At 49.3% G+C, this 232,974-nt stretch overlaps 14 protein-coding genes, 4 long non-coding RNA genes and 1 other non-coding gene across 39 annotated transcripts; 7 read left to right on the top strand and 12 right to left on the bottom strand.

The window, feature by feature from the left end:
• The first annotated feature begins 3,508 nt into the window (after positions 1-3,508).
• CS (citrate synthase) lies at positions 3,509-33,340 on the top strand. Of its 2 annotated transcripts, XM_047786921.1 has the most exons (11): positions 3,509-3,782; positions 18,663-18,713; positions 19,597-19,704; positions 20,583-20,648; positions 21,190-21,321; positions 21,558-21,746; positions 29,508-29,707; positions 30,525-30,654; positions 30,757-30,858; positions 31,206-31,415; positions 31,738-33,340. In XM_047786921.1, exons 1-11 carry the CDS (start codon positions 3,741-3,743, stop codon positions 31,900-31,902), a joined length of 1,395 nt encoding a protein of 464 aa, XP_047642877.1. In that variant the 5' UTR covers positions 3,509-3,740; the 3' UTR covers positions 31,903-33,340. The 2 variants fall into 2 exon arrangements, with proteins under 2 accessions (XP_047642877.1, XP_047642878.1); XM_047786922.1 differs by lacking the exons at positions 3,509-3,782; positions 18,663-18,713; positions 19,597-19,704 and adding an exon at positions 18,874-18,898.
• On the bottom strand, positions 29,914-31,102 carry LOC125130956 (uncharacterized). The gene is made up of 2 exons (XR_007135838.1): positions 31,072-31,102; positions 29,914-30,909 (listed from the first exon to the last, which is right to left on the bottom strand). It is a non-coding gene; the product is annotated as an uncharacterized LOC125130956 (long non-coding RNA).
• A 729-nt stretch (positions 33,341-34,069) lies between the features above and the next one.
• On the bottom strand, positions 34,070-37,829 carry COQ10A (coenzyme Q10A). Of its 2 annotated transcripts, XM_047786923.1 has the most exons (5): positions 37,501-37,829; positions 36,812-36,958; positions 35,455-35,647; positions 35,172-35,273; positions 34,070-34,885 (listed from the first exon to the last, which is right to left on the bottom strand). In XM_047786923.1, the coding sequence occupies exons 1-5, from the start codon at positions 37,620-37,622 to the stop codon at positions 34,718-34,720; spliced, it is 732 nt and encodes a 243-aa protein (XP_047642879.1). In that variant the 5' UTR covers positions 37,623-37,829; the 3' UTR covers positions 34,070-34,717. The 2 variants fall into 2 exon arrangements, with proteins under 2 accessions (XP_047642879.1, XP_047642880.1); XM_047786924.1 differs by lacking the exon at positions 36,812-36,958 and having other exon boundaries at positions 37,501-37,826.
• Positions 37,830-45,826: 7,997 nt separating this feature from the next.
• Positions 45,827-65,345, top strand: ANKRD52 (ankyrin repeat domain 52). The gene is made up of 28 exons (XM_047786919.1): positions 45,827-45,939; positions 46,247-46,330; positions 46,791-46,869; positions 47,074-47,144; positions 48,148-48,348; positions 49,132-49,219; positions 49,795-49,937; positions 50,323-50,535; positions 50,804-50,882; positions 51,175-51,289; positions 51,482-51,564; positions 51,673-51,790; positions 52,009-52,077; positions 52,262-52,402; positions 52,481-52,561; positions 54,519-54,630; positions 54,834-54,905; positions 55,145-55,346; positions 55,597-55,684; positions 55,762-55,879; positions 57,182-57,401; positions 57,599-57,686; positions 57,794-57,877; positions 57,991-58,136; positions 58,350-58,432; positions 58,645-58,727; positions 58,912-59,003; positions 59,728-65,345. The coding sequence occupies exons 1-28, from the start codon at positions 45,913-45,915 to the stop codon at positions 59,976-59,978; spliced, it is 3,231 nt and encodes a 1,076-aa protein (XP_047642875.1). The 5' UTR covers positions 45,827-45,912; the 3' UTR covers positions 59,979-65,345.
• On the bottom strand, positions 65,314-70,996 carry SLC39A5 (solute carrier family 39 member 5). The gene is made up of 11 exons (XM_047786920.1): positions 70,926-70,996; positions 69,536-69,876; positions 69,150-69,333; positions 67,790-67,952; positions 67,447-67,616; positions 67,107-67,247; positions 66,638-66,734; positions 66,385-66,555; positions 66,156-66,236; positions 65,823-66,013; positions 65,314-65,563 (listed from the first exon to the last, which is right to left on the bottom strand). Exons 2-11 carry the CDS (start codon positions 69,817-69,819, stop codon positions 65,420-65,422), a joined length of 1,626 nt encoding a protein of 541 aa, XP_047642876.1. The 5' UTR covers positions 69,820-69,876; positions 70,926-70,996; the 3' UTR covers positions 65,314-65,419.
• Positions 70,997-71,197: 201 nt separating this feature from the next.
• NABP2 (nucleic acid binding protein 2) lies at positions 71,198-78,339 on the bottom strand. 5 transcript variants are annotated; one of them, XM_047786913.1, is made up of 7 exons: positions 78,043-78,339; positions 76,194-76,295; positions 75,648-75,786; positions 75,471-75,542; positions 75,201-75,282; positions 75,043-75,106; positions 71,198-71,732 (listed from the first exon to the last, which is right to left on the bottom strand). In XM_047786913.1, the coding sequence occupies exons 2-7, from the start codon at positions 76,270-76,272 to the stop codon at positions 71,533-71,535; spliced, it is 636 nt and encodes a 211-aa protein (XP_047642869.1). In that variant the 5' UTR covers positions 76,273-76,295; positions 78,043-78,339; the 3' UTR covers positions 71,198-71,532. The 5 variants fall into 5 exon arrangements, with proteins under 5 accessions (XP_047642869.1, XP_047642871.1, XP_047642874.1 ...); XM_047786915.1 differs by lacking the exon at positions 78,043-78,339 and adding an exon at positions 77,690-78,032; XM_047786918.1 differs by lacking the exon at positions 78,043-78,339 and adding an exon at positions 76,720-76,931.
• Positions 78,340-78,405: 66 nt separating this feature from the next.
• On the top strand, positions 78,406-106,749 carry RNF41 (ring finger protein 41). Of its 3 annotated transcripts, none has more exons than XM_047786910.1 (7): positions 78,406-78,604; positions 81,396-81,580; positions 96,169-96,281; positions 100,558-100,829; positions 102,115-102,250; positions 102,631-102,734; positions 103,830-106,749. In XM_047786910.1, the coding sequence occupies exons 3-7, from the start codon at positions 96,192-96,194 to the stop codon at positions 104,179-104,181; spliced, it is 954 nt and encodes a 317-aa protein (XP_047642866.1). In that variant the 5' UTR covers positions 78,406-78,604; positions 81,396-81,580; positions 96,169-96,191; the 3' UTR covers positions 104,182-106,749. The 3 variants fall into 3 exon arrangements, with proteins under 3 accessions (XP_047642866.1, XP_047642868.1, XP_047642867.1); XM_047786911.1 differs by lacking the exon at positions 78,406-78,604 and adding an exon at positions 79,023-79,181; XM_047786912.1 differs by lacking the exon at positions 81,396-81,580.
• An 8,629-nt stretch (positions 106,750-115,378) lies between these two features.
• On the bottom strand, positions 115,379-115,460 carry TRNAS-CGA (transfer RNA serine (anticodon CGA)). Its single transcript has one exon. It is a non-coding gene; the product is annotated as a tRNA-Ser (tRNA).
• Positions 115,461-116,359: 899 nt separating this feature from the next.
• Positions 116,360-137,854, top strand: SMARCC2 (SWI/SNF related, matrix associated, actin dependent regulator of chromatin subfamily c member 2). 5 transcript variants are annotated; one of them, XM_047786906.1, is made up of 29 exons: positions 116,360-116,532; positions 118,603-118,722; positions 119,324-119,409; positions 120,149-120,230; positions 120,310-120,402; positions 121,024-121,093; positions 121,324-121,393; positions 123,041-123,116; positions 123,271-123,402; positions 123,503-123,618; positions 124,529-124,653; positions 125,517-125,576; positions 125,688-125,725; positions 125,997-126,127; positions 126,421-126,492; positions 129,566-129,679; positions 130,148-130,301; positions 130,980-131,072; positions 131,309-131,425; positions 131,524-131,586; positions 131,927-132,185; positions 132,430-132,591; positions 132,857-132,921; positions 133,148-133,283; positions 133,361-133,524; positions 134,005-134,139; positions 135,363-135,744; positions 136,087-136,509; positions 137,066-137,854. In XM_047786906.1, exons 1-29 carry the CDS (start codon positions 116,422-116,424, stop codon positions 137,140-137,142), a joined length of 3,726 nt encoding a protein of 1,241 aa, XP_047642862.1. In that variant the 5' UTR covers positions 116,360-116,421; the 3' UTR covers positions 137,143-137,854. The 5 variants fall into 5 exon arrangements, with proteins under 5 accessions (XP_047642862.1, XP_047642865.1, XP_047642861.1 ...); XM_047786909.1 differs by having other exon boundaries at positions 116,361-116,532; positions 131,306-131,425; positions 136,087-136,170; XM_047786905.1 differs by having other exon boundaries at positions 116,361-116,532; positions 131,306-131,425.
• A 1,601-nt stretch (positions 137,855-139,455) lies between these two features.
• MYL6 (myosin light chain 6) lies at positions 139,456-142,638 on the bottom strand. Of its 3 annotated transcripts, XM_047786904.1 has the most exons (7): positions 142,523-142,637; positions 142,232-142,259; positions 141,225-141,368; positions 140,852-141,025; positions 140,681-140,758; positions 140,327-140,372; positions 139,456-139,621 (listed from the first exon to the last, which is right to left on the bottom strand). In XM_047786904.1, exons 1-6 carry the CDS (start codon positions 142,523-142,525, stop codon positions 140,344-140,346), a joined length of 456 nt encoding a protein of 151 aa, XP_047642860.1. In that variant the 5' UTR covers positions 142,526-142,637; the 3' UTR covers positions 139,456-139,621; positions 140,327-140,343. The 3 variants fall into 3 exon arrangements, with proteins under 3 accessions (XP_047642860.1, XP_047642859.1, XP_047642858.1); XM_047786903.1 differs by lacking the exon at positions 140,327-140,372; XM_047786902.1 differs by having other exon boundaries at positions 139,456-140,758; positions 142,523-142,638.
• Positions 142,639-142,886: 248 nt separating this feature from the next.
• MYL6B (myosin light chain 6B) lies at positions 142,887-147,191 on the bottom strand. Of its 2 annotated transcripts, XM_047786900.1 has the most exons (9): positions 146,776-146,829; positions 146,563-146,624; positions 145,547-145,814; positions 144,792-144,819; positions 144,430-144,573; positions 143,873-144,046; positions 143,310-143,387; positions 143,123-143,160; positions 142,887-142,996 (listed from the first exon to the last, which is right to left on the bottom strand). In XM_047786900.1, the coding sequence occupies exons 1-8, from the start codon at positions 146,812-146,814 to the stop codon at positions 143,132-143,134; spliced, it is 822 nt and encodes a 273-aa protein (XP_047642856.1). In that variant the 5' UTR covers positions 146,815-146,829; the 3' UTR covers positions 142,887-142,996; positions 143,123-143,131. The 2 variants fall into 2 exon arrangements, with proteins under 2 accessions (XP_047642856.1, XP_047642857.1); XM_047786901.1 differs by lacking the exons at positions 146,563-146,624; positions 146,776-146,829 and adding an exon at positions 147,101-147,191.
• A 38-nt stretch (positions 147,192-147,229) lies between these two features.
• On the top strand, positions 147,230-165,339 carry LOC125130947 (uncharacterized). 2 transcript variants are annotated; one of them, XR_007135836.1, is made up of 5 exons: positions 147,230-147,346; positions 147,773-147,862; positions 158,497-158,670; positions 163,221-163,347; positions 165,094-165,339. It is a non-coding gene; the product is annotated as an uncharacterized LOC125130947 (long non-coding RNA). The 2 variants fall into 2 exon arrangements; XR_007135837.1 differs by lacking the exon at positions 158,497-158,670 and having other exon boundaries at positions 147,256-147,346.
• A 1,027-nt stretch (positions 165,340-166,366) lies between these two features.
• On the bottom strand, positions 166,367-183,357 carry ESYT1 (extended synaptotagmin 1). The gene is made up of 31 exons (XM_047786899.1): positions 182,867-183,357; positions 181,290-181,331; positions 180,994-181,128; positions 180,815-180,888; positions 180,623-180,695; positions 180,425-180,514; positions 180,182-180,237; positions 178,582-178,705; positions 178,325-178,501; positions 178,136-178,218; positions 177,795-177,843; positions 177,580-177,666; positions 177,379-177,471; positions 177,078-177,149; positions 176,797-176,883; positions 174,860-175,009; positions 174,152-174,307; positions 173,845-174,021; positions 173,610-173,692; positions 172,893-172,941; positions 172,696-172,785; positions 172,467-172,562; positions 172,128-172,199; positions 171,809-171,895; positions 169,487-169,627; positions 169,232-169,380; positions 169,031-169,129; positions 168,817-168,948; positions 168,633-168,738; positions 167,411-167,460; positions 166,367-167,220 (listed from the first exon to the last, which is right to left on the bottom strand). The coding sequence occupies exons 1-31, from the start codon at positions 183,248-183,250 to the stop codon at positions 167,181-167,183; spliced, it is 3,303 nt and encodes a 1,100-aa protein (XP_047642855.1). The 5' UTR covers positions 183,251-183,357; the 3' UTR covers positions 166,367-167,180.
• Positions 183,358-184,554: 1,197 nt separating this feature from the next.
• LOC125130942 (uncharacterized) lies at positions 184,555-189,932 on the top strand. Of its 2 annotated transcripts, none has more exons than XR_007135835.1 (3): positions 184,555-185,090; positions 185,328-188,811; positions 189,819-189,932. It is a non-coding gene; the product is annotated as an uncharacterized LOC125130942 (long non-coding RNA). The 2 variants fall into 2 exon arrangements; XR_007135834.1 differs by having other exon boundaries at positions 184,555-185,129.
• ZC3H10 (zinc finger CCCH-type containing 10) lies at positions 188,373-192,880 on the bottom strand. 3 transcript variants are annotated; one of them, XM_047786896.1, is made up of 3 exons: positions 192,620-192,880; positions 191,775-191,838; positions 188,373-190,347 (listed from the first exon to the last, which is right to left on the bottom strand). In XM_047786896.1, exon 3 carries the CDS (start codon positions 190,290-190,292, stop codon positions 188,985-188,987), a length of 1,308 nt encoding a protein of 435 aa, XP_047642852.1. In that variant the 5' UTR covers positions 190,293-190,347; positions 191,775-191,838; positions 192,620-192,880; the 3' UTR covers positions 188,373-188,984. The 3 variants fall into 3 exon arrangements, with proteins under 3 accessions (XP_047642852.1, XP_047642853.1, XP_047642854.1); XM_047786897.1 differs by having other exon boundaries at positions 188,373-190,344; XM_047786898.1 differs by lacking the exon at positions 192,620-192,880 and adding an exon at positions 191,979-192,598.
• A 245-nt stretch (positions 192,881-193,125) lies between these two features.
• Positions 193,126-194,668, bottom strand: LOC125130384 (uncharacterized). Its single transcript, XM_047785745.1, has 5 exons — positions 194,660-194,668; positions 194,289-194,399; positions 194,151-194,175; positions 193,735-193,757; positions 193,126-193,469 (listed from the first exon to the last, which is right to left on the bottom strand). Exons 1-5 carry the CDS (start codon positions 194,666-194,668, stop codon positions 193,179-193,181), a joined length of 459 nt encoding a protein of 152 aa, XP_047641701.1. The 3' UTR covers positions 193,126-193,178.
• Positions 194,669-196,776: 2,108 nt separating this feature from the next.
• Positions 196,777-205,179, bottom strand: PA2G4 (proliferation-associated 2G4). Of its 2 annotated transcripts, XM_047786895.1 has the most exons (14): positions 204,849-205,112; positions 203,566-203,686; positions 202,649-202,777; positions 202,290-202,395; positions 202,128-202,197; positions 201,908-202,000; positions 199,693-199,756; positions 199,386-199,464; positions 199,154-199,232; positions 198,931-199,064; positions 198,566-198,660; positions 198,318-198,445; positions 198,124-198,177; positions 196,777-197,908 (listed from the first exon to the last, which is right to left on the bottom strand). In XM_047786895.1, the coding sequence occupies exons 3-14, from the start codon at positions 202,701-202,703 to the stop codon at positions 197,843-197,845; spliced, it is 1,023 nt and encodes a 340-aa protein (XP_047642851.1). In that variant the 5' UTR covers positions 202,704-202,777; positions 203,566-203,686; positions 204,849-205,112; the 3' UTR covers positions 196,777-197,842. The 2 variants fall into 2 exon arrangements, with proteins under 2 accessions (XP_047642851.1, XP_047642849.1); XM_047786893.1 differs by lacking the exon at positions 203,566-203,686 and having other exon boundaries at positions 204,849-205,179.
• Positions 205,180-206,085: 906 nt separating this feature from the next.
• ERBB3 (erb-b2 receptor tyrosine kinase 3) lies at positions 206,086-226,410 on the bottom strand. The gene is made up of 28 exons (XM_047786892.1): positions 226,143-226,410; positions 222,551-222,702; positions 221,530-221,716; positions 220,431-220,556; positions 219,463-219,528; positions 218,969-219,087; positions 218,719-218,860; positions 217,851-217,964; positions 217,642-217,762; positions 215,939-216,012; positions 215,695-215,785; positions 214,984-215,189; positions 214,678-214,810; positions 214,401-214,491; positions 214,029-214,183; positions 213,376-213,429; positions 212,614-212,755; positions 211,293-211,412; positions 211,081-211,179; positions 210,721-210,906; positions 210,398-210,553; positions 209,864-209,939; positions 209,264-209,410; positions 209,078-209,175; positions 208,793-208,981; positions 208,562-208,633; positions 207,920-208,214; positions 206,086-207,736 (listed from the first exon to the last, which is right to left on the bottom strand). The coding sequence occupies exons 1-28, from the start codon at positions 226,222-226,224 to the stop codon at positions 207,213-207,215; spliced, it is 4,017 nt and encodes a 1,338-aa protein (XP_047642848.1). The 5' UTR covers positions 226,225-226,410; the 3' UTR covers positions 206,086-207,212.
• A 9-nt stretch (positions 226,411-226,419) lies between these two features.
• On the top strand, positions 226,420-227,736 carry LOC125130940 (uncharacterized). Its single transcript, XR_007135833.1, has 2 exons — positions 226,420-226,649; positions 227,328-227,736. It is a non-coding gene; the product is annotated as an uncharacterized LOC125130940 (long non-coding RNA).
• The last annotated feature ends 5,238 nt before the right edge of the window (positions 227,737-232,974 follow it).

Here is a 232,974-nt window from a genome sequence, read left to right as displayed (position 1 = left end):
TAGCAACACACAGAGCTAATGTGCCCAAGAAACAACAACTCAAAGTCCCCTTCCTGAATTGCAGCTGATAGTTTATAGTCATCACCATATAGATAATACACCTTAGAAGTTAAAACAGGAGTTTCCATCATGGCGCAGTGGAAACGAATCCGACTAGGAACCATGAGGATGCAGGTTCAATCCCTGGCCTTTCTCAGTGGGTTAAGGATCCAGCATTGCTGTGAGTTGTGGTGTAGGTCCAGATGCAGCTTGGATCCTGCTTTGCTGTGGCTGTGGTGTAGGCTGGACGGCTACAGCTCCGAATAAACCCCTAGCCTTGGAACCTCCATATGCCACGGGTTCAGCCCTAAAAAAAAAAAAGAAGTTAAAACACAGTTTCTGGACTGAGGCCAACCTAGGTCTGAATTCAAGCAATGCCAATTACAAGCTACAGTCCTGAGCAGGACACTTTTTTTTTTTTTTGTCTTTTTGGGGCCGCACCTGCGGCATATGGAGTTTCCCAGGCTAGGGGTTGAATCAGAGCTGCAGCCACTGTCCTGTGCCACAGCCATAGCAACACAGGATCTGAGCCTTGTCTGTGACCTACACCACAGCTCACAGCAATGCTGGATCCTTAATCCCACTGAGAAAGGCCAGGGATCGAACCTTCATCCTCATGGATACTTACTTGTTGGGTTCCTTATTGGCTGAGCCACACAGGGAACTCCCTGAGCAGGATACTTTAAACCTAGGTTTCCTCCTCTGTAGAGATATTACTATTACCTACCTTCCTTAGAGTTGTGAGGATTAACTCACGTAATGTGTGTACCACATTTACCTAGTATCTGGAAATAGTAAATATTCAATGCCTTTTAGTTATTACCCATTAAATAAAGGAATTTGGTTTACTGATGTGAGTTTAAGTTTAGGCTGCATTCTCCTGTTTATCCTTGGCCACCAGGGGGCACCACTGCCTCTGTCCATTTTTAAGAGGTCATTTCAAGGTCAAGATGACCTTAATCCTCAGCCCTCTCCCCTTTGCTCGCTCCAGTTCTCAGGCACTTAGTTGTATTTAGACCTAGGGCTAACTTGGCTGCTTTATTCATGCTAATCCTTCTCCCTTAACTTTCCCCCTGACCTCCCAGGTCCCAGTCATGGTCAAGGAAAGACTCTAAGCCAGCTCCTGGGAGATACCATTTAGTCCTTTTGATCCCTGGTCTTTCCCATTGGCCTTATAGCAGTGGATATCAGGACTGAACAACTTCAAAACAAGTCATAAAGTACTCATGACACTAGGCTTCAGGACACTGTAAACATTATGGTTCCCCACCCTTCCTCCAAATGCCAGCGCTCCAAACTAGGTTACCCTTATGGTCACTCAATAATTATCCCTTTGGTAACCTCATCCTGAGAATGCCTCCTGTTCTCTTGGAGCACTGGCGTTCAGTCCTCTAGTATGCTGGCTAGTCTCTGTGGATAATTAACCAGAGAGAAGAAACCAGGTCAGACTCTTCCAGAGTTAGGAGGAAAACCTCTGTGAGATGCTAAATTGGGAGCAGATATTGATCAGTGGAGCTTTGAAGTCACCGAATTGATTGCTGAGGTCAGTCCTCTGAGGCGCTGCTGGGCTCTTCTTTATGAAATTCTTTGCTAAGACCTACCTCACCTCCAAGCCAGAGGTGCATTGGTTGGTAGGTGTAACGCTGAGTACCAGGAAACTTGGGAAGAGAAAATGGCATTCTTTCTCTTTTTTCCAAGTCCAAGCTATAAACAAGGTTCTTTATAAACTGGTCTATCTAAACCTGGCTGAGATGGTACTGAGACCTCTGAACTTTGATACTGCTGTGTGAGGAGATAAAAGGACTGTTCAGTTGGGGCTTGGGTTTGTAGATAAAGTGCCTTAGTCCTTGGGTCAGTTCCCCCCTGCCCTCAGGTCAATGACAATGAAAGGCCTGGGGAGGTAGAAAGGTCCTAAGTTCTTGTCTACCGAGAGGAATTAGTTAAGAATGATATGAAAGCAGTTTCCATCGTGGCGCAGTGGAAAAGAATCTGACTAGAAACCATGAAGTTGTGGATTCAATCCCTAGCCTTGCTCAGTGGATTAAGGATCTGGCGTTGCCCTGAACTGTGGTATAGGTCACATATGTGGCTGGGATCCCGTGTCATGAGGCTGTGGCATAGGCTGGCGGCTCTAGCTCTGATTCAACCACAGACCTGGAAACCTCCGTATGCCTCGGGTGTAGCTCTAAAAAGCAGGGGAAAAAAAAGATAATGAAAGGTCATTTTAGTGCTATGGTTCATTTATAACGGTCTCTGGGGAGCATGATAAAAAGTGTATAGAAAACAGCCAAATAGGTGTAAAGGTCCAGAGGTCCTATGGGAGTGACAGCAGTGATGTGACAAAAAGGGAGGTGATGAAGTTCCCTTGTGGCACAGCAGAATAAAGATCCAGTTTGTCACTGCTGTGGCACGTGTTCATCCCTGGCCCAGGAAATCAGGCTGCAGGCCTTGGCCAAAAAAGGGGGGGGGGGTGTGAGGTGATTTTTGTTGCGGGTTGGTTTTTGACGCCTCATCTTTTTTATAGTCACACCTGTGGGTTATGGAAGTTCCTGGGCTAGGGGTGGAATCAGAACTGCAGCTGCTGGCCATAGCCACAGCCACAGCAATGTTGGATCTGAGCTTCTCTCATCTGTGAGCTTCCCCACAGCTTGAGGCAGTGCCAGATCCTTAACCCACTGAGCGAGCCGGGGATAAACCCGCATCCTCATGGACACTATGTCAGGTTCTTAACCCACTGAGCTACAGTGGGAACTCCAAGCTCATCTTTCAGCTAGATAGATGTGGGGTGGACTGGCTGTGTGGGGTTATGTGACTGAAGTGGCACTGAAACTAATGATCTGTACCCAGAGGGCCTGACCTGCACCGGAAGCCTTCATATTAAGGGGGCCTAGTAAGATTTGGATTTCTTGGCACTAGACACAAAACTGAGAGTCCGCAAAAACCACTGGATATTCAGGGACCTACCTCAGCTTTCCTTCTCCACATTTCTGGGGTCTGTTGGTATCTACAATGCCATGGCTTCCGCTTGCCTCAAATGACCTCCACCAAGTAGCTAACTCTGACATCACTGCCTCTGTCCACATTGTATCACCTCTATGGCCATTAAGTCATTGACCAAAGACACTGTTCAAGATAGCATGCCAAAGAAGTAGGACCACTTGCATTGATAGTGTATTAAGGGGTTGACTTCCGAGGACCTTTAAAAATCGAAGTCCTTAGGGCTTTTTCACTAAAAGCCATCTCAGAATTAACTCCAACTGTGGATAAGGGTTAAGGAGAAAGCCTAAGAAGGAAGTTAACTGGGTTCTCAGGCACATACTTAGCCACCTACACGCTTCCCCCCGCCCTTACACCCTTAATTAGCCTACCTCGGACGGTCCAATCCTCCCCATCACAACTGCTGTCAACGGCTTAGGGCCCGCCCCCCACGCAGGCTGGACCAATGGCCGAGCCCGGAGCAAGCCCTTGAGAGGGGGCGGGAGCGGGTTCCGGGCGGTAGGCGGGGCCTCCTTGAGGACCCCGGGCTGGGCGCCGCCGCCGGCTCGTCTACCCTTTCCCTCAGCAGCCTCCTTTCAACCTTGTCCCCCCCCCCCCCGCCAGCCAGCGCGGCTTCTGGGGCAGCGGCGGCGGCGGCGGCTCCCGTTCCTGCCGCATTTCTCTTCCCTCCTTCCCTCCCCGCCAGATCTCCGAATTCGCCTGCCATGGCTTTACTCACTGCGGCCGCCCGGCTCTTCGGAGCCAAGGTGAGTAACTAAGGGAGGGAGCGCGCCGTCCTGGGGTGGGGCTGAGCAGACTGCAGGCCCTCAAGCTCCGGGGTCTCCCTCCCCTACCCAGACGCACTCCAGCGCGTCTTAAAGGCACCCTGCGCTTGGCTGGCCGCCAGCCCTGCCTGGAGCTCCCAGGGCCATGTGCTTCGCTGGCCTTCCGGCCCCTGGGGTGAAAGGAGTGCTACTCGCCCGGCTTGCGGTCTTGGGTGGGTGGGGAGGCCGGACCCTACTGTCACTTCGCATGTCTGGAGCGGCGGGGTGGCGGGGGGCGGATGCTTGGCCTTGGAAAAAGGAGCCGCTAGTGCAGAACATAGGTGTTGTGTTCCATTGGAGTTAGGAAAAGAGCCTGTTTGGAGGAGGGGGCGGGGTAAGACAAGTGGCCGCGGTAAGACAAGCGGCAGGGGTGAGCAGGTGTGCTCACTCTATCCCTGGACCAAAGCTGGAGCAGTAGCTAATTTCGGCTTCTGCTTTGTAGAAAGGGCCTTGTCAGTTTCTGAACTGCCTGCTTGCATTTTTCACCCAGTTACTTTAGTGATCAAGCCGTAGCAGTCCTTGTTAGAGGAATGCGACCCTGGGTCCTCTTTGTCCTTGGAACTCTTGTACTTTTTATGTAGGAGGAGCTTGGGTGGGTGGAGCGCCTGTGTAAAACCTTCTTCATGATTATCACATATGATTGGAGAAAGAACCGGAAAAGTTATTTGCCCAAACTGCAGGCTAAGTGAAGATCCAGGGCAGAAGATAGTAATTCCAAGGTTACATGACTGGTCCTCCTACTTACTCACTCAGGTTTTGTTATTAGTTCGCTCTACCTAGGAGAGGTTCTTCTTATTCTGTGGGGTCTTTTACTTGACTTTTGCTACCCCTGGGACCATAGGAGTATTGTTGCAGGTAATGGTGCTTTCAATTTCATATTGCCAAAATTACTTTTGTCGCTGGGTAACTTGACCCTTTAAACAGAGAAACTGCTGTGCTGAGGGGAGTCCCAGCCTTCTAATCCAAGCAGGGACAGTTCCACAAGTGACCTTGACTCCTGCAAAGAACTTATACTTTCTCTTTTGCAGACAGATTAAAGCTGCCAGCACCTGAAGGGAAGGAAAGGAAAACTTTAGAATGGTGTTGGCTTACTGTGTGTTATCTTGCATGGCTGGCAGACAAGGTGAGGCCTATAGGATTTACACTGGGGTTCTTTCAGGCACTCAGCAGCAGAGTGGAGGCTGATCATTTGGGAGATACATGTCTTATTTGACAGTAGTTCTCCCACTGCCAGAGAACAGGGTAAGGAAGCCTCTTGGGAAATGAAGCAAGTTCTAGATAGTGTTTTGGCAGAATACAGGACACTATAATTAGCTCATTCCAGAGCTGCTAACCCAGACCAGATTGTCTAACCCTAGGGTGAGTTTGAAAAAGCTTTTAGAATTTAGATTTGAAATTATTTTGTCTCCTAAGCCTCTGGAGAGACTCCGAAAGCTTTTGGGTTGACCAGGTTACCTAATTATAGTGTCATTATTGTTTTGTTTACTTTCCTGTTAAAGATGCACCTAAGGATCCCAGAAACCTGTATATTGGAAGCCACTAGAAGGCTTTTGACCCTTAAAACTAACAAAGCCCAATAGTCTGAGGAGTGGAAATTTCCTGAAATCTAAGCAGTATAGCCAGGATATCAAAAAGCCTTTCACTTTGTCAGCATTGCCAGCTCCTGCCTGAGCTTTGCAGATTATCCTATGGCTTAATTGGTACTCAGTTTGGTTTTTTTTTTTTGTCTTTTGTCTTGTTATTGTTGTTGTTGCTATTTCTTGGGCCGCTCCCGCGGCATATGGAGGTTCCCAGGCTAGGGGTCAAATCGGAGCTGTAGCCACCAGCCTACACCAGAGCCACAGCAACGCGGGATCCGAGCCGCGTCTGCAACCTACACCACAGCTCATGGCAACGCCAGATCCTTAACCCACTGAGCAAGGGCAGGGACCGAACCCGCAACCTCATGGTTCCTAGTCGGGTTCGTTAACCACTGCGCCACGACGGGAACTCCGTACTCAGTTTTACTTTTGCTATTAAGGTAGGCTTTAGAAGGCAAAAATAGTCTTTTAACCCCAGAAAACTGACCTCTGCCCACTTTAATTCTCAGGGTTAGGTGTGGTTTCACTTTTTTCTGACAAATTTTTTTAATCTCACTAGCAGACGCAAATGCCAGTCATTGTTTTGTCATTCCACCCTACCCCCGTCAGGTAATTTAATCAACATTTGAGTTGGAGAGACCACCTCTTCAGAGCCTTGAAATTATTTGACTTCTTGTTTATTTGAATGAATTTCTACTAAGCAGTGGCTTTAGAATTAGATGTGGGTGTCTTAGCTTTGTGCTGTAAATACTGTCTTTTCATAGGTGATTTAGGTTGGGAATGAGAGTAGGGCCATCAGTTAACTTCTGGATTCTTTTTATTTATTTATTTATTTATTTTGTCTTTTTGCCTTTTCTAGGGCCACTCCTGCAGCATATGGAGGTTCTCAGGCTAGGGGTCTAATCGGAGCTGTAGCTGCTGGTCTACACCAGAGCCACAGCAACTCCGGATCCGAGCCGCATCTGCGACCTACACCACAGCTCACAACAATGCCGGATCCTTAACCCACTGAGCAAGGGCAGGGATGGAACCCACAACCTCATGGTTCCTAGTTGGATTCGTTAACCACTGCACCACAACGGGAACTCCAACTTTTGGAGTCTTAATGCCAGAGTGACTTTACCAACCTTAGTTGCTGCTTGTACCATTGAGATTTGTTCCTCTGAGCTAGGATGTTTGGTAACTGAGTAAATCAATCCAAAAGTGTTTTTAGATTATTTCTAGACTTTTTCATGACATTTAAATTGATACTCATGATTCCTTTACAGTAGATCTACACCACTGCCGAACACCTCTTACATAAATCCTAGTCTGAAATTGGGTTCAACAAAACTGAGTCATGGAATTTCTGTTGTGGCACAGCGGAAACGAATCCAACTACGAACCATGAGGTTGCAGGTTCGATCCCTGGCCTCGCTCAGTGGGTTAAGGATCCAGTGTTGCCGTGAGCTGTGGTGTAGGTCACAGATGCGACTTGGATCTGGCGTTGCTGTGGCTGTGGTGTAGGCCAGCAGCTGTAGCTCTCATTAGACCCCTAGCCTGGGAACCTCCAAATACCATGGAGGGCAGCCCTACAAGGACAAAAACAAAACAACAACAACAACAAAAAAAACTGAGTCAGTTAGGCTTAGAGCCCCAAACTTTTAAGAGCAAGCAATCAAATCATTCATCTTTTTCAAGCACTTGCCTTCACTTTATCAGCCTACCCAAAGTAATGACGATTCCTTGATGCCTACTAGATGGACCAAAGATGAAAAGTGGAGAATAAAGCCTCATCATGTGCTAGTGTTGGTATGATTGCATTTGTTCTTCCTAGTGGTCTTTAGATTGGTAGCAGATGAATGCATGGGTGTGGGGAGGCATCGAGGTGAGTAGTGGTGAAATAGATAATCAGAGGAGGGAAGGCTGGCATTCCTCATTCTGAAATCCAGGTGGGCAGAAGGCAGGAAAGCAGACTTGGTGGATCTCCCTAAAGCCACAGAGTAATTCCTTCTGCCCTGTTTTCAGTGCCTTATGTGAAAGAGTTGAGTAGGATTTGAGTGAAATTTAAAACAGTAGTGAGGCAACTTTAGCAGTAGATCTTAGGATCTCTTTCAGTTCTTCCCTCAACGACCCTAACTGCTGTATTTCTTTTAACATCTTATCCTTTAAAAAGGTCTGTAAGTTCACAGTGGGCATCACCACTTGGGGTGCTTGTTAACATTGCACATTTGTGAATCCTCCTTCAAATTTTGATTCAGTGAAGGTGGGATGAGATCTGGAACTTGTATTTTTTCAAGTGCCTCTGTTGGCTGAGATGTTTGGTGATCCCCGACTCTTGAGCCAGTAAACCAACATTCAGTCCTTTTGGCAACTATATTTAATGTATGTGAAATTTTGAGTGTTGGAGCCCTTTTTTTAAATTAAAAAAAAAAAATTGTGGAGTTCCTGTCGTGGCACAGTGGAAATGAATTCGACTAGGAACCATGAGGTTGTGGGTTCAATCCTGGCCTTGCTCAGTGGGTTAAGGATCTGGCATGGCTGTGGCGTAGTCTGGCAACTACAGCTCCGATTAGACCCCTAGCCTTGGAACCTCCATATGCCGCACGTGCAGCCCTAAAAGACAAAAGACCAAAAAAAATAAAATAAAAAATAAAAAAAATTATCATTGATTACAGTGTTGTGCCAATTTACAGCAAAGTGACCCAGTCATACATACATATACATTCTTTGCATATTCCATCATGTTCCATCCATTACTGTGGGGGTTTTTTTTGGTTTGTTTGTTTGTTTTTGGCCTTTTGTCTTTTCAGGGCTGCACGTGCGGCATATGGAGGTTCCAAGGCTAGGGGTCTAATCAGAGCTGTAGCTTCTGGCCTACACCACAGCTCACCACCGCCAGGTCCTTAACCCACTGATGGAGGCCAGGGATTGAACCCGACACCTCATGTTTCCTAATCAGATTCATTTCTGCTGCAGCACAACAGGAACTCCCATTACTGGTTATTTTTATTATTATCTTTTTTTTTTTTTTTTTTTTGGTCTTTGCTAGGGCCACACCTGTGGCATATGGAGGTTCCCAGGCTAGGGATAGAATCAGAGCTACAGCTGCTGGCCTATGCCAGAGCCACACAGCATCACAGGATCTGAGCCAAGTCTGCAACCTACACTACAGCTCACGGCAATGCCAGATCCTTTAACCTACTGAGCAAGGCCAGGGATCAAACCCGAAACCTCATGGTTCCTAGTCAGATTTGTTAACCACTGAGCCACGATGGGAACTCCTACTGGTTATTTTTAAATGATTTCAAAAGTAGCTCTTCTAAGCAATAGTCCACTTTAGGCTATTTTCTCAAGATTTCTCTTCCTGGAGTTCCCATTGTGGCACAGCGGAAGCAAATGCAGCTAGTATCCATGAGGATTCAGGTTTGATCCCTGGCCTCACTCAGTGGATTAAATATCTGGCGTTGCCATGAGCTGTGATGTAGGTCACAGATGAGGCTCAGATCCCATGTGGCAGTGTCATAGGCTGGTGGTTATAACTCCGATTCCACCCCTGGCCTGAGAACTTCCATATGTCACTAGTATGGCCCTAAAAAGAAAAAAAAAGTTTTGACTTCCTAGGCATTTTTTTTTTTTCTCCAAATGCTCTAGGAAAAGAGTCTTGTAAGTCCCTGAAACAAAACATTGTAAGAACTAGAAGTGAGAGAACAGTTTCTAGTTCCTGAGACAGTAGTATGGTGACAAATCCTATATGCTTTTGGGGGTGTGGTTTTTTTTTTTTTTTTGGTCTTTTTTTGTCCTTTTAGGGCTGTGCCTGTGGCATATGGAGATTCCCAGGGTAGGGGTCTAATCGAAGCTGTTGCTGCCGGCCTACGCCAGAGCCACAGCAGCGCAGTATCCAAGCCTCTTCTGCAACCTACACCATAGCTCACGGCAACACCAGATCCTCAACCCACTGAGTGAGGTCAGGGATCGAGCCTGCAACCTCATGGTTCCTAGTCGGATTTGTTTCCGCTGAGCCACAACAGGAACTCTGGGGGTTTTTGTGGGTTTTTTTGGCTGTGGCTTGCAGAAGTTCCAGGGCCAGAGGTTGAACCCATGCCGGAGCAGTGACAGCTCTGGATCCTTAACCCACTGAGCCACCAGGGAACTTCAAGATCTTAGATGCTTTATTCAGCCGTGTACACTTAATGTGCACATAACAAGTAGGTATTCAGCAATTACTTGTTAAAGAACAGTAAGAATTTCTCTGGAAGTAAAATCAGGACTCTTGATTCTCTTATGAGACTGAATTGATGTCCTTTCCTGTCTTTACTGAGTGATGAGTGAACCTTTAGGGAAGGGTCTGTTAGACAGTGAGAGTTAGGTAGAATTATTTAGGGAACTCTTGTATGAAGGGCATCAGAGTATGAAATCCAAAGATTACTCTGCTCAGGCTATTAAGTGGACTCACCAAGCAGTGCAGGCAGACTTCCAGTATCACCATTGTGAAACAGATGATAAATGGCTTTAGTTGTCTGACCTGGTTCTGGGGAGAGAGGAGCCTTTGTCCTATGTGTGTTCTTTTTCCCTTAATGCAAGTTGTTTCTTCTGTGTTGGAAGTCTTTATAGCACAAGATTTTTCCTGCAGTTAGTTTGCTTCATCAACTAAGCCATTTCTGCTGGCTTGGCAGCCTTTTAATTTTTTTTTTTTTTTTTTGTCTTTTTAGGGCCTCACCCGAGGCATATGGAGGTTCCCAGGCTAAGGGTCTAATAGCTGTAGCCGCTAGCCTACACCACAGCCATAGCAACACCAGATCCAAGCCATGTCTGTGTGACCTACACCACAGCTCACAGCAACTCTGGATTCTTAACGCACTGAGCAAGGCCAAGGATCAAATCTGGGTTCTAATGGATACTAGTCAGATTCGTTTCCACTGAGCCTTGTTGAATGACAAGGGCTCTGTTAAAATCAGAAGCATCTCAGAGTTCCTGTCATGGCACAGCAGAAAGGAATCCGACTAGGAACCATGAGGTCGAGGGTGCTATTCCTGGCCTCTATCAGTGGGTTAAGGATCTAGCATTGCTCTGAGCTGTGGTATAGGTTGTAGATGCAGTTCGGATCCCAAGTTGCTGTGGTTTAGGCCAGCAGCTGTAGCTCCAATTCGACCCCATTCACCTGACAGCCGCTCTTCCAGTAGGTTGAATGTCTTGTGGCAAGCAACCAGAAGCCACATGCCCAGTTGCCACACCTCCAGGACTGGAGGAGGAGTTGGGAGGTGAAAGTTCAGGAATGACTCAGAGGTTTGTAATCCGCCTGTTCCATCTGGGAGTGTAGCCTGAATGCATTGTACAAAGCCATTTAGCAGCTTGGCAGCCAGGGCATATTGAAATGAGGTATGTAGCATAGGGTGTGATCATCCCCTAACATCTGTCTAGAGTCACCTCCTGGTGGAGGTTGTGGTTAGTTAAATTTGTTTCTTCTGGCTGAGACTCAAGAAGGCCCTTGAGGAAATTGGGACTTTATTTCCAGTTCTGCAGTTAGAAGGAATTATCCATTCACCCTTTTGTCAGGCTTGACTGCCTTTTTCCTGGGATCTAACTCCTAGAGCGTTATGGCATTTGAGTAGTTAGGTAATAAGCCAACACATTTCTAAGAAACAAACATTATTGAACTCAGCTATACAGAAGGCACTGTTCTAGATGGTTTCTTGCAAATGATTTCATGTAGTCTACTTGTCTACCCTGAAACTGGTTTTTCAAAAACTTTTAGCCACACCTGCAGCATGTGAAAGTTAATGGGCCAGGGATTGAACCCGAGCCAGAGCAGTGGAAATGCCAGATCCTTAATATGCTGTACCACAAGGGAACTCCTGAAATTGGCTTTATTTATTACCAATTTAGAGATGAGAAAACTGAAGCTAATTTTTTTTTTTTTTGGCCATGCCTGCAGCATGCAGAAGTTCCAGGGCCAGATTTGAACCTGCGCCGCAACAGCAACCCAGGCCACAGCAGTGACGGTCCCAGGTCCTAAATCTGCTGAGCCACGGATCTCCAGACCTAAAACTTGGAAGTTTTAGGTCACATAGCCATAGTAGCACAGCAGAGTAGTGGAAGAAGCAGGATTTAGGAATTGAACCTTGATAACGGCCACATCCCAGGCTCTTTGCCTTCTACCCTCTGTTCCCTTGCTTAATGCTTGAAACCATGGTGTGTCTCAAACTTTATTGTTCATAGGAATCACCCAGTGAGTTTATTAAACTGCAGATTTGGATTCAGTAGGTCTGAGGTGAGGCCCAAGATTCTGCATTTCTTTGGTTTTTCTTTTCCTTGTTAGGGTCGCATCTGCGGCATACGGAAGTTCCCAGGCTAGGGGTTGAGTCAGAGCTGCAACTGCTGGCCACAGCTCACAGCAACACCCAGTCCTTAACCCACCGATCAAGGCCAGGGATTGAACCCACATCCTCATGGATACTAGTCAGGTTCATTACCACTGAGCCACAATGGGAACTCCAGAACTCCAGCTTGTTGTTGGAACAAGCTCCAAGAATTGCTAATGTCGTTGGCTAAGCAATATTGGTATATTTCTTTTACTTTTAATTTTTATTTATTTATTTATTTACTTATTTAGCTTTTTAGGGCTGCACCTGCGGGATATGGAGGTTCCCAGGCTAGGGGTCCAATCAGCTACAGCTGCCAGCGTATGCCACAGCAGCGCCGGCTCTGAGCCTTGTCTGTGACCTACACCACAGCTCACAGCAGTGCCAAATCCTTAACCCACTGAGTGAGGCCAGGGATCCAACCCGCCACCTCATGGTTCCTAGTCAGATTTGCTTCTGCTGCACCACTACGGGAATTCCAATATTGGTATATTTTAATAATATTTTCATAGCAAGGCTTTTGAGTACCTTTACACATGTCCTTGTTGGAGCTTTAGAATCAGACTAAGTAGCTTGAGTGTTTTCCTAAATGTGGAGAGAGAAGGGGAAATGGTAGTTAGCTGTTTTGCTTGGATATTTCACTTATTTAGTAATGGGGCTGGGACTAAAACTAAAATTACCTTTCCTAATTCTGAGTCATGTGCTCTCTCTTCTCCATCATTAAATAAAATTGTCCTAACTTGAATTTTTCTTACTCTAGCCTTTCGAGTGGTCATATCAATGAATTGCTGCCTATAAAATCCTTCATATTTCTCAGGAGTTTACGTTGTGGCTCAGTGGTAACAAACCCAGCTAGTATCCATGAGGACTTTGGTTCCATCCATGGCCTCACTCAGTGGATTAAGGATCCAGCGTTGCCATAAGCTGTGGTGTAGGTCACAGATGTGGCTTTCATCCTGAGTTGCTGTGGTATAGGCTGGCAGCTGTAGCTCCAATTCGACCCCTAGCCTGGGAACTTCTGTATGCCACATGTGCAGCCCTTAAAAAAAAAAAGACAAAAAATCAATCAATTTTTTAAATCCTTCATATTTCCTTAGTTTTTTTCTGAGCTGCAGCGTAAGCTAAAAATATGACTAAACCTGACTTTGAAGAATGCTAGAAAGTGGCCATACTATTTAATTTTCTGTATTTATGATATAACAAATACAGAGCACTTGCTATGTACCAGGCATGGTTTTAGTGCTTTGTAAACATTGACTTAATTCTCAAAGCAGTGCTTTGAGGTAGGTGCTGTTATTGTTCCCATTTTACAGATAGGAATTGAAGCACAGAAAACTTAAATGACTTGGCTAGAGTTACACAGCCAGTAAGTGGCAGAGAAGTGTAGTAGAAACAATACACTAGATTTATTCTATAACAGCATGGCCACATTTTCCACAAACTAGCATTACTTTGCCAGTTAGAGATCTGGCAAAGAAGTGTTACTGTCAGAGATTGAGATCAACTCTTCTTCAATTACTTTCGAGATGCCTCATTAAATGGCAAAGAAGCTCTCTACAAAGGAAATTAAGACTTTGGTGTTGGTATAAGTGGGGTGATAGTTCTTTTTCACTAATCATTCCCTTAAAGTAGCATTCATATAAAGAGATCTGAGAAATGACTGTAGCTAAACAGCAGTCATGACCCATCTGATACCTTGAAATGATGCTGCGTTCTTACAGCCTTGATTGGTGACCTTCCACCCCTTTTCTTTCTGATTTCTTTTTTTCTTTAAAAAAAAAAATTTAATTAAAAAAAGTAAAGGGAAGCTCATGGATTCTAGCAGTTCTCTCTCACAAGGGGGAAAACTGTTTTTGTTTTATGTTCATATTGGTGAAAGAAACACCTCAACCTGAGGGAATTTCTATTTTTATCTTAAGGTGTGGCTCTAATACTATCTGCTGAACTTGGATAGACTTATTTTGTTTTGCCTAAGATTTAACCTTAAACTCTTCTTCTTAAAATCTTTTCCTCTTGCCATTGACACAACCAGCAACTATAGAAACTGAAAAAATGCTTTGAAAGTGGAAAAATTATCATTATGGAGAGATTTCAACTTCATTTTCCTATCAGATGATATGTTCCCCTATAGCCTTTTAAAAAAATAAAACCAGGAGTTCCTGTTACAGCTCGGAAGTAACAAACCTTACTAGTATCTATGAGGATGTGGGTTTGATCCCTGGCCCTGCTCAGTGGGCTAAGGATCTGGCATTGCCACATGCTGTGGTGTAGGTTGCAGACACGGCTTGGATCCCGAGTTGCTGTGGCTGTGGTGTAGGCCAGCAGCTGCAGCTCCAATTCAACCCCTAGCCTGGGAACTTCCATATGCCTCAGGTATGGCCCTAAAAAAACCCAAAAATTAAATAAATAAATAAACCAAACCACGACAACCAACTACCCACAATTAAAAGGTCTGCTGAGGGCTGATGTGGTCTCTGGGAGATGAGGCCTCTATATAGTCCCAGGAGATCTATGGGACTGTGGAGCATGAAATAGCTTGAACATGGTTGGCACTGTAAAACAATAATTCGAACTTATTCACAGGTTTTCCCTTGGTCACTTTTTGGTGACCAGTAGGAAAAATAAAAGTTATTTCTTTCTTTTTTTTTTAAGTTATTTCTTGAGTGCTGGGTCTGGCTCCCATTTGCCCCATGTAGGTTAAACAGGCTAAAGGGCTGTTGGTGCTACATACTTTCTACCCAAGTGGTCTTCCGTGAGCTTAGGGGAGATTCCAGAAAGTTAATGAAAGGAGTTATGGGCAGTCCTGGTTAACAAGTTGAGGCATTCCTCCTTTGTTTTAGGGCTGTATTAGCTTGCCTTGTGTTCTTTGATTATTTATTTATTTATTTACTTATTTATTTATTTTTAGGGCTGCACCCACATATGGAGGTTCCCAGGCTGTGGGTCAAATCGGAGCTGTAGTCACTGGCCTACGCCACAGCAACTCAGCATCTGAACCATGTCTGTGACCTACATCATAGCTCATGGCAACACTGGATCCTTAACCCACTGAGCAAGGCCATGGATTGAACCTGCATCCTTATGGATGCTAGTCAGATTCATTTCCACTGAGCCACAATGGGAACTCCTTGCCTTATGTTCTTTCAATTTAGCTTTGGATTGATTTCTTAAAATAACTTTTTCTGGTGTTCCAACTGTGGCACAGCACGTTAAGGATCCAGTGTTGCCTCTGTGGTGATGCGGGTCCAATCCCTGGCCCGGTGCAGTGAGTTGAAGATACGGTGTTCCCACAGCTGTGGGTTGCAGCCCAGATTTGGATTTGATCTCTGGCCTGAAACTTTAATGGTGGTGCAGCCATAAAAACAACAAAATCTTTTCTGAAGGATCTCTTCCCTTTTCAGTTTTCCCTCCTGCCCCCAGCAGAAGAAAGTATATGACATTCTAAAAAGCTTCAGGCCCTACTCACTCTTCACCTTAGACATGTAGTGTTTTGAAATTTTTATGGCACCACTAGTTCAAATGCACAACCAGACAGCAGTGCAATTCAGTCGGCCCTTTGTATCTGAGGGTTCTGCATCCATGGGTTGGGCACTTGCGGCTTCAGCAAGAAAAAAATTTCAGGAGTTCCTGTTGTGGCTCAGTGGTAACGAACCCAACTAGTTATACATGAAGACACAGGTTTGATCCCTGACCCTGCTCAGTGGGTTAAGGATCCAGCGTTGCTATGAGCTGCAGTGTAGGTTGCAGACATGGCTCAGATGTGATGTTGCTATGGCTGTGGTGTAGGCCAGCAGCTATAGCTCTGATTCAACCTGTAGCCTGGGAACTTCATATGCCTCTGGTGCAGCCCTAAAAAGACAATAAAATTTTTTTTTTCCCAGAAAAGTTTCAAAAAGCAAAACTTGAGTTTGCCACATGCTGATAACTATTTGCATAGCAATTACTTTATATTTACAAGTATATAGCATTTATATTGCATTAGATGTTATAAGTAATTTAGAGATGATTCAGAGTATATGGGACGATGTGCATAAGTTATATGCAAATACTACATTTTATATAAGGGACTTGAACTTCCTTGAATTTTGGTGTCTGTTGGCAGGGGCTGGGGAGAGGGGATCCTGGAATCAATCCCCCTTGGTTACTGAGGAGTGCCTGTAATTACGAGAAAAGGTGTCTCTGACCTTTTGGCAAAAGAAGGAGAGATAGAGACTTGCTCCACAGTTAATTTATTTGTGTGTGTGTGTGTAATCTTTAGTTTTCAAAGTACTTTCACATCCATTGTAATTTAATCATCACAAGACAACCCTGTGGTGTGTGTGGTAGGTATCAGCACCATTTTATAGATGAGGAAACTGGGGCTTTGTCTCATTTTATCTTCCAAATAATCTTGTGTGAAGAAGTCAACGTTCTTGCCTAAGCCCTTATAACTTGGTAGTGTTATAACTGGTTGTGCTTTTTAAAGGTGTGTTGAACTCAGCAGTCTTCTCATGGAAAGTTGTTTCTCTTGGGAGGGAAAAACCTCTTTAAACATAGAAAAATGTAAGCTGGAGTTCCCGTCGTGGCGCAGTGGTTAGCGAATCCGACTAGGAACCATGAGGTTGCAGGTTCGGTCCCTGGCCTTGCTCAGTGGGTTAACGATCCGGCGTTGCTGTGAGCTGTGGTGTAGGTTGCAGACACGGCTCGGATCCCGTGTTGCTGTGGCTCTGGTGTAGGCCGGTGGCTACAGCTCCGATTAGACCCCTAGCCTGGGAATCTCCATATGCCGCGGGAGCGGCCCAAGAAATAGCAAAAAGATAAAAAAATAAAAATAAAGCCCTTTGTCAAAAAAAAAAAAGAAAAATGTAAGCTAGCTACACTATATTTGTAATTGACAAAATATTGGGGAGTTCCGGTTGTGGCACAGTGGTTAGCGAATCTGACTAGGAACCACGATGTTGTGGGTTCGATCCCTGGCCTTGCTCAGTGGGTTGAGGATCCGTTGTTGCCGTGAGCTGTGATGTAGGTCAAAGATGCGGCTCAGATCCCAAGTTGCTGTGGCTCTGGCATAGGCCAGCAGCTGCAGCTCTGATTAGACCGCTAGCCTGGGAACCTCCATATGCCACGGGAGCATAGAAAAGGCAAAAAGACAGAAAAAAAAGTGGAAGCAACCTAAGTGTCCATCAACAGATGAAAAGATGTATACACACACACACACACACACACCCACGCAGGAATATTACTCAACTGTAAAAAAAGAATGAAGTTTTGCCATTTGCAACAACATGGTTGGGCTTGGAGGGCATTATACCAAGTGAAATAAGAGAAAAACAAATACTATATGTATTTTATTTTCAACTTATATATGGAATATAAAAAAGAAAGCTAGTGAATATAACAAAGAAGAAGCAGACTCACAGATACAGAGAACAAACTGGTAGTTACCAGTGAGGAGAGAGAAAGGGAGAATGGGCAAAATAGAGGTAGGGATTAAGAAGGCCAACTACTATATATAAATTAAAAAAAGCTACAAGGATATGTTGTACAGCATAGGGAATGCAGGCAATATTTTATAACTATAATGGAATATAGTCTTAAAAATTGTGGTTTACCATTATACACCTGCAACTTACATAATACTATATATCAACTGTACCTCAATTAAAAAACTCCTTTTGTATAGGTATGTAGGTGGTAAACTCTCAGCTTTTGTTTACCTGCTCCCAACAGAGGAGCAGGTAAGCAGAAGAACATTAGCCCTTCTCATCCCCCTCCTTCTTTGCCTTTCTCTTGCCTGTCTTTATTTCACCTCCTTAAAGATTTTTTTCTTGGAGTTCCCATCATGGCGCAGCAGAAACAAATCCTACTAGGAGCCATGAGGTTTCAGGTTCAATCCCTGGCCTCGCTCAGTGGATTAAAGGATCCGGTGTTGCGGTGAGCTGTGGTGTAGGTCGCAGACGCGGCTCGGCTCTGGTGTTGCTGTGGCTCTGACATAGACCAGCACCTGTAGCTCGGATTAGGCCCCTAGCCTGGGAACCTCCATATGCCGCAGGTGTGGCCCTAAATATACCCCCCTCAAAAAATTTTTTTTTTCACCTGGGTATACAACTCTAGCTTAATAATTATTTTCTCTCAACATTTTAAAGATAGTTTTCTAGGAGTTCCTGTTGCAGCTCAGCGGAAATGAATCTGACTAGGAACCATGAGGTTGCGGGTTTGATCCCTGACCTCGATCAGTGGGTTATGGCTCAGGCGTTGCTGTGGCTAAGGCATAGGCTATAGGCTGGTGGCTACAGTTCCAATCAGACCCTTAGCCTGGGAACCTCCATATGCCTCGGGTGCGGCCCTAAAAAGACAAAAAAATAAATAAGGATGGTTCTCTAGTTTCCATTGCTGTTGTTGAGGAGTCTGTCAGTTATTACATTGTAGATGGTCTGTCTTCTCTGTGCTTTTTCCAGGAGCATTTCAGGTAGTTTTGTAAGAGGCTGCTTCCACCGGTGGGCTCTCCTAGACCAGAGAGGTTGAAGTGCTGCTTTTGCAAAAGGTTAGGCACTATAGAGAACTTACTGGCTACTGGCGGGGGTTAAGTAATTAATTTCCTCATTTGCTTTTCTCAGGCCACTCAGAGCTATTGACAGCTAGATTGAGAAGGGCTGCTGCTTACTTTTAACAATTGCCTCTCTGTGCCTAACAAAGCCCGGCCCTAGAACCCAGCTGATAGGAACGTCTCTTCAGGGAATGCTAATGAAGCTGCCCCCTCCAGACTGATAACTCTTTCCAAGTTGCTCAAGGACTTTTACATCTTTCTTCTGTCAAACTTCTGTCCTTAAAGGCTAAGATGAAGAGAGAGGATGAGTCACTGTAACTCCTTGTTAATACATAGGAGGGAGGGCAGTTGCATAAGGTTTGTGTTTTCTTTGCAGAATGCATCCTGTCTTGTTCTTGCTGCCCGGCATGCCAGTGCTTCTTCCACGGTAAGACTTGGAAAAGAAGACTGAGGATCATTGAAGCAACTTGACCCTGGGATTGGGCGGGGGTGGTGAATTACCACCCAGCCTCTCATCATTATCCTGAGTACCTCCTGGAGGTGTCCATTGTTATTATTGTAATGACTATTATTACTACTACTATTTTAAGATGTTAAATCACTGTGGACATGGTAAGAGTTGTGGGATTTGGGCTGAAAAAAGTAGCTCTGTAATGTGCTTCAACAAAAGTATTCTTCTCTTCACTGTCTACTCAGAGCATTCTGTCCCATAAGAGAAATTTTGGAGTTTATGGTGTTTGTTAGAAATTAGACTATTCTGGAGTTCTGGTTGTGCCTCAGCAGATTAAGAATCCAACTAGTATCCACGAGGATGTAGGTTTGATCCCTGGCCTCACTCAATGATCTGGTGTTACTATGAGCTGCAGTGTAGGTCCCAGACACAGCTTGGATCCCCTTTTGCTGTGGCTGTGGTGTAGGCTGGCAGCTGCAGCTCCAATTCGACCCCTGGCCTGGGAACTTTCATATGCTGCAGATGTGGCAGAAAAAAGAAAAAAATGAAAGAAATAAATTTGACTATACTTAAGTTTATAGTTTGGTGGCAGTAACTACATCCACATTATTGTGCAGCCATCACTACTCTCCATCCACAGCTTTTTCATCTTTCCAAATTGAAACCGTACCCATTAAACAATTCCCCATTCCCTTCTTCCTCTGCCTAATTCTTTTACCCTCATCTGCACAGAGTAGTTGATCAGACGTCACTGCAAATTAAAAAAGCCAAATTCTAAAAAGCAATCTTAACATATCTGTTTTGCAGAAGTCTAGTAAATATTTTGATTATCACTTAATCTCACTAATTCTGTTTTTAGAACTTAAAAGACATTTTGGCTGACCTGATACCTAAGGAGCAAGCCAGAATTAAGACCTTCAGGCAGCAACACGGCAACACCGTGGTGGGCCAAATCACTGTGGACATGGTAAGGGTTTTGGAGGTTTTGCCTGGAAAAGTCTGCTCTGTAACATGCTTCAGCAAAATACCATTCTCTTCACTGGCTGTTCAAAGCATTCTGTCTCATGTAAGGAAATGTTGAAGCTTATGCTCTTTGTTAGAAATTAGACTGTTCTTTTCTACAAATGTAATAGTTGAATCTAACCTAATTCATCTGTGGGAGGCATGCATGAATGACGTTTCTCCAACCCCTCAGCTTTTGGTTCTCTGTCATTTTGTGTTGGTGCTTTGCTGATCATCCAGTTAGACCACAACTCTCGTGGGCCCTCTAGAACAGCTTTTTCTAACTATAAGAGTCTAAGCAGCTCAGATGATAATTTCACAACAGTTTAACCACTGGTCTTCATCTCCTCTCCCTGCTGTCAGTCCCATTCTGTTTATTTTTGGTTGGTGGGAATGAGTGGGCAGGAGAAAAAAATTAGAAAAGGGAGAAGAGGCAAAAACACTAAAGATAGTGATTGCTCTACTTAAACAGTTCATTTCCAGAGTAGAGCAGTGGGTTAATGATCTGGCTTGTCCCTGTGGAGGTGCTGCTCCCTGGTCCAGTGCAGTGGGTTAAGGATCTGATGTTGCTACAGCTGTTGCATAGGTCACAGCTCCAGCTTGGATGTGACTCCTGGCCCAAGAACATCCATGTGCCATGGGGACGGCCTAAAAAGAAAGAAAGAAAAATTCATTTGCAACATTAGCAGTCTTCCTCTCAAAGTTAACTCCTTAGAAATTGTCCCCCAGCTTAATCCTTACAAATCAGAGAAGAAAGTTCTTCTCCAGATCCCATGAAGCACTAACAAGCTCTAGCCTGAATTATTCAGACAACTGGTTACATCATCCTCTTCTTTTCTTTAGATGTATGGTGGCATGAGAGGCATGAAGGGATTGGTGTATGAAACATCGGTTCTTGATCCTGATGAGGTAAGAGACCTTCATGTCAGTCACTAATAATCACTGATTTTACTGTCAATTGTGTACGCTATGGATTAGACCACCAAGGGTAAGGAGAACAAACTTAAATACGCACTTGTATGTTTTGAAAGATGAGGAGTTCCCATTGTGGCTCAATGGGTTAAGAACCCGACTAGTATCCATGAGGATGGGGGTTTGATCCCTGGCCTCACTCAGTAGGTTAAGGATCCACCATTGCCCCAAGCTTTGGCAGCTGCAGCTCTGATTCGACCCCTAGCCTGGGAACTTCCATATGGCGTGAGTGCAGCCCTAAAACAGACTCCATAAAAGGAAAGATGGAATCAGGTACATATGGAATAACTGAAGAGCAAGTTTACCTTTTTAATGTATGAACTAGTAAAACTAAAAGTACAATGCAGGAATAGGTTACCTGAAGATTTGTACTTTAGAAGATCTAATTGTTGACAGGTCTGATAAAAGTGGGATTAGTCATTTTTGTGATTTTGAGGCTCATAAACTTGAGATGTAATGCTTACTCTTCTCCGGCAAGGGCATCCGTTTCCGAGGCTACAGTATCCCTGAATGCCAGAAAATGCTGCCCAAGGCTAAGGGTGGGGAAGAACCGCTGCCAGAGGGCTTATTTTGGCTGCTGGCAACTGGACAGATCCCAACAGAGGAGCAGGTAAGCAGAAGAACAGTAGCCCCCCTCATCCCGCTCCTTCTTTGCCTTTCTCTAATCTCAGACACTTAATCCTGATCTGGTTATGGATGGTCGTTTATTGAGAGGAAGGAATCAGAGCAGAGTTCTGCTGTGTAAGTGGATTGGATTGAATTCTCTTGGATTTTCTTTATTCACAGGTCACTGGCTTTTTTCTTTTTCCTTGCCTAGTGTTCTGAGCAGTGTCTCCCTCTCTACAGGTGTCTTGGCTCTCAAAAGAGTGGGCAAAGAGGGCAGCTCTGCCTTCCCATGTGGTCACCATGCTGGACAACTTTCCCACGAATCTACACCCCATGTCTCAGCTCAGTGCAGCCATTACAGCCCTCAACAGTGAAAGTAACTTTGCCCGAGCATATGCAGAGGGTATCCACCGAACCAAGTACTGGGAGGTAGGAAACATTGCTGCAATGATTGATGTGTGATGAAGATTCAAAGGGCTATATATGAAGGAAGAAAAAGTAGTGTAGAATCCTTAGGAAAATTACTAATCTGAGTTATGCCATAAACTCATTTGACTTCACAAGTTTTTTATTGTTTATTTATTGGTCTTTGGAACTACGAAGATAAATGGAATGTGCTGTCTCTCACCAAGGTTACTGATTTAGTTAGGGTGATGTACACATAATAAAGAAACTACAGTTAGTAATCTTGCTGTTAATAGAACTAGGTAACACAGTGCTGTGCTATTGGAATGTTGAAAAAGATGTGACTTAACTGGAAGGCCCCCAAGGAAGGTTTCACAGAGTAGTCTCACTCTGGTTCCAAAGGTCCCTTCTCATCCTCCTCTTCAAATAAGGAGAACCCTGAGAAGTTGGGTGAATGGCAGCTAAAGCAACTCTAAAATCTAGGAGGCCTAATGCCAATCAGCCAGTTTGGACTAACCCACCCAGGATACCTGTCAGGAGCAGAACGGAAGGGTGGTTATTATCCTGGAGGTGGGATCCAAAAAAGCAAATGAGCATTATTTTCTGAAAACGAAAGTTGACCTTAATAACTTGAACTCTGTGGTTAGAGCTTGAGAAGATTGTTGGGCCTTGTCCTAGAGCATAGAAACAATCCCTTCCATTTTCTCTCTCTTTTTTTTTTTTTTTTTGTCTTTTGTCCTTTTTAAGGGCTGCACCCTTGGCATATGAAGGTTCCCAGGCTAGGGCTCGAATCGCAGCTATAGCCGCTGGCCTATGCCAGAGCCATAGCAGCGCAGGATCCGAGCCGTGTCTGTGACCTACACCACAGCTCACGGCAACGCTGGATCGTTAACCCATTGAGCAAGGCCAGGGATCGAACCCGCAACCTCATGGTTCCTAGTTGGATTCGTTAACCGCTGCACCACCACAGGCACTCTGGAACTCCTATTTTCTTTTTTTCTGTAGCTTTTTTTTTTTTTTTTTTTTTTTTAGGGCCATGCTCATGGCATATGGCGGTTCCCAAGGCTAGGGGTCCAGTTGAAGCTACAGCTGCCGGCCTACACCACAGCCAGAGCAACATGGGTTCCAGGCCACATCTAAAACCTACGCCACAGCTCACAGCGAACCTCGATCATTAACCCACTGAGCGAGGCCAGGGATTGAAACCGCAACCTCGTGGTGTCTTTGTCCAACAGAAAAGAAAAGGTCAGTCAAGCCCAACAGTTCTTCTATTTAAACCTTATCTTTTAGGAGTTCCCGTTTTGTGGCACAGTGGTTAACAAATCCAACTAGGAACCATGAGGTTTCAGGTTCGATCCCTGGCCTTGCTCAGTGGGTTAAGGATCTGGCATTGCCGTGAGCTGTGGTAGGTCGAAGATGTGGCTCAGATCCCGCGTTGCTGTGGCTCTGGCATAGGCCAGTGGCTACAGCTCCAATTCAACCCCTAGCCTGGGAACCTCCATATGCCACGGGAATGGCCCTAGAAAAGGCAAGTGCCTTTTACTCAGAAGTGCCTGTTACTTCTTGCAGTGCTGTTGTGTTGACTGTTGTAAAGGTCTCCATACTTTGCAATAAATACATATATTTCCCAGGTATCCAAACATGCTGCTTGCTTCACACTGTCCTTTATTGAATCATTAAATTGAATCTTGTTCTCTGCTCGCAGTTGCCTCCATTTCAATGTACAGCCATTGACTGGTTGTTCTGCCACCTCTTTGTGAAAAGTCAGGTGGTTCAGATGAGGTAAAAGTTGCATTTCAGGACTTTGCCAACCCGGAGAGTATTTATAAGCAGTACTAATATATATGTCAGCCTCAGGATGTACACTCACACTGAACAAAAATTAGCACCAGTAACTGCTTTAGTGGAACGTGGTGCACTTTTGCTGCCACATCTTGTTCTAAATAGTGTAATCTCTTGAGGCGAAAGAGTTAGGTCTTTTTCTGGTTGACTTAACTTCACTAGTGATTAGGAGATTACTCTGATGCAGCAGCTGTTTAATTGTGAAGTAACCTTAAAATATTGTTGAAGTAGGGGTTCTATTGTGGCTCAGCAGAAATGAATCTGACTAGAATCCATAAGGTTGCAGGTTCGATCCCTGGATTAAGGTTGCAGGTTCGATTTCAGTGGATTAAGGATCTGGTGATACCATGAGTTGTGGTGTAGGTCGCAGCTGTGGCTCTGGTATAGGCCGGTGACTATAGCTCCAATTAGACCCCTAGCCTGGGAACGTCCATATGCCGTGGGTACAGCCCTAAAAAGACACCCCCCCCCCCCAAAAAAAATTGTTGAATTAAAATTAGGAGTTGGGGTTTAACACATAAACACTACTATATATAAAATAATCAACAAGGACCTATTGTATAGCACAGGGAACTCTACTCATATTCTGTAATAACCTATGTGGGAAAAGAATCTGAAAAAGAATAGTTATATGTATAACTGAATCACTTTGCTATACACCTGAAACTATTCATTATCTGATGTAATTATCAGAGTAACTCCATGAAGTAGATGTTACTGTATATTCCCATTTTAGTGAATGGGAAAGGTGAAGATTAGAGAGATTAAATAGGTTGCCCAGGGTCATGCAGCTAGTAACTGGTAAAGATCAGATGGAGACTTGAGTTTGCTTCACTCTGGCGTCTCTTCACTATTAATACTGGCTCTTTTTTTTATTGGGAGTTTTTTGTTTTTTGTTTTTTGTCTTTTTTTTGCTATTTCTTGGGCCGCTCCTGTGGCATATGGAGGTTCCCAGGCTAGGGGCTGAATCGGAGCTGCAGCCACTGGCCTACGCCAGAGCCACAGCAACGCGGGACCCCAGCCGCATCTGCAACCTACACCACAGCTCACGGCAACGCCAGATCGTTAACCCACTGAGCAAGGGCAGGGACCGAACCCACAACCTCATGGTTCCTAGTCGGATTCGTTAACCACTGCGCCACGACGGGAACTCCTATTGGGAGTTTTATTGATAATTAAATACCTGGCCACATTTCTCTAGCACCAGAGATACTGGCTCACACTGATGATTATGGTCAGTTTTGTTACCTTTATTCCAAGCAGTTGTGATGGTGGCATGTTTTAATGTCTTTTTTCCTGAGACTTTATAGATGAAGAATGAGTTAGTACAAATAGTTAAATAGCAAATCAGTCTTAGCTTATTAAAGAAAAAATAAGGAGGAGTTCTCAATCAGTGTTTTTTTATTTTTATTTATTTATTTTTGTCTTTTTAGGGTCGCGTCCATGGCGCATGGAGGTTCCACAGCCACACCAGATCTGAGCTGTGTCTGCAACCTGCACCACAGCTCATAGCTACGCTGGATCCTTAACCCACTGAGTGAGGTCAGGGATTGAACCCATGTACTTATGGATCCTAGTCGGGTTCATTAACCACTGAGCCATGACGGGAACTCCAGTATTTGCTATTTAATCTCTTGACTGTACAGCTTTACCACTATAAAAAGCAGGTTAAAAATCCCACACTGTCATACCTAGTCTGATACTTGTTGCTTTATAAACTTCATTGCCAGTGGTAAAAGTTGAAACAATCTCCTTTTTGTAGTTTGTTTGCAGTGTGGTCTTTCCTACTTTAGAAATGATTTTGAAAGTTAGTTATATACTCTGCAGATACCTTTCCTGGCCCACGGTCCTGTTCCTGGCATTCTGCTAATGAACCCAGGTTCCTTAGAGAACTGCATATCTGAGTTCCTACTGTGGCACAGCAGGTTAAGGATCTGGTGTTGCCGAAGCTATGGCTTAAATTTCATCCCTGGTCTGGGAACTTCCATATGCTATAAGGGTGACCAAAATAAATAAGAATTGCAAGTCCTTGATGCAGGCTTCTTCCATGGAAGATGTAAATTTGCAAGGAGGTATATAGTTAATAGAAGTGTTAGCTAAGTATCTTTTAATTCAAGTAGCTTTTTAATTTTGGCAGTATTCTCATTGAAAGTTGGTGGCATTGATAGAATTGACTGAATACTTGAGTAATGGATGGCTTCACAGGAATTAACTCATTTGGGCTAGTTACTACAGATTTTGCTCTTTATTCCAACAGACCTTTTTTCTTTTTTCTTTTTTTTTCCTGCTTTTTAGGGCTGCACCCATGTCACATGGAGGTTCCCAGGCTGTGGGTCGAATCAGAGCTACAGCTGCCGGCCTATGCCACAGCCACAGCAATTCAAGATCTGAGCTGTGTCTGTGATGACCTACACCACAGCTCATGGCAACACCAGATCCTTAACCCACTGAGCGAGGCCAGGGATTAAACCCACAACCTCACGGTTCCTAGTCGGATTCACTTCCCCTGCGCCACAATGGGAACTCCAAAAGTAGAATTTTCCTGTTATTAAAAAACTACTGTCTACTCCCTAAAGGAAATTAAAATCCCTATTAGGAGGTAAAATTGAGACAGAAAAGTTGAGCAAGCTATTGACATCACAAAAAGATAACCAGGTATTATATGTTTCTCTTAATAAATGAACATAGCTGGAATTCCCATCATGGCTCAGCAGAAACGAATCTGACTAGTATCCATGAGGATGCAAGTTTGATCCCTGGCCCCACTCATGGCGTTGCCATGAGCCGTGGTGTAGGTTGCAGGCACAGTTTGGATCCTGCATTGCTGTGGCTGTGGCATAGGCCAGCGGCTACAGCTCCCATTCGACTCCTAGCTTGGGAACCTCCATATCCCGTGGGTGTGGCCCTAAAAAGACCAAAAAACAAAAAAAAAACCACAGCATTATTTATCAAATAGTCTTGCTTAAAAAATTGATCCTGAATCTGCTCAAGCCTCTATCTGTTAGTTTGATGAAAATACAGTGGACAGAAGAACATGTTAGGTGATATCACAGATATATAACCAGCAAAACTTAAACTGGAAGATGCTACAGAACAAATGATCTGATTTTGTACAAGTAAATTACAAAATGAAAAAAGGACTGGACTTTCCTCATAGCTCAGTGGATTAAGGATCTGGTGTTGTCACTACTGTGGCTCTGGTTACAGCTGTGGTGTGGGTTCGATCCCTGGCCTGGGAACTGTGCATGCCACAGGCACGGCCAAAAAGGGGAGGGGGGGAGCAGCATAAGTGGGAATCTAAATTGAAAGAAACTTCAGAAACAAACATGATAGTTGTAGTGTGGGCTCTTTTCAGTCCTGAAACAAACCATTGAGGGAAGGCTTTATAATAAATGAATAGGTTTGGGGAGGGATTTGAATACTGAGTAGATATTTAACAATACTGAAGATTTGCTAAGTTTTTTCCAGTGGAATAATGGTGTGGTAATTTTGATTATGAAGGACCTTCATCTTTTTTTTTTTTTTCTTCCCGTCTTTTTGCCATTTTCTTGGGCTGCTCCCGCGGCACATGGAGGTTCCCAGGCTAGCGGTCGAATTGGAGCTATAGCCGCCCGCCTACTCCAGAGCCACAGCAACACGGGATCCGAACCGCATCTGCAACCTACAACAATGCCAGATCCTTAACCCACTGAGCAAGGCCAGGGGTCGAACCCTCAACCTCATGGTTCCTAGTTGGATTCTTTAACCACTGAGCCATGACGGGAACTCCAACAGGCCTTCATCTTTTAGAGATACATGTTTAAATATTTACATGTTGAGATGCATATAAGATATCTTGGATTTACTCAGAATAATTTGGGAGATGAAAGGGGAAAGTAAGGGTATAGATGAAATAAGAACAGCCAGGAGTTAATAATTATTTAAGCTAGATGATGCTTTTCATTAACTGCGTGGGTAAGCTTGTGCCCCAATTTCCTCATTTGTAAAATGAGGGATAATATTACAAGACTATTGTGAGAAAAGAAAAAAATGAAAACAATATAGCACAGTACCTGTTATATAGCAAGTACTTAAAAAATGGAAGCCTTTGGATTCATTAACCACTGAGCCACAATGGGAACTCCTGTATTTGTCTTTTTAGGGCTGCACTCACAGCATATGGAGGTTCTCAGGCTAGGGAGTTGAGTCGGAGCTGTAGCCACCAGCCTACACCACAGCCACAGCAATGCCAGATCCTTAACCCACTGATCGAGGCCAGGGATCAAACCCGCAACCTCATGGTTCCTAGTCAGATTCATTTCTGCTGCACCACAACGGGAACCCCTAGAAGCCTTTGTTAATAACTAACAATTGAATGCCACTGTTTGACCCTTGACATATGTGGTGAATTTTCTTTGAATGATGGAACATTAGAATTATTAAAACCTAGTATCTTAAAAGAGTTCCTTTTGTGGCTCAGGGGGTTAAGAACTAACATAATGTCCATGAGGATCCAGGTTCAATGCTTGGCCTTGCTCAGTGGGTTGAGAATCTGGCATTGCCACAAGCTGTGGTGTAGGTCACAGGTGTAGCTCAGATCCGATGGTGTTGTGGTTGTGACATAGGCTGGCAGCTGCAGCTCTGATTCGACCCCTAGCCTGGGAATTTCCATATGCTGCAGGTGCAGCTTTAAAAAGAAAAAATAGTAACAAAAAATAACACCTAGTGTCTTAGTACATTCAGTGAGTACAGAGCATGTAGTGGCAAAGATCATACTTAAATATATAAGGGTTCATCATGATGTGAAATGATATATTTTTTTTCGAGTTCCCTTTGTGGCTCAGCGAAAACAAATCCGACTAGGAAACATGAGGTTGCAGGTTCGATCCCTGGCCTCAGTGGGTTAAGGATCTGGCACTGCCATGAACCGTGGTGTAGGTCGCAGAATCAGCTAGGATCCTGAGTTGCTGTAGCTCTGGCATAGGCCAGCAGCTACAGCTCTAATTCGACCCCTAGCCTGGGAGCCTCCATATGCCGCAGGTGCTGCAGCCCTAAAAAAGCAAAAAAGAAAAAAGAAAATAAATAATGTTTTAAAAAAAGAAAATATAGGAGTTCCCGTCATGGCTCAGTGGTTAACAAATCCTACTAGGAACCATGGGGTTGCGGGTTTGATCCCTGGCCTTGCTCAGTGGGTTAAGGATCTGGCGTTTCCGTGAGCTGTGGTGTAGGTCACAGATGTGGCTCGGATTCCGAGTTGCTGTGGCTCTGGCGTAGGCCAGTGGCTACAGCTCCGATTCAACCTCTAGCCTGGGAACCTCTATATGCCACAGGAGCAGCCCTAGAAAAGGCAAAAAGACAATAATAATAATAATAATAATAATAAAGCAATAACCTGGATTTCACATTGTGGCACAGTGGAAATAAACCCAACTAGGATCCATGAGGTTTCAGGTTCAATCCCTGGCCTCACTCAGTGGGTTAAGGATCTGGCGTTGCTGTGAGCTGTGGTGTAGGTAGCAGATGTGGCTTGGATTCCATGTTGCTGTGGTGTAGGCCTTCAGCTGTAGCGCCCATTTGATCCCAAACCTGGGAACCTCCATATGCCGTGGGTGCTTCAGCCCCAAGGTATAAGGGTTTAAAATCTGACTTTGGCATTTAACCAAATGTTCTGAGCCTCAATTCCCTTTTCTGTAAAATGAGGTCATTTTATACTTTATAAAGTGGAAAAAATTGGGAATAGTGTTTTAATATACATGAGATAGTATAAGTAAATTCCTTAGTGCAATGTCTGAGTCATAACAGTTATTCAGTTAAATATCATTGTTATACTCTATATAACCACCAAACATGTAATCATCCAACCACATAGCCCAGTCCATGGAGGACAAACACCATCCCTGCCTTATTCTTCTTTGTTGATAATTCCTTTTCTTTTTTTCTCCATTTTCCTCTTCTCCCCATCAGTTGATTTATGAAGACTGTATGGATCTGATCGCAAAGCTACCTTGTGTTGCAGCAAAGATCTACCGGAATCTCTACCGGGAGGGCAGCAGTATTGGGGCCATTGATTCTAAACTGGACTGGTCCCACAATTTCACCAACATGTTAGGCTATACTGATGCTCAGTTCACGGAGCTCATGCGCTTGTACCTCACCATCCACAGGTGAGGGAGACCCAACAACTATAGCCACCTGGTCCCTGGGTTGGTGGTGAATATTAAGTAAAGCTCCTTAGGAGTTCCCTGGTGGCTCAGCGTGTTAAGGATCTGGCATTGTCACTGCTCCGGCTCGAGTTGCTGCTGTGGTACAGTTTGATTCCCCGGCCCAGAAACTCCTTGTGGCCACGGCCATAAAAAAAAGAAAGAAAAGCTTCTTAACATTCTTATATTCTGGGAACAGGTGGTAGCAGCAAGGAAATGGAAACACAGCATAAGGGATGATACAAGGCAAGAAAGGGTCTGCTAAAGAAGGTCAGGAGATCTGGAGAAATTATCATAACCATGCTAGGAAAAGGTACTAGCTGACCATTGGATGGGTCCTTTGGCTTTCCAGGAGCTCCCTCTTCTGGCCATTGCTATTAAAACTGGAGTGAGAATTAGGGAAACACAGACCAGGTTTTGTCGCCCAGTAACTGCTCCAGCCCTGTGGATTAGTGAACAAAGGCTAATAATGAGATTAGGACATCTCTTAAAAGAGCTTATGTATAGGAATTTCCTGGTGGTACACTGGGTGAAGGATCCAGCGTTGTCACTGCTGTGGCTCAGGTTCAGTCCCTGGCCCTGGAGCTTCTGTGTGCTGTAGGCACAGCCACAAAAAAAAAAAGGAACTTAGGTGTAAATGACTGCCTATAGGCTGGTGTGGGCCCATAGCTAGACTAGAATGTGACAATAAGAGAACAACAAGGTCTGTGTTTCCATAATCTGCCCCTTTTATCCTTTCTCTTGGCCTTGGCCTTCATTCTCTTATCTTACTTCCCCACAGTGACCATGAAGGTGGCAATGTAAGTGCTCATACCAGCCATTTGGTGGGCAGTGCCCTTTCAGACCCCTACTTGTCCTTTGCAGCAGCCATGAATGGGCTGGCAGGGCCCCTACATGGGCTGGCAAATCAGGTAAGATTATTCTTTTTCTCTTGCTCCATGTTTTTCTCACTCCTGGCAGTCTCTCCTGGCATATGCATTGACACTCTTGTATTCTCCAAATCTTACCCACAGGAAGTGCTTGTTTGGCTGACACAGCTGCAGAAGGAAGTTGGCAAAGATGTGTCAGATGAGAAGTTACGAGACTACATCTGGAATACACTCAACTCAGGACGGGTAAGCAGAGAGATGCAACTAGGAAAAAAGCCAAGACTCAAGTTCTGTAATCTGGAAGAATGAAGGAGAAAAGAATGAGATAGCTCCCTAAATTAGAGAAGGAGGTTTTTTTTTCCCCCTGCACCTGCAACACGTGGAAGTTCCTGGGCCAGGGATTGAACCCACACCATGGCAGTGACCGGAACCACTTGAGGGATGATGCCAGATACTTACCCACTCAGCCACAGGGGAACTCTGAGAAGGAGATTTTTTTTTTCCATTTGTCTTTCCTGAAGAATTAAAAAAAAAAGACAAAAATTTCTATTCTGAGAATACAACTGGCTTCCCCCCACCCCCATCCTTTGCAGGTTGTCCCAGGCTATGGCCACGCAGTACTAAGGAAGACTGATCCACGATATACCTGTCAAAGAGAGTTTGCTCTGAAACACCTGCCGCATGACCCCATGTTTAAGCTGGTTGCTCAGCTGTACAAGATTGTGCCCAATGTCCTCCTGGAACAGGGCAAGGCCAAGAATCCTTGGCCCAATGTGGATGCTCACAGTGGGGTGCTGCTCCAGGTGAGTCCTCCCTTCCCTACTTTCCCTCTAATTTATACCAAACTCCACTGTTCTCTGCTGTGCACAAAATCAACTCCCTAGTCAGAGCAAGGACTCTCAAACCTCCTTCCTTCCTTACCCTTTTGGTAAAGCTTCCTGTGACTGGGGAGGTGTGGGCTGGAAGAAGGGGATGCTGTCCTTTCGAAATCTAATTTCTGTACTTTTCCCAGCCATTTCTGTTCAAGCCTAACTGGATTAAGGGTTAAGGTTTTTATCACCCTGGACTTGTACATGTGGCTACCTGTGGACCTCTAACAAAATTTGTTTCTCTTTTACCTTACAGTACTATGGCATGACGGAGATGAACTACTACACAGTCCTGTTTGGGGTATCACGGGCACTGGGTGTATTAGCACAGCTCATCTGGAGCCGAGCCTTAGGCTTCCCTCTAGAGAGGCCCAAGTCCATGAGCACAGACGGTCTGATGAAACTTGTGGACTCTAAGTGAGGGTGAAACTGAAGACTGGGAAGAAACTAACTACCAGAAAGTGAGGGATCTTTGAAAAAAAAAAAAAGTATACTTTTGTTTCAGGGGGCTTTAAAAGACAAGATTAAACTCTATCTGAGGCACTGATGATAAGTCTAAGGTTAAAATATATAAATTAAGATTTTAAAAGATGAAAAGTAACCCCTTCTTCCTTAACCAGGTCCTTTACCCTGCCTGGTATATGAGTTGCTCATCAACTGTAGGATGACCAGCACTAATGCATGTGGTATGGGTTAGGTTTGCCTGCCCCCACTCCCCCCACCATTTCCAGAGTAAGAATCTGGCTCCTCTTTCCCTAGGTCAAAGCTGGTTGCAGAGAATCTGCAGTCGGTTCAGAGCTTTTGGTTTTCTGTTCTGCCCAATTCTTAATAAGCCAGCAAACAGGACTCTACCCCTACTGTTTCCATAGGAATCATGTTGGATTGTCGGCTGTACCAAGCCCCATTAATCTCTCCGTGCACACAAGACACTTCCTAGCAAGACCTATATTGGTTGCTTTGGCTTTTTTTTTTTTTTTTTTAATGCTACCAGGTGATCATAAAGGCCATGGCATTTGTTGTGACTGGCACCCAGTGTCTGACTTTTTTCTCTTCTTTAAATTACCCTACTAAAATTAACATCTGAGAGTGTTCTATTCCCTACTACTTGAATACTCACGTCCTTCCGGGTTTTCTGTACCTGCTGCACCTCAAGCCAAGGTTGCTCTATATCTCCCCCCTTGGTCTCTATTAGAGACCTCTTCCAGCAGGTCGTATAATACAGCACTGTCTGATCTGTGGTCTTTGCCAGTTATTTGGCTTTATCAGTGCTTAACATGAACTGAGCTTTTCCCTGGGATACAAACCACTATCCTATGACCTTTTTTTATTTTTTTCCTAAAATGCTGTGGGCTATAGAATAGGATCTTGGGAATGACCAGCATGATATTTTCATGGCCTGATCCCAGGGGTACTAACTAGCACCTCTTTCTGAACAGGGAAATGATTTAAGATTGGACATGATCTCCTTCAAATATCAGGTACTAGGGCCGAGGGCGTTAAAACTAGTAAACCTCCCTCATCACCCTCTGCCGTAAGCAAATAACCCTTTATTTATCAGGGTCCTCATCCTGCCTTTCCCCAAGAGCTCACAGTACAGTGTTTGTTGTAGAAGCCCCATGTGCACAGGTTTCCAGTGACTCCGAATGCTCTTTTCTTTTTAAGAAAGGATTAAAATACACTCCTGCTGTGCCCCCTTCCTCCTTTGCAACTCCTGCCTGTTTGTGTGGATCCCTAATCCCCAGAACCACACTGTTGAGATGGATAATACTGTCTGTAAACCTCTGGGTAACTGTCAAGTCATGATGCAGACTTCAGGTTGTTCTGTATAAAATGCAAAATAAATGTTTTTATTAACAATGTTTGAGCCTATTAAATAGGGCCCGGAAGAGTCTCTTATGAGGTAAGGACTCTGGCTAGCAAGATCCTGGACATAGTTGGTCGTTAAGTTATCCTGTGCCTCTCTTTATCTTGAGGCAGGTATGGCATTCATTTACCCTAATCGGAAGGCAGGTTCCTTGTGAGATATCCAAAGAGATTTCTGTCTGTCTTCTAGGTTAGAAGTCTTTGATCTTTAGTCCCTATCCTTCCTGTATCTGTTGTAAGGTACAACACTCAAGGACTATAGTTGAGAGCTCACAGCTGCTTATGTGACTAATCTAGGAAAGATGGTACAGCCCATGAGGTGAAAGGAACAAAGAATACCAAGGGCAAATAGGGTAGGATGCTGGCTCAGACTCTTGAGCCTCTAGAAGGCTCTGAACTTCATGGAATGCCAAGTCTTTGCAGTCTCCCTTAAGGATCCCCCAGAATAAGAGGTGGTCCTGAGGGCATCAGTTATATGAGAGGTCTGAGGCCAGACTCCTCTGTCCCGAGACTCCTGCTGCAACTGACCTTCTGAAAAAGTCTATAAATAGGCAAGGGAGTGGGTACTAGGTCCTGGCTTGTCGAATGTGCTACTATAGTTAGCAGGGACACTATGTCCAAGAGGCCTTCTTGCACCTTCACTTCCCTAGGGAAGGAAGCCATGACTTTCTTCTACTCTGCTGTATCTACAGTATTCCCCCAAGAAACAATATAAAAAAGCCAAATTCACACCATCACAATTAATTTATTGAATTTTTACAAAAACCCATGCCAAGTGGAAGAATAAGGTACAACCCACAAGTACAACTGTTCAGTGCTTTTTTGCTCCTTGTCCCTCTGGCACTGATGATAAGAAAGCTCCTTGCTGTCTACTAGCCAGACAGCATGGAAACATCCTTAAAGTGTCATCCTAAGGATTTCAGGCTGGGACCAGATCTCAGGCATCTCCTGAGGAATTTCAGGCAGGCAAAGTTATTGACCACCCAGCAGCTCTGTGTCAGAGGAAAGAGTTCATTGTGTTCAATCCTTAGGAAAATTGCTGTCTCCCCCCTAATCAGGCACCTTGACCTGGTAAGGCACCTTGACAAGAGCTCAGAAATGGCCATACAGTCCTGATTACAATTCAGTGTGAGAAAGTTGCAGGCATCAGGCATACAGGGTCTCAAGATGTGCCTGACCCTCTCCTAGGCACATCTCCTTTCCATACCTCCCTGCCTTTTCTTTCTCCCAGTTTAGAGCCCAGTTTCCAGGGAATGGAGAAGGAGAACAGTGTTAATGAGCATAGACTCATTGGAGCAGTAGCCAAATGAAATAAATAAGAGAATTGGGTGGGGAGGGAGAGGAGAAGAGAGGCTAGGGAACAGTCCTTTGCCTCAGGTCTGGTGCACCTCATGGAACATCAGTTCACGAGGGACGGCTGTTTCTGGACCAAACTTGGTTGCTGCCCGACGCTCGAAAGCAGCGACATTCTGTTTGACAACCTCATCAAAAAACATGGTGGCCAGCTGGGAGTGCAGCAGAGAACGAAATTCAAAGGAAATCTGGGAATGGGTAAGAGACAGAAACTCCGTAAGACCATGCTGGATAGTCCCCCACCAGGTGCAAGGATACTATTCAGTGCCTTTTTCTCCCTCCCCCTCTAGTTCCTTAGATCCCTTCAGAAATCGTAGGACTAAGTACAAGTCTGATACAAGCTCAGACCTCTGGAGAGTGTCATTGATGGGAAATGCTAAGTGCTAGCTATCCTTACAGAATAACTGTCACAGTATCTCAGTTCAGCCCCCACAACCCAGTTGTAGCCCCTTGCTACACAGCCTCCTGACTCACTGAAAAGTCCACAGTGCAAGTTCTCGGATAGGCAGGAATACCAGGGCTGAACCGCCAAATGGTTTCTAAGTGGTTGAAGAGCTTGCCATCAGTGCAAACAGCCTAGTATAGGACAAACAGTAGTTAATATTACAATGGGATTAAACTAATATTTTATTAGGAAAATATCTGACACATGGAGATAACCTATTGTAAAAAAAGGCCAAAATAACCCTTAAATGTAAAAATGCCAGAGAACACAGAAAAAAAACTTCCTTATCAATCCCTCCCAGACAGGGCTCACCTTGACCATGTGAGGTTTGACCATGGAAACAGCAGAAGTATAACGTTCCATGACAGGTGGAAAGCCAACCTCCAACTGGGCCTTCAGGTGACCTTTGCGGCTGGATACCACCAAAGACTTCTTACACCAGGGCACAAACTCACGATACTCCTGGACATTGGCTACCACCTCGTACATCTCCTGCATTGAGTACCTAGGGGAAGGAATCAGAGAGACCAAGGAACTACTAGCTGAATCAGGTTCCTCCTTGGTCTAGGTGCCCTCTCCCTATACCTTTGCCTACTAATCACACACCTTTAGGAACTAGAGATCCCCAATAAGCCCAGATGATTTCCCAAAAGCAAATGTGCAACTTTCCATGATGTTAATGTTACTTTAAGTTTTGCAGTTTACAGTATGTTTTTGCATTTACTATCTTTTTTTTTTTTTTTGTCATAACCCGCAGTAGAAGTTTCCATGCCAGGGGTCGAACCCACACCACAGCAGTGGCCCAAGCTGCTGCAGTGACAACACCAGGTCCTTAACTTGCTGTGTGCTACAGGGAAACTCCCCATTTTTTAGCTATTTTGATCCTAAGAGGGACTATCTAGGGAGAACAGAGGTTTTCAATTTTTACCCATGATCACACAAGGACTAAGAATCCCAGCTCTACAACTTTCTGACAATATGTCCCTAGGTAAATTATTGTCTCCATTATCTCCTGTGTAAATCATAGATAATAATAGTACCTGATTCATCAGTTTGTTGAGGGTCAAATGAGAAAAATCCGTGGTAAAACACCTAAGCAACCTGATTGCTAGTAGTAGCACGTGCTCAAGAAGTCTTAGCTCTTAGGAGTTCCCGTTGTGGTGCAGCAGAAACGAATCCAACTAGTAGCCATGAGGTTGCGGGTTCATTCCCTCGCCTCACTAAGTGGATTAAGGATCTGGCATTGCGGTGAGCTGTGGCACAGACGTGGCTTGGCTCCTGCGTTGCTGTGGCTGTGGTGTAGGTAAGCAGCTACAGCTCCAATTCGACCCCTAGCCTGGGAACTTCCATACGCCGTGGGTGCGGCCCTAAAAAAAAAGTGTTAGCTTATATTGTGCTCAGAATAATAAAGTCAGGTCAGCAGAGAAATAATATCCTGTTGTCATGTTGTCCAACTCTAGTCACATTTCACTTAATGCACAGCAACCAAGAAGGGGGAAATTAAGGCTGACAGAGGAGGATAAAGGATCGGTAATATAGCTGGGGAGAATGGGATGGCCAGGGATGAATCCTGCCCCCTATCGCCATCCTTATGTTCTAGCCAGGACATAGTTTTTTGTTTAGAGGGAAAGGGAATGTGCAGAGAAGCTAAACAGGAGAGGATGCTCACCCCATGATCCTACGCTCAGAGTAAGCCTTTCGCTTGTTGGTGAAGGGGGCAGCAAAGCCCATAAAGGAACGTCTGGGAGATAAGCCAGCCTCAGCCGCCAAGACCTGGACAGCCCGGGGCAAGAAGAGGCTGCAGGACATCAGAAATCTAAGGCCAAAAGGAAAGGAGAGAGAAACGTCACGAATCTTTCTTTGTGTTCCTCAACCAGGTGAAAGTGAAGAGGGGTATATCCCCGAGGAAGGTCGTCCAGACAAGCTTTTCCCCTAGCACCTGCTGCAGCCCGCCAAGCTCCCTGGCCAGGCAGTCACGAGTGCGAAAAGGTCGAGGGCGGCTGAGGACAGTGCCCAGAGAGGAGATGGGAAAAAGCGGGGTGCGTGCGAAGCTCCAGTTGCCTTAGACTGGAGGGTACGCTGTTGCTGAATGCGAGGGCTCTAAAGAAACATCATAGTCCGCTGAGCCTCGCCAACCGCATTGGTGCAGGATGCCCATGAGGGGCAAGAAGTGGTTCGGCACCCACCCTGGGGACTCCGCCTCGCGAAAAACTCGCAAAAGAGTCCCCAAAGCTCTGCATTAGATGCCACGGTGCCGCTGCCGTCCCCGCTGCGCTTGCAGCCAGACTCGCAACCCTCCATCACGGGTACTGGAAGACCCTCTTTGCTCGCGCGCTGCCTCCCGCACCATCGTCTCACCTCATTGGTCCTGGCGGTCGCAGAGGGCCCGGAGGCGGGGCCGGGCGCACAGAGAAGCCACCGCAACCACGGGCAGCGGCGCGCGTACCCGCCGGGAGCCGCCGCGCGCCTGCCGAGGCCATGCGCGCGACCCTCCCTTGCCCTTTTGGCTCTGATCCCCGCTGCGCCTTCCTCACTCCAGAGGAAGAGCAGAGGGAAGCGATAGCTGGGCGAGTTCAGGGCCCCCGAGGGCCGGGCCGGCGGCTCCTTCCGCCCGGGCGACCGAATAGCCTAGAACTGAAGCCGAGACCGCTGCTCCCGCGGCTCTCAGTACCCCCACGTCACGCTGTTGCCATGGCTCAGGACCCGGAGAGGGGGGAAGGAAGGGGACCACGCGGCCTGTCGGGAGATGTAGTTTCGCACCTCTGGCGAGAAGAGGGAGCTGGAGTTAGTGTTTGAAAAGATGCAGAACGAGGTCGCCAGGGAAACTAATTTAGCGAGTCCGTAGTCACAGACTTGATACATAAGCACAGAGGCGACATCATGGGCCTGTCGACTGCAGAAGCCCGTGGGTCTTCTGAATATTTTTCTTAGAACCTTTACCATATTTTGCTTTGTTTATAGTTAGAAGTTCCTTTGATCCTTGTAGCCTCCATAGTGCCTAGTATCTTTGAGAAAGAAAATTAAATTAACCTTCCAAGCTCTGGGATAAGAGTTTGCGTAGTTTTCTCTTTTGATATTTATAGAGGGAGTTCTCTTGTATCAGTGGGTTAAGGATTCAGCATTGTCACTGCAGCTCACGTGGCAGGGTTCGATCTCTGGCCGGAGAACTGTAGGTACAGCCAAAAAAAAAAAGAAAGAAAGAAAGAAAAAGATGTTTATGCTATTGCAGTGCAATTCAAGCCTCCCTGCTTTAGTCTTTAGAGCATAAATCTTTTTTTTTTTTCTTTTTTGTCTTTTTGCCATTTTTTGGGCCGCTCCTGCGGCATATGGAGGTTCTCAGGCTAGGGGTCCAATCGGAGCTGTAGCCGCCAGCCTAAGCCAGAGCCACAGCAGCGCAGGATCCAAGCCGCGTCTGCGACCTACACCACAGCTCACGGCAACACCGGATCGTTAACCCACTGATCAAGGGCAGGGATTGAACCCGCAACCTCATGGTTCCTAGTCGGATTCATCAACCACTGTGCCACAATGGGAACTCCAGAGCAGAAATCTTTAGCCATGCCCTCCATATTCAGGAAATCTTTAGCTGAGTAGTGTTGTGAGGGTGAGGGGATAGAACTAGCATCCATGAGGATGAGGATTTGATCCCTGGCCTTGCTAAGCGGGTTAAGGATCCAGCATTGCCATGAGCTGTGGTTGTAGGTCCAAGAGATGGCTTGGATCCTGTGTTGCTGTGGCTGTGGCTGGCAGCCCCAGCTCTGACTCGACCCCTAGCCTGGGAACTCCCATATGCTGCAGATGCCCCCTCCCCCCAGAAAAGGAGTTCTCTTGTGGCTCAAGGGGTTAAGGATACAGCCATTGTCACTACAACAGCTTGGGTCTCTGCTAAGGCATGTGTTCCACCTGCTGGCATAAGAACACCTGCTGGGGGAACTGCCAAAAGAAAAACAAAGACTGTTACTTTGGGGTCTAGTTGTTGTATGGAACAGAGAGATCTTGTCCAGAAACAGGGGACTGGGGACAGATATAAACTCTCCATCTCTCCCCTTGGAGATTGGCATTCATTTTGGGATTTCTACCAGATATGGATTGATTTTATTTTATTTTAATTTTTATTTTTTTATTTTTGTCTTTTTAGGACCACACCTTCAGCATATGGAGGTTCCCAGGCTAGGGGTCGAATTGGAGCTATAGCCACTGGCCTACACCACAGCCACAGCAGCACCCAGATCCTTAACCCACTGAGCAAGGCCAGGGATCGTATCTGTGTCCTCATAGATACTAGTCAGATTTGTTTCCTCTGAGCCACGACGGAAACTCCTTATTTTAAAATTGAACCGGAGTTCCCATTGTGGTGCAGCAGAACCAATTCCAGCTAGGAAGCAGGTTTGATCCCTGGCCTTGCTCAATGGGTCAGAGATCAGGTATTGCCCTGAGCTGTGATGTAGGTCTCAGACTCAGCTCGGATCTGGTGTTGCTGTAGCTGTGGCCAGCTTAGAACCCCTAGCCTGGGAATTTCGATATGCCAGGGGTGCAGCACTAAAAAATAATAAAATTAAAAAAAATAAAACTTAAACTCATTTTATCTGGATTTCAAGGAGCAGGAACCCTCCCTTGAACTCTGGCTTACATTTAACATTTTGTAAGGAAAGTTTTTTTTTTTTTTTAATTTTGTTCTTTAGGGCTGCACCCACAGTATATGGAGTTTTCCAGGCTAGGGGTCAGATTGGAGCTGCAACTGCTAGCCTATGCCACAGAAACAGCAGTGCCAGAACAAGCCGAGCCTGCAGCCCACACACAGCAGTTCATGGAGATGCTAGATCCTTAACTCACTGAGCAAGGCCAGGATTGGAACCTGAGTCCTCATGGATACAAGTTGGGTTCACCATGGCTGAGCCACAATGGGGAACTTCATATTTTATTATTTATGGCTGCACCCACCACATATGAAAGTCCCTCAGCCAGGGATTGAATCCCAGCTGCAGCAGTGATCTATGCCACAACTACTGCAACACCAGATCCTTTAACCCACTGAGCCTGCCCAGGGATTGAACCTGGGCCTCCTCAGCAACCAAACTGCTGCAGTTGGATTCTTAACCCACTGTGCCACTGAGGGAACTCCAAAGAAGGCATTTTAATTCTTTTTTCTTTTTTTCGGTGTGTGTGGGGGTGCAGGTACAGCATATGGAGTTTCTAGTCTGGGGTCTAATTGGAGCTGCAGCTTCCAGCCTACACCACAGCCACAGCAACACGGGATATTAGCCATCTGTGACCTACACCACAACTCGAGGCAATGCTGGATCCCTGGCCTCACTCAGTGGGGGAGGCCAGGGATTGAACCTGCATCCTCATGTCCTCATGGATATTAGTCAGATCTTTTTTTTTTTTTTTTTTTACTCGGATTCTTAACCTGCTGAGCCACAACAGGAACTCTGGCTTCTTAATTCTTACTTTATATTTATATTATAGATACATGAGATCCCAAACTGGGTAATGATTGCACTTATTTTTTCTCTTTTAACATTTCTTCTTTTTCCCTCCGAATGCACCCCTCACCTCCAAAGATAAAGCCTCTCTTTCCAGTTAGAAGATGATTATTGGGAGCCACTCTCAGAAGGGCTTGTGACCTTGAGGGTCAGATTTACTCTTTTCAACCTCACTCCCTTGTCTAGCCCTTCTGACTAAGGGCTTACATGTGTGACAGCTGTCTAGAGTGAGAAGTAAGGATCTGGCCCAATATAAGATAGAAATTAACTGGGATACATAACTAAACTGTGACCTCATTAACACTGTGCCTTAACCGAGTTAACTGCTTTAGAATCCCCAAGGTATGAGAGGCCTGCCAAGCCAATTTGTTGTTGTCCCCCCTACTAGTTAGTTTAGGTAATTATTGCCATTTAAACATTTCCTAGCTCATCCCCGGTGCTTGAAACAACTAATTTCCTGTTATTTGCCTGTCAGTCACTCTACATTGATAACTTCCTTTAAGTACTGACTCAAAACACACCTCCTCCAGGAAGACCCTCTTGACTAAACCCACAATGCCATGTAAAGCAGCATGAATCCTGTATTCTCTAATTGTCTCAGGTGCATGTGTTAGTTCTAGTTCTACTAGGTTATAAACTCCACAAAAATGAACACCATTATTTCAGAGTTTCTGTCTCCAAACCACTTAGTATAGGGCTGAATACAGTGAATCCTCAATCAACATTTGTTAGAAGAATGAAAACTAAGGCTTAAAGACAGGCAAGCATCTGCCTAGATTTATCCAACTATGAAATCAGTAGTCGAATCCAGAAGGACTTTGGCATAAGAGGGCTTTGCCACTACTTCTGGCCTCCTCCTCCCCAACCCCGTCATCTTCTCCCTGAGCCCTGGAAGTAACTGTGTTGCCTACATCATATCCTTTTTTTCTCTACTGGGAAATGCTCTTTCTGTGCTCTGAACAATATTAAAAATAACTCTTCTAGCCCTTCCTCCTTCTTCCAGCTGCCCAGAGAACCTGGCTGGCAAACTCCCCTGTTCACCTCCATTCAGGAGCCAGAACAAGGCACGTGACCCTAGCTCAATCCCTGACTCCAATTCCTCAGGTTACCAAGAGCTATTTCGGGCAACAGAGGCCATGTAGTCCCCTCCTCCCCATCCTCTGGGCCATATCCTAGCTTAGCCCTTCCTGGAAGGTCTATCATACCCAATAGCCAAGTCAACATGTCCCAAGACCCATATCCATGCATTCCCCAACTACTATCAGTTTGTGCTTCCTCAGCCTCATCTTCATGCTCATTATCAAATATTAAGTATTTGTTCCCATGTGCTGCTCTGCTTGATCTACAAAGAAAATTTAATGTATACCCTTGCCTTCAGAGAGCTCAACATCCTTTTTTTCATAGAAAATAAAGCCAAAAATAATGTACAGCCCTGGGCTGGAAGACTCTGGGTAACAGACTTTAAAATCCATTCTGGATTAGGAGGGAGTTCCCGTCGTGGCGCAGTGGTTAACGAATCCGACTAGGAACCATGAGGTTGTGGGTTTGGTCCCTGCCCTTGCTCAGTGGGTCGACAATCCGGTGTTGCCGTGAGCTGTGGTGTAGGTTGCAGACGCGGCTCGGATCCCGAGTTGCTGTGGCTCTGGCATAGGCCAGTGGCTACAGCTCCGATTCGACCCCTAGCCTGGGAACCTCCATACGCCTCAGGAGCGGCCCAAGAAAAAGCAAAAAAAGACAAAAAGAAAACAACAACAACAAATAAATAAATAAATAAATAAATAAAAGAAATAAAATCCATTCTGGGACCTCCTGATGTGGCGCAATGTTTGATCCTTGTCCGAGCACAGTGGGTTAAAGGATCCGTAGTTACCACAGCTGTGGTGTGGGTGGCAATTGCAGCTCAATCTAATCCCTGGCCCAGAAACTCCATATGCTGCCGAGCGGCAGAAAAAAAAAGAAAGAAAGAAAAGAAAAAAATCCATTCTGAAACATTGGATTCTTGCATCTAAAAAATGTAAGGTAAGGAGTTCCTGTCATGGCTCAGTGGAAAGGAATCTGACTAGTATCCATGAGGATGCAGGTTCAATCTCTGGCCTTGCTTAAGGATCTAGTGTTGCCCTGAGCTGTGGTGTAGGTCGCAGATGCGATTCGGATCTGGCGTTGCTGTGGCTGTGGTGCAGGCTGGAGGCTACATCTCTGATTCGACCCCTAGCCTGGGAAACTCCATATGCTGTGGGTGCAACCCTAAAAAGATTTAAAAAGAAAAGTAAAGTGAAATGAAATGAACAACAAAGTTGTGTGATTTAGAACTATGACTATAAAAGAGAATATAGCCGATATTTAAAATAACTATAAATAGAGCAAAACCTTTAAAAATCATGGATCACTGGTGTACACTTGTTATTTACATAATATTGTACATCAATTATTTCTCTCTCTCTCTCTTTTTTTTTTTTTGTTGCACTTGTGGCCTAGGGATTGAACCCAGGGCGCAGCAGCAAAATAAGCCACGGCAGTGACCCAAGCCGCAGCAGTGATGACGCTGGATCCTTAACCCTCTGTGTTGCAAAGAAATTCCTATATCTCAATTAAAAAAAAATAATATGGGGGAAAAAATGTAATTGTAATGTATACATGTAAGGATAACCTGACCCCCTTGCTGTACAGTGGGAAAAAAAAATAATAATAATAAAGGAGTTCCTACTGTGCCACAGTGGGTTAAAAGACGCAGTGTGTTAGGTCACAGTAGGGCTCAGATTCAATCCCTGGCTGGGGAACTTCCATATACCACAGACTCAACCATTAAAAAACAGAAGAACAAAAAAAGTAAAGAAAAAAAAAAAACCCACAAACACCTGACTGTGACAGTGTAAACTAAGTATGAAAGTGTTAAGGAGAACTAATGAAAGGGAAAGAAACTGCTAAGCAGGGAAGACTTCCTAGAAGAGGTAAATTTTCAGTAATACAGTGAATTTTATTTTCAAAATGGTGAAAATTCAAGAAATTTAAAGGTATGAAGTGGTAGGTAAGATTTTCTCTCCTTCCTTATTCTCTGTTCCCCAGTTTCTCTCCCCAGGAAAGAGCCCTCATACCAGTGTTGTGTGTATCTTTTCAGGGGGAATCAAGATATTTTTTGGGGGGGATCTTTTTAGGCTGCTCTGGTCACACATGGAAGTTCCCAGGCTAGGGGTCAAATCAGAGCTGTAGCTGCCACCTATACCACAGCCACAGCAACTCGGGATCCAAGCCACATCTATGAACTACACCACAGCTCATGGCAGTGCTGGATCCCTGACCCACTGAACGAGGTCAGGGATCAAACCTGCATTCTCATGGATCCTAGTTGGGTTCGTCACCACTGAGCCACGACAGGAACTCTGATTTTTTAATTATTATTATTATTATTATTAGATATTGAAGGTGCGAGTTCCTGTTTTGTCTCAGCAGATTAAGAGCCCAACTAGTATCCCTGAGGACAAGGGCTCAATCCCCGGCCTTGCTCAGTGGGTCTGGGATCCAGCATTGCCATGAGCTGTGGTGTAGGTCGCAGATGTGGCTTAAATCCTGCGTTACTGTGGCATAGGCCGGCAGCTGCAGCTCCAATTCAACCATCTAACCTGGAAACTTCCATATGCCACAAAAAAAAAAAAAAAAAGAAAAAGAAAAAGATACTGAAGGTGATGAGGAGCCTAGCTTGTTAGAGATATTTGTTTATTTTTTTCTTTTTTTGCTTTTCAGGGCCTCAGCTGTGGCATATAGAGGTTCCCAGGCTAGGGGTCCAATCAGAGCTACAGCTGCAAGCCTACACCACAGCCATAGGAACACAGGATCTGAGCTGTGTCTGTGACCTACACTACAGCTCACAGCAACGCCAGATCTAACCCACTGACTGAGGCCAGGGATCGAACCAGCAACCTCGTGGTTACTAGTCGGATTCGTTTGCACTGTGCCACAACGGGAACTCCAGCAATATTTCTGCCTTGATAGGAGGCCAACAAGATACACTTCTTTCTAAAAGTGTTCCTTTCTTAAACACATGATTTGCTGACCTCTAAACAGGACACTGTTTAATTAATGTATTTATTTATTTGACTGGGCCTATAGCATGCCAAAGTTCCAAGGCCAGGGATTCAACCCAGGCTACAGGAGCGATCCGAGCTACAAGCAGTGACAACCTGCTTAATCCACTAAGCCATCAGGGAACTCCCTACCTTTCATAAATCATATCCGTTCTTCAATATCCACTTTTCTTCTTCCCTCTTTTTCCCTTTCTGGGAAAGGATAACCTCCATCCAAATCTTGTCTGATTGGCAGCTCTCTGGTCTCTTTCATGGAAGAGGGGAAGCACCTCATCCCTTTTCTGGGGAGAAACCATCGAGCCTTTTATTTATTTTAATTTTTTATTATAGTTGATTTACAATATTCTGTCAATTTATGCTGTACAGCAAAGTGACCCAGTCATTCCATTGAGCCTTTTAAAGTGTAGCCACCCTACCACCTTAACCTGGCAATGAGCAATTAGAGAATTGAAAAGGCCCCTTCTGTTGCTCTTGGAGGCCGTCTTCGGCTGCCAGCTGTCCTAGACTCTTTGTGGGGTTTTCTGTGGCTGAAAGTCCTCGGTTTTATTTCTCTGCCATTTGGGCAGTTTTGCTTTCCTTTCTACTCAATTCTTGTCAACGCCGGTGGAGATACGCACCTTCCCTCCCTCTGGGGCCATTGCCATACGTAATCCCCCGATCTCTACACCCCTGCCTCACCAAGCCTGTGTGTGTGTTTGGGGGGGGGGGAATGGATTTTGAGGTGTGTAATCCTGGGACCGGAGGAGTTTGCTCCAGCGGAGGCATTGTGGGCTCGGTGAGATCTGGCCAGCCTTTTGGTCCTCAGGTTGCAAGGTACTGCAGCAGGGCCAAGGCCAGAATTGCCGCTGGAGTTTCGCAGTGAATCCTTCGGGTCTCCAGACTGGAGCCAAGGGCACTGCGCTCCGGGCCTGGGGGAATCGGGGACCCGGAGCGCGAGGTCGGGGGCGCCGGGGCTGCTCAGGCAGCCAGGGCGGGGCGGAGGGCGACGCGGACCCAGGCTGCCTGCGCGGCAAGTGCTCTGCGGCCGGACCCAGGACGGCCGCCAGGGAGCGCTGCGGGCTCCCGCTCGCCCGCCCCCCCGGTAGGCGGGGCCGCGCTCTCCCCGCAGCCGCCGCCGCAACCGCCGCCTGGGCCGCCCCGTGTCCCCGGTGGAGCCGCCGCCGCCGCCGCCGGGAGCTCGATGCGGACGGAGCCCGGGCCGGGCCATGGGGATCCTCAGCATCACGGACCAGGTCAGCCCTCCTGCCCTTACTCGCTTCCTCCTTCCAGGGCCCGGCGCCGCCGCCACGCGAGCCCGGGGATGTGCGGCCTAGGTTGGGCCCGAGCCCGGGGCTCCCGCCCCGCCCCATGCCGCGGTCCCCTCAGCCAAGCCGGTGTCCTTGGGGGCCTGGCGACCGGCGGAGACGCCGTGGGAGCTCCCTGCAGCCTGGACCCCGGAGCAGAGCCCCTCCAGCGACGCCCCCCCTAAAACCGGGTGTCCCCCGCCCCCCTCCCCGGTTCCGCTCCGGCCCGCTCCCTGAACGCCGGTTCTCCCTGCAGCCGCCCCTGGTCCAGGCCATCTTTAGCCGAGATGTGGAGGAAGTGCGTTCCCTCCTCTCGCAGAAGGAGAACATCAATGTGCTGGTGAGTTGGGATCAGGGAGGATGACGAACCGGTAATCTCGGCCCTGGTGTTCTGGACCCCTCCCCACTAATGGGGCGGCTCCGTGTCTCCTCGGCTCGCGTGAGGCCGCAGCTCTTTCCACCCTGAGACGGGAGACTGCTCTACATTTGGGGATGGAGAGCAGGTCAGGCTTGGAGCACAGACTAGTGGGGCTGAGGATGCCCAGAAACGGTGTTCTCTTCTGAACCACCCGTGTCTGCAGCGCCCCCACCCTCCTGGAAGAAGGAGATTGCTTCGCCGGCCCCTGGCCCAGACCCCTTCACTCCACCCTCCCTAGGTGCTTGCTTTGACCTAGGATCGGGATTCACGAGGCTGTAGAGCCTATGGGAAAAGGTTGTGGGGAAAAGCTTGGAGCACTAAGACGGGCTGAGGTCCTGGATAGTTCCACCCCCACAGCCGCTCCTCTTTTCTGCCTTCCCAGGACCAAGAGAGGCGAACCCCACTGCATGCTGCTGCCTACGTAGGCGATGTCCCCATCCTCCAGTTGCTACTGATGTCAGGTGAACAGTGGAGAGCTGGAAGGTGTGGCACCTAGGGAGGGAATCTGAGGGAGGAGCCCTTTTTTTTCCCGTATCCAAGGATTGTCCTCTGGTGCTTGGTCCAGGCAAGGTTCCTTCTCCATCCAGATTCCCTGGCCTGATTACTGGCTTCCTTCCCCACCTGCTCTCCACCTCCCACCAGAAGAGCAAATTATATCCCCACAGGTGCTAATGTCAACGCTAAGGACACACTGTGGCTGACCCCTCTTCATCGTGCTGCTGCCTCCCGAAATGAGGTACTCGTCTCCCTCTTCCTTTCACCCTTCCAAAGAGGATGAGTTGATTAAAAGTGGAAGATAAGGGTTGGCGCTTCTCCGGTCCTCTGGCCTACAAGCTGGTCTACCCCCAGATGGGGAGGAGACCAGACCTTGGCCCCTCCCTCCTACCCCTAGAACTGGCTGGTAAGGGGGGTGCTGAGTGTTGCCAGCTGATGTGACGTCAAGGGAGAGCTTAGCACTGGGCTGTCAGACTGCAGGGGGCCCTGCTGCCAGGCCTGAGTGACTCATCCCTCCCTGGGGGGCCACCTTGGAGTCCGATCCCCCTCTGGGCACTGAGATTTCTTCCTTGTGATGGAAGGGTGGGGGTGGTGTTCTGTTGCTTCCTCAACAGAATAAAAGTTGGCAGCTCAGGGATCAAACATATTTCATCCGTTGGGTCCCTCAACCCTGAAGAGTGGGAAAAGGAGACCTTCCTCTTGGTTTGGCAGTCACTTCCCTGGCTCCAGCCACCAGGGGGAGGGACTGAGGCCAGTGGGAATGGGGGTGGTGTGTGACTAGGAGGGGCATTTTAGCCTTGAGTTATGGAGAGGAACCAGTATCTGTTTGCTTACCTAGGTAATGGAATTGATTTTGATGTCTACGGAAGGGCTGACGGGGTGGGGGCTGCTGTTGAGGGCATTAAAGTAGCAGGAATATATTCCTAGAAGTGATGGGGGATTGAGATCCTCTATGTGTAGATTTGCTTGGTAGTGGCTGTATATGTGTAGGTGGTGATTTTCAGGATCTAGGTTGGGGAATGGTACCAGGTAGCTTGAGGAAGAGGTCCATATTTTCCTCAGCAAGGTAGGGAAGATTTTAAGCTCTAAGAAGATCCAAAAGATGGGAAATAGATGTTGAGAGACTAGGTATGTTGGAAAAACAAAAAGAGACTCTGTGCTCAGGGTGTGGGGAGATGGGACCATAGGTACTGTGCTGACCTGTTTGTCCCTCTGTCTTCTCTCTTATCTCTACCCCTCCACAGAAGGTGCTGGGACTGCTGCTGGCACATTCAGCAGATGTGAATGCCCGGGACAAGCTGTGGCAGACACCATTGCATGTGGCTGCTGCCAACCGGGCCACCAAGTGTGCTGAGGCTCTGGCACCCCTATTGAGCAGCCTCAACGTGGCTGACAGGAGCGGGCGCAGTGCCCTGCACCACGCAGTGCACAGTGGGCATTTGGAGGTGAGGGCCTCTCCAGTGCACTCCCAGCCTCATGCCTTTTTCCTTTCCTTCCTGCTCACCTTACCCTGCTTCTGAGCCTTCAGGCCTGGGGAGGAGCAGCCCAGATGATATAAACACTTCAGCTTAAGCACCCAATGAATGATTGGGTTAGATTGAAATTCTTTGGAGTTCCTATGGTGGTATAGCAGAAACGAATCCGACTAGAAACCATGAGGTTGCAGGTTCGATCTCTGGCCTTGCTCAGTGGGTTAAGGACCCGGTGTTGCCGTGAGCTATGGTGTAGGTCGCAGACATGGCTCGAATTTGGCATTGCTATGGCTGTGGTATAGGCTGGCAGCTGTAGCTCCGATTGGATCCCTAGCCTGGGAACCTTCATATGCCTTGGGTGCAGCCCTAAAAAGAAAAAAGGCGAAAAAAAAAAAAAGAAATTCTTGACTTGAACCTTGGGAGGGTGATAAAGTCTCTGAAATTGCCTGGAAAATGTTTGCATACGTGCCTTTTTTCTGAAGTGAGAATCCATGTCTTTAAGTACATTTTGAAGACTTTTCAAAAGAGTTTAAGAACCACCTGAAGAGACTCCCTTGAGTTTACCTCAAACTTCCAAATCTATCTGGGATCTCCTTAGTGCCTGCTTCTCTGTTCCCTCTAGTGCTCCAGATTGTTCTGCCCAAGAACAGAGACATTAGGCTGCCTCAGCCTTTTCTGGTGCTGAGGGCTCTGCTCTTAGATACATTGAGCACATGAACCTGGCTCTGAACAGGTATCTTTCATGTCCTGATACAGACGGTGAACTTGCTCCTCAATAAGGGAGCCAGCCTGAATGTCTGTGACAAAAAGGAGCGGCAGCCTCTGCACTGGGCAGCTTTTCTAGGTGAGATAAGAATCATGGGGAGGGAGTTCCCATTCTGGCTCAGTGGTAATGAACTGGTATCCATGAGGACAAGGGTTTAATCCCTGGCCCTGCTCAGTGGGTTAAGGATCAGATGTTGCCATGAGCTGTGGTTGCAGACTCAGTTCAGATCTGGTGTTGCTGTGGCTGTGGTGTAAGCTGGCAGCTGCAGCTCTGATTTGACCCCTAGCCTGAGAACTTCCATATGCCACACGTGTGTCCCTAAAAAGAAAAAAAAAAAAAGAAGGATCATGGGGAGTTCCCTGGTGGCTCAGTGGCTTAAGGATCCAGTATTGTCACTGTTGTGTCTCAGGTCACTACTATGCTCAGGTTCAATCCCTGGCCTGGAAATTTCTACATGCCGCAGGTGCAGCTAAAACAAAAACAGCAGTGAGAACAACAGCAGCAAGAATCATGAGAAGAGTAGAAATTTGACTTTTTTGGTTTCTAGGACAGAGATGGGGCAGAGGGGTGGGGTTGCAGCCTTTTCAGAGAGAAGTGCTCTGAGCTTTAGAGTTTACCCTCCACCTCCTTGAGAGCATCCTCTCTCTTCCCAGGGCATTTGGAGGTCCTGAAACTGCTGGTGGCACGGGGAGCAGACCTTGGCTGCAAGGACCGCAAGGGCTATGGGCTGCTTCATACAGCTGCTGCCAGCGGCCAGATTGAAGTGGTGAAGTACCTGCTCCGGATGGGGGCTGAGGTCAGGGTGCTGAGCACAGGGGCTGGGGGCTAAGGGCAGGGAGCTGGAAGTCGGAGTCTGAGGGGGATAGGAAGGTGCTGATGTTGCTGGTGCATTTTGGGGAGGTCAGAGGATGTGGTAAGAAGGTCCGAATAAGGCTTCTTTTTTTTTTTTTTTTTTTTCCCACTGTACAGCAAGGGGGTCAGGTTATCCTTACATGTATACATTACAATTACATTTTTCCCCCACGAATAAGGCTTCTTTTAAGCACCAGGGCCCTCAGCCTTTAGGTCAGGAATCTGAGGGGTCTGAGGCAGTCGTTGGATTTCTGGGATGCTGTGCTGGCTTCCACTTTGTTTAAACTGATACCTCCCTTACCCCTTTCCTGTCCCCCCTGGAAATCCAGATTGATGAGCCCAACGCTTTTGGAAACACAGCTTTGCACATCGCCTGCTACCTGGGCCAGGATGCGGTGGCTATTGAGCTGGTGAATGCAGGAGCCAATGTCAACCAGCCGAATGACAAGGGCTTCACACCACTGCATGTGGCTGCAGTCTCCACCAATGGCGCGCTCTGCTTGGAGCTGTTGGTCAATAACGGGGCTGATGTCAACTACCAGGTGCCTGAAGGGATGAGTCTGAGACCCGTGGGCATTGGAACCTGGCTCTGGGGGTGCTGACCGTAGTATCTTCCCCTCTGGATAACTTTCTGGGGAATGTTTCACTTGCATCCTGGGTTGATCAGACCTTCCCAGGGGCCCAGAAGAAGGTGGACGGAAGATGTCTATATGATCACTCTGTCCTCAGAGAGGTGTCCTCTGGAAGGGGAAACAGGGCACTCTCTATGCTTAGAACTAGGAAAAAAAAAAAAATGCCGTTTTTCCACAGAGCAAAGAAGGGAAGAGTCCCCTGCACATGGCTGCCATCCATGGCCGTTTCACCCGCTCCCAGATCCTCATCCAGAATGGTATGGACTTGGGAGACTTTGTGCTCTCTTCTCTTACCTGCTCAGAGAACACTTCCCTAGGAACTCCTCTTCTTCCTTTCTACCTCCAACCCCACCTTCCAGTCAAAAGCCAAGCACCTGTAGAAATGGTCTTGCTCTGCCTGCCCAGCTCCCTCGGGCCTACAAACAAGATAACATGTGTAGAAGGCTTAGCCTGGCCCCTGGCATGTGCCAAGCTCTCAGATGGCAGCTAATCAGTGTGAGTGGTCCGAAGACTGAAGTGTGAGTGTGTGGGTGTGTGTCTCCCTTTCAGGCAGCGAGATTGATTGTGCCGACAAATTTGGGAACACGCCACTGCACGTGGCCGCTCGCTACGGACACGAGCTGCTCATCAGCACCCTCATGACCAATGGCGCGGATACTGCCCGGTGAGTCCGGGCCCCTGATCCCACTCCTAGGCTGTCTCAGATGTGAACAGTCTGCTCACATCAAACCTGGGGGCACAAAGAGGCTTCCAAAGGGAAGCTTGCTATTGCCTAGGCTGGCAGTAGGCCACCAGGAACGGGTCTGCAGGTGGCCCCTCCTTGACCCAAGGACTGAGTCCCTCAACTTCTCCCCAGGCGCGGCATCCACGACATGTTCCCCCTGCACTTAGCTGTTCTCTTTGGATTCTCTGACTGTTGTCGTAAGCTTCTTTCCTCAGGTATGCGCTGACAGGTGTAGGGGTTGGGCAGGTGGGCAGGGAACAGAGACCTTTCCCTGCTCTGCCCAGCACCCTCAGACGGGGTCCATGGCTGCTCTGGCCCTGCAGGTCAGCTGTACAGCATTGTGTCCTCACTCAGCAACGAGCACGTGCTTTCAGCTGGGTTTGACATCAATACACCTGACAACCTTGGCCGCACCTGTCTTCATGCTGCTGCTTCTGGAGGGTGAGTTCTCTTCTCTGCCAGACCTTGAGAAGTGGCTGGGCCCCTCCTTCTGTCCTGCCCAGAGCACCCCCCTTCTCACAGTGAGAGCAGTTGCAGCAGAAAGGACTGTCTAGTTCATCCTCCCTCAGTCCCTCCCTCCCTCCCTCCCTGGGGAGAAGCCTGTGGCTTCCCCTTGAGATGCTCTTTCTCTCCTTAACCTGCGTTCTCCTTCCTTTTAGGAATGTTGAATGTCTTAATTTGCTGTTGAGCAGTGGAGCTGACTTGAGGAGGAGAGACAAATTTGGAAGGTGTGTCACTGTGCACCACTGCACACACACAGGGAGCGTCTGACTAGAGACAAGCGATGGCGGGTGGGGTGGGGTGATGGAGACTAAGTGAGCAGAGTATTACAAAGCAGTTTTTGGCTGCACATCTGCTTGCGTTTGGATCGGCCCCTGATTCTTTGACCCACCCTCCTCCACATCTCTCCAGGACGCCACTGCACTATGCAGCCGCCAACGGCAGCTACCAGTGCGCCGTGACGCTGGTCACTGCTGGGGCAGGTGTCAACGAGGCTGACTGCAAAGGCTGCTCTCCCCTCCACTATGCTGCTGCCTCTGACACCTACAGGAGGTGAGGCATCCACTTTGTCCTTCTGAGCCCCACTCCCCTCCCAGAGCACCCCCAGACTTCTTTACTCTCCTCCCCCAGGGCGGAGCCCCACTCATCTTCCAGCCACGATGCTGAAGAGGACGAGCCACTGAAGGAGTCCCGCCGGAAGGAGGCCTTCTTGTGAGTAGCTGAAGAGTCTCCCTGGGGTGCGATTCCTCAGCAGTGCCCACTCTGATCCCATTATTCTCCCACCACCACCCTGCTGCTGCTGGGCACCCTGCGTTTGGTCCTGGACCAAGCACTGTGGGTACAGACCAAAGCAGGAGACATGGTTCCTTCCCTCAAGGAATGGATGTTCTTCCTGAGGGGATCAGAAAAGCTGAACACACAAATTCATTTGTTTATTCCACAAGCAGTAATTGAGTATTTACTTACTAGGTCCAAGTACTATGCTAGGTAGTAAGGATAAAAGGTAAATTACCTCAAATTTCTGCCCTTTGAAAGCTAATAATCTATTGAAAAATAAAAACGAAAGGGACACTCATACGTTCTTGCGTAGATGTTAACAATGGGGGAGACTCAATGAGGAACCTGTGGGAACTCCATTATCCTCACAATTTTTCTGTAAATCTAAACTGTTACAAAAGTTTTGTTAAAAAAAAAGAAAGAGAGTTCCCTTCATGGCTCAGTGGGTTAATTAATCCAACTAGGATCCGTGAGGACACGAGTTCGATCCCTGGCCTCGCTCAATGGGTTGAGGATCCGTCGTTGCTGTGAGCTGTGGTGTAGGTCACAGATGTGGCTCAGATCTGGTGTTGCTATGGCTGTGGGGTAGGCCAGTGGCTACAGCTCCAATTAGACCCCTAGCCTGGGAACATCCACATGCCACTGGTGAAGAAGAGGTGTTCCCAAGGTGGTATAGTGGGTTAAGGATCTGGTGTTGCCACAGCTGTGGTGTAGGTCAGAGCTGCAGCTTGGATTCGATGCCTGGCCCAGGAACTTCCATATGTTGCGGGTGCAGCCATAAATTAAAAAAATAGAAAAAAAAGAAAATGAGATTTAAAATATAAGAGTCTAAGAGGCTCAACTCTGACCTTTGGCAAGTAATTTAACCTCTCCATGCCTCAGTTTCCTCAACCATAGCAGGGATAAGAATAGTATCTACCTCATAGGATCATTATGAGGATGAAATGAATTAATACATATGAAGCGGAGAGTTCCTGTTGTGGCTCAGTGGGTTATGTACCCAACTAGTATCCATGAGGATGCAGGTTCGATCCCTGGGCTCACTTAGTGGGTTAAGGATCCTCCGTTGCCGAAAGCTGCAATGTAGGTAGCAGACATGGCTTGAATCTGGCATTGTTGTGCCTGTGGCATAGGATCTTAGCCTGGGAACTTCCATATGCCGCAGGTGTGGCCCTAAAAAGCCAAAAAAAAAAAAAAAGAAACCCCAAAAAAAACAACACACGAAGTGCTTAAACAGTGCTTGACACATAGTACATGCTAAATACTATATTAATATTACTGCTAGTACAACTACTACTAGGCTGTGAGAGTGGTGCCAAGAGGGTAGAGGGGAGGAGGTGCCTGGGAAGACTGGGGAAGGCCCTCCCAGAGGAGAGGATGCTGGGAGTGGGTTTGAGATGAGTAGGACTTTTCCAGATGGGCTGGGAGGAGAAGGCAGGGGTCAGCATTCCTGGAGGTCAGGGGAGAGCAGGTTAAAAATAATCATTGTGCTCCAGGTTCTCTAGGAGAGTGAAGGATAGAGAAGGGCATTGAAGCCAGAGTAGCTCAGGGCAGACCTGGAGGTGGTGGGTGTGGAGCTGGGGTCAAACGGACCTGAGTTAGCCTACCAAGAGGGGTGGGCGCTGGAGGAGTTCCCTTGTGGCGCAGCAGGTTAACGATCCAGTGTTGTCACCTCAGCGGCTTGGGTTGCTGTTGTGCGTGTTTGATCCCTACCTGGGAGCTTCCACATGCCAGGTGTGGCCAAAAAAAAAAGAGCCGGTAACCGGTGGTGGGAGTTGGCCCTGGAAGGCCTGGAGGGACTCCTTTGCCCTGTCCTCTGCCCCTCCCAAACTGTGCCCTCCCTGGCTGGGCCTGTCCCTGTCCCTGCCTCACAGTCTACTTCTGTCCCCAGCTGTTTGGAGTTCTTACTGGATAATGGTGCAGACCCCTCCCTGCGGGACAGGCAGGGCTACACAGCCGTGCACTATGCAGCCGCCTACGGCAACAGACAGAACCTTGAACTGGTACATGTGGGACCTTGCCTTGGGAAGGGGAGCAGGGCAGACAGTCAGTCCAGCTTTGGGTTTATGGATTCGCAGCACCGAGGGGCAGTTGAATCAAATGTGGTCTCCAGGTCCGGGGGCTTCGAGGATTGCCGTGGGTGGGGTCAGGGGTAATATCTTAGGAGTACCCAGAACCTCAGCACCTACTGTTCTGTCCATTGCAGCTCTTAGAAATGTCCTTTAACTGCCTGGAGGATGTGGAGAGCACCATTCCAGTCAGCCCTTTGCACTTAGCTGTGAGTCCCGGGTCTTTTCCCCTTGCCTTCCTTGTCCCTACCAGCCCCAGGTATAGGCACTTGTGAATCCGTCCTTGCTTCTGCCTTCTTGTGGGGATGTGGTGAGCAGGCAGTGGTCTGGAGAGGGGCCTGAGGAGCTCATGGGGGTGCCTGCTGCCTGGCGTCTCCCCCGTGGGCCCCAAGAGCAGAGTGTGGGCCATGTCTCAAGCTGTATCCAATGGTCGCCTGCACCCCTCCAGGCCTACAACGGTCACTGTGAAGCCCTGAAGACACTGGCTGAGACGCTGGTGAATCTGGATGTAAGGGACCACAAGGGCCGGACCGCGCTCTTCCTGGCCACTGAGCGAGGCTCTACTGAGTGTGTGGAGGTGCTCACAGCCCATGGCGCCTCTGCCCTCATCAAGGAGCGCAAGCGCAAGTGGACACCCCTGCACGCTGCTGGTGAGTGCGCCCTTTGGGCTGCTCCCTCTCCTTGCCACTCCATGCGTCCTCCCAGATTGGTCCCAGATCCCTCCTGAGCGGACTGTGTGGGAGGGGAGTAGGACAAGGAGGATAGACACTGCAAGTCTCCTATCGCCCAAGGTTTCTCGCTGCCTCAGGTCTTTGCATAACCTCCATCCAGGAGTCATTTACGCTTAGCACAGCCTCCTCCCCCTGACCATGCCCCGACACAGGCCCCCTTTTCTCCTAGCTGCCTCTGGCCACACTGATTCCCTGCACTTGCTGATCGACAGTGGGGAACGAGCTGACATCACGGATGTCATGGATGCCTATGGACAGTGAGTGTGGGCCAGGGGTGCGATGCGGGGTTCCCATCCCTGCCAGGCCCTCACCTCTCCTCCTGCCCCCTCTATAGGACCCCACTGATGCTGGCCATCATGAATGGCCACGTGGACTGTGTACATCTGCTGCTAGAGAAAGGATCCACAGCTGATGCTGCTGACCTCCGGGGCCGCACTGCCCTCCACCGTGGGGTGAGTGAGCTCCTGGGTGGGGTCACTCACAGAAGGGCCTGGACCTGGGAGCGCAGGACCCACCAATAGTAGGATATCAGATTGTCGAGCAGGTAGGCCAGGATCTTGTGCCCTGGGTCTTAGTGGGCCTTACAGTGTTTTCTCCCAGATGAGTATCTGACATCCCCATTGATCTCCCCGATTTCCTTGCTCTGTAATCACATACAGCCACCTGCTCACTGCCCAGACTTGGCCCCACGGTACCTGGCTGGCCCTGTCCCATTGGGTAATGATGCCACTACCTCAGTCCTTCTCCACCGTCACCTGGCCTAAAGCTGCCTCCTCATCCCTCAAGATTTTTTGATTACTTAGTCTCCCACTGCCGAGGGCCAGGATTAACTGTTGCCATCCTGATTGTCTCTTGGCATAGAGTCAGGAAAAGAAATGCTGCTCCCTAACACTTAGAATCATTGTGTTTTTTTGTTTGCTTTGCTTTTTTGCCTTTTTAGGGCCAAACCCATGGCATATGGAATTTCCCAGGCTAGGGGTTGAATCAGAGCTGTAGCTGCTGGTCTACACCACAGCCACAGCTATGCCAGATCCAAGCCGTGTCTGCAAACTAAAATGCGGCTTAGGCAACGCAAGATCCTTAACCCACTGAGCAATGCCAGGGATCAAACCCGCAGCCTCATGGATACTAGTTGGGTTTGTTACCACTGAGCCTCAATGGGAACTCCTAGAATCATTGTTGTAAAGATGAGGATTGGAGCCCTGGAAGTAGTTGGGTTTTTTTGTTTTTTTTGTTTTGTTTTGTTTTTGTTTTTGCTTTTTAGGGCCACACTTACGGCATATGGAAGTTCCCAGGCTAGGGGTTGAGTTGGAGCTACAGCTTCCGGCCTATGCCACAGCCATAGCAACACAGGATGCGAGCTACCCCACAGCTCACGGCAACGCCAGATCCTGAGCAAGGGCAGGGATCGAACCCGCAACCTCATGGTTCCTAGTCAGATTTTGTTTCTGCTGTGCCATGATGGGAACTCCCTTATTTAATTTTTTTATTATAGTTGATTTACAGTGTTCTGTCAATTTCTACTGTACAGCAAAGTGACCCAGTTATACATATATGTGTGTGTGTGTGTGTGTGTGTGTGTGTTCTTTTTCTCATATTATGTTCCATTCTGTTCCATCACAAGTGATTGGATGTAGTTCCCTGTGCTGTACAGCAGGATGGAAGTGATTTTTACTTCTAGGCCAGCCCCAGTGACTGGCAGTTGAAAAAGGAGTGGCTTCTCCCCCCTCCTCACACCCTCGTGTCACCCACAGGCAGTGACTGGCTGTGAGGACTGCCTGGCTGCCCTGCTGGACCATGATGCATTTGTGCTGTGCCGAGACTTCAAGGGCCGCACACCCATTCACCTGGCCTCAGCCTGTGGCCACACTGCAGTACTGAGGACCCTGCTACAGGCTGCCCTCTCCACAGACCCCCTGGATGCGGGGGTGGATTACAGCGGATACTCGCCCATGCACTGGGCCTCGTACACTGGTGTGGTTCTGGGGCCTTTGGAGGCACAGCCGTGTGTGAGGGGTGTGTGGGAAGGTGGATAAGGATGAGTGGATTGGGGAGGGACCTGGGTTGCCCTGGATCTGGAAGTGGGATGGATGGGAAAGACGGGACAGGACAGATGTAGGGAACCTCGTTGTCGTTTCTCTCCATCACCACTCTTCCTTCCTCATACCCAGGACATGAAGATTGTCTGGAGTTGTTACTTGAACACAGCCCGTTTTCATACCTGGAAGGAAACCCCTTCACTCCTTTGCACTGTGCAGTGTAAGTCCCTTCCTAGGCCTCAGCCCTGCTTGAGGGTCTGTGACCAGGGCTTACCACAAGCAGTCTGTTTACCCTGCCCTTCCTTCTGCCCCTTCCTCTTCCCCCAGAATTAATAACCAGGACAGCACCACAGAGATGCTGCTGGGAGCTCTGGGTGCCAAGATTGTGAACAGCCGAGATGCCAAAGGACGGTGAGTGGCAGGAGGCTTGGGGAGAAGCTGCTGTCCCCTCTGGCTTCCTCTTTCTGCTCAGGAGAAAGGGCCTCTCCTGTCTGTTTGACTCCATCCTGACCCCCTTGCTGTAGGACCCCCCTTCACGCCGCTGCCTTCGCGGACAACGTCTCTGGGCTCCGGATGCTGCTGCAGCATCAAGCCGAGGTGAACGCCACTGACCACACTGGCCACACTGCGCTCATGACGGCGGCTGAGAACGGGCAGACCGCTGCTGTGGGTGTGTAGGGGCCATGTGTGGAAGGGCGGTGCTCCCCTGGGTTTTCAAGGGATGGGTCAGCCCTGCCTTGGGGTTCAGGAAGCAGGAGGCATGTCTGGATGTTTCACCTTCTGCGGATGGGATGCAGAGTGTGTGCGGATAGGACGGTGGAGAGCCAGGGTGGCGCTGCTCTGGAGGGGCGCGTCAGTCCCCTCTGCCCCCTTCCTTTTGTAGAATTTCTGCTGTATCGAGGGAAGGCAGACCTAACTGTGCTGGATGAGAACAAGAACACTGCCCTCCATCTGGCCTGTAGCAAGGTACTGCTGCCTGCGGGACTGGTGGCGGCTGTGTGAGGGGCATGGCTTGATGGGGGGCTGGGGCTGGTGATTGGAGAGAGGGCTTCAGCAGAAGTCAGGGTTGTTCAGCCTGTGTGACTAGTGGGGTAGCTCCTTGTGCCCCTGCCACCCCCTCAGTTCCTACTGCCATGCTTCCACTTCCCAAGCCCCCACTCTCTGTCCCTCTCCTTCAGGGCCATGAGAAATGTGCCCTCATGATCCTGGCAGAAACCCAAGACCTTGGCCTTATCAATGCTACCAACAGTGCGCTGCAGATGTGAGTGCCCGGGGAAGGGGGCTCCTGGTGGGGGGGAGGGGGGGCACAGGTGGGTGAGGAAGTCACTGCTCACGTTCCTGGGGCTCACAGTCTTGGCTCAGCAGCCTTGCTGTTCTGGCTGGGCGTGGAAGGGCAGGTTGCCATCCCCCTGACTTCATACTCCTTCTTTTTCCTTTCTTCCAAGGCCACTACACATTGCTGCCCGGAATGGTCTAGCTTCTGTGGTGCAGGCCCTTCTGAGTCGAGGGGCCACAGTGCTGGCTGTGGATGAAGAAGGTGGGTGGGGTCTGGAGCCCCTGCCTCTCTCGGGTTTAGGGTCAGGCAGGGACATTCTTCAGGAGGTGACTTCCTCTTTTTCTTTTTTTCTTTTCTTTTGAGGGCCGCATCCATGGCATGTGAAAGTTCCCAGGTTAAGGGGATGAATGGGAGCTGCAGCCACCGGCCTATGCCAGAGCCACAGCAATACCAGATTCGAGCTGTATCTGCGGCCTATACCACAGCTCACGGCAACACCGGATCCTTAACCCACTGAGCCAGCCAGAGATCGAACCCAAGTCCTCATGGATGCTAGTCGGGTTCGTTGACAGCTGAGCCACTATGGGAACGCCCCACAAGGTGGCTTCTTAACCTTGTTGGTTATAAACTGGATTTTCTTCCCAAGGGAACTGACTCTTCAAAACAGGGACCTAACACCAAAATGCTGAAGTCTCTAAGGGGAGTCTGATAGAACCAGGTGGAGCCGGCAGGGTCCTCAGGAAGGCCTTGCGCACACCACGGCCTCCCAGCTGCCTGTCCCCTAGGCTCTGCCCTTTACCCCATCCTTGGAGAGTCTGCCTGGCAGCCTCCCTGGGCCCTTAATAGCCCTTGAATTCTGACCACACTGGGTGCCTGCCTGCCTTGGCTCCCCTCTGCAGATAAGAGAGCTCAGGCCCCAAGGAGCCCGTGGATGGGATCCCAGAATACAGGGCCCTGGGGCTCAGTTCTCCCCTTTGCCCTGCAGGTCACACCCCGGCATTGGCCTGCGCCCCAAACAAAGATGTGGCAGACTGCCTGGCCTTGATCCTTTCCACCATGAAGCCTTTCCCACCCAAGGACGCTGTCAGTCCTTTCAGCTTCAGCCTGCTCAAGAACTGCGGCATTGCAGCAGCCAAGACGGTGGGTGGCTGCGGCGCCCTGCCCCATGGGGCCTCCTGCCCCTACAGCCAGGAGCGGCATGGCGCCATTGGGTTAGATGGCTGCTACTCCGAGTAGCCCCCTCCAGTGTCCCTCCCCCTGCCGGTGGCTTGATATCTTATTCTATTTATTTAGAAAAAGTCTATACATTTAGGGCACTTTAAAGGAGAACACGACTGGGTTGGGGGGTGGAGGGGGGAAAAAGCACTGGGGAGCAGCTGCTTACCCCTTTGCCATACCATCCTGGCCTGGCAGGGGTCTGGGACTGACAGGGAGCACCCCAGGCCCTTGGTACCCCCAGGGCAACCCCTTCTGCCAAGTGTCCCAGAATGATTGCTCAATGCCTGGCTGCCCTCTCTCTTATCCCCTCTCTCAGTTTCCCTTTTCTGCTGCCAGCCCCCCTGACTCTCCCCTCTGACTCTCCTGTCTGTCCCCTGCCCCTGCCCCTGCCAGGCAGACCCCCTCCTCTTCTTCCATACCCATCACTGCCTCCCTGCTCGGCCGGCCCCTCCATCCCCGCAGCAGTGAGAAGCCTTAATTTCTGGTACTGTGTGAGCACTCTGGGGGTGTCCCCCTCCCCCTTCAGGGGCAGCTAGCGGACGAGGGGGGAGGGTTTTTAGCACTGGGGCCTGGAGCTTTTCCCCCACTTCTGTATCCCATCACCCCTAAAGTTCAAATGCAAAACACTTGAAGCAGCAACTACTGTACCTGGGCCCCAATCCTGCACTCTCCCCGGCTCCTCATATGCAAATCAAGGGCTGGTTCTGCCCCCACAGCCTGCCCCACCCTGCTGCCCTCCCCGTCCTGGCCTGGCCCCCTGACCACGCACTTTAACCTTGCTTCTTTCTTTTAACTTCTTTTGGGAGGGCGGAGCCTGTGGCCATCCCCTCTCGGCTCTCCTCTCCCTTCACTTTGAGGCTTGTCATGAATTTTTAAGTAAGCATTTTATCCTTTAGGGGAAGAAAAATTAATTTCCTGCCCATTTCAAAACCACAGCCCTAGTATGTCCTCTCTGTGTCAGGCATGTGTTTGCATGTATGTGGAGGGAGGGGCTGTGTTCCTCCTCCTGTGCCCCCCTGAGCCCACAGTTCTTCTGTGCCCCCTTCTGCCTCCACCTTCTGTTATGTCCAAGAGTGCCCACCGCCCCCAGTCACTCCTGATCTGAAGCCAAAGATGGTGGGAGGGGCAGGGCAGACTAGGGACCGTGGCTACTCCGGGACCCAGGCTTCCCCTCCGAGGTGAGGATGAAGTTCTGATCTGGGGAGCGATGAGTAGATGCTGAGGCTTGGTTCCTGCCTTCCCAGCAGCTGGGAGAGAAGGGATTGAGCTCGGGGCCCGCACTGAGAAGATTCGCAAAAGTTGCACCCCACAAGCCAAACTAGGCCGGAGTGAGGAGGGGGCAGTTTTCTCTCTAAATGTAGCATTGAATTTGGCCCTGGTCCCTTCAGACGCCCTGTCCATCCATCTCCTAGCTAAGCCTCCTGGACAGTTAGACCCACTCCCGTAGCCCAGTTTTCCCTTCCTCACACTCAATACCTCAGCCAGGGGCCAAGACACAGAACTTGAATAGAGGTCGTGCCCCCGTCACCCCCACAGTGCATCCTTGCCCGGTTTGGCTGCCATCAGTATTGTCCCCTGAGAACTGGACAGGCTTCGTTTACACAGTACGGGGCCTCCCCCTGGGGGGGGTCCCTCAGTCTCCTCTCCCCACCCACGCCCGCTTTATTCATGCCCTTTTCAGTTGTGTCCCCTGCAAGCCTTGCCACCTTGCCGAGGGTAGCCTGAGGGGAGGGGGCATCCCAGGAACCCCTCCCTCCCTAACAGATACCCTTAACCATACCTCGTGCTGGTCCTCTGAAGCCTGGGGTGTTTGTCCAAGTCCTTGCTCTTTTGTCATGGTCCCCTTTTATCCCCTCTCTCTGTGTCTTGCTCCCCCCAACCCTCAGTTCCTAAACCATTTCAAAGCTTCCAAATGACCATTATTGGTAAGAAGGATTGTGCAGCTTTTAGTTTTTCGTTTTGTTTTCAAAGCCAAAGGGCCTTGCGACGCCCCTCTTTCCCACCTCCCTTCGTACCCTGTCCTCCCCTGTACGACAATCAATGTGACCTCTTAAGGGCTGCAGCCCCTACCCCCTACCCCCAGCCCTGCTGGTTCTGCAAAGCTTGCCCTTAACTTGAGTTCTCTCTCCTAAAAATCTCCCCGCTCCACCCCCTCCCTCTCATTTTGGTGCTGGGAATTAGGTGGCGGGGGTGGGGGGGCCGGAGGGACAGGGAGATGGATCCTCCAGAGAAGACTCTCGGGGTTTCAGTCGTGTTCTCCTTTATCAATGTTTGGTGATGACAGGAGGAATCTGAGTGTTTGTCAGGAGCCCCACTGCGTTGCTGGATGAGATTTCTGGCGGCTGCCGTGCGTTCCCTGCTGCGCCTTCAGCACACGTCAGCAGTGCTGGGGCAGCTGGGGGGGGCCTCCGTCCTCCTCATGTGGCCATGGGGAGGACTGGAGGAGAGCAGCCTCCTCTCCTTATGCCAAAGGAAACCCCACACCCCACCCTGGGCTCCCCAGCCCCTAGTGTTTTTTGAAGCATTTTGACCATTCTCATGGCCACTGCATATTTATTTTAATGTTTAAGTTTTTTGTTTTTTTTTTTTTTGAAACCTCTTTGACTTAAACGGGTGTGGAGAAATAAAACAGGCAGAATGCCCCCCAATCTCAAGGGGGTAGGGGGGGAGGAATCATCTCCTTCCCTTTGCCCTCCCTCTCCCCCTCCCCCTCTCCCCACCGCAGCTCTAAAGCACTTGCTTCAAGTAATAAGCACTTTTGAGAAAAGGCCTATTTTAAGCGAGGACCCTGGGAGCAGCCCCAGGTCCCAGCAAAGGAGACAGAGTGAGGGCTACATAGGAGACAGGGAAACAGATGTGTGAATCAGAGGGCGAGATGAAAAGAGCCAGTTTTTAGTTTCTGATTTTTGGGGAGATGTTTCTGATTGGGCGGTGGCTCTGGTAGTGTTGTGTACTATCCTTCAGAAAAACAAATGGCACAAACTGTGGGTCCCGGGAGGGGCCAGCAGACCCAGGTCACTGCCACTGTCCAGCTGAGACTGACGGGCCACCTCCCCCACCCCGTGGCCCCCTGAGCCATAGGACTGCTGAAAACCACTGAATGTACAGCCCGGGTTGGGGTGGGGAGCAGCCCCTGGGGGAGGGGGCTTCTCCTGTTGTTTGGTGCTGTGGGGGGTGGGAGAGATGAGACTGAGGGACTGCCACCCCACTTAGACATGTGTTCCTTGGGGTGGAGGGGCTGAGGAGGGCCTGCCTCCCTCTCCAACCCCAGCCATGGCCCCTCTTCCTTCCTCATCCCTATCCGTTTTGACTGTAAGTCCAGCTCACCTTTGCCTTCAATATGTAACCAAAGGAAAACTCAATACTGTTTCCACCGCTGTCTGCCCACCCGAGCACCTTCTTACTCCCCGGACCTAGAAGGGGAGAAGAGGTGGGGGGCAGGGCGGGGGGCCAGAGTGAACGGTTCTACAGCTGTAGCCCCCACACCTCCTCTGGGGTCGTGGAAGGGGTCCTGGGGGGAGGGCCCGTTGGGGCAGGCACGCTCGGGAGCTTGTGCACATGAGTGTGACTTCGTCTGAGTGACTCCGGTGACTGTTCTCCAGAGGGAGGCCCCTTCCTCCTCCCCTGTCCGCCATTTCTCACCCTCTCCCCACAGCCGGTGTTCATCCCCACCTCCCCTTCCCACCGCAAAGGAAAATAGCCTTACAGACCCTAGCCCAGAAACCCTCCTCCTGGGGCAAACCAATACGGGGCCCCAGCCCGCCTAGTTTGAACCCTACCTTTTGAGAAGGAGGGATAAGGAGCAAAGCAGCCCCTTCCCCTCTGTCATGGTGGCTCCAGCCCTCCGCGGCCTTGACCCAGGTTGGGCAAGGGCGGAGGTGAGGAATCTTTGAGGACCAAGCCCAGTGGCCTGGGAAGAGGGAGGTAGAGAGGGAAGGGTCTGATTTGGGGACCCCCTCCTCCCCACCCAACCCCTAGAGAAGCGACCAAATCCCAGAGCTGGGAGGAAGCTGGGGTGGGGAGGGTCTGCTCTATGAATTACTTGAAGGTACTGACTCCGAGGCTGCTGTTGCCCACTTAGGTGTGAGGGGGACGCTGTCACTGCATTTGGGGGGGCAGGGGGTGGTGGGTGACGAGAGGATCCGCCCTCGGTCCTCGCTCACTCCCACTAGGCCCCTTCCCTGGGGAGCTTGGCTTTGCCCCCAGGGAAGTGGGGCAAGCCTGCCCCTCCCACCTCCATCCCTCACTCTGGGCACCCTCTCCAATTGCACTAAAGTAGCTGTGTGCCAGTCTTACCCCCACACCAGGGTGGGGTCTCTGCTTCCAGTCCTTTCTCCCCACTGCCTCTGCTCCTGTCCCGGACAATCTCCTTGTTCCCCTGTATTCCTGGATAGCTCAGCTTTGTGTGTGTGTGTGTGTGTGTGTGTGTGTGTGTGTGTTTAGGGGGTGGGGGTGGGTCTGGTAGGGGTTTGGGACGGGCTAGAGGAAAGATGGCGGATGAGGCCTCCTACCCCCTTCCTCAACTCCAAGCCACAGAAGCCTGGGAGGGAGGGTGACTACTCTCGCTGCCGTGTGTCTTGCAGATGTGCCAAAATGGGGATGGGTGGGGGGGAGGGTGCCTGGCAGAGCAGCCCCCAGGGTGGCTCTCTCAAAGCAATACAGTTCCTCCTGCTTGGGGGACGGCAAGACAGGGGAGAGGGTTGGGTTGGGGACCTGGGGGTTCCCTGTGTACAGCTGTGTATATTCAGGGGTGTTCTCTGTCTGGTACCCGCTGTGGGCGTCTCTGTGTGTGTGAACCTCCCCTTCCCCTGCCCTGCATGACCTGTGATGCTGCAGACACCACCATCCTGTGTGCAGTGGTGTGCTGGGGGCAATGAGGGGCATGTCCCATGTCTTGTTGCACCCTCCACCCTGTGACCCATGTACTCGGTTGTAGGAAGTAAAGAGAACTGAGCACAATTCACTGGATTCTAGTTGAATCTTTCTCTAAGCAATGTTCCCCTTCCTGCCCTTCTTCCTGCCCTGGATCCACCTGTGGTGCTAGCGTTGGGGTCAGGGGGTGTTTAATGCTGGTGGGCAGCAATAAAGGGCAGACCTGCCCAGATGCCTGTATCCCAGGGTGCTGAGGGCAGCAGGAAAAAGTGGGGACCTCGGTGCATTTGTCCTGCCCCTCCCCTTCCTCCCTGGGCTAAAGCACAATGCTCTCCCCGCAGATCGATGCACCCCCACGCCCTCTAGGCCCCTCTTCCCATATCCTCCCCCTATCTGCTTCGAGCCTTCCTCCCGCCACATCCTGGTTTTCTATGCTGTTTTGGTGCAAGTACAACTGTCGTAGTCATGGCTTTGGGATGGGTTCTGTTTATTAAAATCCTATTGCTCCTACTGGCCCTGTGTCCCGCCTCCATTCCTATGGTTGGGGGGAAGGAAGGGCAACCTGGACGCCTTTCCGCTGGCCCCCATCAGCCATCAGAGACCAGAGGCCACAGCTGCTCCTCCAGCAGGGCTATGGTGACCATGAGGCCGCCCCCCAGCAGCAGCCCCAGCCCCTGCAGTAGCACACTGAGCGCAGGGAGGGGCTCAGGAGGATGCAGCAGGGCCGGTAGCTGAAAGAAAAGAACAATGTCAGGATCCTGGCCTTGTCTCTGCCTCTGAAACACAAGAGGGAGGGGTCAGAAACTCTCAGCAGCCACCCCTACCCCCTAACCTCTCCCACGCCCCTGTCTGTTTCTCAGATGCTTGCAGGCCTGTGGTCCAGCACCCTTCTGGGAGGTGACTGAAGGAGGCAAAGGGATTGAAAACTTCCCTCTCCTCCACACCCACCCCATTTCCCTTGGTTTCTCTGCACCACCCCACACCTCTCACCATGTCCACAAGGGCCACATAGAGGAAGACCCCGGCAGTGACCCCAAACACCCAGGGAGTGAGGGGGACAGGGCCCAAACTGAGCCCCACCCCCAGGGCTGCACCCCCCAGTCCCAGAAGGCCAGACACCAGGCTCAGCAGCAGCAGCCGCCGGAAGGGCAGCCCTGCCCCGAGCAGCATCGCGAAGTCACCTGTTGGGGGAGAGGACAGGGTAGGAGGGAATAAGCTGGGTCTGCCCCTCACCCCATGTCACCTGCCAGCTTCCAAGTTCCACCTCTTTGCAGGGGGGTCTCCTTTCTGGATTTCACCCCACCCCACTTCTGCCCTTCCTACCCAGTTCGTGGGGCAGCTCATGGCAGAAGACTGCTACGGTGGTGCTGAGGCCGCTGGAGAAGCCATCAGAGAAGGCAGCACCTGGGTGGGCAGGATCGGAAGTGGTCAGTGGGGGAAAAAGCTCTCCCCAGGGGCAGGGTCCTCCCATCCCCCTGCTTCCTGGTAATCCTCTCCCAGCCCCAGCCACTAACTCCTCGGACCTCACTTCCTCTGTCCCCTCCCCTCACACCTATCGCCAGTCCGTCAGTGAGGTTGTGCAGACCATCTCCCAGGAGAACCATCCATGTGATATTGGTGCCCCCGCTCCCCTGGTACCCGTGACTGTGGCCTTGGTGCCCTGGAGGGGCCGGGGCTGCTGGGGGCTGGTTGTCCTGTTCCCTCGGGCCCTGAGCCCCTGGCTCTGCAGGAAGGACAAGGGTGGTGTTGGCTACGAGTGAGAGCTGGGAGCCAGGAGCCTGCTCTTCATGTTCCCCTCTGGTCACCTGGAGGTGCCTGTAGGGGCTGAAGGGCCATCCCAGTGCTGTCCTCTGGGTCCAGGTTTGGAGATCTGAGATCCTTTCTTTTTTGCCGGCAGCATCTCTGAAATGGGAGGGTATCCCTCCTGGTGGAGGAGGCGGCAGAGCCAGGGGCTAAGGAGAGGCCAGGCTGCCAGCTGGGAAAATGAACTCCTGGTTCCACCTCTGGCACGTGGGGATGTTCTCTGGCCTCTGCTCTCTCCCCAAGGTAATACCTCCCCGTTTCTTGTTGACTTGAACTCGGGAAAGGAGGCCGTTTGGCCTGAAGTTCTGGGTCTGTGCGGAGGAGCCCCCAGCCCGCCCCCTGTTAGCTGTCGGGTCAGGCAAACATCACAGAACCAAGGGCATACTCGGCCCCTCGCCTCCTGGCTTGAGTGGCCAGCTCTCGGCTAGGACTATGGTCTCAGCAGGAAGAGGACAAAAGGATGTCACTCACTGGCCCGAGCCCTCGACGCCGCAAAAGCCCTAGCATGTTCTCCAGGACGAAGAGCAGGAAGAGACCACCAAGCACTGACAGTCCTGGTCCCAGGTCCTCCTCTGGCCGTGCGCCAGATCCACCGTGCTGCCCTCCTTGCGCCTGACAGAGAGGCAGTCAGGGATGACTCCGGAAGCCCCTGTGCCCGACAACATCCCCCTCCTGAGTGGGAGGTGGCATGCCTTCACTCCTATGCTCTACTAAGAAGGCAGCTGTGCGCTGAAGCTGGGGCGGGAACACATTGGCTCTCTGGAGGCTGTCTACCCCTGGGGCAGGGGGGCAAGGAAGGGGCTTAACATACATGTGGCAGTAGGTGTAGCAGTGCATCCCCACAAAGGGTGCCCACGGCCAGGGCACCCAGGAAGCCCAGCAGGGGCTGCAACAGACGAGGTCCCAGGAGCCGCAGCAAGAGCAGGGAGAGGGGAGCAGGAAGGCTGAGCAGCAGGACTGCCAGGGCACTGTGGACCAGGGCTGGGGAGAATCAGGGGTGGAAGTTAGGCAAGGCTGGAGGGAGGCCTTAGATGTGAGATGGGGCAGAGGTGTGCTGCAAGGGGAGGCAAGACCCCAGTGAACCCCTTTCCTCAGCTTGGGGCCCATGCCCTACAGGAATCCGGGGTCCCTACCACCCACTCTCACCCACTGACCAGATAGTAGATCCCCCGGAGGCGTTGGGGCTGGGGCCCGGATGCAGACACGGCTGTCAATCTGATACAGCAGGGCTGGACACAGCAGAGCAAACTGACGAGGGGTCAGAGGAGCAGCAGGGCTCAGGCCAAAATTGACCAGCAGCTGGGAGCCATTCAGACACTAGGAGAGTAGAATTGGAGGTCATACATTGGGAGTTGCTGAGAACCATGATTCCTTTAATGTCTGCTCTTTTGTTGCATGGACTCCTGGGTCTCTCTCAGGGTCCCCTTTGCTCACACTGGCTGGTGCATCAGGGACTGGGGGGGACAGTTAGGGGTAGTTGGTGTGTGTTAATTATGAGTGAATATTCAATCCAAGGCAAATATTCAGTTCAGTGCGAACTGGATGCTAATGAACATTGGCCCCATCTCCCTCCCTCCCAAGCCTCTGATATTTCCTTCATTTGGCGATGGAACCTGTTAGACAACTAGAGCCCTCCATTCCAGAATCTTAGAAAGGAAAAGAACCTAAAATGCCATCCAACCTTCCTCTCAATAGCCCTGTCATTTGTTCATCCAGCCTTGGCTTGAATGCTTCCTGTGATGGGGTGCTCACCCTCATCAGGCTCACTTCAGCGTTAGCTTTGGCTGCCCTCTGGTATACATGGAACAAGTTCGCTGACTTTCTGGATGAAGACAGACACCTATTCCCTGCAGGCCACCTCTCCAGATCACCAGCCCCAGATCCTCTCCCAGGCTGCTTCTCTGAATTCTTTGTTTTGCCGAGTGTGGTCCCGAAACCAAGCTCCAGCGTGGGGTGTGGATTATCTAATCTGGGCTCGGAAGAGACATATCTCACTATTGGAATAACATACCCTATGAGCACACCCGGATTATTTTGTTTTTGTTTTTGTTTTTTAGAGCTGCACCCACGGTAAATGGAGGTTTCCAGGCTAGGGGTCCAATTGGAGCTCCTACACCACAGCCACAGCAATGCTGAATCCGAGCCACGTCTGCAACCTACACCACAGCCCACGGCAACGCCAGATCCTTAACCACTGAGGGAGGCCAGGGATTGAACCTGAATCCTCATGGATCCTAGTAGGGTTTGTTAACCCCTGAGCCATGAAGGGAACTCCCTGGATTTTTTAAGTAATTCCCCCCACCCCCTACCCGCAGCATGCAGAAGTTCCTGGGTCAGGGATTGAACCCACACCACAGCAGTGACCTGAGCCATGGCAGTGACAACACTAGATCCTTAACCCACTGGGCCACAAGGGACTCCTTAAAGTAACTGTCTTAAACTACTGACTCTAAACATTTCAGGCCGTCTAAATCCCGTGGCTCCTTCCCCATCTCTAGAGATGATCAGACTCACATCCTCATTCAGATGGTCAGCTAGTGAATGGTCCAGCAGCAGAAGCCTGTGAAAGAGGCCCAGGCCTGAGGGGGCCGGCCCATGGGGTGGCGCTGGGGCCTCTGGCTCTTCCAGGTCACCCCACCCTGAGGGATCCAGAGGCAGCCCTGCCCAGACATCCACACTCAGCTCGGGGTCCTGTGGCCTAGAATGGATGGAAAAGCAAGTCACACTCCCTCGTGTTCTCTTAGAAAGTGACCCTGAAAGAATATAAGGAGTCAAGCTCTGAAAAGTCTGTAATTCCAGGAGTCTGATTTTAGGAAGCCAGAGCTAGGCAACCCGAGTCCGATCCAAGCATACAGAAGAGCTGGGGTGTGGCATTTTTGGGTGGTGGTGAGGGTTAGTACCTGTGGGTGATATTGTCTCCAGCTGGGGGTGTAGCCCGACCAGCGGGAGGCCCGTAGTGTCCCAGGCGAAGGGCTTGAACTCGGCCTAGTCCCAGGCTGTGAAGAAGCCGTGCCAGGCCCCCTGCAGTCAGCGTCCCGTTCTCCCCATAGAGGCCAAACAGCTGGGCCAGGTAATGGTTCTGCTCCTGCTCAGCAGGGCCCAGGTTGGGAGCAGAGCCTCCTACCCAGCCCAAGGCCACCCACACACAGAGGCCAGCCAGCAGATGACTCAATGGGGGCCCCATTATTGGGGGGACAGGGTTAGAGGCTCTGGTTCAGGCTTCTACTGCTCTCGGAGCATCCTGGGGAGAACAAGGAGGAAGGGCTGGGGCTCCAGGTCGGTCTGCTTCCGGCCAGGGGCACCCGCACTTCTCACACCCACACCCCCCCACCTTGCTCCAGCAGCAGCCCCTCTCCTCCTCCCCCATTTCCTCCACCCTCCTGCCAGCAGCCTCCTGTTTGCCAGTTCCTGGAGCACCTTCCCTGACCCAGAACACTCCCCTCACCTGATCCAGAGCAGACTCCACCAAACCCCACCCCTCAACCTTGCCCCACCTCTCTATCCCCCCCTCAATACCCAGAACCCCAATGGCAGTGTGAGAGGCAGCTCTCACCTCAGGTCCCCATCAGGCCTTGCTGTGGACACCGAGGTTCCTGAGTCAGGGAGGGGAGCTGGGCTCAGCCTCCTGCTGCCCAGGCAGATTGGAGGCCATGCCAGATAGAGGGCTGGGATGGACAAGTTCCCCCTTCCTAGCCCACCTGCCTGGGGGCGGGGTCAGGAGAGGGGATGGTGTGGGAAGGCACACATGAGAGAGGAGTTAATGGTTCACTGGTCTCTGGGGTGGGGTCAAAGGTCAGTCTCAGCCAGGGGCCCCTGAGTAGGGAGGGGCCACCCTCTGCCCCTGGAAAAGCCATATGGCTAAGGAGAACCTAGGCCCAGCTTTTCTTCTAAATAATTCACACACCCAAACCCAGTTGGTGCCAAGTTAGCCTTTCCCTTCATACATGCCCAGCCCACCTACCTCACATATGGCACCAGGCTCCATTCATCTCCAGCCCCCATCCCCACACTCCCTGGGGAAATTGGACCCAGGTGTCCCTAAGCTAGAGAGGAGGGTGAAGAAGCAGGTTAAGTGGCAACTCCAGGTACATGGGCAAGAAACTATTTAGCGCTTCCTCAGCCCAATAGAGTAAGAGCCAGAACTCTGGGAATCTATGACCAAGAAAGGGGACGCTCTGGTGGGAAGAGGAAAGAAGTACCTGGGCTCCCCTCAGATGTCCCACCTGGTATACGATTGAGGAGCACAGTCTGATGGGGGCGATTGGTCCAGGGGGTTGAGGCTGGCATTACCTGACAACAGGAAACAGGAAGGGAGCCCAGAGGAAGGGGACACAGCCTTCTCGGTTCCAGCAGTGGGGGGTAGGCAGGCAGGCGGACAAGGGTCAGGGCAGGGAGGGGGCAGGGGAGGGGCACTGCCTTAAAGAGACAGGCCTACTTTGCCGAGGCCTTACCTGTAACCTAAGTCCCCGCCAGCCCCTAAGGATCCCCCCCTCCCCACCACCCCGTCCCAAAGGCCCAGCTGCTGATCGCTTCATTTTCCCACGAAAAGCAAAGGAGTCCAGTACAGAGTAGTGACATTTATTAGGAAGGAGGGATGCAATTAGGTTCCCGCATCACACACGTGAAACAGACTGTAACTGTTGTTTCTAAAGAGGAGGGAGGGCAGGCAGAGAGGGCCCCGAATCCCAGCAAGTAGGCAGCTTCAGCTGGACAAGAGGGGAATATGGGCTTAGGGTGGATAAGGCCACCGCCTACCACCCCTCCAGTGAAGTTTAGTGGCTAAAACACTCCTATGACTCCCCTGCCCCCCCCAAAGCCAGCAGTCCAGTAGGAAGCTGTGTTCTCTAGCGGACACCTGGGTTATGGTGGGTGGCAAGAAGGGAGGAAGAAGGTCCTGCTATCTCTTGCTGCTCCTCCGGGTTTCTTTGCCGTTACTGACAGGGTTGCTGGAGGGGCCCGGAGGGCCGGCAGGTGTGTGGTTGGGCTGGCTTCGGGTAATTCGGGTGCTGGGGGGGTGGGAGGGAGTGTGAGGGGGGTGCGGGCCACCACCAGGACCTGGAGGGGTGCTCAGTCCATTCCCGTTCTGGCTCTCAGAGGCTAGTTGTGGGAGAAGGGGAAGAAACACAGGAATTAGAGAATGGAGGTAGGAGAGGCGTCCATCCCCAATGCCTCCCTCCAAGCCCCAGTGAGCAGCACACTGCACCAAGCACGGCTTCACGTTAAGGCCATGGGACCAAGTGCAAAGAGTGCAAGTTGTAGGAATGGAGTCCCAGAGAAAATACCACTATTTTGGAAGTTGCCACATGAACCCTTGTATGATATTTTTTTTCTGTTTTATTCATCTCTTTATCACTAGGAGTCAGACCTAGAATTAGGTGTTTAGTACTAGGCTCAAGGACCACTGACAAAATATCTCTTGACCAAAAGTGACTATAAAATTGGAGAAGCATGGAGAAGGGAAGGGCCTGAAGGTTTTGTTTTGTTTTTTGCTTTTTTAGAGTCGCACCTACAAGTATGGAGGTTCCAGGCTAGGGGTCCAATTGGAGCTACAGCTGCCGGCCTACACCACAGCTATAGCAACGTCAGATCCGAGCGGCGTTTGTGACCTACACCATAGTTCATGGCAAAGCCGGATCCTTAACCCACTGAGCAAGGCCAGGGATCGAACCCGAAACTTCATTGTTATTAATCAGATTTGTTTCCACTGCACCATGATGGGAACTCCAGGCCTGAAGTTTTTGTGTTAAAATACAAGAGGAATCTTTTTTTTTCCCCACACCCAAAGGCATGTGGAAGTTCCTAGGCCAGGGATAGAACCTGTGCCACAGCAGTGACCCACGCCGCTGCAGTGACAACGCCAGATCCTTAAACCTGGTGTGCCAAGAGGGAACTCCAACATAAGAAAGATCTTGAAAAAGAAAAAGGTGTGGTGTGTATCATAGTAATACATGTTCATTTAAGGAAATATAAATAAGCAAAAAAAACCCCCAAAAACCTATTACACATATTCTCATACCTCCAAAATAATAAATATTGTGAATATTTCCAATGTTTGATGGCTTCCTGGGAACTACATCAACTGTGCATATCATTATCACTGCACTTATCACACTGTATTTTCTTTTCTTTCCTTTTTTTTGGGGCCACACCCACGGCACATGGAAGTTCCCAGGCTAGGGGTCTAATAGGAGCCACACCTGCTGGCCTACGCCAGAGCCACAGAAACGCCAGATCCTAGCCGCGTCTGCGACCTACACCGCAGCTCACAGCAATGCCAGATCCTTAACCCACTGAGCGAGGCCAGGGATTGAACCCGAAATCTCATGGAGACTAGTCGGATTCTCCTCCTCTGAGCCCGGACGGGAACTCCATCACAGTGCATTACAACAATTGTCTGTGGGTCTATTTCCTTCAAGGACTGCAAGCTCCTAAAGGCAAGTGCTGTGTTTTGTCCTTGGCATTCCTCTTCTATAAATTCTTGTTAAATGAAGGCAGAGGCCTGCCTTTCACATACACAGGGCACCATGAACCCTAACTATAGGCCTATTGAACCCTGCTGCTCCACTGGACTAAGATATCTGCAGCCAAAACTGAAGGACAATACCCTTTCCTCAATTTGCAGAAAAAATTAGGAGCGTGTATAGAAAGGTATTAAGTTTTTATACCATACGTGTTTTTTTTTTTTTGGTAAATTTTTTTTTTCTCCTTGTAAATCTATTCTAAGTTGTGTCTGAAATACGTGTTTTTTGTTAAACCTTCTGATCCCGTTAGGAGTTAACAAAATGAATAAACATTTAGCAAATGGATATTAGGGGCAAACAGGCTTAAATATACCTTATTTAAAATATTTTCATAAATTGTGGAATTACAGAGACCTGAGAATAGATAGCAGTCATATTTTCAGTTGAAAGCATAGATGCTAATTTTTATGGTGGAATTAAATGTTTTTTTTTTCTTTTTTTTTGCCATTTCTTGGGCCGCTCCCGCGGCATATGGAGGTTCCCAGGCTAGGGGTCCAATTGGAGCTGTAGCCACCAGCCTACACTAGAGCCACAGCAACGCGGGATCCGAGCCGCGTCTGCAACCTACACCACAGCTCATGGCAACGCCGGACCCTTAACCCACTGAGCAAGGGCAGGGACCGAACCCGCAACCTCATGGTTCCTAGTCGGATTCGTTAACCACCGCGCCACGACGGGAACTCCTAAATGTTGTTTTTTTAAACACCATGACCCTGGGTGGCTTTGACACAGACAATTCTGGAAACCATGGTAACTGGGGATGCAGACACAAACTGAGGAAGGGGTAGTGGCAGCCTGAAGCCTAGTGTCACAGGGAGAAACCTAAGGCATGGATCAGAGGCAAGAGAGAGTCAGACACCTCGGGAGTAGGACGGCCCACTGGGAGATGGCCCAGAAGGTGAAAAGAGCAGTAAAAACCAGGTTTCTAAGGAGAGGTCAGGGGAGGAAGGAAACGATGTTGCTGAGTGGTTCTAATCCAAAGTTGAGTATCTGCAGTAGGCAAATTCCTCAAGAGACCAATAGCAGAGGCTTTCGAAAAGCTGGAAGAATCATAATCCCCAGGGGTAAGACCTAGAAGCAGGGCCTTTAGTTTTCAAAAGAGAGAAAACCCTAAATGGGAACTATTTTCTTTTTTCTTTTCTTTTTTTTTGTCCTTTTGCCATTTCTAGGGCCGCTCTTGCGGCATATGGAGGTTCCCAGGCCTAGGGGTTGAATCGGAGCTGTAGCCTCTGGCCTACGCCACAGCCACAGCAACATGGGATCCGAGCCGCGTCTGCAACCTACACCACAGCTCACGGCAACGCCGGATCGTTAACCCACTGAGCAAGGGCAGGGACCGAACCCGCAACCTCATGGTTCCTAGTCGGATTCGTTAGCCACTCACCACGACGGGAACTCCCTATTTTATTTTCTTTTTTAAACTCTTTTTAGGGCCGCACCATGGCATATGGAGGTTCCCAGGCCAGGAAGTATAGCCTGAATGGGAACTATTAGTGGTTAACGTGGTGCAGTGTGGACTCCATGTTAAGTCATGTGAAGTAACACAGTGCATTAGACCTGCGTAATGAATAGAAATGGCAAGGGGGAAAAGGTTCTGCCAGGGAAGAAGCAGAGAGGGACAAGCTAGAATGAAAAGGGCAGCCTTTGTGGAGAAATAGCTCTCATTTTTCTCATTTTGGTAATGGCAAAAGAGAGTTCTACCAGCAATAGAAACATGCTCCCAGATCTTTTCACCCCAGGGACTTGCAAAAGAACTGGGAGAAGAATTGGGTGGAAGGGGATATAGTGAGAGAAAGATTTGAAAAGGGATGAGGGCAACACATCTCCCCAGGCTGGGGAGAGAAGGGGAACCAGGAGGACCGGTGGATGGAAGGGAACAGGTTTACCTGGAGAAGCGGCAGGGGGTCCCGTGGCAGGCTGGGGAGCCGTGGGGCTGCTGTCGTTCTGCACCTGAAGGCCCAAAAAACATATGCATACCTTACTCCCTACCACGTTTCTTGGCCTGGCTTACCCTCCTTCCCCACGGCATGGCCACGGCACTCACCGTCTTGTTGGGTGCCTGCTGGGCACTGTACTCTGGATTTGGTTCACTGAAGTTAGGAACCTCAGAATAAACCATACAGAATCTGCAAGAGGAGAAAGTGGCAAAGCCTCAGGCCCATCCTCTGGGCTAGCACTTGGGCAACTCTGGAAGCCTCAGAAAGGTCCAGTTACAGGACAAGGAATGCACGCCCTCGTGCTGCCTCCCTGCAGACCTCAGATGTCCCCCCTTGGCCTGGTGCTTCTATATTCCAATCCCCAAGACAGCACTTACTCTCCAATCTTCTGAAGGTCACCCCCACGGCCAGTGTACAGTGTCAGACAACCTTTGAACACTGAAGCGTACCTGTGGGGGCACAAAAAGCAGGATTCAGAGTTACAAGGACTGTCAAATCTAATCCTGCTTCACTGTCACTGTCCTCGGTTAGCCAGAAGTCACCGGGTGGCTTACCCTTTGGTGAGCCGGATAATGTCCCCAGGCTGGATCAGGTTGCCCACGTCGTCCCAGACAGAGATATTGATGCTCCCAGTTTTGTCTGCCACTTTGCAGGTCCGAACCTCGTGCCCGTCCTTTGTTTTAGTCACTCGCCCTGGAGGGAACGGATCAACGGGGTGGGGGGGATGTCAAATAAATGGGGGCAGTGGAGGTCAGAGGGATGAGGTCTAGATGTTGGTGGAATGAGGGAAAAGCCGTACAAACAAGGCAAAGCCAAACCCCTAGAAGGTGGGGAGAAAGGGGATGGGTCCAGCACCATGGAGAGGGTCCTGCGTGGAGAGAGACCCACTTAGCCCTGGAGGCTTGGATCTGCCAAGAGTTCCATCTACCCCACACCGGAATGCAACTCTCTAGGATAGAAGAGAGACTGGGAGTGAGCAGTGTCTTAGGATGTGCTCTGCCACAGGAAGTACAAATTAAGATCAGAGGTAATGTTCTCTTTCTCCAGACCCCCTGACCCTGAGAAACCACGCATTCGGCCCTGGGCCCCAGCATAGCCACCTGTCTCCAGCACAATGAAGATGAGGTTCAGGTTCTTGAGCCCAGGCTTGATATCCTTCACGAAAGTCTCCGTCGTCATGCTGCTTGAGCCTCAGCACCCCACTAGAAGGGGGAAAAAGGGGATGAAATTTCAACGTTTGAAGCCTTTGCCCCCATGTCCACTTCACAAGGCCTACCTTACCACACTAGGTTAGGGTCAGGCAGCCTGAAACCCTCTAACCCCTCTAAAAGGGTAGAACCGAACTTCCTCAGGGGCCTCCAAATTCAAAATCAGAATTTGGGGGTCTCTGGATAGGCTGCTTCGGGGCTGGAAGCCTCCCTCCCGGGGTGCTCTTTTAGTCTCAAGCCCCGAAGTGGGGAAGCCGACAACAGGAGTAGGGAACCTGGTGCAGAGCCAGGGAATGGAATCTTACTCTCCAAACCTTCCCGAATCCTCATCTGGACAACCGCGCACCCGGTCCATCCCCCCCCGCCCCCCCCTCAGCCCACCACCCACCCAGCCAGCCGGCCGGACAGTGCACGTAACTAAGCCGCCCGCAGGGGGAGCCAAAGGCCCCGCTGCCGCCGGATGCGGACCAATGGAACCCAAGAGTGCGAACATTCCCGGAAGTTCCCCGGAGGGCCTCTTCCAGCCAATCAACACCGCCCTGGCTCGTCCCTCGCGTCCCGCCGCCGTCCCCAAACAGCCAACCGCGATCCGAGATTCACGCGCCGGGGACGGGGTGGGTCTTTAGATATTAAAGGAGCCTCGGGGAGGATTGGCTGCGCAAGGAAAAACATAGACCACCAGGGGGAGCCTCAGGTCCCAATTTTCCTCTATCTGGGAGAATGCGCTAAGAAGGCGCTAAGATTTTTCTCTCCTAGACCTGACACAGTGGAAAAAGAACCAAAGGTTTTTGAATTCGGCGGACAAAAGTATGAAATCTGGCTCATCACTTCTTTTCTCGACAGTTCTTAAATATGATTGCATCTTGCAGACGAGGAAACGAAGTTATATAAAAAGCAGTGCCTAGCACACAGCAGGCAGTTTCCTCCTGTTCTCCAATTTCTCTAACCTGCATCTTTATTCCTGATTTAGATTCCTCATCTTTCATGCATTATCCAGCTTGGTCAAGGTCTCTGGAGAAAGTCGCACTCACACGGGAGACAATAGACACACACCCACATCCTTTGGAAGTAATGGAATTGGAGCACAGAGAACAACATTTGCATTAGTCCCCCTCACAGTTTGAATCAGTTTCTAATGCACTTATCTCACTAGATCTCAGGGTCCCCCCTGAGGGCTGAAGAAGCCCTAATCTGTAGTTCCCTTTGAGACTTGTTTCATAGTCAACAAAAGGTAGCTAGCTCTGTAAAGTGTATAAACCAATCACATATAAACAATGTACATACATGTGTATTACTATTTGCTATCCATAATAAATACTGCTCAATATCAGATTAGCCTAAGAGGCTATATGATTGTAATGCTTTGGTTTGCTTAATCAATCCCTTACCTTCTCCTAGAGGGCTTTAGACTCCACCTTGACTTTCCTTGGAGCTCAGGTTCTCTCCCGCCCACACCCCCAGCCACGGTGTTGTACCCTAAGGAAATCAAACCACAACCCCAGAAGAGGAGCATTTTATCTCCCTCTCTCCCCTTAGGTGTTTCAAGGAACTGTACGAGCGTTCGGAAGGTCGACGTAAATATCGCAGAAGTGTAACTAGGAGAGGCAGGCAACCCGCTGAGCACCCTAGATCAAAGTTTTCCGATCAGACACTCCCTCATTCCCCAACCCGGGGTCGCCTTGTTGACTACAGTATCCATTCCCATGACTATGAGTCATAAGATCGGCTCCGGGATGCTGACCACAGCTCTGGAAACGGGAGAGGGGCCGGGCAGACGGCAGGTCACACTGCAGGCCAGCCTCCTAGCGACGATCTCGCACCAAGCCGCATCAGCTTTAGGGCACGGAACCGGTGCACCCTTCGAAATAGAAGTCTCGCGCTCCGGGAGAGTCGGCCTCCAGCTCGGCCCCTGACTTTCAAGCATGGAAGAACATAGAGTCCTTCCTCCCAAATGGCTATACAGTTCTCGCTGGGACCAAAAAGACTTCCGGTGTGGAACGGAGGCCTGGCTAGCCTTCACTCTCCTCGTTGGCCGCTCGTGGTTTCTAGCCCAGGGCTGAGTTAAACAAAGGGGCGGGACTTGGTGACGAGTTTCCGCCAGGTTGCGTAGCAGCGGTGGGCGGGGCCAAGGCTCAGTCTCACAAGGCGACGAGTGGTCGGAACCTTCTCCCCTCTCCTTCTCCTTCCCCTTCCCCTTCCCCTCCCAGGATAGGCTGGCACCCGGCACCAGGGTTATCCCGTGGCTGCTGCGGCCTCAACTCCAACGGGTCGGGGCACGGAGAGTCCAGACCGCTTCCAGGGCGGTGCGTACGGCGCCTGCGCAGGCTCCCACCTAAAGGAGGGCGTGGGAGGGGAGGGGGCGATGTCCCAGGGGGATTGGGACCGGGGTTCGAGATTTTGGAGGTCAGGCGAAGGGACGGGAGTAAAGATGAAAAATGGAGGAAGGGAGGAGTCCAGAGGTGGTAAAGGAGCGCTGGAGGGTGCCTTGTTGGGGAGGTCCATTGGAGTGGGGGAGCCTTAAGAAGTACGAGAGGGGGCCTAGGCCGGCTGGAGGACCGGGGGTGGGGTGGGATTTGGGCGCACAACGTGGTATTTAAATGGACAGTGATTGACGGGCCGGGAGGGTAAGCAGGGAACCATCTGGGGGACAGCCTGGGCAGGGGCGGTGGAACCTGAACCCCCGCCCTCGAAGCGCCATAGCTTGGCTCCTCTCCCATGCCTTGTCTTTGGCAGCCTTGTCTTCCTCCTCCATTCCTTTCCCCTCTCTCCCTCCCACCCCTCCATGAGGGAATCTCACATTCCTTACATCCGTGCCTTGAGTTTGCAGCCAGTCCCTCTTCGCGGGTTTCACGCACCAGAAAGCCTTCTCCAAACCAGAGCGTAAGAGAAATTGAGGAGTGAGGAGGAGGGGGCTGGAGAAGGAGCAGAAAGCTGAGAGGGGTGAGGGTGTTTGGCATGGGGACAGACAGACATCTTCCCCATTCAGAAAGTAACTTCATTCCACCTGGTAGCAAATGTGGCTGTTAATGAGACCACTGAGCCACTGTCCTTGGGGACCGGGCTGTGATAGTGATAGTCTAATCCCTTCCTATACAGGTGGTTTTAGTCTGACAATAGAACAAGAAGCTGATAGTGTTGCAGGCTGATAGTTTTCTCCCAGTTAGGAATGGGGTAAGACTCATGGAGGGAATCTGAGTGTTGCAGTAATATTACTGCCCTGTGTGTCCAGCCGACTTTTCGGCTGTGGCGGGTTCCCAGTATTGGGGAAGAAAGTTTCTTTCAGGCATTTCCTCCTGGGCCTCATGGGCCGTCTGAATTTACTTGGCATTCTATTACTGCAGATATCTTACCTGAGATAAGTGGTATTCAGTTTCCTTTCACATTTATTATGTCATTTGACAATATGTAAGGTAGGTAAGGCAGATATCATTTTCCCTATTTGAGAAGTGAAGAAATTGCAAACTACGGAAGTGTTACATGGCTTGTTAAAAGTCGTATAGCTGGCAGAGCTGGGACCAGAACCCAAGTCTTCTGACTCTTGGTCCTCCTCTTAATTGAAAAATCCTGTTTTGTTCTGGTCAGGGGAGCAGTAGAATAGGATTGGTTTTCCCAGGATTGGTTTTCCCAGGGTGGATAACTGTTTGCTTTCTGAGTCTGGGCCTTGTCACGACTAGACAACAGCACAGGTTCCTGGAGACATTTCTCGAGGTACAGGTCTATATGCCAGGCTGCTGGGAAATAGGTTCTCGTCAAAATGGAAGCAGTATTATACTGTCCTCTGTATTATGGAGGGGGAGAGGCATATCAGCTTCCCCCTTACCCCCAACTGCAGGGCAGAGAAAAATGAATCTGGCATTGCACCTTTATCTCTCTGATAGATTTTATTTTATTTTATTTTTTTTAGGTCCGCACCCATATGGACGTCCTCAGGCTAGGGATAGAATTGGGGCTGCAGCAGCCAGCCTATGCCACAGCCACATGAGATCCAAGCTGCATCTTCGACCTGCAGTATCTGAGCTGTGTCTGCGACCTACACCACAGCTCACTGCAAAGCTGGATCCTTAAACCACTGAGCAAGGCCAGAGATCGAACCTGCGTCCTCATGGTTACTAGTCAGATTGGTTTCTGCTGAGCCACAACAGGAATTCCTCTGACTGGTTTTAAAACACCACACTAACATGTTATGGCTGATGAGCATGTATACCAGACTTAAGATGAAATGGTCTGTTTTATGCATAAAAATTGTCATCCTGGAGTTCCCTGGTGACCTAGCAGTTAGGGATTCAGTGTTGTCACTGCTCTGGCACAGGTTCGATCCCAGGCTTCTGCACGCCTTGGGTGTGGCTGAAGGAAAAAAATCATCATTCTGTTCCTTCCTAATTTAGCCCTTCATCTTGAAAGATGTAAAGGTGAGGAAAGGAATGTAAATAGTTTCTAGTCTCCTGCATCTGAAGCCTTGTCTCTCTCTTCTTGGTTTCATCCTTTTAGTAAGGAGAGTCTGGTTAGCCTAATCATACTGCTACCTACAGTCTTCCCAGTTGTCTACCCTGCAATAATTTCCTGATTTTTTTTTTTTTTTAAATCTTGATCCCTCTCAGGAGTATTTCCTGACTTAGAAAGTAGAATGGCACCTGTGCCAACATTCTTGAGTATCTTCTTATGAAGTAGTGTTTTCCAGGTGGAGAGTAGGACAGAATTCTTTTTATATGAAATAATGTATGGGAAAGCACTTTGGAAACATTAAAGCATCATGGCTCTGTGCGTTATATAGCCAAAGATTTGGACTCCTTGACTTGACTTGTAGTTGTGTGCCCTGAACAAAAGAATGGTTTTCTATCTCAAACAGCTCCTTTTCCTTCCCTTTCTTCTTGTCTCTTTCTCGCCCCCTCTCAGCTTTGTTTAAAACATCTGGCCCCTGCGTGTGATTCCTTAGCTGATGAACTCTCTCCTTAGAGGGTAGCCCTGAAACCTCTAGTCCCTAATGGACTTGTCTCTTTCTCTTCAACCGACCCCCAGATCCAAGTCTGTCTCATCTCATTGCCAAGTGCAGGTAGTTCCCCTGACTCACCTTTTCTTCCTTGTTCCTATTAATAGAGCGCTCCTGATTGTGACATCACATCCATCCCCTTGGCGATGGAGCTTGTCACTAGGAAGGAAGACTCAGTCGGAGAATAGCCAACAAGATGGGTTACTGGGAGCGTCTCCTGAGTGGCACTGAGTGGAGGCATCAGGGGGTTGGAGCCTTGTGAACAGGGAACCTGCCCCCCAACACTTGGAAGGTAAAGAGCCTTGATTCAGAATCCCATTCAGGGCTTCAGCCCTCTTTGCCCATCCGGGTTCCTTCTGCTCTTAAGAACCTGATTCTCAAACTTTTCTGTGTAAAACTTTCTGTGATTAACCCACATCAGAATGTTCTTCTTTGTATATTTATGTCTTACATAAACGATTAACTTTTATTACTTGGTGTTAAATGGCTTAGTAAATTTTATCCTTTAATATATTTTCTGTTCTGTATACTCCCTCCATGGACTGAAGCCTACACCTTAGTTTAAGGATAGGGATTGTATTTTCTGTTTCTTTTACATGTCTCTGCTGGCAAGGGGGTTGTGTATATAGAGTGAATACTATATGAGTATATGAGTTTTGGGGTCACCACACAAATAGTGCTTGGTGCTGGTGACCAAGTAGGAGGTCCTTGCTGGTCTTGACACCTGATAGGCCTCACTTTAGGTGTTAGATGAGGTGGGTAATTTTTGTTTTTAGGGCTGCAGGTGCAGCATATGGAGGTTCCCAGGCTAGGGGTCTAATCAGAGCTACAGCTGCTGGCCTACACCACAGCCATAGCAACATCAGATCTGAGGTGCGTTCTCTGACCTACACTACAGCTCATGTCAGCTCTGTGTTACATGAGTTTTTGAAGAATTGTGTGCTCTCTGGATTCTTTTTTTTTTTTTAATAGGCAAGAAATAGAATTTTTTTTCTTGCCTTTTTTTTTTTTTGCTTTTTAGGGCTGCACCCACGGCAATGCCGTATCTTCAACCCACTGAGCAAGGCCAGGGATCAAACCTGCAACCTCATGGTTCCCAGTCAGATTTGTTTCCATTGCACCACGACAGGAACTCTAAGAAGTAGATTTATTAAGGTAGGATGCTTGTGAGAGATGCAAGGAGGCTCTGCTGGATTCTTTTTAAAATCGAACCAATTAGGAGTTCCCAGTGTGGCTCAGCAGAAATGAATCTGACCAGCATCCATGAGGACGCAGGTTTGATTCCTGGACTCACTCAGTGGGTTAAGGATCTGGCATTGCCGTGAGCTGTGGTGTAGATCAAAGACTTGGCTTGGATCTGGCATTGCTGTGGCTGTGTTGTAGGCTGACAGCTACAGCTCCAATTTGACCCCTAGCTTGGGAACCTCTGTATGCTGAGGATGCGGCCCTTAAAAAAAAAAAAGAAAAGAATAAAATTGAACCATTTAAAAAGTGCTGAAGAAGCTTAACTTAAAAAATCCCTTGTGGTAAATAAACCTAGTTTGGATCACAGTATTCTGGAATTAAATGGAACATTAGAGACAGTGTCCATCTTACAGGTGGGGAAAAAGAGCTCCTAAGAGCTCAGGTCTCTAAGAGGAAGAGTGACTTCAGTGTGAGAATTCTACTACTTAAATGAAAAGACCACTTTCTTTTATTTCTTTTATTTTTTTTGCTTTTTAGGGCCACACCTGCGGTTTCTAGATTCTTTTTTTCCCCAGATGTATTTATTTATTGGGAGACAGGGAGATGAGATGAAATGCTTTAGGGACACCTGTGAGACACCCTTCACTAGCTTCTTTCTTCACTAGGTGGAAATTCCTAGGAGGTACCTGTTTCATTACATGGGGGCAGGTTGTGGGCCCCTTTTCCTGTGTATGTGATGGTTTGGAGTAAATGGAGCTGGAGAATCCTCAGCCCTCTGCATCTCTGTTGTATTCAGGGCATGGAGGAGAGAGAATCAGTAGAAGGGATCCTACAGCACACATTCCTGGCTTTTACTCTTAGAGTTTTGCCAAGAATTATTAACAGCATGGTCAGTTACCCTAAAGTGGGTTGGAGTGATTGCTCTAATGTTTCTCTTTCTGTGTTTTGTGTGTGAATTTGCATGGTTTGCACATCTGTACATGGCTTTAGGAAACCATGAATAAGAGAGGATAAATATTCAGGCTTCATTAGGAACAATCTGTTTTGAATCCCTAGCTTTCTCTAGGGGTAGATCAGGGAAAACAACTGCAACAGTAAGTTAAAAGAGCATGGGAGGAGTTCCCGTCGTGGCTCAGCTGTAAAGAACCAAACTAGTATCCATGAAGACGCAGGTTTGATCCCTGGCCTCGCTCAGTGGGTTAAGGATTGGGCTAATGTTGCTGTGAGCTATGGTGTACATCCCGTGTTGCGCTGGCTGTGGTGTAGGGTGGCAGCTACAGCTCTGATCTGACCCCTAGCCTGGAAACTTCCATGTGCTGCAGGTGTGGCCCTTAAAAAAAAAGACAAAAAAAAAAAAAGGCCTGAGAGAGTTCCCGTTGTGGCTCAATGGGTGAGGAACCCGACATAGTGTTTGTGAGGATATAGGTTTGATCCCTGGCCTCCATCAGTGGGTTAAGGATACCAAGTTTGCTATGGCTGTGGTGTAAGCTGTTAGCTGCAGCTCTGATTTGACCCCTAGCCCAGGAACTTCCATATGTCACAAGTGTGGCCCTAAAAATGGGGTCGGGGAAGGACATGGGGAGAGGTCTAATAAAATTCTTGAATTTTTGTTTATTTATTTATTTAGTCTTTTTTTGTGGCATATGGGAGGTTCCCAGGCGAGGGGTTCAATTAGAGCTGTAGCCACTGGCCTACGCCAGAGCCACAGCAACGTAGGATCTGAGCCTCTGTGACCTACACCATGGCTCATGGCAACGCCAGATCCTTAACCCACTGAGCGAGGCCAGGGATGGAACCCATGTCCCCATGGATTAGTTGGGTTCATTAACCGCTGAGCCCCAACAGGAACTCCCAAATTCTTGAATTTTTATAGTTATGTTGACCAAGAATATAGAGAGATACCCCAGTGTAACAGTGAAGGAAATATAGCAACATGATTACCTGGTTTGGTTCTGACCTGCAGAAGGCTGGAAATGCAGTTTTCAGCTTGGGTTCAAGATATTCAAGTCAGGGGAGTTCCCGTTGTGGCGCAGTGGTTAGCGAATCCGACTAGGAACCATGAGGTTGCGGGTTCGATCCCTGTCCCTGCTCAGTGGGTTAACGATCCGGTGTTGCCGTGAGCTGTGGTGTAGGTTGCAGATGCGGCTCGGATCCCGTGTTGCTGTGGCTGTGGCGTAGGCCGGTGGCTACAGCTCCGATTCGACCCCTAGCCTGGGAACCTCCATATGCCACGGGAGTGGACCAAAAAAATAGCAAAAAGACAAAAAAAAAAAAAAAAGATATTCAAATCAGGGAAGTTTGCAGAACTCCTATAATCCTGAAGGGGCCTCCAAGTGCTATTTTAGTTCAGCTCTCCAACTTGAGTGAAACCTTCCAAGCATTTTCCTATTCCACAATTCAAGGAGAAGATCTAGGAACCTGTGCTCTCCCGTGGCTGTGGTCACTGGCTGAGACTTTTGAGGTCCCTGTGGTTTCAGTCTTATTAAGCCTCTGTCCCTGTGGCAGTGAGCAGTTAAGTTCTTGTTAGGCATCCTCTGTGGCATGATAACCCGCCCCTGTGAGAGCCCCACAGGCGCATTGAGAGTCCCAGAGGATAGAAGGGATAGTCAAGGAGCCTCGCCCTTCATCGTGACTGTCTGCCTAGGGGCAGGGCAAGACGGGCAAGGAACTGGCTTCCAACGTTTGTTTCCCACAGATGACAAATAGGAAATACCCTACTCAGAAGTCTGAATTTCCCCTTAATTCTTTAGGCCACACCTCTGAAAGGATGTTTTATAGGAGGGTGGATAAAGGAGCATCTCAAGCAGATAAAACAAAGGTTTCCATGTAGAAAGAACAATGCCAGCATCTCTGCAGTTTTGTTATTAACCTTGACTTTATGGTGGAAACCTTTGCAACTCCCAGCCGTAGCTGGTGGCTTCCCACACCCTCTGGCCATCTCTGCACCAACTGAGGCCAGTTCTCTCCTGGCCCTTTCGGAGCTGTGGAATCCCCTGAGACCCCATTATGATAAGTTTTCAGAATTTATATTCCTCTCTAAGATTACATTGTTAACACTGTTTAAAAATGAAAGTGCATTGAAGCACAATGCAAACTTTTATGTGTTTCATAGCAACTTTCTACATTGCCTCATAGCAACAAGGAGAAAAGAATATGTTTTTAGTTTTGCCCCTTCCACTAGGGATAACTGAGTTTTTTTTTTTGCTGCGCCCGCGGAAATGTTCCCAGCCCAGGGATCAAACCCATGCCAAAGCAGCGACCCAAGCCACTACCGTGACAATGCAGGATCCTTAACCCACTGCACCACAAGAGAACTCCAGGATAACTGATTTTTTTTTAATCTTGTAGAAATATATAACCTAGATCAAAAGTATAATATCAGCCTCTAGATTTTTTAAATGTGTACACTACGAAAACCAATTTCCAGTATATACTATTTTTGCAACTAGCATTTCTTAGGTTTTTTTTGTCTTTTTCTAGGGCCGAACCCACAACATATGGAGATTCCCAGGCTAGGGGTCAAATCAGAGCTGCCAGAGCCACAGCAACGCTAGATCCAAACCACCTCTGTGACTTACACCTCAACTCACGGCAACGTCTGATCCTTACCCCACTGATCGAGGCCAGGGATCGAACCCGCAACCTCATGGTTCCTAGTCGGATTCATTTCCGATGCACCACGACAGGAACTCCTAGCATTATTGAGTTTAAGAGGCAGTTCAGGAGTTCCTGTCCTGGCTCAGTGGTAACGAACCTGACTAGTATCCATGAGGATGCAGGTTCAATTCCTGGCCTTGTTCAGTGGGTTAAGGATCCGGCATTGCTGGGAGCTATGGTCTAGATCGTATAGTGGTTTTGATCTGGCGTTGTGGCTGTGGTGTAGGTGGGGAGCTGCAGCTAAGATTTGACCCCTACCTGGGAACTTGCGTATTTGTAGGCATGTTCCTAAAAAGACAAATAAAAATAAATAAATTAATTAATTGGAGTTCCTGTCGTGGCTCAGTGGTTAATGAATCCGACTAGGAACCATGACGTTGCGGGTTCCATCCCTGGCTTCACTTAGGGGTTAAGGATCTGGCACTGCCGTGAGCTGTGGTGTAGGTCACAGATGCAGCTCGGATCTGGCATTGCTGTGGCTCTGGCATAGGCCAGCGGCTACAGCTCTGATTAGACTGGGAACCTCCATATACCTCGGGTGTGGCCCTAGAAAAGACAAAAAATAAAAAAAATTTTTTTTTTTAAAGAGGCAGTTCAACAAAGCAGTTAAAAGGCTTGGGCTCTGGGGCCCATCTACCTGGGTTGAACTCTGGCTCCACTGCCTGTTAGTGTATGATTTTGGACAAACTTTTTAATCTTTGTGCGTCTATTTTTCATCTGTAAAATTGTAGGTCATGACCATCCTGACCTCACAGAGTAACTCACAGAGGTGTAATAATTAGAGTTAATATACAATAAATGCTTAGAATAGTACCTTGCTTATAGAAATACTCAATAAGTAGTGACTTAATATTTAATTGTATAAGTCAAACATGATCATTGTAAAAAAGAAAAACTAATAAAGCAAAGCTGTGAGTGAAATTAAAAGTACTAACAGCATGGACACTAGCCAATAGTTTATAATAACTATAAATGGAGTATAACCTTTAAAAAATGTGAATCACGGAGTTCCTGATATGGCGCAGTGGGTTAAGAATCTGACCGCAGCAGCTCTGGTCACTGTGGAGGCATGAGTTCAGTCGCTGGTGAAGTGCTGTGGGTAAAAGGATCTAGTGTTGCCTCAGCTATGGCTTGGATTCAGTCCCTGGCCTGGGAACTTCCATATCCCACAGGTGCAGCCACTAAAAAAAATCGTGAATCCCTGTATTGTACACTTGTAACTTATATGTTATTGTCTAGCAGCTGTACTTCAATTTTAAAACAAGTATGAAGAAAAAATAAAAATACTGAAAGTCTACACTTAGAGACAGTTTCTCTATATATATCTTTCTAGACGTTCTCCAAGATGTGTGTACACGCATAAACTCTTTTAAAAAAAAGGCACTGTCTGGAGTTCCCTTGTGACTCAGTGGGTCAAGGAGCAGGTGTTTTTACTGCTGTGATTCTGGTTAATGAAGTGATGTGGTTCATTCTCTGGCCTGGGAACTTACACATGCTGTGTTTTTTTGTTATTATAAAAAGAGTTCCTATCGTGGCACAGCAGAAACGAATCTGACTAGGAACATGAGGTTGCTGGTTCCATCCCTGGCCTTGCTCAGTGGGTTAATGATCCAGCATTGTCTTGAGCTGTGGTGTAGGTCCCAGATGCGGCTCAGATCCTGTGTTGCTGTGGCTGTGGTGTACGCCAGCAGCTGTAGCTCTGATTGGACCCCTAGCCTGGGAACTTCCATATACCGAAGGTGTGGCCCCCAAAGACAAAAAGCAAGCAAAGAAACAAACAAACAGGTACTGTAGGAATTCCTGTTGTGGCTCGGTGGGTTAAGAACCTGACTAGTGTCCATGGGAATTTGGGTTTGATCCCTGGCCTCACGCAGTGGGTTAAGGATCCGATGTTGCTGGTGGCTGTGGTATAGGCCAGCAGCTGTATCCCCAATTTGACCCCTAGCCTTGGAACTTCCATATGCCACAGGTGTGGGCCTAGAAGAGAAAAAGACAATGAAATGGTACTATAGTATATGGTTATTTTACTTACCATATAGCAATGAATATGTTTAAATAATCTAAATAAATAAATACTAATTAAAAAATATATCTGAGTCATTAATGCTACATTGTATCCCATATATGGGTACAAGGCATTCCATTGGATATTTGTATTATTTCTGATGGTTTTTTTTGTTACTATAAACAATGCTTAGATAAACAGCCTAGTATAGTGTTTCATACCCTTGTGTAAGTATTTCCTTAGGCTATGTTATTGAAATTACAATTGCTAGGTAAAAAGGTATATGCTGTTTTAGGACACTTACTTTTTTTTTTTTTTGAAGTATAGTTGATTTACAGTGTCATGTTAATTTCTATTGTATAGCAAAGTGAGTCAGTTATTCATATGCACATATCCTTTCCCAAATAGGTTATCACAGAATATCGAGTGCTATATAGCAGGTCCTTGTTGACCATCCATTCCATATACCAGTTTGCATGTGCTGTCCCACACCCCCAATCCTTCCCTCCTCCTTCCTCTTTGGTAACCATAGGTTTGTTTTTTTGAGGTCTCTAAATCTATTTCTTTTTTTTTGTCTTTTTTGTTGTTGTTGTTGTTGTTGTTGCTATTTCTTGGGCCGCTCCCACGGCATATGGAGGTTCCCAGGCTAGGGGTCCAATCGGAGCTGCAGCCACCGGCCTACACCAGAGCCACAGCAACGCGGGATCCGAGCCTCGTCTGCAACCTACACCACAGCTTAAGGCAACGCCGGATCGTTAACCCCTCATGGTTCCTAGTCTGATTCGTTAACCACTGCGCCACGACGGGAACTCCCTTTTTTTTTTTTTTTTTAATTTCTTCTTTGTAAATTAGGTTTATTTGTATCATTTTGTTTAGATTCCACATATAAATGATATATTTGTCTTTCTCTGACTTATTTCACTTAGTATGATAATCTCCAGGTCCATCCATGTTGCTGCAAATTACGTTATTTCATTTTTTATGGCTGAGTAATATTCCATTATATATATGTACTATATCATCTTTAGCCATTCATCTGTCGATGGAATTTAGGTTGAGTCCATATCTTGGCTATTGTAAATAGTGCTGCAATGAACGTTCGGGTGCATGTATCTTTTCAAATTAAGGTTCTCTCTGGATGTATGCCCAGGAGTGGGATTGCTGGATTATAAATTCCATGAATTCCGTATATCATAAGGTAGTTCTATTTTTAGTTTTTTGAGGAACCTACATACATGCCCAGGAGTGGGATTGCTGGATTATAAATTCCATAAATTCCATATATCATAAGGTAGTTCTATTTTTAGTTTTTGAGGAACCCACATACTGTTTTCCATAGTGATTGTATCAATTTACTTTTCTACCAACAGTGTAGAAGGGTCCTTTTTCTCTGTACTCTCTCCAGCATTTATTATTATTTATAGACTTTCTTTGGGGGTGGGGGGAGGGCACACCTATGGCATATGGAAGTTTCTGGACCAGGGATCAAACCCTTACCACAGCAGCAACCCAAGCCATTGCAGTGACAATGCCAAATCCTTAACCCGCTGAGCCACAAGGGAACTCCAGTTTATAGACTTTTCGATGATGGCAATTCTGACTGGTGCGAGATAAGACCTCATTGTAGTTTTGATTTGCAGTTTTGTAATAATTACTACGTTGAGCACCTTTTCATGTGCCTTTTAGTCATCTGTATGTCTTCTTTGAAAGACTATAGAAGTGTCTATTTAGATTTTCTGCCTTTTTCTTTCTCCATTTACAGCTGTGTCCATGGGATGGGGAAGTTCTAGGGCCAGGAATTGAATCTCAGTCACAGCTGTGACCTATGCCTTATGCTACAGCTGCGGCAAGGCTGGATCTTTTAACCCCACTGCACTGGGCTAGGGATCGAACCTGTGCCTCTGCATTCAGATTCTTTTTTTTGGCCATCTTGTGGTGTATGGAGTTGCCAGGGATCAGATCTGAGCCTCAGTTTCCACCTGCACTGTAGCTATGGCAACACCAACACCACATCCTTAACCAGCTGTGCTAAGCTGGGGATCAAACCTGTGTCCCAGTGATCCCGACACTGCTGGAACTCCTGCAGTCTGATTTTTTTTTTTTTTTTTTGGTCTTTTGTCTTTTTAGGGCTGCACCCGTGCATGTGGAGGTTCCCAGGCTAGTGGTCGAATTGGAGCTACAGCTGCGGGCCTATACCACAGCCACAGCAAAGCAGGATCCCAGCTGCATCTGTGACCTCCACCACAGCTCTTGGCAACACCAGATCCTTAATCCACTGAGCAAGACCAGAGATCAAACCTGCAACCTCGAGGTTACTAGTCGGATTCGTTTCTCCCGTGCCACAACAGGAACTCCTGATTTTTTTTGTAAGAGCCACACCTATAGCTTATGGAAGTTTCCAGACTAGAGGTTGAATTGGAACTGTAGCTGCCAGGGCCTTCACCACAGCTCAAGGCAAAGCAGGATCCCTAAGCCACTGAGCGAGGCCAGGAATTGAACCCACCTCCTCAGAGATGCTAGTCAGGTTCGTTATTGCTGAGCTATGATGGTAACTCCCTTGCAATCTGATCTTAACCCATTGCACCACAGTAGGAACTCTGGGTTGTTTGTTTTTTTTTGTATTGAGCTTCGTGAGCTGTTTGTATGTTTTGGAGGTTAATGCCTTGTTGGTTGCTTTGTTTGCAAGTATTTTCTCCCGTTCTGTGGGTTGTCTTTTTGTTTTATCAATGTATTTCTTTGGTGTGCAAAAGCTTTTAAGTGTAACAGGTCTCCTTTATTTATTTTTGGTTTTATTTGCATGACTCTAGGTAGTGGATCCAAAAAGATATTCCTATAACTTGACATTTACTGTTTTTTTTTGTTGTTGTTGTTAAGATTCACCTGAATCATCTTTTTCTTGCAAGAGTACATTTTTTCCAGACCTTACGCAGTATATGACATGTTATATGTGTATGTGGTATATGTTTTATAACGTATATGACGTATATAGTGTATGTAACATTGAATATTTTGGACATGTTTTTGGATTTAACCTTAATACTTTTCTTTCACAATTTAGGATAATTACAGATTTATTTCTTTATTTGAATATTGAGTATACACACAGATAAATTCTTTTTTTTTTTTTTGTCTTTTTGTCTTTTCTAGGGCCTCATCCGCAGCACATGGAGGTTCCCAGGCTAGGGGTACAGTCGGAGCTGTAGCCACCAGCCTACACCAGAGCCACAGCAACGCAGGATCTGAGCCGCGTCTGTGACCTACACCACAGCTCATGGCAATGCCGGATCCTTAACCCACTGAGCAAGGCCAGGGATTGAACCCACAACCTCAGGGTTCCTAGTTGGATTTGTTTCTCCTGTGCCACAAAGGGAACTCCTGGGTACCCTGTTGTAGAGGGACATAAGCATTTCAGGATGCTATGGGATGGAAGTCCCTCGTGTCACAGTGGGTTAAGGATCTCATGTTGTCACTGCTGTGGCTCAGGCTCCATCGCTGGCCTGGGAGTTTCCACATGCTGTGAACACAGCAAAAAAGAAAAAAGAAGAAAGAAAAAAATAGAATGCTATGGGAAAATTGAGTCTGGGCTGGATGTTTCTCACTGCCCTCCTGCTGCACTCTATCTTGACCTTCTCAGGAGTGTGTAAACACATGTGACATGGAGTTCCCTTTGTGGCGCAGCAAAAATGAATCCAGCTAGTATCCATGAGGGTGCTGGTTTGATCCCTGGCCTTGCTCAGTGGGTCTGGGATCTGGTTTTGCCGTGAGCTACGGTGTAGTTTGAAGATGCAGCTCAGATCCTGCATGGCTGTGGCTGTGGTACAGGTGACAGCTATAGTTCCAGTTCTACCCCTAGCCTGGGAACTTCTATATGTTGTGGGTGCAGCCCCTAAAAGCAGTAAACAAGCAAACACACGGTGACTAACTGTTGAGTACAGTGTAGAGGACTCCACTCCTGGAATGTTAAACCAGATGGTCTCTTGTGATCCATTCTAACCCTAAAGGCAAAAATAAGACTGTCTTAACCAGGTCAATAGGAAAAACTTCTGGGCATGATCAAATTCTGTTATCTTTTATTCCCGTAATTCCTGTAATTTCCAAGTAATTTCTAAATTAAAAAAAATATTTTTTCCATATTTGTAGGAGAGTGTTTAAAGTTGAATTCTGACTTTAAAAAATTTATACTCATTAAAAGTGGGTTAATGATACACCTTGTATCTGTGGAGGGGCCAATTTGGTCACTGGCCCTGTGTAGTGGCTTAAGGGTCCGTCGTTGCTGCAACAGTGGCATAGGTCACAGCTCTGGCTTGGATCCATTCGATCCCTGGCCCAGGAACTTCCATAAGTGAGTGTGGCCAAAAAAGAAGGGAGAAGAAAACTTGATAGTTAAAAAATAGAAGAAAAGCATTAGTCTTAGTCCTATATCCGAATAAAACCATTATTAACAATGAGGCCAAGGATTGAGCATGCATCCTCGTGGATATTACTCAGGTTCTTAACTCACTGAGCCACAATGGGAACTCCTAGTTTGGGTTTTACATTTCACTTTATGTTGTCTTTTTTTTTTTTGTCTTTTGTCTTTTTAGGGCCGCACCCACAGCATGTGGAGGTTCCCAGGCTAGGGGTCTAATTGGAGTTACATTTGCCGGCCTACACCCGAGCCACAGCAACGCCAGATCTGAGCTGTGTCTGTGATCTACACCATGGCTCAAGGCAATGCCAGATCCTTAACCCACTGAGTGAGGCCAGGGATTGAACCTGCTTTCTCATGGTTCCTAGTTGGATTCGTTTCTGCTGTGCTAAGTCTGGAACTCCTATGATGTCTTCAGTATCATTCTCATGTACTCACCCTAATCCATCAGGGTTTTTTTTTTTTTTTTTTGCCACGCCCATGACATGTGGAAGTTCCTGGGCCATGGATCAGACCTGCGCCATAGCAGTGACAGTGCTTGATCAGTTAACCTGATGAGCCATCAGGAAACTCCAATCCTCACTCTTGGTAGATTATTTAAGAGAATGTTAGCATAGGAACAGAAGGTCAGAAGTTTAGGGAGAGACAAATGTATGGTGAATGCCCTTCTCTCCATCCCATTTTATAGGAGATAGCCGACCACTGTTTACAGTGGCAGTTTCAGAGGGATTGTTAGTAAGCCCAAGGCCCTGAACTTAGGCCCTAGAGATGGAGAAATAAGAATACAGAGGGAATTCCCATCATGGCTCAGTGGTTAATGAAACCGACTAGGAACCATGAGGTGGCGGGTCCAATCCCTGGCCTTGCTCAGTGGGTTAAAGATCCAGCGTTGCCGTGAGCTGTGGTGTAGGTCACAGACTCGGCTCAGATCCTGCATGGCTGTGGCTGTGGTATAGGCGGGCAGCTGTAGTTCCAATTCAACCCCTAGCCTAGGAACCTCCATAGATCTTGGAGCAAAAAAAAAAAAAAAAGTATATAGAGAAATAGTGGTGGTAGAAGTCAGCATAATCGTAGCAATGCCTATATAGAATGGGTAAAGATAAGTGAATTTTGTGATTTCTTGCATCCATTAACCTTGTGTGTTAATCATGATTTTTTTCAGTTTAAGGAGACAAAAACCCAGAGTTCGAGTGTAGCTCATCGGGTTAAGGACCTGGCATTGTCTCTGAGGATGTGGGTTTGATCCCTGGCCTTGCTCAGTGGGTTAAGGATCCAGTGTTGGCGTAGGCTGCAGCTGCATCTCCATTTGTACCCCTGGCCCAGGAACTTCCATATGCTGCAGATGCAGCCATAAAAAGAAAAAAAAAAAAAAAAGGGTGAGAGACAAAAACCCATCTCAAGCCAGCCAAAACATAATAAGGAATTTATTGGCTCATGTAATTGATGTTCAGAGGTGATTGTGGGAGTTCTCATTGTAGCTCCGCCAGTATCCATGAAGACCTGGGTTCGATCACTGGCCCCACTCAGTGGGTTAAGGATCTGGCATTGCTATGAGCTGTGGTGTAGGTTGAAGACATGGCTCGGATCTGGTGTTGCTGTGGCTCTGGTGTAGGCCGGCAACTACAGCTCTGATTAGACCACTGCTAGCCTGGGAATCTCCATGTGCCACGGGTGTGGCCCTAGAAAAGATAATAAATAAGTAAATAGGACAACCTGATTCTGAATGTCTGAGAACTACATGATTGGCTGAACTCATCTTTTTCAGGACCTCATAGCTAATGGCTGCTCTGTACACGGTCTGCCCTTATATCACGTGCCCACCCTTGATCCAGGTGGCCCACTTGTTGGATGTTTACAGGAATAGTTTAGGTTACTGTTCAGTGATCCCTTCTTGGATTTGACCTGTAGGAGCCCAAAGATGGGGCATGGCAGCCTCGCTGCTCTTTGAGTCTTTGTTCTCCTGTACTTCCTTCCTCACCCCACCATCTGAATACCAACTCCCACCGTCTCTCCTGCCTGGATGTTCTTCCTGTCTCTAATCTTACCCCTGTTTACAGGGTGATTCTAGAAGGGAACTTTTATTACATCATTCCTTTTAAGTCTTTCAGTGGCTTCCCATAGCCTCAGGATTAAGGCCAAACTCCTTACATAAGACTTCTCATGGTCTGGCCCTTGGCTCCCCTCTCCAAGCCTTGTATTTTGACACTTCCTCTCTTGCACCCTTCAGATTGGCCTTTTTTTTTTTTTTTTTTGTCTTTTTGCCATTTCTAGGGCCGCTCTCGTGGCATAGGGAGGTTCCCAGGCTAGGGGTCTAATCAGAGCTGTAGCTGCCGGCCTGCATCAGAGCCACAGCAATGCAGGATCCGAGCTGCATCTGCAACCTACACCACAGCTCACAGCAACGCCAGGTCCTTAACCCACTGAGCAAGGCCAGGGATCGAACTCACAACCTCATGGTTCCTCGTCGGATTTGTTAACCACTGCGCCACAATAGGAACTCCCAGATTGGACTTTTTTTGAACCACTTACAGTTCTCTGAACCTATCCTGTCCCCTCTTACTTTTGGGCCTTTATTATTTATTTTTTTTAGGGCTGCACCCACAGCATATGTAAGTTCCCAGGCTAGGGGAATCGGAGCTGCAGCTGCCAGCCTGTGCCACAGTCACACCAACTTAGGATCTGAGCCATGTCTGGGACCTACACCACAGCTCACAGCAATGCCGGATCCATAACCCACTAAGCGAAGCCAGGGGTTGAACCCGCATCCTCATGGATACTAGTCAGATTCGTTTTCGCTGAGCCGTGATGGGAACTCCACAACGCAGTTTTACAACATTTCCACGCCAAACCCCCAGCCCATCCCTCCCTCACCAACTTGTCTCCTTTGGTAGCCAGAAGTTTTTCAAAGTCTGTCAGTCAGTTTCTGTTCTGCAAAGAAGTTCGTTGTATCCCTTTTTAGATTCCACATATAAGTGATAGCACATGACGTTTGTGTCTCACTGTCTGACTAACTTCACTTAATGTGATAATTTCTGGGTCCATCCATGTTGCTGCAAATGCCATTATTTTATTCCTTTTTATGGCTGAGTAATAGTCCATTGTGTATCTGTACCACATCTTTATCCACTCCTCTGTCGATGGGCATTTAGGTTGTTTGCATGAATTGGCTATTGTATATAGTGCTGCAGTGAACACTGAGGTACTCATGTGCCTAAAACTCTTAATGCCCCACCCTGCCCTGCCTCCCACTGTCCCCACACAGGTTGCGTACGTTGCCTAGCTAACTCTTGCTTGTCCTGCTATTGACACCTAGTCCTGGAAAACTTCTCAACATCTCCCTCTCCTATCAGCCTGAGTTAGGGACCCACATTTCCTGCCCTCATAACACCCTATGCTTACCCTGAAAGCATTGATCACTTCATATTTTAAGTATATACTTACATAATATCTTTTCCTAATAGAATTAACTTTCTTGAGTCAGCTGTTATTCCTTCCCCAAATGACTGGCACATAGTAAGGTCTCAGTAAATCTTGGACAAATGAATGGATCTTGGCAGTGAGATCAAGTTGGCATATATTCGTAATCTTCTGAATTGGTCTCTTTTTCTTCTGTTGTTCCATCCAGGACCTGGGTTTCAGTGATGAGACATGGGGTATGATGTAACCCGTTTCCAGGGGGATGTTGATGAAGACCTTATTTGTCCTATTTGCAGTGGAGTCTTGGAGGAGCCAGTCCAGGTGAGTTGGTCTTATGACAGGTTTGATGCTGATAGAAAGTATTTGTAGGGGAGGAGTTCCCATCGTGGCACAGTGGAAACGAATCCAACTAGGAACCATGAGGTTGCGGGTTCAATCCCTGGCCTTGCTCAGTGGGTTAAGGATCCCGTGTTGCTGTGAGCTATAGTGTAGGTCGAAGATGCAGCTCAGATCCTGTGTTGCTGTGGCTGTGGTGTAGGCCAGCAGCTGTAGCTTTGATTAGACCCCTAGCCTGGGAACTTCCACATGCCGCAAGTACAGCCCTAGAGAGCAAAAAAATAAAAGTGTTTGTAGGGGAGTTCACTTGTTTCATTGCAGGTTAAGGATCCAGCATTGTCACTGCAGCGGCTTAGGTCTGGAAACTTCCACATGCCACAGGCGTGGCCAAAAAAGAAAGAAAAATTCATAGCAAATGGGGCTAGTGGGGAAGTCACTGCTGGGATTCCCCTTTCCCTACTCCCCACACTCCTGATACACATAGAATAGAGGTGTGGCTGCAAGAGATTTAGGGTTTTCCAGAGTCTGTCTAGAGGGGGACACCACAGAAGTGCAGTGGTTCAGATTTCTTCAGCAGTCACCCCAAGGTAATTTTTGTGCCATAAAATGGTCACCTGTTTGTTTCTGTCCTCTCACAGTAGCTTGCTAGCTGCTTTTTCTCTTTGGGGCTCTAACTAGGCTCCATCTTCCTGCCCACAACTGAACTTCCGAACTCTCCGAAGTTCTCTCTCCATATTCATGATGATGTGTTTCAGGTGATCAGCCAGTCTTCCCTCAGATCTGCCTACTGTTTAACCGATAGGAAGAGGGGAACTATATGAACTGACCTAGTTTCTTCCTGGGACTTACTGAAAAAGATCAATTTTGATGCAGCCATGTACTCTGCATTTTGATATGAAATCTGCCCCCTTCCCCAGGTCATTTCTCTACCATCCTTGCTAGAGTCAGTTGTATCTTCCTGGATCGGGTATGAGGAAAAGCTCGTGATTACCAGGCACGGGTAATGAGTGAGATGAATTCTTAAGAGTTGTGATCGTGGGGCATCATCCTGCCTGGTCCTTCCTGCCCACACTCTGTAAATACCAGTTAATCCTCTTCCACTCCTGGCTAGTTGGCGTTAATCCCATTTTCCAAACCAGGACAGTCAGTGAGGGCTTATGGCCCTTCCCCCAGCTCACTGCTATACAACTCCCTGGGGCTCCCTGTGGTCCTTGGAGAGGATTCTCACTCTGCAGTTTTCAGCTGTCCAAAGGAGCCCAGATGCCTGAGCTGAATGAAAATCAGACTGCATGCAGTGGCAGCTAGCCCTGGTCCTACCCCTACCTAGCCTTTGCGGCCTACTGCCATTAGAGGCTGCCTGGCTGGGTGTGGAACAGGCTCTCCAGGTAATGTCAAGAGGTCATGGGGTGTGTCACTTCTCTCCCCACCTGGCAGGTCCCTGTTTTCTGGCGCTGTCATTTGTGATGAGTCACACATGGAGAAGGCAGTGGCAGTTGGTGACTGAGGCAGCCCACTGTTCTGCGCCACCCCTGCCCCCAAGGCTTTACCTTCTGAGAAGCAGGCCAGGTTACCAGACACATTTCTGAGGGTAGAAGGCCTCTGCTAGGGATGGTGATTTCCCTACATCATATTTATTTATTTATTGAATAGATAATAAATTCATATGGTTTAGAAATAAAAACAGTATAAAAAGATATACTCTTGTGTCCATCCTTATCCCAGTCCAGCTAATCCCCTCATAGAGAACTGTTTTTATTAGTTTATTTGGTATTCTTCTGGCATATGTGTGGGCACATTAAGTGTGAATGTATACATCTATTTGCCCATCTTTCTTATTACACAAAAGGTAGCCCATTCCGTATACTTCCGCAGGGGTGGCAGGATTAGATAGGAAGGTCACGAAAGAGGTGCAGCTGAGCTGAGATCTGAATGATGAGAGGCCGTTCTGGCAAAGGGGAGCAGCAAAAGCAAGAGACAGGAATGAGCAGGGTGTGGGCAAGGAGCAGAGAGAAAGCCAGAATGGCTTGAACTCAGTACTGGGAGCATGGTGTCCGGCGAGGAGAGGCCAGAGGCACAGAGCCAGGTCAGACATATTTCAAGTGTAAAGGGAAACCATTGTAAAGCTTTAAGCAGGCGAGGGATATGATCTAGTTTGCTTTTTTTGTGTGTGTGGTCTTTTTAGAGCTGCACCCGCGGCACATGGAGGTTCCCAGGCTAGGGGTCGAATTGGAGCTGTAGCTGAGGCTACACCACACCTGTGACCTGTACCACAGCTCAAGGCAATGCCAGACCCTTAACCCATTGAGCGGGGCCAGGGATCGAACCCGAGTCCTCATGGATGCTAGTCAGGTTTGTTACTGCTGAACCACAATGGCAGGAACTCTTTTTTTTTGTCTTTTTTAGGGCCTCACCTAGGCATATGGAGGTTCCCAGGCTAGGGGTCTAACAGGAGCTGTAGCTGCCAGCCATAGCCACAGCCATATCTATGCCAGATCTGAACCATGTCTATAACCTACACCACAGCTCAGGGCAATGCCAGATCCTTAACCCACTGAGCAAGGCCAGGGATCGAACCCTCATCCTCATGGATATTAGTCGGGTTCGTTAACTGCTGAGCCACGACAGCAACTCCTCTTTTTTTGTTGTTTGGGTTTTTTTTTTGGGGGGGGACTCCTATTGCATTTTAAATGATCACTCTGACTGCAGAATGTAAGCTGGATTACAAAGGGGCAAGGTAGAAGTAGGAAGACCAGTTAAAAGAATATAAATGAAATACTACTCAGCCATAAAAAAGAATGACATAATGCCATTTGCACCAACATGGATGCAAGTAGAGACTCTCATACTAAGTGAAATAAGTCAGAGAAAGAAAAATACCGTATCATTTCACTTATAACTGGAATCTAATATACAGCACAAATGGACCTTTCCACAGAAAAGAAAATCATGGATTTGGAGAATAGACTTGTGGCTGCCTGGTGGGGAGGGGGAAGGAGTGGGAGGGATTGGGAGCCTGGGGTTAACGGATGCAAATTATTGCTCTTGGAATGGATTTACAATGAGATCCTGCTGTGTAGCACTGAGAACTATGTCTATATACTTACATCGCAACATGACAATGGGAGGAAAAATTATGTATACATGTATGTGTAACTTGGTCCCCATGCTGTACAGTGGGGGGAAAATAAATAAAACTTAAAAAAAAAAGAAGACTATAAATGAGAGATGATTGCTTGAACTGGAGTAGTGGCAGTACAGATGGCAAAAAGCAGACAAATTTAGGAGGATTTTTTGGGGGGGAGGGTCTGTAAGATTTTGAAAAGAATCAAATATTATTTCTTTAAGTGAAAAATAAAAAAGTACTGACAGTTGGATTAATGATACTGAGGATGACCTCTTTCCTTACGAAGCTTTCTGTGTTATAGTCCTTGGTGTCTGTGAGCATCTCGAGCGCAGAAACTATCTTTTTTTATTTTACGCACATAGCAGAATGTTTGGGACGTAAGCACTTGAGTCATTCGTTCATTCATTCATTCATCAGCATCTACTTAGTGCCTGCAGTATTTTCCCCATGCTGGAGGCCAGAGAGCATCTCCACACAGAGACCAGAGAATCACGGAAGTAGGCTGAAATACGATCCTTATGCAACTGAAAAGAATGTGATTCTGCAAAAATCTAGTCCTTTTTTGGAGGGTAGGCCTGAGGTCAGCCCTCATAAAATAAGAACTGGGGCCCACGCAGAGACGACTTTTAACCCTTCACCAGGCGTTCCAGGCTTTTGTTTTGTTGATTTCTTACATTGAACTTGGGCCAGTAAGTCTCTGTCCCCCTCCTTCCTGTCCCTCCAGACCGAGATCGGATTCTGTCCTCACCATAGATACCTACCCCGATTGACCCAGACTGGAAAGATCGCACCCTCCTCTGGTTGTCTTTGGCAGTTGTTGTATATGTAACCCAGTTGGCAGTTAATAATTAACTACCTTATGTCATCTCTCCCATTGTCCTGGAATATTATTTATATCTCTTATTGTTATGTAACTTTTCACTTGTTTGTCTTATGTCACAATCCACACGGGAAGCATATATGAAGCCTGTGCCCACAGTGCCCTGCCCATAGTAGATCTGTACTTTGCCGTGACCCTAGGGACCTCGTCCTGGAAGCTGCTCAGAGCCTTGATTGGCTTTGGGGGAGTTATCGTTCCCAGGCTCTTAGCTGCTGCTAATTCTCTCGTGCCCCTTTTTGCCCTGCTCTCCCTTCCAGGCGCCTCACTGTGAGCATGCTTTCTGCAACGCCTGCATCACCCAGTGGTTCTCTCAGCAGCAGACGTGTCCGGTGGACCGAAGCGTTGTGACGGTCGCCCACCTGCGCCCAGTACCTCGGATCATGCGGAACATGTTGTCAAAGTTGCAGATCGCCTGCGACAACGCTGTGTTTGGCTGTAGTGCTATTGTTCGGCTTGACAACCTCATGTCTCACCTCAGTGACTGTGAGCACAACCCAAAACGGCCTGTGACCTGTGAACAGGGCTGCGGGTAAGATTCCTGCCCTTCTTCTGCCCACACAGAGAAGGGCCTTCCTACTTACACCCCTGTCTCCGGATCCCTTGCTCACTAGCTGAGGAGGCCTCCTGTGGGTGTAGGCAAGGAGGTTCTTGGCCTACCTGGCTCCCTGCTCCAAGACCTCACTTTGTGCTGCTTTCCCAGCTACATTCTTTTTGCCTTGGTTTAATAAAAGAGGGGAGACAGCAATTCAGCAACCCGTGTGATACTGCTAAAGACTGATCTACTTTACTCCTCTCTGGTCCAGTACTACTTTCTCTTTGTCAGATTGATTGCTCTCATTTCCAGCCTTCTCAGATTCCCTCTTGTCCTGTTTTTTTCCTTGGGGAGGTGAAATATTTAATTAAAGGCTGATAGCTAAGACCGTGAATCTGGGGCTTCTCGAAGGAATGAGTGCACAGGCAGAATCTGTAGGAGGAAAGGAGGGCCATGTGGGAGATAAAACACTGTCACAGAGACGGAAGGAGTTCCAGAGGAAGTAGATAGGGAAGGGAATAAACGAGAGGGGGCCTGAATGTTAGAAGTGACTGACTGTTAGAAATTTCAGGTAGGAAGGAGTTCCCTGGTGGTCTAGTGGTTAGGACTCGGTTCTTTCACTGCTGTGGCCCAGGTTCAGTCCCTCTTCTGGGAACTAAGATCCCATATCAAGCTGTTGCATATCACAGCCAAAAAAAAAAAAAAGTATGGAGTTCCCATTGTGGCTCAGTGGTAATGAACCCGACTAGTAACCATGAGGATGCAGGTTCGATCTCTGGCCTCGCTCAGTGGGTTAAGGATGCGGTGTTGCTGTGGTGTAGGCTGGCAGCCGAAGCTCTGATTTGACCCCAGGCCTGGGAATTTCCATATGTTGTGCACGTGTGCAGCCCTAAAAAAAGCAAAAAAAAAAATAGTAGCCATGTCATAAAAGAAATTGAGGAAATATTCTACCCCCCAAAAAAAATTAAAAAAAGAAATTTCGGGAGTTCCCCTTGTGATTCAGTGGGTTAAGAAACCAACATAGTGTCTAAGGATTCAGGTTCAATCCCCAGCCTTGCTCAGTGGATTAAGGATCCAGTGTTGCCACAAGCTGTGGTATGGATTACAGATGCAGCTTGGCTCTGGTGTGGCTGTGGCTATGGCATAGACATGGCTGTAAAAAAAAGAAAAAAAAGAAGAGAGAAATTTCAGATAGGAGAAAGCTTTCTCATCAGTTACCTGCCTTTGCCTGGGTGTCCCATTGAATGTTCCTGTCCTGTTCTTTTCCCTCCCTGGGTGGCAGCCTAGAGATGCCCAAAGATGAGCTGCCAAACCATAACTGCATTAAGCACCTGCGCTCAGTGGTACAGCAGCAGCAGACACGCATTGCAGAGCTGGAAAAGACCTCAGCGGAACACAAACACCAGCTGGCGGAACAGGTAGGGCATGTGCATGTACCCGCGTGCCTGTGGGTGAGAGGCATCAGCATGAGCAGTGGATCTGTGCCTGTGCCTGCGAACCTGGGTCAGCGGGTCCTCTGCCTGTGTGTAGCAGCGAATCACCCTGGAGCTCTTCTTTCTTCCCTGCATCCCATCAGTGGCATTCATCCACCTGACGTTTATCAGATGCCTTCCCTTGAAGGCACTTTGCTAAGCACTAGAGATAGAGCTGGGGATGATACAGTCGTATCCCTGTCTTCATGAAGCTTCCTGTCTGGTTGTTCCTCAGATCTCTTGATTTCCCTCTTTCTCACACATACTTTTGTCTTTCATCTCTTGTCTGTCTTAACCATTATCCCTCATTCTCCTTCCCTCCACAGAAGCGGGACATCCAGCTACTCAAGGCATACATGCGTGCAATCCGCAGTGTCAACCCCAACCTTCAGAACCTGGAGGAGACAATTGAGTACAACGAGATCCTAGAGTGAGTGTCGTTCAGGACGTGGAGTCACTCATCCATGTCCTGGCACCAAGCCCTGAGCGGGGAAGAGCAGAGGGGAGGGTAAGAAGAGGGCTGGACTGGGGCCACTACTTCTCAGATGCTGGGATGGAGACCAGGGACAGAGGAGAAGGAATAACCTCAGCTCCAGCAGAGGATTGCCGACTCTTTTGGGCAGATGGAAAGGAAGCTTACCCAAGAATAGGTGGGTACAGAGCCCTGTATTTAAGGCTGTGGTGTGGAGTTCCTGTTGTGGTTCAATAGTAAAGAACCTGCCTAGTGTCCATGAGGACGTGGGTTTGATCCCTGGCCTTGCTCAGTGGGTTAAGGAGTTTGGGCATTGCCGTGAACTGTGATGTAGGTCACAGATGCAGCTGGGATCCCACATTGCTGTGGCTGTGGTGTAGGCTGGCAGCTGTAGCTCCTTCTCGACCCCTAGCCTGGGAACTTCCATATACTGTACCTGCAGCCCTAAAAAGCGGGAGGAAAAAAAGAAAAAAAAAAGACAAAAATAACCCTCAGAAAAATGGAAAAAAAAGCCTGTGGAGTATTAGGAAGACCAAAAGAAATGGCAGGTAGCATCCCTGCCTTCAGGGAGCTTACAATTCAGCCAACAGAGTGCAAATCCAGAAAACTGATTGAAAATGAAGCAAAAACAAGTGAAGTAAACAAGTAAAGTCTAAGCTCCCTTTCAGTTCTGGGGTTCTGTACAGTTCATAGACTAAACTGTGAGTCATTCTATATAGTGTGAATAGTGCTGCGTGGGACAGAGTCTAGAGGAGTAATTACTTTGTTCAGTGCACGTTTGTTGAGCACTGATTGCATGCCAGGCACCATGTGCTAAGTATTGGGATTTTTTTAGAAAAATAACAGGGACCCTACACTCGTGGAGTATAATCTGGTGAGTAACATGTAACTCAGATGGGACTAGGCAACGATTTGGAGTTTCTGAACCAGTGGTGGAAGGAAGAAGGAAGAATCGAGTTAGGCTGGGTGCAGAGCAGGCAGTCATACCTGTTAGGAGAGGAGCTGAGAAAGGGGCTGAGCCAGACTGACCCCCTTCCAACTCCCTCCACACAGGTGGGTGAACTCCCTGCAGCCGGCCAGAGTGACCCGCTGGGGCGGGATGATCTCAACCCCGGATGCTGTACTCCAGGCTGTAATCAAGCGCTCCCTGGTGGAGAGTGGCTGTCCTGCTTCTATTGTCAACGAGCTGATTGAAAATGCCCACGAGCGTAGCTGGCCCCAGGGGCTGGCCACGCTTGAGACGAGACAGATGAACCGGCGTTACTATGAGAACTACGTGGCCAAGCGCATCCCTGGCAAGCAGGCTGTGGTCGTGATGGCCTGTGAGAACCAGCACATGGGCGACGACATGGTGCAGGAGCCGGGGCTTGTCATGATATTTGCGCATGGCGTGGAAGAGATATAGGCGATCTGGACGGGCTCTCAGGAGGAGATGGAAATCAGAAGATCCTGTCATTCCAGCAGCGGGGCCCTGAGTCCTCCCCAGTTTCCTTAATACTGTGGCTTTCACTTGAGCCACACATCTCCCTGCTCTTCTGCCACTGAAGGGGCCCCAGGCACTCTGCTCAGCCTTTCAGGTGGGAAACCCAGATTCCCTCCTTTTGCCTGATTTCTTCCTCTGAGATGTCTCTGTTTTCCCTCTGGTTGGGAAAGTGCCCACTTCTATATCTGTTTTCCTGCCTAGGGTCCCTGGTTCCAGATATTTTCGGAAAGCACAAAGAAACTCATTTTCTCTAGAGGATCAGGGTGGAGTGAGGAATCTAACCATTCCCCTCCTCCAAAACCAGAGAGTCAGAGCAGGCAGGCCTGTTGACCCTAAACCGCATTTAGAGGGCAGCTCTGGGGAGTGGACATCCTGAAGAGATGGTAAAGGTGGAACAAAACCCTAGAAATAAATGAGGCCCGTAGGCCTTCGCTGGTGGCCCACAGGGGAAGACTAGACCTCTGTGCCAAGCAGTACCCTGTTCAGCCCACCTCAAAGCTGTGGGCTTCCACTGGGTCTGCAGGTGTGCAGGCTGGGATGCCAAAAATTTCCACATGAGCTCCTCTTTCCTACACTTTCTCGTGGTTAGGGAATGACAGGGTTGGGGAGGAGGGGTTAATCTGTTGGGGTGGAGACGCTCAGCAAGAAGCAGCTCACCAGCTCTTGCTGAAATCGGGTAGGTGCTGCCTCTGTGGCACAGGCCATAATAGTTCCATAGACCCCTCCCCAGCCCTGTGATTGTAACTAGTTATTTTGATCATTTCCCTGGCCATTGTTGTTTGTGTATGTTTTACTCCCTCCCTCACACTTTTTTTTTTCTTTTTTTTTTTTAGAATGGCCTGATTATTGGCTATCCCACTTTTCAGCCCAGGCACATTGCTGGCAATTTAATTTATTTACCTTTTTTTTTTTTTAAAGAAAGGAAAAAGAAAAAAAAATTAACAAAATTTAAAACTTTCCTTTTGCTGTTCCTGTTGTGGGGATTCTGGATAGGGTGGGACAGGGATGGGATCTGTTTTGTATTTTTCCTTTTCAGCACAACCTTTGGCTTTAATATAGGAAGGGCCAAGGAAGTCCTTGGCTGAACCGAAGTCTGCCCCAGTCCTCGATAAGCCATCTAAGGTGAGGAGCTTCCTCTCTTCCAGTGATGGTTTTGACAGTCCAGCATCAATGCCTATGTCCTCTGGAGAACTTCGCTCCCGGCCCATCCAGAGTCTCATTGCAAAACTCTGGGCTTAAGAGTATTAATTTCAAAGAAATCCTGCCAACCCCTTCCCCCGCCCCCAACCCCCCCAACTTTGGGTTTCCTTGGAGATGTACAGCTGGGTTGTAAGCTTCACCAGGGAAGATGGGGTAGAAATTATGTCTCTGGGTACAGCCTGTGCTCTGTCTCACCCATAACCCCTGAAGACTTCAGCTCCATTTCAGGCTGCCCGGGGCATTCCCTAATAACCCCTGGGGTGTCTAGCAGAGCAAGAGAAGGGGAGGGATGGTGGGTGTGATGATCTTAATATGCAGGTGGGCGAGGGATTGAAGAGAGAGGGCCATAGAACAGCCTCTGCTCTTGTCAGAGTTTTTCCCAGGCCTGCCTTCCGTTGGTCTGGGGAGTCGGTCATGTCTCCATTGGGACTGGGGGGAGGAGGAGGGTTACAGCTCGAAGGGAGTGAGAACAGTCATGCGTTCCAGCTCCAGGACGTTGTGCTCAGGAATTTGAAAACGCTGCTATACTTAGTTTGGTTACTACATTTCTTCCATTCCCCTCTGCCCCTGCCTGCCTCACCAAGGCCCACACCCTATTGTCGTCACCCTCAGATGGAGCCAGGAAGCCCAGTTAAGGCTTCCCTGCCCTTTGCACTAGTGTCTCTGCAGGTTGCTGGTTGTGTTATATGTGCTGTTCCATGGTGTTGACTGCACTAATAATAAACCTTTTACTCAACTTGCTAAATTCTTAATTCACATCACTCCCTTCATGAAGGTTCTCCTCTGCCTTGGCCTTTTCTCTCATCTTAATTCCTCTGATATCTCCCTTGCTTTGTAACCTGCTCTTGTCATAGAACTAACCTCTCTTTTGGAGGATGTCCATATGGGGGAGTGGGCACCACATCCTTCCTTCCTGTCTCCTGTTGTGTACAGCTGAAGTGATCTGCACTAGTGATCTGCACTTGGAGCAAAGGCCAACTTTTCAGGTTGACCTTTGCTCCAAACCCGTGTCTTCCCTACGTGCTCTGGGATTTTGGGACACTTTCTGTAGATGATATGCAAGTACCTTTCTCCCTTGTCCCACAAGCACCTTTGCTTTGGAATCCGGGATTCCACTGCAGGCAGGGAAGCCTCCACCCCCGTTGTCTCCTAACCAAGACAGGAAACATGACGAAAGGAACCTGCAACTACTGTACCTGCTGTTTCTCAGACCTTGACTAAACCCTCTTGTAGGCATTTGCTGCCTTTTCCCTGTCATGAGAAAAAAAAAATTTGTACTGCAGTGCTATATTTTAAACTTGTTGAGTATTTATCACGCACCTGATATAAACCTGGTGGTACTCTAGATACTCCAGTGGGGCTTAGTTCATTCCTCTGCCCACTGACTATGCAAACACACAAGGTGTGATTAGAAGATAGCGATGAAATGTCACAATGTAGAGCACAAGTGGCAATATATGTACTCCAGTGATGGCAATAGTGCATTTTTTTTTCAAGCTTCTTCAAAATTCAGGACCTGCTGTTCATTCTTTTGAATGTCATGAATGATGCCAAATCTTCCTTTTAGGATGAGATTCGGTTTTTGGAAACAGTATTCATTGAATGTCTATTCTGCAAGAACTCACTAGGGTGGGGCTGGAGTGGTGGCTCATGTAGCAAAATGGCACCTACCTTCAAAGAACTTCCTCCCTAATAGAGATGAGTTTATAGTAAGACATCATGACTGTGGGAAGTGGATCCTACTACCATAAGCAGTATGTGAGCACAGAGAAGATAAAGTCACTGATTCTGATGGGTTGCAGGAGAGACTTTTCCAGAGAGAGTATTTGTTCTAGGTCAGAAGTTGGCAAATTATAGCTTGCATCCTCCTGCCTGATTTTGTTTAAAAAAAAAAAAAAAAGTTTTATTGGAACACAGCTATGCCCATTTGTGCTTATGTATATTATCTGTGGCTGCTTTTAGATTACAATAGTGGAGCTGAGTAGTTGCCATAGAACTATGACCCACAAAGCCTAAAATATCTGTTACTGGTTCTTTTATAGACTAGTCACCAACCTGTTCTAGACTTTTTTTTTTTTTGTCTTTTTGTCTTCTAGGGCCGCTTCCGCAGCATATGGAGGTTCCCAGGCTAGGGGTTGAATCAGAGCTGTAGCCGCCAGCCTATGCCAGAGCCACAGCAACGCAGGATCCGAGCCATGTCTGCAACCTACACCACAGCTCACGGCAACGCCGGATCCTTAACCCACTGAGCAAGGCCAGGGATCGAACCTGCAACCTCATGGTTCCGAGTTGGATTTGTTAACCACTGCACCACGACAGGAACTCCTGTTCTAGACTTTTAAGTTCAAGAGAATGGGCGAGAAAGTATAGAGAGTGTTGGTAGTTTTTTTATTTCAGTATATACATTTGAAAAATCAGAACATTTTTCTATATTGCCAAAATAACACATGCTGAAAATTAACCATGTATCCTTAATCTCGTATAAACCTATATTCACATTTCCCCAACTTCCCCAAGAAAAGTAATTTTAGAGCTAATTTTTGTCCACTCTGGATCCAATCCAGGAACCATCCCTGTACACAAAGTTGTTTTAACTCTCTTAGTCTGGCTTCTTGGAACAACTTTTTTTGGTAACAGCTAATTTGTTGAAGAGGTTGTGCCAGTTGTCTGGTCTTTTAAATGTGACTGATTGCTTCTTGACAGTGTCCTTTAACTTATTCCTCACAACGCCTATTTTTACTAAACAAAATTAGATCTAGAGTCAGATGCATATTAAACAGTTCTGGAGATAAAAGACATCACAGGAGAGATGTTCTTTATGTTGTATAGCAGGACATAGGCCTCGCTATCATTGTACACTTGTATTGTTGAGAGAGCTTTTGTTTCATTTTGGTTTTGGCCACGCCTGCAGCATGTGGAATTACCCAGGCCAGGGACTGGACCCAAGCTACAGCAGTGACAACACCAGATCTTCCTTAAGTGCTAGGGCACCAGGGAACTCTGAGAGATTTTTATTTTTCCCCCACCACCATGGTAAATAGAAGTTCCCGGGCCAGCAATCAGATCTGAGCCCCAAAGCTTCGACCTATGCCACAGCTGCAGCAACACCAGATCCTTAACCCACTGCGATGGGCCACAGTGCAGATCCTTAACTTGCTGAGCCGCAGGAGAACTCCCCAAGAGATGTTTTGTTTGTTTTTAGGTCTGCACCTATAGCTTATGGAAATTCCCAGGCTAGGGGTGGAATTGGAGCTGCAGCTGCCAGCCTATGCAGGGTTCTAAACCTGCTAAGCCACAGCGGGAACTCCCCTAAAAGATGTTTTTAAAACCGGTTAAGTGAACAAATACATGTCCTTAGAAAAGAGGCAGCTGGCAGTGCAGCCCCAATTGATTACTGCTATAGAAGAACAGGGGCCCAGTGTTGCCCCATGCTTATTCTAAATGTCACAACTTCTACATGTTGACTGAATTTTTTTAAGAGTTCCAATCCTGGCTCAGCGGGTTAAGAACCGAACTTGTGTCCAATTCATGAGGATATGGGTTTGACCCCTGGCTCTGCTCAGTGGCTTAAGGATCTGGTGTTGCCATGAGCTGTGGTGTAGGTCACAGACGTGGTTTGGATCCTGCGTTGCCGTAGCTGTGTTGTAGGCTGGCAGCTGCAGCTCTCATTTAACCCCTAGCCTGGGGACTTCATATGCCACAGGTGTGGCCCTAAAAAGAAGAAAAGTGTGAGCCAAAAAAACCCAAAAAACATAGGGCCCACTGGTTTGCTACTTCTATTTTAGGCTGAGATTGTAGCATGAATAAAAACAGAGAGAGGTGAAGGATATGTTGAAGGAAGAGACTAATCATTTGCAGTGCAAAGTTTGTTGAAGAAAGATAACATTAGAAATAATCTGGGGGAGGAGTTCCTGTTGAGGTGCAGTGGTTAACGAATCCAACGAGGAACCATGAGGTTGCGGGTTTGATCCCTGGCCTTGCTCAGTGGGTTAAGGATCCGGCATTGCTGTGAGCTGTGGTGTAGGTTGCAGATGTTGCTCGGATCCCGCGTTGCTGTGGCTCTGGTGTAGGCTGGAGGCTACGGATCCGATTGGACCCCTAGCCTGGGAACCTCCATATGCCAAGGGAACGGCCGTAGAAGACAAAAAAAAAAAAAGGCAAAGAAATAATCTGGGGGAGTTCTGTTCGTAGCTCAGCAGTTAACAAACCTGACTAGGATCCATAAGGATGCGGGTTCGATCCCTGACCCTGCTCAGTGGGCTAAGGATCTGGCCCATGAGCTGTGGTGTAGGTCACAGATGCAGCTCTGATCTGCCTTTGCTGTGGCTGTGGTGTAGGCTAGCAGCTGTAGCTCAGATTCGACCCCTAGCCTTCGGCTCTAAAAAGCAAAATAATATAATTTGGGACCAGTTCTTGGAAGGACTTGAATACATGGCAGGCAATTTGGGCTTTAATTTTACAGGTTTTGTTGTTGTTGTTGTCTTTTCAGGGCCACACCCACAGCATATGGAAGTTCCCAGGCTAGGGGTCTAACCAGAGCTGTAGCCCCGGGCCTTCACCACAGCCACGGCAATGCTGGATCCAAGCCAAGCCTACAACCTACACCACAGCTCACAGCAATGTCAGATCCTCAACCCACTGGGCGAGGCCAGGAATCAAACCTCTGTCCTCATGGATACTTGTCAGGTTTGTTAACCACTAAGCCACAATGGGAACACCCAATTTTACAGTTTTTAAGAAGAGGAGTGCAACTTGCAACTCATGATTCTGGTGGCAATGGGAAGGCAATGGAAATTTAGTGACTATTAGTAAGCTTTGCAGTAATTAACACAAGAGAGGATTAGAGCTTGAAATGGAGCAGGAAAGAGGACAAGAGATATCAGGGAAGAAAAACCAACCGGCCTTAGTTACCAGATTCACTTGGCCAACATTTATAGCATACCCCTCGTGCCAGATGTGGTTCTAGGCATTTGATTTATGCAAATAATTGAGAAACAAGTCTTGAATCTGAAGTTTAGGTGACATACTGTTAAAAAATGGGAAATACTGAATAGAATGTTGCTAATAGGTAAGAACTAAGTACAGTGGGACAACAAGAAGGAAAGAGCTCCCCTATCCCGGTGGGATGCAGGAGGGATGGCTTCTCAGGAGTCATTGGAGCTGAGTTCTGAATAGGATATTGCCAGCAAGGAGAGGGCTGACAGCCACCCTGAGTCACACACTACGTATTTAATCATCTAGGGGTCCCAACAGCTTTTGACATTATTATCATCTCCATTTCCTATGTAGGGAAATTGAGACAAAGGACAAAACTGACATAGGTAATAATCAGAACTGGGACTTAAATCCAGAAGGTGATTCCAGAGCCCAAGCCCCTAACCACTGCACAAGGGGCACGTAGCTAGAGATGAGTCACAGATAAAGACTAAGCTTTCTAGTCTGTGAATGAGAAGACAGTGTCATTACCCTGAATAGGGAGGAGAAGAGGATGAGCAGGTTTCAAGGGTGAAGTAAGGAGCTCATTTGGGGGAACAATGAGTTGGAAGTGCAGGGGGCTAGCCAGAAAATGGAAATGTGAGTCTTGGGCTTAAGAGCAAGAAGTTAAAGATGGGTTTGGGAGTTACCTGCCCCAAAGATGATCAGGAAATTCCATGAATGGTCACAACATTGTAAATCAGCTCTACTTCAAGAAGACTTTAAAAAATGGGGAAAAAAAATTCCAGGAATGAATGCAGCCACTAAATGAGAGAACAGGACGAAGGCTAAGAATATGACCTTAGGGAATTCCAGAAATTATCTAGAATAAAATCTGGAAAATAGATGCAAGATAAAGGTGGCTAAAGCTTCAGCCTTTTTTTTTTTTTCTTTTTCTTTTGAAGTAATGAATCATTTAAATGTGGCTCCTAAACTAGCTGCGAAGGAGTTACTGAAATATTTTGTGCAATGACAGCATTCCTGAAATAAGTGTAGGCTGAGGTCATTTCAGCCCAAGTCCTCTAATGATTTGCTTTACTAGCTAAACTGCAGAGATCCAAGCCTTTTAACATTTGGAACATGTCAACAGCTTGGAAGGGGATAGTAAGTTAGATTTCCCCACATTAGCTTTTTAGTGACATAAAGGCAAATTTGATTAAGATCTAAGAATTTGAAGCTGAAAAAAAATCATAGGGTAGCATTAGCTAGTCATTGGTTATAAGGTGAAGAGGCAGAAGGTACTTCAGAGAAGGAAGAAATTAGGCTGTGATGTGGAGACACCCAGCCTGATTGTACTGGGGGTATCTTACTAGGAAGAATTGAGGCTTAAAAAAAAAAAAAAAGGGTGATTCAGGAATTCCTGTTGTGGCTCAGTGGTTAATGAACCTGATTAGCATACATGAGGACTCAGGTTTGATCCCTGATCTCACTCAGTGGGTTAAGGATCCGGTGTTGCTGTGAGCTGTGTTATAGGTCGAAGATGTGGCTCACATCTGGTGTAGTTGTGGCTCTGTTGTAGGCCAGTAACAACAATCTGATTCAACCTCTAGCTTGGGAACATCCATATGCCGTGGGTGCGGCCCTCAAAGGACAAAAGACAAAAAGGGGGAAAAAATGGTGATTTGGAAATGTGAAGCAATGCTGTAATTTTGTCTGTCCTTTATTAATGAAGGATTGACTGAGTAGAGTAGGAGAATTTTATTTTATTTTTTTATTATTATTATTATTATTTTTTGTCTTTTTGTTGTTGTTGTTGCTATTTCTTGGGCCGCTCCCGCGGCATATGGAGGTTCCCAGGCTAGGGGTTGAACCAGAGCTGTAGCCACCGGCCTACGCCAGAGCCACAGCAACTCTGGATCCGAGCCACGTCCGCAACCTACACCACAGCTCACGGCAACGCCGGATCGTTAACCCACTGAGCAAGGGCAGGGACCAAACCTGCAACCTCATGGTTCCTAGTTGGATTCGTTAACCACTGCGCCACGACGGGATCTCCAGAGAATTTTAACTTGTTATGGAAGTATACTCATGGAAGCTTCTTTAGGAAGTTAAAATAAGTGAGATTGAAAAGCCTGGGTGGAGAAGGCAAACTTCAGGGCAGAGGAGCAAAGCCAAATACTGAACCAAAAACTAAAGATTGCCAGTGGGTAGAATGTAGTAAACATGTAAGAATGGTTACGGAAGGGGCCTGATTATGCAACACACAAAACGATAAAAGGGGAATTCCCTATTGGCACAGCAGGTTAAGGATCCAGCATTGTCTCTTCAGCAGCTCTGGTCCTGGCTAGGCACCAGCACCATCCCTGGCCTGGGAACTTCCACATGCCTCAGGCATGGCCAAAGCAAAACAAAGCAAACAAGATACAAGGATGGAGATGGGATTTTGGGGGGAGGGTGAAGGAGCTGTGCTGGACTGTGGGATAGTAAAAATCTGAAAGCATCTGTTGTACGTGAAGGTTCAAAGTCTTGGCCTCTCACTGCCAAAAGTTACAAGGGAAGTATCTGAGAGTGAAAGGTAGTATCTCAAGTACTGAACAACCTCTCGGCTTATTCTCTATCCAGATCCTCCATTTTGTAAGCCATGGGGGCCTTCTCTTCACAGCATAGCTGCAGGTTGCCCTCTGCTGGTCAGTTTTGGTTTTGACTCTCCAGATATTTAAATTTGAGAGCATGCGCAAAATGGGATTTGGGAGGAAGTCCAGCACAGAGCCTATTAGATGCTACTCATTTAGTACATTTTTGCTCACATCCATGTCTAAGGCCTAGGAGAGGGGGTACAAAACAAATACACAATCAAGAAGCTTACAGTCCAGTCTGAGTGAAGACGTATGCATAACTATGCTAAAAAATGTACATGTACTCAGCAAAGATTTTTCTGGAGTGGCTTATATGTGCCAAAAGTGTATATTCTATAAGGGAATGAAGACTTCATGTAGTAAGATTAGGGAACAGGATATGGTGGGCAACAGGTGGTCAGAGGAGACTTCCAGGAAAACCACCATTTAAGTGGTGACTGAGAAGAAGGTAAGGTTGAGAAAGATTCTATCAGGCAGAGAACAGCATGAACATGAACAAATACTCTACCAGGAACTAAAAGAATACCAGTGGATGAGATGTAGTTACTGTGGAAGAGTAGGGAGAAATAAAAGGACCAGGTAATGGAAAAAAAAAAAAAAGCAAATATGGAAGGGTTTAAGGTCTCTGGCCACAGTGTAAATGCTTTACTGCAGCTCTACCTATAGCAACTAATGTAGTCCTCACAATTACCCCTACTCTCCAAATGAAGCCTCCAGCAAGTGGTGGGTCTGCACTCAGCTCGGAGAAATGTGAACACAGTTCAGACTATTTAGGAGGTAAATATAACTTGTTTTTATTTTAATTTTTGTGTCAACGACCTAGGGGATGGTGGTGGTACATTGATAGGTTCCAGCTGTTGTAATGGAGAACCTCAAGGAGTTCCCTGGTGGCCTGGTGGTTAAGGATCTGGCATTGTCACTGCTGGCTTGGGTCACTGTTGCGGCATAGGTTTGATCCCTGGCCTGGGAACTTCTGCATGCTCAGCGAGGCCAAAACAAACAACAACCAAAAAAATGGGAAAAAGGACTTGAAGGATCTTGAAGGATAGAAAGTGATAATACTGGGTACAGTAGGAAGGTGGGAAACTCCAAAGTGTGAATGTGTAAAAAGCTCAGTGAATTACCTTTGAACTGCCTGCCCTCTGGCACTCCTTTTTGGAGATGTGGCTGTACAAGAAATAAAACACAACTCCTAGGATGTTCTCATTGTGGCTCAGCAGGTTACGAAACCAGACTAGTATCCATGAGGACGAGGGTTTGATTCCTGGTCTCGAGTGGGTTAAGGATCTGGTGTTACCACAAGCACAATCTGTGGTGTAGGTCCCAGATGTGGCTCCAGCTCGGATCTGGCACTGCTGTGGCTGTGATATAAGCTGGCAGCTGCAGCTCCGTTTTGACCCCTAGCTTGGGCGAGAACTTCCACATGCTGCAGCTGCAGCCCTAAAAAGCAAATTAAAAAAAAAAAATCCCAAGTATCCTAGATGTTCCCCACAATCAGAAATTGGGGATAGGAAGAAGAGGCTAGTTAGAGGTTAGAGAAGGTTCATTCCCCAGCTAGGAACTTGGAACAAAGAATTTAGAACAGTACCTAGCCCATAATGAGCACTCAATAAAAAAGTGCTTCCCACACTCTAGCTCCAGCTAGATTGGCAATGTTGATATTTAAATAGGCTACTTCCCTCAGTGTTGTAATACCTTAGGTGCATCTCCTCAAGAAGGAGCCAGTGAGAGGATCTTCACTCCTTTTTTTTTTTTTTTTTGTCTTTTTGCCTCTTCTAGGGCTGCTCCCACGGCATATGGAGGTTCCCTGGCTAGGGGTTTAATTAGAGCTATAGCCGCCGGTCTACATCACAGCTCACGGCAGCGCTGTATTTTTAACCCATTGAGCGAAGTTAGGAATCGAACCCACAACCTCACACTTCCCAGTCGGATTCGTTAACCGCTGAGCCACAACAGGAACGCCTCTGGGTCTTCATTCTAATAAGATCTACAAGATGGGACATTTGTTCATGAACTCCAGAGGTGCCCTCTTTACCTGGAAATTCTAGTTTTGACTATACTAGCACAAGCACTGACATTTCCAACAAAACTTAACTCTTCTTTAACCAAATCCTTTGCTATGCCCTCCCTAAAGAATGAAACAACGTATGCCAAAACTCTGCTTGCAAACCTGAAGTTACGGAACTCTGAAAGTGTCTTGCATCCTAGCAGCTAACAGAGTTGGTTGTGCATAATCACGCTTCTCATGATTACCCTCATCCCACACAAATCCAGGAGTGGGACCTTCTGGCCCCTGTTTCCGAGACACGAAGTGCTTGAAGAGCACGTTGCAAGACTAGAGTCTCCGTATAAAGGGGAAAAAAAGCGACCGTCACGAACAGGATTCGAACCTGTGCGGGGAAACCCCATTGGATTTCGAGTCCAACGCCTTAACCACTCGGCCACCGTGACTCACGAAGCTGTTCTTCGCCGCGCGCTTACAGAAGGGGTCCACATAGCGACCAGGAAGGGCGCGTGGCAGCGAGAAGCTGGGCCAGGCCTAATACACAACCCAATGACCTCCTCCCACCCCGCTCCTTAACCGCTTCCTCCATGCGGCTCAAAGGAAGAGTCAAGCGGACCGGGTGACCCAAGGAGGGAGGGGCTCCCACCCAGCGAAGCCGAGGGTCTTAAGGAGCGCCAAGCTATTTAGGAGGCGATGGCGAGGCCTGCAGAGGAAGCGGTTGGGGGAAAGGGGCTGGGTCCCACGGTAGCGGCTCCGGGATTCTTCGGGTTATGGGGTGAGAGGGGTACCTGGGACAAGGAGTTAGGAGCGATGGAGGCTCCGGAGAGTTTAAACGGGAGACTCTTGGGGATGGATGAAAGGAAGGATCTTTTTGGGGAAAAAGACCTGGGGTTCCTTGGAATTAGGAACTCTGTCCGTTTAGTAGCTACGAAAGCAATCGCAGTCATGGGCTGGGGGCTCCTTAGGCAGGGGCAACGCTTTGGCGTGGTACAGAGTGTACCCCCGCTCCCCCGGCTGAGAAGCAAGAAAAGGCTTCAGTTAAAAAGCGATCTCAGGGGAGTGTGCGCCCCCTCCAGGAAGCAGCCTCCTCCCCAAAGCTCTGGCCTCCGCCGCCGCCGCCGGGGAGGCCGCCAGGGTCCGCCCCGCTCCCGGGGCTCCGCCGCCGCCGCCGCCGCCGCCGCCGCCGCCGCCGCCGCCGCCGCCGCCGCCGCCGCCGCCGCGCCCTGCCGGCCGGCAGGGGGCGCTGCGCGAGCCGGGGCCGGCCTAGGCGGCGGGAGGCGGCGGCCGCGGCGGCGGGAGGCGGCGGGAGGCGGGCGGAGGAGGAGGCGGAGGAGGCGGGAGCTGAGCTGAGCGGGGCGGGCGGCCTCGGCGGCGGCGGCGGCGGCGGCGGGGCCCGAGCCCGAGAAGATGGCGGTGCGGAAGAAGGACGGCGGCCCCAACGTGAAGTACTACGAGGCCGCGGACACCGTGACCCAGTTCGACAACGTGCGGCTCTGGCTTGGCAAGAACTACAAGAAGGTACGTGAGCAGGGCCGCGCGGGGGCTGGGGGCGGGACAAAGGGACCGCGGCCCCGCGGCCCCCCCGGATCCTGCCCACCCTCCCGCGGCCCGCGGCCCCTCCCCCGCGGCGGCCGGAGCAGCCCCTGCGCGCCTTCCGCCGCCCCGCGCCCCTCCCCCAACCTCTTTTACTGCCCCCCCCAGCCGCTGATTCCAACCCCCGCCCCCACGGCTGCGCCCTCTGCCCCTTGTTTTTCTCCGTTGCCCCGGCGGGTCCCGGTGCCAGCTGCCCACCCATACAAGCCATCGCCTTCCGGGCTTTTCCGGGAGAGACGGCCAGGGGTGGACCCGGTGCAGAATGGGCACCCCCCCTACCCCCCCGCCCTTACAACGTGCCCGCCACGGTGCCCGCCAGAGCTCCCCACGGAGCCAGGTACCAGCAGGTTTGAGGCCTCTCCTGTGCTTTGTGTATGTTCAGAGAGAGATGATGAAAGCAGAAGGGTAAACAGCCACAGAGCAGGCCCTTGACTGCTCATCAGCCTGAGAAAGGCCCCCACCCCGAGATCACCTGTCTCTACCGCTCCAACAGAACCTCTTTGGAAGGCAGAGTGTAGGAGTTCCAGGCAGCTACCCCTTCTAAAACCATTTTCAGGGTCACAATGAATTCACCCCACCACCTGGCCGTGCCTTGCCTTGGGTTTGGGGTTCAGGACCAGGATACACTTTATGTTTGTAGCCCCCCACGCCATAACAGGACATAATAAGGTAGTGAACAAAGGGTTCAAGAAGCCTTACCTGTCTTCTACCAAACCTGTTCCTGGTGGTGTCTTTGTCTTTAGGCCTGGTTGAAAGGAACATTGCTACATAGGGTTTTTCTCTGGAAACGGTCTGCCTCTCTCTTCCTTCTCACTACCCCCAGTTAGGGGTTCTCTTTCTGACTTTCCTTCAGCTCCCCAGTTCTTCCTGCTCAGCTTTGCAGCCTGTCAGAAGCATGATGGGCGGTTTAGGAGAATGCCCCTCTGATCCTGGTCAGGAGCCTGGCCCTGTTCTGGAAGGTCTCTCCTCTCAGGTGTCAGGATCCTGACAAACAGCTGCTGGGTGTGTGGCTTTTCTGTACCCCAGTGTGAGACTCTTGTTCCCAGGTTTCTTACCTTTGATCTTTTGGAAGTGAGATCAGTCTAGGGGCTTAGTCTCTGGCCCTGGGGGGATTGACAGCCGGTGACCTGGTTCAGCTTTCAAGTTCTTAACTCTTTCGTCATTTACCTTTTCTTTCAAGGATCTTTTTACACCTCCCAGTGAAAGGTGTGCTTTTCTCTGTGATTAGGGCTGAGGAAAAAGGGGTCAAAAGGTAAAGAGAAAGCCTCTTGGCAACGTTTTAAATGACAACAGAAGGAGGCTGGGATGCTAGGTAGCATAGCAAGGAAATGTTTAAGAAGGCCCAGGGTTGCTTGTCTGTAATAATTTCCTCCAAAAGGATGAATGCTGTCTTGCTGTTTCCCACCAGGCTGGGTAGTAGCTGGTCTTTCCCATCTAGGAGAGCCTGTGAAGGCATTTGTGCCCAGTCCTAGCAGAAGCAGAAGGTGTAAGCTCACTTTCAGCCTGTTTGCTCCAGCTTACTTCCTTGCACCTTTCTTATTAGGCTGTATTATAGGGGAAATGTTGACTTTCCACAAAGTTACTCTACAAAACAGACTGTTGTCTCCCTTAGAGCCTTGAAGAGGTTGCTTTCATGGCCTGAACTCCCTGAATCTTCAGAATTTTACAGCTCTCAGTGCTGTTGGCTAGAGATCAGGGTCTTGCAATTCCATTTTTAGGGTGCAGCTGAGGGAGAATTGGAAACTGCCTTTACCTCCATCTCCCAAAATTGGGAGCTTAGACTGGGAGCAGCAGAATTTTACCTTCCTGATGAGGGGCATGTAGGGCCTCCCTTCTGCCTTTTTTTTTTTTTTTTTTTAATAGAAACCAGACATGGGGGAAGAAGACACTTTTTTTCCTGCCCTAGATGCTTCCAGAGCTCCTGGGGAGGAAATAAGGGAGGTGGTGGACCATTGATCCAGGGTCTCTTTTTCTTTTCTTTCCCTCTTTCCCCAGTATATACAAGCTGAACCACCTACCAACAAGTCCCTGTCTAGCCTGGTTGTACAGTTGCTACAATTTCAGGAAGAAGTTTTTGGCAAACATGTCAGCAATGCACCTCTCACTAAACTGCCGGTGAGTGCCAAAAGCAAGGGAGCAAACCTCCAACCCTGAGAGGTTGGTGTTTGGGTTTTGTAAATTTCATCATTTTTGAGATTTGGGTATTTCCTACCATTCCTTTTCCTGGTTGGGGTGTTACAGGCTCGGCAGAGTCCCCAATTTACCATTCCCTTTATCCTAGGGAATACTTTGTGCAACAGGTTATCTCAGAGTGTCTAAGTTCAGTCAGGAAGCCCACGACAGGGTTAAAACATGTGAGGTGTGGATTTGCACAGGCTTGTGTTCAAATCCTGGCTCTGCCACTTAGTGCCTCTGTTATCTTGGGCAAGGCATTTATACCTGAGTCTTGGTTCCTTCATCTCTCAATGGGATTAACACACCTGCCTTGGAGGGTTTCTACAGTGGTTAATGATGTAACCCAGTAAAGCACGTGGGGGGCCTTGTGAATGTTGGTTTCTTTCTCTCGCATCTTCCAGGCTACACGATACAGCGGCACAAAGTTAAAGAATTCCAGTTTCACAAGGGAAATCAGTTCAGCATAGGATTTTGTGAAAGGATTCTTAAGTTGATTTAGGATGTAACGCTCACATACTTCTTCTCTGTCTCAATTTTGTAGATCAAATGTTTCCTAGATTTCAAAGCAGGAGGCTCTCTGTGCCACATACTTGCAGCTGCCTACAAATTCAAAAGTGACCAGGGATGGTAAGATGTCCTCTCTTCTCTCTGTGCTTCTTCCATTTAGCTTATAGGGAGTCTCCCTTTAAGATTCCCAGGGGTCTTTGTCAGGGTGGGAGAGGAGAGACATTCTTGCAAGACCCTTACTTTGCTAGGTCGGTAGGCCTGACCTGCTAGGTCAGAAAGATGGGCTGGGAGTCAGAGCCAAAATAGTCTCCAAGAATGAGTGAGTACGTGTGTGTGTGTGTGTGTGTGTGTGTGTGTGTGTGTGTGTGTGTTTTGTAGAAGAAAAGGGATTCTTAGGTTGCATCTCAAACTTTTTTATGTCCTTTTGGACTAAATACAAAGTGATTCATGGAGTTGAAACCAGTGAACCCCAGATCCCAGGTGATTTTGGCAAAGCTGAGGGCAAGACTGCCTCCTAATTTCCCATGTTAAAAAAGTCACAGGAGTTCCTGTTGTGGCTCAGCAGGTTAAGAGCCTGACCAGTATCCATGAGGATGTGGGTTCAGTCCCTGGCCTCGCTCAGTGGGTTAAGCGTCCCGCGTTGCCTCAAGCTGTGGCCTAGGTCGCAGATGCGGCTTGGATCTGGCGTTGCCGTGACTGTGGTGTCGGCCGGCAGCTGCAGCTCCCATTTGACCCCTAGCCTGGGAACTTCCATGTGCTGCAGGTGTGGCCCTAAAAAGAAAAATAAAAAGTCACATTCTCTTAAGCTCGTAACCAGACTTGAGCTATACCACTCACTGGATTCTTGCCTCTTCACAAGGCGGCGTTACGATTTCCAGAATCCATCACGCATGGACCGCAATGTGGAAATGTTCATGACCATTGAGAAGTCCTTGGTGCAGGTAATAGTCAAGAACCTCCCCTAGTGAGAGTCCAAAACACCCCTTTCCTATAATCTCATCCTGTTTATTTCTTCCACAGAATAATTGCCTGTCTCGACCTAACATTTTTCTGTGCCCAGAAATTGAACCCAAACTGTTAGGGAAATTAAAGGACATTATCAAGAGACATCAGGTGAGTAGATGGATCAGGAGAGGTTTCAGAAACCCCATGACCCTCTTCCTCATGTTTTCCTTACAAGAAGCAGCCCTGAGGTAGCCCTACAAACTTGGCAAAATATGAGAATTAAAGCCTGGGAAGGGGCACAGGGGAGAAAGAGCCTCTCTTTCTGTTTTTCTCATTTCCTGGTTTTGGTAGGTTTGGATCACTGTCCTAGATGCATGGGCCTGGAGGGGAAAGCATCTACTTCCACTGAGCTGGAGAGGCCCGATTTCAGATTGATGAAATCTCTGCCATTTGCAACTCTATGATAACAAGCAGATGTCATTGGGACATGACATACAGGGACATAAAATTGACTTTATATTTCCCGTGCGTAATTGATTATCTAGTCGTAGGCTTAACTGTAGCAATTTTAAATTCTTTGATTTTTTTCCATCATTAGCACAATCCCAGTTGTTTCTCTCTGCCACTCACTGATACGTGCTTAGGGAATGCAAAAGCTAACTTTGCTACCACTCTGAGCAAAATATGGTTAGGAAGGCAGATCTGCAGTCAGACCTCACTTTGGTTTATTTACACCCATGAGTACTTCAGAGGGGCCCTTAGTGACCTGCTTCTCCTTGTGCCATCCAGGGGACGGTCACTGAGGAGAAGAACAATGCCTCCCATGTTGTGTGTCCTGTCCCAGGGAACCTGGAGGAAGGTGAGACCAGGGTTTTCTTGGTCACTGCAGGGGATGGCTTGGACTAGGAGGTGGGGGACTGCTCAGCAGCCATCCAGGGCCTGGGCTCCTCTCTCCTTTCAACCCTGAATCCTCTCACCACCTCTGTCCCTAGTTCCAGGTTCCCTGCTGCAGCAGGAGATGTGTACAGAGTGACCTTGTGTGTATACCCCTTCAGCTTACGTCTCTCCCTGCTCTGTCTCTATCCCCAGAGGAATGGGTACGGCCAGTCATGAAGAGGGATAAGCAGGTTCTTCTGCACTGGGGCTACTATCCTGACAGGTGAGGATGGGTCCTTGGGGCAGGTTTAAGTGTAAGAGCCAGACTGAGAAGCCCTGGAACATCTGGCAAAAGCAAGAAGGCACTCTCTGAGGTTTTTTTGTTTGTTTGTTTTTTGTCTTTTTTTTGCCATTTCTTGGGCCGCTCCCGCGGCATATGGAGGTTCCCACGCTAGGGGTCTAATCGGAACTGTAGCCACTGGCCTACGCCAGAGCCACAGCAATGCGGGATCCGAGCTGCATTGCGGGATCCGAGCTGTGTCTGCAACCTACACCACAGCTCACAGCAACGCCGGATCGTTAACCCACTGAGCAAGCGCAGGGACCGAACCCGCAACCTCATGGTTCCTAGTCAGATTCGTTAACCACTGCGCTACGATGGGAACTCCCTCTGAGGGTTATTTTTAAGTCTGTTCATTGTTTTCTTCCCACCTATAATGGGAATCCTGTCTTGAGGGAAGTTTGGACTTAGCAGGCAAGGATTGGGGCTTTATGTGTGAAATGGTCATCCCAGTGTAATTTTTGGTAAGTAAACCTTAAAAATAATCTCATTGTTGGAGTTCCTGTTGTGGCTCAGCAGTAACGGGCCTGACTGAGGATGCAGGTTCGATCCCTGGCCTCATTTAGTGGGTTAAGGATCCAGCATTGCCGTGAGCTGTGGTGTAGGTCACGGAAGCCACTCACATCCCACATTGCTGTGGCCGCAGTATAGTCTGGCAGCTGCAGCTCTGAGTAGACCTGTAGCCTGGGAACTTCCATATGCTGTAGGTGCAGCCCTAAAAAGACAAAAAAACAAATAAAATAATCTCAATATCTAACAGTGGGAAAATGTTTCAGTTCATTTTTATATCTATTCTGTGGGCTATTTTGCAACCTTTAAACTGATAGCGAAAACATAGATAATTTGTAGATAAATATTGCAAAAAGTAGAATGTGAAATACCACCTGGTATCATTGCACTTACATAAAAACAAAATTGTACAGAAAAAAGTTATTGGGAAGAAAATATATATTGAACGTCACAAATACCTTGTGTTTGGATGATTCTTTTCTTCCTCTTCTTTTTTCTGGCCTTGCCCATGTCATGTGTAAGTTCCCTGGCCAGGGATTGAACCCGCGCCACAGCAGTGACAATGCCAGATCCTTAATGAACTCACTGAGCCATCAGCAAACTCCTTTTGTTTGTTTATTTATTTATTTATTTATTTATTTTATTATTTTTTTGTCTTTTTAATGGTCTCACCTTCAGTGTATGGAGGTTCTCATGCTTGGGGTCAAATCGGAGCTACAGCTGCTGTTATACACCACAGCCATAGCAACACAAGTTCCAAGCCTCGTCTGCAACCTACACCACAGCTCACGGCAACGCCAGATCCTTAACCCACAGAATGAGGCCAGGGATCAAACCCGAAACCTCATGGTTCCTAGTTGGAGTTGTTTCCATTGCGCCATGATGGGAACTCCTATTTTTGAAATTTTTTATAGTCATTTTTATTACTTTATGATGAAAAGAATCCCAATTAATTGGGGAAAGAGTCATACCAAAAAATAACCCAGCAACCTAATACTTTTTGTCAATGGAAAAGGTAAAAGTTTTGCACTTTATTTTTCTACACCCTCTCCCCATCGATTGCTTAATTTCCCATGGCAGTTATGACACATGGATCCCAGCCAGTGAAATTGAAGCATCTGTGGAAGATGCTCCAACTCCTGAGAAACCCAGAAAGGTAAGCTTTTCTTGTCCATGCCCACCCTCCCCAAGAAGAATGTCAGGGCCAGACCCCTCTCTGGAGGTGAAGCAGAGGCTCCTCTGTTAAGGGTCCCCAGGCAGAACTGGGGTTTCCAGGCCTCCCTCCAGCACAGTCTGCCTTTGTACTTCAGGTTCACGCAAAGTGGATCCTGGACACAGACACCTTCAATGAATGGATGAATGAGGAAGACTATGAAGTGAATGATGACAAAAACCCTGTCTCACGCCGAAAGAAGATATCAGCCAAGACATTGACGGACGAGGTGAAAACTCCTTTTCTTCTTGAGCCCTTAGCACAAGTCTTGGAATAAGTCTTCATTAGAGATTGTTGGCTGACATTTGCTGCAATTCTCCAACCTGCAGGTGAACAGCCCAGATTCAGATCGACGGGACAAGAAAGGAGGGAACTATAAGAAGCGGAAACGCTCCCCGTCTCCTTCACCGACCCCAGAAGCTAAGAAGAAGAATGCCAAGAAAGGGTAGGCCAGCCCCTCACCCCCTGCCTTCACTGCTCTGTCCATGCTTTTCCCGTAACCACCAGACCCCGACCTGGGTCAGCCTGAGAGGGAGGATGAGAAGGCCTTTTGTTGTCAAGTGGCTGGTTCTGGTCCCGGCCACCAGGAAGCGCAAAGAGAGCTTAATCTCCAAATGCGAGGACTTTGTCTCTTCCCTTTACTCTGTAGTGATTGTTTCTTCTTTTTGCTCGGCTCTGCCCTCGGATTTTCCCTCTCTCTTTTTTTTTTTTTTCCCTTCCAGTTTTTTTGAGGTGTAGTTGACATACAGCCCTGTATAAGCTTAAGGTATACAGCATCATGATTTGATTTACGCATGTCATGAAGTGATTATCACTGTGAGTTCATGAACATCCATCATCTCATGTAGATAACATAATTAAAGACAGAGAAAAATAAATTAACTTTTTTTCTTATGCTGAGAACTCTGAGGATTTACTCTCTTAGCAATTTGCATGTGTCCCATATGGCAGTGTTATTTTTTTTCCCGCTTTTATTGCCTTTTTAGGGCTGCTCCCTTGACATATGGAGGTTCCCAGGCTAGGGGTCTAATCAGAGCTGTAGCCACTGGCCTACGCCACAGCCACAGCAACACCAGATCCAAGTCGTGTCTGACCTACACCACAGCTCATGGCAACACCAGATCCTTAACCCACTGAACAAGGGCAGGGATCGAACCTGCAACCTCATGGTTCCCAGCTGGATTCGTTTCCTCTGCACCATGATGGGAACTCTGGGCAATGTTCATTATGTTTATCATGGTGTTCGTCACAGACCCTTTGGGAGTCCCTCTTGCCTCCCTTCCCTTGAAGTTCTCCCTCCAGGGATTCCTTGTCCAGAGATGACAGGATTCTCTTTCCCTCTCTTTCCTTCCCAGTCCCTCAACACCTTACACCAAGTCAAAGCGTGGCCACAGAGAAGAGGAGCAAGAGGACCTGACAAAGGACATGGATGAGCCCTCACCGGTTCCCAACGTGGAAGAGGTGACGTTGCCCAAAACAGGTATGGGCCCAGCCAAGCTCCTGGACCCCACCCCCACCCCCATCCTCCCTGTCCTGGGTCAAACCACCTGACCTCCCAGACCCAGCTCCAGGTCTAGGGCTTCTTTCCCTTCAACATAGCTGGTTATTGAAACCATTTTCATCACCACAGACAATCCTCGAACTTCATATTCCTGTCTGGGTTGTGGACTGTGCTCTGTGCCTGACAGTAATTGTCTCCAAAGGTCTTTTGGATTAAATACCACTGTCAACATTGAACACAAGTTATATACATGTACCATTTACCACTACTTTGGGAACATTAAAAACACACCAATACATTATCCAAAAATGGGAAAACAAAAAGGATAAGATTAAAAAGAATATAGGAGTTCCAACCCCTGGCCTTGCTCAGTGGGTTAAGGATCCAGCGTTGCCATGAGCTGTGGTATAGGTCGCAGACACGGCTCGGATCTGGCATTGCCGTGGCTGTGGTGTAGGCCAGCAGCTATAGCTCTGATTAGACTCCTAGCCTGGGAACCTCTGTATGCCGCAAAAAGACTAAAAAAAAAAAAGAACTTACAGACACATAGATGGAATAAGGGCCTAACAAAGACAAGGATGACGGATGAATTACATAGAGTAGAAGATGCTTCTTTTTAAGAAACAAGTTGAGTTAAATGAATTTTTGGTTGGGGAAGGGGAGAAAGTGGCAGGGGAGTTTCCAGCCCTAGAATGATTGCAACTGGAAGACGTTACTACAGTTTGTGATGAGGTGGAACAAGTTTTTGGAGAAAGCGAGCTCTCTGGAACTGTTAACAGTGGAGAGGCAAGGTCTTGATTTGGGCAGAAACTGCCTGGTAAAATGACTTTCTCCTCTGGCAGTCAACACTAAGAAGGACTCAGAGTCAGCCCCGGTCAAAGGAGGCACCATGACGGACCTGGGTAAGATGGGGAGCAAGAGGAAGGAGGGGCGGGGCCTTTCAGAAAGCGCACCTGCCCTCTGGCCCGCAGGGCCTCCTATCCTGCCTTCTCTCTGCTGTCACTCTCTTTCAGATGAACAAGAAGATGAGAGCATGGAAACTACGGGCAAGGTGGAGCCAGTTTAGAGAGGCCCTGCCCCTCTGTGCTTCTGACTTGTGATTATAAAGTTCCTTCTCCCCAGAACTTTCCTCTGCCCAGACTTTTCCCACCCTAGACGAAGTCCAGCTGTTGCTCAAAACTCTGACCCTTGGAGTCCTGGGGCCCCTAACAGCTCATTCCCACCCCAGTCTTCAGTGCCAGCATTCCTGGGTGTGGGAGAAGCAGGGTCTGCCGGGGGGCGGAATGGGAATGCTCGGAGTCCAACAGCCTCCGTGCTCATAGGATGAAGATGAGAACAGTACGGGGAACAAGGGAGAGCAGACCAAGAATCCGGACCTACACGAGGACAATGTGACCGAACAGACCCACCACATCATCATCCCCAGCTACGCTGCCTGGTTTGACTATAATAGGTATTGTTGCTCCAGCTTCTCCCTAAATCCTTACTTCCCTGCCGCCAGAGGTCAGCGTGTTGTTCTTCCTCCTGCCTCTAAATAAGTTATCTCTTCCTTAGCCATACAGACGGGGGTACACTTCAGTTTGAGGGGCGCCCCTAGGAGTCTCGTTGAGTCTTCCAGCCTCGGTGGGAAGTTCTCCTTGAGCATCTCATCTCCTTCCTGATGCCCCACATTCTGGGCTTTTCCTGGCTTGGGGGCTTCCATGTCTCCACTGGAGCCTTCTGAATCCAGTCTGGCTTCTCTTGCAGTGTTCATGCCATAGAGCGGAGGGCTCTCCCCGAGTTCTTCAACGGCAAGAACAAGTCCAAGACTCCAGAGATGTAAGGAAAACTCAGCTCATATTTCTCTCTGCCCGCTTTTCACTCCTTTCCACCCAGTTTAGCAAACATTTCTTGAGCGCCTTCCGTTAGCCAGGCACTGTGCTAGGCTTACAAAGACATGATCTGGCCCATAGGCAGCCCCAGCCCAGCACTTGGCCACTGCTCTCTGGGATTTGCCTGGGAGGCCGTATTAAGCATACTCTTCTCTGCCAAATATCTGTTCCAGTGTGCTTCCATTTCTTTTACCAGCCTACAGAGCCTTTCCATCCTTAATTACGGATGCTGTCTAAAATGCATGTATCTCAGAGTTCCCACTGTGGTGCAGTGGGTTAATGATCCGGCATTGCCGCATCTGTAGCTTAGTTCACACAACTGTAGCTCGGAATTGATCCCTGGCCTGGGAACTTCCATATGCCACAGGCGCAGCAAAAAAAGAAAACAAAATAATAAATAAAATGCAAATGTCCCTAGCATAAGTAATAGCTTTAAATGTGACTACTGCTATTCCCTGTGAGTAGGTTTTGATGGGAAAAAAATGGGAGGAGGAACCGTGAAAACCCAAGTGTTTGGTTTGAGGGATGGAGAGGGCTCTCTGGAGAGAAGTATTTTGTAAAGTGTGGACTTGGGGCTCAGAAGTCTTCATCTCCTTCGGCTAAACCTACTTGGCTTTGGACGTGTTTGGCAGTCTCTGGTTAGGGATGAGTCAGTGCTACACCCAGGCTCCTGAGGACTGAATGAGCTTGCTTCCCCGCTCTGGGACCCCCTTCCCTTCCACCATGTTTCTTTCCCTGTATCCTGGTGTGGTTCTCTCCTCCTCCTCTCCCTGGGGAAAGCAGTGTGTAAAGAAGCCTTGCTGTCTCCAGAGGGAGTAGTGACAGATGACATGAGTTCACCAGGATCCTCACACAGGGCTGGAACTAGATCTGTTCTGCATTTTGCACTCTTGGTCTAAAATAGGAAAGGATGGTAATTGCCTACATGTTCTGAGAACTTACTGTCTCCTAGGCACTATACTAAGTGTCCAACATGCCTTGATTCATTTAATCTTCACATTCGCTTTAGGGGTAGGTCTTGTTATCTTCAGTTTATTGATAAGAAAACTGAGGTGTAGAGGGGTCAAGCCCCTTGCTTAAGATCATGCAGCTTGGAGTTCCCGTGGTGGCTCAGTGGCTGGCGAATCTGACTAGGAACGATGAGGTTGCGGGTTGGATCCCTGGCCTTGCTCAGTGGGTTAGAGGTCTGGCATTGCCGTAAGCTGTGGTGTAGGTTGCAGACGTGGCTCGGATCCTGTGTTGCTGTGGCTGTGGCTGTTGCTGGCGGCTGCAGCTCCGGTTGAACCCCTAGCCTGGGAACCTCCATATGCCGCGGGTGCGGCCCTAGAAGACAAAAAAAAAAAAAAAAAGATCATGCAGCTCACAGGAGTGCCCATCGTGGTTTAGCGGAAATGAATCTGACTAGCATCCATGAGGACACAGGTTCAATCCCTGGCCTTACTCAGTGGGTTAAAGTATCCGGCGTTGCCTTGACCTGTGGCGTAGGTAGCAGACTCGGCTTGAATCTGGCGTTGCTGTGGCTGTAGTGTAGGCAGGTGGCTACAGCTCCTGATTTAACCCCTAGCCTGGGAACCTCCATATGCCACAGGGTACGGCCCTAAAAAGACAAAAGAAGAAAAAGGTCATGCAGCTTGCGAGTAGTAAAGCTGGGATCTGAGTCCCTTAGTCTGGCTCCTGTTCTCAAACTCAAATACTACCACACAGTAGCTACCATTTTTGGAGCTCCTACAACGTGCCCTGCACTCTGCTAAATCTTCACAGGCAGTTCTACTTTTCCATCACAGTAGAACTAGGATTTGAGCGTAGACCTTTTCACCTTCAAAGCATGTATTCTTAAGAGTTCCCTGGTGGTTCAGTGGGTTAAGGATCCATCATTATCACTACTATGGCTCAGCTTACTGCTGTGACATGGGTTCAGTCCCTGAGGTGGGGACTTCCAAACGATGCAGGGACGGCTAAATACATGTATCCTTGGAGTTCCCGTTGTGGCACAGTGGAAATGAATCCAACTAGGAACCATGAGGTTGCGGGTTCGATCCCTGGCTTTGCTCAGTGTGTTAAAGATCTGGTGTTGCTGTGGCTCTGGCATAGGCCGGTAGCTACAGCTCCGATCAGACCCCTGGCCTGGGAACCTCCATATGCCAAGGGTGCGGCCCTAAAAAAGGACAAAAAGAAAAAAACCAAACAAACATGTATTCTTTTTTCGTTTTTAAGGGCCACACCTGTGGCATATGGAAGTTCCCAGGCTAGGAGTTGAATTGAAGCTGCAGCTACCAACTTATACCACAGCCACAGCAATGCAGGATCCAAGCCACATCTGCAGCCTACACCAGAACTTACAGCAACAGTGGATCTTTAACCCACAGACTGAGGCCAAGAATCAAACCTGTGTCCTTCTGAATACTGGTCATGTTCATTACCACTGGGCCACAACAGGAACTCCAAATCATGTATTCTTAATACCATGCCGCTCTGACTAAATGGTTGCACTGATTAAGGACTTTCCTTTAACATCTGCCTTTGGAATTAAGGGCACCTCTTCTTACCTTTTGATTCCTGTTCAAAAGTTGGGTGAAGAGTTCCCATTGTGGCTCAGTGGGTTAGAACCTGACATAGTCTGCATGAGGATGCAGGTTGAATCCCTGGCCTTGCTCCGGTTAAGGATCCAGCATTGCCGCTAGCTGTGGCATAGGTCGCAGATGTGGCTCGGATCCAGCATTGCTGTGGTGGTGGTGTAGGCCGGCAGCTACAGCTCCTATTCAACACCTAGCCTGGGAACCTCCATGTGCCGCAGGTGTGGCTGTAAAAAGGAGGAAAAAAACCAAGTTGGATGAAACATCCCCAAGTACGGCCAAGGAGTTAATTCATGTAACTAAAAACCCCATCAAGTAGCCCCACAGGGTGTGTTGAGGTAGAGGAGGTGTTCTCTGCTTTGTCACACAGGAGGAGTCCTTGGCTCTCTTAGCATTTTTCCTGCCCTTCAGCCCTCTCATCGTTCGTTCATCCCTCTCTTTCCTAAGCTACCTGGCCTATCGGAACTTCATGATCGACACTTACCGCCTGAACCCCCAAGAGTATCTCACATCCACCGCCTGCCGCAGGAACCTGGCGGGTGATGTGTGTGCCATCATGAGGTGTGTCTGCAGCTGAGGGGCCGTGAGGGGGGCAGGGGGGATGTGAGAATGTCTGCCCGCAGATGCTTCTTGGCCAAATAGAAAGGCCAGCAAGGTGCATGGGGACGAGCAGGAAAAAACACCTCTGGGGAAGGTGAAGTTTAGGTTTGGGTGTGGGGGGCTTGAGGGCATGCAGGGCACTCTCTGGAGTGTGAGTCCTTCACTCTCTGAAGGGGCATGTCTGTAGTGAAGGACCCTATCCCATGAGATACCCAAGAAGAGATGTTTAGTGGGCGAGTGGACATGCAGGGGCCACAGCTGTGAATGGAGACTTGAGTGTCACTGGCATTTAGGTGCTGGGAGTAGGTGGGACTTTTTGGGGAATAGAAGGAGCAGAGAAGAGGGTGCCCCCACCTCCACCCTGAGCCCTCCTCCTCCAGTACTGTCTGGCTGTCCCATGTGACCCTGTCTCTGCCTCCGTCCTCACAGGGTCCATGCCTTCCTAGAACAGTGGGGTCTGATTAACTACCAGGTGGACGCTGAGAGTCGACCAACCCCAATGGGGCCTCCGCCCACCTCTCACTTCCACGTCTTGGCGGACACACCATCGGGGCTGGTGCCTCTGCAGCCCAAGACCCCGCAGGTAGGGTGAGGGGCTGTGGGGTCAGGGTGGGGGTGGGCAAAACGGGGCTTCTTTGGACTTTTCTTTTTCTGGTTTTTTAGGGTAATGGTTCAGAAGTGTTTTGAGGCTTCTTCCTTTCCCATAGGACACAAGGGCCACAGGATTCAGCCCCGTGTGCTTAGCACCCTCTCTCAGCCTTTGTACCTAAGACTGTGAGGACTTGCTGAGGGAGAAGAGACGCTTCCTGTCCTCAGGGAGCAGACAGGCTAACCTAGGGGGATGGGGCAGAGAGAGAAAAATGGCTTAAAATGAAGTTGCATGAAATTTTTTACCTTTGTCACATTTCCAACATTTTTTCATTTTTGCTTCATAATTTTTATCACTTCCATTTTTTTTTTCCCACTCCCATTTCATACATTACAACAATTTAGAGGAGAAAAGCTATGTGGCTTGCCCAAGGTCACACATGTAGGATTAGAACCTACTTGTCCAGCTCCTAAGAGAACCTGTAAAGATACCTGTGAATACAAATGGAAATCATGCCAACTGCAGATCTAATTAACCATTGCGGGAACGCGGAACAGTGGCATGAGTGCCCCCTGAGCTTGCGGGCTGCCCAGCATTTGGTCTTGAGGCCTCCAGGGCCTCGGCTTGGTCATTTCCTGCCCAGCCTCCATGACGCCAAGCTCTGTCCCCCAGGGCCGCCAGGTTGATGCTGATACCAAGGCTGGGCGAAAGGGCAAAGAGCTGGATGACCTGGTGCCAGAGACGGCTAAGGGCAAGCCAGAGCTGGTAGGTGGGGTGTAGACCCCGCTGGGCTTCTTATTTGCCCCTTTATTGGGGGGCCCCTGCCCGGGAAGAAGAGCCATGAGAGCAGAGGAGCTACAGCAGTGAGGGAGGAAGTCCCGTCCAGGGGTGCCCCTGGCTGTGGGAAAGAAGCTCCTTCTGTCTGTCCTCTCTGTCTGTCTGCCCCTGGCTCCTGGCGGGCACGCGGACTCACCTCTTTCTTTTCCCTCCACAAATAGCAGACCTCTGCTTCCCAGCAAATGCTCAACTTCCCGGACAAAGGCAAGGAAAAACCGACAGACATGCAGAACTTCGGGCTGCGCACAGACATGTACACCAAGAAGAACGTCCCCTCCAAGGTAGGGCGGCGTGGGCTGCCCCGGGGGTGACGTACCTTTGCTCCTCGAGGCCACGACCGCGGCCGCCTCCCTCTGACCCGCCTGTGTTTCCCCTGCAGAGCAAAGCTGCGGCCAGTGCCACTCGAGAGTGGACCGAACAGGAGACGCTGCTACTCCTGGAGGTAACTGGGGCAAAAGGGAAGGCGAGTCCTATGAAAACGGAAGCAGCCAGGCTGCCAGCCGCACTCATGAGCGGGAAGAGTGTGATCTGGCCCCAGTTCCTCTCCTTCCTGGCGCTCGTCACACCTGCCCCAGGGACCAGCTCCAGGCCCAGGGACTCGGGCCCGTTTCCTTAACTCCTTGTCCTTCCTCAGTGCTACTTGGAGATTGCCCTCGGACTCAGCAGAGTACACAAATACCACAGCCTAGAAAGCTCTGAAGCAGCTCCACTGAGTGGATTGGGGGGGCTGACCTTCATGGAAGGTGGCTGAGTCAGTGAAGTTGTGTCTCCACTACCACCAGGCACTGGAAATGTACAAAGATGACTGGAACAAGGTATCAGAGCATGTGGGAAGCCGCACGCAGGACGAGTGCATCTTGCATTTTCTTCGGCTTCCCATTGAAGACCCGTACCTGGAGGACTCTGAGGCCTCCCTGGGCCCCCTGGCCTACCAGCCCATCCCCTTCAGCCAGTCAGGCAACCCTGTGATGAGCACCGTTGCCTTCCTGGCCTCTGTCGTCGATCCTCGAGTGGCCTCTGCTGCGGCCAAGTCAGCCCTAGGTAATGCAGGGGGGCTCCAGCCCCTCGTCGTTTGCGTTTGAAGGGCTGGGTACGCAGGTCATAAAACTCTCTCCCTCAAGTTTGGCTGCCCTCCTGGCCTTGTCTGCTGCTGGCCTCAGTCCTGGCACCCATCCAGCTCCCTGCAGGTTTAGGTGATGTGTCGGGCTAGTGAAGAAGCTCTCACTGGTAGAGCCAGAACTGCCCACCTGCCCGCTCCCAGCCTCATCCTCTCTGGGTCTTGCAGAAGAGTTCTCCAAAATGAAGGAAGAGGTACCCACGGCCTTGGTGGAGGCCCACGTTCGGAAAGTAGAAGAAGCAGCCAAAGTGACAGGCAAGGCCGACCCAGCCTTTGGCTTGGAAAGCAGCGGCATTGCAGGAACCACCTCGGACGAGCCGGAGCGGATAGGTGAGGCCTGGCCAGGTCCCAGACTCCATTTTTGCCAGGAGACACAGCCACCTGCCTCCCCATGCCATCCCTGCCGTCCTCGGGCCTCAGAGCATAAGATGCATGGGGAGGATTGGTGGGGGTTTATTTTCCCCAGCGATTTCCCTTAGGCACCGTGGCTCCCCCCGGTCCTGTCACTAAGGTCTTGGCTAGGAGAAGGGGCTGTTGGAAGAGCATGGTAGACAGACTGTCAGACATTTCCCATTTCCTCTTCCCCTGGGCCCAGAGGAGAGCGGGACTGACGAGGCACGGGCAGAGGGCCAGGCCACAGAGGAGAAGAAGGAGCCCAAGGTATAGCGGGACTGACGGGGCCGGGAGGGTGGAGGGGGCCAGGTAGGAGCTGCGGTCAGGGGTGCCGGCTCCATCCAGCTCTGGCAGGGCCGGGTTTGGATGGGGCTGCATCCTGAAGCCAGGTTGCCTCCCATGTGAGGGGCATAAGCTCAGGTCCTGATCTGGGCCCTCCGTATGCAAACCAGCCTCCCTAATAGTCTCCCCTTTCCTTTCCCTGGGGCTCCAGGAACCCCGAGAAGGAGTTGGGGCTGTGGAGGAAGAAGCAAAGGAGAAGACCAGCGAAGTGCCCAAGAAGGATGACGAGAAAGGGAAAGAAGGTGACAGCGAGAAGGAGTCAGAGAAGAGTGATGGGGACCCGATTGGTGAGCCTCCAGCGTGGTGGTTGGGGTCCAGGAATGGAGCGAGGCTGTAGGACTGACCCCCCCTTTTCCTGGCCCAGTTGATCCTGAGAAGGAGAAGGAGCCCAAGGAAGGACAGGAGGAAGTGCTGAAGGAGGTGGAATCGGAGGGGGAAAGGAAGACAAAGGTGGAGCGGGACATCGGCGAGGGCAACCTCTCCACCGCTGCTGCTGCCGCCCTGGCCGCTGCTGCCGTGAAGGCCAAGGTGAGGCCCTGGGACCAAGGAAGGAGATGCCCCTTTTCTGATCTCACATCACCTGCAAGAAATCCCTCCTTGTCATCCTTTAAACAGTGCTGACCTGTTTTCTTTGCCTTTTGGTCGAGGGAGGGAAACTCGGTCATCTCTTCTCTAAGCTTTTTTTTTAATCTCCACACCCAGCGTGTGGAAGTCCACAGGCCAGGGATTGAACCTGCACCACAGTTGCAGCCGGTGCCAGAGCTGCAGCAACACTGGGTCCTTAACCTGCTGTGTCCCATGGGCACTTCCTTCTCTAAGCTTTTTTAAGCCTCTGCTGTTGGGCCTGTCCCTACCCTCTACTTATCAGTCAAGCCCACGTTACTCTCTGCGCTGTGACCACAGCAAGTTCTTTCTTAAAACCTGCCCGCTTCCGCACGACCCTTCTCTGCCTGGAGCGTCTTCAGCTGGGTCCTCCTGCTGACCGCTGGCCCACCCCTCCTTTCTTAGCACTTGGCTGCCGTTGAGGAGAGGAAGATCAAATCCCTGGTGGCCCTGCTGGTGGAAACCCAGATGAAGAAGTTGGAGATCAAACTCCGGCACTTTGAGGAGCTAGAGACGATCATGGACCGGGAGCGAGAAGCGGTGAGTTGTGTCCCCGGCGGAGTCCGAGGAGCCCAGGGTCCCACCTTGATGCTGGGCTGGCCCTCTGTTTAGGATGGAGGGAGCAGCAGTGCAGAGAGCCTGAGGCTGACAGGGCTTCACAGCAGAGCAGAGTAGCCCAGGTGGTTAAGGACAGGTGACCCACAGGTACAGCCTGGAGCCCAAGTCCCCGGTGTCAGCTCTGGGGGCAGGTTCTAGTCGGTTCTTTGATTGCTGTGTCTCCAGGTTTTTGAATGGTGCTTGGCCAATAGTAGACGGTCCGTAAAGATTTGTTGAGTGAACAGGTTTAAGGCATCATGAGAGGGTAAGGGCTCCAGATCCAGGAGGTGAACTTGGAAAGGAAATGGGAAGGATAAAGTGTTGATTTTGAGAAAATATAAAAGAAATAGAAGACAGTGTCTCTGACACTGATCTCCTTAGTTAGAGGCATCAAGTATACAATATGGAGACATTGAAAACAATTAATGCTCAACATAGTCTACAGATGCAAGTTAAGAGATTTCTGATCAAGTATAAAAATCCTGAGAGAGGAGTTCCCATTGTGGCTCAGTGTAAACAAGCTGACTAGTAACCATGAGGATGCAGGTTCGATCCCTGGTCTCACTCAGTGGGTTAAGGATCCAGCGTTGCCATGAGCTGTGGTGTAGGTCACAGATGTGGCTCGGATCTGGTGTTGCTGTGGCTGTGGTGTAGGCCGATACCTGCAGCTCCGATTCGACCCCTAGCCTGGGAACCTCCATATGCCATGGGTGCAGCTCTAAAAACCACACACACACACAAATCCTGAGACAGAACAGAATAAAAGCCAAGAGGGCAGAGGCTATTGAGCTGATCTGGGAAGGCTTCCTAAGGATGATGAGCCTTCCTCCAGTTTTGAAGGAAGGAAAGAACATGAATTGACAAGAGGAACTAGAAGCATTTTCCAAATTAAAGTAATGACAGATTCAAAGCTTTGGAGCTGAAAAGAACAAGAGTTACCACCAAACTAACCCCACTGCAGTGAGGTGGGCAGCCAGGGACCTGGCGGGGAGATTTGGGGGGGCAGGCTGGGGGAAGACAGAGGAAGCCAAACACAAGACTGAGATTTGGTGTGGGCACCTGTCGGAATGGGCATGCGGGTTTGTCCGAAGACAAAGCAGGGGGCAAGGGGTTTGCCTTTGGGATCGTGTAAACCTGCGTAACAGTACTCACGTGGCCCCTGGCAGCTCGAGTATCAGAGGCAGCAGCTCCTGGCCGACAGACAAGCCTTCCACATGGAGCAGCTAAAGTATGCAGAGATGCGGGCCCGGCAGCAGCACTTCCAGCAAATGCACCAACAGCAGCAGCAGCCACCACCGGCCCTGCCCCCAGGCTCCCAGCCTATCCCACCTACAGGCGCTGCAGGGCCACCGACTGTCCATGGCTTGGCTATGGCTCCGGCTTCTGTGGCCCCTGCTCCTGCCGGCAGCGGGGCCCCTCCCGGAAGCTTGGGCCCCTCTGAACAGATTGGGCCGGCAGGGTCAGCTGTGGGGCCACAGCAGCAACAACCAGCTGGAGCCCCCCAGCCTGGGGCAGTCCCACCAGGGGTACCCCCCCCTGGACCCCATGGTAAGTGATGGGTTCTAGGAACTCACTCCAACTTGGAGTGGTCTGGCTGAGTGTTCAGTTCCGTTCGAAGGGGTTGTGATAGGACTGGAGTCAAGGATCAGCCTCAGTTTCTACAGATCCATCTCACTTCTATCCCTGAGTCAGCAGGGATCCTTCCCCAAACCAGATCCTTGGAATTTTATCCCAAGGATTTACTACTTATTCTAGTTTAAAAAACAAACAAACAAAAAAAAAACAGGGAGGTGGTTCCTAGGAGTGGCTTGGTTATGCATGCTGGGGAAGTGAGTTTCCAAGTAAGATTATATGCCTCTAATATTCCCTATATCTCCTCTTCATTCCCAGGCCCCTCACCGTTTCCCAACCAACAAACTCCTCCCTCAATGATGCCAGGGGCAGTGCCAGGCAGCGGGCACCCAGGCGTGGCGGGTAATGCTCCTTTGGGTTTGCCTTTTGGCATGCCGCCTCCACCCCCTGCTCCATCCATCATCCCGTTTGGTAGCCTAGCCGACTCCATCAGTATTAACCTCCCCCCTCCTCCTAACCTGCATGGGCATCACCACCATCTCCCGTTCGCCCCGGCCACTCTCCCCCCACCTAACCTGCCTGTGTCCATGGCGAACCCTCTACATCCTAACCTGCCGGCGACCACCACCATGCCATCTTCCTTGCCTCTCGGGCCGGGGCTCGGATCCGCCGCAGCCCAGAGCCCTGCCATTGTGGCAGCTGTTCAGGGCAACCTCCTGCCCAGTGCCAGCCCACTGCCAGGTGAGAAGGGTCCTGGAGGGGAGAGGGGGAGGGGGAGGGGCCCACCCGAGGGCTGGAGGGCAGGTGGGGCGGGGCTCAGGTACTGGAGCTGCCGTGATCCTTTTTGAACGCTCTGGTCAAATTAGAATCAGGAGGGAAGGGCCTCTCTGGCTGTCCTCCACCATTCCCCAGCCTGGCAGCTGCCACCTCTGGGATGACGTTGGGCCTGTCACTGGTGGGTCACGGAGGAGTCCTGTGGCACAGAGCATCTCAGCTGTGAACTGGAAAAACAGCTACTTTTTTGCATGATGACTGCCATCGCCTTTGCTTGTTCCCATCACGTTCAAGTGCCCCGTCTAGAGAGTTCCCTTGGGGGCAGGAGGGTGATTTGGGGTCTACCAGTTTCCCCAGCGCGTGGTGGGAGGAGGGGGTCTTGGGGGAAGGAAATTGGACGTTGTGGGCACTCTTTCCATCTCCTGTCCATTGCATGCCATGCCCCATTGTTTTCCTGGTGGCCTGGGTCTGGAGCCCCCTTCTCCTGCTCACCCCAGCTGACACAGCTTCCTTCTCTCCACAGACCCAGGCACTCCCCTGCCTCCAGATCCCACAGCCCCGAGCCCAGGCACAGTCACCCCTGTGCCACCCCCACAGTGAGGAGCCAGCCAGACATCTCTCCCCCTCACCCCACAAGGAGATCAAGGTTCCAGAAGCAGCCCTCTCCCCACCACTGGGACCCTTCCCCAGCCTGGAGAGTTCATCACTACGTAAGGAAAGCTCCTCCTGCCCCTCCAGAGCCCCCACTGTGCCTGTCAGAGGCATGCGTTTTTATATTGGATTATTCAAGGACTTCTGCTGCAAAGATGTTTCTAATGTCTGGGAGAGAAGATAGAATGGGGATGCTGCCCTCAAAGAAAGGGCTGGGGAGGTGTTTATATAAGGTTCTAATTAACCACTTCTAAGGGTGTACCCCCTCAAAACTACTGCATTTTTTTATGGATGAAAAAAAGCCCTTCAAAAGGAGGTAGAGATAAAGAAAAGTCACATTGGAGCTCCCTCCACCCACTGGAAAAAAAAATCCAACTTTTACATTTTTTGGAGGAGGGAGGTGACAGTTTTAGGAAAGGGGAACTGAGGTTCTGGGGAGAACTCTGGGATAGAATAGGGTGCAGAATCCGTCTCCTCCAGCCCCAAGTTAGTGACCGAGTCAGCTCCCGATCCCCTTTGGCCACCCCATCCCCAGTTTATTCCCACTAACCTCTCCTGGCGCTTCTTCAGTGTTGCTGTTTTAGGCCACCCCAGCTCAGCCAATGACCCCTTTCCCTCTGAATGTCAGTTTTGTGTTTTTAAAAGTCACCTGCGTAGTTGACGTCAGTGTATGTGTATTTGGTGGGGAAACATTCTGGGGATTCCTGTGGTAGGAAGTAGAGGAAGAAAGGGCACTTGGGGGCTATTCTGCCCCCTTCCCGGGGGCTCCCAGGGGCCACGGAAAGGGGGGCTAGAAGGGGACGGGAAGGTTTTAAGACGTGAAATTGTCAAAAAGCACTTAAGCACCTCCTTCTTATGACTTGCTAGGTCACCCCTCCCTCCTCCTCCCTCTCTCACCGAGACCATCGGAACCCTGGCTGGGAGCCAGGGATTCCCTTGGCCTTTGGGGCAGCAGTGGGGGAGGGGCACCCAGCCTAGGGTTGTGCCGACCTCTGGCTCATAGCTGGCAGCCCCGCTCTGCTCCCCCGGATTCCAGTGCCCCCCGGTACCAGCTCTCCCCTCTTCGTCCTTGATGCAAAGGCGAATGTGATTCCAGGCCCCACCAGTTCTTCCCAGTCCCTCCCACCAAGCCCTGTGACCCTCATGTCCCCATGTTTCTCTTCCTCCGCGTCTTGGCACTTTCCTTCTGTTCAAAAGTTTTCTGTAAATTTTCTTTTTTCTTTTTCTTTTCTTTTCCTTTTTTTTTTTTTTATAAATTAATTTGCTTTCAGTTCCATCTTGTGGATGCCTTCTGTGTTCTCTTACCTGTGGCTGTCCGGCAGGGGGATCAGGCTGGGGCCAGCCTTCCGGAAGCCCATCCCAGTGGCCATTGCTAGGCTGGAGAAGCACTGGACAAGCACAGCCCCGCAGACCCTGGGCCTCCCTCTACGCCAGGCCAAAGGCAGCCCAGCTGTCAGAACTGTGCAGCTGTTGCAGGGCTGGGCAGAAGCTCGCACCTGCCCTAAATATAGCTGTTTAGGACTTTGGAAGGACACCATCACAACCTGGAGATTTTGTCTATTTATCCTTTCAGAAGTGGTGGCTTCATTTCTTCCCTTATTAGGCGGGAGCAGGCAGGCATCTCAGCTACTTATTATTGGCCCCTGGCCCTGCTGAAGTGACAGACGGGCTCAGGCAGCGCTAATACGGCCTGGCCTCCACTCCAGTAAACACTCCCCAGGCTCCCCCACAAAAGGCCTTCTGTGCTGTCAGGAGAGGACTCAGGAGAGGACTCAGCCCTGTGTGGGATGGAACAGGATGGCCAGCCTTGATCCCACAGGGATTTACGGTTTTTCCCTCATCCCTAAGGGGTAGCCTTTGTAGCATCAACAAATGAGGTCAGGAGTTCCCGTCATGGTGCAGCGGAAACGAATCCAACTAGGAACCAGGAGGTTGCGGGTTTGATCCCTGCCCTTGCTCAGTGGGTTAAGGATCCGGTGTTGTCGTGAGCTATGGTGTAGGTCGCAGATGCAGCTAGGATCTGGTGTGGCTGTGGTGCAGGCCGGCAGCTAGAGCTGATTGCACCCCTAGCCTGGGACCCTCCATGTGCTGTGGGTGTGGCCCTAAAAAGACAAAGACAAAAAACAAGGCCAGCATTTCTTACATGAAGCAAAGCTGGCTCCTGCAGGCCCTTCCACAGCTTTCCCCAACCTCCAGTCCAGTCCATTGACCCTGGACTGTCTTCCCAGTCACCCTGCTCAGGAAGGAAAGCAGAACTGCACGTAGGGCAGAGAACAAGTTTATTTGGTAAATGCTGATGGCAAACATCATCTGAGGGAGACATGCTGGGAAAAGTTCTGTGACAAGAGAGTCTAGGAGGCCTTCAGGGCTACACACACAGTCTCCCACTGGGAATGTCCTCAGCCATTCAGCACCATGCGGACGAGCTCTGTGGGAAGGAGAGGGGGCTGAACCAGGGAGCAGGGCCAAGGGGAGGGGTCCACCAGGGGCCAGGAGACCTCAAGACCACAAAGGTAGCCTAAGGAGGAACGTGCCTACAGCAACCCACCTTGGGGTCAGTTTGCAGAGGCGCTACCTTGAGTCTGACCGGTTCTCTCGGCCTCCAGCTCCCCTCCCACCAGCTGTTAGTTCCCCACCCGACCCTGAGCAGCAAGAACACAGCAGAGCAGAAGAGTTCTCAGCTACACCTACAGCTACTGTCAGCCATTGGCGGGAGGAAAAGACAGAATTTTGGGTTAGGGTACCTCCAAGCTGCCCAGCAGAAGGAAGGGGAAGCGACTCCGGCTGCAGCAGCACCATGGGGCGGGCAACCCACCCCCCTCTGTCAACCGCCCATGCTCCCGGGCCACAGGGTCACCCTGAAGCAAGACGGGGATAGGCTGGTGTGAGTTCCCAGACGCCAGCGCCCTAGAAGCAAAACCTCAGAGCCCATTCTAGGAGAGGAGGAGGTACCACACCCCCAGGCTGCCTTCCTCTTTGAAGACCCCCCCCCTCCTCAGTCAGCTCCATGCAGAGACATGCCAGGAGGAAGTCAGATGGTAGTAGGGGAAGGGCAGGGGCCAGAGAGCAAAGGCTAGGAAGAAAAACACTGGGGAGGGCAACTAGAGAAGGGGGGGGCTGGGAGGAGCCGTACCCGCCCCACGGGGCCCGTCACCCCGACAGGATATGCCTCACAAACGCTGCAGGAAGGAAGAGACATTAATGGTGAAGACAAGACATAGACATGAGGTGAAGGGGATCAGGCGGTGAGGGAACAAGACACCCATTGGTTTCACGCCCCACCCCTTGCCCGCCCTTCAAGCCGCAGGAGCCCTTCCTTTCCTGCCACACCCCCCAGGCCTCCCACTCCTGGGCTGGGCCAGGCCCTGCCCCTTGCCTCCTGGCACTTTGTGCAGCCCAAGCCCAGGGACAAGGAAAGCCCCAAACACTGTGCCTGATCTGCCCCTGATAGCCACTGCGTTTGTGAGAGCCTCCATTTGTCCCTCACCTTCGTAGTTGATACAACCATTGCTGTCCTCATGCCCTGCCACCAGCATCTCTACTTCTTCCTCTGTCATCTTCTCACCTGCAGAGGGGAAGAGTGAGTGTTCTGGAACTGGGTGACAGGTGAGGTGTATCAGGTGGCACCTCAGCTCAAGGAGCAAGGGCAGAGCCTTACCCAGTGTGACAAGAACATGCCGGATCTCCGCACCCATGACGGTGCCGTTGCCCTCCTTGTCGAACACCCGCAGGCCTTCGACATAGTCCTCGTAGGTGCCCTGGTCCTTGTTCTTGGCCACAGTCTGCAGCATGGGCAGGAAGTGCTCGAAGTCCAGCACCTTCACGTTCATCTCTGCCACAAAGGGGGTGAGAGCAAAGTCACGTGTGTTCTGACTGGAGATTACGGGGCTCCCACTCAAGGCAGGAGAAATCTGTGGGATTTGCTAGACAAGACCTGCTTGAGTTCAGGGCCTAGGAAGATAAAAGGAAGCTATTAGCTGGAGACTGCGGGCCTGCCACCTTGCTGAGCAGGTTGTTCTGAGGACTCTCACCATCACTCTTGGGGTTCCCCAGGACCTTGAGCACCTCGGCGTTGGTGGGGTTCTGGCCCAGGGCCCTCATCACGTCCCCACACTGGCTGTACAGGATCTTGCCATCCCCTGTTCGGTCAAACAGCTGGAAGGCCTCCTTGAACTCTGAGGATTCGGATAAACATCAGCATCTGGCAGGCACAGATGAACCCAAACCCTCCCTCACAGTCCCTGTTGCCCATTCAACTTTAATCACGCTGAGGAAACCAGATATTTATATCACTGTACACCCAAGCCCTCTAAGAGGGATCTAGTGTCCCTTCTTCCCAACTCAGGTGTCCCACATAAAGACAGTTCTCCTCAAGCCCTGGCAGAGTGGTAACTGCCATTTCCATACCCCCTCCGGCCAGCAGCAAGCCTGCCCAGCCTCCTCACTACACTACTCAGGGCAGGAATTTGCCACCGCCCAGTCTGGGCCTTGTCCTTATAAGGAAGTGGGAGCAGCAGCCTGGGACTGGGGTCATCCCAGCCTGCCACTCTCACCCCTTCAGTACAGAAAGAAATCTTTCAGAGAGTATAGCTGCAAAGAAGCGTCCTCAACAAACTCCCCTGTACCAGCAAAACAACAGGTCACTGCTTCTTACAACCTTCACAATTCCAAGCTGGGGGAGGGGGAAAGTTAGCACAGGAGGAGAGAAGAGGCAGAAGGAGGTGATTAAGGAACAGAGGAGCACAAGCAGCTTAATACATCACTCCCGAGCCCCACACACGGCAGACATTGGTGGCCAAGCTGTTTCACATGCTCACACCACCTACAGAACTCACCCGGTGCTTGGGGCTCAGATCTAGAGTAGAAAGGGAGGGAGGAAGAAAGATTGAGAAAAGAAAATGGAGGCCCAGAAGGAGGGAGAAGGGAATCCACGAGGTACTCCCTTGTGGGTGCTGAAGAAATGACAGGTAGGGGGTAGGTGCTAGAAGAAGTGTCCCTCTCCCTAAGCATGACCTCAGCGGGGTCAGAGATTACCTACCTGCGGTCTGGTCCTCGGTAAAGTCACACTGCTCGGAGAAGAGGGGAGCGATCAGCATCTTAACTCCAATCCCCCAAGCTTCCAGCCCCGTCCCAAGAACTCTGAACCACGAACTCCTGTTCCATCCTGGGCACTCTCGCTTCCCAGCAGGGCAGGCTCTCAACATCTCCAACCCCACCTCCAACCCTCAAGTTCCTTTGCCCCCTACCTTCTGCCTTCTCTTCGCCCCCTACCCCCGGCTTCCCGCCTCTCGCCCCCAATCCCGCTCATCCTCCCAGCCCCGGGCCCCACCATCTTGACTGCTCGGCTCTGCGGGACCTTTTCCTGCAGTAATGGCTCCGGTTCTCGGCCCAACCCTAGTCTTAGTACGTCCCAATGACGTCACCCTCCGTTGACCCAGCCAATAGGAATCCTGGCCCGGTCTTATGCAGATGCTGCTGCTACATTAGTAACGAGGTGGGCGGGGCCCGCTGCGGCTCAGTTTTCAGAATAGTCCTACCCGGGGCACGGAAACCGCAGAGGAGGGTGGGGTGGGGCGCAAGGAATCTCCTCCTGCGAGCCGCAGGAAAATCGGGGGATGTCGGATTTGGGAGAGGAGATCCCTCCCTTTCCTTCCTTCCCTCCCCCACCTCTGAAGAAAGCAAGAGTCGGAGGCTTAGGGGAGGAACCGTCTCTTTATTTTGAAACAATAGGTGGCCTCCTAGCGGCAGGAACTTGCTTTCGCCCGCGAGGGGTGGGGGGACTCCTTGTCGAGCCCCACTGCACCTGTGGAAACAGATGAACGTTGCCAAATCCTGGAGCTCAAGCGCGCAGCAGGACGTGGAAACGTATGTCTCTGGTAGAGGGAAGGGAAGCAGGCTGGCCTCACAAGGCGGAGTGGGAGGGCCCTACCTGTAGAGCTCAGACGCTCAGGATGTGCTTCAGGAAGGCTGCAGAGAGAGGAGGCAAGAGGGGCTTCAGAAGATGGTTTTGATAATCCATCTGACTTTAGATAATCTGGGCCACAGGACGCGCCCCCACATACGAGGAGCCTCATGCTTCCCCTCTTCCCCTGTCTCTTCAGCTCCTAGCCGCTCACCTTCATAGTTGATGCAGCCGTTGCTGTCCTCATGTCCTGCCAGAACTGTCTCCACCTCCTCTTCAGTCATCCTCTCTCCTAAACCCCAGACACAGCGTTTTAGCCCCTGCCTTCCCTCCCTCATCAACCCAGGCCTCATTCTTCTGGGTGGTACCTCTTCTCCCACCCTGGAGACTTGCCCATAGCAACAGTCCCCCAAGAGAATCCTGTCCTTGTAATGCGCATGCCTTGAATGCCTCCCAGCATCTTGCTTTCCATTTCACCTCAGTTACACCTGGTGAAAGCTCCACAGACAAGGAAACTGCATTTCAGAGGATTAAGAGACACATACCATATCACAGAGGCCAACCATCTCTTCCAAAATAGAAGCTCAGATCTCCCATCTCATCCCCTTTCCTCTGCCCTTTGGGAGGCATCTGTACCCCAGAAGCAGGCTCTGACCTTCTCGGTCTTCTGCCCATGACCTCCAGGACAATAATCCCTCCCTGGCTCTGCCTGCTTGGCTAACCTTCTTCTTGGTTCACCCCCTCCTCTCCACCCCACAGTTCTGGTCCCTGCCTCACCCAGGGTAGTGAGGACATGTCTGAGCTCTGCTCCCATGACTTTGCCGTTCCCCTCTTTGTCAAACACGCGAAGCCCCTCCAGGTAGTCCTGGTATGTGCCTTGCCCCTGGATCTTGGCCACTGCCTGGAGCATGGGCAGGAAAGTCTCAAAGTCTATACGCCGGGTCTTCAGCTCTGCAGATCAGAGAGGTGAAGGTGAGGTCACTGTGATGTCACCTAGGACTTAGCTCTCATCCCCACCACGAATTTTTTTCTTTTTTTTTTCTTTTTTTGGCCACACCCATAGCATGTGGAAATTCCCAGGCCAGGAATCAAACCTGTGCCACAGCAGCGACCCAGGGGGCTGTGGTGACAATGCCGGATCCTTAACCTGCTGCACCACAAGGGAACTCCCCACTAAGGATTTTATTTGTTCAACATTCAGAATGATTTTCTGCCCCTGGGTCTGACAGCTTTAGAAGTCCGGGGACCCACCTCAGCATCCTCTGTCACCTTACCCACATTCCTCGGTTCCACCACTAAACTGAAAACCCTCATTGTTCCAGGGGTCCCCTCACCATCACTCTTGGGGTACCCCAGGACTCTGAGCACCTCGGCGTTGGTGGGGTTGTGGCCCAGGGCCCTCATCACGTCCCCACACTGGCCGAACAGGATCTTGCCATCCCCTACTCGGTCAAACAGCTCGAAGGCTTCCTTGAACTCTGAAGTATAAGGAGGGGTCAGTGTTGACAAGGGGTTCCCATCACCATCAGAAGAAAGGAGAGTTAGAAACTATGTGCTTGAGCTGGGCAGCACAGGGAACACAAAGAGCACTGGTGTTGCAGGTTTCAAGGTCGGGACTGGAGTTAGGGGAATAGAAAGAGAATCTGACCAGGGGCTTGGGATGGACAGTGGGCTCAGGGGACCAGCTTCTCCTCACCCTCCAGCTGGTCCTTGTTAAACTCGATCTGTGGAAGAAAAGAGCAGGTGAGGAGGGATGACAGGGCTTATTCAATCTCTCTCCAGCACTCCTCCCGACCAACTGGCAACCACTTCTGGGGAGGGGCCCAAAGGGACCAGGCTGGGAGCCCAGCCACCTCAGTCCCATTCCCAGCTCCAGACCTTGGGAGAATCCCAAGAGGAGGAATTATTGGGGGGAGGGTTTCCTGGGAACAGGGTTAATCCCATGCCACCTGTTCCCCTCCCTCTACTGCTCTGAGCCCTGCATCCCTCACATAACTGGGGGCTGAACAAAGGCTAAATTTACCCCTGGCCCCCAGCTGTGATTGTCTAACAAGTCTGTCCTCTTCAGCCTTCCTTCCTGGGGTTCAGAGCTGTGGCCTTTCGTGTTGAACAGTCAGCCAGGGGCCGGCAGCAGCTCCCTCCCTTCACCTTGAAACTGTCCTCAGAACCCAGATGTTCCCCATCTCACAGTCCCTGCCTCCAGCAGGAGGGTCAGTGAGAATGTGTGTGTATATACGTACACAGAACGTGTTATAGATTAGAGGAAGAGCTCAACAAAGACAATAGCAGAGTCATGACCCTGGATCCTTCCAAATAGGGGACTAAGGGAAACCCCCGCTATCATCCAGTGCTTACTGATTCCCTACCTTCTAGATACCCCCTAGTCCTCTAGGCTGAATCCCACCCTTTACCACTCCCTCCAAATTCTTTTCTCACTTTCCAGGGACTCACCACCACTTTGGAGAGATCGACAGGGGGCTCCTGGATCTTCGCAGAGGCTGAAGGGACAGCTGGTGCTGGTGCTGGTGCTGGTGCTGGCGCTGACGCTGACGCTGGTGGTGGCTTGGCTGGAGGGGCCCCTGCTGCTGGCTTGGCAGCAGGCGCAGCAGGCTTGGGGTTAGGGGGCCCCACTGGTTTCTTCACGGGAACGGGAACATCCTTCTTGGGAGGCATGATGTCCGGTGGCCAAAGGACAGTGTGCCGATGGGGGCACCCATCTCTGTTTAAATAGCCAGGGAGTCTGGGATGTCAAGGGGCGGGGGCAGGGGCAGGGAGCCAGTTGGCGATGGGGAGGGTGAGATAGAGGAGAGATATGCTGGCCTGCCCTCACTCCCCTGGCCTCCTATGGTTCAGGACTCCTGCCCCAAGGTCTTCTCCCTTCTGTCCACCTGGCCCCAAATGCTGACCAGAACAATGGCCCCTTTGGGGGCAGGGGGAGGAAGCCAGAGACTGCCCAGAATGGGGGAGTTAACCTCCGGGGTGAGGATAGGATGCTTGCCAGTGACAAACAGTAAAATAGGGGTGAGGCAAAGAAGGAGATCCAGGCATTCAATGCCCTCAAGCCTCTGACTCAGAAGAGCCCTTTTTCCTAGCAGCTTTAGACTCTTGAAGGCTGAAGCAGGGATGGGGGCCTTGCGAATTGTGATTGTTAAAGTGGGGTCTGGGAGTAGTGAAAGGTGAAAAAAACAAGCAGAATCTCCGCTCCCCTCTGACCATGGATGAGAAGCAGGGATAGTGGATCCCACAGCCTAATAATCCTGAATACTGTAATTCCCTAACCCTCTTCCTGCCAGCCCAGAACTGGAACTGTGTACAAAATAGAGACAGAATAGTAAGAGAAGAGTGTGACCTCCCCCTTCGATTGTCTCCTGTACCCAGTGTTAAACGTTTAAGGGGTGGGGATGCGGGCAAGGACAGTTTAACACCCACCATCCATACTCCCAAGGAAGGAACACTTGTCCACAAACCTGTGGTCATTCAGGTCAGACACAAGTAGGGTGCTTGCTGAACCTGCAAGGGCTCCTTGCACCTGGGGGGAAGGGCAGGCTCTGAGAGGCAAAGGGCTTAGTTTCTAAAATCTCTAATCCAAAAGGACGTGGGAGGCCCTTTGGCCTCCATGAGTACTCATTCCCAACCAGAGGGATAATAAAACCTCCAAACTAGGTTGCCAGATTACAAACCTTGCTGGGAGCGCTAGGGTAGAGTCGAAGTCCGGGCATATGGGGGGGGGGGCGTCACTGGCTAGTTTTGTTCTGGGGTTAAAGAAAGAGACGATTTAGACAGCATTCCGAGGAAGATAAGAGTGATTCCACTTAGGTCCTGGGGTTCAGAGAGTTGATGCTGGGTCTCCCACTACAAAAAAGTCTCAATCTCATTACTGCCAATTGCCTCATTTTAGGAAAATAAGCACATCACTCTCTCTCTCTCTCTCTCTCACACACACATACACACACCCTAAATATTAAATAAAGGAAAGAGTCCCTCCCCAGGGCCCAAAAAACTCACCCTGCGGGGTCCAGGTAAGGGGAGGAGGCGGGGCGCAGGGCAGCCGCGGGCCCTGAAGGGTTAATTTCGCCAGCCACCGAGCATGCCGGGGATCGTAGTCCTCGCGCGCGCCCGGAGGCTCACGGGAAACTCCGCTTAACTACGTAAGGGGGGCGGTGTTAGTGCGGTGGCTTCCGGCCCGAAGCGGCGGTTGGTGACTCAGTATCTTTGGGGCGCGTTTCTTATCCCGGAACCGAAGGGCAAAAAGTACTTTACACTGACCCTCAAAACGCGCGCGGCCCCTCAGGCTATCCCCCTTGTTTGGCCCTAAGTTCACTGTTTAGTGTGGGCGGAGCTGTTTCCCTGAGTTCGCTGTGAGAACGCGGAAGCAGCGGAAGGGTTGTAGCTGCCCCAGGCTCAGACAGAAGGTTCAGGTAGCTCAGGAAGCACTTAACGGCCCCGGGCCGAGTGGTTAGGTCTGTTTAGCTTCCTGTTGCGGTTTGGTAGAGAGAAAATAGAGGCCATTGAGTGGCTGTATGACTTGGAACAGTAAAGTTGTTTGTTTGAAGTGAACTGGTAGTTGAAGTAAACGTTAAAATTTGGAATTAAGCCGGTTCACCTGCCGCAGTCCGAGTTGAAGTTTCTCCATTCTGCGGCCGCGTATGCATCAAGCACCCTTTCTGCTCCTCACAGGTCCCTTTGGAGTGGAGGCCTGCGTTCTCCAGCTCTTGACTCTGAGACATCTCTGCCCAGCATTGGACATCTCTTTCCCGTGGATGGCTGGTTGGTTTTTTTTTTTTTTTTTTTTCAATGGTCGCACCTGTGGCACATTGAAGTTCCCAGGCGAGGGGGGTCCAATCGGACCTACAGCTGAGACCTGTTCCGCAGCCAGGGCAACAGGGATCCGAGCTGCATCTGCTACCTACATCGCCTGTGGCAAAACTGGATCCTTAACTCACTGAGTGAGCCCAGAGATTGAACCTGCCTCCTCACGGAGGTAGCGTCGTGTCCTTAACCTGCTGAGCCACAAAGGGAACTCCTTGTTTGTGTTTAATTGAGGTATGGTTGGTACAGAATATTCTGTTTCAGGTAGGTTGTATGTACTCCATTAATAGTTATAAATATTGGCTATATTCTCTGTGTTGTACATCCCCCAAGATGTTTTTGAAAGGTCTCCTCTGGGCTGGTAAGGAACCAGCCCAGCCCCACTGATCTACTACTAGATGGAAGAGTAAATGCCCTGAAGCTGCATACCATGCTGGAGATTGGGGCTTGCACGGGCTTGCTTGCAGGCAGTGGGTGGGAGTAGAAAGCCCACAAGAGGTCAGAAGAGTGAAGCATAAATGAACTTAATGGGCAGTGTAGAATTGATGTTGGCTGGTTGGGGAAGGCTTTTTGGAAGAGTAGAAATGGATTGTATAATAAAAACAGTAACCGATGAGGAGGTGGAGGGTGTTAGCAACCATTTCTGAAGGTCTCCACAGAGCAGGTACTGCATGAACCATAGAGGGTGCTAAAGAATGTGGATTCAGACTAGCCTGCTTAAATGTGATGTTTTATTTGGTATTGTTTTGGGTTCTTTTTCAGCCTACTTAATTTTTTTGTTTGTTTGTTTGTTTTTTTTTCTAGGGCCACATCTGCATCATATGGAGGTTCCCAGGCTAGGGGTGGAATTGGCGCTCCAGCTGCCGGCCTACACCACAGCTACAGCAACTCGGGGTCTGAGCTTTGTCTGCAACCTACACTGCAGCTCATGGCAACCCCGGATCCCCGACCCACTGAGTGAGGCCAGGGATCGAATGCATATCCTCATGGATACTGGTCAGGTTCATTTCCACTTCAACACAACGGGAACTCCCAGCCTACTTAAATTTGAATCTAGGGTCTTCAAGGTACTTACCTCCAGCAAGTTTATATATCTTACTGTGCCTCAGTTCCTTCATCTATAAAATAATAGTAATACCTATCCTGTAGGTAGTGAGTACCTACAGTGCTGTTGGGAGTATTCAGTGTGTTAATCTTTATAAAACACGATGGGTTTAGCATATGGAGTTCCCATCGTGGCTCAGCGGAAACAAATCTGACGAGCATCCCTGAGAACACAGGGTAACCCCTGGCCTCGCTCAGTGGATTAAGGATCCAGCGTTATCGTGAGCTGTGGTATATATAAGTCAAGACTTGGATCCAGTGTTGCTTCAACCTCTAGCCTGGGAACCTCCATATTGCTGTGGGTGTGGCCCTAAAAAGACAAAAAAACACCCCGGAGGAGTTCCCGTCGGGGCGAAGTGGTTAACGAATCCGACTAGGAACCATGAGGTTGCGGGTTGGATCCCTGCCCTTGCTCAGTGGGTTAAGGACCCGGCATTTCTGTGAGCTGTGGTGTAGGTCGCAGACATGGCTCAGATCCCGTGTTGCTGTGGCTCTGGCGTAGGCTGATGGCTACAGCTCTGATTAGACCCCTATCCTGGGAACCTCCATAAGCTGCAGGAGCAGCCCTAGAAAAGGCAGAAAGACAAAAAAAAAAAAACAAAACCCAGAATAGGCCTAGCATAGAGTAAGTGTGTTAAATTTCCTTTACTCAGCCCAGCATATGAAGTAGTTGGTATTTCCTCATTTTACATCCATAAAGTAGCACGAGGCACAAAGCGATGGAGAGCAAGAAAGAATACATTTCTTTTAGGTGTTTGGTTATAAGACTGTTTGGGGGAGGGTCACGTAACAGATGCCTTTTTGTGTCTTTCATCACTTCCACAGAAGGGGATTTCAAAGATGTGGTTTATCTGAACTTTTTTTCCCTCCTCTTCCTCTCCTTTATCTAGAGCCATCTTTTGGGCAGTTTGCCAAGTAAAAGTGGTTATGGCATCATCTGACTTTCTAGCATTTCTGCCTGCTTTATAGAGAAGTGGTGCAAGGAGAAAAGAGAAATACCTAGGCAAACACAAGTCGGAGGACTGTCTTCGTTTTCTGTGTTTTAAATGTCTATTTCAATAGACTTTTAATCATAAATACTGCGAACTGGACCGCACATGGTCTTAACTGGGCATGTGTGATTTATACATTATGTATGTGGATTTTCTGTGACAAATGCCCATCTCCCCTCTCTTTCTACCCCACCTAGCATATGACTTGTATGTTCTTAGGGACTGCATATTTATAATATTAGTCAATATAAAATAATTAGGGCACTTTTTTTTTTGTCTTTTGTCTTTTTAGGGCCACACCTGCGGCATATGGAGGTTCCCAGGCTAGGGGTCTAATTGGAGCTGTTGCCACCGACCTACACCACAGCCACAGCAACACCAGATCTGAGAGGGCACATTTTTTTAGCAATTTTTTTTGGCCATGCCTGAAGCATGTGGAAATTCCCAAGCCAGGGATCAAAACCATGCCACAGCAGCAGCTCAAGCTGCTGCAGTGACAATGCCAGATCCTTAACCCACTGTACCACAAGAGAACTTCTTTATCTTTTTTTTTTTTTTTTTTCATCTTTTCTAGGGCTGCTCCCACGGCATATGGAGGTTCCCAGACTAGAGGTCTAATCAGAGCTGTAGCCGCCAGCCTATGCCAGAGCCATATCAATGCAGGATCTGAGCTGCATCTGCGACCTGCACCACAGCTCATGGCAGTGCTGGATCCTTAACCCACTGAGCGAGGTCAGGGATCAAACCCTCAACCTCATGGTTCCTAGTCGGATTCGTTAACCCCTGAGCCACGACGGAAACTCCAAGAACTTCTTTAATATACAATTTTTAAAGATTGCTTTCCATTTACAGTCATTACAAACTGTTGGCTATATTCCCTATGTTGTGCAGTACGTCCTTGAGCCTGGCTTACACCCCAAAATTTGTACATCCCACTCCCCTACTCTTATTTATTTATTTATTTTTATTTTCCCACTGTACAGCAAGGGGATCAAGTTATCCTTACATGTATACATTACAATTACATTTTTTCCCCCACCCTTTGTTCTGTTGCAACATGAGTATCTAGACAAAGTTCTCAATGCTACTCAGCAGGATCTCCTTGTAAATCTATTCTAAGTTGTGTCTGACCACTCCCCTACTCTTATATTGTCCATCCCTTCCTTTTCTCTACTAGTAACCACTAGTTTGTTCTTTTTTTGTTGGTGGTGGTGGGTTTGTCTTTTTTTTTTTTTTTTTTTTGCCATTTCTTGGGCCACTCCTGCGGCATAAGGAGGTTCCCAGGCTAGGAGTCGAATCAGAGCTGTAGCCGCCCACCTACGCCAGAGCCACAGCAACGCGGGATCCGAGCCGTGTCTGACCTACACCATAGCTCACGGCAATGCCGGGTCCTTAACCCACTGAGCAAGGCCAGGGATCGAACCCGAAGTCTCATGGTTCCTAGTCGGATTCGTTAACCACTGAGCCACAACGGGAACTCTTAACTAGTTTGTTCTTTATATCTGTGAGTATGCTTCTTTTTTGTTATATTCACTAGTTTGTTGTATTTTTTAGTGTTCCACATATAAATGATATTTGGTATTTGTCTTTTTCTGTCTGATTTATTTCACCTAACAATGCTCTCTAGGTCCATCCATGTTGCTGTAAATGGCAAAATTCTTTTTTTATGGTTGTGTTCCATTGTGTATATGTACCATATCTTTAGCTATTCATCTGTGGAAGGACATTTAGTTTGGTTCAATATTTTGGCAGTTGTAAATAATATTGCTGTGAACATAGCAGTGCATGTATCTTTTCAAGTTAGTGTTTTTTGGTGTTTTTTTTTTTTTTTAATGTATACCCAAGAGCAGAATTGCTGGGTCATATGTCATATGGTAGTTTTGTTTTTAGGTGTTTTTTTGTTTTTTTTCTTGTTTTTTCAGGGCTGCACCTGTGGCATGTGGAAGTTCCCAAGCTAGGGGTTGAATCAGAGCTGCAGCTACTGGCTTATGACACAGCCACAGCAATGTGGGATCTGAGTGTTTTTAGTTCTTTGAGAAACCTCCATACTGTTTTTACAGTGGCTGCACCAGTTTACATTCCCACCTCCAGTGTACAAGGGTTCCTTTTTCTCCACACCCTCACCAACATTTGTTATTTGTGTTCTTTTTGATGATAGCTATTCCAACAGGTGAGAGGTGAGGAAGGGCACATCTTTAAAAGGAAAAAAAAGATACACATTAAAAATCTAATAAAAACCAAATAGAGGGGGAGTTTCGTTGTGGCACAGCTGAAATGAATCCGACTAGTAACCACGAGGTTGCAGTTCCATCCCTGGCCTCACTCAGTGGGTTAAGGATCCAGTGTTACTGTAAGCTGTGGTGTAGGTTGCAGACCCAGCTTGGAACCAGCATGGCTGTGGCTGTGGTGTAGGCTGGCAGCTGCAACTCTTGATTCGACCCCTACCTGGGAACTTAACATATGTCACAGGTGTGGGCCTAAAAAGAAAAAAAAAATAATAATAGAGGAGTTCTCTTGTGGAACAGTGGGTTAAGGATCTGGCATTGTCACTGCAGGGGCTTGGGTCACTACCTTGGCTCAGGTTTGATCCCTGGCCCAAGAACTTTTGCATGTTGCAAATGTAGCCAAAAAGTAATAATAAAAAACCTAATAGAAAGGTTTTTGGAATTACTTGGCACTATAGATCTTGAGTAACTTGAATAATTGTAGGTTCATCCTTTACAGCTTAACTAGCTCTTTCACCACTAGCTAATGTGCTAAGATGGATGATGGTTTAGGTAGAGAGAACATAGTTTTCTAGGTAAACAGGAAAGATGTCTTAAGTCCTCTGGTGTTTTGACCAGAAAGTGGTACGGGTGGTAACACAGAAAGAAGAGGGAAGACAACACATATATTTTATGATACACAGGTAGTTTATAAACTCCTAAGTCCCATTTTTCTTTTTTTTGGCTGCACCCATGGCATGCAGAAGTTCCCAAGCCAGAGATCAAACCCCGGCCACAGCAGTGACAATCCTGGATCCTTAAACTTCTGAGCCTCCGGGGGACTACCCAAGTCTTTCTTTTCTTTTTTTTTCTTTTTTAGGGCCACACCCGCAGCATATGGAGATTTCCCAGGCTAGGGGTCCAGTTGGAGCTACAGCTGCCAGCCACAGCAATACGGGAACCAAGCCATGTCTGCCACCTACACCACAGCTCATGGCAGCACCAGATCCTTAACCCACTGAGCAAGGCCAGGGATCAAATCCACAACCTCATGGTTCCTAGTCGGATTCATTTCCACTGCACCACGACAGGAACTCTTTTTCTGCTTTTTTTTAAGGGCCATTCCTACAACACATGGAAGATCCCAGGCTTGGGGTCGAATCGGAGCTACATCTGCTGGCTTACGCCACAGCCTCAACAACACGGAATCCAAGCCGTATCTGTGACCTGCACCCCAAGTTATGGCAATGCTGGGTCCTTAACCCACTGAGCGAGGCCAGGGATTGAACCCACATCCTCATGGATACTAGTCTTGTCCAAAACTCGCTGAACCACAATGGCAACTCCCCAAGTCCTATTCTTTTTTTTTTTTTTTGTCTTTTGTTGTTGTTGTTGCTATTTCTTGGGCTGCTCCCGCGGCATATGGAGGTTCCCAGGCTAGGGGTTGAATCGGAGCTGTAGCCACTGGCCTACGCCAGAGCCACAGCAACTCGGGATCCAAGCCACGTCTGCAACCTACACCACAGCTCACGGCAACGCCGGATCGTTAACCCATTGAGCAAGGGCAGGGAGCGAACCCTCAACCTCATGGTTCCTAGTCGGATTCGTTAACCACTGCGCCACGACGGGAACTCCCCCAAGTCCTATTCTTATAGACCCACAGTAGATGCAAGATAGCAATAGAAAACCAGATTTTATGATGAGTAATCCTAGTTTCATTTTTGTAATGTTCTGAAACAGTGGCTCTCAGACTTAGCTGTTCTTCAGAATCTCCTGGGAGCTTTGTAAGCAGACAAACTTCCAGATTCTTTCTCCCAAAATTTCTGACTATAGGTCAGTGTTAGGGCCTGGGAATCTATTTTAGCTTCTTGGAAAGCACAGAGAATAAACTAAGAGACATAGGTAACCAAAGCTTTAATGAAAGGAGTGATCTTTTCAAAATGTGCATTTGATCATACTTCAAATCCTTCCATGTTTTTTTGTTTTTTGTTTTTTCTTTTTTGGCCACCTGAAGCATATGGAGTTCCTTACCTTGGCCCACAAAAGCCAGCACAGTTTCAAATGCTCCTTGCCAGGAACAGCCATACCTACTAGCTTTCAGATCTTCAGATGTGTGCCGTGTACTCTGTTCAGGCTGTTGCCTCAGTCTTTTGGGTTTCTTCCCCTTTCCCCACTAACACACGCTACTTCCAGGACCCAAGAGAGCACAGTGCCTGACATCTACTAGCTCTCAAATACCTGTAGAATGAATAGCTACCTGGGTGAAAGGGAAGAGTCAAGGATGGACACTGATACTGGTAAGTTGATAGGGAGATAGGTTGGGGATTCAAGAGATTGAGAGAGAGTTTCGTGTATTGAAGTCTATTTATCTGGCCACGTCTGGCCTGCAGGGGTTCCTGGGCCAGGGCTCAAAGCCTCTCCACAGCAATAACCAGTGACCAGAGTCACAGTAGTGACGACATTGGATCCTTAACCCCCTGAGCCACCAGCGAACTCTTTGAACTCTTATTTTTATCCTGAAGTAGAAAGTGAGGTGATTGACTTGTTGAAAGAGGAAGTAGAAGGAGGTGGCTTGAGAAAGTAGTGAAAGTTTGAAATAGGTGCTGCAGAAGATGGGTACAGATGGGTACAGGGGACCCATTCACAAATACACATTTAAGATTTACCCGTGGGAGTTCCCGTCATGGCGCAGTGGTTAACGGATCCAGCTAGGAACCATGAGGTAGCAGGTTCGATCCCTGCCCTTGCTCAGTGGGTTAATGATCCGGCGTTGCCGTGAGCTGTGGTGTAGGTTGCAGACACGGCTCGGATCCCATGTTGCTGTGGCTCTGGCATAGGCTGGCGGCTACAGCTCTGATTAGGCCCCTAGCCTGGGAACCTCCACATGCCGCAGGAGCGGCCCAAGAAATGGCAAAAAGACAAAAAAAAAAAAAGATTTACCCGTGCTCTACCCTGTGCTGAGCAGCTTGCAGGATGTTGTGGTGGGAGATCAAGAATTTGCTATGGTGGGAGTTCCCGTTGTGGCGCAGCAGAAACAAATCCATCTGGGAACCGTGAGGTTGTGGGTTCAATCCCTGGCTTTGCTCAGTGGGTTAAGGATCCGGCGTTGCCATGAGCTGTGATGTAGATCACAGTTGTGGCTCAGATCTGGCATGCCTGTGGTGTAGGCTGGCAGCTGTAGCTCCAATTGGACCCCTAGCCTGGGAATCTCCATATGCCACAGGTATAGCCCTAAAAAGCAAAAAAAACAAGAGAATTTGCAATTGTGCCAATCCACAGGTAGCGATTTCCTTTTTCCAGCAGTACTCAGTTGCTTGGATGATTTAGCTAGAGAAGAGAGGCAACCAGAATGGTAACAGGTTGGAGTTTTGTGGAATAGGGATAATAAGTGAATTTGAGGAGTCAGGAAATTGAGAATCTGAATAAAAGAGTTTGTGGTCCAGGAGTTCCCATCGTGGTTCAGCGGAAACAAATCTGACTAGAATCCATGAGGATGCAGGTTCGATCTCTGGCTTTGCTCAGTGGGTTAAGGATCTGGTGTGGCTGTCGCTGTGGCATAGGCTGACAGCTACAGCTCCCATTTAACCCCTAGTCCAGGAATCTCTATATGCTTTGGGTGTGGCCCTAAAAAAAAAAAAAAAAATTTCTGGTCCAGGCCAGATAGAGGAGTGAGTAGTATGAAAGTGGCTGGTTAGATTGAGAGAATATGGAAAGTCATGAGAAGCTGGAGTCTCAGGAAGAAGTGAAATGGTTGACGATCTCTTTTGTAGTTGGAGAAAATAACTCATTTGAGTTTAAAATTTCAAAGGCATGGTGGAAAGGGTATGTGAAGGTCATCAGGTTTGAGGAGAGTGTCCTTTAAAATTACTTCAATAATAGGAGTTCCTGTAATGGCGCAGCGGAAACAAACCCATGAGGAACCATGAGGTTGTGGGTTCGATCCCTGGCCTTACTCAGTGGGTTAAGGATCCGGTGTCACAGTGAGCTGTGGTGTAGGTCACAGATGTGGCTCAGATCTGATGTGGCTGTGGCTGTGGTAAAGGCTGGCAGCTGTAGCTCCAGTTCCACCCCTTAACCTGGGAACCTCCGTGTGCCACTGGTGCGGCCCTAAAAAAGCAAAAAAAAAAAAATTATTTCAATAACAAATAGCAAAAAATCTGATTAAAACTAGCTAAGCAACAAAGAGGATTTATTGGCTTATGTAAATTGAAAAGTCAAAAGATAGGGTGGGTTTTCAGTTCATTTAATCCAGAAGTTCAACACATAAGAAAGGGATCTGTTGTCTAATTCTCTTGCCACTGTCCAGGTGTTAGCTTCTTCCTTGAGTCCCTTCCTGGAGGCAGATCTGGCTTAGCCGCACAGCTATTAAGTCCTTATGCACAAAAGGAAGACAGCAAGTTTCTCCTGACCATTACAGTCTGTCCCTGGACCTCAGTCTGACTAGACCTACTTAGATGCCCATCCGTCCTTGACGTAATTACTATGGCCAGGGAAATATGCCCTGATGGGTTAGGTCTGGGTTATTATCCACCCCCTGGTAAGGAGAATGGTGTTACCGTGATTCACTTAGGCCACCCAGGGTGTGTCCCTGACGCTGGAGGTGGATTGGAGTCCATCCAAAGGGAGGAGGGGAAATCAACAGTGTCCACCACAAGGAGGAACTATGATACTAGTTATTGAGTGACCTACTCTACATTGAAGACTCCAGGGTGACAGCAGTACTCAGGGTGCCACACCCTTCTGTAAATATGGAGTGTGTGTGTGTTTAGGGAGTGACAGTGATGAGAAAAGGTAAAGACAGTATATCAGATGGGCATCACTTCCAAAGGAGCTGAGATTTTTGTTTTCTCTTTTTCAGTGTGGGTTAAGAACCCAACATAGTGTCCCTGAGAATGCAGGTTTGATCCCTAGCCTTGCACAGTGGGTTAAGGATCTGGTGTTGCCAGGAACTCCAAGGGGACCTGAGATTTTTCACTGTTCTGAGAATAACAATGGGGAAGCAACATTGGGGTGCAAGGAGAACAAAGAACCCACCTCCCAGTATATGGGGTTCAAGAGAAAGATTAGTCACTGGAGGGTGCTTCTGGTGAGTGTGGTCTTTTTTTTTTAATTTTTTTTTTATTGTCCTCATTCAAGTATAGTTGATTTACAATGATGTGTTAATTTCTGCTATACAGCAAAGTGATTCAGATATATATATACACACACACACAAATTCTTTTTAATATCCTTTTCCACTATGGTTTATCATAGGATATAAAAATACAGTTCCTGTGCTATACAGTAGGACCCTGTTGTTTATCCATTCTAAATGTAATAGTTTGCATCTGCTCACCCTAAATTCCCAATCCATCCCTCCCTCACCTGCCAACCCCTTGGCAATCTCTATGTCTGTGAGTCTGTTTCTGTTTTTTGTTTTTTAAACAGCCACTCCTGTGGCATATGGAAGTTCCCAGGCTAGGGGCTGAATTGGAGCTGTAGCTGGTGGCCTACACCACAGCCAGAGCAATGCCAGATCCTTAACCCACTGAGCAGAGGCCAGGGATCAAACCTGCGTCCTCATGGATACTAGTCAGATTAATTTCTGCTGAGCCATGATGGAAACTGCTGTTTTTATTTAAAAAAAAATTTTTTTTTCTCATGGCCTGTGGCATATGGAAGTTCCCGGGCTAAGGATTGAATCAGAGCTGGAGTTGCCAGCCTATGCCACAACCACAGCAATTAATGCAGGATCCTGCAACCTACGCCACAGCTCACAGCAATGCCTGATCCTTTAACTCACTGAGCAAGGCAAAGGATTGAATCTGAATCCTCATGGACACTAATTGGTTTTGTTACCTCTCAGCCACAATGAGAATTCCTGGGAACTCCAATTTTTGTTTTTATTTTTATTGCCTTGGGAGATTGACCTAAGAAAACATTAGTACGATTTATGTCAGAATATTTTGGAGTTCCCATCGTGGCGCAGTGGTTAACGAATCCAAGTAGAAACCATGAGGTTGCGGGTTCGGTCCCTGCCCTTGCTCAGTGGGTTAACGATCCGGCGTTGCCATGAGCTGTGGTGTAGGTTGCAGACGTGGCTCGGATCCCGTGTTGCTGTGGCTCTGGCGTAGGCCGGTGGCTACAGCTCCGATTTGACCCCTAGCCTGGGAACCTCCATATGCCGCGGGAGCGGCCCAAGAAATAGCAACAACAACAACAACAAAAAAGACAAAAAAAAAAAAGAATATTTTGCCTATGATCTCTTCTAGAAATTTATGGTGTGTCTTTTTTTTTTTTTTTTCCTTTTTAGGACCTCGACCAAGGCATGTGGAAGTTCCCAGGCTAGGGGTCAAATCAGAGCTGTAGCTGCCAGCCTACACCACAGCCAAAGGACACAGGATCCGACCCACATCTGTGGCCCACACAGCAATTCCTGGATGTTAACCCACTGGATTGAACAAGCATCCTCATGGATACTAGTCAGGTTCGTTATCACTGAGCCACAGTGGAGCTCCCTGGTGTCATGTCTTATGTTTAAGTCTTTAAGCCATGAATGAGGTCTTTTGAGAGGTTAGCCACATTTCAAGGGAGGCCAGTGAGCTTTGTGTAAATAAGGTAAAGGATTATAAGAGGTAGAGTGGATGGGAAGTATAATGTGGAACTAGGTTACTAGGTTTGCAGAGAGAGCAGTGGAAAGGTTTGAGAGGGCCCTTCAGCTGCAGCTGCTCTCTTTCTGCCTCTGTTCTTTTTGTTGTTCTTTTTTCTACTGCTTAGGGCTGTACCTGCGGCATATGGAAGTTCTATGGCTAGGAGTCCAATTGGAGCAGCAGCTGCCAGCCTGCACCACAACCACAGCAACTCGGGATCCAAGCTGTGTCCTTGACCTACATACACAGCAACGCTGAATCCTTAACCCACTGAGCGAGGCCAGGGATCGAACCTGCATCCTTAGGGATACTAGTCAGGCTCATTACTGCTGAGCCACAATGGAAATATTTTTTTTGCCCCCCCACCCCCCTGCCTCCAGCAGCATGCATAAGTTCCTGGGCTAGGGATCAACCCAAGCTGCAGCAGTGACAACTCTAGATCCTTAACCTGCTAGACCACCAGGGAACTCCCAACTGCCTCTATTCTTTGTACCTTATTTTCAGTTAGTGATAGTTACTCTACTTGCCTGACTACCCTAATCCCTCCTAGATTTTTAGTTCTTTTTTTTAAAAAAAAATTGAAGTATAGTTATAGTTGTGGCTCAGCAGGTTAAGAACCTGACTAGTATCTATGAGGATGCAGGTTCAATCCCTTGCCTTGCTCAGTGGCCATGCTACAGTTTGCGTAAGTAGCAGATGTGGCTTGGATCTGGCATTGCTGTGGTTGTGATGTAGGCCAGCAGCTGCAGCTCTGAATTCAACCTGTGCCTCAGGAACTTCCATATGCCCCAGGTGTGGAGAAAGAAGGAGGGAGGGAGGAAGAGAAAGAAAAAAAGAAAAAAGAAAAGGAAGGGAGAAAGAGAAAAAGGGAGGCAGAGGGAGGGAAGAAGGGAAAGAAAGGAAGAAAGAAAAATTAATTGAAATATAGGAGTTCCCATTGTGGCACGGTGGGTTAAGAATTCAACTGCTTTGGCTCAGGTCACTGCAGAGGCATGGGTTCCATTCCCACCCAGCACAGTGAGTTAAAGGATCCGGTGTTGCCACAGCTGTCATCCCTTGCCCGGGATTCAGTCCCTGGCCTGGGAATTTCCATATGCTGTAGGTATGATCATAAAATAAGAAATTAAAAAGTTGGGGTATATTTGACATTTAACGTTCCTTTATTTCCAGGTGTACAACATGACAATTTGATATTTGCATACATTGCAAAATGATCATCACAGTAAATCTAACATGTCACCATACTTAAAAAAATTGTATGATGAGAACTTTTTTAATTTTATTTTTTTGTCTTTTGTCTTTTTTTGTTGTTGTTGTTGTTGCTATTTCTTGGGCCGCTCCCACGGCATATGGAGGTTCCCAGGCTAGGGGTCAAATCGGAGCTGCAGCCACCGGCCTACACCAGAGCCACAGCAACGTGGGATCCGAGCCACGTCTGCAACCTACACCACAGCTCATGGCAACGCCGGATCGTTAACCCACTGAGCAAGGGCAGGGACCGAACCCGCAACCTCATGGTTCCTAGTCGGATTCGTTAACCACTGCACCACGACAGGAACTCCCCTGATGAGAACTTTTAACATCTACTCTCATAGTAACTTACAAACATACAATACAATATTATTAACTATAGTCACCAGGCTGTACATTACATGCCCAGGGTTTTTTTTCTGGCTGTGCCTGCAGCATGCCAAAGTTCCTAGGCCAGGGATCAAACCTGTACCATAGCAGCAAACCAAACCACTGCAGTGACAATGTCAGATACTTAACCCACTGTGCCACAAGAGGACTCCAGGATTTATTTATTTTATAACTGGAAGTGTGTACCTTTTGACACCCTTCACCCATTTCACTTACCCTCCATCACCTCCCTCCGGCCACTACCAATCTGTTTCTGTATTTGTGAACTTGGTTTTGTTGTTTTTTAGATTCCACATATAAGTGTGATCATAAGGTATTTGTTTAGCTCTGACTTATTTCAGTTACCGTAATGCCTGCGGGTTCCATCTATGCTGTCACAAATGGCAGGATCTCCTTTTTTATGGCTGAATAATATTTCATTACACACACACACACCATCTTCTGTATCCATTCACCCCTGAATGGACACTTAGATTATTTTACATCCTGGCTATTATAAATAGTGCTGCTGTGAACACTATTAGTGTTCTTTCCTAATTAGTGTTTCTGTTTTCTTCAGAAAAATATCCAGAAGTGGAATTGCTGGACCGTAATGGTGGTTCTGTTTTTAATTTGTTGTCGAGCAACCTCCGTACTGTTTTCCATAGTGTCTGTACCAACTTACATCCTCATCAGCAGTGTAAAGAGTTCCCTTTTCTTCCCATCCTTGCCAACTCTTAGTTCTTATCTTTTTTTTTTCTCCTTCTTTTTAGGGCTGCATCTGTGGCATATGGAAGTTCCCAGGCTAAGGGTCAAATCAGAGCTACAGCTGCTGCCAGCTTATGCCACAGCCACAGCAACACGGGATCCCAGCCTCGTCTGTGACCTACACCACAGCTCACAGTGACACTGGATCCTCGACCCACTGAGCGAGGGTAGGAATGGAGCCCTCATCTTCATGGATGCTAGTTGGATTCATTTCGCTGTGCCACAACAGGAACTCCCTTATCCTTTTGATAAGTCATTCTAACAAATATGAGGTCATATCTCATTGTGGTTTTGATTTACATTTCCCTGATGATTAGGGATGTTGAGCACTTTTCCTTGTGCGTATTGACCATCTTTGGAAAAATGTCTGTTCAGATCTGCCCGTTTTATTTTATTTTTGTCTTTTGTCATTTTTGGGGCCGCACCTTCAGCATATGGAGGTTCCCAGGCTGGGAATATAATCAGAGCTATAGCCACCGGCCTACGCCACAGCTGAGCCGCATCTGCAACCTGCACCGCAGCTCACGGCAACACCAGATCCTTAACCCGCTGAGCGAGGTCGGGGATTTAACCTGCAACCTCGTGGTTCCTAGTTGGATTTGTTTCCCCTGTGCCACAATGGGAACTCTAGATCTGCCCATTTTATTTTATTTATTTATTTATTTATAGATTTTCTTTTTTCTTTTTTTGTCTTTTTTTGTCTTGGAGGTTCCCAGGCTAGGGGTCTAATCTGAGCTGTGTCTGCAACCTACACCACAGCTCAAGGCAACACCGGATCCTTAAACCACTGAGCGAGGCCAGGGATCGAACCCGCAACCTCATGTTTCCTAGTCGGATTCGTTAACCGCTGAGCCACAATGGGAACTCCTAAGATCTGCCCATTTTAAAATCAGATTTTTTTTTTTGCTCTTGAGTTGTATGAGTTCTTTACATATTTTGGATATAAATCCCTTATCAGATAAATGACTTGCAAATATTTTCTCACATTCAGTATGTCAATTATTTCTTTTGCTGTACAGACTTTTTTAGTTTGATGTAGTCCCACTTGTTTATTTTTGCTTTTGTTGCCTTTGCTTTTGGCGTTAGATTGGCTTTTAGTTGTTTTTCTTTTTTGGCCGCCCCCCGGTATACGGAGTTCCCAGGCCAGGGATCACATCAGAGCCGGGGATCAAACCTGCCTTCCAGCACTGCAGAGGCACCACTTATCCTGTTGCACCACAGCAGGACCTCCCTTTCAGTTCTTTAGGGTGGTCTTACCTTTACATTTTAGTAGTATCTTGTGCAGTGCTCCCTAATGTTATCTGGATTCTAGCCCAAAATTGGAAAATTGACAGGTGGGGTGATTGCTGCTAGAGAGGTGGCTTACGGACTTCACCGAGAAACAATAGTTGGTAAATTAACAGAAGAGGCAAGAAAATCTGTAAAAGTAGGCAAAATTTTGGCCTTCAGTTGGCAAACAGTTTTTAAAATTATAATGTCCAGCAGAGAATATGTGCTGGATTCTTGACATGGGGAATTCCGGCTTCTTTACTTTTAATATACTCTTCTGTACTTTTTTTGTCTGGGCTGCACCTGTGACATATGGAAGTTTCTGGACCAGGGGTAGAATCAGAGCTGCAGCTGCTGGCCTCCACCACAGCCACAGCAACTCAGGATCTGAGCCTATATCTGTGACTTACTACACAGTTCAGTTGGCAAAGAATTTTTAAAATTATACAACAGAGAATATAGGAAAACACATTTTTGTGTAATGCTGGTGGGAGTATGTAAAATTCATATGATCTTCTTAGATTGCTCTTTGGAAGAGTATATTAAAAGTACAGAAGAGGGAGTTCCTGTTGTGGCTCAGCAAGTTAAGAATTTGACATAGTGTCCATGAGGATGCAGGTTCTCTCCCTGGCCATGGACTGTGTTAAGTGAAAAAAGCAGGTTATAGTATGACCTTAATTTATAAAATATGTATTCCTGTACTTATGTTAGCTTTTCCTTCTTGTGTTAGTGACCTCATGGCTGTAAAAAAAAAAAAAAACCTGCTGCAGCTCCAGGCATCACATCTTCCTACCAGTGACTGAATTGGAAAGGAAGAGAGCAATGAGGGCTCTCTTCTGTTGACACTCCATCCCCAGGTAACTTCCTCTTATGTCTTATTACCCAGAGCTGGGTCACAGTCACTGAGTTGCCGCGGAGGCTGGGAAAGTGAATATCTAGTGAAGAGGATTGCGATTAATCCCTTGGCCACTAATTACACTGTCACTAGAATGCCCTGGGGTTCTTTATGTAGGGAAGAGATGCAAATGGCTGTTGGGCTGACAATTATGCTACTACTCCCAGTTAACTACACCCTGTTGTTTGGACCAATAAAGCCACATTCCAAGAGGGAAATCAGTGACAATGTACCCACAGTCATCTCTGCCTTTCTCTGCAAGAGGTAGGCGTGTCTTGTGTCAAAGGCCAGTTGTTTGAGAAATAACAAATTAGTGTTTGTTATTTAAATTTGTTTATATGTGATTCCTGGCCCTTAATTTGCTTCATCTTTGGAGTTCCCTGGTGGCTCTGAGAGTTAAGGGTCAGGTGTTGTCACTGCTGTGGCACAGGTTTGACCCTTGGTCCAGGAACTTCCACAGGCCACTGGTGCAGCCAAAAAAATTTTTTGCTTCATCTTTGTGTAAGTGCAGCAATATACTGAATTGTGTCTCATCTTGTATTTAATATGTAGATCAATAACTCTTCCCTTATGTATCCTGAACTTGAAAAGGTTGGAAAAGAGTAGGAACCTTTCTGAGATGGGAGATGTTGTGTCATGTCCTTTAGTTTTCTGGAAATGTAATTACTTGGAAGTGATGAACTAGGTCAAGAGTGGCTTCTTAAAATCACCCACAGCAAGAGCCCTGGTCGTATTATCTGAAGCCAGCTAGAACAACAAGCCCTGGGCTACTTGCCCCCTATTGAGTAATAACATAAGAGACTTATAAGTTCCAGAGTTCTCTTGTGGCCCAGCAGATTAAGGACCCTCACTGGAGCGGCTTGGGTCGCTGCTGCCACGTGGGTTTGATCCCTGGCCCGGGAACTTCCACAGGCCTCGGATGAGCCCCCCCCCCCACTCCCCGAAAAAGAAAATAAATATAAGTTCCTCTGCTCCTGTGTATTGGGGCTTTCACCCCTTAAGTTTGTGGCTCTGGGGAAGGACAACAGGGACTTCTTGCTCATGGCCAAGGCTCTTAAGTTGATGGGCAGGAAGCAGAGATGGAAGAAAAACCAGCAGTGAGTATGAAGAAGTTACTGGGGAAAAAATAGCAGCTGAGTTAGTTAATAGCATAAAATTTAAATCCAGCTTTTGCTAATAAGGTGAATTTTGACAGGTCCTTGTGGAACTGAGTTTAGTTCGTTCCCCTGAGCTTTTCCTCTCCTCCCTGTGAACAGCATCCTAAAGTTCCAGAGAAAGTGCTAACCCCCCCCCAGGCAGTTATGAAGTGTCCAAGTTCCTAGTCCAGTGATCCAGTTTTCAGCAGTTCACTCTTCCTTCATCCCACTCTCCTTTCACGTGGTTTGAGAAGGGAAAGGGCACAGTGTCTACAGCTTGTGTTCCAGGAGGGGTCCCAAAAGGAGCAGAGTTCAGGGTGAGCAACTCTGAGTATAAAATACTTCCCATGTAGCTGCCCATTGGGTGGGCCTTAAGCCTTTTCTTATGTGGCTGAACATGTCACTGACACTCTGACCTGGTGCTGTGGCTTCCAAGTTCACCAGGTTTAGGTCTCCCATCCCTGGAAAACCCACAGGATAATGGTCAGCAGACAGGTGGCTGGGTTACAGATTTCATCACCCTGAATGGGGATGAATCTTACCAGAAACTCATCAGTGGCTAATTCATACAGGTCCCTTGACTGCCCTCAATGGAACCAACAACCTTGGCTGCAACCACAGGAGGTTCTGACCACCAATGAACCTGCCAAGATCTCTGAGGAAGACGCAGTGCCAGCTGGAGGGTACTCTGGTCCACCTGTGCCTTCCTCTCATGGAGGAACAAGCCAGTCAGGAAGCTGCACCACAGCCTGGCTCTGAGACTCCCAAGAACCAGAGGTGGTGATTCACCAAATTAAAATTACTCTGCACGGCTGCAACATAAGATCTTTGGAGAAGGTATGTGTTGACTTGATCAGAGGCACAAAGGAAAAGAATCTCCAAGGGAAAGGACTAGTTCAGGTGCCTACCAAGACTGAGAATAACTGCGAGGAAAACTCCCATGGTTTTTAGACTTGAGATCCTTTTCAGATGACAGTCCACAAGTGACTCAGAGACATACACAGTCCTGAGGTGGTTGAGTAGACTACTTGTGTTAGTATTGAGTCAGAAATGAGGTTGAAGTCACCGTTGCAGATGCATAAATCTTTTTTTTTTGGGCCATGCTTGTGGCATGCAGAAGTTCTGGGTCCAGGGACTAAACCCCTGCCGCTGCAGTGACAGTACCAGATCCTTGACTCACTGAGCCACGAGGGAACTCCTAAATCATCCTTTGATAATTGGTTGTTAAAAATATAATTTATTATAAACAGGAGTTCCCATCGTGGCTCAGTGGGTTAAGGATCCAATGTTGTCTCTGTGAGGATGCAGGTTTGATTCCTGGCCTTGCTTAGTGGGTTAAGGATCTGGAATTGCTGCAGGCTACAACCTCTATTGCAGCTGCAGCTGGTTCAACCCCTGGCCTAGCAACTTCCACAGACCACAGGTATGGCCATAAAGAAAGTAAATAAAAGTACAGAAGAATGCCCTGGTGGCCCAGGGGTTAGGACTTAGTTGCTGCAGCCCAGGTTCAGTCCCTGGTCTGGGAACTGAGATCCCACATCAAGCTGCTGCACACTGGGGCCAAGTAAATAAACTAGAGGTTCTCATGTGGCACAGCAGAGTAAGGATCCAGTGATGTGGACCACACGGGAAGTCCAAGGACCCAGTGTTGCTGCAGCTGTGGTGCAGGCTACAGCTGTGGCGTGGGTACAGTCCCTGGCCTGGGGGAACTTCCACAGGCCAAGGTTGTGGCCAAAAAAAAATAGAATAAACCGACATGATTTATGAACTGAATGAAGGCTTTTGACACTTGGAATCCAGCCTGTCAGATATTTATTCCCTGTCCTTAAGGAAAAGAACTACAGCTGGTTTGAGAATAATGTTTAATGTAAGATATAGTGGATTGGCAGAGTTGGTACAAAGCTAAGAGATTCAGTTCTTGTCACTGAGTTAATAGCCTAGGCACCTGGACAAAAAATTGGCGCTGTCTCAAGTCCTCTAGAGCCCTCTGCAGAGCACCAGCTAAAGGCTCCAATCCAAGACTGATAAGGGCTACCTGAAGGCTTGGATGGAATCCAAGTGTTCCCAGAGTGGATCAAGAGACTGGCCTGCCCCCAGTCACCACAGCAGGTGTAATTTTCAGGACAGGCTTGAGGAAAGTGGGTGGAGAGCTAGACACAGGGTCTGGGTTGCTGTACATTTGCCAAGTGCAGTTGTCCCTCAGCTTGAGTGGTTAGCCTTTCCACTCTGCCACTGATGTGCTTACCCTCCCTGACTGCTCACAGTAGGGAAGATGGTGGCCATCCAATTAAAGAAAAAAGTCTTTCCAAAAGCTGTATTTGGCATAAGCTAATGCCACTGCTAGTGCTGCCAGTGGCCAGGCACAGACGCAGAAGGCCTGAGGAGCTGGGCAGGAAGAAGAATGTGCAGGCAGAGCAGGAAATAGCCAGCCCACATCCCTGCCCCAGGAGCCCAGAAGGATAAAGGCCGTGCAGTAAAGGGTAACATACGGTCCTCCTCTTTGGTCAGGCAAAGGCCTCAGCATGGGCCTGGGAGGTAAGAGGACTGAGGGGTGCAGGCTCTGCTCTCAGGCCCCAGGCTTTAGGCTCATCACATTAAGGTGGTGATGCAGCAAGAGGCAAGGCAAAGAGACAGCAGTCAGGCTGGTAATCCCCGGCTCTTAGGAGCTGCCCTTGTCCTTGTCATCCGTGAGGTCATACCTGTGAGAACAAGCAGAGGAGGCTCAGGTAGAAAGAAGGCTTCTGTGTCCTCTCATAAATGAGACACGATCTGAGGACTCTTATACTTCAGAGGATCAGTAGTTCTCAGCTCAGTTTATGTCATTTTCCCCTCCTGTGACTGGGCTTTCTCTGAAGTATCCAGCCCCGTTGCCGCTCATCAGATACTCACCACTGGGCCGCTCCCTGGGAAAGGTCTATCTCGGCGAGGTCCAACTGCACCTGTGGTGGAGCATAGTAGGGGTGAGGTGTTACTTTTTTCCCCCTCACCTTTTAGAATGTTTTATTCAATTATGACACACATACAGAAAAGTGCACACAAGCTACAGCTCACTGAATTTTCAGAAAGGAACACACTGCACACTCTCTTTCATCCAGGTCCTGAAATAGAGTGTTTCTAGCAGCCCGTGGCCACCTTGCCTCTCACCATCGCTACTGTCCGAAGGGTGAGATTTTAACACCTCGAAGGCCTCCTAATCCAGTTACATTTTTAGGAACTTACTTTATTAATTCTTCAGTACAACCTAGGCCACGAAATCATGAGTGAAATCCTGTCTGCAAACGCTTAGGAACAGTGTCAAGTTGAGGCAAGTGAAGAGCACATGGACTGGCCCACTAGAGGGGCCCATAGCGCTCCAGGCCCGTGGAGGAGATCAGGTTCCCAGTGTCCAGGCGTTACTTTTTTGTTTTTTTAGGGCCACACCCATGATATGGAGGAAATTCCCAGGCTAGGCATCGAACTAGAGCTGTAGCTGCCAGCCTACACCACAACCACAGCAACTCGGGATCTGAGCTGCTTTTGCAACCTACACCACAGCTCACGGCAAAGCTGGATCCTTAACCCACTGAGCGAGGCCAGGGATCAAACGCGTGTTCTCATGTATACACGTTGGGTTCGTTAACCACTGAGCCATGATGGGAACTCCCAGGCGTTGTTTTTTTTTTTTTTTTTGGCTTTTCTAGGGCTGCTTCCCTCGGCATATGGAGGTTCCCAGGCTAGGGGTCTAATCGGAGCTGTAGCTGCCAGCCTATGCCAGAGCCACAGCAACTCGGGATCCAAGCTGAGTCTGCGACCTGCACCACAGCTCACGGCAATGCCGGATCCTTAACCCACTGAGCAAGGCCAGGGATCGAACCTGCAACCTCATGGTTCCTAGTTGGATTCGTTAACCACTGAGCCACGATGGGAACTCCAGGAACTCCCAGGTGTTCCTTTTGATATCTCCAAAGACCACGTCCCATCCTCACACCTTCCTGATCCCAAACTAGTGCAGAGGTAATCAGGTCACCTCTAAAGTAGTGTCACGGGGGTGCTTCCTTCCTAACAGAGACTACAAGCCTTGCCACTGGCAGCTTCTAACTCTACCTTGGCCCTGCCCTCCCTGCCCTCTTACCTTCCCCAGCAGCTCACGCTCTCTTGACATGAAGGAGGAACTGGACTTCACAGAGACATCCAGCTTTCGCCGGAGGGCCTCATCCAGGGGCAGTTCCCACTCAAACCTGGGGAGGGACTGGGCGTTAGGGGCAGGGGTCCTTCCTGAACCTGCCATCTCCCCGCCTGAAGGCCCACTGACTGACCGTTCGTTGAATTCAGGATTTAGGGTCCTCTTCTTCTGTGAGGTCTTCCTCTTGGTGCCCCGGTTCTTGTCTGGCAGTAGCAACAGTGACACGTAGGGGTCGGGAGGATCACGTCCATTCTGTCGAAGGGCCCTGCCACGGGAGGAAGGGGGTGACGAGGCAGCCCCAGGGGTGGCATGTGGAGAAGCCCAGGATGGGGCAGACGGCGTCTCACCGGCAGCTGTGGACCATGCTGACCAGCTTTCGTTCTTCACTGTAGTACCAAACAGTCAGTTTCACTTGGCCCAGAGGCCCGGCTGGAGCCTCTTGGGGACTGTGGAGAGATGGAGATGGGCTGGGAGGAGGCGGCGCCTCGGGAGCCGGCAGCTTCTCCCTTATAGCCCTACTGCATCCCACCTTTCTGCCGCCGCTTTACCTGTCCCCGTGCGTGAGGCGCTGCCGGAGCTCGGGGGCTGAGGAGGTGACGTGAGGGAGTCCCCCCCAGAGCTCTGGTTCTTCACTCAGAGATGAGGAGCTGTGACTGTGGCTGTGAGCTTCCACCCCTGAGTGCTGGGACACCAGGATCTAGGCAGGCAGGAGAGGTGTGAGCTTCGAAGAGTCCAGCTCCCGGGTAGGAGCACCCAGGCTTCTGCTCCCACCCTCCCCCGCCTGCCCAGGGCCCAAGACTCACCCCCAGCTGTGCTCTCAGTAGCACCTGCCCTTGACCACTGCTGAGAGTAAACCAGCGGTCTAAGCAGAGCCGGTCAGCCACAAGGAGCTCGGAGAGGGGCAGGGACAACGAGCCCAGCACACCAGTCCCCTCACCCCGAACCTGTGGAGCAATAGGATGGCCATCAAGAAGTGACTGAATCCTAGCTTTCCAGGTCCAAATGTATAGATGGTTTTGGCAAGAGACTCCCCTTCGTGAAGGGCAGGGAAGCCGTGGTCCCAGTCGCTGCTGGTCCACTTCCCTGCTTCCCTTCCTCTCTAACCCAGAGTAGACTATACTATCTACTTCCTAAGCTTTCACAAATTATCCTGCACAGGCTGGAGAAAAGAACAGTTACAATGGGATTAAATTATTCGCTGCCCATCCTGCCCTCATGTCTATACTCCAGATGTAATGACCTTTAAATCCTTCCCATTTTCTTTGTTCTAGCATAATTTTTTCCTTCTTGATTTCTTTTTCAGCTGCACCCACAGCATATGGAAGTTCCAGGGCCAGGGATCAAATCCGAGCTGCAGCTGCAGCCTACACCACAGCTGTGGCAATACGAAATCCTTGACCCACTGCGCCAGGCTGAGGATGGAACCCTCACCGCCGCAGAGACAATGCTGGATCCTTAACCTGCTGTCCCACAGCCGGAACTCCTAGCATAATTCTAATTAATCATGCCTATAGCTCAATTTCATCATTTGCCAACTTCAGCATGTACGGACTCCCTGTTATGTAAGATGACAAATTGAGCTCATTTACATCTCTGCCTCTGCCAGTGTTAATAGTCACATTATTTTAAATTCTATTGGTTTCTATTCATGGAATTCTCCACTGACTGTTTTATCAACTTAGGATGGTATTTCTTGCCTCCTCACTCCAAAGAGGAGGTTGGTGCTATGTTACCTTTCCCCAGCCTCTCCCTACCTCCCACACCGGCTTCACTTTTCCTTTACCCTTCCACCCACTGAGATCACTCCCATCATCAGTGACCTCCTAGTTTTCAAAGTCAGGGAATAAGTTTTCGTCATCTAATTTTACCTTTTCGGCAACATTGGGCCACTTCCAATGTTGAAACTTTTGAAACCCTCTTCTTTTGGCCTTTGGAACCCACCCTGTCTCATTGGTTTCCACTGAGCCATGACAGAAACTGTCCCTGTCTTTTCACTCTACACAAGCCCTGCGAGATCTCCCTCACACTCGTGACTACAGCTGCTACCTGGTGCTTGTTCACGATGCTCAAACAAGAGCGAGAGGGAGAACACCATAACGGACCGTATGCCTACCTTTTGGACGCCTGTCTCCCCTTGGACGGCCCTCAGATATTGCAGATTCAAAAACTGCACTGTGGAGTCCCTGTTCTGGCTCAGCAGGTTATGAACCCGACTAGCATTCATAAGGATGCAGGTTTGATCCCTGGCCTCACTCAGTGGGTTTAAGGATCCAGCATTGTCCTGAGCTGTGGCATAGGTTGCAGACATGGCTCAGATCTGGCATTGCTGTGGCTGTGGTATAGGATGGCAGCTGCAGCTCCGATTTAACCCCTAGCCTGGGGACCTCCATATGCCTCACATGCTGCCCGAAAAAGCAAAAATAAAAACAACAACAAAAAAAATCCCTTGCCACGGCAGTGGCCTAAGCTGCAGCAGTGACCCAAGCTACAATGGTGACAACACCAGATCCTTAATGGATAGGCCGCCAGGGAACTCCCACAATTCAAATTCTTAGTATAATTTTTTAAGAGCTCCTGTGATCTTGTTCCTGCCTGCCTCCCTGAAGAGAGTTTTCCTATTCTTTTCTTGGTCAGGGCCTATTTACCACCCCCCCACCCCACCCCCAGCTTCTTTCTTTTTTTTTCCCCCAAGGGCTGCAGGTGAGGCATATTGAAGTTCCCAGGCAAAGGGTGAATCAGAGCTGCAGCTGAGGCCTACATGGCAGCCACAGCAACACCAGATCCCAGTCACATCTGCAACCTATACCACAGCTCACAGCAATGCTGGATCATTAACCCCCTGAACTGCTGAGCCACAATGGGAACTCTGGGGCCAATTTACCCTTAAGCTAATGATGTCTTTCTTACTACCCACCTCACTTTTTCCTTTGAGTTAAAACCCTTCCTTCTTTCCCCACACTGGTTATCAGTGTGAAGTATTTTCTAGTTATTTTTCTCTTATAAGAAGAGTTCCAAAAAGATAAGAACTACATCCTTTATCTCTGCATGACCTGTGCCTGGTTCAGGGCCTGGCCTGTGACACTTTGCAGCATCTGCAAAATGTCTGCAGAACAAGTTTATAGTACCTGCAACTCCAGGCTCTCGATGTTTGGTTTCCTGATGAGAAAGGAGGCACTCTCATCCCAGATGGGGGCTGATGTTTGGGGAACAGTCTGGTGGAGATGAGGGGTATGGTCAGTGCTTGAAACTTTCTCCTCTACTCCTCTCACCCCTCCCATTCTATTTTCCTTTTCTTTTTTGGCCATGCCCATGTCATGTAAAAGTTCCCAGGCCAGAGATCGAACCTGCACCACAGCAGTGACCTGAGCCGCCACAGTGACAATACCAATCCTCAAGGGCATGCCTCATTCCTCCCATTCTTAATCCTGCAACATTTTCTAATACCTTAGTTTTATGAGAAGTTTCTCCCACAGCAAGAGTAGCATAAGGGCTGGGAGGCTTGGTACCTTTTCGGAGCTGGCAAGAGAGCATTAGTCTTAAATTAGACCAGTTAGGCAGATCCCCCCACCCCTCACAAATTGCATCCGCCGCCAGGGGCCCATGTTCCCATTAGCACTTGACAGTCACTACCCTTCTGGCTTTGGACAAATAATCCTTCCCAGCCTGGTACCTCCTGGAGAGAAGAATTTGGAATTTACTATTCCAAATATACTAGGGGCATCCAAACCTGAGGGAGGCGGAAGAAGGGCCAGGGAGCTATGGGGTGTGGGGAGCAGATCTCACCGGCAGGTCCTCAGCCCGCTCCAGGTAGACGGAGAGCAGGGCCGCTGCCAGCTCTGCACTCTTCTGAGTCTGGATCAAACTGTTCACCTGCAGCACCTGGGGTGGGACACACGGGAGCTGGGGAGTGGTTACTGACACTCTGGGGCCAGGCATGTGCCTTAAAAGCTGACAGATTTCACCTTGACCCATCCAGGGTTCCTTTTGTCCTCGCACATGCTTCCTTACTTACCTCCTCTAGCTCAGCAGCAGTGGGACGGGGCGTAAGACGCTCCAGACGCAAGTGCAGGCGACCAGATGGGACATCCTCCAGGGTCAGCCACTGTGGAAGCAGGCAGGGTTAAGACTTGGGGGTATGGAGACAGGGACTATGAGAATGAGACATGCATCAAAATCAGGAGGGATTGTCAATTCTAATTCCATGCTCACCTCATCAAGGAAGCCACTGTTTAGGACTGTGGTGAGGCTTACTTTGCACCTGTAGAAGATTAAAATTAAGGTCTATATGTTGAGTTCCCTGGTGGCCTAGCAGTTGAAAATCTGGCATTGTCACTGGTGTGACATAGGTTCTATTCCTGGCCGGGGGAACTTGTGCATGCTGCAGGCGTGGCCAATAAAGTAAAGTAAAATTAATGAGAACTATGTCTAGATACTTATATTGTAACAGAACGAAGTGTGGGGAAAAAAATGTATACATGTAAGTGTATCTTGGCCGCATGCTCTACAGTGGAAAAATAAATAAATACATTAAAAAAAAATTAACGTCTGTGGTCAAGGGCTAAGTCTCCCTCTTTTTTTTTTTTTCCTTTGGTCTTTTTGCCTTTTCTAGGGCCGCTCCCATGGCATATGGAGGTTCCCAGGCTAGGGGTCCAATCAGAGCCATAGCCACAGGACTACGCCAGAGCCACAGCAACGTGGGATCCGAGCCACATCTGCAACCTACGCCACAGCTCATGGTAACGCTGGATCCCCGACCCACTGAGCGAGGCCAGGGATCGAACCCACATCATGCGTACTTGTCGGATTCATTTCCGCTGAGCCACAACAGGAGCTCCAAGAGCCAAGTCTCTTATCTCCACAAAGCCAGACTTCCATGGTCTACTGAGGCCCAGGCCATCTTTTCCCACTGGACTCCCATCCTCTCACCTGCCCAGAAAGTCATCCTTGTCCAGGTCCTTGTCAAAAACCTCAGCCTCTAGCTCTTGGCCTGGAATTGATGTGACGATCACCTAGTGGAAGAAATAGTGGGATCCTTTCCTTCTCCAAATGACTGGACCCCCTACCCCGCAGTCAACTGAACACTGGAGGGTTTCTGGACCACTTGCAGAGCTGGGGAAGAATGGAGCAGGACTGGGAGGGGTCCTAGCCCCTCAATTCTGACCTCAAAGACCTCATTCCAGCGGGGATTGAGATCTTCCCGAATGACACGACTCCGGAAGCTTCGTCCTGCCAGCTTTAGTTTGACATAGGGGTCTGATTTGCCCTTCACCAATCCCCCCAAGAAACGGTCTTTGGCAATCAGGTCCTGGGCCTCTAATACATGAATCCGAAGCACATTCTGCAAAAGGGACAGATGAGAGTAACAGATAGCAGTCAAAGAGAGAAACCTGTCAGACCCAGCCCTGAAACAGGCTTTGCACACTTAGGGTGGGCAAACAGACTCCAGCCCATTCCAGATAGAGACTCACCTCTGTTCCGAAGTTACTGTCAGGAGTCGTGTGAGAGGGTCGAGGTGGGGCATCCACACTGCTGCCTGTCTGGGGGCTCTCGTTGTCCAGGTCCCAAGCCTCAGGAGTACCAGGCCCAGCAGGGAAGCGCACTTCTGAGGAGTCCAAGTACAAGAGCTGGGAAGAGGAGTGTGGTTGTCAAAAAAAGCTGTGCATTTAGCCGCCAGCAGGCAAGGTATGTGGGAGCTGGGGGACACAGCGGGGGCTCTGACAGGGAAACCAGGCCCCCGCCTTGGCTGGCCTTAGCTCTAGAAGGTTCCCTCCCTGCTCACTCATACATATCTCTTCCCCCAGTTAAATCAACAAACGTTGTGTGCCTGCTAGATGCTTCCACTAGCTCATTTCATCTTAGAGGATTCCCTTCCCTTACTTTTTAAGCTACATCTGAGGCATATGGAAGTTTCTAGGCTAGGGGTCGAATCAGAACTGCAGCTGCCGGTTTATGCCACAGCAATGCCCGATGTGAGCCATGTCTGCGACCTACACCACAGCTCACGGCAACACTGGATCCTTAACCCACTGAGTGAGGTCAGGGATTGAACCCACATCCTCATGGATACTTGGGTTTGTAACTCGTTGAGCCACAACAGGAACTCCCCTTTTCTTACTCTTAATACCGAGGAATCCACAAGGCCCTTCCCACCCACCGCACTTTCTCCAACTCCATACCCTCATCACAAGTTTCATGTAGAGCCGGGAGTTTGGGCCAGAGCTGCTGAGCTGGAACCACTGGTCCAGGGTGAGTTCAGGAGCAGTCAGCAGGCGAGCCAGAGGCAGGGTCAGTGCCCCTAAAGTCAGGGCCCTGGAATCATCCTTCACCTACAGGCATAGGAGGAAGAGATGGAGCGAGAGGTTAGAGAAAAGGGAGGCAGACTGGGGAAATGATAACACGGCTGCCACTTCATTCTCTCTGTGCCAACAGTAAACCTTCTGCTCCACCCCAGGCCATCCATTTCCAGTCCTCTGCCTACTCCATAGTCCCTTCCTCCTCTGCTCTTTCTGGGCCCGTTAGCTGGAAAGTTTTCCTTCTGCTCCTCTCTGCTTATTTAAATCCCATTGACCCTTCAAGGTCCCCTGAAAAATCCTACTTCCTTCACAAAGTCTCTCTAGTTACTCCAGCCTCTGTGCCTTTCTCTGGCCATTCTTAGCACCCTACTATGGGTATCTTATCCCACTGTTAATGTTTAATTGTTCTTAGATGGCTTAATATGTGCTTGTCTCCTCTGTGAAACTAGCCAGTCAGCTTTTGTGAAAAAGCAGATACTGTGTTTTTATGCTTTTTCTATGACCTCAAGTGCCAGGTGTCTAATAGGTGCTCAGTATGTTCTTTCAAAAAACAATTTTATTGAGACATAATTTACATACTATAAAAATCGCTGTTTTTGAAAATCTTTTTGAAGCCTCACTCGCAGCATATGGAAGTTCCCAGGCTAGGGGTCGAGTAGGAGATGCAGCTGCCAGCCTACACCACAGCCACCGCAACTCGGGATCTGAGCTGCATCTGTGACCTACACCACAGCTCGGATTCTTAACCCACTGAGCAAGGCCAGAAATAAAACCCACATCCTCATGGATACTAGTTGGGTTTGTGAACCGCTGAGCCAAGATGGGAACTCCCGAAAATCACTTTAATTTTTTTTTTTAATTGCTGCACCTGTGGCACATGGCAGTTCCCAGGCTAGGGGTTGAATTGGAGCTACAGCTGCTTACCTGTGTCATAGCCACAGCAACACTAAACCCAAGCCACATCTGAGACCTACACCACAGCTTGTGGTAATGCCAGATCCTTAACCTACTGAGTGAGACCAGGATCGAACCCAAATCCTCATGGGTACTAGTCATGTTCTTAACCCACTGAACCACAATGAGAACTCCAAAAATCACTCGTTTTAAGTGTACCATTCTCACTTATAAAAATTATTTTAATAGTTCCCGTAGTGGCTCAGTGGAAATGAATCTGACTAGTATCCATGAAGACCAAGGTTTGATCCCTGGCCTCGATCAGTGGGTGAAGGATCCGGCATTGCCGTGAGCTGTGGTGTAGGTCACAGATGAGGCTCGGATCCCGAGATGCTATGGCTGGCTGTGGTGTAGGCCGGCAGCTGTAGCTCTGATTTGGCCCCTAGCCTGGGAACTTCCATATGCTCCAAGTGCTGTCCTAAAGAGGGAAAAAAAAAAAAAAATTCTAGAGATAGGTGGGGAACAGTGGAGAAGGGAGGAGGTGGAGCGTCTGGGTACAGATGGATTGAAAATAGAGATCAGAGAGTTCCCATCGTGGCGAAGTGGTTAACGAATCCGACTAGGAACCATGAGGTTGCAGGTTCAATCCCTGGCCTTGCTCAGTGGGCTGACGATCCGGCGTTGCCGTGAGCTGTGGTGTAGGTCGCAGATGCGGCTCGGATCCCGCGTTGCTGTGGCTCTGGCGTAGGACCTCTAGCCTGGGAACTTCCATATGCCGTGGGAATGGCCCAAGAAATGGCAGAAAGACCAAAAAAAAAAAAAATAATAAATAGAGAGATCAAAGGAGAAGATGGAGAGGAGAAATGGTACAGATCTGGGGAGACAGAATAGGGTATCCAGAAAGGGGTGACAGGTGATTCTCTCACCTGCACATCGAGCTCCTGGCTTCGAGGGTCTTGCAGGAAGAACCGGAAGGCCTCCTCCCACACGGGGCCGTTGGTGCTGTAGACGGCCTGGAGACGTGCAGGACGGGATCAAAGGTGCGTGCCACGCACACGACCAGTCCTGTGTCTCCAGAAAACTCTTGCCCTTGCAGGCATTCTAAAGGGAAGACTTCATCCCAAGAAGAGTCCTCCCTCCACCTGGCTGCCCCCGCCCCCACCCCCGCCCCCCATGACACCTCCCACAGTGATGTCCTAGCCCTCACCTTGCTCTCCTGGGTCACATCCTGAATTGACAGCTGTACCATGGGGTTGGGCTCCTTGTTCCCCTTCTTCAGCTGTGGGGAATAAAATTCAGAAGTCACCACCTTGGTTGTTGTGTTGCTATTTCAGTGACGGAAGTTGGGCTCTCAGCAGACTCCTTCCCGCAGGTGACTCTGATCCCCTCCTTGGAACCCCTGTGTTCCATGTTGTTGCTTCTGGAGCAGAGTGGGCAGGGACACGGGAGGGTGTGAGAATGCTGCGCCCACGGCTTCCTGTTCACTTGCCCTCAGAAGTCACACTCACAGGAAGATCCTGGGCCCGATCCAGATAGACAACTAAGATGGCAGCTGATGGGGGTTCCGGTCGGGAGGAGACTCCTCGGTTCCACTGTAGAATCTGGCAGTGGGGGGTCGTAGTCAGACCTTCATCCTGCCAGCCCCCCATACTTCTAGCTACCTACCCCCCCCGCCCCCCCACTAGCTTCCTGTTTTCCATATTGGTTACCTGCTCCAGTTTTTCTGCATCAGGCAAAAGTGAGAGCCATTCTAGCCGTAGGTGAACTTGGCCTTGCCCGCCTTGTAGAGGGAACCACTGGAGGGAGAGGAAGAAGAAAGTGAGGTACAGCAGGGATCAGATACCTACCCAGCTGCTTCCCTTCCAAAGGAGCAATCACGGTCTACCCAGTGGGGGCCACCCCCCTCACCTTCCTCTCAACTTACTTCATCCATCACTGCAGCCTGCAATACCTTCCCTACATCCAGCTTCATTCTGGGGGTGGGGGTGGTGAAGATGGCAGTGAAAGGGAAAAGAGGGCAGTGTTGTAATTAGCAGCATGTCATTCATTGGCCCTCTACGCACCCACCCAGAAATAACTGGCAGCTCTCTTACTCCCTTCTTACATTCAGGAGGTATTTAAGTACATGCGCATGGTGGGGATGAGGGGTGGGGAGTTTGGGGAGGAAAATGATCCATGATTCCCAGGCCTGGAAAAGGACTATAATTACCTCTGGGAACTTGGTGGCCCTGGGGCTTTAGAATCCTAACTCAGGCAGAGTCTCACCTGCCCAGAAAGTCATCTTTGTCTGGATCCTTGTCAAACACCTCCACCTCAATCTCCTGCCCTGGGACCTCATGCACCATCACCTGAAGAACACAGAGGGCTAAGTGCCTGCAGGTGTGAGGATCATCCAATCGGTATCTTCCCTCAAAACCTCCCAGAGCCTCCAGCCCCTCTCCTTGGCTCTCCCACCTCATAAGTCTCTCCCCACTGGGGGTTGAGTTCCTCATCGATGACACGACTGCAGAAAGCCTGGGTACCCACTCGCACGAGTGCATAGGGGTCTGACTTGCCCTCAATCAAGCCCTTTACATATTTGTCCTTGGAGCTCAGTCCTCGTGCAGCCAGCAGGTGAACCCGAATGATACCCTGAAGGTGGGAATCAGTGAGAAATTAAAGACCCAGCACAAGGTTCCTGAGAAAAGGCTCTAATAGGAGAGAGACCATACCCTGGGAAGAGGGGAACGCAGCTGGGCCACGTCTTGAAGGTCAGGCACAAGGGGCACCAATAATCGGTTGGGTAACACAAGGAAGGCAGCGATGGAATCCATGATCATGGTGTCAGAGAGGGAGCTGAATGGAGAATTGGAAAAGGAGGTGAGTATGGCCCCAACTTTCACTCTCTCCCCACCTTCAACTAAGTTTCCCACAACCAAGAGAGACCCAAAGCTAGAGGGGTCTTTTTTTTTTTTTCCTTTTCCCTATTGGGAAGTCCTTTCTTTTTCTTTTCTATTAGCATTTCAGAGTGTACGCTCAATTAAATGCTGCTCCTCCATGTCTAGAATTGAAAGGAAAAGTGGCCAGAGACCAGACTTCATATTTTACCTCTCATTACTCTTTATTTTTCTTTAGCTGTGACAGGCAGCATTCTAACCACTAGACCACCAGGGAACTCCCTCATTAGTCTTCTTCTAATGTGATGTTAATGCTGTTTAACTCCTGTTCCTTGGTTTTCTTTTTTCCTTTTCTTTTTTTCGGGCTGCACTTACAGCATATGGAAGTTCCCAGGCTAGGGGTCGAAATCAGAGCTGCAGCGGCCAGCTACAGCACAGCAACACCAGATCTGAGCTTCGTTTGTGGCCTAGGCCACAGCTCGAGGAAACACTAGATCCTTAAACCATTGAATGAGGCCAGGGATGGAACCAGCATCCTCATGGATACTAGTCGGCTTCCTTATTGCTGAGCCACAACGGGAACTCCGGGAAGCCCTCTCTTAAAAATACGTTTTTGCTACTATTCTACTCTAATTTCCCACCTGCTGCTCTTTCCCTTTCTCAGTGCTATCCCAGCTCTTCTTTCTCCCTTTGCCCCTGCCGAGGCATCTGTAGCCCTCTTCACTCTCTACCAAAACACTTGGTCCTCCCATAGAAACAAAAAAATCGGAGTTCCCGTCGTGGCGCAGTGGTTAATGAATCCGACTAGGAACCATGAGCTTGTGGGTTCGGTCCCTGCCCTTGCTCAGTGGGTCAAGGTTCCGGCGTTGCCATGAGCTGTGGTGTAGGTCGCAGACGCGGCTCGGATCCTGTGTTGCTGTGGCCCTGGCGTAGGCTGGCAGCTACAGCTCCGATTCAACCCCTAGCCTGGGAACCTCCATATGCCACGGTGCGGCCCTAGAAAAAGACAAAAAAAAAAAACAAAAAAGCAAAAAAATCACAGTATGAGACTTTTCATGGAGTTCCTGTTGTGGCTCAGCGGAAATGAACCAGACTAGTATCCATGAGGATGTAGGTTCAATACCTGGCCTCGCTCAGTGGGTTAAGGATCCAGCGTCGCAATGAGCTGTGGTGTAGGTTGCAGACGTGGCTCAGATCCCACATTGCTGTGGTGTAGGCCAGAGGCTACAGCTCTGATTAGACCCCTAGCCTAGGAGCCTCCATATGCTGTGGGTTTGGCCCTAAAAAGACACACAAAAGAGGACTTTTCTGGAGTGTCTAATCTCCCCAACTAGGGTCAAGGCTCCTGGAGGACACCAGCTGCATCTTTTTCTGCTCGGTATCCCTTAAACCTCTAAGCCAGGAACACCTGGAACACTTAGCAGGTGCTAGATACCTGAGTCCTGGGATATCCAGGAGGTTGGTCATCCCCGTCCAGTTAATATCTAGGGTCTGGAAGCACAGAGCAGAGGGATCAGGACAGAGCCCATGGAGGCAGGGTCACACTCATCCAACAGTTGCCACTCCCCTCGGCCTGCTTCTCAATCCCCCCCCCCATTCCCCATGGCTGGCCACCCTCGCTCTCCCAATCCTCTTTGCTTCCTCCACTTCCCTACCCCTCCTCAATGGTTTCCCTTACCGGCCGCCGGATAAAGAACATCGACACAGCCCCCACAATAGGAAGGTCCCCAATGAGTGGTTCAAGAATCACCCGTAAGACACCATGTAGCTGGGCAGGAAGAGAAGAGCAAAGCCTTTTCTCAGACAAGGCTTTCTTTCCCTCCCAGACCTCTGCAGGCTTTTCCAATCTCCCAAAGGCCCCTGATATCTGGCCCACCTGCATGCCCTTGACTCCTGCTTTGCAGAAATATTTCTTCACTTCCACATCAATCTGTACATCACCTACATAGCTGGGAGTTGGGGAGGAAGAGAACAGAGAGGGTTACCACTAGGCTGAATGAGGGTAAGGAGAGTGAAGCAGTCAGAGGGACCAGGAAGGGGAAGCGGGAAGAGTGGGAAAGGGCACTACCTGATGTTCAAGTCCAGCAGGATCTGCTCTTTTCTCTGACCAGGGTGAACTTTGACTCCTAGGATGCGCAGTGGCTGGAGAGAGATGAAGGCTTGGGAGGGGAGGGAAAGGGAGGAGTCCCTCAGGCCCCTCTGGGCCACCCATCTCCCCTGTCCCATCTCTCCCTCCTACACACGTACCTTTTCACCCAGTTCCACTCGTGTAAATGTAAATGTCTGCAAGTGGGGGTTGGATCCTCGAACAGCTGGGGCCACAGTTTCAGCCAAAAGCTTCTCCATATACTGGCCCAGGAAGGGCCAGACCTGAGCCACAATCTGGGAGGAAAGGAAGCAGATCATAGAAAAGCCCAGTCTTCCCCCTAAAGGCACGTTCCTTTAGAATCCTCCCCACAGGGAGACCAGAATTAAAGTGTGCGTGCATGGCTGGGTCTGGCAAGAGAAGTTGAAAAACAAAGACCGAGATAATCAGCCCTCACCTTATTTAGCCACTCGGCCTTTTCCACATCTGGGAAGCTGACCTGGAAGTGGAGAAAACGGAGACGGTGATAAGCACACCCTCTGCCCCTGGTTTCCTACTAAGATGTGGGGTAGGATGTCCACTAAGGAAACCTAAGTTTGAGAGGGTCTCCTCACACCCAGGGGTGAGATGTTCTGGGAATTCATCCCTCCTCAGAGTTGGGGGCGCTGAGGTCTCTGACAAAGGGAGCTGACAGGGTGTAAGCCACACGGCTCAGGGATTCGAAATAATGACAGCTGCTGGGGCAGAGAGGAGGAGGGAAGAGAAGGGCACATTCTTTCGGGAAGGGGAGGTCCTGACAAATCAGTCTGAGGAGGAAATCCTGGGATTAGTTAAGTCCTGGTTCCTTTTACCAGCCTTCCCTCTGCCCCTGGGATCAGGCTTCTATACCAAGAAGGTGAAGCAGGAAGCTGCTGCTGAGTTAGGGAGGGGCCAGAATAGCTATTAGGCCCAGGCTGGTGTTTTCTTTCTTTTTAATCAGTGGGACTCCTTTAATGGGAAGGAAGGACACCTGTGCTTGGCGGGGGGGGGGCAGAGAAGGGGTAGTTTCTTTAGGAGGAAGATTCCTTTCCAGGAGGAGGAGGAGGAACAGAGACCGTTGCTGCCTGGGCTACAAGTCCTGTGGGACCATTTCTCCCGAGTCCAGGGTCTGGGAAGCTTGACTCTCTCTGCCTAGTGTCAACTTTGATTCCCCCTAGAGTGGCACTTCTGCTGGGAGGAGCAGGGAGGGAGGGCCGGGGAGGGGCCAGGTAACGGCTCGGCCTCTGCAAGGCCCGAGCCATCTGAGTTCCTCACCACGAGATAGGGGGTTGTAGGAATAGGGTCCTGGCCCCAACCAAACAAGCCAAGCGCAGCCCAGTCCGGAAAAGGGTGGGGCCGGGGCGGTGGAGTGTGGGTAGCGGGCACTGCAGCAGTCGCATTACCCTCCCCCCCAGCACCCCGCCCTTTGTCCAGCAGCCGCCTCCGCTGCGCTGCGGCCAGGCCGCCTAAGGCTGGAAGACGAGGGCCTTAGGGTGCGTCCAGGTGCGGGGGGCCTCGACGGGGCAATGCTCCCGGGATACCCGAGGACAAGAGCGGGAAAGGGAGAACAACCTTATCGGCTTAAACAGATTAAAAGAAAAAAAAAAAATCTTGGGGAAGACAGGAAAGATGAGGGCACCCTCTGAGCGGGACTGGGGATGCCCAGGAGTGAGTAGCACCAGAAACGAGGAGGGGCCTTTGAGCGGCTTGGTTGAGGGAAGAGCCACGGCTGAGACGGGCTCCCCAGATGTTATTACTGCTCTTGCCCAAGCGTAGAGGAAGAAGTCTTGATTCCATGAAAGAATCGGGATCCGGGCGTGCGGAAAGGGGGAGGGGGGATAATGAACAGTAGGTCCCAAGAGTGGCGCGTCCCAGAAGGCAGGCGGCTAGCGGGCCACAGGGGAAAGTCTGGGGCCCATCAACCCAAGGTGGGAAGCTGACTTTAGGGATAGGCAGGAAGAGCCCTAGGACTGAAAGGGGGTTATGCTGCACCGAGGACTGAGGGTGGTCGCTCACCCAGGCAGGTAGCTCTCGCTGGCTCATGTAAAGAGTTTTCGCCGTGAGTCGCTCCTCATCCTCCAGGAGCTGCTGCGCTACTCGAAGGCTCCGTTCTTTCTCCTCGCGGACCCGGCGCCAGCCCAGGTAGAGGGCGAGGCCGAAGAGCACGAAACCCACGCTGAGTCCCATGGCCCCGGCTAGGTACACCGGCACCAGCACCAGCAACCGCCGCCCGAAGGAAGTCAGCACAGCCAGGGCCTCACCCGCCGCGCCTGGTCCAGCAGGTTGGTTCCCAGAACTCTGGTCCGGCTTTGTGGGAGCAACGGGGGGCTGGTCAGGGGGGTCGGAGGGAGCGTAGGGCTGGTCCACGGGACTGGAGCGGTCTCCAGGAGAGCGCTCCATGGTGCCGCCTCTGGGAGGACCCGCCCGGCCCAGAGACCGACTAGAGGTTGCCTAGTCTTGCGACCAGCTCCCCTCTTACGAACCCAAAACCCCAGAATGGGGGAGGGGACTTAAAGCCACGCCCCCTCATCCTGACGGTTCGGGTTGGTCCGCGCCGCATAGACCAAGGTGGAGTCAAACGCTCGAAGCCCCGCCCGCTTCCGCGGGTAAGGGAAAGGGCTCGGGAGAGGCAGGACCTTGCTGATTGGACCAGAGTGCCAAGATGGGCGGTGTGGGATGGCGGGAAAAGAAGGAAAAAGGCTAAAGAGCAGCATATGATTAGCTAGAAAGAGAAGGAGGCGCGGCGTACCATTTAAAGGAGAGAGGCGGGACCGGGAGCTCCCCCACGTGGGATTGGAGTGCCTGTGGTATGACGTCATGCAGAGCCGCACCGCCAATTACTTCGTATTGGAGGCAGCTGGAGTCGCGAAGTTGAGGGGTTGTGGAGGGTCGGGATTCCCTTCCACACCATTCGGACAATTTGGGCAGGATTTGGCCTGGAAATCCTACATGTTCATTTGTCAGCTTTCCCTAGTTTTCATACTTTAAGCACATTCCTTATCCTTCCTTTTTTTTTTTTTTTTCCTCGCTGTCCTTACAAAAGGAAAGGAAATTACCCTATTTGGAATGAAAGTGTTGATGACTGATCCTGTGTCTATCCCGTTCCCAGTCCTCTACCTGGTCTATGGGTTGCAGCGACAGACTGGAGAAAACGAGAATTGGAGAATTAAGGGTTGAGATAATCCAGCCTTCAGGCAACAGAAGGGAAAAAAAAAAAAGGGAGTGAATAGGAAGTGAAGATTTATTTTCCTTTAGGAATCTCTTTAGTTCATTCTATCTCCAAGAGTTAGTCATCTCTGTTTTAAAGATTAAAATTAAATTGGCTGGTGGGGGGCGAGGGGGCTCAGCTGCAGCAGAAACGATTACATTTTCCAAGAATTTCCTGACCCTTGACAACGGCTAGGACACTGAAGTGGGAAATCCGGAGTTCCAGTCGTGGCTCAGTGGTTAACAAACTCGACTAGTAACCATGAGGTTGCCTATCTGATCCCTGGTCTTGCTCAGTGGGTTAAGGATCCCGCATTGCCGTGAGCTGTGCTGTAGTTCTCAGACGTGACTCAGATCCCTCCCGGCTGTGGTGCAGGCTGGCAGCTACAGCTCCAACTTGACTCCTAGCCTGGGAACCGCCATATGCCACAGGTGCAGCCCTAAAAAGACAAAAAAAAAAAAAAAAAAAAAACCCAAAAAACCCAAAAAATAAAAAAAAAAACCAATAAAATGGGAAATCAAGGGTAATGAGACAATCCTGTTTCTCATTTGCCTGAGTTATAAGGAAGGTTTAGAACACAGTCAGATGTAGAACTAAATTCTACATTGCACTGCAGGTTTAGGAAGGACAAAATGCAAGGTACATTAATGAGGACTAGTCACAATAGTTAACTGGACTTAGAGGTGGAATGTTGTCCAGGCACTTAGAAACTGGACTGATTGGAAGCCCAGAAGGGACAGATGGGTCATAGATAATTACCTTTTAATGCAATACATGTGTGCCTTGTATTAACTGTTTGATCTGCAGCTATTAGATTTTATCTGGCTCTGCAGGGCAAAGATTTAGTCAGGGTGTGTTTCATCAAAACTGTTTATAACCTATCCCTGACCAGGCTTCCTCCCTTAATCTTAAAATTTCTCACTTCCCTTTCTCTCCTGAAACTAACAGTATCTAAACTGCCTTTTTTCAGTTTGCAGAACTGTACAAGGAACAATTTTCTATCTGCCTCCTATGTCCTCCATATTCTCAGAGGTGAGCAGGGAGAAAAAGAGTTCAAGGAGTTTGGAGGAGGTAAGAGTCATCTGCTCACAAACTGATCAACCAGAACTACAGCAGGAAAAGAGATGAACTTCCCCAGAGCAAAACCTTTCTATAAACTGAAATTTGCCAAACACTAGAGTATGGGGAAAGGATCCCTTAGGCTGAGGGATGGAGAGGGTGACCATGGAGGTTCCTTTCCACATGTTTCCCCTTTCTCATCCTATCTAGATCAGAACCTCCTACTGAAGGCAGTATATGGAGGAGAAAAGCTCATCCCCAGGAAGGTCTCTTCCCAGCTGGTGCCCAGGAGCCACAGAATCGGCAGCTGCAATGCAGGCACCAGAAGTAAACAGGGTGGGTCCCCGCCCATGGACAATTCTGCTGCCCAGGTGCCACCTGGTGGTGATAAGCAGTAAGTAGGTAACAGGAAAAAGGATGGCCACTTGTTAGAGGAAATGTCAGGGAGCATTGAGACTTCCTGGATTTGCAACCTGCATTTACATGTAAACTAAAGTTGCCTTCTAAGGTTGGGTGTGGTAATCTGGTCCCAACCTACTCTCCAAGATGGAAGGGGCAACAGGATTTGAGGAAACTTCCTCTGTGTTATTCCTTGCAAGTTACTGCAAAGTAGTGGTCCCACTGTTGGATCCATCATTAGAAATTTCTGAATGCCAAGTCTGGAGTCAGACTGCCTGAACAGATTCCTGGCTCCGTTCCTTACTAGTTGCAGAACACTGGGTTGATTACCCTTTAAGTCTTTCTCCTCTGCAAAATGGTTATAATAATACCTGTTGTGTCAATGAAATATTGCATGTAAAAAGCTTAGCACAGTGCCTTGGTTTCTGTTAAGTACTCATACGCTGGCTGTCTTCCTAGAACTGCTTATTTCCTGTGCAGCATGACAGGTATCCCTTCAAATATTTGAAGACATCTATTGGGTCTCTACCCTCAGTCTTCTCTTGTCAATTTTTTTAGGTGCATCACTGGTTTGCCAATGGCCCTCTTTAAGGACTATTTAGAGGAACACACAAAACTTTAGAAGTAATTCCACCCAGACATGGTAGAAATGCTATATTTACTACAATAAACAACTATGGTTCTGTTATCCTTATGGAACTTCTAGAAAGGTCCCTAAAACATAGCAGGCTCTTAATATTTATTAACTGAAATATGAGAACTAAGATTTTAAATGTTTGTAACTAATTGAAAGTCCCATGCTGTTCTCCTGTGAATTATTGCTAATGTAGACTTCTGCATTTGTTTCTCAGACAGGTTCAAGCAATTTTTAGGGGGAGGGTCAATCCAAGTTACAAACACTTCTCAATAGGAGTTCCTGTCATGGCGCAGTGGTTAACGAATCTGACTAGGGATTCATACCTGCAACTTCCTGGTTCCTAGTCAGATTTGTTTCTGCTGCGCCACGATGCGAACTCGTTTTTTTCCTTTTTAAGTAAAACATAACCCTGGGGTATATCACTAGAGGCTAGAGATTTCTCTAACGTGAAGGCACTAATCATCATTCACGAGGCACAAATGTTCAGTTTTGATTCCAAATCAAACTCTACTATTAAACGACTCATAATAATCGTCTTATCTGCAATGACTTAGCAGATGAGAAAGAGGAAAGCAGCTCCTGAAATCTGGGAACTGGCTTGACACAGCTAGGCTTTGGACTTGTTGGGGCTAACTTGGGAAGGTAGGAAATGGTGCTCTCCTTGGGGATACAAACAGTCCCTCAAAACACCAGCATCAGACAAGGGCACTCAGACACTGTGATGAAGTGAGGCAAAAAAAACAAGGTCGCTTCACAATTTTGTTTAAGCACGAAAAAGGTCAGTGTGCAAACCATAAAAGAGCAGACATCCCCTTCTCCCAGCTAATGGGTGACTGCTGCTTCATTACCTATTACAGTTCAGCTTTCACTTTAGCATTATCTGCTTCCCTGACAGCACCCAATCCAGAGTGAAGTCCCACTCCCTTGAACCTTCTGCCAACTCATTTAACGGAAGTCCAAGTCCTATAGGTCTTTTCTAACACCCTTGTGCAAGACACACCATGGTTCCGCATGGCAGTCTCTCTTCATCACTGCAATGAACATTAAGCCCAACTTGTTCAACTGCAAGTATATTTCTGGTGGTCTTCAGCTGGAGCATGTTAATACAGTACAGACAATGTCTACAGTTTCCCAAATGTACCTCTTTAGAGATACTTGGCAAAAATAAATAAATAATAATAATAAAGTTAGCTTGTCGGGATTTGGCTAGGACAAACTCATGTTGGTATTTATGATAACATTTGTCTAAATGCTCATAAACCATCTCTTTTAATAATCCAGAACTGTGCCAGAAAAATCAACATTAAGCTTATCAATGTGTGGTTTCTAAAATCCACAAAAAACATTTCAGTATTTGCCCATTTGTAGTCTTTAGGTACCCCCCCTTTTTTAATGACTGGCCTTGACCTAGCCCACCATCTCCAACCCCAGGTGTAACCTGAGTGATCAACCAGACAAGAGAGCAAGAGGTAGCAGGAGATATGATGGGGTGAGAACCCAGGATCACTTTCTCTACCCCAAAATCCACTGTTCCATTAGCCTGGACACCTGAGTTGTTTCCCCTACATCAGCCATGCGCTGAGGAGGAACTGAGGTTTGCTTACTGGGACCCTTGGCCTTACTGACTCTTAATTGGATTAAAAACCTCTGTGGTCCTATGTGGAGGCAGAGGGAAGAAACGGATGAAATCTAAAGCTTGTGTCCCCAGAAGAACTCTCCCTTTCCCAGCACCTCTCAAGCCTTGAAGGCTTAAGGCACTGGTAACTGAGGAAGGGATGGGGTAGGAGGGACATTAACTGCTGTCAACAACTCAGGGAGCAACTGCCACCTGCCCTGCTCTGTTTGAATAAGGGAAGGATCTGTCAATACATACCCCATTCCCATTTCCCAGCAAATTCACCCTCCTTAGTACTTGCCCCCCCTAAATGACCCTAGAAGCCCTGGTTACTAAGGCAACCTGGGAATAGTATATGCAGATAGAAACCAGAACAGATGGGACTATTTTTAAACTAGACTTGGTGGCTCCAATGTTTTTACCCCACAAAGTACCTTCCCCAAAGCCCCACTTGGCTTTGCTCTGGGTCCTACCCTTATTCTCTGGCCTCTGCCCAACCTACCCAAGCTATGTGAGAGTGGGATCTTTATCCCATTTGGCATGAGATCTATTTACTGTTCCCATCTTCCACACAGAATATCTAAGCAAGTTTAAACTGCCTCCATTTGTTAAAAATAATTTTGTTTTTATTTCTTTGGAACGTGGTGGGCCCTGCCCTACGGATTTCCAGGCCAAGCCAAGGTAATGAATGCTCCCCTAGTCTTTGGGCTGGAGTACTGTGGTCCCTGCCTTCCCCACGGGCCCAGGAGCAGCTCAACTAGGCCCCAAACTGTCTGAGGGCTCCTATCAGGCCTTCTCTCCTGGCCACCCACTTCCCATTCTTTCCTGGCTTTCCCTCTGGACAGGGTATTTTTTTCTTCCAAAGCCAGTGCTGGAACCTGTGCTGTGCGGGAGAGGACAAGACCAAGTATGTCCCCAAATTCCCATCAGAGGACAGCCCCTCAGCCAGTCCTTCCTCTGATGCCTTCAGTCTGCACTCCTATGCAAGCCCCCTCTGTGAGGCTTGAAGGAAGATGGGAAAAGAGGACCCTCGTCAAAGGGAGGTGAGAGAAAACACACCAACCCAACCCCTTCTCAGAAGCAATCTCCTTGTAGTCTCTTGTCCTAGTTCGCGAATGAGCCCTTCGGACAGGGCCGGGGAGGGCTAGGCGAGTGGGTACGGGCCCCTCGACCCCAGCCCTGGGAGGCTATACCAGGGGAGTGTCCATTAGCCCCATCAGTGTGGCATGGCTGTGATACGCATGCTCTGGGAAGCGATGGGGTAAGTCACCATGGGAGTGGTGGTGTGGCTCATTGTGATTCCTGCCAAGGGTTGGGCCATCGACACAGCCACAGGGGCCACAGGAGCCACAGATACAGCCACAGGAGCCATGGAGACAGGTGGGGGTGCCATTCCCTGGGCAATTGTTTGAGCCAGAGCAGCTGACAATGGCGTGATCTCTGGGTTCAAGTGTGGGGGTGGGGGTGGGGGAGCAGCAGGAGGTGCGGCATTAGTTGGAGGAGCAGCTGGAGCTCCAGCAGGGGCCACCAGTTCTTGCTGGGACACGGGGCGAGGCTGCAGAGCCTGGCTGCTGAGAGTAGTGTGAGTCTGGGCAATGCCGTGGTTAAAAGTGGCAACAGTGCCCACGGTGGGGGCCAGAGTCTGCTCAGTCGCTGGTGCAGTAGAGCTCAGGGTCATGACCTTGGCCTGATTGCGGAACTGGGCATTCTGTTCCAGCAGTACCTCGTTGGTGGCCAGCAGGTTGCTGACCTGCTTCTTAAGCTCCTCTACCCGCTTCCTGAGCATGGCATTCTCCTCCTCTAGCAGTCTGCATTCCACCCCTCGGGGTGGAGCCAGGCTGTATTCATATGATTCAAAATGGGGGCCATCTGGGGGGCAGCATCCACCTCGCCGGCGCTTGGGGCCTGGCTCATGGTCCTCAAAGCCCCTGTCAGGGAGGTCGTAGATATCATAGAGATCATGACGTCGTCCTGGGGGAACTGGGCCTGCTGAGCCCCCACCACCAGCGCCTCCTCCACCCCGAGCATCAAACTCAAAATCCCGTTGCAGGTGACGGAACTTGCACTTGGCTCCTCTCTGGCAATCACCCTTGAGAAAGTCGCGGCAGATAGGGACCTCCTCCTTGCCATTTGGTAGGTCAGCTGGTGAAAGACCCAGGCCGGCTGCCACTTTCTGTCTCAGCCGAGGGGGAAGCTCTCCTGTCTTTTTATAGCCATCCTCATCCTCCTTGGAGCCATGGATGAATCGGCAGTTTGGACGGCTGCACTCCTTGTTCTGGAAGTCATGGCAGAAGATGAACTCATTTTTGCTCACCCCCAAGTTGGACACCTCACTCATGTCTGGATGGCGATAGCGGCAACGCTTGCCTCTCTTGCACACATTCCTCAGGAAGTCTCTACAGATGGCATCTGAGCTGGCCCCGCCACTGCCTGCCCCTGTCCCACTGGCCTCCTCGCTGCCACCGCCTCCAGGGCCTCCACCGCTGCTCCCAGTGCCGTTGGCATAGCTGTCCCGGTCAGGCATCCTGGTCCCCCCCAACTCAGGGCTTTCTTCCTTTTCTTGCCACCCTTGGTGACTGCTAGGAAAAAGGAGAACTGTGTCAAATAAAAGTCCTCCAGAGAGACAAAACTCTTCCCGACTATCGGGCAGGCAGTCCAGCAAGAGGCAGGCCAGAGGGGCAATGACTTTGGAGATGGAGAACCTAATGAGAATTCTGCCTGGACTGGCTAGCTTGTCAGAAGTCCCGCCCAGGCCCTTGTGCACCTGGTCTGGGTCAGAGTGATTCACACTTGCCTGACTAACGGAGGAGGGAGGGAGCTGGGGAGAAGCCACCTCATCTCACTAACATGCTAGACCAAGGAGGGGGCAGGGAGAGAATAGTGCTGGATTTTATTTCTCCTTCTGAAATGACCTTATTAAAGTTGTGGAAGCAAAATTAAAACTGCTGTTGGTGTCTGAACAGGTTGAGGAGACTGGTAACAGTGGATAATTTAAGCTGCTGAGCTACCAGGGCTGTGAATAATGAGATACTGGCGACAGACCCTCCCCCATCCCCTCTTCAGTGGTGAGGGCTCTAAAGTGTTAATATCTCTAGACCCCAGGAAACCCTGAGTAAAGGGACAGGGTATCACTGGCTTGAGGGCAGTCCCTAAACCTGTCACACTGTGGTATTCTCTTCCAGATCACCACCATTCTCAACTCTGTGGTGGTCAGCCCCCACCCCTCCATTTCAGGGGCTAGAGTTCTAGCTAGAATCTCCACTTAGAGACCTCAAAAGGACAAAACCATGTGTGGCAGGATCAAGGCAACAGGAAGGAGTTAATTTCATAGGAACAAGTATCTTTCCCCATTCTATACCCCTCCATGGGAAGATCCCACTGACATCAAACCTCACCATTCTCACCCTATAAAGATCCTCTTTATTTATAGACTCCATAAAAGCTTTTCAAGTCTCCTCTTTCCCAAGAGAGCTCAGGAATGTCAGTCCACTGCCCTGGTTCTAGCCCTCCCTTCCCCCCACCCCCAACAAGGCTAGGAGTCCCTGCTACCACGTGTCTGACCTCCTAAGCCTTTCCTAGGCAGTGTTAAGGCTCCCCCTGCTGTTCAAATGGGAGAACTTCATATCGTGTCCTCTAGCGTGCAGGGGAATCTTTCCAATTTTTTTAGCCCTTGATGGCCCCTAACCACTCAGTCCTTTACCTTGATTTTAACTTAAAGGCAAAATGAACCCTAAAATGAACTCATGCTATCAAGGACCAGAGTTGCAAGAGAATCTGTACAAGAAGGCTCCTCTTCCTCCAAACAGAGACAGTCCCAGAATGACAAAAATAACCAAGGAAAAAGGGTTGAGAAAAGAGAAGATACAAAGTTCTACTAAAAAGGAAATGACCTGGGAAAAAATAAATGGCACCTATCCAAGCCTGATCCATGTTGCAAGTCCCACCAGAAGCAGATAATCAGATACCATACTCTTGCCCACCCAACTCTCCCAGGATTGTTAGATACCTGAGGTAGCTCAGGTGAAGTCCGGGGCTCCTGTGGGTCTCCACCTCCACATCACTGCTGGGTTCTGAACAGGAGAAAAACAGAGACTTGGGTGTGAGAAGGGATTAGAACAGAGGACTATGGGGTGGTTACAAGAATAAAGTCTAATCAAATGGCAAGAGCTCTGGGAACTAAGATTTCCTTAGGGTACAAATTGAACTTCACCTGTCAAAGGCAGAGGCTATCAGTAAGAAGAGTATAATAAGGAACAGAACAAATTTGGAGAGCCTAGGAGGATGAGTTGAAAAAAAACCAGTTCTGAGTGAACAAAGGGTGAGGGGCGTCCTGCCCCAAGATGAAGGAGGATGCGTGGATCGTAGCCTGGTCTAGGGTTGGCGTTAAGAACTCCGAATAGGGAGCCGTGCAAGGGCAGCGACTGACAGTGCAGTGGGATGGCAGATTAGACTTGGGGGCGGTGATTATGACGCTTCGAAACACCCCAGAGTTTGCGAAAAGTCCTAGGAGTTTCCCAAAGCAAGTCTTCTAGTCTGGCAGGTTCCTGTGCAGTACCGCCAGAGCTCAGCCGGGGACCAGGTGAACAGGACACTAGAGGAGCACGAAGTGAAGCGGGGAGGGGGACTCCAGGTGACATGAGGCTGAGGGGATGGGCAGGGCTGTGACGTCACGGAGCTGGCGTTTGCTCGCAAAGCGGGGTCAGTCAGAAAAGGGGTTCAGCCCTAGGACGTGAGGCAGAGGAAACTCAGTCCTGGGGGGCCTTGTGTAGCCCGGCCGAGCCCAGCCGCTGGGCCGGCCCCGACTCCTCCCCTCCGGGCGCGGCCTCCACCTAAGTCTCCCGCCTCCCTCACCTGCCGCCGCCGCCGTAGTTGCTGCTGCCGCCTGCCGGTCCTCTAGCTTCGACAAAGAGCCGCCTACCCTATCGCCCTTCCGCTTCCTGCGGAAGAAATGACGCTCTAGCCGCCAGACCCGGAACTATACTCTATGGCTCACGAAGCACTTGCGCGATTAGCCGCAGGAAGTTCCCAGCAGGCTTTGCGTGTCACCATGGCAACCGGACCCAACAGCACAGCAAAGAGCCCCAAACGCGGGACGTAGCAAATGTAGCCCTTTCGGACGATGAGGAACCTTTTGCCCACACGCCGGCGAAGTCAACTTGAAAGCGGTCCCTGACGTGTGTAACGCCCTTTCCAGAAAATAAGAGCCACCCAACACTTCAGCAACTCGCAGGGTCCAGAACCAGTCGGCCAGGGGCGGGGCCCGCACCCCCGACTCAGTGTAGATATTCTCTAAAGCGAGTACTCATACAGAACACCCCCAGCCAATGAACCATAAAAACCACATCAACAGACAAGACGACTTTTTTTCTTCAGCTAAAACAGCAGATAATTTATTGTACACGTGTTACATTCAGCCACAACTGAGAACAGAACTAGTCCAGAAAGTCACAGGTCCAGGGCAAAAAACCAAAAGGGACCATTTTGATATGAGCAAGGTGGGTCTCAGAGTGGTCCAGGCGATCAGAACGGCGAAAAGTTGTTCTAGATCCATTGAGACAAGTTCTAGACAGAAGGCATGCAGTCCAACAAATTGTACCAACGTCCCTGGCCTCTGGGATTTCCTCGTTTCTGCTCCTGTGGCTTCCACGGTGTACAAGTTTACTTGGACCTCTGCCTCATCTTTCTTCTTTTGCGCTTCAGCCTGAAAACCAGACACGAGAATGCACCTCCTGCCCACAAACCCAATCTTCTTTCCCTCCCATCTAAAATGTGCATACCATACAAGGGGTGGGTAAAACCAACGAACACTACGGTTCTATCCTCTTGTGTCCAATCCCTGGTTTTGGCAAGTCAATGCTCATGTTTTCATCTTAAGCTGTTTTAGATTTCTAAACCAAATGTTCCTCCCAAGCTTCGCCCAAGGTGTGCTCCAGTTCCCCCACCCTGTACTTGCAGTCTCAGCATACCTGCGCATTCGCTTCTTCCTCCACTGTCAACCGATCACAACCAGAAGCAGAGAATAAAACGAGATATCATTAGTTGTAGCAACGAGTTTAGGGAGGAATATAAATAGTGTAATTTTTAACCAGACAGGTTTAACCACTTAGGAGGACTTAGTCGCAGTAATCACATCAACAACTTGGACTCCCACCCGGATCCCCGCTGTAAAACCCCAATCCCGCATGCGCTATCCTATTCCCGCTCTCCGCCCCCACTTAACTCCCAGCTTCTGCTTCTCCCCAAACTATCCTCCCTGTCCCACCAGCTCTTGGGCACCCTTGAGAACCTAGCGATCCGAGAACGATGGCGGACTTCCCTTGCCTGGGTATCCCCTGCAACTGCCAATTCTTAGAGCCTCAGCTCACTAACGGGGACTGCTTACCTTCGCTCTCATGGCGCGGAGGTTTCTACGGGTAAAGAAAAAAAGTCTACAGTTAGTTCGCTGTAATGATGGCAAGCGCAGAGATCAGATGTTTACGGATTGTAATCGGAACCGGAGAGAGCCCAAACCGAGACTCACCTCAGAAGATGGCGTTAAGGCCGAGAGAGCGCTAGGGGCCCGCCTACGGATATTTAATGGAATGCTCGGTGTCGTCACTTCCGTGGTCTCGCCCTGCCCCCAGGGGCGGGGCTGCGGGAGAGTAATAACAATAGCTTTTGGCCCTTTGGGTTCGTGATAAGTGTTTGAGTTAGGACAGTTCTCTTGGAAAATAGACTATTTTGAGTGTGAGTCACAAAATTTCCCTTCCCCAGGTTTTATTATAAGGATACTATATTATTTAAATATGAGCATGTATTTCCAGTAAGAGACCCAGAAGTGCAGAAGAGCGAAGGTTAGTGACTTCCGTCTTCCCTCTCATTGCTTCATGGGAGTTGCAGTTTCCCGGCGACACCCTCCATTTTACCGTGGATAGATGCAGAGTCTACAAAAACTGGTTTGCCTTATGTTCTGAACCTAAGTTGCTGCAGGGAGATTCTAAGATTCCAGAACGTGGAAGGATGTAAAGTGGGGAGTCGAGAAAGCTTGTCATACTACAGAGACCTTTGGCACTATTTAAGATAGATCAACTCTTTTTCTAGCCAACTCCAACGCCTGAGGCAGAATGTCACTAGATTCCTGGCCACAAAGCATCTGGCTTAGAATATACTTAAGTGATTCTGCCTCTACACAACGTGAAGATCAAATCAAAGAACAGAAGGGAAGCTAGGATCGGCTAGACATTTCTTTAGGACAAGAATGGTATTTGATGGTAAGATAACTTGCCAGTCTCCTCGGATGATTAGGTCAGAAGCACCCAGAAAAAGACTCACAAAGATTTGGCTACAGGAAACTTGAGTTAGGATGAAAGGGAACCTTTAATCATGCAGACTTCGCCTTATTCACTGTAAAATACAGTAAAGGCTTATTATAATCCTTTTTTTTTTAGTGGTTTCCTTTTATAACCTTTCCCCTTTTTAGCTCTGGAAAAAAAAAAATCTAAATTTAGGACCCTTGTTCCAAGTGCTTAGGTGGTTTTAGTATTATCTCCATCAGAATGTAAGTTTTTGGTCTTTTGGCCCCGCCCACTGCATGCAAAAGTTGAAGTTCCTGGGCCAGGATTGGAATGCTGGCCACTGCAGTAACAACGCCAGATCCTTATCCCACTGCACCACCAGGGGAGCTCCTAGAATGGAATAAGTTTTGAAAACAAAAATAAAAACCCTAAGAGTTCCTGCCCCGGTGCAGTGGGTTAAGAATCCAACAGCGGGAGTTCCCGTCGTGGTGCAGTGGTTAACAAATCCGATTAGTAACCATGAGGTTGCGGGTTCGATCCCTGCCCTTGCTCAGTGGGTAAAGGTTCCGGCGTTGCCGCGAGCTATGGTGTAGGTCGCAGACGCGGCTCGGATCCTGCGTTGCTGTGGCCCTGGCGTAGGCTGGCAGCTACAGCTCCGATTAGACCCCTAGCCTAGGAACCTCCATATGCCGCGGGAGCGGTCCTAGAAAAGGCAAAAAGACAAAAAGACAAAAAAAAAAAAAAGAATTCAACAGCAGATCAGGTTGCTGCAAAGATCCAGGTTCCATCCCTGGGTGAGGATTAAAGGATCCAGAATTGCTGCAGCTGTGGCTTGGAATCAATCCCTGGCCCAGGAATTTATATATGCCGCTGGTGCATGCATTTAAAAAAAAAAAGTTTCCTCTGTGGCGCAGTGGGATTGGTGGCATCTTGGGAGAGCTGGGATGCAGATTCAACCCCTGGCCCAGCACAAGGGATAAAGGATCCTGAGCTACAGTGGCTGTGGCTTAGGTCTTAGGTCTATAGTGCAGCTTCGATCTGATCCCTGGCCCAGGAACTCCGCATGCCCTGGGGCAGCCAAAAATGGGAAGAAAAACAAAACAAACAAACAAAACACCAGCAGAATTACTTTGTATCAAGTCCACTATGATTTCACCTGTTGCTTTCTAGTCTATAAGCTCTGTATGGTTTTATTATAGTATCTTCAAATCCGCAATGCCTCCAGTGTAAGATGCTCTAATAAATTGCCACCCAATCTCAGACTGGCCCTGAAAAATTGCCTAATTCTAAAGGCATTCTTCCTGGCTTCCTAAGTCAAGAAAAAACACTTGCATAGTTATTATTTTTTTCTTTCTGGCTGCACCTGTGGCATGTGGAAAGTTCCCTTGCCAGGGATGGAAACTGTGCCACAGCAACAACTCAAGTCGCTGCAGTGATGCCGGCTCCTTACCCACTGTGCCACAAGAGAACTCCCAAGTGCTCTTTTTTTTTTTTTTTTTTTGCAGTAAACATTAAGTGTCCTGAATAAAGTGTCAGCAGCAAGCAAAGGCTATGTTTTTACTTTAGAAAACTAAACTCCCATTATAAAATTTACTCTGAATTTGCAGAAACCAGAATTTAGGATTTTTTTTTTTTTTTAAAGAAAGGTAGAATATGGCTGTAGAAAACTGGTTTCAAATGATCCTTTCAACTCACTCCCCCACCTCCATCAAATAAGCATCATAGAGACACAGATTATGAGCAAATCCAAATTTATTTTAATGCCATGTCATTTTCAATGTTTAAAAACCTCATAAGTTAGCAGGAGCCCTAGTTCCCTGGGACAGCATGCCAGAGGTACTGCAATTCATCACCTTTGTCTCCAAACCCCTAACAATTCATCCAATCTGAGTCCACAGCTTCAGAAAGCCAGGAGTTTTGTCTCTTCAGTCAGTCTGCTCTTCTGGTTCCTGGTCTTTCTTTCAAGGAAGGGAGGTCAATATATTTCAAACAGGGAACAAAACCACAATTGAGCTTCCAGCTCAGGCTTCTAACATGGAGCAAGGGAAGAACTCTGCTGACTCCAAAGAGATGGGACAAGGTTGAGATGGATTACTTCTTTACAGCTTTGTGGAAGTGGGGGGGGGGAGTCCTGCAGAATAAAATTGACTACAAAGATTTACAAATGAGGATCCATTTGCTAGATGAGAATCCCTTGGCAAATAAATGCAGGCTCCAGCTCCTAAAAACAGGAGGGGCCTGACTAGATAGCCTGGATCATAAAAGGAATCTGCCACATGTGAAGGAAAACAAATTTGAAGAATAGCTCCTTCTCTATTTTGAGGCCTGATAAAATACGTGGGAAGAGTGGGAAAAGAGAGGAACAAGGCCCAACAGATGGGAAAATGTTGCCGTTGGAGTGGTATAAAAACATTTCAGCTGTTTTTGGTGGTGGTGGCTACTTTAGCCTCCTCCCCGTTCTGTTGTAGGGCCATAAACCTCGACCAAGCAGAGAACAGTAAAAAAAGGCTAGAAAGAGGGGCTTGAAGACGATGGATTTTGACTCCTGATTTTATTATTCAATTTCTCTTTTCTATTTAAAGTAGTCTTCGGTGGCTGGGAAGCCTGGCCTCCCAAGACCAGAGTCAGTTGGAGCTGGTTGTTGTTGGAAGGGGGCTGGGCTGGGGGCTGGGAGGAGGACAGGGAGACCCCGCTCTGCTGGCGGTCCTGGGTGGAGAAGACGAACTGCACTTCACAGAGCCTGGGGTGTGGTGGGAAGGGGATGAGGCAGGAGTAGCAAGCTGGGGAGATGGGACCCACCTCAGTCCCCAGCTTCATTCTCTTCTAAAGTTTCCCCACTGGTGGCATTCTCTGCAGTCTTAGAGGCCTATATTCATGGAAAGGAGAGGGAGATGTGTCAGTTTCCAACAACCTGGGGTAGAGCCTGGGGGACCAAGGATAAAAATAGCCTAATTCTCTAGGCCAGGGCTGAGAAGGGGGGAAATAAAGAACATACAGAAATCTCTACACCCACACGACCCTGGAAGGTGGAATCAAGAGGGATCAGGTTCACCCTGCCAGAGAGGGAGGATCATAACAAACCTTCTTTTTTTTCTTTTTCTGGGTTTTCCGACTTGCAGAACTCTGGAGGAGGGCCTGGAAAATAGGAGGAAGAAGGAAAACAAATTTTCCCAAGGGCTACTCTCAGCACTGTAGCTCTTCAGGACTTTCCTGTCACCTAGTCCTTACTCCCAGGCCAAGTGCCACATACTTGCCTCTTTCCACCCCCCACTAACCTTGAGCTCTGCATCCTGGACCTCCATCTCGGACTTGTAAAGGTCGGGCTCAAAGGGACCACTGGTTATCCGCATGGGGCCATTGGGCATGAGTAGAACTGTGAATTTAAACTGGGCGACAAATTCACCTGTGAGAGAAAGAAAGTGTTTTGATAAAACATTCCCATGTCACAGTCTTTTGAGGAGCCAGAGGAAGGAGGGGACCACAATCAGGGGCTCCACAGTGCAACTCTCTTCTTGGGACTCACCCTCCTTCTCATAGAGAACATTAAATGGTTGGAGCAGTTCATGTTTGGCGCACTCCACCACACCCATTCGGGCCTTCTTCTCATCTTCAAATGCTCTGGGGAGAGAAAGACAAGGTCAGGTACCCTTAACCTCCCATTCTGCTCATGTTTTAAAATAACTCCTATCCTCAGGCAGAAAGGCGTAGTAGGACTGCTTTTTCATACTGCCTTCTAGGAGAGGGGGAGACGCACATGCGCAGGCTGGAGCTACAAGTCTAGGCAGGAGGGGAGAGGGAGGGCGGGCTGGGGAAGAGAGAGTGTCCCTGGGTGTGTGGGCCATGCTTCACCCCAGGTCCAAGCCTTGTCCTTGCTAAGTGTAGTTGTACCTTAAAGTAAAAGGCATGGCATCGAAACGTCTTTCGACCTCACTGAAGAAGGCACGTGAAGTTTTCATTTTCAGGCCGTACTGCTTAGAAGGGTCTCGTTTGTAAATGGTGGTTCTTTGTCCTGCATCCTTGGCCTAGAAAAGTGAGATCACATTTTGGTCTGGTACTCTGGGAACACACCCTCAGCCAGCCCTCTTTGCTAGCTCCAGTCAACACTCCTCACCTTGCCCTCTCCTGAGCTGACGAGAACATCCACAGCATAGACTTCATGTACCTCAAATTCAGCTTTCTCATGGTCCTTCCTAAAAGGAACCGAAAGGGAACCGTAAAGAGCAATACACAGTTCCTGGAGCTTAGAGTAGAAGGTGGACAAGATTAAAGATCAGCCTGGAGTACGGAAGGCATTCCTGCCTACTTCAGTATGGCAGAAGGTAAGGGACAGGATGGGCACCTACTTCTGCTGGTCTGTGGGATTCTGGATAATGGTTTTCTCTCCATCGATGACGTGCTGCTTTAACTGGTGTGACAGCATACCTGTGGATAGACAGGGCCTATGGTACCACCCATCTAGAATCAAAAAAGGTTTCCAACCCATCCACCCACCCAAGGAGAACCGTGGGCCAGGCAATGAGAGCCCAGGGCACCGAGGTTTTGGGCTTGGCTTGTAACAACAGAGCCAGGATGGATCCTCAAGGGAGCAAAAGTCTTTTAAGTCTGTTAAACTACCTAGACACCCTCCAACCCTGCTATCTGAGGTCTCACCTTCTATGGGTGTGCAATTAAATGAGTGGGCAACTTTGTTCCAGGCTTCTGTCACTTGTGTGTTCTAGAAGTACAAGATCAAGTAAAAGGTAAGATACTGGAGCTGATAAGATGTCATGAAAATAAGAAGCATAAAAGAATGGGGTTCTGATACCCTCCAGAAGATACAATTCTCAGGAGTTCCTGTTGTGGCTCAGAAGAAACAAATCTGATGAGCATCCATGAGGGTGCAGGTTCGATCCCTGGCCTCACTCAGGGGGTTAAGGATCCAGCACTGTCGTGAGCTGTGGTGTAGGTCGCAGACGAGGCGTGCATCTGACGTGGCTGTGGCTATGGCGAAGGCCGGCGGCTACAGCTCTGATTCAACCCTTAGCCTGGGAATCTCCATATGTTGTGGGTGCAGCCCTAAAAAGACAATACAACAACAAAAAAATACAGTTCTCATTGGTTTTCCATTTCATAGCCCTACAACCTAGAAATCACATTTTCTTTTTTTTTTTTTGTCTTTTTGCTATTTCTTGGGCTGCTCCTGCGGCATAAGGAGGTTCCCAGGCTAGGGGTTGAATCGGAGCTGTAGCCACCGGCCTATGCCAGAGCCACAGCAACGTGGGATCTGAGCCGCGTCTGCAACCTACACCACAGCTCACGGCAACGCCGGATCGTTAACCCACTGAGCAAGGGCAGGGATCGAACCCACAACCTCATGGTTCCTAGTCGGATTCATTAACCACTGCGCCACGATGGGAACTCCGAAATCACATTTGCGTACCATTTTACAAAGCGCTTTCACGAAGATGGTCTACTTAGACAACAATCCTGGAAGATGAACAGAGCAGGTCTATATCACAACCTAGAGGAAACTGATGTTCAGAAAGGCTAAATGACTTGCCCAGGGTTCAACCAGTTAACTGAAAGAATCTGGTATAAACCTAGGTTTTCTGACAATAGTCCGGTGGTTAGTCCATTAGGCATGGCATTTTAACCTACCTAACTCTTATTTTCCCCTTCTTATCTCTTTCAAATATGATCTGATCCTCACCTAAACTACCATTCAAAAGAAAAGTAAATTAGCAATCACAGCTATTATTAAACTATACGCCAGATACTGCGATAATCACTTTATGTGGATCATCTCAGTACTCACAACCCTGTGAGAATGAGGGATAAGTTAAATTTTTTCCATTTTACAGACAGATGAGGAAATAATGTGTAAAATCATAGCTAACACAACATTCACTATGTGGAAGGCACCGTTCAAAGTGCTCTATAACAGCTCTATGAATTAGGTATCATTATAGGAAAGCTACAACAGAGATTTAAGTTCAAATGATGCAATTAAGTAACAATGGGGACAAATCGATGAAACGTGCCAAAAACAAACAAGAGCATAGAAAAGGAGCAACAAAAAGAGAAAAAAAGAAAGAGGATGCTCTAAGTATTAAATAGGTCTCTGGAAGTGTAAGTGTTAGAGAAACGTCTCCACTGGTAACACACCAAATTCATGAGAAGGGTGATCCCTGAGCTTCCTAATATTGTCACGCAAGGGCCTCCGGCCTCTCTTTGCCACTGGTTTATTGATACTATCATGACTCTTGTTTTATGAGCTTCTAAAATTGAGTTTCTACATATGTTTTATTGTATGCTATCAATCTCGAATTATTTGGGGGAAAGATGCACAACCAAAACATGAAAAGAGAAGGATCTCTATGGGCTCCATGAGGAAGGGGCCACAAGTCCCCTTACACCCAGCATGAAACCATGCATCCGTCTAAGGCAGGCACTCAGAGTTAATTGTTTGGTATTAAGCTCTTTAGTTCCTGCCTCTTCTCTTTTAGAAATCCCAACCTAAAATGTAGCTGATTTTAAAAAAAGTTGTTGGGGAGTTCCCATCGTGGTGCAGCAGAAACGAATCCAACTAGGAACCATGAAGTTGTGGGTTTGGTCCCTGGCCTCGCTCAGTGGATTGAGGATCCGGTGTTGCTGTGAGCTGTGGCATAGGCCGGCGGCTACAGCTCCGATTGGACCCCTAGCCTGGGAATATATAAACTCCATATGCCACGGATGCGGTCCTAAAAAGCAAAAAAAAAAAAAAAAAAAGTTTGTTTTAGAAGGATGCTGTAAGAGAAGTTGGCAGTTCAATACAGAATAGCTACATGCAGATGCCTCATGCACCCCTGGCTCTATCAGCCTTTGGAATTGGACTAAAACAACTTACCTGGTTTCCAGGTTTAACAAGGCGTAGGGCAGCCTCAGCACAAAGGTGAGCTGCCTTAATGACATCTGCTTTCCGCCCTGTTACTTGGGTTCCCTGTAGATAAGGAAATGCAGTCAGTGCCTTCCTGAACCAGTCTTTAACTCAGCTGGTCATTCAGGTAATATCTATGTACCCATTACGTAAGGGCAGCCAGTGGTCAGGAGAGAAGCAGTTCACTTACCAGAGCTACATCAACCACAAAAGTGTGAGCCACATTAGCGATGAAGCCATCCACGTGGACCCCAAGGTCACTGAAAGACAAGAGCAGAGTAGAGCATTAGCAACCGGCACTACTGTGAATGCTTAGGACAAAGACAAGTGCTCTGAAATGGCTTAAGCTTACATTTTTACCAAGTCACCTTCCTTGAGAATATAGTCCTGGTCGCTCTTCAAAGGGGAGAAGTGACATACACAGTTATTTACTGAAATGCTGGTGGGAAAGGCAATACCTGTAAAGAGACAATCAGCCTTATTGCCTTGCGTGCTCTCTTAGAGGCCTGCTGCCCCTCAAAAAGATGAAAGAATTTTCATCAGGGTCTTGCCTAAGTTTAATCAGTTTGGATTAGATGGGAAACTGTTTGAATCCCCCTTATCATTCCAAATATCTCAACCAGTGCTGGAGTTGTGGGTGCATCATTATAATAAAACAAACAGGACTGAATGAGGGTCAAATGCAGGAAATTAGTGGGGGATTATTTTTACCTTTCTTCATTTCTTTTTCTTTCTTGAAAATTTTCCCTGTCTCTTCCATTATCATGGCATCCCCTTTCTCGCACAGGCTCAGTACCGACACACCTGAACAGGAAGCTTCCACCAAAGACCGAAGTACCCCTGGGAACAGAATCCCATTGGATCAGTCCTGCAAGTGTTGTCTAAGTTACCATCCAAGCAATACCTCAAAGCTAAACATTTCCTGGTGCCATTGCTTTAAGGATGAAAGAGGGAACAAGTTGTGCCTCTTGGGAGTTCCCATGGTGGCGCAGTGGTTAACGAATCCGACTAGGAACCATGAGGTTGCGGGTTCAATCCCTGCCCTTGCTCAGTGGGCTAAGGATCTGGCGTTGCCGTGAGCTGCGGTGTAGGTTGCAGACGCAGCTCGGATCCCACATTGCTGTGGCCCTGGTGTAGGCCGGTGGCTACAGCTCTGATTCGACCCCCTAGCCTGGGAATCTCCATATGCCGAGGGAGTGGCCCTGGAAAAGGCAAAAAGACAAAAAAAAAAAGTTGTGCCTCTTGGAATGTACTTACCTATCCATCTCTAAATTGCTACCTTCCTTTCCTAAAAAGAGCCAACACTTCCTTATATATTGTGACAACTGGTGACACTGTACGCACTGTCTGTCTCCCTAGGCAAGGCAGACTTTCCCAAGATGATAGCTGAAGTGTGCAGGACAGAGTTATGAACTTCAAGGAGGTTCTCAGCAAGGTATCCAACACACTGGCAAAGCAGACTGGGGGAAATTTATAGGCGTCAGGGACAACAGGAGGGCAGACATAGAATTGCTGACCTGAAGCTTTGTTAAATGCTACCTTCTTCCCTTCCCAGACACCCCAATTAAGTGTTAGTAATCTCAATATGTAGACTTATTTCTTTATATAACAAGTCAAGGAGACTTAACCTAAGGTCTCTGGGCTTCAGCAAGCTTGGGCTTATAGCTTTTAGCAGATCTCAATGAGGTATGTGACCCAAAAGAGTTTCCAACTGGTATCTGGAATCCCAAGTGCCTCAGAAGTTATAAACTGCAAGAGGAAAAAAAAGTTTTTCTGTTTTCAAACCACTAAATGTCCATTATGAAATAAAGCATTGTTCTGTTCACTGGATATCCTCTCCAAGGCCCAAAGTGAACTATAGGTTTGATTTTTGTGATCCAAGTTTTGGGGATTTTTTGGAAGTTTGAAAAACTCAGGTTTTCAGCCATAGGATCAAAGGCATCCTAAATACCTATCTTTACTGTCAAAACCATTTAAAAGCCCAAAGACAAGCATCTTCTGTCCCCTAACTGGGTTTTAAATCGCAAAGAGAGAAAAGAGAAAGTGAGACATCTGCCTAGAGTGGCAGGCAGCTGCTGAGAAGTCTGAGCGAGCCCCCATAAGGATGACTTCCGAGATCCTAAAGTCAGTCTCCCCTTTACCAGTGCTCTACACAGGTTTGCCTGGTTGGGGTGAAAAGAACCTCAAAACACTCCTAGAGCTGTCAAACTCCTGAGAGCAATCAAATTTGACAACTAACTAAAGCTATCTGCGCAGATTGGAGATGATAACTTCAAGAACAACCAGATACGTCTCCAAGAGTTATGTTAGGGCTTCTCCAGGGGTACCCTCCAACGGTCCCTGAGCTGGCCCAAGAGTAGAAGGCGGCCCCCTCCAGGGAGGGAGCTGAAGTAAAGAACGAAAGACTACAGCAAAGCACGTGGTAGGGAAGCTGGTGTCAGGGACTGTAGCGGAGGAAGGGAGCCGGCGATCCGCTGGGGACCCGGCAACACGTGCCGGCTAGGCTCCTGACGGCAGGGAGCAGCGACAAAATAGAGGAGCGTTTCGTTTCCGAGGTGGCCTCCCTGCTGCCAAAATCAGAGGCAGAGATCCAGACAGAAGGATGAAGAGCAGGACATACGCCCTGCCTCCTTACCAAGGGCCTAGGGTCGGAGGCAGCCGGGGCCCCGCTCTGCGCTCTTCCCGGCCACCCGCCTGCATCTTCACAGACTCCAGCCCAGGCCTAGCCGCTCAGGTCCCAAACGCGATAACGAGCCTTCCCACCACGCCAAACCCAGCAGACCCGCGGGGGCCCCTCACTAGCCCACTCTGCATGACCCCACCGCTCCAGCCCCTCACCGGCTCGTCCAGCACCGTCCCCCTTGCCTCTCCCTCCCAGCCTCGATCTCCGGACCCCCGAGGCCGCACTCACGGTTGGCGATGTCGCCCCCCATCTTATACTTGGTAACGACCAGGTCCTCGGCGATAGTCTGCTCCTGTTGCTCGTCCTCGCCCGACATCTTCCCACCACCACCACCGCAGCCTCGTTTCTCCTGAGCCGCTGCCTCTGTCGCCCTTCCCAACCACAGGTTATGGCCAGAGCCCCTTCGATCCGCGAGGAGAGCGCGAGCAAAAGCGCGAGCAAGCTAGGGAGCGGGCGGGCGAGAGCGAGAAACTGCGAGCGCGCGGGCTGAAGCGCAGGGCATGCTGGGATAACGAGTCCCTCCCGCCGCCAGCCTCTAGCTGCCCTCGCGGACTCGTGAACTACAATTCCCAGCCTGCCTTTCGCGCCCCTAAGCCAGGCCCTGGGGCCTTGCCCTCCGAGGGCCTCGCACGCCGGAATCGCCAAGCACGCTGGGAAGGGTCAGGCTCCGGCGGGAAGGCGGAGCCGTTGGAGAGCATGAGGGGAAGCGTGGTCTCTCCCGGAAAAACCATATCCACCGAGAGCGCTGAGCGAGAACCCGTAATAGAGGGAGGCGGGCTAAGGGAGAAGGGGGCGGAGCTACGGCGGGGACGTGGGTTTGGAGGCTGCGGGGCAGGGTGGAGCAGAGACGAGTGGGGGTGATTGTATCAAGGGCGGGGAGGCTGGGTACGCCCTTCCTCGGATCCCTGGAGCGGCAGGCGGACCGGCCTGGCCAGTCCGATCGTCCTCAGGTGCTGGGAGGGGCAGAGCGAGTGTGGAAGGAGACCCGGAGTGCGTGGAGCAGGGACTAACTGGGCACCAGATTTCTGTGGAATTATCCACGTACAGCCTTCCAAGTCTAGAGGCCGGCTCCCTCTGAAGATGGCACTATTGTTCCAACAACAGGCTTAGATGGCACCTAAGACGGACACTTTTTTTTAAAGTTCTGAAACGTTTGAGTTTCAGTATTCTACCTCTTGGGGCCTTTTCTAACTGCCCCAAACGTGTTTTGTTTGGTTGTTTTGTTACTCCCAGTTAGTCGGTTGCCCTCTACAGATTCCTAGTAAAACGCTTAAATGAAAAGGACTGTACCCTTTGCTTGTCTAAAGAGACTATAAGGAAAGTGGGGCTGGAGAAAGCTACAGGGGGCCAAGTAGGACTGTGGGGAGACAGAGAAGGAAGCATGCCATGGTAGCCATCCTCTGCTGTGGAACGGAGAAAAGGGCTGATCTGTCCACTCACTAAAGTTTGTCATTAGACAAGAAGCTGCAAAACCTTGGCATCTTTATTCAGACATGTATAAAAACAAAACAAAAAACTTGAGGGATAAAAACAGATACTCCCAGTTTCCCATTCAAAGGAACTGAGGTCTGAAGCCGGGTCCTCTTTTTCATCTCCACTGGAAGCTTCCCACTACTGAATGAGAACTGCTCCTAAAAAATGGCTCTGGGGACCGTCTGAGTCTGTCCCTTAGGCAGATATCATATGTAGCACACGAAGATTACGGTTTACACAGAGATGTCCAGTTATTTTTCCTTCTGTCCACCCTCTTACTCCCACTTCCTGAGATGAGCAGTCCAGGTGTAGGAGGAGGCTGTGGATATTGGGGTTAGACTTGATTCAGTGCAAACACAAGAAGACAATGCCTCTTACTAGTGCTCTGACTTTCATCAGTTTTCTTTGACACCTTACACTAAGAGCATGGTGCATTGGAAAATTTTGAATCCTGGACCTGCTACTTGATTTACTTAATCTCCTTAAGGCTCAGTTTCCTTATCTGTAAAATGGGATAATGCCTAGCTCACAGAATTGGTGTCAAGGATTAAGTGATATGGGTAACGTTTAGATGATACTTGGCACGCAGTCAACATTCAATGAACAGTAATCATTACTATATACTCCCAACCTCTTTCTTCACAAGATTTTTAAGAATCTCATTCTAGGGGGTTAAGAATCATAAGCCAAAAAATCTCACTTTCTCCTGCCATTTTTCCCCCTTTCCTCTTCCTTAAAAGTCTGCTGGGAAACAAAGTCACACTTTAAAGCCTAGTCTCAACAAGTCAGAGTCTGAGAGAAAGGGATATGGGGAAGAATCCTTCATATCTCCAGGGAGTTCCCCTGAGAAAGTTGAGGAATAGGATTGGGAAAGAGCACAAAATAAGGAAAACTATCTCCTTTCCTGGGATTGGGAAAGAGAAGAAAGTGCACAGCTGGCTATATACCACAAGAACGTTGTGTCAACACGTTTAAGGCCTCCAAAGTTTGAATGGAATTGTCTGGGACTAGGGAAATGGCGCTGAGACCTGTGAGGGAGAGGGGCTAAGGAGAAGAGGGGTACCCTCTAGAGGCACTAGCTGCCATCAAATGCTCCCTGAGGTATTCAGGGAGCAGGGGTTATGTTCTCTGGGCATTAGCCTTAGGGAAAAGCCTGCTATGCCAGTAATCCGGGTTATCAAAGGCAGAGTCAGTGGCTTCTAAACTACGCAGAGTTTTGAGGCGGGCATAATGGACCTGAGGGCCTTGGTGTCCAGGCCCCTGGAAAGCTCTCATTTCTTCATACCCTTGCTCAGCTGCTGGGCAGGCCTCCATGGCTGCATAATCCCCCCCAGGACCCCCTCCACCACGTCGCCGATTCATATATTCATAGTCCTCATCTGGAGTTGTGCTGGCATTGGGCATGGTGGGCACAGGGTTGAGTGGGCAACTCTGTGTGCTGCCCAGGGAAGCACTGAGGTCTGATCCCACATCCATGTATTCATAACCCAGCTCCTCGAGGGAACTTGGCCTTGGGGGACGAGCTGGACTGCACCTTCTCCTCCGGTTCATGTATTCATACTCCTCGTCTTCTTCTTCTTCCTCGGTCCCCAGGACAGAACTGAGACCGACTGAAGAAAGGGTGCCTTCCCGGGAGGAGGTACCTGGGGGGTTGAGAAGAGCAGCTAAGTATATGGAGAACTCCATGGAAAGAGGCAATGGGGTTGGGGCGGTTAGGAAAAAAATGAATAGGGAGGGATATGATGAATGAAGACAAAAGGAGTAAGGGGAGCCTGCAGAAGGAGGAGTAGAGAAAGATTTGAGGAAGCGACTAGGGAGTCAGGCACCTTTGAGGTGTGTGTCTGGCATGACATAACCATTGACATCCTCTTCCTCTAACCCTGGTGGGGACTGTGGGGTGACAGGAGTGAGCAGGCTGTGGCGCTGGGAATGGTAGGCACTGTCTCCTCGTGGCCGAGGGCTCCGGCTCCGGCTTCTACACATCGATACCTTCTCCTGGAGCTCGGCTTCAGAGCCTGTCACGTGGCCCTCCGATGACTCTGATGTCAGGCGTCCCCGTGGCACTGGGTGCAGAGAGGCTGGACGGGGGCACCGTTCACTACCCCTACAAACTGCAGGCTCCTAAGGAGGAGATTTACACAGAGTCAAGGGAAGAAGAGAGATTTGTTTAGGAGACTGGGTTGTTCAGTAGCTTCTGTTCTGTAGGACAATGATTAAACCTCAAAGTTTGCTAAAGTCTCCCTCCCACACTCCCGTATCAATCCTAAGACACTCTGCCACCCAGCTTCTCCGTACCCTTTTTTTTGGGGGGGGGGGGCATGCTGAGGCGTGCAGAGGTCTGATGTGGGATCTCAGTTCCCAGACCAGGGATGGAACCTGGGCTGCCTCACAGTGATGAAGGTACCAAATCCCAACCACTAGACTGCCAGGAAATTCCCTTGGTATCCTCTTAAAGAGACAGATCTTACCTGGCAAGCCTCCCCAAGATTTCCCTGGTTCATAGGCATATATCCAGATGATGGGCTTACAAGGCTCTGGCTCTAGAATGAAAAATGTGAAGAAGTTTGGATTAAGAGAGAAATCTATGTATCATGGTGGCCTTTGAGTGGTTAATCTGGACATCTGTGGGGTTCAGGAAGGCACAGGTGTGCAGAAGGTTCAGGGCGCAGAAAACCTTGGGTAACTGGAAAGCGCCTTACTGCACGTGGCCGATTAAGTGTTCCAAGTGGCAGACTGAGGGCAGAGCCTAGTGTGGGGGCCAGGTTGTCCTCCTCTGCCTCCAACTCCAGATCCAGGTCTAGTTCCGGCTCCAGCTCTACTTCCTCCAGTTCCTTGTTTGTTAGAGCAGGGGGCTCTGCCCCGGGGGGAATCCCAGGTCCACTTTCTCTCTGTAAGGGCAGGTGGTTGATTGTTGAGGTCGATCCTTGTCCCAGCCAAGCCCCCATTTCTCTAAGTCTCCTTGGCACCTGCTAGTCCCTACTCACCTTTATAACCAGGTACCGTGGTGGGTCCCGGGCCATCCTGGTGAACTCATTGGCTAGTTCTTTAAAGGTTGGGCGGATGTTCTCATCAATCATCCAACCTGAGGGTAAGGAAGTAGAGCCATAAGAGGGGAGTGGAATAGGGAGGGAAGTCACTTAGAAAATGCCTGAGGTCAGCAGGTAACTCACACTTGACCATGACCATGTAGACATCAATGGTACAGATCTGGGGCTGTGCCAACCGTTCCCCCTTCTCCAGCAAGTCTGGTACTTCAGCCAGTCGCAGCCCTGCATAGGGCTCTGCCCCAAAGGTCATCAGCTCCCAAACTGTCACTCCTGGCATAGGAAGACATGACTAGTTAATGACAAAATAGTAGACATGGGCATGCAGATGAAGCAAGGCAGAATTTGATCTGACACAGGGAATGAAGGGCTTAGAGATTTTTAAAAATTTTTTTGTCTTTTTTGGGCCACACCTGTGGCATAAGGAAGTTCCCAGACCAGGCAGGGGTCAAACCAGAGCTGTAGCTGCCAGCCTACACCACAGCCACAGCAATGCAGGATCCGAGCTGCGTCCGCAACCTACACCACAGCTCACAGCAACGCCAGATCCTTAACCCACTGGGCAAAGCCAGGGATCAAACCCGCATCCTCACGGATGTTAGTCAGGTTTGTTAACCGTTGAGCCACGATGGGAATTCCTGGCTTAGAGATTCTAAGAAAGGGTCTCAGAAGGCAACTTTGAAATTTGGGCCAGTGATGGTATGGAGGGCATCCAGGGGGACTGACCATAGCTCCAGACGTCACTCTGGTGTGTGTATTTCCCAAAGTGGATACTCTCTAGGGCCATCCACTTAATTGGAGTCTGAGGGATTAAAGATAAAGGTGTCATCAGCTGATTTCCACACATGTTCTTAGATCCTTAACCACTAGGCCACCAGGGAACTCCTACACCCCTACCTCCTTACCAGCCTTTGCATCACTTTTTTTTTTAAACTCTTAAGTATGTTTAAAACCACACACTTTTAACTTTTTATTACCTTTTTTTTTGGGGGGGGGGGGGGTGTTAGGGCTGCACCTAGAACACATGGAAGTTCCCAGGCTAGGTAGGAGTCGAATCAGAGCAGCAGCTGCCAGCCTATACCACAGCCACAGCAACATAGGATACGAGCCATGTCTGTCAACTACAACACAACTCACCACAACACTGGATCCTTAACTCACTAAGCAAAGGCCAGGGATCAAACCCACATCCTCATGGATACTATATTGGGTTCTTAACCTACTGAGCCACAACGGGAACTCTGCCTTTGCATCACTTACCTTGGCCTCACTGTGCAGTAGCTGCTTATCATCAGGGGGCAGCAAGTCAGCAACCCCAAAATCTGCCACCTGAACCTGACTGGGGGACTTCAGTAGCACATTTCGGGCAGCCAGGTTCCTGTGCACCATGCCATGCTCCTCAAGGTAGTACATTCCCTATAGGGAGAGGAAGTATATTCAGGGTTGAGGGAATTGGTCCTTGAGATCCAGAATCACCCCAAACCCTACGGCACCTCTCAGCACTTCAACCTCTTGGTCCCCTCCCTGCAGGCCCCCAGTTAGGCAGTTTCATCACAGAACTCCTCAAGGCTCCTCTCACTCACCTTGGCAATTTGTACTCCCCAGTTGAGCAGCAGCTGTGGACCCAATAACCCCCGGTGTTGTCTCACATGATCCAGCAGGGAGCCCAAAGGCAAGTACTGCGTGACGAGCTGCAGAGATGACCCTGGGCACAGTCCCAGCAGCCGTACAATGTGGGCGTGGTCGAGGCTGCCAATGGCCAGCATATGCTAAGAGACACGGAAGGTTATCCTGGAAACAAGCAGGTTCACACATACCCAGGCCAGGGCTCCCCCAGCATTCAAGGATGCCACCATGGCTAACACAGTATCTGCTAACACAAGACCATGCTTCTAATACTGACCCTGTCCTAGTGACACATAGAACACCCTGCCTTCACTTACATCCGTCACAGCTTGAAAACTCTGCCGTCCGCTCTTGTCCTCAATGACTTTAATGCAGACGGGAATCTTGATGGATTCACCCTCAGGAATCCACACTCCCTGGGAAGTTTTGGGCAGGAGTCAGCCTGAGGTCATCCTCCCCTCCCTCAGTCTTTCTCCCCTTTGCCCTAGATCCCTTCCCCACCTCCCCAGACTTCCTGTGAGCCACTCACTTTGTGCACAGTTCCGAAGACCCCTGAGCCCAGCATTTTAAGCTTCCTCAGCTCTGTTTCTTTGAAGACTCTGGCCAAGACTTTGTTAGCCTTCTCACTGGGATCCAGAGGCTCTATGCTCTGAAGAGCAGATGGGACACAGCCTTGTAAATCAACTATACTTCAATAAAACTTTAAATTTTTAAAAAATTTTTTAAAAAGCAGATTAAAAAAAAAAAAAAAAAAAGAGCAGATGGCAAAGAGGGACTCAGGAAAACCCGCTCCCCTGTCCCTCTCCAGCCCCTCCTCATAGGTGGATGCCAAGAGCAGCAAAGCCCAGGGTGGTGGGAGCAGGAGGAAGAATGTCTCCAACCTTGGAAAGCATTGCAGACCCTGAGGGCTGAGGAAGTTGTTTGTGTTCATGAGATCAGAAACCTAGAGGGTTTTGCTTTCCCTTTGATGGGTTTTGTAGGGGAGAGAGTTGGTAATACCGTCACCTTAAGCACTTTTATAACAATTCCGATTTTCAAAGCACTTTCACCCCTACGGCCATCCTTAAGGATGAATTTTTTTTTTTTTTTTTTTGCTTTTATTTTAGGACTGCACCTGCGGAGCATGGAAGTTCCCAGGCTAGGGGTCAAATTGGAGCTACAGCTGCCGGCCCACACCACAGTGACAGTGACGCCTGATCTGAGCCATATCTGTGACCTACACCACAGCTCAAGGCAACACTGGATACTCAACCCACTGAGTGAGGCCAGGGATCGAACCTGCTTCCACATGGATACTGGTCGGGTTCATTACCACTAAGCCATAACGGTAACTCCAGGATGAATGTTCTAGTTTCCTCTGTATCAATTGAGGCTCAGAGAAGGAAGGTAACTTTTTCAGTCAGGTGGTGAATTAATGGCAAAATCAGGACTAGAACTCATGTCTCCCATTTCTCTGGCCAGAGTCCTTTCTTTTCTTTTTTTTTTTTTTTGCCTTTTCTAGGGCCGCACCCGCGGCATATGAAGGTTCCCAGGCTAGGGGTCCAATCGGAGCTGTAGCCACTGGCCTACACCAGAGCCACAGCAATGCGGGATCCGAGCTGCGTCTGCGACCTGCAGCAAAGCTCACGGCAACACCGGATCCTTAACCCACTGAGCAACGCCAGGGATGGAACCCGAAACCTCATGGTTCCTAGTCGGATTCCTTAACCACTGAGCCACGACGGGAACTCCCAGAATCCTTTCTAGTGGACCATACTACCTCCTTGAAGGGATCAAATCTCTAGGGAAGAAAGAGGCTCTTAAAAGGGTGACGGCATAGGATACATTTCAAGAGTCAGCTAGGCACTTACCTCACCCCGTTCCAAGTAGCGCCTCATAGCCCTCTTATTCTGAATCCGGCGCCCACGCCAATACAGAAAAGTGCTGCCCAGGATCAGGAAAACCACTGCCAGTCCTACTACCATTGTTAAAGCCATTGCCAGGTGGGTTTTGCTGTGGGACAGAGAAGCCCAGCATTACCCTGGTCCAAACTTCCCTTACAAATGTCATCTGTACCGGTACTAAAGGTATGGCACAGATCTGAGGCAAGAAGTTAACACTTGTTTTTTGGTGTTTTTTCTTTTTTTTTTTAAGGGCCGCACATGCAGCATATGGGAGTTCCCAGGCTAGGGGTTAAATCAGAGCTACAGCTGCCAGCCTATGCCACAGCCACAGCAACATCAGATCTGAGCCGTGTCTGTGACCTACACCACAGTTCACGGCAAGGACAGATCCTTAACCCACTGAACGAGGCCAGGGATCGAACCCAAGTCCTCATGGATACTAGTCAGATTTGTTACCACTGAGCCGTGACGTGAACTCCAAAGTTAACACTTACATCCTTGAGCACTGAGGGGTTAACCTAAATCTCCACCCCCACCCCACCCCACCCCCTGGACTACTGCAGGTTAATTTTAGGAAGGGAAGGCCAGAAGCCTGGATTCTTATGTCCCTGAGTCCAGTGACAGTAGCTGTATATAGAAGGCCAGAATGAACAGAGACTCAACTCTCCCCAGGAGGTAACTGCCCTCCCCCAAATATCCCCAGCTCCCTAATCTCCAAACCCATCATACCTCATCAGTGGCAGTGCTTGGCCTAAACAGTCTTGTAGCTCTGGTCCCTTACACCTGGAGAAGAAAGTCACCTCCCTAAGTGGGAGCTTGGGAGCCTCCCATGGGAGACTCACTTCTAACAGCCTCAACATACAACATTTCTTCGGACCCTACCATGGCATCCCATCCTGGAGCCCAAAGCATAACCCAAGACCTGGCCCCCAGCTCTAGCTCACCAACCCTCCCTGAGTCACTCTCTTGAATGAAACTCCCCTGAGCTGGGGTTATTCCAGGTTCCCCAAACTGCAGTATAATCTTATTATTGAATTCCCCTTTCTCCAATCCTTCACTACACTGCCAGGAGTGGTTCTTAAGTCATAGTTTCTTTCTTCTTTCTGCTCCCTGTGCCCTCTTCTTTCCTCTGTGCTCCTCCCTCTCCCCTAACACCCCCCCTTTTTAGGGCCACACCCATGGCATATGGAGGTTCCCAGGCTAGGGGGTGAATCGGAGCTGTAGCTGCTGGACTACTCCACAGCTCACTGCAACGCCAGATCCTTAACCCACTGAGCGAGGCCAGGGATCAAACTGCATCCTCATGGATGCTGGTCAGATTCATTTCCGCTGAGGCACAATGGGAACTCCCCCCAAAACCCTTTTGTCATCCCCTCACTGACCCCTGGGTGCAGTTCTCATGACAGGGCCGACATTCATTCTGAGCATCTGGGTACTTGTAGATGGGGCCCTTGGCACCGAGGACTCCAAAGGGGCAGCTGCTCACACAGTGGGGCCCATCTCGAAAATGGGCACACTGGGCACAAGCATCAGAGCCCTGGGTTGGAAGAGAGAAAGTCAGGAAGCATGAGATCCTAAGGTCAAGGCCATACTTCCCAGCAAGAACCAACAACCAACCATTTAGGATCCTCCATCCACAGACCCTAGCCTCCTGTGCCTCTCTGTGGCTTTAAGATTTGGCCATATCACTCCCTAGACCCTCCGGTGTTGCCCCTGCCCTCTCTCCCTTAGAGATCCTGGGGCTGCTACTGTACCGAGCCATTGCATGTGGCAGTGCCCTCCATGGGTTGGCATTCCGAGTGGCAAGAGAAGCATTCACCCTCATGGGCAAACTCACGAGGCTCCCTGCAGTTGGGAGGAGGGGTAAAGGGAGGGGGGTCACCTTAGGCCTCACCTTAGGCCCTGATCCCCCAACCACGGGACCTCCTACCTAATCCCCACCAAGGCAGATGCAGAAAGTTGTCTAACTGAACAGCTCCATCCTGGCCTCCATCCCTTCACCCCCTTCCTGACTCTCTCCCCTCCCTGTACCCATTCAGAAAGTTGCAGTGGGTCACACAGACGCCGCCTCGGCTGTAGTTTCGGCAGGATAGGCACTGACCGGGGCCCGGGCCCCAGCATCCCCCGGAGGAGCACAACGGGTCACACACTCTGCCCTCTGCCACTGGAAAGGAAGGGGTAGGTTAGGAAGGGTCTGAGGTCTCCCGACCAACCCTGTCCCAAATGCTCCCAACCTAATGTCTCCCATCCCACTCCCACTTCCAGGGTAGAAGAGCCCTTACACCCTTCTCTTCCCTGACTCCCTCTTCCCACCACCCCATGGGCCCTTTCCCTCACCGCAGTCTCTGCGGGGCCGATTATGCTTGATGTCCAGTCTCTCTTCTGAAGGCCCCCGAAGCAGCCTGGTCCAGTTCAGAGAATGGTGGTAGCAGAGCTGCCGATTGGCACTTATGTAGATGCGTCCAGCACTAATTTCCTTCAAGGATCGGAGTCCCAGAGAGGTTACATTCAAGTTCTTCATGATCAACAAGGAGAAGCCCCGACTGAGAACAAGGAAACGGGATGAAAGAGGAGGCTACAGAGGGAAAACTCACCTTGCAGTGGGTTCAGCTTTTTTTTTTTTTTCCCTAGGACCACAGGTATGGCATATGGAGGTTCCCAGGCTAGGGGTCGAATCGGAGCTGCAGTTGCAATCTACACCATAGCCACAGCGATGCCAGATCTAAGCTGAAACTGTGACCTACACCATGGCTCACAGCAACGCCAGATCCTTAACCCACTGAGCAGGGCCAGGGATGGAACCTGCATCCTTATGGATATTAGTCAGGTTCGTTTCCCCTGAGCCACAGTGGGACCTCCTACAGTGGATTCACTTCCATTCAACAGATCTGCTCTGGGCTAGTCAGACCCAGAGAGGGAGTCCCCATCCTTTAGCCTTTTTCCCATCAGACTCCCACTGTAGGAGACCAGGCCTTGTTTTCACTCCAGGATCCAAAGAAATGGGGTTCTTTGCCAGGAGATGCCACCACCTCCATACCCTTTACTCACTTATAGAGGCTTCTGCCCCCAATGGTCGTCAGATTGGAAAAGACACTGAAGTTGTGCATGTGAGGAGGCCAGGACTGGATGTTCAGGTAACCTGAGGGGTGGGAGAGGGGCATATGAATGGGGCATCTCTCCCTTTCCTTCCTCGGGCTCACCTGGGACATGATTTTCTCCAGGGCTTATCCCACGGTTTGTGCCAGTGGTCCAACTATCCCTCTCAGAAAGGGCAGCCTCTCCTCCCACTCACCCGTGATCTCCCGCACTGTCCGGAAGACATTGAGCTTCTCTGGGTCCAGAGCAGGGATCTTGTGCCAGGGGTCTCTGGAGAGAACAGTAAAAACCAGTCAACAAGGCAGACGCATAACCCAGTAGCAGAGGACATGCCAGGCCTTGGCACTTCGTTTCCGAATGCCATTCGCCACTAAAAGGAAACAAGGCCCTTGGGGAAAAATGACTGAGACAGGAGAAATATAACACAAGCCTACAGTGTCTCATGCAAAAAAGTTAGGATAAGCTCAAAGCATGAAGGGTATGAGCCTAAGGTACACGGGAGCCCACTCGATGGGGTCCCACAATGAGCAGATCAGGGACAACTGAACTGATTAACTGAAATGATTGTAAGAGATTATGAAATATTGAATAAAACAAGTATCCACACAGAGTAAATACACAAACAAATTAATGAATAAACAGGAAGGGAAGACTCTAATGTGAGAATGCCAACAAATAATGCAGAAGGAACGATGGCATTAGAAAATCATCATTTGGCAATTCTCATAAAAATCGCTCCAGGCAGATGTCCCCCATAAGATACTTCTCTTTTTTTAAAACATTTTTACAGTGGCACCTTTGGCATATGGAAGTTCCCGGGCTAGGGGTCAAATCGGCCTATGCCACAATCACAGCAATGCCAGATCTGAGTTGAATCTTCGACCTGTGCTGCAGTTTGTGGCAATGCTGGATCCTTAACCCACTGTGTAAGGCCACAGATCAAACCTGCGTCCCAGCGCTGCATAGACACCACTGATCCCATTGTGCCACAGCAGGAACTCCTTATTTTTTATATTTTATAACCACCCGACCTGTACTTATCAACAATGTCATGGTCATGAACTGTTACAGATTAAAGAAGACTGAAGCAATTTAACCAAATGTAAGATCCAAGACAATTAGTGAAATCTGATTAGGTGTATAGATTAGAGAACATTTTGTATCAATGCTAATTTCCCCGATTTAAGAAAATGTTCTTGGAATTCCCGTTGTGGTTCAGAGATCTTAGTAAAGAGTGTGTGGGACTGCATCACTTTGCTGTACAGCAGAATTTGACACAACACTGTAAATCGACTATAATAAAAAAAATTATTTTAAGTGTATGGGAAATCTTGACCCCATTTTTTGCAGCTTTAGTGTAGATCTAAAATTTTGTCCAAAATTTTGGTTTGTCCAAAATTAATGGTTTCTTCTCTTTCTCTCTCTGTCTCCTTCTCTCTCTTTCATACACACACACACACACACACACACACACACACACACACACACACACACACACACACACACACACACACTGTAAGTGCAGTTCCTTGGATTAGAATGTCCCTTTGCTCTTTGTGGCTCTGAACCAAGGAGCAGAACCAGGGGAAATAGCTGCAAGTCATGGGGAGACAGATTTTTATCTAAATTTAAATAAGAACTTTTAGAAGACTTTAAGAAGGAGGACACACTGTCCCTGTCCCTTGTCATTCAGCTGGCTGGATTGCTTAGGGGTGTCTCTGAGGAGATTCAAGACCTGAGTAGGAAGTTGAGTCAAGAACTATCAGGTCCTTTGCGACCTCTAAGATTTTATGATCTAGATTCCTGATCAGTGCCACACATGATGGGTTGAACCAATGCAATGCATGATGAGTGGGTGGAGGGCGTGGGGGATGGGGGGACAACAGCAGAATCTCTAACCCATTGAGGCCAGTGATAAGAAAGTCCAGGTTGCCCAGGATCTTGGTGCAGTTCACAAATCCATCAATGTTGCTCGAGTCCACAGTCTGGAAGCGGCTCCCAGAACCCGTCCCCTCACAGGCTGCAAACAGAGAAGAGGCCCAGTGGGGGCTGAGTCATCTCAGGGGAAAGGAGGTCTCTTCACCAACTCTGTATCATCTGCTACTCACCTTTGGGGCACAGGCCCCCACAAGGTTCACATATCTTGAGTCCATTTTTATCTACTTCCATCTTGTCGGGAGGACAGGCCCTGACACAAGACGTTTGATCCACCACAAAGTTATCTAGGAAAGAGGAGGACACCATTAGAGAGGAGGGAGGAACACTGCCAACCACCACCTGAACCTTCTCCTTCCTGCTCTGCACTGGATTTGCCCTAGTCGATCACCAGAGGTTCCTTAAATGCTGTCTCATGGATTAGAAAGGCCCTCTTTGAATCCAAAAAGCAGAACTAGGAGTAAGTGCTGGAAGTTATGGGGAAACAGGGGAACAAGACACAGGGGTGATTAGATGATCACAACCAATTGCCCCCATGCCCTCTTTTTTTTTGCCTTTTGTCTTTTTATTTTTGTTTTAGGGCTGCACTCATGGTACATAGAGGCTGCCAGGCCAGGGGTCAAATTGAAGTTGTAGCTGCTGGCCTACAACACAGCCACAGCAGCTCAGGATCTGAGCCGCACCTGCGACCACAGGTCATGGCAACACCGGATCCTTAACCCACTGAGCAAGGCTGGAGATCGAACCTGCAGCTTCATGGATACTAGTCAGATTTGTTTCCGCTGAGTCACAACGGGACCTCCTTCCCCCGCCCCCCGGCCACGCCAATGGCATATTAAAGTTCCCGTGCTAGGGATCAAACCCTCACCAGAGTAGCAACCCAAGCCGCTGCAGTAACAGTGCTGGATCCTTAACCTACTGCACCACAAGGGAACTCCCCTATACCCTCTATTAACCTCCCAACTTGATCCACTGTGCCTCCTAAAATTCTGTCTAATATCCCGGTTCCACGACCCTTGTTCCTTCCCTTCAGACACTTACGGGGGCAGCTGGCTACACAAACTCCTCCATACTGATACTTGGTGTGGGGATTGGGTTCCAGCTGGAAAGTTAACTTGTTGTAGACAAGAGGCTGTGGACACTGGCGTACACAGGCTCCACTGTCATTGAAGAGCCGGCAGGCCTAAGAACACAGAAGGCTCATAAAACTCCTGTTACAAATGTACCCTTACTTCCTCCCCAAAGCCCATATCCCACTTCAGAACAGGGAAGTGGTGGTAACAGTACATACAAAGCAGTCTGTGTCCTGAGGGCCTGAGCAGCCCCCTGCACACTCGTCATGGCAGCACTGGTTGGGGTTGGGCCCAAAGCAGTGGCCATTACACTGAGGGGCGCAGATCGTCTTGGTCACTGTGGAGGGAGAAAAAGCACGGCTGTCAGGGCTCATAGGACTATACTGAGGCCATTGCTCATCCTCTTGCCCTCTAGGCTCATCCCCATCCCTTGTGTTGACACAGGCAGGGGGTGGGCAAAGATATACGAGCGTATGTGAGTTTGAAGTTTTTGCTTTTTAAAAAATTTTTTTTACTATTAGATATGTAGTATTTTGTTTGTTTCTCTGTTTTTTTCTTTTTGGTCCCACTCTCTTCATGTGGAAGTTCCCAGGCCAGGGATCGAACCCAAGCCACAGCCGAGACCCGAGCCACTGCAGGGACAACGCCAGACCCTTAACCTGCTGAGCCACTAAGGGAACTCCCTGAAGTTTTTAGAATGAAGTAAACCTACATGTCTGGCAGTCTTCTGGTCCAGGACCCCAGCATCGTCCCTTGCACGCCTCATGACAGGGGGGACCTGGTTGGGAGGAAAAGTGAGACAAGAGGCTGTCAAGGCCAAGAAAGGCGTGCTTGAATCAACAGTGCATGACGTCAGCACGCAGGCACCCATTCCAGGGAAGGAAAGAGCCAGGGCAGCGTCCTCGCAGAGCAGGGCAGGGCTGGGCTCAAGTGAACCTGTCAACAGGGGGTGGAGCCACGCCTCCACACCACCCACAGGGCAGCTGAGGGGAGGGCCTGGAGCACATGCCTCATTCAGCCCAGTCCCAACCCAGGAATTTGGTGCCTCCTTGGCAAACTGAACCCAGCAGGAACATGTGCAAGAGAGTAGACAGGGAGCAGCAGACACGGGTAAGTAGGTTCCACGATGGGAAGATGTTGGAGTGGAAAGAGAAATGGATGTGGAGTCCAGAGATCTGGCTTCCCCCTTATAACACGGAGCTCTTTAGCCCCTTTCCTTTTTTTTTTTTTTTTTTTGTCTTGTTTTAGGGCCGCATCCGCAGCATATGGAGGTTCCCGGGCTAGGGGTGTAATTGGAGCTGTAGCCACCGGCCTCTGCCACAGCCACAGCAGCGCTGGATCTGAGCCGTGTCTGCAACCTACACCACAGCTCATGGCAATGCCAGATCCTTAACCCACTGAGCGAGGCCAGGGATCGAACCCGAAACCTCATGGCTCCCTCCTAGTCGGATTCATTTCCACTGTGCCAAGATAGGAACTCCTAGCCCCTTTCCTTGATATAATGCTTCTGCGGTTTGGATTCTAGGGGACCAATCGGCACCCTCCTGGCAGGTTCCTTGGGTTAGAGGCTGAGGTTCGTTGAGTGCAGGGGTGGGTTCAGACTGGGGATATACTGAGGATGGAGAAGGAGTCACTCTGGTAGGCTGGGGGCAGGGGAGCAGTCTTGGCACGGCCACTCACAAGTCCTTCCATTGTCCTTCACCACTATCTCTGCGTCTCTGTCCCGCACAATGTCCCTCCAGTCGATTGTGTCCATGTGACAAAGTTTGTCATTCTTCTCAATGTAAACACCTCCTGACAGAATCTCTGAGGTAGGGAAGAGAAGTGACAGGGTCAAGGACTAGTCAGGGTAGTCAGTCCCCCCCTTCCCCACCTCCCCAGCTGTCTGAAAGACCACTGGAGTCAGGAGCAGGGGACATGGGGCAGACAGATGTGTCCAATTAAGTCCCAACTGAAAAGAAGGCTCGCTTTGTAAGAAAGAGGAGGAGCCAGCTGGGCCGAAAGTCCTGCCTCCTGAGACACCTGTCCAGATCCGGTTTAGCCAGTGGGGGAGGGGAGGGGAAAGAAGCAGAGACATCCCTGACTCAAACCCACACCCCCACCCCCGCATGCCCTACCTGTGTGTTTTTCAACTGACTGGGATGGGACAGAGCGACATAGAAGTGGCCAGGTGGCATTTCACCTCTGTAGTCCTCCCGCTTGGGAGTTTGGGAGGGGGGAGGGGAGAGAGGATTCTCAGTCCCAGGGAAGGCACACTGTACTCAGAAGTTAGGAATGCATGACAGCCCCAGCTCCAACACCAGCCCCACCAGGGCCCCTCCTCTCCTGGGGTCCCTCTTAGGGCCCTCTACTTTTCAGGAGGAGTGGGTCTGTATTATTTTTTTATTTTTTTTTCCTCTGGCAGGGCCTCATTCACAACATATGGACGTTCCCAGGCGAGGGGTCGAATCAGAGCTGCAGCTGCCACCCTCTGCCACAGCCACAGTCACATCAGATTGGAGCCTCGGCTGCGACCTACACCACAGCCTAGGGCCATGCCAGACCCTTAACCCACTGATCGAGGCCAGGGATCAAACCTGCATCCTCATGGATACTAGTCGGGTACTTAAACCGCTGAGCCACAACGGAAACTCAGAGGAGGGGGCCTTTAGAGCGTGTGCTCAAGGTGATGGGCACTTTGAACAGGGCCCTTGAAGCGAGCGGTCTCAGCATCAGCGAGGAGGCAGCTGTCAACAGGGTGGCTGAGGGGCAGGCCTGGAGGGAAGCACCAGGCACTGACCGGTGAGCTGAGTAAAGCGGAGCTGGCGCAGAGCGTGGCTGGAGTTGGTGTTGTAGTTCAACATGACAAAGATGGCAAACTTCCCATCGTAGACCTGGGTCCCTCGTACCACCCGGAGGTTGGGCAGTGGCAGCGTAGAGAACTCGTTCATGGCCACGAGGACATAGCCGGTCACTTCTCGGATCCACTGTCAGGGAGCAGATCACATCAGTGAGAGAGGGTCGGCAGGGCGACAAGTTTCAATTCCCTCTTCCTCCCTGCCGCACTGAGAAAGCCCCAAGTACTCTTTTTTTTTTTTTTTTTGGTCTTTTTGTCTTTTTAGGACCGAGCCTGCGGCATGTGGAGGTTCCCAAGCTAAGGGTCTAATCTGAGCTGTGGCTGCCAGCCTACACCACAGCCACAGCCACGCAGGATCCGAGCTGTGTCTGTGACCTACACCACAGCTCACGGCAAGGCCGGATCCTTAACCCGCTGAGCGACGCCAGGGATCGAACCCGCAACCTCATGGTTCCTAGTTGGATTCATTAACCACTGAGCCACGACGGGAACTCCCAGCCCCAACTATTCTAATTCTTCCTGAGTCCTATTTCTGAGTAGAAAGTAAAATGTGCCACCTGACTTCTGCCGTGAAGACAGGCAGCAGAAACAAGCGAGGACTTCTAGGCTCCTTGCCTTGCCTTCTCAGGGCTCCTCATGCCAGGAAGGTCCTTGGCTTAGCCCTTTTTCCCCTCCTCGGGTGTCCCAGTCTGCAGGTGTCTCTCCATATCGGTCCCTGGTACAGAATCCCACCCTAGCCTTGTCCGCTTCTCGTGGCCAATCCCTGGGTATCCCCAGCTACCACAACCAGACCACAGGTCCCAGATTCCAACCACGGCCCCATAAACCTACAGGTTTGGCTTTTAGAAAGCATGAAGTCTTAGGAATGCTGAACTCCAGCAGTGGGTAGCCCCGAGGACAGAAAAGAGGCTTCCATGGGGAGGCTGAGGGGGAAGAGGTTGCAGAGGGGGGTTGGCGCTCTCACCTGCAGAAAGGAGAGGTCAGCATTGTGTCCGGTGAGCACAATCTCCAGGTTCCCCATGACCACCTCACACCTCTCGTAGAGCTTGTACAGGGTCTGGTACTGGTTCTCGGCATCGCCGGTCACACTCAGCCCGTTCAGAGTCCCAGGGCACACTGTTACGAGTGGAGGTGAGAGTGGCAGAGGGCCAGGCCCAAGTTTTCAGCCCTGTCCCCCAAGACGACCCGCTTGGCTGCCCTCTCCCAGTAGCATCCAACCAGATCAGAAGGCACCTGCCTCCATCCTCACCCCTAGAGGCAGACACACAGGTCTGGACCGAGAGCCTCAACTTCCTCTCTTCCCACAATCCCCTCACCATCCCCCTGAACAAGAAGGTGCAAAGGTTTCCTCTTCCCACCTGGCCTTCCTCTCCCCGTTTTGGGTATGACTTTGGGTACTAAGGAGTTAATCTAGGAGGCTGTGGGGTTGTTTTCCCTTCCCTAAAAGAAGTTAGAAAAGGACCAACTTGGTTACCCTCCTCTCCTCCTCCCCCGCCACCCCCACCCTGCAATAAATATCTCTTTGGGGCAGCACACAGCCCCTATTGTGTCTACTGAGGGTGGGATGGGGGCAGAGGGTGGGGGCAGTGCCTGGGGCCACAGTCCGGCCCACAATGAGGCGATTCTATCTAGGAGGAGGGGGCTGCCCCACCCTGTCCCCAGTCCTCAGCAGCAACCCCCCCTCCACCCTCAAGCCTTGGGCTCCGACAAGTGACCTCACTAGCAGGGGGCCACTAGCGGTGGTGATGGGGTCAATGTGAGCTTTGTCTTTCAAGCTGGTAGATAAGGAGCTGGTAGCCTATCCTGCACCCCCTTCCTAAATTCTGGCTTCCCTTCCCGCTCCCTTCCCCATCCCAACACACTCCAGCTCCCTCAGCATCACCCTTTCCAGCCCTAGAGTATTTTTCAGCAAATACAGAGAAGCTGGATGGAAAGAGGTGCCACCACCTCCACTCTAAGCCTTCTACCCAATTTCAAGGGGGTAGAAGAGGGGATTCATTACCAAGCCTTCCAACACGGCCATGTTCACTCACACTGGGGAGAGCCTAGACTCATGGGGCATGTCAGTCTTGCGGGTTCACTTTACCCCCACAGGGGCTCCAGGAAATCTTCGACCCTGAAGCTCTACTACCCCTGTCTCTCCCCTGGCTCAGAAAAAGACTGTGGGGAGCAGAGCGGGAGCAGGAGTAGATACCACCTGTTCCAGCCACCCTTCCCTGAGGCGGTGGCAGCCTAGTGGGAGGCAGGAGCGGGAACGGAGGAAGGGAGATTGGTGAGGCCCCAAGCCCTCCTCCAAGATGCACCCTTAGTCTGCCCACTTGACCTTTGAAGGCCTTCTATTCCCTATCACACCTCCTAAAGGGAATGGGATGAGCTAGACCCAGCAGAGGGGTAAAAAGGCCAGGTGCTCCCAGAGGAGCCTGGGAATGCTAGGGTCCTTGGGCTAAAAAGAAAACGACTAGGAAGGTTAGTCATTTCTGGAAAAGCCCCACCCCAACCCCCTTCCTGGCAGGACACCCTCTCTTCCAAGTCAAGGCGCCAACCCTTCTCCCCTGATAAGGGAGGAGCCAAGATTTCCACACAGGGAAGCGGGATGTGTGCGTGTACACACACACACACACACACACACACACACACAAACATGTACACAGCTCCTCTACTGGCCCCAAAATCTCTACTGGTTCTGTCCTTGGGCTTCCTTATCAGGAAGTATTTCAGGTGGCCTCATCCATCCCACCTGCCCATATGTGTCTGTGCAGACTTTGTGTCTGTGCTTGGGAGGCTACAGAGTAAGACGTCCCAGTTCCCTGCCTCCCTGAGGGTAAAGTCCGTATTACACAAACAGAGAGCAAAGGGCTGGGTGGCTGGGCGGGAAGAGAGTATGAACAACACCTCTCAGGAGGAACTGGGCAGCCTGGGGAGGAGGGGAGGGGGAGGGGAAACAGACCATCTCTGCTGTACTCAGGGACCAGGGGCCTTGGGAGGGCCAGTGTCACAGGCCCTCTTTTGGTAGAGAGCACTGGGGTGGGTCAGAGCAAGAATCTCCAGCCCCTCTTCAACCACAGGCCTCCTCTCCAAAGTCCCCCACCCCCATCACAGGCAGGACAAAGGGGCTATAGAAGGACTGAGACAGGGCCGGATGCCCAGAGGCTGCAGGATCCAGATAAAGGGTAAAGAGACCCAACCATGCCTGCCTCCTGTCTCCCTTGGGGAAGGTGGCCAGGGTCTGGGACTCCTGGGTTCCCGGTTGGGTTGAAGATTCCAGGGGTCTGGATGGGACAGTGATAGAGTCCCTCCATTCAGTCTCTCCCACTCCAGTCCCCAGACCCCCACCCTCCACCAGCTGGGAGTGTTCACATCTCAAGATCCCAGGGTCTAAATTTAGGCCCAGCAACTGTGAGGGAAGCACAGGTGTTTCTCCCACTCCCACCCTGGGGAAGGGGCCCTGGCTGTGCCAAACCCCAAGCTGAGGTCTGGGGGGGAGGGGAGGAGAGCAACAGGATTCCTCCCATGCTAGCAACCCCAGCACCCCTCAGGTGTCCACGGTCCCAGAGACACCCCAAAGGGGTGAGTTCAGCTGGCATGGGAGTAGAAGGAGGAATAGTGGAGCAAACTGACTCTTGTCTAGACTCCTAGAGACAACCAGACAATAAACAGAATGGGGGGTGGGGGGAAGCTGTGTCTAAGAAGGAACTCGGAGGACAGGCGCCTCAGAAGATGGGAGAGGAGCCCTGTGGGCCCTGAGAGAGAAACAGCCACTGGAAGTCCTTGCCCCTTCATCTCCTGGCCCAGGGCTTTGTACATAGTAGATGCTTAATAAATACCAGTTGAATTGATCGGGGTCTTGAAAACAGGTTGGTCGAGTCTGGAACCAGCCAACTTTTATTATTTTGAGAGAAAGGAGGCAGGCAGTGTTTTCGTGGCCTCTCAACCTGCTGTCACCTGGACTTGGCCCTGGGGTTAATCTCAGCTCTCCCCAGGGCAGACCCACTCACGGAAGAGGAGGTGCTGCTCTTGTTTTCCAACACAAGAGAACAACAACCTACCCCCCACCACACACACACACCCCTTCCACAGCTCCGCCCTGTCGGCAAAACAACCAAACTGGAGGTGGCGGAGGGCAGGAGGGGGCAGGAGGGGGCAGGAGGATGGGTGCAAACCGAGACCCCCTCTCCCCGCCCGGCTCCCTCCAAGATCTCCACCTCCAATCAGGCCCTCACGTTTACAGAATGGGGGTCCTAGCTCCCCTTCCTGCAGGGTCCCTCAGAAGTGTGAATGTTTGCGCATCAGCCCTATCCCGAGAGACAAATCAGAGGGTCCGCGACGGGCCAGGGAGGAGGTGCCCAGGGGGAGGTGGTGGTGCAGGAATCCCGTCCCCGCCCGGACCACGCCGAGAACCCGATCCTGACGTTCCCCGCCCAGGAGGGGTCCCAGCGGACCGGGGCTCCGCACCCCAGCCTAGCACAGCCCAGGTTCCTGCCCCTGCCCTCCCGGACCCCGCGCGCTCCGCTCGGGATCCCGAGTTCCGAGCCTGCCGGTGCTCCCGCGCCGCTTACCTGCCTGCGAGTTGCCCACCTCGGAGCCCCGGGCCAGGCTGAGGAGGAAGCCCAGCACCTGCAGAGCCCGGTTCGCCCTCATGACTCCAGCGGCGGGTGAGGGGAGCCCAGCCCAATCCGGCCGGGGGAGCCCCCGGACTAGGACATCGAAGCGGAGCCACCTGAGCCGCCAGCGACTTGGTAGCGGCAGCAGAGGAGGTTGCGAATTGCAACCGGAGCCGGAGCCGGAGTCCGGGGCGGGATAGCAGGGGAGGGGTGTAGTCTGCGAGGGAGCGAAGGAGGGAGCGCAGGGGGAGGGGGTGAGTCACGGCCGCGCCCCCTCGGGCGCTAGGCTGGAGTAGCGATTGCTGGAGCCTCGGCGGCCCGCCCGAGCGCGCCCCAAGCTCCAGTGCCGGGCAACTGGGGCCACGCAGATCGCAGATGGGTCTCACCCTAATTTTTCTCCAGGAGCTGGACTAAGGAGAGGCCAAGATTCCAGCCGCCCCCAAATGCCTCCCGAGGAGAAAGGTAATGGGGGTGGGGAGAGCGCTCCAAAGCCCAGCCCCCTGCAAGTTGGCCTCGCCCACCAACCAAATCACTCAACTCCCCTAGCCGGTTGGGTCACTTGGGGGATTTTCTATCTGAATGTAAATGTTTCTCTGCATGTGTGTTTTTGAGTGGGAGGGTGTTTTTGCCGCCCACTCAGGCCACCTCAGTTTCCCCCACACCCCCTCGAAACCCCATAACTCATCCACCCTGCCGAGGAACCCGAGCCCCAGAGGCCGCGTGAAATTGCACTGTCTCCGGCCGCTTCCTCCTCCAGACCCGGCGCCGGCCGGGCCTCTCCCGGGGATTTGGTTGGGGGGCGGGGGTGGCTTCCAGCCTGGGAACAGACCCCGAAGCCCGCCTTTTCACTTCCACCCCGGGAGGGGCTCCCGCACCTGTCGCCGTCCCCTCTGTTGCCCCCCACGGCTGCCTGGAAGAACAGCTGCCTCCCCTTGAACAAGAGTCTGACCGCGCCGTCGGAGCGGTCGCGGTCCTCGCCGCTCTTCGGGGGACCCAGATGGGCACACCGTTCCCACCACAGGCGCTCACACTTTTCCCAGGCCTTCTGTGCCCGGGTGTCGCTGGAAATGAGGTGGAGGGGGACGCGGAAAGGGCACTGCGTCTCCGAAAGTCATGAACCTCGGGCACTTCTACCACCAGCTCCCGGATCCTGTCCAGAGGCGGTCCGGCGCACCGAGAGTGGCAGCCCCCAAGCCAGCCAGACTTCAAATGGATCCAACCGGCACCCCCTGGTGCCCAGCGGGTGGCAGTGAGGCCCCAATCCGCGTTGCATTCCGGATCTTGCCCAGAAAGCCTACTTTTTTCTCCTAGAGTTTCAAGCCCGAAGACTTCAAGAACGGTTGAGCCTTGATTAAGACAAATTCAACCTCTCACCCCGAGTCAAGATTACTGGCTAAAATTCTTTAAACTTGCTCCGTATTGAGATGCGCCCTGGAGGGCCCATTCCTTGGCGGAGGCTACCTTTGCCCTCTGGGCGTTCACCTTGCCCTGACCACTTACATAACAGTCATAATAATAATAGAAACATTAACATATATATATACGGAAACCACGTCGTTTGCAGCCCTTTCCTCCAACTTAGAGAACGTTTCACTTAACATACAAATTAGGTGAATTAGGGGACATCACTCTCCATTTTACAGAGCTGGAAATGTGGGACTATTCTAAGGTCATTCATTTGCCACCTGGTGAGGATGGCTGAGATGATAAGATGATCAGAAGGGGGGAGGCACTCAGGTTTTTGTTTTTGCCTAGAATTAATTTCTTTCTTTCTTTTCTTTCTTTTTGCTTTTTAGGGTTGAACTCACGGCATATGGAGGTTCCCAGGCTAGGGGTTAAATCGGAGCTGTAGCTGCTGGCCTACACCACAGCCACAGCAACACAGGATCCTTAACCCACTGATCAAGGCCAGGGATCGAACCTGCAACCTCATGGTTACTAATTGGATTTGTTTCCGCTGCGCCACAACGGGAATTCCTGCCTAGGATTTCTTAAGTCGCACTGAGACTGGAGCTTCATCTGCTCAGAATCAAACTCCCGATACAACTTGGAATGGATTTACAATATCCTGCTGAGTAGCATTGAGAACTATGTCTAGATACTTATATTGCAACAGAACAAAGGGTGGGGAAAAAATGTAAGTGTAACTTGGTCCCCATGCTGTACAGTGGAAAAATAAATAAATTAAAAAAAATCAAACTCCCACCAGATAACGGGGCTAATACCACTTAAGGGACCTTTCATTTTATTACTCATCCACCTCTACCTGTTGTTCAAAGCTCTGGTTCTGCAGGAGAAAACCCTCCTTAGTTTCCTTGTTTGTAGAGCAGTCATATTTATTTAAAGGTTGTTGTTTGTATTTAATGCAAAAAGGCAGGTAGAATTCCTCATTACTGAATGCTAGTTTTATTTCTTCCTGTTATCACCAACCCCACCCCTTCCCTCAACTAGATTCTCCGGCCTGCTGGCAGGTCCATTCTTCAATACATTATGCTAACATCAGGGATGTAAACACAGAATAAAGCTGACAAATAAGAGGCTGTTTCTGTTGGGTGCTGCCCTGACTCCATAAAAGAAAGAAAGGAGACTTTAGGAGTTCCCTTTGTGGTGCAGCGGAAATGAATCCAACTAGGAACCAGGAGGTTATGGGTTCAATCCCTGGCCTTGCTCAGTGGATTAAGGATCTGGCGTTGCCGTGAGCTGTGGTGTAGGTCGAAGACAAGGCTCGGATCGGGCGGTGCTGTGGCGAAGACCATTGGCTGTAGCTCGGATTGGACCCCTAGCCTGGGAACCTCCATATACCACAGGTGTGGCCCTAGAAAGACAAAAAAAAAAAAAAAAAAAGAAAGGAGACTTTATTTATGAACCTCTCTGCAGTAACCCAGCATTCCTTTATTGTTCCTTACTCTTAGCTGATGACCGTGGTTATTTACTGTGAAAGTAATCAAAAGAAAACATCCTTGGAGTTTGACTCCAAGGTTGATGAATCCAACTAGTATCCACAAGGACTTGGGTTTGATCCCTGGCCTCACTCAGTGGGTTAAGAATCCAGCATTGCCGTGAGCTGTAGTGTGGGTGGCAGATGTGGCTCGGACTGGTATTGCTGTGGCTGTGGCTTAGGCTGGCGGCTACAGCTCCAATTCGACTCCTAGCCTGGGAACCTCGATGTGCCTCAGGTGCAGCCCAAAAAAGACAAAAACAAAAAAACAAAAAACCAAACATCTTTTTCTACCACCTATCTGGCCAATTCACCTCCATCCTCACTTATATACTCTGATTTCAATCACATTACAGCGAATTGTCTTTGCTGCTATTTAAGCCAACTGTCCTCTCCCATTCCCATCCCTCAGCCTCCACCCTCACTCCACCCCCAGTTCTATACCTCAGTCCATTTCTTTTCTTTTTTTTCAAAGTCTGTGAGTCAGTATCTGTTCTGCAAAGAAGTTCATTCTGTCCTTTTTTCAGATTCCACATGTCAGTGATAGCATTTGATGTTGGTGTCTCATTGTCTGATTGACTTCACTTAGCATGATAATTTTTCTTTTCTTTTTTTTTTTTTTGTCTTTTTGCCATTTCTTGAGCCTCTCCTGCGGCATATGGAGGTTCCCAGGATAGGGGGTCAAATTGGAGCTGTAGCTGCTGGCCTACACCACAGCCACAGCCACACAGGATCCGAGGTGTGTCATGTGACCTACACCACCGCTCACGGCAACGCCAGATCCTTAACCCACTGAGCAAGGCCAGGGATCGAACCCGAAACCTCATGGTTCCTAGTCGGATTTGTTAACCACTGAGCCACGACGGGAACTCCTCAATCCATTTCTTGTCTTTTTTCCTGAATTAGCCCCTTCCCCCTATATTATCAGTTTTTCTCCCTACTAGTTCATTCCCACAAACATGTAAGTATGCTGAAATATCTGCCATCTTAAAACAATGAAACAAAACAAATAACCTTTCTTTGATGCCGCCCCCACCCCATGGCCTTCTAGTTTTTTGCTCCTAACTTCTGGAAGGTATTCTACTATGTGGGTCCCTATGCATTATTTGCTCACCACTCCAATGATTGTGCCTCCAGCTTGCTGCTACCACAAGTGATGCGGTAATAAATATCCTTGGACTTACACGTCTCCTTTGGTTCTGTGATAATGTTCGGTGAACACTGAGCTCCACACTCTCTGGAATGCCTCACCACTAGCAGTGCAACTTCTCCATCTCAACCTTCTCCTCAGTACTTGACGTTGGTCAGGTTTCTAGTTTGTCAGTTTGCCATGCATTTAAAATATCTCATTGCATTTCTTTAATGTGTTTGAATATCTTCTCAATTTTTTTCTCACTTTGGTTTGCCTATACATTTTCCTTTGCTAATTCTTCTATTGAGATTCCCCCCCCCTTTTTTTTTTCTTTTGCCTTTTAGGGCCACACCTCACCTGTGGCCTACGGAAGTTCCCAGGCTAGGGGTCGAATTGGAGCTACAGCTGCCTACACCACAGCCACAGTAACCCAAGATCTGAGCTGCATCCGCAACCTGCACTGCATATGGCAACGCTAGATCCTTAAGCCACAGAGCAAGGCCAGGGATCAAACCCGCATCCTCATGGATACCAGTGAGTTCGTAACCCACTGAGCTACAACAGGAACCTCTGAGAGTCCCATTTTTAAAAACGGATTTGGGGAGTTCCTGCTGTGGTTAAGGATCCAGCACTGTCTCTGCAGCTGCCTGGGTTCAATCCCTGGCCTGGCATTGCGCAGTGTGTTAAAGATCCAGTGTTGCTCCAGCTGTGGCATAGATCCCAGCTGCTGCTTGGATTCGATCACTGGCCTGGGAGCTTCCATATGCCAAGGGTGAGACCAAAAAAATAAGTTGCTTTATAGCACTTTATTGTTATATATTTTGGATATTAGTCCTTCGTTGATTTTAGACATTGCAAATATCTCTTTCCAACTTTCATCATTAACTCTGTCAAATAATATTGTTTACTGAACAGAAATCCTTAATTTTGGTAAAACCTAATTAGTCAGTTTCACATCTTATGATTTGTGAACTTGATATATTTCAAGACTTTATTCCCCACGCTTGCAACACATTTACTGAAATGTAATTGAGATATAATTTTTTTTTTGTCTTTTTGTCATTTTAGGGCCGCACCTGTGGCATATGGAGGTTCCCAGGCTAGGGGTCTAATCGGAGCTTCAGCTGCCAGGCTATGCTGCAGCCATAGCAATGCCAGATCTGAGCCAAGTCTGCCACCTACACCACAGCTCATGGCAACGATGGATCTTTATAACCCACTGAGCAAGGCCAGGGATCGAATTCGCAACCTCATGGTTCCTAGTTGGATTCCTTTCTGCTGCACCATGATGCAAACTCCTGTTTGTGGGGTTTTTGTTTGTTGGTTGGTTTGTTTGTTTTTGCATTTTCAGGGCTGCACCTACTGCATATGGAAGTTCCCAGGCAAGGGGTTGAATCAGAGATGCAGCTGCCAACCTATACCACAGCCACACCAATGCCAGATCCGAGCCATGTCTTCGAACCTCACCACAGCTCAAGGCAATGCTGGGTCCTCAACCCACTGATCGAGGCCAGGTATTGAACCCACATCTCATGGAACTAGTTGGGTTCATAATCATTGATCCACAATGAGAACTTCAATTCCACAATGTGATGAGTTTTGATACATGTATATAACCATAACCATAATCAAGATATGGAACATATCCATCACCCAGGAAAATTTCTATATGCCCTTTGGTAATCCATCCTTCCTAGTTCCCATAATCTCTTCCTGCCCACCCCAGCACATATATGTCCAGTTGTTCCAGCACTATTTTTTGATGGCAGTAGATTTTTAATACTAAAAAGTGCTAGTACTACATAGTAAAAATGGGCTTTTTTTGGGGGGGGCCACCCTCAGCATATGGAATTTCCCAGGCAAGGGGTCAAATCGGAGCTGCAGCTGCCAGGCTACACCACAGCCACAGCAATGCAGGATCCAAGCCACGTCTGCAACGTACACCACAGTTCATGGCAACACCGGATCCTTAACCCACTGATTGTGACCAGGGACGGAATCTACATCTTCATGGATCCTAGTTGGGTTCCTTACTGCTGAGCCACAACAGGAACTTCTGGGCTGGTTTTTTTGTTTTTGTTTTTGTTTTTTCTGGCCACATCTGTGGCACGTGAAATCCCTGGGCCAGGGATCAAACTCACATCACAGCAGTGACCCAAGCCACTGCAGTGACAATGCCAGATCCTTAATCTCCAATAATATGTTTTTCGTTCATAGACATTTGGCAACTTTAATAAGTTATCCTTTGGCATACCCTGTGACTCAGCCGGTTAAGGATCCAGCATTGTCACTGCTACAGCTTTGGCTACAGCTGTGGCTCAGATTCAATCCCTGGCCCAGGAACTTCAGCATGCCATGGGTGTGGCCAAAAAAAAAAAAAAGTTATCCTTTAACCTGCCTACACTGTTGGTGGGAATGTAAATAGGTGCAGCCACTATGGAAAAGAGTATGGTGGTTCCTCAAAAAACTGAAAAAAGATACATGCATCCTTATGTTCGTAGTGGCATTATTCACAAAAGCCAAGACATGGAAACAACCTAAATGTCCATCGACATAAATGGATAAAGAAGATATGCTTGGAGTTCCCGTTGTGGCGCAGTGGTTAACGAATCCGACTAGGAACCATGAGGTTGCAGGTTCGGTCCCTGCCCTTGCTCAGTGGGTTGACGATCCGGCGTTGCCGTGAGCTGTGGTGTAGGTTGCAGACGCGGCTCGGA

Source organism: Phacochoerus africanus, chromosome 7, assembly GCF_016906955.1.
Source record: "Phacochoerus africanus isolate WHEZ1 chromosome 7, ROS_Pafr_v1, whole genome shotgun sequence".
NCBI lineage: Eukaryota > Metazoa > Chordata > Mammalia > Artiodactyla > Suidae > Phacochoerus > Phacochoerus africanus.
The sequence above is the reverse complement of the archived record's forward strand: the minus strand, read 5'-3'. Positions and strand labels throughout refer to the sequence as shown.

Coding starts and splice junctions, on each gene's coding strand:
- CS (XM_047786921.1), top strand. CDS start 3,741: ATGGCTTTACTCACTGCGGCCGCCCGGCTCTTCGGAGCCAAG. Junction 19,705..20,582: donor GCCAAATCACTGTGGACATG/GTAAGGGTTTTG, acceptor TCTTTTCTTTAG/ATGTATGGTGGCATGAGAGG. Junction 30,859..31,205: donor ATACACTCAACTCAGGACGG/GTAAGCAGAGAG, acceptor CATCCTTTGCAG/GTTGTCCCAGGCTATGGCCA.
- COQ10A (XM_047786923.1), bottom strand. CDS start 37,622: ATGGCCTCGGCAGGCGCGCGGCGGCTCCCGGCGGGTACGCGCGCCGCT. Junction 35,648..36,811: donor TCTGAGCGTAGGATCATGGG/GTGAGCATCCTC, acceptor TCCTTCCCCTAG/GTACTCAATGCAGGAGATGT. Junction 34,886..35,171: donor CTTGCACTGTGGACTTTTCA/GTGAGTCAGGAG, acceptor ACCCATTCCCAG/ATTTCCTTTGAATTTCGTTC.
- ANKRD52 (XM_047786919.1), top strand. CDS start 45,913: ATGGGGATCCTCAGCATCACGGACCAG. Junction 47,145..48,147: donor CTGCTGCCTCCCGAAATGAG/GTACTCGTCTCC, acceptor ACCCCTCCACAG/AAGGTGCTGGGACTGCTGCT. Junction 55,685..55,761: donor GTCATGGATGCCTATGGACA/GTGAGTGTGGGC, acceptor CCCCCTCTATAG/GACCCCACTGATGCTGGCCA.
- SLC39A5 (XM_047786920.1), bottom strand. CDS start 69,819: ATGGGGCCCCCATTGAGTCATCTGCTGGCTGGCCTCTGTGTGTGGGTG. Junction 67,953..69,149: donor CTGACCATCTGAATGAGGAT/GTGAGTCTGATC, acceptor CTACTCTCCTAG/TGTCTGAATGGCTCCCAGCT. Junction 66,237..66,384: donor CACTGACGGACTGGCGATAG/GTGTGAGGGGAG, acceptor CTGCCCACCCAG/GTGCTGCCTTCTCTGATGGC.
- NABP2 (XM_047786913.1), bottom strand. CDS start 76,272: ATGACGACGGAGACTTTCGTGAAGGATATCAAGCCTGGGCTCAAGAAC. Junction 75,787..76,193: donor CTTCATTGTGCTGGAGACAG/GTGGCTATGCTG, acceptor CGTTCCCTCCAG/GGCGAGTGACTAAAACAAAG. Junction 75,543..75,647: donor ATTATCCGGCTCACCAAAGG/GTAAGCCACCCG, acceptor GTGCCCCCACAG/GTACGCTTCAGTGTTCAAAG.
- RNF41 (XM_047786912.1), top strand. CDS start 96,192: ATGGGGTATGATGTAACCCGTTTCCAGGGGGATGTTGATGAAGACCTT. Junction 102,251..102,630: donor AACACCAGCTGGCGGAACAG/GTAGGGCATGTG, acceptor TTCCCTCCACAG/AAGCGGGACATCCAGCTACT. Junction 102,735..103,829: donor GAGTACAACGAGATCCTAGA/GTGAGTGTCGTT, acceptor CCCTCCACACAG/GTGGGTGAACTCCCTGCAGC.
- SMARCC2 (XM_047786905.1), top strand. CDS start 116,422: ATGGCGGTGCGGAAGAAGGACGGCGGCCCCAACGTGAAGTACTACGAG. Junction 116,533..118,602: donor TTGGCAAGAACTACAAGAAG/GTACGTGAGCAG, acceptor CTCTTTCCCCAG/TATATACAAGCTGAACCACC. Junction 126,493..129,565: donor AAGTCCAAGACTCCAGAGAT/GTAAGGAAAACT, acceptor CTCTTTCCTAAG/CTACCTGGCCTATCGGAACT.
- MYL6 (XM_047786902.1), bottom strand. Junction 141,369..142,231: donor TACCGAGGACCAGACCGCAG/GTAGGTAATCTC, acceptor CCGAATCCTCAG/AGTTCAAGGAGGCCTTCCAG. Junction 141,026..141,224: donor GGGGAACCCCAAGAGTGATG/GTGAGAGTCCTC, acceptor CCTTTGTGGCAG/AGATGAACGTGAAGGTGCTG.
- MYL6B (XM_047786900.1), bottom strand. CDS start 146,814: ATGCCCGGACTTCGACTCTACCCTAGCGCTCCCAGCAAG. Junction 146,625..146,775: donor ACCCTAGCGCTCCCAGCAAG/GTTTGTAATCTG, acceptor CCTTCCCCCCAG/GTGCAAGGAGCCCTTGCAGG. Junction 143,388..143,872: donor ACATGTCCTCACTACCCTGG/GTGAGGCAGGGA, acceptor TCTGGGGTTTAG/GAGAGAGGATGACTGAAGAG.
- ESYT1 (XM_047786899.1), bottom strand. CDS start 183,250: ATGGAGCGCTCTCCTGGAGACCGCTCCAGTCCCGTGGACCAGCCCTAC. Junction 180,515..180,622: donor CAGGAGTCAAGGGCATGCAG/GTGGGCCAGATA, acceptor CTTCCTGCCCAG/CTACATGGTGTCTTACGGGT. Junction 178,219..178,324: donor AGTGGGGAGAGACTTATGAG/GTGGGAGAGCCA, acceptor TGTGTTCTTCAG/GTGATGGTGCATGAGGTCCC.
- ZC3H10 (XM_047786896.1), bottom strand. CDS start 190,292: ATGCCTGACCGGGACAGCTATGCCAACGGCACTGGGAGCAGCGGTGGA.
- LOC125130384 (XM_047785745.1), bottom strand. Junction 193,758..194,150: donor TCCGCGCCATGAGAGCGAAG/GTAAGCAGTCCC, acceptor ATCGGTTGACAG/TGGAGGAAGAAGCGAATGCG. Junction 193,470..193,734: donor AGGAAGAAGCGAATGCGCAG/GTATGCTGAGAC, acceptor TCTGGTTTTCAG/GCTGAAGCGCAAAAGAAGAA.
- PA2G4 (XM_047786893.1), bottom strand. CDS start 204,936: ATGTCGGGCGAGGACGAGCAACAGGAGCAGACTATCGCCGAGGACCTG. Junction 202,778..204,848: donor GGGGGGCGACATCGCCAACC/GTGAGTGCGGCC, acceptor TTCTGTTCCCAG/GGGTACTTCGGTCTTTGGTG. Junction 202,198..202,289: donor GAAGGTGACTTGGTAAAAAT/GTAAGCTTAAGC, acceptor CTTGTCTTTCAG/TGACCTTGGGGTCCACGTGG.
- ERBB3 (XM_047786892.1), bottom strand. CDS start 226,224: ATGAGGGCGAACCGGGCTCTGCAGGTGCTGGGCTTCCTCCTCAGCCTG. Junction 215,786..215,938: donor GACAGTGCGGGAGATCACGG/GTGAGTGGGAGG, acceptor CCCACCCCTCAG/GTTACCTGAACATCCAGTCC. Junction 215,190..215,694: donor GGGGGCAGAAGCCTCTATAA/GTGAGTAAAGGG, acceptor CCTTGTTCTCAG/TCGGGGCTTCTCCTTGTTGA.